At 42.7% G+C, this 288,358-nt stretch overlaps 4 protein-coding genes and 1 long non-coding RNA gene across 11 annotated transcripts; 3 read left to right on the forward strand and 2 right to left on the reverse strand.

The window, feature by feature from the left end:
• The first annotated feature begins 2,821 nt into the window (after positions 1-2,821).
• Positions 2,822-28,449, forward strand: LOC140701704 (uncharacterized). Its single transcript, XR_013538145.1, has 4 exons — positions 2,822-2,977; positions 8,419-8,520; positions 10,814-10,921; positions 25,734-28,449. It is a non-coding gene; the product is annotated as an uncharacterized LOC140701704 (long non-coding RNA).
• FZD5 (frizzled class receptor 5) lies at positions 13,682-24,354 on the forward strand. Its single transcript, XM_020780766.3, has one exon. It carries the CDS (start codon positions 14,624-14,626, stop codon positions 16,346-16,348), a length of 1,725 nt encoding a protein of 574 aa, XP_020636425.3. The 5' UTR covers positions 13,682-14,623; the 3' UTR covers positions 16,349-24,354.
• A 2,000-nt stretch (positions 28,450-30,449) lies between the features above and the next one.
• On the reverse strand, positions 30,450-79,561 carry CCNYL1 (cyclin Y like 1). 2 transcript variants are annotated; one of them, XM_072978148.2, is made up of 10 exons: positions 79,002-79,561; positions 62,891-62,965; positions 62,098-62,132; positions 57,497-57,597; positions 52,180-52,215; positions 45,868-45,919; positions 44,766-44,885; positions 42,854-43,020; positions 38,877-39,039; positions 30,450-32,148 (listed from the first exon to the last, which is right to left on the reverse strand). In XM_072978148.2, exons 1-10 carry the CDS (start codon positions 79,252-79,254, stop codon positions 32,032-32,034), a joined length of 1,119 nt encoding a protein of 372 aa, XP_072834249.2. In that variant the 5' UTR covers positions 79,255-79,561; the 3' UTR covers positions 30,450-32,031. The 2 variants fall into 2 exon arrangements, with proteins under 2 accessions (XP_072834249.2, XP_072834258.2); XM_072978157.2 differs by lacking the exon at positions 52,180-52,215.
• Positions 79,562-88,818: 9,257 nt separating this feature from the next.
• On the forward strand, positions 88,819-97,259 carry METTL21A (methyltransferase 21A, HSPA lysine). 5 transcript variants are annotated; one of them, XM_020780727.3, is made up of 4 exons: positions 88,824-89,232; positions 93,176-93,330; positions 94,196-94,307; positions 96,124-97,259. In XM_020780727.3, the coding sequence occupies exons 2-4, from the start codon at positions 93,184-93,186 to the stop codon at positions 96,519-96,521; spliced, it is 657 nt and encodes a 218-aa protein (XP_020636386.1). In that variant the 5' UTR covers positions 88,824-89,232; positions 93,176-93,183; the 3' UTR covers positions 96,522-97,259. The 5 variants fall into 5 exon arrangements, with proteins under 5 accessions (XP_072834290.2, XP_020636386.1, XP_020636385.1 ...); XM_020780726.3 differs by having other exon boundaries at positions 88,825-89,232; positions 93,173-93,330; XM_020780725.3 differs by lacking the exon at positions 88,824-89,232 and adding an exon at positions 89,244-89,387 and having other exon boundaries at positions 93,173-93,330.
• Positions 97,260-104,206: 6,947 nt separating this feature from the next.
• CREB1 (cAMP responsive element binding protein 1) lies at positions 104,207-155,209 on the reverse strand. 2 transcript variants are annotated; one of them, XM_072978170.2, is made up of 9 exons: positions 154,670-155,209; positions 132,679-132,821; positions 131,654-131,775; positions 123,928-124,074; positions 119,697-119,797; positions 117,523-117,665; positions 114,585-114,767; positions 113,036-113,186; positions 104,207-110,696 (listed from the first exon to the last, which is right to left on the reverse strand). In XM_072978170.2, exons 3-9 carry the CDS (start codon positions 131,765-131,767, stop codon positions 110,552-110,554), a joined length of 984 nt encoding a protein of 327 aa, XP_072834271.1. In that variant the 5' UTR covers positions 131,768-131,775; positions 132,679-132,821; positions 154,670-155,209; the 3' UTR covers positions 104,207-110,551. The 2 variants fall into 2 exon arrangements, with proteins under 2 accessions (XP_072834271.1, XP_020636388.1); XM_020780729.3 differs by lacking the exon at positions 132,679-132,821.
• Positions 155,210-288,358: the final 133,149 nt, after the last annotated feature.

The raw sequence follows: 288,358 nt of genomic DNA on the forward strand, positions 1-288,358 counted from the left end.
AGCAATCACGTTCTCAAATACCGGTCACAACTGATGCCAGCCTTACTGGCTGGGGACCACATTGCGGCTCTCTCAAAATACACACCAATTGGTCCCACAGAGAACGTTCACTTCACATCAGCGAGTTACAACTATTAGCATTAATAAAGGCATGTAAAGCATTCAGAAACATTCTAGCTGCAAGGTGATCCAGATTGCCACTGACAACACCATAGCCATATACTATATTCTCAAACAAGGAGGCACACACTCCCCAAGCCTCCTTTATTTGGCGCTCGATCTATGGGAATGGTGCCTCTCGCACCACATATGCCTCACAGCTCTGTACATCGCAGGCCAGGACAACGACCTAGCCGACTCTTTCAGCCACACAAACTCACAACCCCACAAGTGGGAATTAGATCAGTTTTCCTCTGCCTCTGCAAAAGATTAGGAAAACCGACTCTAGACATTTTTGCCTCCCACAAGAATCAGAAATGCAAGCGCTATTGCTCCCGTGCCGCGATCCGCAAACACTCCCGAGGAGACGCATTTGTTGGCCGCTGGCCCAAGACCCTCACATACCTCTTCCCACCATTCCTGCTCCTCCACAGGGTAACTGTCCGAATACAACAGGACAAACCCAATGCCATTCTTATTGCTCCTTGGTGGCCGAGACAGCCCTGGTTCCCAGTGCTACACCACCTGTCCTCTGATGTCTATCACCTCCCCCGCTTATCACACCTCCTCACGCAGAACAACTCCCGGATCCTTCATCCCGACTTACCTGCTCTGAACTTGGCAGCATGGAGGATTCTCCCTCCTTGATGGATATTCTCCATCAAACAAAGAAGCCCTCAATTAGAAAAGCTTACCTGTATAAATGGGGGGAAAAAATCAATCTTTTACTACAGCTCTTTCCCTTCCTGCCAACCATCTCTCCATGGTTCTCTGATATTTGCTCCATCTCAAATCTTCTGGTCTTTCTTTCTTGTCTATTAGAGTCTATCTCTCGGCAATCACCTCATACCAACCACTGACCTTTCCAGCAGCTCAATTTTTCAGACATCCCACACTCAAGTACTTTCTTAAGGAATTGTCACACGCTTACCCAGAAGTTCACCTGCCCTCACCACAATGGTCCTTGACCTTAGTCTTGCGACAACTCACTAAACTGCCATTCAAACCGCTGGCCTCAGCAGATCTCCGTCTACTTTCCTTCAAAATGGCCTTTCTTGTTGCAATTACTTCAGTTCGCCCAGCAAGCAACCTTGCGGCCCTATGCCATGATTATCCTTATATACAATTCTATCCTGATAAAGCTGTTCCTCGATGTCTCCTTCCTCCCTAAAGTGGTGTCTCAGTTTCATCTCTCTCAACCACTGGTCCTCCCATCTTTCTTTCTGTCACCATCCACAACCAATGAACGACTTCTTCATACTTTGAACGTCAGGAGGACCCTCTCCTTTTATTTGTTGCATGCACAACCCTTTTGACGTTCCCCATGCCTTTTTGTCAGTCATCAACTTCCTAACAAAGGCCTACAAGTCACCTCACAGATGATCTCTCACTGGGTTGCCTCTACTATTTGGCTTGCATACCAGATTGCTTGACAGCCAATCCCTCAAGCCATTCGCCCTCATTCCACCAGGGTGTTGGCAGCCTCTACAGCATTCCTATGTAGTGTGCCTCTCCCCGACATCTGTGCCTTGGCTATGTGGGCACAACCATCTAGCTTTGTCTGGCATAATAGACTAGATGTTCGACAGAAGTCTGGTGAGGCATTCAGACATGCTGTTTTGGCTTCCATCTTGGCGTGACACCCTACCTCCGGGTAAGACACCTTGCTAGTCACCCACAGTGTGATTTACAGAGCCCATTAAGAAGAACGGCAGGTTAATTGTAGTTCTTCGAATGGATCTCTGTGATTCACACATCCCACGCAACCTCCCCTCTGTCACGCCATGCAATTTTTTTTCCTTGCGGCAGTTGACACAACTGAAGGGAGAGTCCTGGCGCCAAGGTACTTATACCAAAGGGGAGGAGTCTATTCTAAGGTGTTTTTTTGCTACCGCAGAAGCTCTAGATATTCACTTATTTCTAATAAACCGATCATCTCTGTACCAGATTACAGTACATGGAGCTCTGATAAGAGGTCAGATAAACAAAGGTAACAGCAGGGTTCACTTGTTTACTTTCTAATGCATGCTTATTAACAAGCCTTTGAAAAATTACCTCTTTGGCTCAGATCTCTTAAAATCCCCGAGCTGAATGTGACTTGGACAGTTAAGAAAGCTAAAATGTGGTACTGGAGGAGAGCTTAGTGCATAACTCTGGGCCTCCAGAAAGACGAACAAGTGGGTCTTAGATCAAATCAAGCTTGAACTACTTCTGAAGTTAAAAATATTGAAGTGAGATTGTCCAACTTTGAACACATCATGGGAAGGCAGGGTCCTGTGGAAAATATGATAATGCTGAGAAAGGTGGAAGGCAGCAGGAATAGAGGAAGGCCAGATATGAGATGGACTGATTCCATATAAGAGGCCATGGGCTTGAGCCCGCAAATGCTGAGCAGGGTGGGTGAGGACAGGACATTTTGGAGATCTCTGATTCATAGGATCACCATTAGTTGGAGGTGACCCGATGGCACATAACAACAACAAGAACATAAGCCAGTTGCAGCCTTGCTTGAGAGCTGTGGTTAAAAATTAAATTTTCCCAAGGTTTGCTTACCAACTGGCATCTTACTGGGTTTATGAAGCATTTTGGCAAGTAGATAATCGTGACCCTCAATCACATATCTGCATTTCTGTTCTGGGTAAAAGCCAGCTGGCAGGGAAATGATTTTTAAATAAACGAATCTGGTGCATACTTCTTTGGAGGAGACCCACAATCGCCAGAGTTTAGATTCTACTCCTGTCTTCCTCCATAAGAAGAGGCTAGCTTACCTCAATGGCAGGTGAATCTGAACTCTTGAGAAGCAGCAAGTCTTGCAGAAGTAAGGTTATTCTGATCCATAGTTAGCGGAAGTGTATTCAGAGCAGGTAAATCCCTTTTAGACCAGGTGAATATAATTCTCTAAAGGCCATCATCAGAGGAGAGCACTGCACAGGCATAGACAGGAGTGGTGGTGGGGGCTGATTAGACCGGAAGGCTGTGGCATACAATGTCAGGGAAAAGGGAAAGGGCAGAGGAGAAAGGAAGGAAATAGATGACAGGCAGGCACAATGATGGAGCATTTCAGAAGGGGGGGAAATGTGAAGACATGAAGTGAACAGTTGTTAACTTGGTCTCCTATTTTCTTGTTACGCACTTTGTCAACTCAATTGGCTTTGTCTCAAAAGGCGGCCTAAACTTTTTAAAAAATGTTATGAAGTTTATAAAGAAACTGGCAGCTGGGGGCGGGCTACATACAGGCTGCATGTGAAAACATAATGCGAAAAAGAAATGACAAGATGGGGAAGGCGATTTTTTAAAAAGAAGTATGATTTACTTAAAGCCCCAAGATCAGCAAGTTCTGCCTGAAATGAGAAGGCTGTGCCTGCCATATACCCCCTAAGGCAATGTCTGTACTTGCTTTAAGGTGAGCTGAACTAGAAACTCACTCTAGGAGATAATTGTTGCGAAAAAGGCTGCCATTTTGAAAGAAGGATTAGCTCTGGTGAGGGAAGGGGGCCTGATTTTACCCCACACACCATCTTCAACAATGGCGCTGGCCAGATATCACTGTAAAACGGTGTCAGCAATGGTCGGCTAATGATGCTAAACTCTGCCTGTGTCTGCCACCATCATCTTCATAGTTTTGCCTCTGTACTAATATTCTGTAACCAGTGGGCCTCAGATACTTTCAGCTCTTTCAGCCCCTCCAATCCCCAGGGATAGGAAGCTGAGAACCCCTGTTGGAGGACTTCTTCTCCAAAGGACCTCTGGCACCTAATCCGACACCTCTTGCCATTCCTACTGCAGCTTTATATTTAGTTGACTGAAGTTCTTTCAGGCAGCACTCCCCAAATCTTTGATTGCTGGCACAGAGAGTTGATGGTCCAACATAGCATCATCAATCTCCAACACATACAGCTCGTGTGCGTGCGCGCACACACACACACACTTCTTTCTTGCCACAACTCTATTGGCCATGCCCAATTTAGCTACTGCAGGACAAGGGAGAATTGAGGTCAGCTTGGGTGAATAAGTAACTTTAGCCTTTATGTCTTGGGGGAAGAGTACATCACAAGGTCAGTAAATAATCGTCACTGTGTGCATTACAACATAGTGCAAACTGTGGTGGAAGTTGAGGATGCTGATAAGTATTAGGAACTATTAGTTCCCAAAGTCAATAATTTTAGAACAAATCTTTCCCAATCTAGTGTCCTCCAGATGTGCTGTGCCATGACTCCCATCAACCTTGAACATGGCACTGTTGGCTGGAGTTAATGGGAGTTGTAGTTCAAAATATATGGAAGATAAAATTGGAGGAGGCTGCTTGAGATGATTTATTCCTGCTGTTTGCATGGCTCCGACACCTCCAGTTACTGAAAGGAAGGTCTACACTGATATAAACACTGATCTCAGTGAGAGATTATAGCACACACAGGTTGAGATGGTTCTAAGAATCTTCATCGTGATTTAGCATGGAGTGACAAATGTCAAGAAAATAGTCCTGGATCTAGGAAGATCACTATTCTTCCTAGTGATCGAATGCTGATTTCACCTCACTGTTTCAGGCTGGACTGTCTACCAGCTTGCAGAATTTATCTGGGCATTTTAAACTTGACTGTTGAGATTTACCAAAGTCATATCCACATAAAGAAGATGGAGGAGGGAGACATCATAGAATGGATGGGAAAGCACTGTTTTGTCTTCATAGTTGTGTTCACAGCACATGGTTTTCTTCATTTTAGCAGGCTAAAGTCAGTTTGTGTCTGTCTCTGTCTTGCTACTGATATATTATCAATTCACCACCTTATTGTGTTAGATGGGCAAGGAGTGATAATCCTTTGCCAGTTTACCACAGATCCCGATGTAGCTTCTTCCCAGCTGCATATAAGAAGTAGGAAAAACATGTAAAGTGCTATCAAACTGATTTTATAAATATAATTACTCCTGAGCAATAACTCGTCCATTTCCCAGCTATCATCTGCAATGGCCAGTAGAGGAGAGAAAATATAAAACAGTGCCTTGTAGCGGACACACTGTCAGACCAGGACTCAGGAGGTCCAGGCACAGATCTCCTCTCCACCATGAAACTCACTGGGCAATTGATTGTGGGTCAGAATCTTTGTCTCTCAGCCTAGCCTGTCTCATCACACACAGCTATTTAAAGAGAATATGAGTAGCAAGAGAGCCATACATCCTGTGTTGAGCTGTCTAACAAAATGATCATCATCATCATCAAATGATATTGCAGTCTAGAGATTGCCTTCTGATAGCTATTCTACTGCTTCAAGGTGGCAATGAAGCAAAAGTCTCACTCAAATGGCTTCTATACATCAAAATGTACTCTTGACAGCAATTCTGTTTCCAAATGCCATTTTAATTACAGGCACTTAGCATCACTACCAGGGTGCAAAAGAGCTGCAAGCTGAAGATCATTAGCACCTCATCACAGGCCTTGATTGCAGCAAACAATACAGGGACACACCCCACATTACATCAAAGCTATGGGGGTAGACAGACCTATACTTCTTCCTAGAAGTCAATCCAATTTGCCCTTGGTTTTTTTCAATATTTCATTCTTGCAATGCTCACAGATTTCTCCTAACATTTCCAGAGTGGGAACAAGGCTAGATGTACGTAGAGTAAAATGCATAGACTGAATTCTCAACATTAGATGCATACACTGGCTGCAGGGCCAGAATGGTAGGTAAGACACCAGCTTGGTCAGTCGCCAAAGGAGGCAGTGACTTATCTGGGGGATGTAGTCTTTTCCCCTGGAACCACAGTTGCAAAAGAATTCCTTTCGAAAAAGAAACAAAAAAGAAAGAAGGGACATGGCTGCTTCCTCACTTCCTCTTGATTCCCGTCTCTTTAATAGATGTGCAGTCGATGCAGAAAAGTTTTCAGTGCAAGAACAAACTTAGCAAATGCCTAATCAGCTTATGGAGTTTCCTGCTCCAGGATGATGTTTGCTGACTCTAATAACGAAGGTCTGCAAAAGTTATTTATTTAGACTATACTTTTCCCAACAGCATAGCTATAGCCATAGCTATGAATGTATGGAGAATTTTGCGGTCAAAAAAAAAGTTATTTTCCTGAAGTCAGCCAATGGCTTGGCCAATCAAAAGTGATGGGACAAGTTCACACACATGATGACTCTGTAGGTAAGGAGAGGGGGGGGGCAAAGTGCAGTCCTTGCAAAGTTGTGGGTCTACACCTTCCATTAGTTCTAGCTAGCATAGTCAACATTTGGGAAATGCAACCCAAATTTAACCAGGGGGCCACAGTTGCCTATCCCTGGATTGCAGGGAGTTTCCGGTCCCCATCCCCCCACTCCCCGATTCCCATGGTAATGGAAAGCAGCTGCTCATGACCAGTAAACAGAGTTGGGTCACTATTTGTCAACACTGCTTCCAATCTTCTTGAAAGACTTCTTGTCTGACTAGCCAACAAAATAAATGAGAAGGCAGCCTAGACAGGCCCTTAGGGGTCTCAACCAGCTGGACTTTTGTTAGGTCCAAGAATCCTGCGTGCACCTCCACCAGTTGCTTATGGACACAGCAAAATGCAGCATTAAAATTACGGTTTCCCTCACAGACAGGAATGGGCAAAGTGCACAGCAGCTTTTTCTTTGTAGCAGAAGCCACTTCACCCCCAGACTCTTCCTTTTCTGCTCCCAAAAAGGTAAACAGCAGCTCTCGGAAATCCCCAGGAGGTGGTGATTGGCTTTTTAAATAGGCCAAAGTCCTCCCACTACACACACACCCAACCATTTTTCAAAACTGGAAGTGGATTTCTAGCAGCTTCTGGTTTCTTTTCTTTCCATTTCCTCTCCATCCCTCCTTTTCGGGAGGGCATTTTAGTGGTATGACTCACAGGGAGTCCGGGGGGGGGGGGACACAAAAAATTGCCTCCTGGGCCTGCTGGAAATACTGACCTCCTCCAAGAACTGGCATAATACGAAAAGTAGATGATGATCTTGGTCAGCAAAGAAACCCCAGCCAGCACAGCTGGGGGTGAAGGCTTCTGCAGGTTGCAGCCCCAAGAACACCTGGATGATCCACGGTTGGAAACCACTGCATAGAGGGATTTTACAGACTTCCTGTAAATGACTTTTTGACTCAGAAATTCTTGTGCTCTCCAAGGGCCCTCTGGATGCCATTTTGCCATGTTTTGTGCCCCCTCGGCAACACATGGCCCTCTTACACCCTGTTTTAATCTTTGTATGGGTTACTTTTGGCCACTGAGGGATGCGAGCCCTCCCCTCTTCTAGTTTACAAATAAAAAACACGATGGGGTGGGTGAGGCAGAGGTAGGAGTTCAGCCTTCCAAGGTCCAGGAGCGTCTTGTGTGGCCTTCTGATCTTTGGTCCTTGGTAACTTTAAATAGACTTCTGGGGATACACATTTTAGGAAGGAAGCAAGTGTTCTGCTCCTTCTCCTGGTTAATCTTTTGCAAAGGATTGGGGCAGGCTAGACCGCCAGGCCCTGAAAGGTGGAAACTGTTGTTGGGGTGTGCGTCTATCCTCAATGCTACACATCCTCCACCACCATCACCGCCACCCCCGATTTGCAAAAGGTAACCAACATGTTATTGTATTGAATCCCACTAACATAAGATTGGTGTAAAAGTATTTGGTATAGGTGGCCGTACGCTCTTTTAGGCAGGACAGTCCTCCACCTTTCCTTTTTTGGTGACCTGTAAGTGGCCACCCCACTCCCAGGATTTTCCCTGGTTGAGCAGGGATTTATAACCAAGTCTTGATTCGGCATCTGATACTTCATGCTTTATACTACATTGGCTATAAAGTAATACTTTTATTAGACCAATTAAATCTTGAAAACAAGTTACCTTTTGAGTTTTGCAGAGCTCCTTATCAGAGCTGTTGGAAGGTGGGGAAAGAAAAAACCCCTCCAAAAATCATATTTATCAGACGTTGAGGTTGGACTATTACACGTAATAAATTCCTGAAGTTAGATCTTTGTGTCTAGTAGAGGTGTTGACTAACAAAAGTATCTAATCAGCCCTCTCGTTTTTTGAAAAATAAAACAATCTTGGGGGTGGGGAGTCATTTTGTAATAAAAGTAGCAAATTGCACACACTGTTATACAGCAGGAACAACATGGCTTGGTGTGTCAGTTCTATATGAACGTGAGATGTGAGGTCAATCCCAGGAGTGAATATTCTAGAAGCACTGTTCTGATTATTTCTCTGAAAAAGCTGATTGTTGCTTAGCTAGATGTCTCAACAGAATTACAATGACCTCTGCTTTTCTTTTTCTAGATAGATGTTTTCAGAAAACACAAGGAAGTATTTCAGAGAGTGCTTTGTTTGTTTGATATCCTATCTGTCGCTCAATGCTGTGCCCCAACATTGTGCAATATGGTAAGTGATTGTGTACTTCTATGTAAATTACAGTAATAATGTCTAGCAATGGGCATGAACTACTGGCTCAGTCATTCATTTATTAGCTGGACAGTTTTTCAGCAATTCAAAGCCCCACCTCCTCTGGGCGCTGCCTCTGACTGGGTGCCTGCTGGAGAAGGTGGAGCTTTGAACCACCAAAAAGCCTCTTTGGCTCATAAATGAACGAAAGTGGCAGTTCATGCCCATCTCTAATAATGTCTACTTATGATATTTGCATATGTTAGTTTAAATTAGCATATGCAACTTTAGTGCTAAATGTCCACCTTTTGGGTGTTTTTTGTTCTCCATTTTGGTGACAGAACAGTGGGCACCCAAATTCGGAGTAGCTACTACCAGTCTTCATTATTCATTAGGCATCCTTCAGTCTCGAAAGACTATGGTGACGTGCTCTGTATGGAGGACTTGGAACAGCATCTAGTGTGGCTGAGAAGGCCAATTCGAGAGTGACAATCCCTTCCACACTGAAGACAAATATGATCTGTCCCCTGTCCAGCTCCCTGATTTTGCTGCTTTCATGACTGCCTCTTTGCCTCGGCCTGCTGTACAAGTGTCTCTTCAAATTGGGAGAGGCCATGATGCACCGCCTGCCTCCAGGCTGAACGCTCAGATGTCAAGGTTTCCCATCTGTTGAGGTCCATTCCTAAGGCCTTCCTTGTATCGCAGCTGTGGTCTCCCTCTGGGGCGATTTCCCTGCCCTATTTCTCCTTAGAATACCTACATGGAAGTGAGGGAAGTTATTTAGACGTTGAAGTAAATAAACTCCATTTAGACCACAGCCATAACTAGCAGCCGTGTACAAAAAAGTACACATAGATCCAAATTGAGATGCTACATACTCGTATTTCAGACACTCCTAGCCCTGGCCACAGAAACAGAAGTACTAGTAATGGTAGAAGTAGTAGAGGGACAACTGTTTTCTGCACAGTACTGATTCCAATATTATTTTGACATTCTTTTTCCCACTAAAAACACTTGTTTGTATATGTCCTGCCTCATTTCAATATAGTCATGGTAATGTATCTCCACTGTCACCAGGCTCCATGAGAAGCTATCCCCCATCCCAGTGCTTTTAATCTCCAGGGAGCTGTTGGACAAACAGTCTCAACAGATTGGCTTAACTCCTTTCAACAAGTATTTTAGTTATTTACAATATTTTATAGACAACACTATAAAAAATGATCAAGACAACCCATGACAAAAGGGGAAAAAAGATAATTTAAAACTCAGTACTAGAAAAACAATATACAGTAGATATAAATATTATGTTTTTAAAAATTGATTAAATAGGTTGATTATTCCACTCTGGAGGTCTCTGAAGTCCATGTGAGGAAAAAGAGGCAAAATTGTGTGAGGGGGCTTGGGCAAAATGTGACGGGAACCGCAGCTCAACCTTCAAGATGGATGTGGCCTTGTCTTTTTGGAAAGTGGCCCCAAAAGACACAGAGCTTCAGAAAGATATTTTTTTCACTACCTCTCTCAGAATCATCCAACCACTGATGTATATAGTCCCTGCTTGCTGGGGGATTCTGGGAGTCAATACAAAAAAAGTTGCTTTCTGAAAGAATTGGGAAGGTGGAATCATAAAACCACAGTGCCCAAAGGGCCCCCTGCAGCCGACCATTCCTTTCCAGTGCCTTTTGCTGTTCCGTAGAAATGAGCCCTTATTCATTAGTTGGAGCACAGGATATAGAACAGGAAATGGGTGCATGTCTGTTAGTCACAGTGGTGGGTAGGTTAAAGGTTACTGAGCTACTTTCCAAGCAAGCCTGGGGGAAAAGAAATATAGGGTTGATTTGGCTAACCTCACTTGGATGCTACCATCCTTATCTTTCTCTGGTTGCAGCTTCCATTTGGGGTTGGCCTGAAAGAGTATCCCAAGGTGTGTGTTTGTGTACGTTTGTGTTTGTGTGTGTGTGTGAGAGAGAGTGAGCACCATGATTCCTTCAGGGAGCATAGAGTAATGTTAGAGTAATGTGATGCAGATTAGGCTGAGAGAATGGAACTGGAGGGTTTACCCTGTACCTCCAGTTCAGGAACTGTGCTCCCTTAGATCCATGTGAAGGGGGCATCAGTGGGAGATCCCATAATTTACTTCCTAAAAGGCCTGGGCTCTATGATCCATGGCATCACCAGGATGCTGTTGCGCTCGTGCCCTCTCGTCATTTTAATCCTATCGCTCAGCCACTGATTGATCAGAACACTGTTGGGAAATTCTGAAGACTGTAGTAAAACAACTCTGGTTGTTCCACAGCCACCGGGCCACCATTGTAACATCGGAGCTGGATGGTCTACAGTGAGCAAAAAGACATGGGATTTATTTTTTAGCCGAACTGCTCAGTCCTAACCAAGTTACTCATAGGTAAGTCATGTTGCTTTAATTTGGGTTTGTTTCCTTGAAAATGGGTGAAATGTTGTGAAGGACATGTTCCAGTCAGAGCTCTTGCTCAAATGAAGCCACAGACAGGCTGCACAAGATAAAAATTAATTTAGAAAGTTACTCTTAGTTGTTGTTATAGTGCCATGCCCAAGAAGTATTTACTGCTGTAATTTTTTTGTTGTTGTGTCATTATGTGCCCTCAGCTGACTTCCAGTTTTTACAGTGACCATACACATTAGTGACCTCCAAAAGGTCCTGTCTGTGACAGCTCTGCTCGGGTTTTGCAAACTCAAGACCCTCAGCTCCTTTATTGAGTCAATCCATCTCATGTTCGGTCGTCCTCTTTTCCTACGACCTTCTGTCTTTCCTAGCCTTATTGCGTTTTCCTGTGATTCTTGGCTTCTCATGACCTGTCCAAAGTACAATCGCTTCAGGGCAGTCATTTCAGCCTCTAGTGAGAGTTGAGATGGATTCCATCTAGAACACAGTTCTACCTGTCTTTCTGGCAGTCCATAAGCTTTCTATGAACGCTTATGGACTGCCAGAAAGTCTATGAACACTGGATTTCAAATGAGCTGATCTTTTTCCCTGTCAGCTTTCTTTGTTGGCTAATTATCACATCCCTGAACAGAAGGAATACAGTGGTGCCTTGCTTGATGACGTTAATTCGTTCCAGCGAAATCTCTGTAGAGCGTAAACGTCGTCAAACGAAATTTAAAAACCCAGTGAAACACATTGAAAACTGTTCAATGTGTTCCAATGGCCTGAATACCTACTCGGCCAGTGAAGATCCTCCATATGGTGGCCATTTTCGGTGCCTGTATAGCGAGGAATTCGTCCTAGAAAACAGCGGGAGGCCATTTTGAAAGCCGGCAGCCATTCTGAAACCTGACAATCAGCTGTTTGCTGATCATCGTAAAGCGAATAATTGGTTCCTAAAACAGGGAACCGATCAATGTGAAGCGAAAAAACCCAATCTAAACATTGTTTTGCGATCGCAAAACTTCAACGTTAAGCAGATTCGTCATTAAAAGGGGTAATCGTCCAGCGGGACATGACTGTATTTTGGTTCTGATCCCCTGCACCTTATCTTTAAGCTTCAGGACCTCTGCTAGTTCCTTCGCAGCTGCCTTTCCAACCATCACTTCTTTTTTATTTTTTTGGCGGCAGTCGCCATTTTGATTGTTGGCTGAACCAAGATATGGAAAAATCCTTAACAATTTCATACAGTAGCTTTATGTTGTAGTTAGTTCTTTTAAAGTATTTCTTTGTTTAAACTACTTACAATTAAATTAAGAATAACATGAGTGCTACTTTTCTACTGTAAATGGAAAATTCTCCCTCATTAAGCTACAACCGCAGTTTAGCATACTTTCAATTCCTGAGGAAAGGAATTTATTACTAATAATTAGTTGCCTGTACTCTGCAATTTCTTGACAGTAACAGCGAATGGGATGAAGGACACTGCATGTGCATATTCAATGGTAAGACTGATGATGACTGTAGTTCTAACTGAGAAGGAATATGCCTGCTACCCTTCTAATCGCACTCAGTGGAGCAAGAGTCCATACAAGTAAATACCAAAGGCTACATTGGGTCACATTTATCCCCGTCTTTCTCTCCTCTCCTCCCTCTACTTTCCATTCCCACCTGTTAAAACTTAGACTGTGTGAGCTCCTTCGGGCAAATGGCTGAACTTTTAATTATCTTTTAGTTTTATTGATGCTACTGTATGACAGGCAAGGGGAAGAAGACGTGTGTGGCTGAAGATCTATGGCCCAAATCCAGCTGTTAGGCCCAGCCTACACTGGGCCCATCCAACCTATTGGATGCAGATAAGCATTGTTATAAAGAAAGTCCTGTTGATTCAGTGGGTCTACTTCAGCCTGAGAACCAGTGTGTAGTGGCCACAATAGGATTTAGGGGGCTTGGGTTCCAATCCTCTGCTCACCCATAGAAGTGCATGGGTGGGGAAGGAGGTGGTCACAGTAAACCCTTCCTAGAACATCTCATATAATTTTAAACTCCTATTATAGTTGCCGTAAGTGGGAAACGGCTTGATGGCATGCGGCCAGAGTAACAGCATGCGTGTGGCATCTAACAAGCGAATGCAGGCATATGTTTGATGTGATTTAGGTCAAAAAGGTTCCTAGGTCAGTAAGGTCTGTAAGGAGGGCACAGCCCAGAGATCAGCCTCCACTGGACCTGATAAAACAACCCCACACCAGGCCAGTGTTCCTAGAAAGTCCATAACCAGGGGCTAAGAATAAAAGGCTTCCTCTTTCCCACCTGTTTCCTCTCTTTCCCATTCCCGGCAACGCCTGCTTACAGGTCGACTGCCACTGAACATGGAGGGTTCACGGAGCCCTTGATCACGCCAGGAGCGCCTCTAAGCCGGATTCAAAGCCGTCCCACCCGGGCGCCCGTCCCCGCGTCCCTCACAGCGCACCGACCGGCAACGCGGTTCTTTCGCCGAGGTGGTGGTGGTGGTGGGAAAGCCCTTCCCCGCAGGCGGCAGCGGGGAGCGCGCCTCCAGGCGAGGCGAGGCGAGGCGGGCCGTCGGAGGCCCCACGCGGCGCCCTTCTCCGGGCGGGCGGGCAGGCAGGCAGGGAGGGAGAGGCGGGTCCCCGGGCGCTCTCCGGCGCGGGCTGGGGGCGGGCCCAGGAGGGAGGGAGGGAGGGAGGGAGGGAAGGAGGGCGGTCTCGGCGGCGCCCCGGCATTAGAGCGCAGGTGGCTCCGGCGCGGCGCTCCATTCGCCCGCGGCGGCGCTGCTCGGCTGCCCTCGAAGAAGCGTCGTCGAGGCGGGCGCCGCCGCCGCCGAGCCTCCCGCTTGCCGCCTCGCGGGCTGACGGGCTGCCCCCCCCTCGGGAGACTCGGAGCAGCCCGCGGGGGGCTGCCGGCAGCCGCGGTCGGTCGGTGGCAGGACGGGGCGCTCAGCCGGGCCCCGGCGGTCAAGGACCCTCTCGGAGGCGGCATGCGGGCTCGTCGCCGGCTCCACGCGGCCGGCAGTTCCCCGGGTGGCTCCGGGACCCCGCCGAGCTAACCCGCCGGCAGCTGCTTCTCGGAGGAAAGTCCGACCGGCTGCCTCCCCTGCCTCCGTGTCGGCCCGCCGGTTGCATGGCTCGGGGCCCCCCGATCCGCGCCCGCTCTTCCCACGCCAGACTTTCCCCGGAGGAACTTTCGGAGCGCGCCGCCGGGAGAGTTTGAACGAGAGCGCGGCCGCCGCCGCCGCTGCCGGGGACTCTTCCGGGGCTGGAGGCGAGCGAGCGAGCGAGCGGGAACCTGCCCGCGATGGGCGAGAGCCGCCGGCGAGCGGGCGTGTTATGGAGCTGGCCTTTTTCGGTTCCGTCGGGTTTTATCCGCCGTGAGGCACCTGCCCGGCGGGAGCAGCAGCAGCAGCAGCGCGCCCTGCGCCCAGCTTTGAGCCGCGGTGCCCTCCGTTTCAGGACTTGGGCTCCCGGGAAGGGAAAGCAGTGGGAGAAGTAGAGCCTCGGAGGGGAGAGAAAGTTCCGGGCGCGGGACGAGGCGGGCTCATCATGTGGGCGGTGAGAGTTGCCCCGGGCGAAGCGACCTGGAGCCGCCGCCGCCAGCCCTTCCTCCTCCGAGCCTGAGGATCTCCCGGGGGAGAGCGGGAGGAGGGCCCTCGCTCGCCCGCCCGCCCGCCCGCCCGCCCGCGGGCTTGCCATGGCCGGCTTTCGCCTCGTCCCGAGAGAGGCGGCTCTGCTGAGTCTCCTGCTGGTCCTGCTCGGAGCGCCCGCCCCGGTGCCCGCCGCCTCCAAAGCCATCGCCTGCCAAGAGATCACGGTGCCCATGTGCAAAGGCATCGGCTACAACCTGACCTATATGCCCAACCAGTTCAACCACGACACGCAAGACGAAGCCGGGCTGGAGGTGCATCAGTTCTGGCCCCTGGTGGAGATTCAGTGCTCTCCCGACCTGAAGTTTTTCCTCTGCAGCATGTACACCCCCATCTGCTTGCTGGACTACTCCAAGCCCCTGCCGCCCTGCCGGTCGGTGTGCGAGAGGGCCAAGGCCGGCTGCTCCCCTCTGATGAGGCAGTACGGTTTTGCCTGGCCCGAGAGGATGAACTGCGACAAGCTGCCAGTCCTGGGCGACGCGGAGATGCTGTGCATGGATTACAACCGGACGGAGGCCACCACCTTGCCCCCGTCCTTTACCAAACCCATGCGTGCTGTCAAAGGGACCCGCAAAAACCTCACCCCCTTGGACGGCGGGGACTGCAAGAGGGTGTGCGAGTGCAAAGAGCCCTTGGTTTTCATCTCCAAAGAAACCCACCCTCTGTACAACAAGATTGAGACTGGCCACGTACGCAACTGCGCCATCCCTTGCTTCCAGCCCTATTTCACCCAAGACGAGAAGACTTTTGCCACCTTCTGGATCGGTCTGTGGTCGGTCCTCTGTTTCATCTCCACCTTCACCACCGTGGCCACCTTTCTCATCGACATGGAGAGGTTCCGATACCCGGAACGCCCCATCATCTTCTTGTCTGCCTGTTATCTCTTTGTCTCCATTGGCTACATCATCCGGCTGGTCGTGGGCCATGCCAGCGTGGCCTGCAACAAAGATTACAACCACATCCACTACGAGACCACGGGGCCTGCCCTCTGCACTGTGGTTTTCCTCCTGATCTACTTCTTTGGCATGGCCAGCTCCATCTGGTGGGTGATCTTGTCTCTCACCTGGTTCCTGGCTGCTGGGATGAAGTGGGGGAACGAGGCCATTGCCAGCTATTCCCAGTATTTCCACATGGCTGCCTGGCTTATCCCAAGCATCAAGTCCATTGCTGTGCTGGCCCTGAGCTCAGTGGACGGGGATCCCGTGGCCGGCATCTGCTACGTGGGCAACCAGAACTTAGACAAACTCCGGGGTTTTGTTTTGGCTCCCTTAGTAGTGTATCTTTTCACAGGGACCATGTTTCTGCTGGCTGGTTTCGTGTCCCTCTTCAGGATACGTAGCGTCATTAAACAAGGAGGCACCAAAACTGACAAGCTGGAGAAGCTGATGATCCGCATAGGCATCTTCACGGTCCTTTACACCGTCCCTGCCACCATTGTGGTGGCCTGCTACATCTACGAGCAGCATTACCGGGAGAGGTGGGAGACGGCTCAGAACTGCTCTTGCCCCGGGGAGAAGCGCAAGCTGAAGCCTGACTATGCCGTCTTCATGTTGAAGTATTTCATGTGTCTGGTGGTGGGGATCACCTCGGGGGTCTGGATTTGGTCGGGCAAGACTCTGGAGTCTTGGAAGCGGTTCACGGGGAGATGCTGCAGGAGCGGGAAGCCCGTGAGCACCACCATGTACAGCGAAGCGAACACGGCTCTGACAGCCCGGACCGGACTGCCCAGTTCCGCTTCCTACCACAAACAAGTCCCTTTGTCCCATGTATAACAAAGCACCTTTTGCTCAGTCACCCCCGTTGGGAGTAAGGAAGCATGGCACAGCTCCACTCCCGACTGGAAAAGTTCTGGGAACCATCCTGGAGCTTTCGGCTTCCTTGTCATGGAACTCTGGGCTTCATCTCAGAGTTTGAAAGGAGGGCTGGCTGTATGGGGAATAGGGAGGAGACCCAGTTTTCAGATTCGCAGTCTTTACAAATAGGACCCTCTGCACCCTTGGGCCTGCTTGCATCCTTCCTTGAGAATGCAGGAGGAAGGACTGCTTAAGGCCAGGCTGCACGTGGCAGGAGAGATCCCTCTGGGCTGTGTTTTGGCTTCCCCTTCTTAAAATGAAAAGCAGCCCTTGGAGTTTGCAGTTCTGACTAGAGGAGAGGGAGGGGGAGGGGGTGCCTAGCTGCCCTCCCTCCTTTTTCTTTAGTCTCTCAAAATGGTGCCCCAGCTCCCCATCATTTTCTCACACTGGTGGAGAGCAGGTGAGGATTGGCAAGTTTGAGCTGGCAAATGGAAGAAGAAGAAGAAGAGATCAGAGTTTGGAAAAGTGACTTATCTGAGGGATTCTGGGAGCTGTAGTCCAATAAGTAACCTTTCCAAGCTCTGATGGAGGATTAAACAAGCCCTCCGCCCTTTTCAGGATACATAACAGAGCAATCATGGACATGCCTAGTCAGAAGTGAGTCCTGCTGAGTTTAGCAGAACTAAAGTCCCAGGTGAGTCGGTTTTGAATTGCAGCATTTCATGTTCCAGGTACTACCTAGCTTGGCTCTTCAGATGCATCCACTGTTTCGTTGGAGAACTAATTGCTTAAGTCTGGTAGATGAACTGTGGCACACATATTTTGTTCACTGCTTTTCGGCAGCAGTGTTTCATTCTTGTCTGTATCCATAATGCCCATGCGCTGGAAGATTAAAATGTAAAGAAGGAGCAGTTCTAAAGAAGGCAGTTCTGCATTTGAAATGAGTGGGTTGTGGAGTTAAGATCAAGCAGAGTCCAAATTCCAGTTTTATTTTTGGATGGCATAAAGTCTACCATCATCAGTTTTTATACGTGCCTTGGCCAAACTGAATACCAGGCAGCCTCGTAAAGATGCAGGGTGTGAGTGCTAATTCCTCTCCTGTGCTGTTTCAAGGGATAGGCTGGGAATGAAAGGAGGAAGGGCCAGAGAGGGGGAAAGTTACTTTTTGGGACTCAAATTCCCAGCTGCCAGGATTCCCCAGATAGTATGGCAGTAGCCAACTTTCCAGTTTTGATGGCGAGACTTGCGCAGGGTCTTGTCAGATACAGAAGCTGCACTCGCGGCCTTCGTGTCTAATTTCTCACTTTTGCAAATGGAACTGCGCGTTTAGAGTTCTTATTTGAATGGGCTGCTTTTATACACACTAATAATTATCGATCTCTTTCCTGTCCCATCTGAATTGAGCCTTCCCACTCACCAGCTACTGCTTTTGGGGAGTGCAACTCCTGGGGATACTGGGAGTTGTAGTCCAAAAAGTAACTTCTTAATTCTTCTGCTAACAAAAACCATAAATATGGGACATGAGAGCACATGCCTTGAATGAGAACGAACCCTGCAAAATAAGCCGCCTTGCGAGTACTTTTCAATTGGCATATATAGGGTTATGCTGTTAGTCTTGCAAAACAAAGAACAGGTTTTTACAAACTCCATGTGGAAGCCAGTTCCCTGTGGAACCCAAACGGTACCAGGTGTGACTTCAGCAGGTCGCTCTCTGCTTTGGCAGGCGATCAGCCTGATCCTGCGCAAGGTTATTCAAAAGTATGTCTTGCTGAGTGTAACTGGGACTTACTGACACAGAAGCATGCCTAGGGTTGCAGCCTTGAACAGCGCTGGACATGTCTTGATTCCCTAACGCACCATTTCCTCCTTTTTCTTTTTTCTGTTTACTCTTCTGTCTGCCGTTTGTTGGAACAATGGTACTTTGGTGCCAAGTTTTACAGTTTGGCTCTTGTTTCTGACAGGAACAGAGTGGAGCCCTCTTTTTTTTTCGTGGTGGTGGTGGGGAGCCTTCTCCACTCTTAGAAAATGAGGCTTTGTTGCTACTACAGTCTTGAGCTAGTTGTGTGAAACCGTTGCTGCTGTTCTAGTTAGTCACCACCCAAACAAAGCAGGAAAAAGAGGTCAAAAAAACTGGTTGCTGAATGAAAGAAAACCGATTCACTACATCCGTGTAGCACTTGCACTTTAGAGATGCGCTTCCTTCACAAGGTGGCAAGACAGAAACCTCAACCCCACTCGGAGATGAGACAGAGGGTCCTGCTGGTGATCTGCCTGTGTAGGATCTCTCATGGCTAGGCTAATTCCAACTCCAACCCAGGCTCCTGAAGGCGGTGGCATTCCCAAATGCAGCGCCTTCACGTAAACAGTTAATCATTCTTCTCACATTGAGCACTGGCCTCTCCATCCCTTTTGTTTAAGTCATGGTAGCAAGAACCATCAATAGCTTTCTGTTTCCAAATATTGGCCAGCGTGTTTTTAGGTTCTGAAGCGACGGCCTCCAGCACCTTTGAAATGGAGTGGTCCCCCCTCTCTCTCCCACCACCCCGCCAGCCAAACATGGGAGAAGTTACTTCTCTGGGACTCCTGCCCTTGGGGAGTTTCTGGGAACAGGAGTCCAGAACAAAATATTCCTAAGCTCTTATTTTTAATTCATTTCTCTGCTTTATACCCCACCTTTCCTGGCAGCAGTTTTTCCAGCTCACCCTTCCCTGCCCACTGCCACTATCCTAGAACAATGCTCAGTATGGCACTACATCACCTGGTGGCAAGAAGGGGTTTCCTTACTCTTCCAGTGCAGAGTGTGTGCCATTTAATTCTACACGGAGAAAGTTTGCCTGTGTTATCTGCTGCATCTGCTTTGCAAAAGAAGATGGGAATCTATTCCAACTGTGTACGCCAAGGGGCAGCTCTCCCACGGGAGAGAGGCTGGTTTGAGAATGGCCCAACCTCTTTGGCTTCCTTGTGTGTACCTGGAGGGTGGGGTGGGCAGACCCGTATGCCCACTTGTGTACCATGCGGAGACTGCTTTTTCTCCCCCCTTCCCCCACCAACTAGTCTTGCCATTGGAAGGAATTTGCTGTGACCCAGGAAAAGCAGAGGGTTGCGTTCTTATGGGCTAGTTCACTAGTTTCTGTGCTGATGGCTCGCTATCATCTGCAATCATCAGGGCATAAAGATGACATACAGGAGAAACTTTGTTATTGCTTCCCATGCTATGTTTTTCACTGTAGCTGATTTCTCCATTTACACGGGAAAGTCAAATATATCCTTAATTCAAAATCATCCAAGACCAAGAGCGACTGGATCTGCAGTTCTACAAATGCTTCCCTGGTAGTATGTTCTGTTGAATTCAGTGGAATATACTTCTGGACTTTGGTAAAAAGGCTTGCCTGTGCTTCATTTTACACCTAGAGTACTTGAGAAAGAGAAAGACAGCATCTTTCTCTGCAGTTGCCGGTGCATTTCTGTTGACAAGATAATCTTTTCTTTCTTTCTTTTCCTGTTTGCTTTCTGACTGCTTCCACTGTGCACTTTAAAGGTTGCAACCTTTCCAGGATCTCCATCCATACCTCACTGGTAGCATCTTGCTTAAGTGTCGCTGTAGAGAGGTGTATCTGAGCTACGTAGTTGTATCTCTTTGATGCTGTGTTTACTAAAGAATCCTGGTGTTTTGAGTTTGGCATGAAATTCTCTTCTGGAGCGTTCCTGGTTCTGTAGTTCAAGGGAGTGTTTAAATGCCCCACCAGTCTACCTGTCTGAGGCTTCTGTCTGGTAGAGCGATGGCCTTTACGGCGGTATGAAACGGCTAGTCCCGCCATTGGAATATTTCTCCAGCATTCTCCCCCTGGGTTCAATTTGGGTTACTGAATCCAGGAGGAAGAGGGAACATTTGTGACAGCCTCTTGCATTAGCTCAGGGCCATGTGGCAGCACGGCTCTTTCCTGTAACACAGGGTGAGCACGGATTGGAGGTCCTGCCCAGATGACACAAGAATCCAGTCTTTGTCTGACTCCAGGGGTCCCACATCTGCTGCTGCTGCTAGCTGGGCTTAGCGAAAGAGTGTGCAGCTCGGAAAGGTCACATCTAGTCCCTGGAGCAGATGACCGTTAGCCCTGGTAGTGTCAAATGTTAAACACACACATGGCGCAGAGGGAGGATAAAGGCAAGGCTGAAAGCATCATACAGGTGATATTTTGGCCTGTACAGAGCCGTGCTCCCCCGTTCTGCCTGATGTCATAAAAGGCAAGCAAAAGTGCACCGGCAGAACTTCAGAAGCATTTCCCAAAGTTTCTATGGGTTGTTCGTTTTTGCACATTAAAACTGTGACAACACATGCTTCGTTTGTAAAGTATTTCATTACTCTACAGACGGATATTTCCGTCTTTTGAAACAGCTGTGTTTGATATGCTGTATGACAGCCTAAGATCCTCATGGTGCTTTCAGGCTCATACGTGTATTCTGCTGTACATTTTTATGGACTGACATCTGCTTTGTGAGATATGTACAAAGTGTAGGGGACATGGTGGCGCTGTGAGTTAAACGTAGAAGCCTCTGTGCTGCAAGGTCGGAAGACCAGCCGTCGTAAGATTGAATCTGCGCGACGGAGTGAGCTCCCGTTGCTTGTCCCAGCTCCTGGCAACCTAGCAGTTCGGAAGCATGTAAAATGTGAGTGGATAAATAGGTACCATCTCGGCAGGAAGGTAACAGCATTCCATGTCATAGTTGCACTGGCCACGTGACCACGGAAACCATCTACGGACAAACACTGGCTCTGCGGCTTGGAGACGGGGATGAGCACCGCGCCCTAGAGTCAGACACGACTGGACTAAAAATGTCAGGGAGAACCTTTACATTTCAAAGTGTGACCTGCAGTTACAGTCTACATAGGCAGCACCCAACCCTGAGTATGTACCTGCAGTTTAGGTATATACATCTGATGTTCGTATGTCTGAGGTTAGCTCATAGTACAGGTGTGTGACTTTAAGTAACCATGATTCTTCATTATCTTTACAACATCCATTGAAGCACAGAGTGTTTGAATTTTTGTTGTTCGAAATAGCACAAGATATTACTGGTTAAAATACACACGTGAACCCGGTCTGTTAGAGATCTAAAGGCTTTTAAAGGCTTCTCTACTAGAACCCAGGTGTTGGGCGAGGAAGGAGTAAGTGCCAACTCTTCCTTCAGGAGGTTTTCATGGCAAGGGAGAATTTCAACTTGCAAAGGCACTGACTTTTTAAAAAATAAATGTGAGTTTCCAACACATCTTCCTTTTCTCCCTCAAAGGCCACAACTTGGAGCAAATAAAATTTGACCTTCAAACCAAGATGAACGAATGCTTTGCCAACAGCTTTTTTTTTTAAAACTTCATATCTGAAGAGGAATCTGAATCTGGCTCCTTGCGTTCACTTTTTAATGTAGCACAGATACACCTCCTGCCTTTTATTAGGCGATGCTCTCAGTTCTTGTTTGGCACAGTGTGGTGGGTGGAAGATCCAGCCTTGAAGGCAGAGAATGCCTGTGATTCTGGTCTGGCTTCTTCCAGCCCCATGATTCAGTGCAGCTTGTGCTCACCCCTTCAGGTACTGCAAACTTCACGAGGATTGAACTTCGGCTATGGGCTTGATAGCTGCTGTCGGTCATATTAGAACAAGGACACAGAGTCGTTCAGTCTGCTCCTGCATCTCTGTGGTGTCCCTTGTTTTCCTTCTGCTGGCAATTTTGAGCAGCAGCCTTACTTCCATCTAAATACTGGAACTCCCGATCTGGATTACATATTGTGACTGGACTCCCTTTGGCTGCAAGTGAGCAATTTGTAGCCTTCTAGATGCTGTTTGAATGCAACTCTCATCCTCCTTAGGCTACCTAACCTCCCTGACAGGGGCTACAAAGGATGATCCATAGCCTCCCTTTCAGCTCTGCAATTCTAAGATGATTGTCGGTGAGGGATGGTGAGACTTGTGTTCCTAGAGGGCCACAAACTGACCAACCATGTCAATTCCCATTTTTAACTTTAATGTACACATTGGCCCAGATCCTGTTGTGTAGTGTAGTAAGTTGCATTAAAGTAGGCGTACTGAATCAGTGTGTGAGTCAATTCTCCTGAAAGTTCCATGGATTGAATATATAGTACAGTAAGTCACAGTTAAGAGTAGGTCCATTTGAATCAATAGAACTTATGGAGGAGTTGACTCACCAAATCCTCACCAGTTCAATGGGCTTACTCTAGTGTGATTTACTGTATTAAGCAATAGGAATTTGACCTTTGTGTGGCTACCTTTCCCAGACAGTTGTCACTAGCAGGTGTCACAAATTAAAACAATTTGGCCATTTTGTCTTGAATATTGAGGATCAATAATCTGTTGTGATTTTTTTTCTCCATAGCCGCTGGTGTTAACAGTAAGTCTGTTCCCTTTCGTTGGCAGGTCACAGTCCCAAAGTAACAGCAGTCATACTTCTGTTCCATGAATTGAATGAGCTTGCTTGGGCAAAATTCTATTCCCCCCCCCCCACATTTGTGTACTCAGAAATAATTTGTTCAACATCTCCACTCACACCCTTAGCAAAATTTATTTCTTATTGATTTTAAAGTATAGTTGAGAAGATGTCCCTTCTTTATGCTACTAATTCAGACTGTGCTAGGGTTCAGTGACCTTGTTGGCCCTGGCTGCTGCATGTTGGCCAGCATCCTTAGAAATGCATTTGCCATCTTTTCCAGCTAAGCCTACGTCCCCAGCCGGATTGGTGAATAGGATAGAAAGTACTTAATTTAAATTACTGAGGAATGAAGCTTGCTCCTTCTGTATTGGTACCTGCAAGGCCAAGTTTTTGATGACCAGTCGTCCTTTGGGAGGCACATCAACCACTTGGGACTTAACAGGTGTGGCAGTTCTGTTGGAGAACGTGCAGCGGTTCATCCTTCCATTCCTTGCTCAGATCCTGTTGTACAAAGGCAGAGCCATATCGGCTGCCCGGAGCTGTCTGGTGGGGAACTACTGCATTCCCCACCAAGTCATACACACCCATATATAATTTTTGAGTGGGGCGTTATGTCAATGAAAACATTATTTTTCTCATAGAACAGGCCAGGCTAGGTGAGTTTTGAAAATTCAGCTCTCATTTCATGTTTACTTTGAAACTTCCCATGCTGTACAAAACATTTAGGATAGAGAAAAACACAACTTGGAAAGAAGGCAGCTCCTGCTTGAAGTGCGCTTTTAGGGCAGCTGCGTGGGCTAGACTGGGCTTGCTGTCATTGGGAAACTCTTGGCCCAGACCCGAGTGCAGTTTGTGGGCGGCCAAGCCTGTGCCCGTCCTGTCTCTAGCGTCAGATAAACAGCAAAGGTTGGTGCGTCAAAGCTCTAGTAGGCTGCTGCGGATCACAGTTAGATGAAAGGCTGTTTCTGATTCTGATTTTGCCTGTTTGAGACATTTCCCAGTGTGACCCCGTAAGAGCAATATCTTAATGAATCAGAGGCAGGGGGGAATTTTCAGGGTTTAGGGAAGATGACTCTGCTACTAGAAGGCTGAAAACATCTTACTAGATGGTAAAACAAAAACAAAAGGTAAGGAGAAAAATGTAGATGTTCAGTGACTGAAATTGTAGTCCAAAGGCAGAAACTGTAAAGGGGAACTTGTTTGTTTTGACAGGGTTCCTTTAAGCAAGGCACAGTGTACACTAATATTTTACAAGACGGAATTGCACCATGTAGTTATAGTGTGTAAATAGTTGTATTAAAAGAATTAAGTATGTATATACTGAATCTCGAGTGAACTTTTAATATGGGTTGGAAGCAGGTTGTAAATTGTGACAGTGAGACAGCTTTGGGTGTAGATAACAGGAAAGCAACCAGGGCATTAAATCGCTGCACTTGATGTCGGATTCATGCTTAGGTTGTGCTGCTCTTTCAGTTGTGCCTTGTGGAAATGAAGCTTCTGCATACTACTTGCAGTATGATTTAAAGTGTCATGCCAAAAGAGGCTTTTTTTAAAAAAAGGACCTAGTTGATTCTGTAAAAAGCTTTAAGTGTAAATAAATAAACTGCAGACACTCATCTTAATAAAATGCATGAAGATGATTCCTGTAACCATGATTAGGACATTCTCTCGCTGGTACAAAAAAACTGAGCTGGTTTATGTTTCTGAAAATATACAGGACATATTCCTTTTGTACTGCTCGTACAAGACTGTTTAAGATGCAGATCATAACCTTTAGGGTTGTTTTTTTTTTAAATTCTATACCCAAACTCCAGCTTCTGTATGAAATTACACATGGACAGTAAAAAAGAACCACAAGACACACACCAATTCAGTCCAAAGTGGTTTAAAAAGGAAAACAACCACCACCACCTCCATTTTGGGACAAACAGTTCATGGAACACAACATGTCTTTTAAGTTTAGCTGAACATGCTACATTTTGTGAAAACATGAAAGAAGAGCCTGTAATGAGCACAGTTAAGAAGAAAGACGAAGACAAACATAGTTTTGTTTTCTAGTTTGTGATTATGGTGAATAGAAGACAAAAAAATTACGGGAATGTTTTCTTTCTGGAAGAGAACGGGGGACAAACAAGCAAGGACGTTTTGCTAAGCAGTAGCAGAGGGTTTTGTGAAGAGGGCCAAGAGCTGGTGTCCAGGATCCATGGTGATCATGATATCAGACTTTAGGAAGAATGAGTTAACACTTGCATTGCCAGGCTTTCCGTAGGAGCGGGTAAACGTTTGGCCATCCAGATGTTGCTGAAAGTCCTACACACATCATCCTTCACCATAGCAATGCTTATGGTAGATGTGAGTTGCAGTTCAGCAGCACCGGGGGGGGGGTGTCAGATTGCCCATCCCTAGACTCCTCTTCATAAGAATCTTTCCACCTTTCTTATAGAACTGGTGACAGGCTTCCAGCTGAGCAGAGTCAACTGTATTGCTAAATTTGTTAATCACCAGCGAGGTCTCCTGCTGATCCAGGATTATTAATTTTTTTGCCAATGTGCATGAAAGTTTCTCAGATCACTGTCTCAGCGCCTGCTTCATTTCAGCAGCACTGTGTACAGAAGCAAGAAAAGCACTAGAGAGGCCATGGGAAAACTAGTGAGTTTGGGGGGCAAGTGGGGATTTGAACCCAAGTCCCGCAAATCTTAGTCCAGCACTGTTTGCCAAATACTTCACTGTTTTTCTTCTGCTTTTTGTAAAAGCTTGTCCCTTGTAAGAAGCTTTAGCCGTTCACCTCAAAGGGAGAGCATGACTGGGTGCAGAGATGTGTTTGACGCAGAAGCCTTTGGCCACAGAATTTCAAATTCTGAAAGCAGACACACGACTGCCCTTTTGCCCTGCCTGATCTCTCACATCATCTAACATTCGATTTCAGAAAATTGGACACCAGTGCACAAAAGACGAAAGGAACATGCCCCCACCACAGCTTTTGTCCCAATGCAGAGACTTCTCACAGCAGACCAAGGATGGCCAATGTTTCCCTCAAAATAATTTTAGTTTGTGTATTGTGCTAATGCAGGCATAAAAAAAAGGAAATGCAAGTTGCATAAAATAAACTGTTTAAAAAATATTTCAGGCTGACAAATATACAAGACAACTTTGTACTTCTTAATGGAAGCTGTTATTTTATACCACGTGACCACTTTTTTGTTTGTTTACATAGGCAGATTCTAGGCAGACTCAAAACTAGCAGCAGGAAACAATATTGCTCTGCACAAAATATGTACACACTTTTAAAAAATTTCAGCCAGTATTCATAGAATCAGAATAACTGATTTGGAAGGGGGCCTATAAGGCAGTCCACTGAGTCAAACCCCTTGCTCAATGCAGAAATCCAAATTCTTATGGCAGATGGTTGTTTAACTTCCTTTTGAGTTCCTCCTGGGCTGGAGCGCTCACCACCTCCTGAAGCAATTAGCTCCATTGTTGCATTTCTCTAACACTTAGATTTTCCTGATACTCAGCCCAAAGCTGGCTTCCAGTAATTTGAGACGATTATTACATGTCATAAGAACGTAAGAGTCCTGCTGGATTAGGCCAAGGGCCCATCTAGTCCAGCTTCCTGTATCTCACAGGGGCCCCACCAGATGCCTCGGAGAGCACACGGGACAACTAGATACCTGTCTTCCAATACCCCTCCCCTGCATCTGGCATTTTGAGGTACTTTCCTTTTAAGCCTGGAGGTTATACATCCCCATCATGGCTTGTAACCTGTGATGTCCTCACACTGGAAAGACAGAACTGATCCTATTCTTCCTTTGTGTGACAGTCTTTCAAATATTTTAAGAATGCTATTGTATCTCTCCCAAGTCTTTTTCTCAAGGCTAAACATGCCCAGTTCTTCTACTCTTTCCTCACAAGGCTTGATTTCCAGTACTATGTACATCCTTATTACCCTCCTCTGAACTTGTTCCAGTTTGTTGGCATCCTTCTTCAAGTACTGACACAGTACTCAAGATGAGGCCTAACCAATGCCAAATAGAGGAGAACTAGCACTTTATGGGATTTGGCTACTATACTTCTGTTAATGCAGCCTAAAATAGCATTTGCCTTTTTTGCAGCAATATCACACTGTTGGCTTATATTCAGCTTGTAATCTACAATTCCAAGATCCTACTCTCATGCCATACTATTGAGCCTAGTATCTCCCATCTTGTAACTATACATTTGGTTTCTTTTTCCTAGGTGTAGAATGTTGCACTTACCATTGTTAAATTTCATGCTGTTGTGTTCAGCTCAGTGCTTGGGCCTATCAAGATCTTTTTGAATTTTGTCTTCCAGGGTATTAGCTTTCCACCCAATTTAGTATCGTCCACAAATCTGATAAGTATTCTCTACACTTCCTCATCTACGTCATTAATAAAAATGTTGAAGAGCCCAAGACTGAGCCTTATGGTACCTTCCTTCTTACCTCTTCCCAGCTTGGGAAGGAACAATTCATAAGCACTCTCTGAGTACAAGTCTGTAACCAACTGGAGATCCATCTGATTCTGATCCAGTTGTTCTGTCTAGCCCACACTTACTTTGGTAATCAAAGTATCATGGGACACTTTGTCAAAAGCTTTGTTGAAGTCAAGATACGTTATGATGTAATCCCAACATAGAGTGACAATTGCAGCACTGAGTTCATGGACTTTTAGTATAGACTGACTCCACCTGAACTTTTAACACTCAATTCTCTTTTCCTGTGTGCCACTTACCTCCTTATTCAGCAGTAGGTCATTCTGAACCTTTATTTCCCTTCTCAAGTGTGTGTCCTCTATTGCCAAACCCATTTTGAGAGGTTTCAATATTTAATCACCTTGGAGACAAGATGAATGGGAGAGGCTGGGCCCCTTCTCAAAATTTCCTCCATGTGGTGGAGTGGCCATATCAGAGAGAGTTTGCATCGAAAGTAACACGTACACAGCTAGTTTGCCACTAGCCACCAAGTGCTCTCATGCATCAGAAGGCTGTTATCACATAACCATAGGGACAATAACCAAAGTAGCATTCCACAACAGCACTTTTGAGAACTTGGCAGAGTTGGGTACATTAACCTACTGTACTGTCTCTCATTTTCTGAACATATAATGCTATTCTGAAATATTTTAACACCTTACATCCTAGAAACATCCATTTATTTTTATGTCACATTGCATGCTGCCACGTTGCATCTGATTCATGATGACCCTAAATAGGGGTTTCAAGGGATATGAGATACTTAAAGAATGGTTTTACCAGTGCCTGCCACCCCTTCATTGCCTTTCCATGGCCATGTATGGAAACCAGTTGTCCTGAATCTTGTCACTGTATCCACTACAGTGGTTCATCAAAAGGGTAAAAATGTACAGGTAATTGCATGTATTCTGTTACTGTGCTCAAAAGACAGATAATAACAAACTGATATGAAAGTTTGGAAGGAATGCCTGTCTCTCTTCAACCCTTTCTCTGCCTGGCTTCAGTCCTACATGGAACGAGTCATTTTTGCAGATGATGTTGTTCAAGTCCAATTCCCCGTTCATTTTCACTGGATGTAAATATATGGTATGCTACCACTGGTAATGGAGCACTGCAATTATGCTCTATAAAACCGCACTTTTAACAGCTTGGAGACCTGGTCAAGCTTGCATTTGTTCTCACAAACAAAAACTAGTTTATTAATATACATCTTGGGGGCCTATTTAAAAGTCTAAGGGAAAAACACTTAGAATCCCATAACTACATCTGACAGCCATTCTTTCATACCTGTCTTGAATCGGTGTTTGTTGTTATGTACTGTCAAGTCAAGCAACTTATAGCTACCGTCATAGAACTCTGAAGGTGAGTGAGATATTTATGAAGTGGCTTTACCAGTTCCATACCCCCTGCGAGCTTCCACGGCTGAGCAGCGATTCAAACCCAGGCCGTCTGAGCGAGCCCTAGTCCCTCACTCTATCCACTGCAACACGCTCAGTGAGTTAAGTGAAAAGGTGCTTGCAGTAAACATACCAAATTCAATGGGACTTCAAGATTAGGTGCATAAAGTTGAAAAACTACAAAGTTCTCAGGTGAGAATATTCTTCTAAAGATGAAAGGACTAAATCCAATTATTATCTATACTATTACTACTTTGATTTATATACCACCCCATTAGTGCTGAAGCACTCATCTGGGTGGTTTACAGAAACTTAAAACAAGCTACACAGAACTAAATACAGCATGAAGAGCAAAAAAACATAGTCTAAAAATTTAATGCTGCAACTAATCTTCGGAGTGAGCCAACTGGAGGTGAGGCATTCAGCCGGGGTCAACATGAAAGGCGTCCCTCAATAGTAGTGTTTTTAACTGCCTCCTAAATGAGGGAGGGGGCCAGGCACAGATCCTCTGGGAGTTTATTCCAGAACATAGGTGCTACTGCCAAGAAGGCCCTACCTCTAGCAGATGACTTTTGGGCCTCTTTCGGGGTGGCTACACGGAGGAGCCTGGCCTGAGATCTGGTGATCAGGCAGATGACATTGGGGAAAGGCGCTCTGACAGGTAATCTGGCTAGCACCAATAATGATGAGATTTTCATACTTCTAGGACTTCCAGTCCCAGAAGTCACCTAGAATCCCCCAGGCAGACTTCTGGGGCTAGGAGAGAGAAAAACAACCAAGATACTGTGTTTTGTCTGGGAAAGCAGAAGGAAACACCCTTCAGTTGCACTGCTTTTTGGGAAGTAGTGAGACTAATCTGTCCATAAATTAGTCTCACTACTTACTAGGATCTATGGGGGAAGGATCTCACTGAACTACTCACCCATGGACCAGTGCAACTGAGGGGGCATTTTCCTTTCTTTTCCTTTCCAGCCAAACCATGTCGAGTGAATACACAATGGTAGTACAAAAACATCTTTTGGGTTTCTCCTTTCCCAGACTCAGAATTCTGCCTTAGAGATTCCAGTCAACTTCTAGGACTGAAGTCCTAAAATTACAAAAGAACCACTCAATCAATGGGACTTACATATATGTTGATTTAATAAGGTCTACCCGTTTAATCCATCTACTCTTATATGGATTAACTGGATTTAGCCTGATGTTTCTTTTACCATGATCCCACCCAGGCCCATATGTATACAGAACAAGGTGATTGACAATAAAATTTTACACTTATTCTCAGAAGATTCTTCTCCAAATCTCCTGCCTTCAGAGAACAGGCAAGTGTTGAGATGGCACAGTCCTTTTTTGGTGGGAGGTACTCTACTTGCAGAGTAGTCAGTGCAGAATAACTAGCTTGGCACTGAACTTCCCACTTTCTTGTCAGATGAAAACTATTTTGTTTGTCCAGGCTTATTAATTTTCTACCAATTTTGTTACGTCCTTTATTACTGTGAGATCTGATTGACAGTCAAAGCAGTAAACTGAACATTAAATGTACTGGTTACAATCTAGCAAGCATAGCTGCATCACGGTTCAGTGAAACTTGCTGAGGGTTCATATGTATGACCCACTGATAGAGACTGCATACAAATAATGTTTGTCACTTCTGCACCCTGAGTGAATTTTCATGGTTGAGCAGTGTACAGTGGCCAAACTGGACCAAAAAAAAAAAAAGGAAAGAAAAATACAAAGCAAAGAAGACACACTTCATATTAATTAAAATAGAGTTTATTATTAGCTTCTCTTTTAATACAAACATGAGAAAGGAAAGCCACCTGAAGATGTAGCATTTCCGCCCCCAAAACTGAATTGTGATCAATACCTGAAGCCACAGACTCTGTAGAATGTCGGCCTGGAGCTGGTAGATTAAAATACTGCATGAAACTAACAGTCTGAGTGCCGGTGAACACTCAAGAAACAAATTGGGCTCAATGTTTAATATAACAAAGGAAACCACATTGTAAGAGAGGCAGCACAATATTTTGCACTACACCAGATACCTGGTGTTTTAAAGTACAAACCCTTTAGATGTTTACCCTGGAAATGCGACAGTTTCGAATGCAGGACATCTATTTATGCTTCTTATTTTTAGAAGCAAAAATGGTTAATTCATCCTGAATTCCCATTCTGGATGAGAAAACTTAATTTAAAGAAAGCTAACATTTAGAAGTTCACTTCCAGAGAAACAGGTATTAAATACCAGGCTTTTAAGAAAAGAAGTCTTTTCAAAGGCATTGTTTATATGAACTGAAGATTATCATACCTCCCCATCATCAAATTCAGGACTTCTCCACTGTTAATTTAAAGCTTTTTGGAAGCATAGGCCAAGAGCAAGACTTGCTCCCTATCCATTATTTGTAGTGGAAGAGTTTAGCAGAACACCTTACTGTCTGTTCATCAAGTCAGTTGATTTATTCAGGCTAAGCTTTCTGTGCAGCTCTATTCTGCACTTCAGGCAAATCAAAAAATAGATGGGCTGCATCTCTAGCAGGCCTTGACTAAAACTGGGTAAGAACATGAAAAGCACCATAGCTGTCAAGAAATGGCCCCTAACCAACTTGTTTTAATAGCAGTGAACCCCATTTCCCTGTTCCCATCCTGAACATTCTGAACTCCTGGACAATCTCAAAACGGAGGGGGGTGTTTACATGGTTAGCACAGCTTGCTGCTCAGCAGCTCCTTGGTCTTTAACTGAACACCAGGGTACCAGACAGTCTTGTCAGTAAACATGCAACAGGGTGGCTGGTGGTGGAGTGAAGAACCCGTCACCTGTCAGTGCTACAGCATCAGTTCCCGAGTGGCCTTAAACGAGGTTAGTGTGGAGTACTGCACTGACTGAAAAAGGCAACGGCAGCCAGGGCCTGGGCGCATGGGGGTAGAGGTGGAACACTTGTGACTATTGCATTCATGTTCAACTTCTAAAATTTAAAACTAGTCATTATTAAAAACTCACACAGTTCACAGCTATAGGCCTACACAGTAAGCAAACATCTCTGAATTGGAGGAGGGAGTGTGAAAAAAAAAGAGAGGGAAAAAGCTCTCCAAAATGTTTTTTTTTTTTTGCACCTCTGGGTTTTTAAAGGAGTGTGCCCACTTGACAAGGTCCCATCTTCCCCCACCCACCCCCACCCTGTGGAATTGCGCTCCTCTGGCTCGGGCCTTCCTTGGCTTGATTTGCTCACCCTGTCCTCTGGCTGAAAGACACCATCACTGCTGATGTGTGTGCTCGGAGTGGAGGTGGTGGTCCTGTCTGTACGAATGCTGGTGCCACGACGTCACAGCGTTCCATCTTGCTCAAGAGAGGATGGCGTTAGAACGGCGAATGCCAACTAAGTTATCAGCACTGAAGGATCGTCTCATAGCAGCTTTTGACAAATCTTTGTATTTGTCCTCACATAACCTGGAGATGGCCTATAAAACATATTTAAAGCAGAGACATGTTTTTAGCATTATTAAGGCAAGAAGAGTTTTCAAGTCAGCACAAATGTCACTGCTTTTACTTTTCACCTCACTCATAAATTCATTGACTACTTTTTTTAAATTTTAAATTATAACAGATGCAAAAAAGACAATAAAAATTGAAGCATAAACTACATAATTCGCTACTCCTATACAATACCATGTGCCATTCTCCCCTTCAGGACTAGGTTCCAATACTTTAACTTTACAATTCATGCCACATAGTATCTCTCCAGAAAAAAAACACTGATTATTATTTTGGTGTATACCCCTTCCATTTAGTCAAACATGTTCTAGAAATGGATTCCATGTGTCTTTAAAATCATCATTTTTAAACATACATCTTCCAATTTTCATATCACAAGTCAATTTATCATTAATTGCCAGATTCCACATTTCTCTGTACCACTCTTCTGTCTTAATCTGATAGTCACATTTCCAGTTCTTTGCAGTTAGTAGCCTTGCCAGTTACCGTTATGGTAATCAACTTTTCTCTCTCTTTACTTGTTTATCATTAACAGCATTCAGTAAGGCAATCATAGGAGACAACTGTATGTCTATTCACATTATGTTTCTTATTTCATTAAAAACCAAGCTCCATTCTATCCTTCCTTTTTCACAGGACCACCACATATACATGTACATCCCTTTCTCTTTCTTACACCCTATACACAGAGATGTTTAAAATCATGTTTAATTGAACAGATATTAAATACCATTTCCATATTACCTTGTAGAAATTCTCTTTAATTCTTACTGGCATGTTTTTCATTATTCTTGTATTCCATATCTTGCTCCATTCCTCCCCTTTAATTTCTTTACCCTGCCACAAATCTTTTATCATGGATGTTTCATATTCTGCTTGTACCAATAATTTATATATTTTGCTTACAATACCTTTCCTGTTAGTTGCCTTTTAAATCTTTTTTCCTCAGACTTAGTCAATCTTCTTCCTTCCTTCCTTCTCCCTTCATGTCACTTTTTCTAGTTCTAGTTGACTACTGTTACATTAATAATAATAAAAAAAAACCTTCAGCAATATCCACAAAAGTTCTAGGCTTTTGTTAGCCTCAGTGAGACTTCTGTGCAGATCAGGCACTACACAGAATTTTAAAATTCTTGGGAAGCAACAAATAAATTGGTTGTTGTGGGTTTTTTGGGCTCTCTGGCTGTGTTCTGAAGGTTGTTCTTCCTAACGTTTTGCCAGTCCCTGTGGCTGGCATCTTCATAGGACAGGAGTAGAACATGGCCAAAGAGCCTGAAAAACCCACAACAACCATTAGATCCTCGCCCTGAAAGCCTTCACGAATACAACAAATAAATTATTTGAAAAGCATAATCTTTCATCAAAACTAAGACAAAGAAGAAACATCATATTCTCAGAAATTGCAAGGCTTCAGAGGGGAAAAAAAGCCCTCCCCTATATCCAGACTGCCTTGAATTACTTCCCACTGGCTTGATCTCTCTCTCTGTGAGTTTTAATATCCAAAAGAAGTCCCTAGTTTAACTCAGTTCGCCAAGTTCATTACTTATCTGAAGAGACAGCTGCTCACATGCTCTTAGGACCCCTCAGGAAAATCAGCAAACATTTAGCTTTGGAGAGGAGGACCAATAGGCTTGACCGACATCTCCATGGAAAAGTGCCTCAGCTTCCTTTTCAACACTTTTCCTGACTCTTCTTTTTAGTATCAAGAACACATCCATGTTGTTCATGAAGATTAGCTAGGAGGGCATACTAAACTAACTTGAAATAAAAAATGTGGCCAAAATGAGGAAATGCTTTTAATAGAGCCAGTGCAATATTTTTATATTGCATCACACATTGCTCTGGATACCTACATTCTGGATACCCAAAAAGGGTAGTGTCATTTGTTTGCCCCAGCAACAGACAGATACACCTCAAGTCCTCAAGAACACTACAAAGTGTGTGCCTTTACACTGGAGAAAATCACTTATGTGGCACTCAGAAACCAACAAGAACAGTCAAAAATAAATTATCAGCCAATTGATTTAGTTCTCCAGCCCACCCCAAAATGGTTAATTCAGTGTTTGTTTAACTTTATTATGCTTTAACTGTTAAAAAGACCTTAAGAAAGACCTGAGAAGCAGCACTGATGGCTGCAAAGCTCCCTTTGCTGCAGCCTTAAGGGGCTCTCTTACGTCCACCACAGACAGCGGGCTTTGAGAACTCAAGGCTGTATACAGTGGTGCCTCGCTTGACGAGTACCTCATTAGATGAGGAAATCGCTTGATGATTAGTTTTTTGCGATCGCTATTGCAATCCCTAAATGACTGAATGGGCTTTTTTCGCTTAACATTGATCGGTTCCCTGCTTTGGAAACTGATTTTTCGCTTAACAACGATCAAAAACAGCTGATTGTCGGGATTCAAAATGGCTCCCCACTGTGCTTTAGGATGGATTCCTTGCATTACAGGCACTGGAAAATGGCCGCCCTATGGAGGATCTTCGCTGGACGCAGAGGTATTTCGCCCATTGGAATGCATTGAACCAGTTTTCAATGCATTTCAATGGGCTTTTTCATTTTGCTTGATGAGGATTTCACTTAACAGCGATTTGAACGGAACAAATTATCCTCGTCAAGCGAGGCACCACTGTACAGACTCCTGGTTCTCCTCTCCCTCCTAAGCAGTTCAGCCAGAGGAGAGAAGAGGAGGAAGTCACATGTGCTCCAACTGTAAATCTGGTTTTAGGACAGGTAAGAAATATTTTAGAGACTATGACAGGTGACTTGGAATTTTTCACAGATCAGGGCTGGGTGGGTTGAAGGCCTTACTCCTGCATATCAAGAGGTGTATCTGAGCTGCCTATGGATTCCCTTCTTTGAATACCAGTCACCCCCTCCATCCACCATTATTGTCCTTCTCCCCTCTGAAAACAGCATATGTGCAGATGTATTTCCAGCAATTGATATGCTCATAGCTGGGTGATTAAACAAGGTGTGTTAACGAAAGGACATTTTGGAGATCCCTCACTTGTAAGGTCACCATTCAGAGGAAGTGACTTGAGGGCACATAACAACAACTCCTCCCAGGTAAGTGCATAGAGCAATTCAGCCTTACTTCATTATGAATACTTAACAGGACGGGAAGGTCACAGTGCCATCTAACACAGAATACAAAGGCATAACTGATATTTTCAGTGACAGGATTTAGCTCTGCCATGACAAGTGATGATAATCCATCAAAAGTGCCTCTAACCATCTGCAAAATAAAATTCCATCAAACGTTAGGGAAGAGGTATTTTCAGGCATCCAGAATAATGGAACTTTGGTACTTAAAGTTAAGCCTCACACTTGAAGATCATAAAGATGCAGCTAATCTGTATTACATTTTGATGGTCAGTGCATCTAGAGGTGTGTGTGTTGTAGCATTGATTATGATAATGACAAAGGACAAAGAAAAATAAATCTCCCCTCTAAAATAGAAAATACCGTTTCCCTGAAAATAAGCCCTAGTATGATTTTTCAGGATGCTCATAAGCCCTACGCCCCCCCAAATAAGCCCAAGTGAAACCCCACCCTCCACCCTTGTGCAGCAACCAGAAGAAACTGACAAGACTGTATTTGAATAAGCGTAGATTGTTGTACATGAAAAAAATAAAACATGCCCTGAAAATAAGCCCTAATGTGTTTTTGGAGCAAGAATTAATGTAAGACCTTGTCTTATTTTTGGGGAAACACAGTAGCAAACTTTAGGCTATACAGTATTGGGAGTTGTAATCCCAAATACTCAAGCCTGAGTGCTCACTGGAAGGACAGATCCTGAAGCTGAGGCTCCAATACTTTGGCCATCTCATGAGAAGAGAAGACTCCCTGGAAAAGACGCTGATGTTGGGAAAGTGTGAAGGCAAGAGGAGAAGGGGACGACAGAGGATGAGATGGTTGGACAGTGTCACTGAAGCTACCAACATAAATCTGACCAAACTCCAGGAGGCAGTGGAAGACAGGAGGGCCTGGCGTGATCTGGTCCATGCGGTCACAAAGAGTTGGACACGATTTCACGACTAAACAACAACAATCCCAAATACTGAGTTGAAAGAGTCAGCTCTATGTTTGGGTGGATCTGTATCAGGTACTTCAATATATGGACATTACTGTCTTCATTATTAATTTTCTATGATTCTTAATCAGTGAGAACATAAGAACATAAGAAGAGTCCTGCTGGATCAGACCAAGGGCCCATCTAGTCCAGCTTCCTGTATCTCACAGTGGCCCCACCAGATGCCTCTGGGAGCACTTGAGACAACTAGATACCTGTCTTCTGATCCCCCTCCCTTGCATCTGGCATTTGGAGGTACCTCCATTTTAAGCCTGGAGATTTATACATTCCCATCATGACTTGTAACCTGCAGTGGACTTTTCCTCCAGAAATCTGTCCAATCCCCCTTTTAAAGGCATCTAGGCCAGATGACATCACCACATCCTGTGGCAAGGAGTTCCACAGGCTAACAACATGCTGGGTAAAGAAATATTCTCTTTTGTCTGTTCTCACTCTCCCAACACTCCATTGGAGTGGATGTCCCCTGGTTCTGGTATTGCATGAGAGGGAAAAGAGCTTCCCTCTGTCCACTTTATCCTTCCCCTCCATAATATTATACATCTCAATCATGCCCCCCCAAGTGGCTTTTCTCTAGACTAAGGAGCCCCAAACGCTGTAGCCTTTCCTCATAAGGGAGGTGCCCCAGCCCAGGAATCACTTTAGTTGCTCACTTCTGCATCTTCTGAAAATGGGAAGACACTCTGAACAAGTTTAGGAGCACCACTTTAACACCCCTTCATAAGGCAGAGACCCTGTTATAAGATTGAAAACCCTGAATTCAGATTAAGCTTCCTGACAAAACAAAATCTACTCCCAAGAAGAAAAGAAGAGGACAGGAGTAGCTGCAGAGGTAGCTGGGGCTGGGTTTGCTCTAAAAAAATCTGATTTGGAACTTTCCAACAGAAGAGAAATTTTGAATAGCAAAACAGAAAACTATAAAGACTGATGTCAACTCTTCACATCTGCGCTATGCCTTCTCTTCAAACAAAGTGCAAACAGCAAAGAAGTAAAATAGCAAAACATCTGCTGCCTAATGCAGAATTATATATAACAGACTCAATTTATCTGGTTAAAAACATCAAGCCATGCAATCCTATGCATTTCTATTCAGTACTAAGATATGTTTATAACGGTGAAATATTTGGAGAAGACAGACTATATGTATAACTAACAAATAAAATAGACATAAGAAAGCAGTAGGATTTGCTTCTGAGCACATCTGTATCAGTTTGCCTCGGTAGCCAACTGCAATCTACTCTTCCTGGGACTAAGCCTCACTGAACACTGAAGTGGCCCCTTGATGCATGCGCACAGTACAGAACTGGTAGCCATCACTATGTAATTCAGCCTTGTAGTGCAAGGTGGAAGGATTTTAAATTAATAGAAAAGAAAAATGGCTTAGGAAGGGGTGGTGTTCTTCTTTGCATCCAAGATGGTGGTCATCTCTTGTGTTCTACAGTGGGCACTACACAAAGGCTCCTCACTTTGCCCCAGAAAACTGAACTTTCATTCCTTGGAGCTATTCTTGGGATTCACTTGTGAATGAGTGAGTCATAAGGGGAGAAGGAAAGGATATGAGATTGCAAGGCATGGTGGGGTAAGCAAGAGAAGGGCTTTGCTGGGATGGAAAATGAGTTTCTCAACACTGTATGTAGCTACTTCCTTCTCTTCAAACCTCAGAATGACAAGGAGAGGAATAAAATAATAGGTGAGATTTTTCTAGCTTTTTTTCTGGCAGGGCTCTACTGCCATCACCTAGATAAAATGGTAATTTTATGCCAACTTAACTACTGAAAACTTGCGTCCTCTAACTTAAACTTAACTGATTTAATTCACTGAACTGTTAACCTTTGTTGGCTAAGTCTTCCACCTCAGGTAGGGCATGGCATTTCAGTCCTTGGTACATATTTCTTCTGAAAACAGAAATAACATGTGAAGCACCTCTCTCTCTCTCTCTCTCTCTCTCTCTCTGTGTGTGTGTGTGTGTGTGACATCAGCAGCAACTTTAAAAAAACCTACAGAAGTACTCAGCAACGATCTAAACCAGGTTACTCCTTATCACTGAAGGTTATGATCAAAACAAAAATAAGAAATTTTACTGAGACTACAATTCTTTACCAACATACCTGCCAATAAATCCCAGCAAATAAAGTGAGATATCTCCTTCTCGGCAGATATCTATAACCAATCAGTGTAAAGTTTTTTTTTAATTTAAAAAAGAAAAGAAACAGCTTTGAGATATACAGGCACTCACATACAATTAAAAGCTAGGAGGAATTTGCAATGCTGAACAATTAATGTGTACTTCTTTCTTTTCTCACATATTAAAGAGATTCATTTATCAAGCAATTCATCCATTAACCCTTCTCTTCTTCAGATATTAGGAATTACAGCCTCAAAGTTGATGTGGTAAATATACACTGGCTCATTTTGAGACTTTTCTGTTTCCCTTTGAAAATATACATAAATTTGATCTTTAACATCAAAGATTTTCTGTGATGGCTAAACCTGCCAATAAAAGCTTGCCAAGAAGCTTTGCCAAACAAACTAATGTGAGATCATCAACAACAGAAGCTTCCATCACACAAAGAACTCAGTGCATCAAGTCTCAGAACCATTACCTCCAGTTTCTGTGCTCGCTCTTTACTAAGGGGCTCCAGCAGAAAGCTCAGGTTGTTGTCGTCTGCTAAGGAGCGAAGGTCAAAGTAGTATTTGGCGTAAACACTGGCAGGAACATTGATATTGAATTGCAACAGCTCCAAGAAGTGTCTTTCCATCTCATTCCTGGAAAAGAAATGATAAGAGGAAAAGAAAATGGGGCGTGGATGTGTATGGCAAAAACAGGCAAATTCAGGGCCTTGATATTATTCAGAACCAAAATGCAACCAAAACTTTGTTTTATTAGCATTAAGGGAAGAGAAAATTAATCTTCTCCATATCAGAGGAAAGACACCATCTGAGACCTGCAGTTTGAGGGACAAGGTTATGTTCTGTCATGCACTCAGTCTGCTAACTTGGAAGCACTGTTGTTTTGAGTTCCATTAGCACAGATGTACACAATTCATACTCCATTCTTATTCTTACAAGGCCCAGTTCTGTAGTTATCAGATGAAAAGAATGATGTGGGCTGTTGATTAGCTCTGAAGAACTTGCAGACATTTTCACCAGGTTGATGACAGGAAGGGGTTTTGTTGAAGTAGAGGCAGACCAACAAAAGAAGTAGGCATATCACCACGGCAACAAATGGATCTCTGAAGAGCTGCGCTATTATCTTGGAGTAAAAAGCCTCTTGAGGCAACACAGATTCATCTCCAGCAATAAATAAATAAGCAAGCAAGCAGCATTAGGTAGGCGAAAGAGTTCTGTGCCCTAAAACTCCTGAGAGGATACTTTATCTGCAGAAGATAGGAAAAAGAATTCTTTTAAGGCTGTCTCCAGCCTTATTTTACCAAAATCCATCCTGTGGATTCAGGTGTAGGCCAGCACCTCTTCAGAATGTTTAGAAAGAACAAAAACAAAAACCTCAGAAAGTAGAAGGTCTCAAAGAATGACTCTTTACTCATATTTCACCAAAATTCTTAAGATGGGCTTGCAATCAATAACCTCTGCATCAGTCCTCAAGCCCTCAAATTCTTTTGTCAGAAATCACTGTTCTATTTCTTACCTATCATTTATATGTAAAGTATTTTATATTTGCATACAGAACTTTTAATTTTATATTTGCAGGCTCAAAAGTAGCTGAATTTCATTTATACAAGCACTCAATACGCTGAAAATATAAGAAACATAAATGAAGTCCTCCACTATAATAGATTTAAATGTGAGATACTATTAGGCAGTAAGACTCCAAGCTCATACACTACTAAAATAAAGTAATTCCTTGCACTCACTAGGCTATAATGCAAGGTGTAAGAACTTAAACATGAACGTCAAAAGTTACACGTGCTTTATGGATGAAGAAAATAAACCATGTTTTAAACACTTTTTAAAAATTACTGGCAAAACCATTTTTAGAATGGTGCCTGAGTTGTCTGCTGCTGCAAAAGGGACCAAGAAAGGAGTAGTGGAACATCTAGTCATGTTGCACATGCCGAGTGTCATGAAACAGGCGAGTGCCTGTGGATGTCCAGCTGAAGTTGGAAGTACCAGACTCACTGGAGACACAAAGAGCACTAACCATAGAGGACCCCCATCCCAGACAGCTTAGATTCCTATGACAACCATATTGTTACTCCGTGCCCAGTCAGCCTGCATTCCCTGCAACCTGTAGGCTGAGCTCTTTGTTGACCTGTGTTGTGAAGTTCAGACAGATCTGTAAAATTCCCTCCAACTTATTCTAACTGAAGGTAAAACCTTGTCTATTGATCCAACAGACAATGCAACTTTATTCCCAAGAAAAGGCAACTGCATAAAAGACAACTACATGCTAGCAGTCAATTTTTTCCACAACACTTTGAGGAAAACTGGAGGAGAGAAATCTTTCCTTTTTTAAATATGTTCATTTTACTTGCAGGGCCTGGAAACAAAGAGGAATCAATCACCTAGACGGCTAGTCTCAATTAGAATAGAAGCTTTGTGTGATTTCTTTCCAGCAGGATGGAATAGAGTCCCATTAAATCTACTGCTAGAATTAATTTCCTGCTCATATGCTCATAAAGCTTATAGAAATGCAAATCAGATAATGTTTTGATGATCAGCTGATCACGGATTCATTTCCCCTTTTGTACAGGCCTTGCTAATACATTTTAATTGTGTAAAAATACAATACCTTGCCAGATTAACACATCTATTAATAGGGGGTTAAAGCCTAGGAAAAGCATTTGTGTCACTTTATTTGCCATTACATGAAGCTCAAGAATGAACAGCATGCCTCCTCTTTTATATACACTGTAATCTACAGGATTAGCAACTGTAGGGAGCCAAGATGTTGTGTGGCTAGTTTTTCCCTGTTCTTATTGAAACACTCCAATAAGCAGGTATTTTATATGATCAAGAATTTAGCTTCCTCTTGTTTCAAGTTTCTTGTGACAGTTTGGAAAAGGCAATGAACTCTTTTTCCTTAACCAAAAGATGAATATTTAATTTTTTTAATCCACCAATCACCCCTCATCCTGCTTATCTATAATGCATCTTTATTAAACATGAGACTAAAATTATGAGTTGTGTTTCTAAATTTACCCTCTAAAGCAAAGATGAGGAACCAGCAACTTGACTCAGGCTGTAATAGGTCTGGATCTGGCTTTATAGTCTGTTTTCCTCAATCCTATCATCATGTAGCAACCAGGTTCTGAGAAAAAAAAATCTCAACTGGTAGAAACGGGAACATTTTCTTTTGAAGCTCTGGGAACACAGCTGGGGAGGGCTAAACTTCCCTGTGTGAAAATGGCTCCCTGGCTCTTAAGTGCAGTGACTCCACAGTTACATAGAAAGCAGGTCACTGAAATTGAGCACTGTTTAAGTAAATGTTAATGAACAGCAAACAGAACTCTTTCCAATGTTTTACAGCAACTTTTAAGCAACTCTTCTATGAAAATGAAACTATAAAATTTAAATTGAAAAAAGTATACATTTGTTCTTTTCCTTTTAAAGAAATGTTTAAGAACAACCACCAGTCTTGGCTTGGATCAAATGCCTACTTGAAGGCAAAAGGATATGGTGACAGAACAGGAGTGCAGTGTTTGGTTAAGCAGAGGAAATCCTGCAAAGGGAAGCACAGATGGGCTTATGCAGTTCTAGGGATGTCTAAGGATTCCTAAAAACATTAAGGAAATGATGGTGGGCTCCAATAATAATAGAGGTTGCAAGCCTCCCTTTTGTTAAACTATGTGACAACCGTACTGTATACAAATGGAAACAGACTCCATTGGTTCGCTATTTACTGCATAAGCAGAGGACAAAAGAGTCATGCCAGGAATTTTAATACAGTGGACCCTTGACTTACAGACGGCTTGACTTACAGACTTTTTGAGTTACAGACTTCTCTGGCCGCAAAATTTAGGTTTGACTTGCAGACTGAGATTTGACTTACAGACCAGAAAAAACCCCAAAATGGAACAAAAACGGCCTGTTACGGGATTAATCGGTTTTCAATGCACTGTAGGTCAATGGAGACTTGACTTACAGACTTTTTGACTTGAGAACCACCTTCCAATACGGATTAAGTTCTCAAGTCAAGACCCCACTGTATGCACTGCTGAGAATGGATGCACTGGTCCTGATCCCCCAGAATTTTAAAGCTGTCCAATGAGTTCTATTTTTTTTTTTTTTAGGAAATGTTAGTGAGCTCTAGGGGGTGAGGTGGGGGCTGTAAAAACAAACAAACAAACACAGGACACCTTTGTTAAATTGTGTGATATTTAGAACTGCACTTGTGTATATGCCACTGAACAAGAATACGAGACGGAGGTAAGGCATACCATTTGTTACAAGCAGAGAAAAATATGTCAAAATACTTCTAGGGGCCAAGACACATTAAATGGAACACCAGAACATGTATGGTGCTAAAAAGAAGAAGAAAAGAATGGAGACTACAGGTACATCCACAAATGCAGTATAGATAGGACAAAGAGAAACATGTTTAACTAACCCTGAAACTTACATGTCTTCAACTGTAATATCCTTCAGTATTTGGCAGTAATCTACATTCCACACAGCCTGATCATCCCATACTTTAGAAGCCAGCAGTATAGCACCTAGAACTATTCTCTTCCAGTTACTTGGGCAGATGTCAATCTCTGCATAGGTTAAAAGCCTTTCCAAGTAAACCTGCAAAAAAAAAGTGTTGAGAATTTCTGAATTCACAAGTTCTTCAATGCAGGACAGAAAGCAGTCAGAATTCAGGTGTTTAACACATATATAAGGACTCATCAATACGAACACTGCTGCATTGTTGACAACTCTTTTCTTTCAGAATCTCACCATAATCAGCTTCATAAACCCAATGTGTCCCCCCCCAAAAAAAACTCCACTTGTGATGGTGATGCCCTTTTGTTATGATAGCATGAGCAAAATGGTTGCAGTCAGAAACAGTGCTATCAGGGACAATCTAATTTCATTCTGAGAATATTCAGAAAATTTTGTATTATATTTACATTTGGCCGGTTTCTCCTCCAAGGAACCAAGAATGGATCATTCTTCCTCAAATCATGGAACACTGGGAAGTGATGGAGAAGCTTTAGTGAGAGCTTATCCCAGTGGTTCCAAACTTTGGGTCCCCAGACGTTCTTGGACTAAAACATCCAGAAATTGTGCTGGCTAGGATTTGTGACAGTTATTGTCCAAAAATGTCTGGTGACCCAAGGGTGGAAACCACTAGCTTATCCAGATCAGCTGCAAATCCTGTATGTCCTTCAAAACATTTTATTCCAGTTCTTGAGTACTGCAAGAACGTTACTAATGATATGCTTCCCATTCACATATATGTGTATACACATATCTTCAAACATTAAGATGTCAATTTCCACTAAACAGATTCTCAGCTGATAATAGGTACCTGGTCCACTCAAAGGTAAAATGACAGAACTGAAGTTGCAGTCCAAAGTTCATTAACATGGGAATATGTTCCACTGAAATCAATGGAGCATGGCATGTGTAAACCTATCTAAGATGAACTTTTAACAATGGAAAACTAATTTCAAGATATATTTATCTACAAATTCCCCTCACTGATTTATTTTAGCAAAGCATTTCTGTTGTTTCTAGTTTTAGTATCATGTCTATTGGGAGAGGTAGCCCAGATATCTGAATGCCTGACTGAAAAATTAAGGTTATTAGGGAAAGTCTGCAACATCTGTAACAAATTGTTTCAAAATTGAGGAGGATACATAAAAATGTCACTCCTCCTCCATGGCTTATTTGTAGTTCAACTTTGTTACATTCTGTGGTAAAACATTGCCAACTAGTGGCAGCAGCTTTTATGTTTCTCATATTCCCTGAGGTCTGATTCCTCATACTTTGCTGTTTTTACTGCGACGGAAGAATACAATTATCCCCCATCTGAAAATAGTCAGAACAGTGCTGCTCTTCTGTTATCTAACATTACAGAAGAGCAATACTGTGAACAAGACACTCAAGCCCTCATCACTCTAGTTTATGAATGTGTTTTATAAATCAGTCTGCAGTTCTCAATGATATTACTAGATGTGAGGCACTGAATTGACTGTCCAATTATTCCAACTTCAGAAGCTTCATCCTGATGCATTTATCTTCTACTTCTGCATCTCAAGAGAACTGTAGTGTTTATTCAATTCCTGCAGCGCATTTGTGTGACAAATATTAAATAGGCAGATCTCATGAAGGTGTGCATTTTCTGCACAAAAATCTGCTGCAAGGTAAAATGATCCAATGTATTATGAGTAGTCTTAATGCTCAAACTGGAGTTCAGGCAAAGTTATCTGTGACTACTGATTAAGTGGTATCTATTTAATCCTCAAACATAAAGGACACTGGCAGAGGACTACATTCCGGCTCTTTTCTTCAAAACTAGCTAACAGTAAAAAAGCAAGCCTTACCAATGTCACTATTGCACATTCGGCCGTCAGCTGTGCTGCACTAAAAAGGGTACGTACAAAGCGATAGATGTGCTTGTGATCAGGATCATGCTTATAGTAGTCATCTGGAACCTCTTCTCGCTGAAACAGGACATGATTTAGAAATATATGAAAAGCTCCTCTGAATACAGTGGCCAGAATCCTATCTGGATTTTAATTGAATAACTGAAATAATGTTTTAAATCGCAGCTAGAAACTGCTTAACAAAATGCAATTGGCATGCCTGGTCACACAACTGGCATTCATCAAAGCATCTGATTAGCTGCAATCTGTTGTCACAACTGCATAATTCACTTACTCTGCAGCAAAGTCCGAATAGGATTCTGGCTGAGAGTACTTACAAATCCAGTCACTTTGCAAAGATGTGTAGCATTATACTATTGGTGCTGTGAAAGCATTCTGCATGATCCAATTTTAACTGCTTACATACAAGGACTAGAATCCAAAAAGGCTGATGGCACAATAAGAATGTTCCCAGTTCTTTTGCAGCCTGTTTCCTAATTCTAAAAACCTGAGTGGAGGGAAGAGATACTTCAAGGTTGCATTCTGTGAGGATCTGAGGCACTCCTGTGAGAAGGAGAACGGCAAACCTCTCTATATGCATGAGTAAGCATTCTACATGGGTACTTCTCTGGATTCCAGCCAAAGATCAGAAAAGTTCTGTACAGAACAGAAGTACAGAACAGTTCTGCCAATATGACTAAATCTTACACCACCTGCATTTTGCAAGAAGTTTACAACCAGAATTAAGCATGAAATAAAATGTCCAAAGATAGTGCTCTGGTTTTTATTTTAATTTATTTATTTATTTATTGTATTTATATCCCGCCCATCTGATCAACTGACCACGCTGGACGGCTAAGTCTTTTAGACTTAGAAAGAAAACTCAGTTCAGATGTACATGGACTGCAACACTTGTCTGAGATTCAAGAGAAGCTAAAATTTATCCTGAAAACCTAGATTTACTTTATAAGTAAACTGAACAAGTAAGCATTAGTAAAAACCTAACAGTTTGGACTAGATGTATTCAACTAATCAGAATGAACTAACAAAACAAATTTACCGTGAGTGGATGCGATTTCTCATCAAAAATATCCAGTGATCTATCTGAATCCCTGCAATACAGGAAGAGGCATGGTATTGGTACTGACAAGTCAAACTGCTGTCAGACAGTTTGTCAAACATTTGCATTCCTTCAAGCAGCACCTTGATCAATCACAGGAGGGAAACCTCCATGACAATATCCTATTCCCTACCCACTTTCCCCTCCTTATCACTCTCTGATCTGTATTGCATATATTCAACATTCTGAATGTTGTAAGACAAAAATAGTGAAATGATAATATAAAGGAGCATTATAGTGTATCTCATTGTTTTCAGAGGAGCTGTGCACCCACTTTGGCTGAATCCAACACTATTGGAATTAATCCAGATAGGAATGGTCCAAAATGAAACAGACAGCCATTGTTCAGTTGTTTAAAAAATAAAGGTATATGCAGAAAAGTGCAAAAAGAGGACCAGAATTAATGGGATAAGCAGAAAGGCTAAATAACCATGCGAGGAAGATGTTTAAGTGATGGTATATGAGGATGTGGAGATGGGAACCTGCTCTTAACTGGCAGTTTCATTCCCAGTGAAGAGAGGGGACATCTCCCATAATATCTAAGCAATGAGAAACTGGAAGGGGTCCCTATGTGAAGTCACTATACAGTTGTGTTCAAAATTATTCAACCCCCACTGAAATTGAATGTTTTGGCCATTTTGACATTGATTTTGATCATTCAGTCATCTTGCTTACATTTACATGAAAGAGGCACTTGTAGGTCAGAGAAATATAACCTTAAGTTTATAATGAAATAACCACAAATGTCTTTTCTGTGCTCACATCATTATTATTCAACCCCCAAGTGACATTCAATCTTAGTACTTAGTACAACATCCTTTTACAGTTATAACAGCTTTTAAACGTGAAGCATAGCTTGACACAAGTGTCTTGCAGCGATCTACGGGTATCTTCGCCCATTCTTCATGGGCAAAAGCCTCCAGTTCAGTCAAATTCTTAGGCTTGCGCACTGCAACTGCTTTCTTTAAGTCCCACCAGAGGTTCTCAATCGGATTTAAGTCTGGTGACTGCGATGGCCACTCCAAAATGTTCCAGCCTTTCCTCTGCAACCATGCTCTAGTGGACTTGGAGGTATGCTTGGGATCATTGTCCTGTTGAAAGGTCCAACGTCTCCCAAGCCTCAGGTGTGTGACCGACTGCATCACATTTTCATCCAATATCTCCTGGTACTGAAGAGAATTCATGGTGAAGCTTCCCTGTACCTGCAGAAGCAAAACAGCCCCAAAGCATTATTGACCCTCCGCCATGCTTCACAGTAGGCAAGGTGTTCTTTTCATCATATGCCTTGTTCTTCCTCCTCCAAACATAGCGTTGATCCATGGGCCCAAACAGTTCTAATTTTGTTTCATCAGTCCACAGAACACTATCCCACAACTTTTGTGGTTTGCTCACATGACTTTTGGCATACTGCAGTCGACTCTTCTTATTCTTGGGAGACAGCAAGGGGGTGCGCCTGGGGGTTCTGGCATGGAGACCTTCATTACGCAGTGTGCGCCTTGTTGTCTGAGCTGAAACTTCTATACCCACATCTGACAAATCTTTTTTCAGTTCCTCAGCAGTCACACGGGGACTTTTCACCACTCTACGCTTCAGGTAGCGCACAGCAGTCGAAGTCAGCATCTTCTTTCTTCCACGACCTGGTAGCATTTCAACAGTGCCCTTTGCCTTGAATTTGCGAATGATGCTTCCTATGGTGTCTCTTGGTATGTTTAACTTCTTTGCAATCTTCTTATAGCCATTGCCCTTCCTGTGAAGACAAATCACCTCTTCTCTTGTCTTCCTGGACCATTCTCTTGACTTCACCATGTTTGTAACCACACCAGTAAATGTCTAGAAGGAGCTGAGTATCACAGTCATTTTAAAGCTGCCTAATTGGTGCTTATTATGCTTGATTGGTGCTCGGTGACATCCACAGGTATTTTCAATACCTGATCGAAAACACCTGAATGAACCTCTCTTCTTCAGAGTGGTAGTCTTTAAGGGGTTGAATAATTGTGGCAATGAAGAAACCACAAAAGAAACATTTACTACTGTATTACATAAACAATTGATGTTATTTTAGTTGCATTTGGTTCTTTAAAACGTCCTTGTAGGATTTCATTCTGAATACAATTCCAAATGTACACTATAGTCCCTAAACCCCTCTACAGCATTGGGGGTTGAATAATTTTGAACACAACTGTATGTTGTCTTGCATGACACACTTTCTCCTCATTTCAGTTTCCTGCAGTAGTTTGCTTTTACATGTCAGTTTCCCTTCTGCCTTATTTTAGGACTGAGTGTGTATGTGACTGCACTCGTGTGAGCTTTCTGAGGCAGCACAGTCTGACACACAACTCAGGCAATAGTCATATTCAGCTATTATACAGTCACCACAAATAATGGGGTGCATGCTTGACCTGCCATCCTCTGTTTCCAGTGGCATCATTCACCTACACGTGAAGGGAGATGCATCTGAAGATATTTTCTTCCTTGTGGGGGCTCTTTGTATGAGCTTAGACTCTGGAAGATCATAATCTGTTTGGAAATTCATGGTATCTTTGTGGTCTATGTTTTTGATTTTCTCTGTGTTTTGTTTTTGGTCTATGATGCTGTCAAGCAATCTCTCTCTCTCTCTCTCTCTCTCACACACACACACACACACAATTACAGCCATTAAGAGCTTTCTTTTTTAAATGAATGTGAATCCTCGAGCTCTATTTATGAATCACAATTTGGTTTAGGATCCCATAATGGATCTGAGGGAATATATTCAGAAATGCATAAGGCATTGATTTGAAGTATGCAATCAGGATCCAAACAGGGACACAGTACACAGGTGTAATTTTCAGAATTTCCCACTAAGCTTGGCTGCATCTTAAGAGATCCACATCATCTCTGTAGTATGGGGTGGGACATGCATGGTTCTCCAGATGTGGACTAAAACTCACCAGTCTTGCCACTGGTGACAGGTGATAGGAGTTGCAGCCCAACAGCATCTAGAGAGCTGCACATTCCTCATCCTTGCTATAGGGCCTAGACTGTTAGCTTCAGAAGTGAATCCAAGTTTCCCCTACTGACCTAGACTGAAGACAGCGTATATCTCAGCATAGCCTATCTCACTATGCTGTGACAATAAAATATAACACTCACTCATTAAAAGAATGATAAAATAAATATGAAATACATGTCTGAAAAAAATCTTGCATTTAATATATAGTGGTGCTTCACAAGACGATTGCCTCGTGGGATGATTAATCCGCAAAATTGGTTTTTGCGATCTCTGTTGCACTTCGCAAGACGATGTTTTCTATGGACGATTTTCGCAAGACGATTTTTCCCCATTGGAACACTTTAAATAGATTTCAATGCATTCCAATGGGGAACCGTGTCCCGCAAGACAATGTTTTCTATGGACAATTTTCGCAAGAGGATGTTACTTCCATTGGAACCTCTTTTCACAAGACAATGTTTTCTCAAGACAGCGTTTTTTGCGGAGCGAATTAACATTGTCTTGCGAGGCACCACTGTATTTCTGTGCTGCCTTAATGTTAAAACAAGGAAGACACTGCTTTTGTTTTACATACTTTCCTTTTGCCACAGATATTGCCAAGTACAGTGGTACCTCGACTTACGAACTTATTTGAACAACGTTCGTACGTTGAAAAGTTCGTAAATCGAAGTACCATTTCCCACTGAAATGCATGGGAGCGGAATTAATATGTTCCAGCATTTCAAAAAGCAAAAAAGCAGGGGGAATGGGCTGGAAATCCGAATTTCCAGCCCTTTCTCCCTGCCTTTTTGCAGGGAGCTATTTACAAATGGCTCCGTTGGCAAAAAATGGCATTGACTTGCAAATGGAGCCGGACCTCGTTCGTAGGTTGAGCTCCGTTCGCAAGTCGATGCCAATTTTTGCCAACAGAGCTGTTCGTAAATCATAAAGTCCGTATGTAGGGCCGTTCATAAGTCAAGGGTTGACTGTAGAAGCCACTGAATCACACTGTCACCAAGAGACAAGAAGTTACTGTGAAGAAACTGACCCCACAGATCTTCTTTACAACATTATAAATACCACAAATGACTAACCATGCCATGTATGAGAAGACAAGCTAGCTTCAACTTGGGTAGAACTATTTGCAACGCTATCTATGTTGATCCAAATGTGGAATTTTTAACAAGTATGAGCACAGGGCAAGACAATGATTGGGGGGGCACATGAGGAAGAGTAAGTATGAAAGAGTGTCAGAGGAAGAAAAAGTGAAGGCAAGGGACTGAACCCAGGGTATTACAATAGAGGCTGTTCGCCTAAATTTCTTCCATATTATGTCCACTGTAGCTTCCTGTGCTCAGGAAGGCAAACACACCCCGAGTGAGAGCCTTGCACCTGTGCTACTATTCCAGAGGCGAGGAGCCACCGCCGAGAAGGCCCGATTTCTTGTCTTTTCTATGGTTTAATGTAGTGTGTACAATATTCAACCTATGAGGCATAATTTTTCTTCTGCCTCTTGCACTGCATTGGCTGCCCATCCAATTCCGCATCGACTTCAAAGTGTTGATGCTCACGTATAAAGCCCTAAACGGCTTAGGGCCTCGATACTTGGCGGAACGCCTACTTCCACCAAGTTCTACCCGTGTCACTCGCGCGAGTCAGGAGGTGAGGCTGAGGAGCCTAATGCCGAAGGAGGCCCGGAAAGAAAAGACAAGAAATCGGGCCTTCTCGGCGGTGGCTCCTCGCCTCTGGAATAACCTTCCCCCTGACATTCGCGCGGCTCCCTCGCTGGGTATTTTTAAAAACAATTAAATCGGGCCTTCCCCTCAACCAATTCCTGATTTTCCCTCTTTTTCCCTCTCTCCTAGTGTCTGTTCCATCTTGTCCAAAGTTTGTCCCCTTTTTAAAATTGTTTTAATTATATTGTATCATGCTTGTTGTAAGCCGCCTAGAGTGATCTTAAATGACTAGATAGGCGGGGTATAAAATAAATAAATAAATAAATAAATAAATAAATAAATAAATATCTTCTAAAGCCTACATCCATATTTTAAGAGATGTAAAATGACATATGCAAAAACAGAACAAACCAAAAGAAAGAAAATAATCACTGAAGTCTATAAACAGCCATGACTCATGAGCCTTGGCACTGTGGTTCCTGTCTCTATGGGAATCCTTTCATCCCTAGACAGCTATATTTAACATTAATCTTCTGCAGTTGAATATCTCATCAAGGAGCATGTATTTGTGACTCTTCCTTCCCAGCTCCCCCTTATTAAACTATTAAGACAGAGCAACTTGACTTAGATGTCAATGGCCTTTCGTTAGTATCGTGGAATGTTGTTAACTGAATAGGTTGTAACTGAGAGGATGGATCTTCCTTAGCAGAAGCGTCCATTTGAAATACTCCATACGGATCTGTTTTGAGGGAGTTTTGCAAATAGACATATCAGGAACAAAAGTTGTATCTTTGGCAACTGTATCGACTGCCTGTAGTGATCTCTCTTGCAAAGTATGGTTAACATTGGGACTATCAGTTCTTTGTAAATTTGCAGCAGATGGAGCAACAATGAGTTTGTGCTCCTAGCTGAAGCAGAGTACAGACACTTGGAGTGGTCATCAGTAAGATAAATTTTGTTGTTATAGCTAACACACTTCTTGAATGTGCCTGCCCAGGGCCGTAATATTAATGGACAATGACAAAGACTAAACAAATGGAAGAAAAAGTCTCAACTTTTTTTGTTTTGTTTTGTAGAATGAAGAATGGAGGGTGAGGAGAGGGTGGGAAAGTGAAAGGTAAGAACATGGCAAGTTGAGGAAAAACACAAAGGCTCTGAGAAAGCTGCTGGGTGTTCTCTGAGTGGCAGAAAAAAAGGGAACCGAGGGCTTGAGGCAAGGTAGAGAGTCTGCTCAGTGGAAGGGACTTGTCTCAACACTTTCCTTAGACTCTGGAAAGTTCTGATGTTTTTCATGCAGGCACAAAAGGAACCCATATGTGTAATTTCAAAGACATCATGAAGAACCACTCATTTAACAGTCTTCTGCTTTTGATTTCTAGTAATTTCGTCTTGTACTTTGCAAAGTACGCCCATCTTTCATATCTAAACATGAGTTCCAACCATGTTGCAAGTCTGAAATCACCACTTCCTCAATGTGAGCACCCCAATTTAGCACAATTGTCCCTGAATGAGGGCCAAACCCAGTCCTCATTCAGGAACTGATACAGAGCAACAGAACAGCATCACAGCAGCAACCTAAAAGCAATAGTTTTCAAAAGTGCTTACCTGTTCTTTATGTGATAATATATTGCTAATGTAACACTGTGAAGAGAAGGAGGGGGGAAAAGCATTTCATTCTAAGTGCTTCTACGAACTCCATTTTGCTACAAGATCCTTGTTATGAATAAAAATACATTTTTAATAACATAATCAACTTTTAGAAATTCTAAAACACCCATAAATGCACTTGTTAAAGCTCCAAAGTAAACTAAACCAATATTAATGCAAGGTAAACTGAAGAAAAAAATCAGAATCTCTTTTGTTGTTCTTTAGTTGTTAAGTCGTGTCCAACTCTTCGTGACCCCATGGACCAGAGCACGCCAGGCCCTCCTGTCTTCCATTGCTTCCCAGAGTTGGGTCAAATTCATGTTGGTCACTTCGATGACACTGTCCAACCATCTCGTCCTCTGTCATCCCCTTCTCCTCTTGCCTTCACACTTTCCCAACATCAGGGCCTTTTCTGGGGAGTCTTCTCTTCTCATGAGATGGCCAAAGTATTGGAGCCTCGGCTTCAGGATCTGTCCTTCCAGTGAGCACTCAGGGTTGATTTCCTTCAGAATGGATAGGTTTGTTCTCCTTGCAGTCCAGGGGACTCTCAAGAGCCTCCTCCAGCACAACAATTCAAAAGCACCAATTCTTCTGTGGTTGGCCTTCCGTATGGTCCAGCTCTCACTTTCATACATCGCTACTGGAAAAACCATAGCTTTGATGTGATCGGGTTCTTCTATCTCCTTGGGCAACCCCTCACCTTCGGCAGAAAATAACAACAGAGACGTTTTTATCACTTTCAGTCCTTCTTCTTTATTAACATTTCCTCCAGCACGTTACTTATGGGGTTGAAAACTCTTAACTCTGGCAACAAGCCACAACTAACAGAACTGAAACTTTTGCCATAGTCCCACAGACTCAACGGGGATGCACCCCATGGCATTCCTTGTAGTCCAGTCTTGGGGGAGGAGTACTTCGTAGGGCACAGATTGTCCCACAACATGGGTGCCTAATCCACCCTCTTTTGTCAGGCTTGTCATAAAACCGGTTGTGGGCTATCTCTGCTTCTCTCTGCAAATCGAGCTCATGCAGCGCGACTATCATAGTCCATTCCTTCATCTGGGTCTCGGCTCCCTTGGTGTAGGCTCCAGCAGTAATCCTCCCACCTTTAAGTTTGGGAAGTCTCTTATCAGTCCTTGAGTTCTTATCCTCTCAACCGCCTTCCTTCGTGTTTAGCTCTCTTTCTCTTGTAATCTGCTACTACTGAACTGAACCAGCGTACCCCTTCCTCATTTATATCTTCCTCCCAAACTGTCACTTCTTGCTCCACCCCCCTTTCCCCTTTCCCCTCCTCTGCTAGGCAAACCTCCGCCTTTCCCGCCTTTTCCTTCTATTCTATTTCTCCCACCTCTGTTTTAACTGTCACTTTATCACCCTTTTGTTCTACCCCACTTCTCCTCCTTCTACGGGCTCTATTATTACAGACGGCTCACTTGCACACTCTGCTCCTTCACCTTTGACTATGCGGACTTCTGTTGGCAAGGTGATATCTCTGCTTTTTAAGATGCTGTCTAGGTTTGTCATCACTTTCCTCCCAATTAAAAAACAACAGGCATCTTTTAATTTTGTGGCTGCTATCACCATCTGCAGTGATCACGGAGGCCAAGAAAGTAAAATCTGTCAGTGCCCCCATATCTTCCCCTTCTATTTGCCAGGAGGTGATGGGACCAGTGGCCATGATCTTAGTTTTTTTGATGTTGAGCTTCAGACCATTTTGGGCGCTCTCCGCTTTCACCCTCATTACGACGTTCTTTAATTCCTCCTCACTTTCTGCCATCAGAGTGGTATCATCTGCATATTGGAGGTTGTTGATATTTCTTCTGACAATCTTAATTCCAGTTTCGGATTCCTCCAGTCCTGCCTTTTGCATGATGTATTCTGCATATAAGTTAAAAAAGCAGGGAGACAATATATAGCCTTGTCATACTCCTTTCCCAATTTTGAACCAGTAGTTCCATATCCAGTTCTAACTGTTGCTTCCTGTCCCACATATAAATTTCTCAGGAGATGGATAAGGTGAGCACTCCCATTTCTTTAAGGACTTGCCATAGTTTGCTGTGGTCCAGAAGAAGCAGAAGTAAATATTTTTCTGGAACTCTCTGTCTTTCTCCATAATCCAGCCATGTTAGCAATTTAATCTCTAGTTCCTCTGCCCTTTCAGAATCCAGCTTGTACTTCTGCGAGTTCTCGGTCCACATACTGCTGAAGCCTACCTTGGAGGGTTTTGAGCATAACCTTGCTAGCATGTGAAATGAGTGCAATTGTACGGTAGTTGGAGCATTCTTTTGACACTGCCCTTCTTTGTGATTGGGATGTAGACTGATTTTTCCAGTCCTCTAGCCACTGTTGAGTTTTCCAAACTTGCTGGCATATTGGATGTAGCACCTTAACAGTTTCATCTTTTAAGATTTTAAATAGTTCAACTGGAATGCCATCACCTCCACTGGACTTGTTGTTAGCCATGTTTTCTAAGGCCCACTTGACTTCACTCTCCAGGATGTCTGGCTCAACCGCACTATCTGGGTTGTCCGGGACATCCAGATCTTTCTAGTATAATTCCTCTGTGTATTCTTGCCACCTCTTCTTGAGGTCTTCTGCTTCTCTTAGGTCCTTAACATTTTTGTCCTTTATCATGTCAATCTTTGCACAAAATGTTCCTTTAATAGCTCCAAAAACAGATCTCTGGTTTTTCCCTTTCTATTATTTTCCTCTGTTTCTTTGGACTGTTCATTTAAGAAGGCCCGCTTGTCTCTCCTTGCTATTCTTTGGAAGTCTGCATTCCATTTTCTGTAACTTTCCCTATCTCCCTTGCATTTCGTTTCCCTTCTCTTCTCTGCTATTTGTAAGGCCTCTTTGGATAGCCACTTTGCTTTCTTGCATTTCCTTTTCTTTGGGATGTTTTTTGTTGCTGCCTCCTGTACAATGGTACGAGCCCCCATCCATAGTTCTTCAGGCACTCTGTCCATGAAATCTAGTTCTTTAAATCTGTTCTTCACTTCCTGTGTATTCATAAGGGATTTGGTTTAGATTATACCTGACTAGCTCAGTGGTTTTTCCTACTTTCTTCAGTTTAAGCTTGAGTTTTGCTATAAGAAGCTGATGATCAGAGCCACAATCAGCTCCAGGTCTTGTTTTGCTGACCGTATAGAGCTTCTCCATCTTTGGCTGCAGAGAATTTCAGTCTCTTCAGCATCTGTGGCTGATGCATACACTTGGATTACTGTGATGTTGAAAGGTCTGCATTGGACTTTCCTTTCACTTCCAGGTGCGTCCACAGCTGAGCATCCTTTTGGCTTTGGCCCAACCACTTCATTAGCTCTGGAGCTACTTGTACTTGTCCTCCGCTCTTCCGTAGTAGCATGTTGGACGCCTTCCGACCTGAGGAGGGCCATCTTCCAGCATCATATCTTTTAGTCTTTTTTTTCTGTCCATGGAGTTTTCTTGGCAAAGATACTGGAGTGGCTTGCCAGTTCCTGCTCCAGTTGGATTGCATTTAGTCAGAACTCTCCACTATGTCCTGTCCGTCTTGGGTGTCCCTTCACGGCATAGCCCATAGCTTCCCTGAATTACTCAAGCCCCTTCGCCACAACAAGGCAGCAATCCGTGAAGGGGCAGAATCTCTTTAATGCTAGCTAATTTGGACGACATCACAATTAACAGATTAGCAGATGTATACTGCATACTATTACATTAAAAATGAACAAGACTCTTTTTTAAATGAGGAAGAAAATCCAGGGAGGTACATCAATAATCAAATGCGTTCCCAAGCTAGGGGGGAATCCTCCAGTCATTTATTCTTCTCCTTTCTAAGTAAGATAAGCAGGGATACTGCTTACTTTATCTCCTTTTATTCCAAGTAATTGGGTTATTATCCAGCAGACCTGATGTGGATGTGTCTTGATGTGATCAAGATGTGTCTTGATGTTGCCACTCCTGCAATATGGTGGGGATGGTTTAGGGTGCATTTGTGAAAGGAATGAAGAGGCATCCTGACTAACTAGACCATAAATGCAACAAGGCTCATAGGGTGCCTCACACAATACAGCCTGCTAAGGAATCTCGCACACACTGTCAAAAAATATGCAGGGTCAATTCACTACCTGCTCCATTCTGAGAATATTAACAGTTCATGGAGTTTGCCAAAGATACTCTTTGAGCAATATAAATTGAGGAGGGGGAGCTGGTTAGCTTTTAGTAGGCCTTACACCTATAAATGAGGTAAACCTCTTTGCAGAGAATTATCCCTTAAGCAGCTTGCCCTGTTTTGAAAGAGACTGTCCTGCAAGGTTGGTGATCCATAACAGCGTAAGGTACTCCTGAACAAAACTCTTAAGGAGATGCAGTACACAGAAGAGGCATGTATTATAATATCTTCACTTTTTCATGGGAGGAAGGTAATACATGCTATGACATGTTAAGTATACCAGCCACACAACAGAATTGCAAGTTGGCTGCAAAACCTCAGGGAAGGAAGGTCACCTCCAACACCCTCCTCTGAACTCAGCTACAATGATTCTGCTATGCATAACACATCTAAAATAATGTTTTGTGTTATACAAAATATCACTTTGGTGGAAAATCCATTATTTCCCAGAGGTGTTCCTTTTTCTAAACTTAGGCCAACTTTGACATCAACATACAAATAATTGAAATTAGCAAGACTTAAGTGAGCCACTATACTGAAAAAATCAGGGCTTTCCTTATTATTCAGAATCAGTTATACTCACTGCTTTGTCTCAAGCACAACAGGATTTTACCATTCTCTGTATGTTAAAGCTCAATTACTTGGAGGACAGCTCAGATTACTTCACGTGTGTAATACATACTGCATCATTTTTCTGCCCCATAAATGGAAGCTAATTTAAAGAGGATCACAGGCAATAGAAGGAAAAGGGGACTTTTGAAACTACAAAAAAATGGTAAGTCAAATAAGAGATCTGAAAGAAGACAACAAATAGAACAAGAGATAAATATTAGCCTTTTTTCTCTGATTTGGATAATTTTGGAATCAGATTGGTAAGATCTAATTTGATACCACCAGATGGGAGGCCAGCATTAAAGCCACAATGACTACTTTACCCATGTCTTACCACAAAAGGTTACCAATATCCTGCCATTATATAACCACTCCTTTTAGCTAGAGGCTCTTGGCTGAACTGACAGTTTGGGGAACAGACTTTCCTGCTCACTATTTAAAAACCCATGATTTATCATTTCCAATAGGTTTGATCAAACAGAAAATACTGGATCTTCCAAATATTCCAGAACTACATACCATTTTATTGTGCTCCTAAGATTAGGCTGGCTGACTGTGCTGTCATCTATAAATATTGTTGAACATGAACTATATTTTTTTGTAAGCTGCCCTGGGGAAACCTAAAAAGACAAAAAAAAAAGGAGTTAAAATATCTCAAGATCCATGATTTCTGGGCTTTGCCAGCATGTTATACATGTAAGAGCTATGCCAACAGCTATCTCTACAATGCTGTTAGACAAAAGAAACACTAGGAACAAATATTCAAAATGGTGCCCCCAAAACCAATACATTGGTAAAAGATGAGCGTTAGGAATACGTTGGGCCACAGATAATAAGAGTGTAAGTTCATAAGCACCAAACTGTCGGTCAGACTACCTGGCACCTGTGACTCGTGCTAAAACTAGGCAGACCCCCCCCCCCGAAGAGGCAGTGATCAAACACTGGACAATGAATTGGATACTATGACACTCAGTGTCAAAATAATGTGCATATTAAACATATAATCACCTGTCCAGTGATTTTTCCTTTCTTCAGAACAGCCATGCAGGAAGAGGGCTTTGAATCAGTATCAGGAGGGTGTTTGAACCCTTTCTTATTACAGCATTTTCTTCCAAAATCTTCCCTGAACTGGTATTTGTCCCTTCATGTGCTACTGCAACAAACTCAGAGGGACTGGGGTGTGTGTGAAAGTTAACCCTTCCATTTCAAATAAACATCAGGTTCCATTTGAAAAAGAGGAGGGTTGAGATGAAACTACATTTAACATTAATACTACCCTGTTTCCCTGAAAATAAGAACCTAACATGAAAATAAGCCCTAGTATGATTTTTCAGGATGCTCGTAATATAAGCTCTACCCCCAAAATAAGCCCTAGTTAAGTGAAAGCCCTCCACCACTATGCAGCAAACCAGAAGATGACATGGCTGTATATGAATAAACATAGATTGTTGTACATGAAAAAACAAAACATCCCTTGAAAATAAGCCCTACTGCATTTTTTGGGAGCAAAAATTAATATAAGACACTGTCTTATTTTTCGGGAAACACAGCAGTCTGGTCTCACTCTATGGTAAGAGCTAAATGCTACCTGTGTGGCTGAGAGGTTATTTCAGTATGGAAAATATGTTGTAGATTACAGTGATGCCTCACATTGCGACGTTAATTCGTTCCAGTGAAATCGCTGCTAAACGAAAACGTCGCAATGTGAAAATAAAAAGCCCATAGAAACGCATTAAAACGCGATTAATGCGTTCCTAGGGGCTTCAAACTCACCGTTCAGCGAAGATCCTCGATAGCGCAGCCATTTTCGCTGCCTGTTAAGCGAGGAATCCATCCCAGAAAACAGCGGGCGGCCATTTGAAACCGCCGATCAGCTGTTAAAAAAGCATTGCTTTGCGACGATCGGTTCCGCAAGCAGGGAACCGATCATGGCAAAGCGAAATTCCACCGGGGCACAGACGGGCGGGCCGGAGGGGCGGGACGCGTCAGGGCCACCGCCTGGGCAGCTGCCAGGCAAACCCAGCGAGCTTTTCCAGGGCTGGCCCCGCAGACAGGGCATCGGCTGCCTAAGGCACTCAGCTCCAGCCTCTGCCTCCACCCCCCTCCTGCCCGCGGTGCCTGGCGGTTCGACGTGGACGCGACCGCGCTCCCCAGGCACCGCAAGGAAGGCCTCCGGGGTTTGCCCGCCTTGGACGGCGAGCGGCGGGAGGAGGGCTCGGAGGCAGGCAGCTGCCCGGGGCGGGAAGGGGCGCGCCACCCACCGCCAGCCAGCCAACACTGGACACCTAGTCTCCTTGGTGGGGCTCTCCCGGGGTGCAGACGGGGCAAGGAGGGGGTCTCTGACGCGCCCCCCTGTCCAGTCGCTGCTGCCCTGATGGCAAACCCAGCAAGCCTTTCCAGGGCCGGCCCCGCAGACAGGGCATTGGCTGCCTAAGGCGCTTGGATCCGGCCTCTGCCTCCACCCCCCTCCTGCCCGCGGTGCCCGGCGGTTCGACGTGGACGCGGCCGCGCTCCCCAGGCGCCGCAAGGAAGGCCTCTGGAGTTTGCCCGCCTTGGACGGCGAGCGGCGGGAGGAGGGCTTGGAGGCAGGCAGCCGCCCGGGCCGGGAAGGGGCACGCCACCCACCGCCAGCCAGCCAACACTGGACGCCTGGTCTCCTTGGTGGGGCTCTCCTGGGGCGCCGCCCCCCCGTCCAGCTGCTGCCGTCCTGATCCTTGTCCTGGCCGGGCGCCTCCTCCTTTGCAGCACCTCCCGCCACGACGGCTCTCTGGCTTGGCACCCCAGGGGTGCGCGCGGGGATCGGGGCCAGGCCCTTTGCCCCTCCTTCCCTCCCTCCTCCAGAGGCGCCACTCCAGAGCACCCCCGCTACCCCCTGCCATCCCCTATTTATGCACGAGCTCTTGGGGGGGTAGTGTCCGGCGCCGATCAGCTGTTTAAAAAGCATTGCTTTGCCATGATCAGTTCCCCAAGCAGGGAACCGATCATCGCAAAGCGAAATTCCCCCATAGGGAACATCACAAAGCGATTGCAAAATCTTCATCGATGAAGCAATCACTATGCGAGGCACCAATGTATTTGAAACAATGCATTTCCCAATTTAAATCAACAGTAGCAAGGATGTAGGAGAGGATAGTATGAACATATCACATGACACTACCACCTTCCACCACATTACAGTGGTGCCTCGCATTACGACATTAATTCGTTCTAGCGAAATCGCTGTAGAACGAAAATGTAATGCGAAAAGAAAAAGCCCACTGAAACGCATTAAAACCCGTTTAATGCGTTCCAAAGGGCTTGAAACTCACCATCCAGCGAAGATCCTCCACAGGGTAGTCATTTTCGCTGCCTGTGCAGCAAGGAATCCGTCCCAGAAAACAGCGGGGGGGCATTTTGTTTACCCGGTGGCCATTTTGAAACTGCTGATCAGCTGTCGGAAAATCATCGTTTTGCGAAGAATCAGTTCCTGAAGCAGGGAACCGATCACTGCAAAGCGAAATTCCCCCATAGGAAACATCGTTTTGCAATCGCAAAAGCGATTGCAGAAACTTCGTCGTAATGTGGTTTTGTCGTTAAACGGGGCAATCGTAAAGCGTGGCACCACTGTACAGGTAGTTATAAACTGCAAACATCAGAAGTCTTATCTCCCAAGACAAAATCAATGATTTTTAAAAACATCATTGATTTAAGTCATGATTTAAATAAAAAATCTCATTTTTAAATTTTAAATCATGATTTAAATTAAATCCACCATGTCCCCCACTAACCAAGCAATTTTGGGAACCTAGACAGAACTTTGTCGTATGTATTTTGAGGCAGGGAAAGACTTGGGGCAATTATTCTTGGATTCCCAGAATACCCCAGCCACCACAGCCAAAAAGTATTTTTAGCCACCTTCTAGTAGGACTAATGAACTAAGTTATATTCTGCAGAGAAAGAAAAACTGTATTTCCTACAAAACATTTACATTTACAAAGTGACAGAATATCCCAAGGCTCTAATAACGAAGGTACAAGGTATCTATGTTCACTGATTTAGGAAACATATGCTAAGTTAAGATGCTGTTTATATGCAAGGATGCAGTCAACATACTGCACTCTCTTTAAAGAATCCTGGAAACCAGGAGGTGATGAGTGGTCTGATGGAAACAGAATACGACCAACATTCTGCCTAACTACATCTAAAATACTTGTCTTTCCCATTCTACTCTGGCTACAGAGGCTATCTGAAACACTGGAAATGGACTACAGAAAATTTGTTGTCAGTGCTAGCAGGCAGAATTCATACAAAAATGGCATGCAGAAGTAATTCAATATCACTTACTCCATTAAAGACAGGTGAACCACTCTTTTTGCTAACACTGAAGCACACATTAACGCTCCCCTCTTTCGTGCATTAGCAATGTGGGAGAGTATTTTCCTCCTCACTTATTAAAGATGCATTTATACTTAGTAATATTAATTCTCTATTTCCATAAAGAAGATACACTATATGTACTTAGGTCATTATATTGTACAGCAACCAACTACTAAGCTTGGGATTGAACTCCATATTTTATACTGAAATAAAAAGATTTTAAAGTGTGTGACAACTCATTTTCATTGCACAATAAATCACTTAACCATGCTGAGAAAGAATGTTATTCACCCTACTGCTTATTTGTAAACCACTTCTACCTCCAATCAACGTAGAAACTGTGGATTATCTTCCTACTCAACAACAAAAGGCACAATTATGCTAACACTGCACTCTTAATAGTAACTGTATGCCACCAAGTCAATTCTGACTTATGGTGACCCTTTCCAGGGTTTTCTAGATACAGAGTATTCAGAACTGGTTTGCCATTCCCTTCTTCTGAGAGTGCCCTGGGACTATGCAGCTTGCCCAAGGACACACAGGTTGGCTCTTCTGGGAGGTACAATTTCTAGCTATGCAGTCAGATACCTAAACTTAAACCACTGAGCTATCAGGCCAATTTACACCGAACACTTACTTATTTCAAGAAGAGACTCAAATTAAAAGAATTACAAGTCAAACTGTTAAATTACTATTGCCTTATCTGTTATAAAAACAAGTCGACATGGGTTTTTTTTACCTCTCCTATCTTTCAGTGTACTCACATGGTTGATGTGGTTACTTTTCCTCTTCTCTCTCACTAAAAAGGCAGAAAATACTTCAATTAATGAGCATGTAATTTTAAATATACTGTTTTTTAAAACACAGCATTGCCTTGACTGTCAGGCATACCCCTGTCAAATGCACATTCAAGCCTCATGAATCACAAATAACAAGTGTCACTCAATTCAACAGAACCACCTTCTATGTTGTATTGTCAGGATAAAGACATGACTGAAGCAGCTCACCCTATGGATCAACAAATCACCTTACTAAAAAAAATATCACATGCTATATAAAAGACTAATACCTGTGAAAGAGATATGGGAGGTGAATCCTCATAAAATATTCATTATTATGTAATACTATTATGATTATACATTAACTTACCATTTATTCAAAATAACCTACATAGCTACAAAAATAAATGCTGCTAGAAGTTCCAACCAGAGCCACTGGACTTTAAGTTGCATAACAAAGACATCTGCCAAGAAAGTAACGTTAAGTAGATTTTTCCTCAAGCAATGGTCATAAGACAATCACTCCTTGCCAAATTCCCAAATCAGCAACGTGGCAATTGCTAGTAATTCTACTTAAAGAATGTAATAAAAGCATGCTTTTTTAAAATGTCCTGGCCAGACATCTATGGACAGTGGTCTGAACAGCAGTTTAAATATTGAAACAAACAGTACTTTAACAGAAGTGAAATGGGACAGAAATTTCTCAATCCAAATCTGAGAAAATATACTCTTTCCCCCCTCCCATGCTTCTTCCGAAAGACCCTGCAAGTTAGCTTACCATCTGTTTGGGATTTGCTCAAGAAAATTGTGCTTGCTCTAGGGTGGTCAGATGGATTTGACTCCAGTGCTAAATCTGAAACAAAGAACATGAAGCAATGTTATTCCCAGGTTTTATTTTCTTTTGAGAAATACTAAAACAGAAAAAAAAAATTCAAGATTCATTAGAGAAACTCCCAACTACCATACATACTTTAAACCAAATGAATCCGCCCCTTAGAGATTCCATACAACATTTGTATGCATAATATATTCCAAATGCTCAAATATTTAACAGACTGTGGGCACATTCAAACACCACAGTAAATGAGAATTCTGGCTTACCATGAGCAAGCCAGCACTTGCTGGCCAATCACTCTTACCGGTAAGCAGGCAGGATCAGCTCAACCAACTATGGGACCACCTGTCCATAGTTTGCCTAGAGTGATATCTGAATCCAGAAGGAGCTGATACTCTAGCTTAACAAAAGAGAAACAAGATAAAGGCCAAGTTCCTGACAGGTTCAGATATCACACTAAACAAAGCACAGACAAAAAGACCATAGTTTTTGAGGTGCTCCCACTTGAGAAGCCAGCACACCTCCTCAGTGATAAGTTACATAGACAATTCTGGCTTCCTATTATGTGTGAACCCAGTTTGTTATCTCAGAATCTTAAGACTATCTGCATTACCTCAGGGATCTGGTAATGCACTACTGTTATGCATACTAGAACAGTTTTTTATTGATCTGTGTGATTCGACGTCCTACTCATCAGTGTCAACCTGTACAAAAACTTCAATTGCCAATATATTTAGAAACAAACAGGATCCAAGTCTGACCAGAAATGATAACTTCTTATACTTCAGTTAGATTACAGAAGTTGAATTTGAGACAAGTCATCATAACTATGCACAGAGTAAAAAAAAAAAAAAAAAAGCCACAAAGCACGTGGTATGTTATGAGGTCATGTAAGGTCAGATTTTTTTTAAAAAAAAAACAAACTTAAACCCCTGCTCTGTGAAGATTCTCAGTCATCCAGGTGGGTGGAGGTTGGCACTGGCGAGTTGGTCACTGGTGAACAGGACACTCATTTGATGACCACCTATCTTCCCAGTCATTTTGGACTGGGAAGATAGGTGGTTTGAGAGAGGGGTCAAGGAGGCCATACAGGTGCATACAGAAAATCCCTCACTCAACAGGGGTGGAGGCCTTATAGAATCTGTCTCCTATTTATCATGCTGCCCTTTCTTAAGTACCCTGAAAGATCAGGACCACACCAACCAGAAAGAACACTGTTAACGACCCATGACAATGGCTGGAGAAGGACTGAAGAAGTGGGATTTTCACTCTCACACACCCTTCTTTGTCCATCTAACAAGTCTATTCAGACCAGGTGGAAGTGAAACTAATGTGGAAGATATATCAGGGGTCTCCTACCAACCTGAGTAGCAAAATGTTTCAACCTAACAAGAAAGAAGTTCAGTTACCATGACTCAACTTTCAGTTAAACCTCTTCTGTATACCAAACATGCTGCAACATGTTATCAATATTTTTCCAAACTTCACAACGTTCCTACTCTCCTGACACACACACCCCCCATAGATTACACCAAAGGCAAAACAAAACTATGTACAATCCCCTCTTATTTCTTGGATATGTTAAAAAGGAGGAAATGCTAATCAAATTAGTGCTTAAGAGGATAATTTTAACATTATGCCTGATGTAGAAGTTCTGGAGGTCCAGTCTACTTCCAGCATAGAGCAAGTAAACTATATCCCATGTCTCCTGGAGGCCCTGTACTTTTTTTTTTAAGGAAGACTGGGTCTTGCTAAGCACCATAAAAAGGATGGTTGACCACATCTGTTGTAATGAATCCCCACTAAATAGGGCAGCACTATACTGTATCAAGCAATAGCAAGTGGCAGTGGCACAGTGACTCCCATATATTGAAGGTGACATCTGATACAGTTGCCAAGAAGGCTGGCCACAAAATGACCTACATTAAATAAGCCCCGGGTCACTTGTATTCAGGGTGGATTTGATTTAAACCGTGATGCAAATCACAAAATAGATTTTAAAAAATCAGATTTTTAGTGAAATCATAATCTAAAACATTGATGTTTTAAAAAATTGATTTTTATCCACCCTGCTTGTATTTTAGCAACAATTTTTAAAGTAATACTTTTAGTGAAACAATTTGTGTACTTTGTGATACTATATAACCCATGTGAGGACTCCTATCTATGAAGTAAGATTTGTAAACCAAATAATTTTATTTTAAAATACACAGAAAGAAAAGTCTACAAACAGGTTAAAAGCACCAACTATATGAACAACATTTCAAGCTATCAGTTTCTACAGTATGTAATCATAACCTTTTACTTTTCTTCTTTAAAATTTTAAATATTTTCTGCTGCTTACAGATATTTCTTTATTTGCTATATGTTCTAAGACCACACTTTTTTTCACAATCTCTTCATAAACGGCCCACTCTCATTCTGATTCCCAAACTCTAATTGACAGCATTAAGTGACTCTAACATGTGCCCCTCATACACAAAACAGAACCTCTGCATTCAGGAGCCACATAGACCAATCGGTTTCCTATTCAATTCATAAACATTGTTTCAAACTTTTCAACCATCATAAGAGCTACTACTGGAACATATCCCCCCTGCTACAAATGTGAGTCAACCACAGTCACATGCTATTCTAGCAAATACAGACCTATACATAAAACATATAGTTGATCACAATCTCCCAAGTAAGCATTAGGGGCCCCTATAATCCCAAGAATTTTAGTCCAACAATATCTGGGGATCCACAGATTCCAGGTCCCCATTTAAACTACTTCATATTAGATTATAATGAAACACAACATGGGATACCTATCCAAAAGAGACTGTAAGATAACATATGAACACATAAACAAGCTGACCTATACATTATATGGGCTGCAAATAAAGTACATACCTATGTAAAGAGTTCTAAACACAATTTGTCATGTTTCCAGGTAATCATGATGTCCACATGCCTATTTTTACACATCCAATTACACTCTTGCTTGGGCTACTAATCAGTGACGTGCTAATTGCATATCAAATGGGTATGTATGAAATACAGTGGTGCCCCGCAAGACGGGCGCTCCGTTTGACGAAACCGCTTGATGTTGATGTTTTTGCGATCACAAAAACGATTGCAAAATGATGTTCCCTATGGGGGAATTTCGCTTTGTGATGATCGGTTCCCTGCTTCGGGAACCGATTCTCGCAAAGCGATTTTTTAACAGCTGATCGGTGGTTTCAAAATGGCCACCGGGTAAACAAAATGGCCACCCGATGTTTTCTGGGACGGATTCCTCGCTGCACAGGCAGCGAAAATCGCTGCGCTATGGAGGATCTTCGCTGGACTGTGAGTTTCCAGCCCATAGGAACGCATTAACCGGGTTTTAATGCGTTTCTATGGGCTTTTTAAAACTGCTTTACGATGTTTTTGTTCTACAGCGATTTCACTGGAACGAATTAACATCGTAATGCGAGGCACCACTGTATTGAGATTGACAAGTATCTCCCCTGTGACTCATGTCAACTGGCCCTTTGGTAATACAGCGGTATCTCAACTTACGAACGTCTCCATTCGCAAAATATTGCTTTGACTTGCAAACAGAGCCTTGAATTGCGAACTAAAAAAACAACAACCCTTTCCTGCCTTTTTTTTGATCTAAATTCATCTTAGGTCAAAAGAAGAAGAAGAAAAAATCTCCCCCTAGTGGTAGAGTACAGATTAACCGGCTTTGCATTAGTTCTTATAGGAACGAATGCCTCTACCTACCAACAGCGCCTCGACATACGAATGAAAAACAGCCTGATAGGATTAAATGGTTTTCAATGCATTCCTATGGAAAAGTTTGCCTCAACTTACAAACTTGTCGACGTACAAATGCTGTTCCAATATGGATTAAGTTCATAAGTCGAAGTACAGTCAACAGAACTACATGGGTCAGTTATGAACCACAGTGTTTTCCAATCCCAGTAAGAAAACCATTCAAATATGTAACTTGCAATGAAGGTGAAACCATGGTATTCCCTAAAATTATAACTCAGAATATTTTCTGATACAACCTACGTACTATGTGGATGTCATAATTTAGAAGTACTTAAGGGGCAAGGGGAAATAATTTTGAAGATGATTTTTCGAGCATGTTATAAATTAACTTGGGAGAACATGAAGCAAGGAACTAACATTAGGCAGGCATTATACAAATGTACTCATTATGGTTATGTCTGAAGTGAGAGTTACCTTTCTGCCTATCTAACTAAACTGGGGAGATAAAGCCACCCTTTCCTCGGAAGCACTGATCTGGACGTAGTACATGAGCCATGGTCATCGAACACCAACACATTCTTACCTTTTTATGCAATGTATTAGAAAAATGATAGGCAGTGGCTCATGCTTTGAGTACATCAGCTTGTGCTGGAAGTAAGCAAGAAAGACTAAATTCTACACTTTAAAAAATATATGGTCATACACAAACGCACACACAAACAGAATTAGTGAGAAGACTGAAAATGTCTAACAAAAAATAAAGTTAAGCTATGACAAAATAGATAATGGATTGTACGTTCTCCTATGTAAAATACATTTTGAACTGTAAACAGAATGATAGCACATTTCCACCTCATAAAGTTCAATATTTGGCTCAGTGACCAATACTTTTACATTAGAAATTTCTAAGGACTTGGCCTACGATCCAGAATACTGAGCTATGTCCTGCACTGGGCCTCCTATCTTCAAGTCTCCAAATAAGTGATCTTGGCATTTGAACAGGGCAATAAAGAAATCTACTGGTTTCACAATCACCTTTCTTGTCTCTAAGCAGATAAAACTTTGAACTGCTAAAGGAATGTGAGCTGCATGACTCAAGGTTTTGTATTAATGCTTCTGGGTAGTACAAAGGCTTTAACTGAAACAAGTATTTCAGGTGCTATAGCAACTAAGTAGTATGCAGAGCTGTTCAGGAAATACGTTTTCAACACTGGTAAAATTGATAGAAATTAATATTTCTTTAGTGACTTAAAAACATAGATTTAAATCAAGCCATCTTATGACTAAGTAAGTACAAGCCTCTTTCCCAACCCAAATCTTTTGACTTTTCAAAAATAAGGCCTAGTAGGCAAAGAACAGAGTAATCTACTTGACAATCCATAGAGGAAATGCCCATATTTGATTCACAGGTGTAAGCAAATGATGTGGCATAAAACCATAAAACTACTGAGAAATGTAGGTGACCTCAACCCTCATGTTTCCTCAGTTTGCTCTGTCACCCAGAAGAGCAAGTTCTAACACAATTCATTTGACAAAGGGATAGTTTTAATAATATATTTAACAGATTCATTTTAAGTTGTTTTAAATTTAAATTTTCTTTTTCACTTTAAAACACTAAACACATGTTTGATTTTTATTATGTGAAGGATGTCCAAAATGGGGTCCCAATCTTTTATTTGAAGCTGCTTGATCCCTCACAGGTCGCAAGGAAAATGGGGGTGAGGGGATAAAAAAAAAATTCTTGGTCCTGGAAGCCTGGAGGAGCACTGTTTTCCCCATAAAAATAGTATGCTGGTCTAAAACAAAAAAATTCTGGAAGCACAAATCCAGAAACTGGTGGTATCTTTTTTTCTTTTCCTAAATGTTTGGACTTTGTCCAGCCTATCGTGGATTTCTGTTAAGGCAGAAAAGTAGCCAATGCCTATAATAGAAGACTAGGTCTCCGTGTACACTGCCATTACACAAGTTCAGGCACATATTGAATTAGAGAAGAAAGAAACAACACATTAGGTTAACTGACCAAAGTATCTGTTCTGAAAAAATGGCTTAGACAAAAAGTGCAGTCTTTACAAATGTAGATGTAATTATTTTATGAATATAAAAAAGTATTTTTAGGTAACTGCCAGGTAGACTTTTTCATACATTTTCAACACCTTTATACCTAGCTTTTAGCGGAGAAATGGACAACCATGTTTCCCCAGATGTGTTTGGGTTGCAATTCTCACAATTCCTCATCACTCCCTATGCTGGTTAGGACATCTGGGAACTGCACGCCAAAAAACATCTAGAGAACAAGGATGAGCAGCATTAAGCCTTCATGAATTCTAATAACTCCAAACAGCTGTTATATGTAATATTAAGACTGCAGTAAAAATACTGCACAGATTTTAATGTCTACAGATTATGCAATACTATTTGCCATTAGGCTGTGGCTAGCTGGGGCCCTGTGATTCACAGTAACTGTAAATAAAATTGCAACCTAGTAAATACTTATATATAGTAAGTTTCTTGATAATCAAATTAATTAAAATTTTATTGTAATGAATTTGGAATGTGTCAGATTTTTTGTCAATTTCAGTTCTTTTTCTTAGATCCAAATATGATACTTTGCATATTTTATAAGGAACAATCCTCACTGCCTTCTGTGCAATTTGTTTGCACTGGAATATAATCTAGGACCAGCGTATTTAAAACATGGCATGTGTTTAAAGCACACTCTTTATTTTGCATTTATAGTTGCAATCAGTAATGCTGTCATATCCATACTTTGAGAGGTGCCTTATGAATAATTCTTCACATTTTTCTATAGAAGACCAAGCCCCAACATGTTTCATTCCGCATTCTGATCGGGCAACCCCTAAGGAAAATGTTGTTCAAGAAAAGACTGAGTCTGCTTCTTCTTTATTCATGTCAAAAGCAAACCAATAATGCTTTTGTAGTGGAATGATCAGCTGACACTGTCATTGCTCAGAGGAGGACACAATGTGTTCACAGTATTGACATTCTTCAGGGAGGCTCCTTCCCAAGCCTTCTGAATGCGTAAAAAATAACTTTGGAACATTGTTTATTTTTACATTCCCTGGCACAATAATGTCTGACAAATGTATACATCTATAAATTTTAATGTCAGCTTTACTTCCCACGAAAAGTGCTTTTCTATTCCTGCAGTACTATAGTTATTTTAATCTGATCCAGTGGTTTTTTGCTGTTTATGATTGCTGGCATTCCTGTTCTTTTCAAGATATGCTTTACCTGGTTTACTTTTTCTTCTTCTATTCCCCACTTTCCCTTCTTTCTTCTCTGCTATTATCATTTCATCTAGGCTTTTTGTTGTTGCAGTTTTTACAAACAGGATTTTTATGGTATTTTCTGCCAGTTATGTTTCATTTGTTTTTGATGAATACAATCTGATGTCCTCATTTATTATAGACTAGTACTGACCTGTTATACACTGCTTCAGAATCTTGTGAAATACATAAATATTGTAAGTGAATAAAAACTACTTTGGGCCCACTTCATATTGTCTTTCGGAAAACAAAGACTGAAAAGTCCACATGCACTATTACAGCAGAAGAAAAACACAGCACATGGCATGGTAACCACAAGGAGAACTATGAATAATTTATAGCACCTGGGGACCTAGCACAGCACATTTTATAATTTCTCACCTACCACATCTTTTGCGTCAAAGTGAGACCTCGATCATCCATTCAAATTTTTCTTGGCAGCCACATTTGTAGCTACCCTCTTACTCTGTGGTAATGAATTCTCAATCAACAGCACTTATGTTAACTTCAAAAAATAAAGCAGTTCTCTGTATGGTTCACATATTATGCGCAAAATAATCTGTAGCTTCTCATCTTCAAAAAAATCTCCATACTTTTTTCACTGCCAAACTAAGGAAGAATCTCATACTTTTCTATTGCTTTCTTCCTACCTAGAACACTGCCAGAAAAACAATGTTCAGCTGTTTAGCATATTTTTGTTCCATGCTGTCGGAGTAGTTTATTACGACTGGTAAAGTAATGTCCTGTAAAAAAATTTTACCCCCAAAAAAGGGACCTGCTACAAAACACTAGTGTGGTCCTATTCCAGTCGGTTAACCATGCCCTTTTCCACAATACCCTACTTCCCTAACAAAAAACATGCCATAGCCACTGAGAATGTTGTCCTCACTGGGCTGTTCTACAGTGTCCCTGCCTTTGTGGTTCCCCTCCCAAGGTCTGTTGTATTTATGGAAACACCGGGTTTACCTAGGCATACTAACATTATCTTGAGCTGCTTGGATAGCACCACTTTGGCCACATAAGCAATGCCACATGCTTCTGAAGGAGTTATACTACCATTTCCTCCTGCCAAATTTGCACCCTTCCTTTAGCAGCTTGCATGGCAGGCATAAGCCAATGGGCACAAGCTTCTTCAAAGTCAGATAAACCTTTTTATCCCACAAAACAAGTGGGAGTGTTCAGGAAGGAGGGACACTGATATTCTGTCCTGGGACAGACACTACTCTCCTATCTATTTGTCCCAAGACTCTGCTCGGATTCTTCAGACACTGATGGAGACCACTCAGATGAAGAACACATACAGTGGGGTCTTGACTTAAGAACGGCTTTAGTTAAGAACATTTTGACTTAAGAACCGCTCTCATAGGAAAATATTGACTTGACTTAAGTACTTAGATTTGAGTTAAGAACTGAAAAAAACCCACGTGGGAGGCAGGGAAAGTGCAAAATGTGAACTTTCAGTTAACTGTTGGCCAGTGAAAAGGGTGCCTGTCTGCTTCCTCACTCCTCCCAGTGTTTAGAGAGTGGACTGGGAGACAGTCTTCGGACTGCCTGGTACTGGACTGCCTGGACTGTATTTTCCCTGCCTTCCCTGAACCTTTCTTGACCTAAGAAAAAAAGAAACAAAATATCCCCCTCTAGTGGTCGAAGGCAGAATAGCAGCTTCCCATTAGTTTCTATGGACGGAAAAGAGCAGATACGGATTAAATGGTTTTCAATGCATTCCTATGGGAAATGCAGATTTGACTTGAGAACTTTTTGACTTGAGAACCACCTTCCAATACGGATTAAGTTCTCAAGTCAAGACCCCACTTGTACATTTAATTTGCTGAGAAAGGAGGCCAAAGCAACTTTTCTTACACACACACACTTGCCCACATACTCAGCAGTTCCTTTCACCACACATACATATCTCATTGCTTTCCTATTCCTGAAAACTGGCTGGGGCAATGGTGAAGCAGCCCTAATAATGGACTAAAGAAACAGGTATGGTGATCTTCACCAAATTAGTTGGATGGAAGTATGTATTCCTGGCATGGGGATTGGGGCCTGTGACAATTGATTCAAGCCAACCCAGGTAATTTTTCCAACCCTCATGATCATAAACGTAGCTAGACCAAAATTAGTTATCAACACTGCAAGGTTTCCAAGAAAGCCACTTCGTACTATTTGCTTAGTTTTTTTAAGCTACAATAAACAGGAAGTGAATATGTATTTCGCACCCTATAAAGGAATCTGTGATAGACACATTCATATTCAATAACATTCACTTTATTTAGGAATCAAACATCACAAAAGAAGGGAAGCAGTAAGTTACAGGTATCTGACTTTGCTGCTGTAACTGACCTTCCTGTTGGTTTGGATTTAACATGCCACTGTCCACTCATAATGACATCATGTTCCACTCAACCTTCAAAATCCCTTTACTCCAACACCCTTTTCCTTCCTTCTGATAAACAGTGGAAAATTCAGTGCTCAAGTCAGGCACCTTAATAGGCATTATTTTACTTTTAAGTACAGCAGCAACCACTGTTTTTATTTTAAGACTCATAGCTAGATATGTGCATGAGATTCAGAGAAAGCCTGAAGTCCAAGCAAACAGGGTCTAGTCCGTTCACATGAGTTATGGTGCTTCCTGAAATGATGTGGGCCTTCTTCTGCAGCTACCAGAAATGAAGCTGGACCCCATTCAAAGTTTCATCTGGACTTTGGAAAGGCATGGAAAAAAAGATACACACAGAACTATGCTTTTTGCATTTAATTTCTCTGAAAGATGACTCTTGGCTACCTTTCCAAGGACAGCCAGGGGTCATCTTTTCATTCTAAACATGTTTTCCCCACATCTGTGAACTGAGATGGGACTGTAGTTGATAAAGCTTATAAGTTATAATTCCAGTTTCCTTCCTCTTTTTCAATATATAGACAGCTGTTGGAAGAGACAGAACAAGCTTTTAAGTTAGGATTTAGGGGAGTTAGTGGCTCATTTTAACTGCTTTAATCTTCTTTAATCTTCACTCTGAGTTCCTCTCTTATTCCAATTTCTTTCATCCCCTCAGCTTTCCCCAACCTTTTCTCTACAGTATGCTTAATTCCTTGCTGTTGTTTGCAGCTACTATTCTTATTGATAGGCTTCCTGTCTTCATTTGCCTTAATATTAAGCATTTAATTCTCCTACCTCTGAAATCTTTCTAAAATCAGAAATACACTGTAATATTTCAATATGCATTACATTCCTTCCTTGTGTATATAAGAATGAAACAATAATGTAGTGATGTCAATGATAATTCATCATCATTGTATCTCCATCCAACATCATTTTACCACATTTTTAAAAAGATGCACACGATTCATCTTTTTGCACATGCACAACCATTTTTCCACATGTACAACCACAGTGACATTAGGCACCAACACCATAAACTTTCCAGATTCTACTTTTTAGGCCCTCTTCCCTGTGTTTCTTATACCAACATTTTCTTTTACAAGTACATTAATGTTCTGCATTTTGGGGGATGAGTTCAGTTCAGTGATGTTGCACTCTGTGTGTAGATTAGTTTAGGGTTAGGGTACTGGGTTATCATCAGTGATCTATTACAGCAGGCACCGAACATGAGAATGGAGGAAAAGAAAGTAATCTAATCACTCTCCCCACAGAATATTTAGGACCCTATTTCATATAAACTACTCTATCCTTCGGAAACTCTGCAAGCCTGCTACTTAGGGTCATCTCTGTGATGCTTATTGTTTTCCAAACTGCCTATTTGGGGAATCACTCTAAATGAAAAGGCTGCTTTGTTAAAAAAAAAAATTCCTCAACCTATCCTCCAAAATTGTAACAACCATGATGCTTCCATATGAGACCACTATGGCTGTAAATTTATTCTAGATCAAGAAATAAAAAGTTATTGACAGTTACCGCTTCCTTAAAAAAATCAAACATCAAAATTAAACATATAAAATTTGTATCTATTTGTCTTAAACCAAGCAGTTGTAAAGGGCAACTAATCCTTTAAATACCTTTCAGCAAAAAAACACTTAATTATTGTTGATGGGATACATGAACCTTCAGATTGTTGAACCTCAATGCACGTTTGGCCGAGACTCCAAACTGACAGAAGCCAAAGCAGGTGATTTCCCAAAGCACCAAATCACGGCTCAAACAAAATCTTGTGGTGAGTAGCCATTCATATTTGTGACTTACACTTTCCTTATCATAAGCAATCCTTCTAGTATTGAGTACATCACTCCTTACTCATGATTTTGTAGCTTTGTTCATTTGTGTGCAGTAGTAAAATGCCATGAAGACCAAAGGAATAGACAAACAGTACGGTGGTGCCTTGACTTACGAACGCCCTGACATATGAACATTTCGACTTACGAACAGCTCCGTATGCAAAATTTTGCTTTGACTTGCAAACGGAGCTGTGATTTATGAACAAAAAACGCGGGGAAAGTGGGAAATGGACTTTGGACTGCCTGGTACTGAATTTTAAAATGTAAACATTGGTTTAAAAGGTGCTTGGTTTGGTTTAAAGCTCCTTGGTTCTAAAGGTGTTCTTTTAAAAGGTGTTCCATGCCCCCCTCCTTTCCTGCCCTTTTTTTAACCTAAGTCATCTTAGGTTAAAAAAATATTTAACCCCCTAGTGGTAGAGGATGGATTAACCTGTTTTGCATTAGTTCCTATGGGAACTAATGCTCTGACTTACAAACGGGGGCTCTACATATGAACAAAAAAACAGCCGGAACGGATTAATCGGGTTTGAATGCATTCCTATGGGAAATGCTGATTTGACTTACAAACGTTTTGACTTACGAACATCTTCTGGGACGGATTAAGTTCGTAAATCAAGGCACCACTGTACAGACTTCAGAATTTTTAAAAAGAGACAGTAACTCTCATTCTCAAATTCTGATGAAAGCAGAAAACACAATGAACAGAAAGCACAATGTGAGAAGATACAACAGGAGATGAAGCTAAGTTATATTTTGAAAAAAAGATACCCATCCTGTTCTGTGTCCCATTCCTCATCTTTCTTTACTGCGGTTCCAGCATTCTGCTTCTCAAAAGACTTAAAGTCAATTTATCCTTCAGTCTCGAGAGACTATGGTAACGTGCTCTAAATAGAGGTCTTGAAATAACGTCTAGTGTGGCTAAGAAGGCCAATTCAAGAGTGACAATCCCCTCCCCACTGAAGACAAATCCAATCTGTCCCCTGTCCAGCTCCCTGATTTTGCTGCTTTCATGACTGCTTTTTTGCCTCGGCCTGCTGGACAAGGGTCTCTTCAAAATGGGAGAGGCCGTGATGCATCGCCTGCCTTCAGGCTGAATGCTCAGATGTCAGCGTTTCCTATCTTTCGAGGTCCATTTCTAAGGCCTTAAGATGCTGCTTGCAGATATCCTTGTATCGCAGCTGCGGTCTCCCTGTGGGGCAATTTCCCTGCACCAATTCTCCATACAGGAGATCTTTTGAAATCTGACCTTCAGCCATTCTCACGACATGCCCTAGCCAACATAGATGTTGCTGTTTCAGTAATGTATACATGCTAAAAATTCCAGCTTGTTCTAGGACTACTCTATTTGGAACTTCGTCCTGCCAGGTGATACCAAAAATGCATCGAAACAACACATATGGAACATGTTCAGCTTCCTCTCCTGCCATGCACAAAGAGTCCAGGACTCACTGCAGTACAGGAGTGTACTCAGGACACAGGCTCTATAGACCTGGATCTTGGTATATGCCGTCAGCTTCTTATTAAGCCATAGTCTCTTTGTGAGTCTAGAGAACATGGTAGCTGCTTTGCCATCTAGGGAGAGAGTGTCAGAGATCATTGAGCTAAGGTACACGAAGTCATGAACAACCTCCAATTCTTGTGTAGAGATGGTAATACAGGGAGGTGAGTCCACGCCCTGTCCCATGACGTGTTTTCTTCAGGCTGATTGTTAATCCAAAGTCTTGGCAGGCCTTACTAAAACAATGTATAAGTTGTTGGAGCTCTTCAGCAGAATGGGCAACAACAGCTGCATCGTTGGTTGTTGTGGGTTTTTCGGGCTCTTTGACCATGTTCTAAAGTTTGTTCTTCTTAATGTTTCGCCAGTCTCTGCATCATCAGCAAAGAGGAAGTCCCACATGCATTTCAGCTGGACTTTGGTCTTCACTCTCAATCTAGAGAAATTAAAGAGCTTTTCATCTGATCTAGTCCAGAGATAGATACCTTCTGTTGCAGTTCCATGCTTCAGCATGACAGCAAAAAAGCCCTATGCTGCTGGGATACTTGGTCAGGGGAATGAGCTTTGAGGAAAGCACTTAGACACCACCCCCTTCAGTGCTTTCTTGATAAGATGCAATGCAATGGCATCCTTCTGTCTCAAGAGACTATGGTAACGATGACAGAGAAGACTGAAGAAGAGAGTTTGTTTGAAACAAGATTCTACACATGAGCAAGTACCTAGATTTTCCACTGTTCCTGTTCGTTTGTAGAATCTACATGTGAATAGAATCCTTTCCTCTTCAGACTCCTCCATCATCACATGAAGAAAACAATGCTGGGTGTGGCAGGCCTACACAAACTCCTCTACGGATGTCTAGCAAACTAAATACTGTTAACTCCTGAATAGGTTTTAGTCATGCTTAGAACTGTCCCATTGAAACCACTGGGATCTCAGTCAGTCACAGTGACCCTGATATAATGTCCCTGATGTCAATAGGTCAGTTCTTAAGCATGACTAAGTCTAACTCCAACTCACAGAATTTCTAGAGACCATCTGTGTTTTAGACTGACTGGAACTTCTTATATTAAATATTTTTTTTCTGTTTAAATGTCAAAGAAATACTACATTCATTTAGCTGAAGTCTGAAACCCCTGTTTCATACACGTAATCTTTCAATTTCAATCCAGATGCTTTCTTACAGTAATAAAGCATACTCAAATGTTGCCAAAATAAAACAAAAACTCCTAAGATAACCGGCAAAGAACTGGCAAAGTATGTACAACTCTACCATGTGCTCTGGTATAGAGCAGATTCAATCTTACTAGAGATACGAATAACCCCACACAGGTGGCAATAATGAGGGTCCAGCCCCATGGCGCCAGACAGTCCACTCACTGATCTGCTGCTGCTGCAGATGCCACGATTCTTCCAATGGTTGTGCAGATCACAATCTGCAAGCCACTCTTCGACCTTGCAGTGAGGCTTGTCCTCCCGCCTCTTGCCAGGAGTGGCTAGCCGATCATGATCTGCAGAGCCATTGGAAGAATTGCAGTGTCCGCAGCAGCGGCAGATCGGTGAGTGAACTGTCCGGTCCCATGGTGTTGCACTCTCGTTATTGCCACCTGTGCAGGGATATTCGTATAGGAATACCCCTATCTCTACTTGAGACCATCACTCATAGAGATCCACTACTCAAGTGCACAAGGATAGAGTAAAGGAGACCACTTGTTGGTCTCTACCTCTACCTGAAATTGCAACAGTTATTTAAATACTTCTGAATTAGTTATATTTAAAAAATAGAAAAGAACATCTTACTGCTGGAACAGAATGGAATGATCTGATTCAGCTACCCCACTAATTCCTTTCTAGAAACAAATGTTAAGTATTTAAAGGGGAAATAATGTATCTTTCCTTTCCTTCAGCCATCCTTTCAGATCAAACAGCTTTGTAGCCACCACTTTGTTTTAGGGATACACAGATTAAAACTTTCCAAGCTGATTTTAGAACAATGAAACAGAAGAGACAAACAGAAAATATGAAATATTCATGTTTCCCTTTTCTGTTTAAACAAAAATAGGGGAACATGAAAGATGGAAATGCGAAAATTTTAAATGAGACCAATATTTCAAAGGCTATGTATACCGACTAGATAAAAAGCATGAAAATTAAACTGAGACTCTTTTTTTGCATTTCCCCTTCCATTTTTTGCGACATGAAAATCCCACTCCTAGTATAGCTGTAGGATCACTGAGACTTCTTGCTCAGATGAGGCCCTAAAAATTGTCCATATACCTTGACAAATCCAACCTCTTTGTACACTCAGTTTCTTTTTTAATCTTCATTTTGACTTCTTTTCCTATAGACAGGTGGGAGACACATGGTCCCATGTGAACATTCAGTGCGGTTTAGTGGACAGTGTGACAGAATAGGACTCTGGAGACCTGGGTTCAGATCCTCACTTGTCCCTAGAAACTCATGGGGAATTGAAAAAGCTACTTAAATATTTCACTTACCTTGAGAACCCTATGGGTCATTCATTGAGTTCAGCTGGCACAGTGGGGAACTGAGCTCCCACCCTCTGTCTGACTCCACAACCTGAGACCTAAACCACAGAGTTTTCCAGCCATTCCTCATTTACAGCACATAACTACATAGAGTCTCCTCCAAACATTTGTGCTGTACTTAGCTGTAAAAGTTCCTCTGGGCTGACCAGAAAACCTCCTTCCAATACCTTTTCAACGCACACAGGGGCAGACCACCCCTTGTCAGAAATTAAAGAGGACCGTCAAGGTGCGTCTGATTTACGGAAATCCTCGCCTTGTTCCCCAAGCGGGCGAGAGACTTGAGGAGTGGGCTGCCCACAGCCGCCGCCGCCACCGCCTCCCCTTCAGGGAGTTTCCTTCCACGGCGATGAAGGCCGTTGGAACCGAAGGTCCCGTGAGTCCTAGTCCGCCACTCTCTACCCCTTGCCTCGCACGGCCTCTCAAGATGGACGGCGGGGCCCTCACTAAAACCCGTGCCGGACGACGGGGGCCCCTTGACAAAACCGGGGTTCATTTCCCCCCCCCGGAATAACGGTACTTGGGGTGTTGAGCTACAAACCCTGCCCAGCCTTCCTGAGCGGGCGGGCGCTTGTTCACCGCTCTAAACGCCTCCCTGACGCGAGAAACCGCCGAGCTTTGTCCCCACAGGTGGCCCACGGGAGGCGACGAAGGGACCCCTGCCGCCCCCCCTCGGCCCCACTCTGGGGCAAGGCCTTGCCCACTGCCCGCGGCCTCCCCTGCTCCCGGCCCTGCCCCGCCTCGCTCACCATCCGGGAACTCGCGGTCACTGATGTGCTGCAGGTGCGGTCCGCCCGTGTCAGAGTCGCCGGACTCCGCCTCCGTGATCTCCCGGTAGGCGCCCCCACGCCGTTCCAGTCCCGCGGCCGCCGCCGCCGCCGCTCCGCCGCCCGCTCCCCCTCCGCCGCTGCCTCCCGTCGCCGCTCCCAGGGCAGAGCCGCGGGCCCCGCCGAGCTTGGGGCTGGCTCCGGGAGAGACGCAGCAGGTGACGGTATTCCCCATGGCGGCGCCGGGCAACTGCTGCTGCTGCCGCTGCGACCGCCGCCGGATCCGGCTAGGCTGGGCTGGACCCGAGCCGGGCTATAGGAGGCCCCGGAGGGAGCGACCCCAGCGCCGCCTCATGGTCGCGCCGCAGCCGGCCTCTCCTCTGTTTCCTGCCGGGGCTCCGCTCGACAAACGGAGCGCAGAAACCCCCCGACCGGAAGACCGGCGGAGACGCCACTTTCCCAACGGGCCCTGCTTCTCCTGTGGCGGCGGCGGCGGCGGCTCTTCCGCCGAGCTCGCGCTGCTCCGGCTGACCAATTGCCGGCCGCGCTTCACGCCCTCACGTGACCCCGAGCACCGTATCATTCCCGGGCAAAGGGGGAAACAGAGCAGGTGGTGCCACCCCCTCCCCGTGGTCACGTGACGGGGTGAGGTCGGGAGCCGCCCCTCTCGCGGACGCTGTCGATCCAGAGATTACGGAGGAAACCAGTGAGGCTCATGAAGCCCTCGGGTTTCTCTTCTCTTCGGCGTTCTCGACTGTGGAGATAGTGGCATTTCATATGGGGGTGGTTAGCAGCCAAACGTGTTGTGGTAGAAGGAGTCTTACGTGTGAGGGAACTGACAAGTCGCGCCATGCTATCTTTCTATCTCTATGGTGGTTCCAAATCGTTTCACGCCATCCTAGCCCCGCCCCGTGGCCGCACCGCTCCTCCCTCTTTGCCTGTGACCACGCCCCCTCCCCCGCTGCTTCATCCCCCCCCCTGCAGGGCTCTCCTGTGCCTGCCACTCTCTTCCGGTTCCCACATGCCCGCGGCGGGAGGGGCGAGGGCTTGTTATGGCAGCTGGGCGCTCAGGCTTGCCGAGGGTGGGGTTCTTCCGCCCGAGTTTCCTGCTGAAATCTCCTTTGTGATGACACAGACCTCTGGCTCAGCCCGCACAGGAGATCCACCAGGTTCCGGCGTTGGGCTTGCTTGCTGCTGCAACACACACAGAGCTATCCCTGGGGAAGAAGCCTGGGGCGGAGGCGGAGGCGGCTCGGAGTTCCCGGTCCGCACATTGCACTCAGACCCTGTACACAGTATTTATTTCTCTCAGAGACATTCCTGATGCTGTGCACTCGTCTTAGCTATAAAGGAACCTTATCGTCGTCTTCTAAAGTCCAAGAATATTTTTTTTTCCGATGTGAAATCGTATTCTTGTTACATAAATGGTCTGTGATCTACATTTCCGCATGCTGTCATTACACTGATAACAATATTTTTATTTTTGTCTAGCAGTTGCACATAACTTATACAAACACAGTCTTGTAGGATCAAAAATTTGAAAATCTAGAATCCTAGAAATGTTCATTACTGCACTGCAAGGGCTTTGGAACCACAAAGAGGGCACATTATTAGAAATACTTCTGTCATCCCCTTATTTAGACTTTCGTCTTGAATTTCAAGGACCACGCCAATATTTTAGTTGGTTTAGCTTTCTGTTCACAGAAATGTCCTACTAGTTACTTGTGAAATGCCTGTAAGTAATACATGAGTATAATTGCAACTTCTGTCCTGTGTTCTGGATGTAGTAAACGTGGAAGTTTTGGAGAAGTCTAGCTTCCTGTGAGTTGAAAATGGGGTTCATAATCCTATGAAGGAATGCCACTGGATTTACTGTATCTTTTCTTTGCAACTGTACCAACAAAAGTCTGAGTGTATATGTCTATGAAAAGACATTGTAAGAAGGGTGAGAGCTATATACTGTATAATGCCACTGCAATCCTTCCTTTGGCTAGAATGTATGATGGCTTTTTGAAAATAAGCCCGTATCTGACATGCTTGACTCTGGAAAGCCCCAGTTAAAAGACTAAAATGTCAGCTTATTTGATTGAAATAGAGGTTACATAATGTATTATTTTTAAATGTTTTATTTCATGTTTATGAAAGAAAAATAATAACAAAACTAACATAAAATGTGTGCATATACACAATACAACTAGAATTCCCCACCTGTGCCACTTTTACCCTCAGGACTAGATAACCAAAAATATCATTTTAATACTTTTCATTCCATTCACTCCAAAAATACATTGATTCTTCTGTTGGCTTATGACCTTTTCCTTTCACAAAGTTATACTCCAAATATAAATTCCTTCTTACTTTCATTTCACGTTAGCTTATCATTAATTGCTAAACTGCACATTTCTTTGTACCAGTCTTCAATATTAATTTGTTTGTCACTTTTCTAATTCTTTGCAAATATTAATCTTGCTACTGTAGCCATTATAATTATTAACGCTTTCTGTTCTTTTTAATGATGGTCATTCTTAATTATATTTAGGAGGGCAATAATTGGTGATACAGTGGTGTCTCGACTTACGAAATCAATCCATATTGGAATGGTGGCTGTAACTCAAAATTTTCATATGTTGAAGCACCATTTCCCATAGGAATGCATTGAAAACTGATTAATCCATTCCAGCCAAAGAAAAAAATACAAAAAAAGAAAAAGAAAATAAACAGAGCAAGTCCCATGCCGGGACTGCAAAAATAAAGTAAAATAAAATGAAAAAATAAAAAATCCAAAAATAAACATTGGAGCAAGTCCGCTGGGACTTTTAAAAAATCACCAAAGAATAAAACAACACAGAAACATAAACCCCCAGCCCAAACCCTCCAAACCCCACCCACAACAACTTTTTTCAAAGGAAAAAGGAGCACCTTACCCTGTACAAAGCCTCCTCAGCCTCCCGGGCTTTCCCGCTGCTGTGACCGCTGCCGTCGGAGGCCTCCGGGGGTTCCCTGGCACTGTGACCGCTGCCACTGGAGGCCTCCCCGGCTTCATTGCTGCCATTGGAGGCATCTCAGGGTTCCCCGCTGTCATGACCGCCGCGGTTGGAGGCCTTCTGGGGTTCCCCGCAGCCGCCAGAGGCCTCCCTGGCTTCCTCACTGCTGTCAGAGGCCTCCCAGGGTTCCCCGCTGTGGTGACAGCCACTGCCGGAGGCCTCCCCAGCTTCTTCTGCACCATTGGAGGACTCTGGGGGGTACCCTGCCACTGTAACCGCCACTTCCGGAGGATTCCCTGCTTCCTTGCCGCCGTTGGAGGTCTCTTCAGGTTCCCCGGTTCTGTGACCGCACCGCTGGAGGCCTCCTCGGCTTCCCCGCCACCATCAGAGGCCTCCCGGGGTTCCCCATCACCACCAGAGGCTTCAGGCAGCAGCGGTTGCAGCGGTGGGGAAGTCCAGGAGGCCTCCAGCGGCAGCGGTCACAGCAGTGGGGAACCCCGGGAGGCCGAGCTCATCCGGCATGGTCCGGCAGCTCTCCTCTCAGTGGTGGTGGCAGCAGTGCTGGAAGCCCGGGAGGCTGAGCCTCCCTTTTCCTAACTGTTGGGGCGAAGAAGTAGCCTCTTCACCACCAACGGTTTGAATTTCCTGCCCTTTTTCCCCTGCCTTTTTCCATTTGTGAATGGAAACTCCAGCCACAAGTTGAAGCAAAATTTAGCAGCCAGAGCTTTTTGTAAGTCAAAATTTTCATCCGTAAGTCGAGGCACCACTGTATTTGAATAACATATCCAATAATTTCTCTAATTTCTTTAAAAATTAGTGGCCATACCTTCTTTCTTGTTTCACAAGTCCACCGCATATGCATATAGGTTCCTTTTTTACTTCTCCAGCATTGAGATGGTGCATTTTTATTTATTATATTCAATCTTACTGGGGAAAAGTATCTTCTCCATGCAACTTTAAAACAATTTTCTTTTACCCTTATAGACATATTCTTCATTATTCTTTGTGACTATATTTTGTTCCAATCCTCAACTTTGTCCTCTTCCTTTAAGTCCTCCTGCCACTGGTTTTTCGTCATAGCTTTTTCAGATCCAGCATGTGTTAAAATCTTATAAATTGCACTAACTGTGCTCTTTCTTTTGTTTGCTTCCTCTTGAACTTGTCTTTGGTCAATGATCTCCTCAATTTTATCAGTTTTCTAAGTTTTGGGAGCATCCAAAATATAAAATTAAGTTTAGGAATAATCTTCATTTTACATAATGCTGTTCTTCTGAACTATGACAATTTTAATTTTTTGTACTAATTTATCTGGTCATTAATTTATTTCTTAAATTTATCCATATTTAATTTAATCATTTATTATAAAATACATGTAGCATATTTTTCCATGTATAAGACAATACTTTTGTCTAAAATCTTTAGACTTAAAATTTAGGGTCATCTTATATACGAAAGTAAGCTGAAGAGAGAACAAAAAAAAGTGGAGGGGAAAGCAACGATCAAAGCAATCTTGCAGACACATGGGGTGTCTTATACATGGAAAAATACAGTAATATAAATTCCCAAATACAGTGGTGCCCCGCATAACGAGTGATTTAATGACGAATCCTCATAGCGATGCAGTTTTTGATGATGTTTTAGATGGCCAAAAATCACTTTGCGATGATCAGTAAGCATTTCGCTTACCGATTTTCGCATAGTGATGTTTTTTCTAACAGCTGATTGGCGGTTCCAAAATGGCCACCGGGTAAAGAAAATGGCTGCCTGCAGTGTTTTCACACCCTTTCCTCGCTTACTGGGCAGCGAAAATGGCAGCCGCATGGAGGATTTCCGGATAACGGTGAGTTTTTTGCCCATAGGAACACATTAAACGTGTTTTAATGCGTTCCTATGGGCTTTTTTGCCCCGCATAGCAACGAATCCGGATAGCGATGATTTTTTTGGAACAGATTATTGTCGCTATGCGGGACATCACTGTATTTACTTATATGTTCAATTCTTCCCTTAAATTCTTATTTCCATTCCTTCTTATCTGCTTCTGAGTGATTTAATAAAATACAATCAGATTTCTCTCAGTTTACTTTCAAACCAGTTATTTCTTCAAAGAGATTTAAATGTGTTCTAATTTTCTGCAATGTGTCTTTTGGGGTTTTGATTATTAATAATGTATCATCTGCAAAGAGGTTTATTTTATCCTCCTCTCTAGTATCTACAACTTTAATTAAACTATAATTTCTGATCACTTGTGCCAGCACTTCTATTATCAGTGTAAATAAAATTGAAGATAAGGGGCAACTCTGTGTGGTTCCTGGTCTTAAATATATTGATTATGTTCTGCCATCATTTATTATTATTTTTTCAAAGTTCTGTGAATACAGTATATTTGTTGAATTATTTGTCTAAATTAAATACCTAATCCTATTGTTTAAACAATATTTTTAATGTGTCCCATTCAACTGAATCTAAAGCTTTGAAAATATCTAGGGATATCACACCTGCTTTATATTTTGATTATTTTTCCAGGTGCATTAAGTTAAGCACCTTCCTCATTGTATCTGACATCTGTCTGCCTTGTATAAATCCATTTTGATCTTTCTCAGTGTAATTCCCTATAAAATTAAAGGTTTAAAGTTTTATAATTAAATTCAAATTGTTTAGTTTTGTTTTATTTCAAATTATACATAAAGTTTACAACTTATTGGCCAAAGGCTTCTTGCCTATTACACAGGTGGAAGGGAAATGCATAAGTTACAGTGATAAATTGCTGTTAACTAAGAAGTTCCTGCTAAGATTTTTCATTGCATACCAGTGGTTAGAATTTTGAAGAGAGATGGGATCAAAAGCTGGTAAAGGCTAGAAGCAGTAGGATGTCTGAAATTCATAAAACCCCCACCTTACTCCTTAAACCAATAAAACCATCAACCAAGAGCATAGAATAGGGTTAGTGTCATGATACTGGCCACTACAGAGAGGGTCTACTGATCACTGAGCCACACTGCCCTTACTTGCCCTGCTGTGGACATTTGCAAGGAGGGTCCAGTGTGCTAGAGATTGAGAAAAGCTTCCTACGAGACCCTTCTCCCAACACCCTTGAGCCTGCTTGCTCTTTTGGTACTCTAGGAAGAGGCAAAATCTTCCCAAGGGTTGCTTTTGATTGCAAACCAACCCTGTAAAGTAGGAATGCCAAAAACCCACAAAGTGCTCAAAACCTCTGAGTGTAAGGTGCTATCTTTAGTATCACCAGCCCCTTGATCTGTCCGAGTGATCACACAACTGTAAAATTTAATTATTTTATTGAAGGTATTTCAAGAAGACATACATGTTCAGAAGTGTTTAACACTTCTAAAAGAATCAAAATGATGTGAAGGAGTTCCATAGTAAAAAGCAAACCAAAACTCAGTTAAGAGTAAGATCCACAAAAACTAATATTAGCTACTTTTATCTTATATTTACAAAGTAATAAATATATAGCCTGGTTCCAGTATCTACACAGAGTTCAGCAGAGTGACAGGCATAGATTACTTTTTCTGGAAAGATAAAGATAAGCAAGCAAAAATTTTCAAAGTATAATAACTAACTTGAATAATTCATTCTTCTGCTTCCCCTTATAGAGTGGATATAAAAGTTTACACACCCCTGTTAAAATGTCAAGTGTCTGTGATTTAAAAAAATGAAAAATTGAATCATTTCAGAACTTTTCCACCTTTAATGAGACCTATGAACCGTACAACTCAGTTGAATAACAAACTGAAATCTTTTAGGTGAAGAGAAGTAAAAATTAAAAAACTGAAATACAGTGGTGCCTCAACTTACAAACGCCGCTACCTACAAATATTTCGACTTATGAGCAGCTCCGGTCACAAAATTTTGGTTCAACTTGCAAGCGGAGCTTCGACGTAAGAACGGAAAAAGGCAGGAAATTGAAACCGTTGGTGGCAAAGAGGCTCCTTCTTTGTAGCTCTTTCGCCCCAATGGTTAGAGCAGGGGGTCAGGGAACTTTTTTTACTCCTGCGGCGCAGGAGGAGGAAGGAGAGGCAGGGCTGGCTCCGTATCACCACCGGACATGCCGGTGCGCTCCCTGCCCATCCCTGGCACAGGTATACTCATGAGTAATGGCCCCCTCCGCCATGGCCGGCCCCGCCGCTGCTGCCTCGTGTACCCTGGCTGGGGCCCGTCACTGGCTGCCATCTGCCAGGGAGTGAGTGTCATCGGAGAAGGCTTCGGTCTGCCTGGTAAGGTGCTGCTTTTTGCTTTTTAAAAACTTCTGGGTGAGAATTGCAGGGTGGGTTTGGCCTGAGGGAGGTTATGTTTCTGTGCTGTGTTGTTGTTTGTTTTTGGTGATTTTTTTATTTACGTATTTATTTTGCAGTCTCGGCGTGGGAATTGCTCGATGTTTATTTTTGGGTTTTGTCTCATTTTCTTTTTTTGCAGCCTTCGGGGCTTGCTCTGTTTATTTTTGGTTGTTCTTTTTAAAGCCCCAGCGCCTTCTGATGGGGCTTTCTGTGTGCTTTTTTTTGGTATTTTTTTTTAAATGCTGGAGTGGATTAATTCCGTTCCCATGCATTTCAGTGGGAAATGGTCCTTTGACTTGCATGCATTTCCACTTATGAACATCTTCTGGGATGGATTAAGTTCATAAGTCGAGGCACGACTGTAATATGGTTGCATCTGTGTGCATATCCTCTTATAACTGGGGATGTCGCTGTGTTCAGCAGTAAACAATCATATTCAAACTCATGTTAAGTAGGAGTCAGTACACTCTTGCCATCATTCAGAGTGCCTCTGAGGAATCCCAAATAAAGATCAGCTGTGCTTCCTGACATTTTCTTAGTCACATCTTACAGCAGAAACCATGGTCCGCAGAGAGCTTCCAAAGCATCAGAGGGATCTCATTGTTAAAAGGCACCAGTCAGGAGAAAGGGCACAAAAGAATTTCCAAGGCATTAGATATACCATGGAACACCGTGAAGACACTCATCATCAAGTGGAGAAAATATGGCACAACAGTGACATTACCAAGAACTGGACATCTCTGCAAAATTTATGAAAAGACTAGAAGAAAATTAGTCAGGGAGGCTGCCAAGAGATCTACAGCAACATTAAAGGAGCTGCAGGAATATCTGGCAAGTACTGGTGGTATGTGACAACAATCTCCTGTATTCTTCATATGTCTGGGCTATAGGATAGAATGGCAAGAAGGAAGTCTGTTTTTATGAAGAAAAACGTATTTTGCAAAAACACATCTGAACTCTCCCAAAAGAATGTGGGAAATAGTGTTATGGTTTGATGAAACCAAAGTTGAACTTTTCAGCCCTAATCCCAAAAGATATGTTTGCCGCAAAAACAACACTGCACATCACCAAAAGAACACCATACCCATAGTGAAGCATGGTGGTGGCAGCATCATGCTTTGGGGCTGTTTTTCTTCAGCTGGGACAGGGACTTTAGTCAAGGTAGAAGGAATTATGAGCAGTTCCAAATACCAGTCAATGTTGGGCACAAAACCTTCAGGCTTCTGCTAGAAAGCTGAACCTGAGGAGGAACTGCATCTTTCAGCATGACAATGACCCAAAACATACATCCAAATCAACAAAGGAATGCCTTCACCAGAAGATTAACATTTTGAAATGGCCCAGCCAGAGCCCAGACTTGAATCCGATTGAATACCTATGAGGTGATCTGAAGAGGGCTGTGCACAGGAGACACCCTTGCAATCTGACAGATTGCCAAATCAAGATGTGTCATACTGACAGACTCATACCCAAAAAGGCTGAGTGCTGCAATAAAATCAAAAGATTCTTTGACAAAGTATTAGTTTAAGGTTGTGCACACAGATACAACCATATTATTTCAGTTTTTTATTTTTACTTCCCTCCACCTAAAAGATTTCAGTTTATTGTTCAATTGAGTTGTATGGTTCATAGGTCTCATTAAAGGTGGAAGAGTTCTGAAATGATTTATCATTGGTTCTTTTTTTTTACATCACAGACACTTGACATTTTAACAGGGGTGTGTAAAGTTTTTATACCCACTGTATAAGGGGAAGCAGAAGAATGAATTATTCGTTAGCTATTTTCTGAAAATTTTTGTTTTCTTATCTTTATCTTTCTGGAAAATGTAATCCATGCCTGTCACTCTGCTGAACTCTGTGTAGATACATTTTAACAGGGGTGTGTAAACTTTTTATAACCACTGTATCCCACCATCCCTTCTCTGAATGTTTATTCCCTTTGCACCAATCAGATTGCATTCTTTTCCAGATCTTCTAATTGGTAACTTCTGCAAGAGTAATTAATCCTATAGGGTAATTTCAGTACCATGAGATATCAAGAAGAAATGGTTCTCCCAACATTATTTTGCCCTTCAAGATTGTAGATAAGGCTTTCCAATCTATGTCCATTTCCTCCAATTGGGAGATGCTTCCCCTCCTTGCATCCAGATAATTTCAGTTACCAAGCTCCTGTCTTCAAAGAATGCGGGGAATGAATTAACCCTCTCCTTGCTAATTCCAGGAAAGCTACCGTAGTTCCTGGACTCATAGGCCATGAGCTCATTCACACATTGGTGTTGGTTCTGTCTCCTGGTCATCCCTCAGGTTGTTTCTGTTGCTTCTGCTGTTGATTTGACCTATTTGGAATTGGCCGGCCTCGTATTTGCATCCATAAGTCTTCCTTCCTACCTCCTTTCTTTTTCGTGTGTTGATGTCTAAATAAGGGTGCAGCTAAATGAGTGAGAAACAGTGCGGTCTTACAGGGTTTTAGCCAGTCCTCAGCTGCGGCTACCTTTCAAAAGGCAAAGCGGGGGGGGGGGCGGGAGGAGGACGGGTCTCGAAGGTCTCAGGCCAGCCCGCACTCAGCGTCCACAGAGGGCGCCACTCCTGCTCCCGCGCAGAGAGCGAGCCTTCCCTCCTCGCTTCGCCTGCACAGGACAAAGGGGGCGGGGAGAGAGAAAACGCCGGCCACGATCCGCTCTACGGACCACGTTCCCGCTTTGTCGTGACCTTGTTTGCCCCTTTCCAAAGCACCACCCGTAGGACCCTCGTTCTTCTTCTTTTTCCCGCGGAAAGCGACGCCCCCTCCCTGGCCCTATGAAGAAGCCTTTTAGTTCCCCCCCCCCACGCATTTTGCACCGGATGGCCGGGCTGGGAGCTACTCCGTTCTTTCTTTTCTAGCTCTATGGTCCTGCGCGCCAGAGTCTTCCCGAGCATCTTTCTAAACCTCGCATATCCGGTGAGCAGAAACGGGGGAGCACCTTTGCGGGCTGGGCAGCCGGGAAGGGAGACGAGCCGCTCGCTACCTGGGCAGGAGGGCGCTCGGCGGTTGGCCAGGAGAAGAAGGGCCTTTTTGCTTTTTGCCTTAGTTTTGTTCCCCTGAAACAGACGAAGGTACCTACTTCCTCCTCAATTCTGTTGGTTAACACGTGGTGCTGTTTCCAGGATCAGGAATTTGCTGGAATAAGATTTGATAGCCATTAATTTAGGTAGCTTTAAAGCGGGGTTAGAGTCATGGAGGGCGATGATGATGATGATGATGATGATGATGATGATGATGATGATGATGATGATGATGATGATAGAACCACAGGATTGGAAGGAACCACAATGGGGAATTGTACTTCCAACCTCTGGCTCCCCAGCCAGATCCCCAAACCACTCAGCTATCCAACATGATAATAATGACTGTTAGGAGGATTATTGACCGCTTCCAGGATAGGTACACTCTTGCATCTCTCAGGGTGGCAGTCTGTAGGGAGAAACAGACTAAAGGGGACTGACACAACAAGCCACAAAGCTTCCCCAGGAACCATATTCCAGAACATATCCAGAGAACAGCCTGGAACAGCAGCTTCCTAGTGGAACAAAATTCACCCATCTTAGACTTTAGGGGAACTGATGAAACAAGCTGCACAATGACTCCGGGAACCACATCCCATGGCCTGTTCTTGGCTGAAAATAGCCCCTGACAGCAGTTTTCCAGTAGGATAAACCAACCAAATTTATGCTTTGCAGATTACTAGAAGTGATTGATCCTGCAAGCTACAAAATACAGGAACCACATTCTGTTGCTCATTCTGGGCTGAATGCTCATATTCTGGGAAGAAGCTTAGAACACTCCTTTCTGGGAAGGATTCCAAAAACCACAAAATGTTCAAAATCCTGTATTCCGGAAGACACCCTTGATTACCTTTTCTGAATAGGACAGACCTACCAAATTAGAATATAACTAGCCAGAATTCATCCACAGGAACCACAGCCCGGTTCCTTTCCTAGGCAAAAAAATTGTTTTCTGTATAACATTCCAGAAGAGCAACTTCTAAGGAGGCCAAATGGATCGCATTCAGCAGCCAAGCATGACCAAATGGGAATGGTGCAACAACTGATGGAATGGCCACACAAACTACATTGTGGTTCCTGTTCCAGACCAAAAATCTATGCTGTATGATTCTGTTATCAGAATGTGGCTCCACTGCATGTTTTGTAGCTTCTTGAATCACTCCCATCTGTGCGACTGGCAGGTTCAACTGTCTTTTCCTACTCAGACGTTGCCATTCTGCATCATTCTGTTGTGTTGCAGCTAATTTGGGAAGTTTAAAGTGTTAAAGAAAGTAATACTTGCTGGGTCTGATTTCTAAAAATTGTTTTAATGTGTCCATCACAGTCTTGGTATCCATTTTTATTAAGTGTGTGTTCTGACTCATTCCGTTATGGTTCTGCTTTTACTTAGGACTTTAAAAAGTCCCAACTCCTGAACTAGAAAACACAATAGCACATTTGTGAGTTTCCTGATATACTGCTTCCCTGGAGAACCATAGCATTGTGCAGGAAAAGGCTATTTGTAGCCCTTCAGACATTGCTGGATTGTACACTTCCTCCAGTCTTACCACTGATGCTGGTTTGTGCAGTTGGAAGTATCAGTCCAGCAACACCTGGAGGGTCACAGGTTTCCTATTCCTGACTTATTGGGTCGATATATTTTTAATATATATATATAGATTGGCTCAGCTATTTTTAAAAAAAATATATGTGTGGGATCTATTTCTTAGGATATTGTTTGATTTTTTATGCTGTGTTACGTTGGGTGTAAATTACCCAAAGTACATAGTACCTAGCACTGATTGGTGTGATATCCAAGTCAGACAGACAGACAGACAGATTCATACTCTGAGCCCAAAACACATTTTCAAGATGTAATTGCTTTACTAGTAGAGGTCTGCCCATGTTCTTAACAGAGATGTTGACAAATCTTCAGGTCTGAGTCCCAAGTCCATGTCTGAATCTTCAGGCCCAAGGCTTGAGCCTGTATCTCGAGTTCTTTTGCCCTGTCCCCCAGGTGGGCACACGCACATGTGTAGAGACACCCAAGTGACTTCCTTTCCTAGAACTGGCCCCTGCCTCTGCGCATGCACTGGCCAATCAGCTGGGTGGTGTGTGTGTGTGTGTGTGGCTGGAGATAGCAGCCAGCTCCTGGAAGGGAAACTGGGCCTGCTGCCTCCAAGGATTGTGACAGTGGTAGTGGTTGCAGGGAGGCCCATCTCTAATAGGGACTCGAAACACAACTCAGAAAATGTGTTCGAGTCAGAAGTCAAGCCTGAGTCTGCCCCCAAAACCCCCAGATCAAGTCTGAGACAAGTCACCGGTGCGACAAGTCAGACTTGACGGTGAGTGGTGACTCATGAGTCCCCATTCCTGGTTCTTGATATAAGAAACTTTGGGGTCAGTGTAGACCACAAATGCCGACTCTGTATGGTTCCTATAGGATACTGCAGGTGAGGTCATTTGTAGGTCTGGATTGAAACATCATCAGTAAGCTGATAATAGACAGTTCTGCTTCTGCTTCCCATCTTCTGATCCTGGGAGGCAGTGAAGATCATAAACCAGCATATTTCTTCATAACATTTTCAGCTAGGTCAAGTCAGTATCATGAGAATTTACAAGAGAGAAGACTGCTTGTCATTTTATGAATTGTTAATGATGTTCCCTATATGAATATAAAGATAGTGAACATCATATAAATGATGTTCACTATCTTTACGACAGTGGTGGGGCTCATAAATAAGAACAATGAGTCTGCTTACAGAAAGGAAGTACAAGTTTTGATACTCTGGTGTAAAGAAAATAATCTTACACTTAACATTAAAAAACAAGAGAACTCATAATTGATTTTAGGAGGAAGAGAAATGTACATTTACCATTGTACATAAATGGCGAGGAAGTAAAGAGAGTTGGTAGCTTTAAATTCCTGGGCACTTACATGTCAGAGGACCTCTCATGGACTATAAATGCCAACATGCTAGTGAAGAAGGCACAGAAGAGGCTGTATTTCCTGAGAATGCTCGGAAACTTAAATTTCTCTCAGCATTTACTTGTGTCCTACTATCGTAGCACCATTGAGAGTGTCCTAACTAACCTATGGCATCCTTGTATGGTTTGGGAGTAGCTCTGTAGCGGACAAAAAAGCTCTACAGAGAACCATTAAAATTGTTCAGAATATCATTGGGCTACAGCTATCAACCCTGGATGATACCTTCACATCCCTCTATCCAAGGAAGTCACACAACATCTTGAGAGACTCTTCCCATCCTGCTCACAACTTTTTAGAACTGTTGTCGTCTGGCAGAAGATATAGAATAATTAAGATTCCGACCAAATGTTTTCTGAATAGTTTTTATCCCAAAGCTATAATTGCACTTAATAATGAGCGTAAAGACCACCAGTAGTGAATAGTTGAACAGTGTTACTTAGCCTGCAGTGTAGATGTTTGTATTCTTAGTGGGGGATTTTTAGTGGGTGGGGACTGTTTGGTTTTTTTTTATGTGTGTGTTTGTGGTTCTGGTCTCCGGGTGTCTGTGTGAATTTCGTTGTATGGGTGTACTATGTATATATTTACAATGACAATAAATTTATTTGATGAAGCAGCAGTAATAGTTTTTTTAAAAAATCAATTTATCCTGGTTTTTACATCTGACATCATACTAAGAGGTGGGTTCTCAGTGTGTTGTGGACAGTTTACATTCACCCACCTCCGTCTGCCAACTCTTGGGGCGTTTGACCTGACAGTCAGAATGACTATTGTAGGTGAAAGGGGCAATGAATCCAGACAACACATGTGGTTGGAGTTTCACATAGAGTTCCTTTTCTTTAAAAAAATCCTATCCTTCCACTTGTCATAGTAGGCAAGAAGATGTCCTTGGTTCCTTATGACGAAAAAGCTCTTTGGGGAATGCAGAAGTTCCATCAGTCATCTTCTACGTACCATTTTGCCAACCGCACTATCCAAATCAAGCAGGACTGGAAGCAGCTAGGTGTTGCTGCTGTGGTATGGGATGCGGTGCGTATAGTTTAGCTTTATTTATTTGTGTCAAATTGAAATTGGACCCATGGTCAGCTTGAGACAGCAGGAATATGCAACCGTTGTTGCAACTCACTGAGGAGGTCTGAAGAAACTGTACAGGACGCTTCCGACAAGGGAACTATTTGACCTCGGGAGCGCCCTTAGTTGTAACTAAAGTCAAGTTGACTTTCTTCTCAGCTGAAAAAAGAAGCTGCCACGTTTGTATATAACCCTCTAGAATGAAACATCCTGTTGACAAACATCCTGTAGGAGGACAACCCTTTGAACAACCTGTTAATACCAAGGAGGCCAGATTTTGCTTTTTACTATATATTTGTTCTTCAGTTTGGGTAGTCTGTGGACTGTAGGCTAACTTGAGCCACAGAATATTTGCTGTTGAATTTGCATTTTGGCTGGGGACATTCAGGTTTCTATAATCAGAACAAAAGTCTTCAACAGAACGAACATTGCAACAGCTGTTAAACAGCAACATCCCATATAGGTCAGAGCAGTATTTTGGTTTCTCTATATCTCATTGCCTGTAACATTTCTGGAAGCTTCTTATATGACCTACATGAGAGATACCACTGTCTAATATTGTTTAAGCCAAGATACAGAGGTGTACTTCTGTATCCAGTGTTGTATCATTAGCAGATTTGAAACTTATCTTCCTCTCTCTGCTGCAGCTGATTCAGAGAGTTTCCTGGCTCTCCTGAGCAGGTTTTTACGGTGTCTGCAAGGCTACAGTAGCAGCTATTCTTGGTTCTGGTGGAAGAAGTGGGATCCAGTTGAAGATGATGTTAAATCCTACCTGAAATCAGTATTATTTTTCATTAGATTATTTTTTTTTCTCCTGGACCAGGCTGTGGTGCTGTGCACATTCTTGGAGACAGGAGGTATTGATCTACAAGGGCGCTCAGTAATTGAGTTAGGTGCTGGAACAGGCTTGCTCGGAATTGTAGCTGTGCTGCTTGGTAAGTTTGTTGTTGTTGTTGTTGTTGTTGTAGGGGAAATGGGACTAAAGTAGCCAGTGACATTCATTTCACTATTTGACATTGATTATGAATAACATTACTTACCCTGCGGGCATTTACAGTTTTTGTTATTATTGTGGGAGTTGTTGGCAGGCAGAAAGGCTGTAGTAGTTGCACATACTTTCTGATTATTCTCAACTCTTTTTCTGTGATGCTTATCAAGTCTTATCAGTGTTTCAGTAAAGGTGGTCTAAAAAAACCAAGTGAACTGTTTATTTCAGCTTTTAATTAACGCGACAAGGCCACTCTGGGCAGTTTACAATAAAAAAATTAAGACACAAAATAAAGACATACATCAAATTGCAGCTATCAATAGTGGATATAAGCTCAAAATTAAACAAAATCAAACAGAAATCAAAAATTGAAATTAAAAAATAGAACATAACACCATAAAATCAAATCAACAGAGACACAAATGATTAAGAGGTAAGATGGTGGAACAGAAATAAACGCTGGAGGGTGCAACGTGCTATTCAGATGTCAATTTGGGAAAAGCCTGCCTAAAAAGCCATGTCTTCAAAAATAGTTTAAAAATTTCCAGTGAAGGGGCCAGACAGATATCAGGCAGGAGATTCTTCCAGAGGTGAGGGGTGACCGCCGAGAAGGCTTAGTAGTTTTATAAAGAGCTCAAAAAAGCTGCTTTGGGGCCATGGTGTCTGGGGATTTTGGAACTTGTAGTTCAAACATTAACTTTTCCACGCTCTGGATTTATTGATTTTTTTCATTCTTTTCAACTTGTATGCTGCTCATCTAGCCAATTGCTACTCTGGGCAGCGTACAGAAAAAAAAGATATAAATTATATAATTGCTATAAACACTAGACAGTACCACAAATTGGGGGGGGGGGGAGAGGAGGAGAAAAACAGGCATCTAGAAACATGGAAAATCATAAACTATAATATTCTCCTCCTGCTTTATCCATTATTCTGGCTACTCCCCCAAAACTTATCTGAACAGCTCAGTTTTTAAGAACTTTTCCAACATGCAAAGGGAGGGCACCTGCCATACCTCCCTGTGGAAGAGTGTTCCACAAAGAAGGCACAACTGCTGATGGCCCAGTTGGCATTTTCAGGACTTCTCAAGGTGTTCATACACACAGACATGAGGTCTGTGAGAACTGAGTCTAATGGGCAACCAAAGTTGGCAGAAGATGGTTCAGAAGAGTGTTAAATATGGGGAGTAGCTGAGAAAATCTGGATGGTCTTCTTGCTGGGTTTTTTTAATGTAAAAACCAGGGCATGCAAGAAGGTAGTTCACCCTTTGACTGATCTTGGAATAACCCAATCCCTTGCAACTGTGTACTTTTACTCACTGTATATTCTTTTTCAGAATAGATGCTTATAGTAACTGCTGTTGTTTCTGATAGAGCAGTAGCATGATTCTCATGGATGTATTACACGTACAACTTTCTTGCTATGTTCCATGCTAAGATTCTATCAAAGTTTTAATGGGATAAATTAATATCGTTAATATTAACAAGAAAATATGAAGAAGAAGAAAAAAGAAGCCTAGCTTTTCTTTGGTATTAGAATACAGTGCTATGGGCAGCTGAATGCAAATTATTATAAGCAGTGCTTTTTTATAATGTTTATTCCAAATTTTAGTTTTCCCTGAAACTGGTTTTGTAAATTTGGAGGAATAAGCCTTCTGTTACAAAAAAAAAAATGTGTGGCAGAAACGGATAAATCATTTTTATACGCATAATTATTACAGTATTTTCTTTTTCTTTTTTAAAAAAACTTTATTGGCCTATTAGGTGCTCATGTTACAATTACAGACAGAAAAGCAGCCTTGACGCTCCTTGAATTGAATGTGCAAGCTAATCTGCCTGATGACCTTCAGCTAAGAGCCATGGTCAAGGAACTGACTTGGGGACAAGATTTAGTGAGCTTCTCTCCAGGAGGATATGATTTCATTTTGGGTGCCGACATTGTTTATCTGGAAGAAACGTTTACAGATCTTCTTCAAACCCTGGACTATCTTTGCTCTGAGCAGACCGTGATTCTCTTATCATGCCGCCTCCGCTATGAACGGGACCAGAAGTTCCTCATGATGATGAAAGGACTTTTTTCAGTTCAAGAAGTGTTCTATAACCCTGATAATGATGTGCATATATTCAAAGCACAGAGGAAAGTCCTGAAGAGAGATCTGTGATTTGTTATTGTGCGTTCTTATGTCCTCCCAGACAGAACTTAGAAATGTTAATTTTGGGGGGCTGGGGTTTGCAGTTTCCAGCATCTCCCAGCCAGTATAGTTTTGGACAAAGCTGGGGGAGTCTAAGAGTTGTAATCCAAAAAGTATTTTTCCCCCCAAACTCTGCCTCCCATCCCTGTACACCTGGACCAAAGAATTTCACTTAAGCATTCTTCCCAAACCCCTTTGCTGATTTGTATCATTCTCATGGTGCCGATTCAGACCAACAAAAAGGCCCAATTAATGATCTGGGGTGAAAATGTAGCGAAGCCTGCAAGTTGGGAACTCTAGAAGCCTTTGGCGGTAAATATGGGAACAATCAAAGTAGCTTCAGAACAGGGACATTTAACTTCTGTTTTATCACTGATAAAGAATATGGCTGGAAGGATAAATTTGGTGATGTCTTCAAACGGAGGGGGGAGGGAAAGGCAATTATTGATTTCATTCCATTTAAAGTGGTTGCACAGGAATAGGATTGGCCAAATCTGGCCATCCAGATGTTGTTGGACTACAATTCCCATCAGCTTAACCAGTATAGCCAAAGTTTGATTTCCCACTGTGCCTCCTAGGAGTCTTGGGCAAACTACGTGGTGCCAGAGTGCCCAGGAAGAAGGGGCTAGTGAACTGCATCTGAGAACGTTATGCCTAGGAAACCCTGAGAAGAGTTGCCACAAGTCAGAATAAACTTAACTGCATCCAGGTGTTTCTTTTATTTCTTTTTTTCTTCTTCTCAGAGCCACAGTGGTGTCATGGAGAGATTGAGAGAGTAGGACTTGGAAGACCTGACGTCAAGTCCCTGCTTGGCCATGGAAATTCACTGGGGGAGGGGGCAACGCTGGTAAAAGCACTCCTTAAATATCTCACATCTCTTGAAAACCTTATTAGGGCCACCGTACATTGGATGCAACGGAACAACATAGAACAAAAGTTATAGATTGGGTGAGGCAAAATTGAAATACAAAAACTGCACATATGGGTCATTATAACTACTGTATGGTCATTAGCAATAGTTGAATGTGATATCCATTCTACGACTCAACTCTCTCTGTGTGTGTGTGTGTGTGTCTGCACGCATGTGCTATAAGAAGCCCCTGTACATGAGGAATGTCATTGTTTATATCAGCAGTACACATAGGGAGCAATCTTAGGGAGAAGAAATTTGCCCTCCTTGCATTTCTCCACAACAACCCTGAAAGGGAACTCTGTCCTTGTGGAAATGGCTATCCTAAAGCCCATCAACCATAAGAACACAAGAAGAGCCCTCTGCTGGATCACACCAAGGGCCCATCTAGTCCAGCTTCCTGTATCTCACAGGGGCCCCACCAAATGCCTCTGGAAGCACATAAGACAACTAGATGCCTGTCTCCTGATCCCCCTCCCCTGCATCTGGCATTTTAATATACCTTCCTTTTAAGCCTGGAGATTATACATCCCCATCATGGTTTGTAACCTGCGATGGACTTTTCCTCCAGGAATCTGTCCAATTCCCCTTTTAAAGGCATCTAGGCCAGATGCCATCACCACATCCTGTGGCAAGGAGTTCCACAGGCTAACAACATGCTGGGTAAAGAAATATTCTCTTTTGTCTGTTCTCACTCTCCCAACACCCCATTGGAGTGGATGTCCCCTGGTTGCGTGACAGGTAAAAGAGCTTCCCCTTATCCACTTTATCCATCCCCTGCATAATTTTATATGTCTCACTTATTGTCCCCCCCTCAGGTGCCTTTTCTATAGACTAAAGAGCGCCAAACGCTGTAGCCTTTCCTCATAAGGTGCCCCAGCCCAGTCATCATTTTAGTTGCTCTCTTCTGCACCTTTTCCAGTTCCACTATGTCTTTTTTGAGGTGCAGTGACCAGAACTATACGCAGTACTCCAGGTGCACCTTTACCAGCGTTTTGTACAATGGCATTATAATGCTGACTTTTATTTTCAATCCCCTTTTTAATGATACCTAGCATGGAACTGGCCTTCTTCACTGCTGCCGCACACTGGGTTGACCTTTTCATTAAGCTGCCCACTATCTTTCCGGATCCTTCATGGACAGCTCAGAGCCCATTAGCTGATTACTAAAGTTTTGAATTTTTTTGTGTCCCGATGTGCATTACTTTACATTTTCTTACATTGAAATGCATTTGCCATTTTGCCACCCATTCTCCCAGTTTGGAGAGATCCTTCTGGAGTTCTTCACAATCCCTTCTGGTCTTCACCAACCGGAAAAGTTTTGTATCAGGATACATTAGGGATTTTAACTTGGATCTCTGTCTTTCAAGTCCAGCACTTGTAATCACTGCTTCATTGGCTCTCTCAGATTAGTATTTACTGTACTGTGTAAATAGTACCAAAGCTATAACACAGTGGTAGAAAACCAATTAATGTGCTTAATTTGCATGGTATATTACATCCACATTTGTATATGTAAATTTTGCATAAAGTGCAAATTAAAGCACCCTGATTTGGGATTCTGGAATATGGCAGTCCTACATGAGCAGGATTTATTTATTTATTTATTTATTTATTTATTTATTTATTTATTTATTTATTTATTTATTTATTTATTTATTTATTTAACTTATATGCCGCCCACACTACCCGAAGGTCTCTAGGCGGCTTACAGCATTTAACAACTAAGTGTGAGAAGGGAAGTGAGGGAAAGAAGCCCCTTGCTGGAGTGCCATCCCTTCCACCAACTACAGAAAGGGAGGTGCAGACCTCACCCACTCCATCCCCTGTCAAGAAATAACATAGGGGTACCTATACCCGGGATCTAGAAGTAACGGTAGCCCATACGGAGGAACATTTGGCAGGAAAGGGTAGGAAAAAGAGGGTGGAGATTGAGGCGGGGATGGCAGAGATGAAAAAGGAGGAGAAGGGAGGTTTTAGAATTTAAAAAATGATAAGTTCTTTATTCTAACGTATCAACTGGTAAACAGCATGCAACACAAATTCTTAAGTTACAGCCCACTGCTAAAATATAACCCTCTCCAGACACAAAGTAACTTCTCTTTCCTTCTCTCCAGCTTTTCTGGAGAGGCCCATCCTATACATCCCACCAGCCAATACAGGTGAAATTGGCTTGGGTTCTGTTGCATTCCTCCTCCCTTTACTACGTTGCTCTATTTGAGAGCCTCTAAACGGTTATTCGGAAAGAGCAATGAACCCTGAAGCATATATACATACAGTTCACAGTTAGTACATATTTCATACATCTTTAACATTTATTTTGTATCCCATCTATAAACAGAATTCTCAAAGTACAGTGGTGCCTCGACTTATGAACTTAATTGGTTCCGGAACTCCAGTCGTAACTGAAATGGTCATAAGTCGAAGCATCATTTCCCATAGGAATGCATTGAAATGCAATTAATCTGTTCTGGCCAAAGGGGGGGGGGATATCACCAAAAAATCCACATACACACAAACCCACTGGAAGACCCATTGGAAATGCAATTAATCCATTCTGGCTGAAGGAAAAAAGAAAAGCAAAGAAACCATGCAAGACCCTTTGGAAATGCAAAAAAAGCAAAGCAAAAAGCAAACAAACCGTGAAAGTCCCTTCGGAAATGGGGGAAAACCCCAAAAAGCAAACAAACCTTGCAAGACCCATCAGAAATGGGAAAAAAACCCAAAAAAGCAAACAAACCCCCAAGACCCATCGGAAATGGAGGGGAAAAAAAACCAAAAAGCAAACAAACCCTACAAGACCCATCGGAAATGGGAAAAGAAACCCAAAAAGCAAACAACCCCCAAGACCCATTGGATATGGGAAAAAAACCCAAAAAGCAAACAAACCTCACAAAACCCATCAGAAATTGGGGGGAAAAAACCCAAAAAGCAAACAAACCTTCCAAGACCCATCAGAAATTGGGGGGAAACCAAAAAGCAAACAAACCCTGCAAGACCCATTGGAAATGGGGGGAAAAACCCAAAAAGCAAACAACCCCCAAGACCCATTGGAAATGGGGGGGAAACCCCAAAAGCAATCAAATCCCACAAGACCCATCAGAAATGGGGGGGGGACCCAAAAAACAAACAAACTCCGCAAGACTCATCACAGCATAGAGACATAATCCCATCACCCAGATCAAAACCATGCTGTAAACCCCACCCAGAAGCAGAAAGCAGCAACTTACCAGGCAGTCTGAAGCCTCCTCTGATTGCACACTCTCTAACCATTGAGGCGAAAGAGCTACAAAGAAGCAGCCTCATCACCACCAATGGTTAGCAATTTGAATTCCCCGCCTTTTCCCCCTGCCTTTTTCTGTTTGTAACTGGAAGCTCCAGCCGCAAATCGAAGCAAAATTTTGCTGTCGGAGCTGGTCGTAACTCGAAATGGTCGTATGACGGGACGTTCGTAAGTCGAGGCACCACTGTACATTCTTCCTCTAACAAATCACCATATAAATAATATATTATCTTTAGTTAACTTTACTACCTGTGTTTCTATAGTTAACATTATCGGTCACACTTTTCACTATATTTTTCAATTTTACATTTTTACCTTTAATAAAATCAGTATATCTTGATATGACATATTCACATGCATACTTAAACAGTAACTTAGTATTTTTAGTTATACTATTGTGTATTGCCATTAATCATTACTAAATTATTTCCCACACAAAACAATATTCTGTACAATGTCCATCTCTTCTGAAGAATCCTTCGTCCCCACGACCTCATTGAAATCCTTTCTCCAATCCGCAACCAAACATTAGGTCAAGGAAATCTGGATCTTGTTATATAAACATTTTTTAAAATCTCTCCAGGCTTGTTTATGTGTAAATTATGACTCATCCAGGCAGGACAGGTATTCACGATTCCAAACTCCTCACTCTATAGAATGACATGAATTTCTCAACTCCTCTGATTTTGCATTCTCTGGCACTGCTTCATGGAATCTCGCCAATAATCTTTTTGTAATTGGGAGATTTTTCTCAAATGCCAATGGAAGTTTTTTTAATTCTTTGTCAGAGTGTTTCCAAAAGTTGAACTGTATTTGGATTTCTAAGCAAGTTGTTGGAAATACAGTATTGGCAAGAAGCTGGTGAAAGTTGCAGTCTGTCTGAGGAGTACCTGGTGGATGATGACAGATAAAGATGTTACCAATGCGGCAATAGGGTCTTTCATGGGTTTGTGAAGAGAAGCCCATGTGTTTAGCTGTATTTCTTTTCTTGCAGAGGTTGCCCCTATTGTCATCAGTCTTGTTCCTGAAGAGGCCCACACCATCAAATGGCAAGTCCTTAATGTGTGCCCTGGAATAATCTGAAACACCCACAGATTTGAGCCAGCCAGTCTGAGCGCCCCTGCCATATTCTTAGCTGCACAGGCAGTGGTGTGACATGCAGCATGTCTCTCTTGGGTCACTAGGACTTTACCTCTTGCTGGAAAGTTAGTGCTAGTACACTCTTGTTTTTTCATCACTCCATTAAATAGGGGTTGAATCTTGTCTCATAGGAACCTATGGCACACCCTCATCCCTGCTTGGCAGTTGGTGATCCTAATTCTTAGGGTGGAATTTGGATCACCAACTACCAGGCTGGATGTGAAGAACTTTGTGTGTTTTTCCAGTGTTACGTCTACACTTAGTAGTTGGAGAATTAGACACCCCTGGAAGGCAGCCTTTGCTTGGAACTGATGGTAGGTTTAGAGGTTTTGGATTCTGAGACTACTTAGGAGGCTGAGAAGTGAAGTATTATCAGTTTCTTTCTGTGCTGAAGTAAATTGTGGTGATGGTTTCCAGTGTTCAGAGGCTGGAACTGGGAATCCAGAGGCCAACAGAGTGGAAGGTCAGTTGGTAAATTTTCAGGGTGTGCTCCTAAGATATTCAGCCAACACTGAACTAGAGCAGTGGATGAGAGGGAAGAGGCGGTGTCCTCTCTGAAGAGGTGATTTTGATGTTTATCAGGAGCAATCAGCCTGGTGATGGCTTCTTGGTGACTTTGACACTGAGTGCCTCAGGTGGGAATGTTGCAGTTTTGTAATTCTCGAGGACTTCAGATCCAAGACTGCATGAAAGCACCTATGTTCTGATGCTTTCGAAGCCATGGTTTTTTGTGAACATTTCAGTTCCAGCAACTGTGACCTCAAGTCGATGGGTGAATGAGGCCGGTACTGGTGAATAAACAGGTAAGTGGCCCTCTGAAGTGGAAGCTAGTCTTGTCAATTTGGCATCCTTGGATAATGGTAGTATGGTTGTGGGAAAGGCCACTCCAGGCCTGGAAAAAAAAAACTAATGTAGGGCCCCCAGATAAGGTTGAGGAGGGTGACTTGACTCCTCTGTTGCTCCTCTAGTAACAGAGTTTAGCAGATCTCTTTCCTGCTGATGACCCTTTTTCTTTAGGGGTTAGTTCTGACACAGAGGACATGTGCAACTGCTGAAAGGTGAGGGATTCCTCTGCTGGAGCGATCCGTTGACTCTAGACAGGACAGTGAGAGCTTGCCCAATGCTTGTTGGGTGAGCTAGCTCCATTCTGGCAACTGGCTGAAAACTGGAGAGGATGTCCCATCCCAGATCAATCCTCCCTCTGGGGAGTCTGCTCTTTAGTAGCTTTAGAGTATAAGTAATACTTCAGTCAAGGCTGGTGGCTACCTTCGTGATTTTTTTTTTAAACAGAACTAGGTGTTTTGGGATTGGTGCCCCTCATCAAGGCAATAGATAATTTGAATGTCCATCAGCAAGGGGGATTTTCTCTTGAGCACACCCATAAATAGGCAGAATCGGAAGGGTGATCAACCACAAACCAATGACTAACAATGTTTTTTTCGGGGGCGGTGAATAAACAAAATGACAAAAGAAGGCATGAGGATAGGTAAGCAACTAAATACAGTTTGAAAAATAAATAAAATCAAGTGACTGTAGACTCCGAGAGGGACTCGAGGTGTTCTCTCGGTGGTGGCAAGAAGGGAACCAAGAATTGCCCACAAGGTGGGGAGCATGTGCAATGGAGAGAGCGTATCCTAATGCTTCTCTTAGGCACCAGACCAATGGTTTCTAGCCTTGAGCCATCCAGATGTTCTTAGACTGAAACTCCCAGAAGTTTCACCACTAGCTGTGCTGGCCAGGATTTCTGAGAACGTGTGGGGACCCAAAGCTGGGAACAACTGCTCTAGAAGATTGTGGGGCCATTTTCACACAGGTGCAGAACCAACCCATGTGTGTGATTTTCACAGAGACCATGAAGAAGATATGAAAATGGGGTTTGGTTTTATTGCCTACAAAGCTGTGTGCATCATTTAAAATTTTTTGATGAGCTGAATTCAGAAATTAATTTTAAATTGTGCTGTAATTTAATGGGTGTGTGTGCGCGCGCATGTGGAACCCAAATATTCATTAACACAGATGCATGCTGGTGTTGAGATTCTGGGAGTTGTCCTCTTTGTATAAGTTGAAGATGAAGTGGAGCATGGCAAAAGAAAGTGGGGGCGGTAAACAGAGAAGAGAGAAGACACTGAAATGAGGCTGGCACTCATGGGATTTATTACTGGTGAAGGCAGGTGCATTGACTACTAGTTAAATTTCAGGAAATTGCTTTACTTTTAGTTTTGCATGTTGCACTTTATTCTTGAAAGGCTATTTGACACCTATTAGGTAAAGCCTCAGCAACTAAATAAATACTGTCCTCTTATGAAAAAAGATACTTCAAAATAATTTTAAAAGCATGTATTTATATCTGCACATAAATGTGTAAAAAGGGCATCAGGACAGTTTATACCACAAATTTTACAGTAAGAAAAAGCACTTTTATAACAATAATTCACAAATTCACAAGGACCACTTTAATATACAAAGCCATTACTAGCATTCTGAAACACAAAGCAGTTAGTATGTACATAATGTTAATAAAATGTGGTGTAACTCAGTACATTAAAAACAAAGCACAAAAGGATAAATTACAAAATCAAAACAGGGATGTTTCAAGGAAAGAGGGAATTCTCAACATAATCTATCTCTAGTATGTTTTTCTGTGTTTAGTAGTCTAATTTTACCAGGAAGCATTTTTAAAGTTCAGTATCCTGTTCTGCGCTGATTGTTTTGGGTAAAGAATCAGAAATGGGGGGGAAAATGAATTTATTATGTAAAAAGAGCCATCCCCACTCCAGAAATTTCCCATCTTCCTCAAAAGAAATTCTGTACTGTGAATTCTTAATGTGAAAACTGATACCCGAACATAAAAAGAGGCAACTTTATCAAAGATGTTTTTTTCAGTGCTCAGCTTTCTTCCCCTTATCCTATTACTGCTCCAGCCAGAATGTCTCTCCAGGACATAATCTAGTTGTTTGTAACATTTAGTTTCTTGTTATCTAGATAAAGTACAACTTTCAAAATGTTTTCTCAGCTGTTCATTATAGCCTTCCTGTTTTACCTAAACAGTTTTTACCCTAGTACTTCATTCTATCTCAGATTGTCCATCATCTCAAACATCTGGCTAAGGTATGTAACCTTAGCCAGACATGGAGCTTGGCTTGGATACAGTATTCTCTTAAGTACAGCACAGCAAAAACTTGTTAACGCAAACAGTTCCTTTTAAACAAACTCTTAAACTTGCCTGGGCTTGGATTTGTTTGTTTCTATGCTCAACACAACAATCAAGAAATGGTATTAAAGTGAAGAGAATAACCATGAAATAGTGTGTGTTGATGGCGCCCCAGGTCCACTATACGATAAAGAGGCCACTTGTAAGCATAGTCCTTGTAGGTGCAGAGTTGTGAGTGGATCACATTCAGAAGACTCTGCAAATGCATGGTGATGATTGGACCTCAATAGTTTTTTTTTTTTTGCAGCCATGAGTGCAGAAATTAGCTTGATCTCAACAAGTGTCTTCTCTTTACACTGTGGTAAACTAGAGGTCACTGACAACATACAGATTAACCTTACATGCCAGAGAAACACAGTCTGCATCTCTTGATACAGAAACAAAATAGTGAAATGCTCTGTGTATATAAACCCTGAGAAAGTGAGTAAGAGGGTCCAGCAAGATGTCATGAGATTCCTTGATGATGTAAACAAGGTATAATGATGCATAATAATGATTCTGAAAGAACTCAATAAATTCCTGACTGCGGAAACTTTTTTGAAAAGTGAAGAGGTTTTATTCTGTCTATTGGAGACCTGCACTTGCAGTACCAAAAGTACGTAACATCTATGTTAAATAAAGATTTGCTCATCCTCAACTATGGTTTGCATACATTTAATAAAATAAATTTCAGACTGAAATACTTGGGGTTACATTCCAGTCCACTTCCTAAAGGTTTCTCATCTCGGAAGTTATATAATAGATCAATCCGTTTCCATTACAGAATGGAAGAATGTATTACAAAGCAGTGGACTGCTACAATTTCAGCACCATTAATTTAGTTAGTTAACAGTCCCAAAGCTGGTTGTGCTTCTCAACATGCTTCAGAACTCATTGGGATCATCTTCACAAATTTGGAAAATTAACAAAATCCATCCAAAGGCAGAAAACATACAACCATGGGTTTGTACTATATGCAAATAAATGCATTTTACATTAAAAGATTCAGTGTTATAGCTGCTAATTAACTTGCCTCAATTAATTACCATATGGAAATATTCAGAGTTGTGCTTTCAACAGAAAGAGCTGGTTATGCAATGTAACACCATCTCTAGGTATTAATAATCTGATTATTTTGTACTTTAATCCCTGGAATATTTAATTCTGTACAGAAACTATAAAATGGACTTACTGCCACTGAAATGTAATCAATCCCCCTAATTCTCCTAGGATTGTTCTGATGTTACATGTTACATTACATGTTAGCTTCTATTGTATGTCTAAACCTTAAAATCTAAATCACTGACATGTAAATCTTTGGTACTACCCTGTGCAGATCCCCTTGAAATAAGAGCCTCTTTTTAGGGCTATCCTGAGTCAGCTGATTAGTTAAGAGAAATGAGAGGCATGTGAATTGCAGGTCCTAAATAAGCAAGCTGGGGGTCCTCAAATTTGTCAACTTGTGGTCTGTACCACCACAGATAGGGTACAGAATATTTGTCTTTTCATGTAAAAAAACCTCCCCACATTTAAAAAACTTAAATGCCTGAGTGAGAAGACTACAAAGTTTTCTTCCTAACATGCTACTTTCTTGTGTGCAAGATTTTTACAAAATACTTATGGAAGCAACCAAATATTTAGTTGCTTGCCAGCAACATAAGCTGGTTCAGTTTAGCAGTAAACTTCGGACAAGGTTGCTGATCACGTGGTCCCACTCTTAGTCATAATTATTTTTGCTCAAGCGGGTAATTCTCTCCTTTTCCATAATTAGTTACCTTCAGGTAAATTTGTGATTTCTCAAATAAAGATGCTGTTTAAACCACTAAACTTGTCTCTGGGCACAAGTCTCTCACATTTAAGCAATGCTGCTGAACAACTCCTCAAGTCTGGAGTATATTGCTACAAAACCAAAAACTGAGCAAACTTTCCCCCTAGAAATAGACAAAAGCAAAACAAGAAGACAAAAGCAAAACAGCCCATCCATTCCCTTCCTGCTTCCCAGTTGTTTTTGCCTTAGGAGTATAGCTGCCAAAGAGACAAAGCACAAAGTGAAGAATCTGGGGACGAGAGGAGCTTTAAACAACTGACATCATTTTATAATTCATCATCTAAAATATATATATATAAAAACTGCAGTGAAATAATATAACTGAAAACAACAGTAATAATAAGCGCCAGAATGGTGTAGCTCAAAGTACTCAGGAAAGAGGAGTGGGGGAGGGGGAAGTAAAAAAATGTGTGCATGCACATGTATGTGCACACATGCGGGCTCACACAGACCAAACACACGCACGCACTCACTAAAACCCTTTTCATTTGACCTTGATATACTATAATACTCAGCATTCCTGACTTAGAAGCTCTCAGAGCTATAGATTATATACTGTGTTTATATATTTTATATATGTACAAATTTTATACATAAGCATCTCCCAAGACTATCTGTAAAAAGAGCACTTGGGCAATATTTTCACTGCCTGCATGGTACCTTTCCTTTTGTAAAATACAGAAACTTAATTGAAACCAATTTTATGAATGGTTACTACAAAGGAGCTAGCCCTTCCTCTTTTTCAGTTAATCCTATTGTTTAGCAACATTTTCTGTGGTGTAGCAAATAAGCTAAAGAGAAAGGAGTTAACAAAGATCTTTCTCTTAACTCAATAAATCAGCAATACACTATACAAAATGATAGTTCATTTTTTTCACACTGTCTGCTGCTCCTTTTGGCTATTATAAATTTAAAGCACACTCTGGTAAACTAACCAGCTCTGTACTTGGGTTAATAATGAAAAGATATTTTTTATTACATAAAGGAATGTCATGTCTTCAAATATCTCAGTACTGGGTAAGTAAAAATTGACTAAAATGTTATCTTATTGCTGGTGAAAGAGTCCAGAATAAAAACCCTGAATTTACCTATAGAACAGCCCACAACAGATACTTTAAAACTGCAAGCAATGTATAGTGAAGCAGACTGCTCAAACCCTGGAAAGACCACTCTGAAGAAGGGACAGGCCCATCGTAACCCATTTTTCTGATGGCCTCTCTGCTGAAATACAACTGTCCCAGATAATCCTGGAGGATGCCAAAAATGATTGTGGTTGCCTTTCTGATACTGTCTATAGAAAACAAATCTTAGGATTATTGCCTCATTTTTATACAATTTACAGATTTATCAGACAGAAACAGTCAGATTAAAAAAAAATTCCAAACCAAGAACATGGCATACAATGGTTTTCAAGAAAAACAGCAATACAAAAAGGACATCTGCAAAATCAACATTCATGATTCTACTGTAATTCTGCAAGATGGATGCAGGTAAAAATGGTGGATCTGAGTTCTATGTAATCTGTGCTCCCAAATCGTTGCAAGAATCTGTTTTTTTAAATTTTTAGAGGGTTTCAAAGATAGGAATTTCTTATTAATTTGTATATTTCTATTTTGCCTCCTTTAATTTGCCAAATGTAGCTCACAATCTTAAAACAGCAAGAAGAAGTTTATTAAGCAATTACAGTATGTCTTGAAAGAACAGAGCCAGACTGTGTGGCCTTTGGGCAAGTGGCAGTCCCAGGATGTCCCCAGAAGGGAAACGGTAAACCCCTTCTAAGTACAGTACTCTCTAGCTAGAAAACCCTGAAAAAGGGTAGCTATAAATCAGAATTGGTTTCATGCCATATGATTATTATTATAACATTGGTAAAGGAATTCAACTCACCTGATACAATCTTTCAAATATGCCATTAAAAAAACCTTTTAGAAGATCTATTAGCCAATACTGTAGCAAGAGCAGATTGTTTTTCCCTACAGGCTTTTACATATAACTTGTTTGTATACATAAGAATTGAGATTATCAATTGTTATGCATACATTGTATGCATAACAATCTGAGATTAGAGATTCAGAATAAAAGTACTGTACATTCTCTAAGTGATCCCACTTTACCTCTGGAAGAGCCAACCATTTCTCCAAGAATCCAATGGTTTACTATCAGAGGACTTGTAGCAATCATGTTATACTTAAGATTTTTGCAAAGCATTTTAGGGAAAAGATAGCTGCTTTCTTTTTGATACTATGTTGTTGTTTAGTCATTAAGTCGTGTCCAACTCTTCATGACCCCATGGACCAGAGCACACCAGGCCCTCCTGTCTTCCACTGCCTCCCAGAGTTTGGTCAGATTCATGTTGGTAGTTTGATACTATAGGTTGATTTAATTTTATTGTAGGTAATCACCATTATTTCTAAACAGATAAATGTTGAAGATTCACAGAGTCCTCCTTGAGCTAGCTGGCATATGTGGGTTGTAGACCTGGCTGTCAAAGTTTGGGAAGTCAGTTCATTGCAAAAATTTCGCATTGCTGAACAAGACAACAGGCAAATATTTAACAGATATTTTTCTCCAACACATCACCTGCACTGAAAAGTGTGAACTGACATTGGCTCCTTTTTAAGGAGCATCAAGGGGAGGGCCTAAAAAGGGACAATTCTAACAAGTAGAATTTCCATGGTATAGAAAGCATGGCTGTGCATTTTTCTTTTTTCACATAAAATGCACATTATGGTGGTTATGCTTCTCCCTTGGGGAATCTTGTCTTAGGATAGAAAACAACAAAAGGTAGTGCTTTAATGAATTATTCTGTGTAACAGTTTCACTGTTTTCTACTTTACTGTTCCTACCCTACTGGTTTCTAGGAGTTCAGGATTCATCAGTACCTCAAAGGTATTTGATGATTTCTATATGTATATTCAGATGACCAAATACATGACAATTCTTCCAAAATTACAGAAAATCAGGGTAATAATCTTTTCAGTATAGAAAAATGTTGACGAACCAGACAGAGGTTGCAGGAGACCAACCTGCCCTCTCCCTAACCATTCTTCTGTACGCTCATACAATTCCTCCTACTTTGAAACCCATACACCTAAAGTAACACATATCCTTTGGCATCATCCCACCCAGTAACTGTAAATTGTATAGTTTTGATATCAGACATCCGAAACCATGCAACAAGTGACAGCCCCAGTTTCCTCAGTGCATCATACCTTGGTTATGCATGTAGCCCAGCAGACCCGTCAGGGCAGAGGCTGGGGTGACCACTACTAAGGCATTCCATTCAAACGAGCACAGCACTAACTGTTAAGATCATTATGACATGCCCCCAACCCCAGAAATTTTGCAACATAAGTGAATGTAAGTATTTCTTGAAGAGAATGGGAGATGACAAAGTCAGTTCTTCTTCAGACTCAGGATACACTAGTGATGAAAATAGTGGAGGGAGGGAATGGGGGAGAGGTGGAGGCAGGTGTTTCAACATTCACAGTTTAATGCAAAGCACAGACGAATTAATTCTGCAGTTGCTGTCAGGCAGTTTTGCGCGTAGAAAAAAAATGTTTAGAAAATAAAAAATCCACTTCGTCTTTCTGGCTGTCACCAAACCAGTCTTTCTCTGCATTAATGAACAAAAACTGGAGATCTAAAATTAATCCGATTTGTGGCAGTAAAGGTCCTTAAGTGCTTTTAGCTCTTCAATCAATGTCTTGTTTTGGTTTTCAAGCACTGCCACTCTGTTTTCTAGACATTTGACATATTCCTTTTTCTTCCTGCGGCATTCGCGTGCTGCCTCCCTGTAGGCAAAACAGGATATCTCAAATCAGGTTGATGTGCAAATATGAATCACTGATATTCAACTTTATTAGGGCTGGCACAATGATCTGAATAGCATAGTAAAGGGGGTGGGGGTGAGAGACAGAAGTCAGAATTCTTCTTCCAGACAGGTCAAGCAAGATATTTTACAGAGTTCTAACATTTCTGATAGACTCAATAAAAGGCACAAACAAAAAGCATCCTGAAAGGAGAAATGAGAAAAAAGAGTAGGAAGGTGCCAGTGGAGTATGACAAACTAAAGAAGACCAAGTCCCTTGCCAAATGAGACCTGTCAGAACCTCTCATGCTGCTCTGTTAAAAATCCATCTACTATACATTTTCCTTTAACAACGTAGGCCTGACAGCAGTGTATCGATGACAGAAAGTAAAAATCCATTTCATTAAGTAGTCAAAAACTACATATTTTCAGTGAAACATGCATATATAAACTGTCAATTTCTCTGCATAGAGACAGAAGCTAGATTCATGTAACAGTGATGCCAGAATCAAGGGAGCAGAGCTCCAGCCTTTTTTTTTTTCAGAGCTAGAGTGATGACATCATCTTCCATGGCAGGAAATTCTGACCGGTTCCTCCTAAGCTAGCAAGAGTGCCTGTCCGTGCACATCCAGGCACATGTGCAGGGACAAACAAACCCGCAATGTTCTCTGCTGGCCTGGCTATGTTTTGCTTTATCTGGGGCCTGCCCTGTAAGAGGGAGAAGAAGGCACAATGGTAGCCAGCAGCTGCGTACCTTTTGCACACCCACCACTCCTACCTGTATCTGGTGGGAAGCAAAATGCTGAGAGAACAGCTTCAGCCTGCCCGCCCTTGTCTTGCCTGGATGCCTTTCTCACCAACTCCTCCACCCACAGGCAGAGAGAAGCTGCCTGTTCCACCTCTTCTCAGCATGCCCTCTTCTTCCCTCTTTCCACATCTCAGTTGTTGGCACCCTCCTACCAGCCAGTTTAAGCATTTGGCCAGCAGTACAGGTAATGCTCTCATCTGGCTTGCCAGAGGGTTCTTCTGTGCAGCCAAGGCAGGGAAAGGGCAGAAAAGAGAAAAGATGGCCCAGTTTTGGAGCTCATGTGCCATGAGTGTGGGCTTTGGTTTTCATCTTCATTGAGTCAGAGGCTTTTCCTCTGCTGTTCCTCCCAGAAGTAAATGTTTATTGGGACGGTAGACCCAATTAGGTACTGTGATTTTAACAAAACAAAATTGAGATCCAGTAGTAAGTTGCTACTAGATTAGGCCCAATGAATCAGTGGGGATTTGGTGAGTCAACTCCTCTGTAAGTTCTACTGATTCAATAGGTCTACTCTAACTATAACTTACTACTGGATTTCAGTTATAGCTTTATTATCTTGTGACACAAAGAATACAAACACTTCTATTTCAAGTGGTTTATATAGCCAATATGAGTAGCTGCTATCAGAATAAGCCAAAGACAATGGAAACAAGGATGAGATACAGGTCTCCTCTTCCCGTATGACATTTTTCCCGGTGAATTCTAAATTTTTTTTAAAATCTTCCCATTATTTATTACATTTCTATCCTGCCTCTCTACTACAAAGTAGCACCCCAAATGGCTTATAATCTTCACAAATGAATGAAAACTACTAAAGCAAATTTAATCATTAAATCATTAAAATCAAGTAAAACCAACCCCACCATAAAACCCAATAAAACAACAACATAACAGATTGCTTAAAAGCTAATGCCAGACAATATACAAGATAAAGGACGAAGTGCTGTTAGAGCTCCCTAGACTGCAGGACACATGTTATTCAGATACTTATACAAGTGAACTCATTCACAAAGTGTTCAAACTATTTCAAATACAGTAGTGTTAAAATGCTACCCTACCACTCAGGGCCTTTTGTAGAAAGGTGTGGTGGAGATTCCATCTACAACATTCTGCTGCTGGCTAGAAATGACTTGCAGGTGGAAACTATGTAAGTTGTACAAGTAACTTTCAATTGTTCCTTTTTACAGGCGCTCTGGCTTTTGTTGAAATTGTTGGCACTTTTTTTCATTTCTTTCCCCTTTTTTAATTTTTTTTTTTAAAAGCAAAGTAATTTTAGGGTATAGTTTGAAAGGAAGATAGATACTTGACTGTTCTTATACTTCATGACAAGGCTTATAGACTGGGCCTCAAAATGAAATACTGACTGTACTGAAGCTGCCTTAAATATGCTCATTGTGTACTTATACCTTCAGTTGTACCACATGACAACATGATTGCCAGGGGCTTGGGAGCAGGATTTGCTAGTCTACCTTCAGCAAAATATATTGGTGGTTGACTCTGTACAGTAAACAAACCTGTTCTTCATTAGACGGACTTCTCTCTTTCTTGCTGCTTCCTCTGCCGGCTGGGTAGGAAGTGCTGGGGAAGATGCCATGACAACGCCAGGTGCAATGGTGCTTGTGGGTGCTGTGCGAATTTGGTAGGTCTGGACATCTCCTGAGGCGGCTAAGAGGGGAAAGACATGGAGGGAGAGGAGAAGTGTCAGATCTGAGCTTTCGAAATCTACACTATTAAGACGACAGTCTGAACAAGGGTTACCCATTTCCCATTCAGACAGCATACCTCTTCCTAATGGCACCTCAATACTGCTTTCATATTATATTCCAAAACATGTAATGCTTTGGTTCAGGTAACTAGGCACTATTTACATAATACCCTTGTGAAGTCTTGCTCTTCATACCACCTTTGATCTCCTAATCTTTCTCTCCCTCTTTCTCCATCTTATAACCCTGCTACTTTTCCTACTCTTGACTTTCTAATCCTACTTCAAGTCATTTCCTTTCCTCTTAGCTCCCTCTTCCGTATCTCCCACCCAGACTCTTACTCTGAGTGAAAGGATAACTCCATCTCCAAGCAGCTTCCTTGGTCCCCCCCCAGGTGTTCCTTCTGCCTCTTCACATTCAGGTCCCACTCCTCACCAGCCTCCTCTGCATCCATTGGCACTGCTTCTCCTGCTTGTTCTAACACTCCTGCCACATGATACACTATGCTGCTGTCAAGGTCCTCCTTTTGCATTTTTACCCGATTCTCTGTTCTTGCCATTCAGAAACATTACTTTTTCCTATGTGCATGTATTTTTTCTTACTGAACTGGCATGTTCAATCAAGCATTAATTTCTTATCTTTCTAGGACCCATAAGAGTAGAACTAGGAAGTTCTTAGTTGTTCACTTTCATCGACTAAAGTACTTTTGAAATAATTCTTTCCTCCAGATACAAAGAATAAAGCAAAGCAAAGCGTGCTGCTTATATACTGCCCCATAGTGCTTCAAGCAGGCTACACATTGCCCCCCTCCCCCCAGCAAGCTGGGTACTCATTTTACCGACCTCAGAAGGATAGAAGGCTGAGTCAACCTTGAGTCAGCTACTTGGGATTGAACCCCAGGTCGTGAGCACAGTTTTGGCTGCAGTACTGCAATTTAACCACTGCGCCACGTTGCTCTACCTGGTCACCGCAATGATAGACTGTCACCAAAAAGCAAATGTTGGAGGACAAATAATCTTTTTTTGTTCAAACAACACACTGTTATCTAAAACATTAGCTCCCACCTATGAATCCTCAAATGCATGGCCAGTGGTATGGGATTTTCGGAACTACAGTCCAACCACAGCTGGTCTAGACAGTAGAAACCATTGCGCTAGACTGTATTACTTGGAAATTAAACAAAAAATTTTTGTCTGCCATAGGTAAACTATTTTGAGTATTATCCATTATTGCTGGAAGAACCCAAAGCACTTTTGCATCATTATCATCAACCAATTTTTGCTGATTCTTTTCTGCTCCAAGAATTTGAAATGGGCATGACAATTATCAGTGGAAGAATTAATTTCACAAAATAACTTACCTTGTACAACAACCTGGTTGCTGGGTACAAGAATCTGTTGTCCGTCAGTGGTCTGTGCATACTGTAAAATGGTGGTGCCGGGCTGGGTTGCGGCTGCATTGGTCATGGTTAGAGTCTGCAGGCCCTGGACTCCATCTGTGCCATTGTTAGCTAACTGGATTGCACCCCCCTGGGTGATAGCAACTGAAAGCAAAGAGGCACCTGTCAGCAGTCAGACTATTAACTGCCTCACTGTCATATATTCAGCTGTTCTCAGTCCCCTTGTCAGGTAAGTAGTTCAGAAGTCAATCTGCTTAAAAAGCCTTGCTTTCATGCCCTGTTTTGTATGTGATGATACTGTGGTTCCAAATAATGGCATCCACTGCAAAGGTTATTGAGTACAGATTGTTTTGGTGCAATAATCCCAGTAGCTAATACAGAAATTTATTTAGATTGATTTTTACACTGCTATAGCAGTGTTAAAAAGTCTGTCACCCCTCTTTACCTGTGCTGTCTTTGTGTTTCTTGGCCCAGTGTTTTGGCTGAAAGTGAATGCCTATGCACTTTCTTTTTAATACCACTTTTAGATGTTTTTTCCCTTTCTGGAATATATAAGCTCTATTTCTCTGATAGGTAAAACAAGTATGTTTTGTAAACCAGGTTTCTAAGCACTAATTGTCAGCATTTATAGCCACATGCATGCAAAAATCCTGTTAGTAAATTTTGGGGGGGGAGGAAATCAGTTTTGCTCACTATGTAGCAAAGTATAATTTGAGAAATGTTATTAGTCTCTAAAGGTGTTATTTTGTGTTTATGATTTTTATCTTCAACTACTGTATTTTATAATCATTAGGTATTGCTGTGTGATTCCTTGAGTTTTTCAATACTGGAAAACATGCATCATAAGCAAAATCTGATTAATTCTGAAAAAGTAATCAAAATTAACAGTTTATTTCTGACAGGCTGTCAAGACAGCAGATTGAGCCATATCAATATGCAACAACAGATGTAAAAAAAATCCTATTGTTTATACATACAGGTCTGGAAAGGTTAGAAAGAGTTAACACCTTTAAAAGGTAGACTGTGCTGTCAGTGGTGGTGCTACTAATGACCCACAAGTATCAGCTGATGCTTCACAGGTATCATCCATCAAGTTCATTGAGGAATTTTAGATTACCAGCAAGAAATGTCTCTTGGCTCTTTCTTTTCAGCTGGATTTATGGGAGAGTTTATTTCAAGGCAATGGAGGTTGAGAAACAACTAGATGGCTGTGGCTAGAATCAAGGGTGTAATGAGTTAGTTTGCACCAGGAATTAGGATACTGTCCCGGCTATGCTGGTTATATAAAAATGACTACATGCCTTTTCTTTTTTTACCACTTTGTATTTTTTTAGTGTGAGCACAGATCTACCTGTGATTTTTCTACCTTGCATTGATCTTTCTGTTTTGAATGTGCTGTAAATCTTTTAAGATTTAATGAAATTTAGTTCTTCGTTAAATCTAATCCACCCTGTTTGTCACCTATCTGATTGGTTCACATGCCACAGTTCTCCAGTTATGGAAGTGGAAAGGAAGCCATTGGGTTCAGTGTTTTTTTGGGTTTCCTTCAGTTTACTGCACTTTCCAGTCTCCGTGAAGGGGACAAATACAGCAAATGAAATCTTCCCATCTGTTGGGTAAGGAAGGGTTTTCTTCATCTTGAGGGAGGCAGAGGTGGTGGCAGTTACTAATTCAAGGGGCTATCAACGTGACACACACACACACTCGTCTGGGGACAAAGCTTTGCACAGGCCTAGAGCAAGCTCTCTTACTTCAATGGTTGATAATGTGTTTTCCTCTATAGTACAGGGTTATATCCTTTGACTTTTCATTTGCAGCCTTTTCATAATTAGATTTCCTTGTTATTGTTCCCTTCTTCTTTTTTCTTCACATATAGCTGATTCTCCTTTCTGCTAATTTCACCAAATGGAATTCCTGTTTGTCACAGCAGTCCTCATTCAGAGTGCAGTGGAAATATCATTCACATGGTCCCTCATTTGATGTTTCCAGAACACACATTTCAGCTTTGTTTCTAGAACAGACCTTTCAGCTCTTGCACATATACATCAATCCATTAATTAAGACAATACCAGTATGTACAACATGGCCATATTTATGGTGGATATCAGCAACACCAATCTCTAGAAGAAAACCCGGGCCATGTCAGGGACCAGGAGAAACAATCACTACAAGTGCTACCTCCTTAATACTCCCTCCCAGCTTTTAAAGTCTGCCACATAATGATGATCACATGGCAAACCTTCTCTTGTGTTGGCTGAAATTACACCATGAAAGTATGCTTGAGGGAAACGGCAGCTGCAGAAGAATTATGACAAAACTAATGTCAACCAAAAGTAAATGGGCATGCAGTCACCTTATTGCTTCACCCTGACTGCTTGTGTCAAGCAGTTCTTGCTGTCCTGACATAATAGATTAACAAAATGCTCCAGAGTTAAATTTCGTTGGCTTATGCATGGACATTGTCATCCTGGTAACATGCACTCTCATGGGACAGACAGAAGATTGTACTAAGCTCCTGAGAAGTGTTTTTTTTTTTAAGAGCTTAACTCTGGAGAGTGTATAAATCTGTTTGGTTGACACTGCTCCCTTTTCCAGGTCCTGCTGATGTGCTGTGTGTGCTACAAGAGTTTTATCATGAAAGGTGGGGTTTTTTAATGTTGCCATTCCAGCAATGCTGTTAGGATAAGATATAGTCTTTATAGACTTCCCCTTCCTACCACATAGGTTTCCAGGGATTGCTGGAGATTGCCCATGGGGGCCAGGAGATGGGAGGAAGAAATGATTAACTTCCAAAAAATTGCCTCAGCCATTGATGTCATCAAACTTATGCCACGGAATGTACATTAAGGCATTGTATTCTCCCTCCCCAATTGTCAAGTGAAAGCCACAAGCCACATACTATATTGCCCACTGCTTGTTTGGTAAATTGGAGTTGGCACAGTGACCGTGGTGATGGCAGGTGCTGCTGCTTCCTCTTCAGACTTTTCTTCTTCAATCCTTGGCACACCAGGGGCATCTGAGGACAAGTCGTTCAAGATTTTTCTAAAATGGAAAAGATACAAAGTGCTGTTTTACTCACATCTAGTAGCTAGTATATTTGTAAGCCAGCACAAGGTACACCAAATTAGTGTATACAATAACATGTAGGGAAGAGAACTTTGGAGATGGGATGGAGCAGCTCACAGACCGGGGTGGGGGCATTATCCCCAAATCTGGAAGGATAATAACCTCCCTACTTTAGTCACCAGCCATCTGTGGCAGATGGGATACTCTAGACCAGTGGTGTCCAACCTTGGCCCTCCAGATGTTCTTGGACTTCAACTCCCAGAAATCCTGGCCAGCAGAGGTGGTGGTGAAGGCTTCTGGGAGCTGTAGTCTAAGAACATCTGGAGGGCCAAGGTTGGACACCACTGCTCTAGACGTTGTTTACACTGATTAATAAATTTGTTATATCAGATCATGCAACCATGTTTCCAACTGTGGTTAGCAGCATGGGAAACCCAAAAGAAGGACTTAAAAGCAGCAGCCCTGTCCTGCCATTTATCCCTATGGCAACCACTGTTCAGATGCATCTAAATCTGGAGGTTCTGTTTAACAATTATAGCTAAGAACGATTCATGGCATTGCTCCTCCATTAATTGTTCAAATCCATTTTTACTGCTGCTTAAGCAAGTGGTCCCCAACGTTTTTGGGACTGTGGATGGCTGAGCCTCCGAGGAAGGTGGGGGCCCCCTGCAGGTGCAGGTGTGTGTGCGCTCTTGGGCACATGCATGAAGTGGTGGGGGAGCAAACACCACCCATACCAAACTAACAGCACCAGACTACATTTGAGAAGTAAATAAAATCAAAAAGCCCAAACTGCATTATTAGGTAGAAAGACAAAAGATAAGATGATCAAGGTCCAGAAAGACATTATGGGGGAAGAGTTGGACATTCATAGAAAATGAAAACCTGAATTTTACATAAATGAAAAAACTGGAACCCCTGCCAGAAATACCAATTTATAGGTGAACACTAAACAATTAACATCTGAGTATCTGAGACTAGAAGGGAGAATGAGATCTTTCATGTGCCATCATTGTAAAGGGTTATCCATTATCATCTGTCTTCTAGCCTTCAAGAGTTACTAGCTCTAAGAGTGGAAGGGAGATAGGATGTACACAGCTCATCCTTTGGGGATGCCCTTCCAGGGCAGAAATGATAGTAAAAGGAAGGAGTGGAATGAGTGAAGAAGGCAGGGGCAGATAACCATCAAGCTTCTCAATGCTTATTTAGCTTCTTTACAAATAATATCCCCCCTTGCTGTAAAACAAAAATCTCCACAAAGCAAAACTATATAGTTTGGAGCCAAGACAATTATTAAAAACATAATCCAAAATGAAAAAAAAATATGAATATGCTGCTCTAACTGAAGAGTAGAAATATATTTTTGGTACATGGGTCAAATCAGTCACAGGCCTGCCCACTGGGGTGATGGAATAGCAGTAGATGGGGCCATTTGCCAAAATGGGCACCATACCTGTCTACATATTTTGACATGCCAGGCTACCCTCTGGCCCCCAACCGACTAACTGAGAGGATAGAAATTTTGGCAGGGAATGGGTCTATTCAACTGCTGAAAGGAAGGCTTGGGGGGGGGCAAATTTGACACAAGGGCCAGAAGCTCCCCTTCATCTTCTAAAGCATGGTTCCCAATGCTGGGTGACCTGAGGATTCTTCTGCAACTCCCAGGCAACACAGCTGGTGATGAAAACTTCTGGAAATTACAGTCCAAGAACACCTGGGTTACACAACATTGGAAACGACTGTTCTAAAAGAACAGATGATGTTTACCATCAATAAGCTTGTTGCAGATGTCAAGATGTCTCCACCACTTATATGTTATGATTGTAAACCCTGCTTTATATTTTGTGTAGCAATGAAACTGGTAAGAAAACATTAAAAAGCCTGCATACTTGAGTTCTGCTTGACATGCCACTAGATACTAATTACAAGAATGCATCCTTAAGGGTTGCTGACAACTCCTTTATATGTTAACCTGCTGTGTGCATGTAGCAAAAATTTAATTGCTACCTGTAGGAAGGTCGCCTGGAGAGAATTTCTCTGCGTTTCTGGGAATCTGTGACACTGTCCACAGATTCTTGTGAATCTTCGCTTTCTGCAATAGTAGAGATCTAGGTATAAAAGCACAATAATGTTACCACTGTAAACATATTTAACAAGCAAAAGATTGTAGTTAGGATATGGTCAGAAAACTCTGCAGTCTAAGAAAATATCATTTTGGACATTCTCAAATATTTTCAAACTTGGTATCTGGTAGTATAGATTTCCATGAACCCTGACCTCTGGGGAAAAAAAGGGGGATGTCAAAAACAATAGAAGCACTTTGTTTCAGATAGGAGATATAGACTGCTGTACTGATTAGTTGACAGATATGAAAACATAATATTTATTTATTTAAAATATTTTTACTCCATCTGTCTCCTCAAAAGGACCCGGGGCAGCTTACATAATTAAAAAGACAATATTTAAAAGCTAGGGACAGTAAGTATACAAATATTAAAAAAATAAACAATTATCATATTAAAAAAAGGTAAATAAAATCAATACTAAAACACATTTAAAAGCGGTAGAGCACAATCCAGTACAGTAAGTGGCAAAAGTTTGCATTTCCCCCACTTCAGCAATGCAAAAATTCCATGTGTATGCATATTAGCAAATTTGATAGCTTCCTTCACCTTTGGAACATAAGGAACTTAAGAGACTAGAAATATATAGCCCATTTCCTATTTAATACAGTACAATGTTTAATGGAACCAAGAGGAATTGTGAAACAGTTGACTTAATATTACAGCATTCCTACTGCATTCTTGTCTTTAATCTTTTTCTTTGAAATACCAACCACTTTTACTATCTGTCTCTTATCTCATTTCACTGTAGTTAGAAATTCCATTCCAATCATGTCAGTTGTATTCTCCTGGGTTTCATCTGTCATACTGAATAAATCTAAAATTTAGCTTTAATGACTGGATGTACTAGCAAAAGAAACTGCAGAACTCATAATCCACAAGGGGAAAACTATTACCCTTATCAAAACAATTTCATTCTGCGGATGTGGTGATTGAAACAAATAACGTATTGGTCAGAATCCTATTATAGGTTTATGCTAGCAAAAACATAACTGTATAAATCACAGCACCAAATTGCTACTTATTAATGAATTGCCATTTATGCTCCTGATCACTTGCCAGTTGTAACCACCACTATAGTCTATGCAATTATACTTAACTCTAGTGTAAATTTTCACTAGGATTCTGGCCAATATTTATACAGTTACAGAAAAAATAGCTAAAAGCCATAGCAGGACCAGGCCACGGAGACAGATCTCCTGTCCCCCCTGCACACACTCCCCCCGTACTCCACCTGCACGCACGGCCTGCCTACCCGCATGCACTGGTGCCCTGCCCACCCACGAGTGTGCCTCTCCAACCCGCGAATGCACACGAGCCCCCCGTGAGCATGCCCCGCGCATCTGCACCCCCCATTTGTGCAAGCATGCCCTGCCTACCCACACATGCATGTGAGTATGCCCCGCCCATCCACAAGCACCCCCATGAGTACGGGAGATGCCCTGCCCCCCATGTACACGGACACCCCCCCAACTGGTCTGCGGTTCAGAAAAGGTTGGGAACCAGTGCTCTAGAAAACTTCTCAAAAGGGGCTTGATCTTGTTCCACAGAAATCTGGTAGGCTCCCACTGCAGACTGGTAAGTGTCCATTCTTATTCCCTGATGCATATATCCTTCTGCCAGTTATATCTATTTAATGGCTTCCCTGTTAATAGGAGTAGTGTTATTCCTTCCCTTTGATCCTATCTGGGACGCCTCCACAATGACTGAATTCGGTGTTTGGAGAGGAAAGAGGCATCATCTTGACTTTTATAAAGGTTCTTAACCTTTCTGAATATTGGTAGTAGGGAGGACAGTTTAGCCCAAGGCTCCTTTCCCAGGTCTAGTAAGGATGGTAAGATGCCAATATGTACAGGTGTAACCATGTTATGTTCTTATTTATTTGATCATATGCTGGATCTGATCAAGAAGGTGATGATCTCCAGTTTATGAGACTGAAAGTAGGACTGAAAATCTTCAGAAGGGAAGGGTGGATTTGTGTCCCGGACATCTGATTCTGAGGCAGTAGCCAGAACAGATGGAGAGTTATCTGAGGAGTCATCATCAGAATCTGAAACTTTTGAGTGTGAGGTAAGACTAATTTCTTGTTTTTCTTTTCCCTCAGAAATAGTGGCTGATTTACATTTCCTTATGCTCGATGAAGATGGAGCAAACCTAGAAAGATTGTCTTTCACTTGGTTTTCTACTGTAGTGTTTTACAGCATCCTTTGATCATTTAGTTGCTGGTTTTGAGGATGTCTTTGATTTCAATTTCAGTGTTGAAGTGCTGCATTTCTGTGTGTTTCTTAATAGAAGGATCTGCCAAGGGGGAATGGGGTTGCGGGTCTGGTGTCAATTGAGTTTGGAGGATTCAGAGGAAGGCAAGACTGAATCCGCATGACAATATTCAGTCGTCAGTTCAGAAGGCCTCAATGTCGAACTAACTATAGCTTTGGAGAAGGCACTGAAGTTGCCTCCATAGGTTTTCTTGGAATTGGAGCAGGATGAACTTCTGTCAGAAGGGGTTTTTGAACAGGTATGGAAAGATTCCCGTATGTGAGTTTCAGAGACCACAAAGAACTTCTTTTTATTTTTACCACAAGTAGCAACTTCCTAAACTAAAGGGGTTTAAACTGATGAATGGGCACCTGCCCGAATCAAAATACATTCTCTCTTTCATGCAATATGCTTCATATAAGGATGTAAGACACTCAAGACACTAAGTCTTGAGACCAGATACACACATATGTCTTTTCAGCAAGAAATCATGAAAAGGCAGCTCTGGAATAAAAACACGACTGCCTGATTTCCACTCCCTACTTTTCCCACAAAAAGTTTCACGTATAAAAGTAGAGGGTTATACTGTAAAGCAAGACATGAAAGAGTTATAAAGCCCTCATCACTGGCTTTATACCTGAACCAGGAAGAATCCTCATCATTTGATGCCAGGCACACTTCACATGCTCCTTCTCTCATCTCACAAGATATTTGAGTCTTGTCAAGTTGGGGGAAACATCCCTACAGAGATGCGGTTACAGCTCCATCCACTGCCATGCTTGCTCTTCCAAGGTATAGACAATCAACTGTGCATCATATACTACTAGTTATTGGTGGAATTTCCATAAATCTAGGACTTCTAGTCCCAAAAGTCATCAGGCAGACTTCTTAGACAGGGAGTTGAGAAACCAGAAGGCAAAAGAGATTATTTTCTACCTCCATTTTCTGCTTCTCTCCACAGATATATGGTAGATGGGAAACAGAAGGGAATATCCTCTCAGCTGCAATGCTTCCTGGGAATCACCCGAGTGGTAAATGGGTAGGGTAGTCTCACTACTCACTAGACTCCATAGTGAGAGCCTCTTAGCAAAATACCATCCTACAGAGTAGTGAAGGAACTTCCTGGAAGGAGTGACTGAAGGGATGCTCCCCTATTCTTTCCAGCTGAACCATGTGGAGTGAAGCAACAATGGTGATAGAAAGACATCTCTTTTGCTTTCTGGTTTCTCCTCTTCCAGTCCCTACCGCAGGGATTCCAGGTGGCTTTAAAGGCTTGATGTCTTTTGAATTATGAAAATCCCATCCTTCCTACTTGTCTGAAGTCCTCTTCCTTGTACCCTGGTCATTTGGTTGCTCTGTGAAATAAACTATATTTCAACACCTCTCTGTTCTATACATTTTTACCAGCTCATTACAACACTGCTGGGTCTTTTCCAGCAAGTAGCCTTCCATACCACAGTACTTCTTCTATAAACATGCTAGATCCTGCCTATGCTTTGTGTTCTTTGCAAATCTCCTCTTGATTTATATACTTCATAGAGGTGGACAAGATAAAAAAGAATTTTTTAAAAAAGAATGAAGCCAAATTTAATTATTTCAGAGGATTCATTTTTTGCTCTCAGGAAACCAGCCCTGTCCTGCACATATTGTTTTGAAATCACTGTTTCATTTTACATAGCATAATTATATAGCAAATTATTGATTATCTAAGAAACAGGAGAGAAGAGTTGCTGTAAGGGAATGTTTAAAATTATATTTCAACAACATAAATGGACATGCCCTAGACTTATGCTGACTAATAAAACCCAGGCTACTATACTTCATGAGATAACATGGTTCTGAAATTCCTTTATATGTACCTGAACAGTTTGGACTTGTGGAGACTGAATGACTGATGGCTGTGCCGCCTGAATAACGCCATGGACTTGAACTGTCTGCCCGTTAGGGAGTTGTACTAAGGTCACTGTAGGAGCAGAAGATGTTGCATGAGCTGCTGGCATAGAAACCTAGGAAAGGGAGACAATAGGATCCATTACTGTAAAAAGCACGGCTTCATTAGAAGAATGCTATTCCCCATTGACAGATATCCTATTCAAAATTTATGCATGCAGAACGAATGCATTCCACTTTGTTGGACAGTTATAGCAGCTTCCCCAATTGGCACTTCAGATGTGTGTAAGTACAGAACAAGATACTAGCCATTGTGCAGCAGAATTATGATAGCCAAAGATACCTGGATAGAACATTTCACCCTCCTTCAACATTTTATAAACCAAAATGGTTTTTCAGCCAATAAATAGCTCCTGAAAGAAACTGCTTTAAAAGCACATGGTTGCAAAGAGTGATATGTGTCTTCCTTTGATGCAACTAACAAAAGCAAATGATTATGTATGCTCCCCACAGTACAAGAATAATAGTTATGTTCATTGTCTATCTCTAGTCCAGAAAATTAAATCAAAATTAACAATAATTTAATGGGAATAAGCCTCTTAGATATTCAAGAATTCTACTTGTGAGATCTCAGACAGTTCAAGAAAAAATTTGCATATAGTTTGTTATCTAGGAGATGAGTATTATGCAGCCATCATTTTAGTTTAACATATTTTGCTTTACGGAGAACTGCAAAACAAAATGTATTAGATGTCCTCCATCCTACCGCAGAGACAGTCAACAATCAGCAATAGCAGCCTAACATATTAGAGCTAACAAGGCTGGATTAGAAAGTGGAAAATCTCACATTGAGGTCTCTGCTCATCCACCCATGAAGTTTGTCAGGAAGTATGAAAATTACCATTTCTTAGTCTTAATCTGTTTATTAGAGAAAGAATGAGTAAGCCCTACAAACACTTATTAAAATAATCATTACTAGAGATGTGTAGATTTGTGTTTTTAGACTACCAAACCCAGAATTCCTCAGACAAACTGCCCGGGGAATTCTGGGAGTGTTAATCCAAAAGCACCAATTGTTACACCTCTACGTAATTACTACCACTAGTGGCTGTGAAATAAGAATACTTTGTTAGGGAACATATATTTGGGGAATCCATGCTTTAACTTAATAAGCTCTGAAAATCTATAAGGTTTTTGCCTTCTCTCTTCTTTTTCTAGCACACTGTAATCAAAACATAAAGCTAACAATAAAGTTAACCATATTTTCCCATTTAATCTAAACAGATTAGTAACTTTGAAATAAAACAGGATTTTAAACCATACAGTGGTGCCTCAACTTATGAACGCCCCTACTTACGACCATTTCGAGTTACCAGCTCCAGCCACAAAATTTTGCTTCCACCTGCAACTGTGTGTGTTTGCAGGGAGGCTTCGGGCTGCCTTGTAATGTAAGGTGCTGTTTTCTGCTTTTTAAAATCTGTTGTGGGTGTTTTTGCAGCGTGATTTTGAGCTGGGGGGTTGTTTCTGTGCTGTGATGGGTCTTAGGGGGTTTCCTTGCTTTTTGGATTCCTCCCCCATTTTCGATGGGTCTTGGGGGGGTTCCTTGCTTTTTGGATCCCCTCCCATTTCCGATGAGTCTTGGGGAATTTGTTTGCTTTTTCAGTCCCCCCCCCATTTCCGATCTTGCACAATCTGCTTGATTGCTTTGTCTTGTTTGCATTTGCATGGGTCTTGCATGGTTGATTGGTTTTTGGTTTCTTTTCTTTGCATTAGGTCTTGCACGGTTGATTGCGCGCGCCCCCCCCCCCTCGGCTGGAAGGGATTAATCGCATTTCCAACCGGTCTAGCAGTGATTTTTTATTTTTGATTATTTTGTTTCCTTTGGTCAGAACGGATTAATTGCATTTCAATGCATTCCCCATGGGAAATGGTGCTTCGAGTTACGATCATTTCGAGTTACAACCATCTTCCTGAACTAATTAAGTTTGTAAGTCGAGGCACCACTGTAGTTTGAGGCTAATTTAAGATCCTGGAACTGGTAACAACCATGTTCTGCCTCAGATGAAAGGTGAACTATGGACAACTGGAGTTTAACTGTTGTACACTACATTTTGTAGCATTAACGTACTAAACTCGCCTCTTGGTTTTTATTTTATTTTTTCTTCTTTCTTTCTTGCCTTTCACTTTGCCTCCGCTTTTCTTCCTTTCTCTCCCTTTCTCCAGGTCTGTTCTCTTTTTCATTCTCCCCCCCTCGCTCCCTTGATGAGGGCTGCCGGGCTGAGTGCTGAGCGCGGGTCTGTGGGGTTAGAGCCAGAGCTCGAACGCAGGGCTGGAAGTGGAGTTTTCATTAGTTTTCCAGCTTCTGCGGAGCTCCGTGGCTCGGAGAGCCTCACCACAGGAGGTAGTTCCTCAGCCCTGGGGGACCCATCGCCAGCGGAGAATGTCATTGGAAGGGAGAAGACCCAGAGAGTAGCTGGCGTGTTGCTTCCCCCCTCTTGGATGAGACCTGGAGGCCGCTGGAGCGGTGCCCCCCTCCCTGACGACTCCCGGAGAGTTGCTGGTGTGTGTGGCGCCCGCCTCCCCCTTCCTGACGAGATCTGGAGGCTGTTGGTGAGGCGCCCCCCCTTGACGAGACCGGAGGCTGCTGGAGCGGCGCCCCCCTCCCTGATGCGATCTGGAGGCTCCGGCTGAGGCGCCCCCCCTCCCTGACGAACTCCGGAGGTTGCTGGTGAGGCGCACCCCCCCCGACGAGACCCGGAGGCTGTTGGAGCGGCGCCCCCCTCCCTGACGAGACCGGAGGCTGCTGGAGCGGCTCCCTCCCCCTGACGTGATCTGGAGGCTCCGGCTGAGGCGCCCCCCCTCCTTGATGAGCTCCGGTGGTTGTTGGTGAGGCGCACCCCCCCCGACGAGACCCGGAGGCTGTTCGAGCGCGCCCCTTGTTAATATCTGTCTGTTGGTGTGGGGAAACGGACCATCTTAAGCCTTGGGGACCAGTTCTGGGACTATACTGTAAGAGGAAGATCTTGGGTGTCCGGGAACAGGAAGAGCTGTCTCACAGCGCGGCCGCCATGTTGGTCTCCTTAAAGACAGCCTCCCTTCTAAGGCTAGTCCGCCCACTTTGTTCCCCTTGGGTCACTCACAAAGACGCCTCACTCCCCTTACAAGGAAGGGAAAAGAAAAAGAAAAACCCGGGGAGTGAACATTTCGCTATCAGGACTTCTCTGTCTGTGATGCTGCCCATGCTCATTATTGAGAACTATTTGAGGCAATTTTTGAGTAACATCCTCAACCTGGCTCCGCCCTTGCTACTAATATTACACTTAACAGCTTTTGAAATAACATCAGCAACACTAAGTTTAGCAAAACTTAAAAGGACAAGGTTGCGAGGAGGGAGCAGACAGACCTGGTCTACGTGTGGTGGTTTTTTCCCCCCTTTCCTTTCCCCCTTTAAAGTTAAGTTTATATAAGGGTTTTGTATGGTGATTTCTAACAATAATATTGTATAGGGATTTTTTTTCTTTTTAACTTTAATATTGTATAATGTTGTAATTGCCTTTTGCACTTTTGTTTATCTGTGTTATTATTTAGGATTTGTTTTCTGTTTCTTTCCTTTTGATATGGAGTGGAAGGCCTGTTTTCCCAGCGAGGGGCCTTTTAACATCCCTGTGATCACGGGCAGAGGGAGATATGGCGTTGGCACTGTCCCTGCTCATGTCAGTAGAATGATGAACAGATGCTGGAAGGCTGTTCATCGTTCTGAGACTGTGACCAACCCTCAGTATCGAGGTAGCCAGCCCAGTCAGCCCTCCACTCTAACCCTGGCACTTCTGAACGCCAGGTCCGTATCCAACAAAACCCAGTTGATTTAAGATCTTATCCTGGAAGAGGATGCAGACCTGGCATGCATAACCGAAACGTGGATAGGTGGAGACGGGGGTCCCCCCCTTGCTCTCATCTGTCCGCCCGGTTATGCTGTTCAGCACCAGGGTAGACTGGAGGGGCGGGGGGGGGAGTACCCATTGTTTATAAATCCAGCTTGGAGGTTACCAGGTGTTTCTCGGTGGTAAAACCGGGTCTAGAGGCTCTCCACGTGTCGATTGGGGCCAAGGATGGTATTGGGATTTTGCTGGGTTACCGCGCTCCCCGCAATCCAGCCACTTCCCTTCCGGAGCTGGCCGACTTCGTCTCCGTGGCACTGTTGGGATCCCCGAGGCTTCTGGTCTTCAGTGATTTCAACGTGCATATGGGGGCACAGGCTTCGGGGCCAGCTCTTGAGTTCTTGGAAACCATGGCTTCCTTGAACATGTCCCAACATGTCAACGGTCCTACCCACGTGGGTGGCCACACATTGGACCTGTTTTTTTCCACCAGTTGGAACGAGTGTGGTCTGATGGTGGCTGACCTAGTGTCGGTCCCCTTGTCATGGTCAGATCACCACCTGATAAAATGTAACCTCACAGTGGCTCTCCCCCCTCGTAGGGAGCAGGGACCTATTGTCATGGTCTGCCCTCGAAGGCTACTCGATCCTGCTGGATTCCAGGAAGCCATGAGAGGTGTTACGGCTGACCTGGCTAGCACTCCTGTTGAGGCTCTGGTTGATAACTGGTCCACCTTCGCAACCAGGGCTATTGATACGATCGCGCCTAAACGCCCTCTCCGTCGTAAAGCTCGGACAGCACCCTGGTTCAACCAGGATCTCCGGGTGTTGAAGCGGGTTAGGAGACGGCTAGATCGCAAATGGAGAAAAGACCCGACGGATTATAATTGGATAGCTGTCAAGGTTGCTACTAACCTTTACCTGGCTAAGGTAAAGGCTGCCAGTCAAGCATACTTCGCTAACCGGATAAGCGAAGCGTCCAACCAGCAGGCGGAATTATTCCGTATAGTGCGCGACCTATCTGGAACTGGTCTGAGTGATGGGCCTCCCCCTAGTTTTTCACCGGACCAGTTTGCAACATTTTTTAAATCGAAAGTGGAGGCCATCCGCCGGGACCTCTCTCCTTTTTTGAATACAGTGAGTCGAGCAGATATGTCCAGCGCTCCGTCTTGCCCGGTGACTTTCAATTCCTTTCAGCCTGTCACGCCTGATTCTGCGGCCAAGGCGCTTGATCGTTGTCGTGCCACCACCTCCTCCCTTGACCCTTGCCCGGCCTGGCTAATCAAAGCAGCCAGGCCTATAACAACGGAATGGGCCACTGTAATAATTAATGGGCCTCTCCTTGAGGGCAGGTTTCCATCTGCCCTCAAGGAGACACTCATCAGGCCCATCAGAAAGAAACCTAATTTGGCGGCGGACGAAATTGGCAACTATAGGCCCGTCGCCAATGTTTCTTTCTTAAGCAAAGTGGTTGAGAGGGTGGTGGCTGACCAGCTCCAGGCGCACTTGGATGAAACAGAGGCCCTGGATCCATTTCAGTTGGGCTTCAGGCCGCGTCATGGTACAGAAACGGCATTGGTCGCCCTGTGTGATGACCTGTTGGGGGAGGCTGACAGGGGTAAAGTGTCCCTGCTGGTCCTCCTCGACATCTCAGCGGCCTTTGATACCATTGACTACGGTATCCTCCTGGGGAGGCTCTCCGAGCTGGGAATCGGCGGCCTGGCACTGGCCGGGCTCTGTTCCTTCTTGGAGGACCGCCCCCAGAGAGTGCAGCTTGGGGAGAGTGTCTTGGCCCCGTGGAGTCTCAATTGCGGGGTTCCACAGGGGTCGACTATCTCCCCAATGCTGTTTAACATCTATATGAGGTTGTTGGGTGCGGTCATCAGGGGGTGTGGAGCGTCATGTCATCAATATGCTGATGACACTCAGCTCTACATCTCCTTTGTACCAACTGCAGGTGATGCCGTCCTGTCCCTCCAGCGCTTCCTGGAGGCTGTACTGAAGTGGATGCAGGAGAACGGGCTGTGGCTGAACCCGGACAAGACGGAAGTTCTGAGGGTGGGCGCTCCTGTTGCTGGCAGCTTGGGTGACTCTCATTTGGGGGGGGTGATCCTGGCTGCAAAGAGTGGGGTTCGCAGCCTGGGGGTACACCTGGGCCCGACACTCACCATGGAAACGCAGGTGGCGTCAGTGGTCCGCACCGCCTTTTTCCACCTTTGGCGGATTGCCCAGCTGCGTCCTTACCTTGACACGGGGGCGCTCACTACCTTAGTACATGCGCTTGTAATCTCCAGATTAAACCACTGTAACACGCTCTACGTGGGGCTCCCTTTGAAGCTGACGCGTAAACTCCAGGTGGTGCAGAATGCGGCGGCCAGACTCCTCACGGGAGTGAGAAAACATCAACATAACTCTCCTACTCTGGCCATGCTGCATTGGCTGCCCATCCGTTTTCGCATCAACTTCAAACTGTTAATGCTTACATATAAGCCCCTAAATGGTTTAGGACCTCGATACTTGGCGGAACGCCTCCTCCCACCTAGATCTGCCCAGATCACCCGCTCAAGCCAGGAGGTGAGGCTGAGGAGCCTAACGCCGAGGGAGGCCCGGAATGAACGAACACAAAATAGGGCCTTCTCGGCAGTGGCTCCTCGCCTCTGGAATAACCTTCCTCTGGCAATTCGGGTGGCCCCTATGCTGGGCACTTTTAAGAGCCAATTAAAAACATGGTTGTATGTCCAGGCCTTCCCTCCTGTCAATACCTAATTTTCTTCTTTATTTATTATTTCCTTTATTCTCATATATGTCAGTCTGTTTGTAATATTACTATTATTTATTGTATATGTTCCTTTTATTGGAAGCCGCTCAGAGTGGTCTATTTGACCAGATGGGCGGGATACAAATCAAATCAAATCAAATAAATAAATAAATAAACAAACTGCAGTAGCATTGAACTTTTTCAGATTCCATGAGAAACGTTAGCCTTGTAACATACATCAACTATAACGGTGATTTGTTGTTCCAGCACTGAATGGACATTTGGTAGTGGTAAGTCTGACTTAGCTATAGGACAAACGTGGGCGGGAAAAGTGCATAGCAGCTGTTGCTGCACTTTAATTTAAAACTGGCAGTACCCTGTTTCCGCCAAAATAAGACCTGACTTGAAAATAAGCCCTAGTATGATTTTTCAGGATGCTCGTAATATAAGCCCTACTCCAAAAATAAGCCCTAGTTAAGTGAAACCCCACCCTCCACCATTGTGCAGCATTGTACAGCAACCAGAAGATGACATGACAATAAAACATCCCCTGAAAATAAGCCCTAATGCGTTTTTTGGAGCAAAAATTAATATAAGACCCTGTCTTATTTTCTGGGAAACACTGTAGTGTATAGACAGATGGAAGCATTACCCGTAAAACCCTAGCCAAGTCCTCCCTCTGGTTACGTCTGGTATCAAGATAGCACTGTGGCAAGTGTCTGCCTGACAACTCAGTATCTGCAGTTGAACTGCACTCTGGCCCAGCTGTTCCTAACTGCCCTTGATAATAATCATCTCCCCGAGTGAAACTTTCTGCACTTCTGTAAAAAGGGAGAACAAGGAAATTTTGCAAATGTACTGATGTCATTCCCAATTTTGTATGTGCCAAGCTAAGTGCCTAACTAATCAGGGAGATCTGCATAATCTGCATGGGGAGATACTCCCATTTAAAAAACAAAGTTGAGGGAGGGATATATCTTTGGGGGGGGGAAAAGAACATTGGGAATGTGTGAGTTTAGAAAACAGCACACACAGGACACCTTGCCGAACAGAATATTACCTGGGCTAATGTTGCAATTTGTGGCTGCGCCTGTACCGTCATCTGTTGGTTTTCTGGCTCTGTAACTGCTGCATCTCCACTCTGTTGGTTCTCTGCAGCAGATTCCATTGTCATTTAGTTTTCTACAATGATAACGATTTGCATTATTAGTACAATCCGTTTCTTTCATTTTGTTCCTGTAAATCCTGATTATAAGCTTTAACTGCCAACTTTGCACAGAATGTAAGATGCCCTATGAATTAGTTACCAGAGAATTTATGTTACTTTCCCTTATTTACACAGTTACTGCTTTTTTTTTTTTTTTTGGACTTATATACCGCCCCATAGCGCTACAAGCACTCTCTGGGCGGTTTACAATTTAATTATACAGGCTACACATTGCCCCCCCCAGCAAGCTGGGTACTCATTTTACCGACCTTGGAAGGATGGAAGGCTGAGTCAACCTTGAGCCGGCTACCTGGGATTTGAACCCCAGGTCGTGAGCACAGTTTTAGCTGCAGTGTAGCGTTTTAGGTAAGAGTACAAACTTAGGTAAGAGTACAAAGTTACATACACATTTATTCAAGGTAATGCACAATTAAACCCGACAGCATTTTCTTCCTGGTTAATGGACTGGATCCAGAGAAAACTACATGTAAATGGGTTGAAGAAAATTGACCTTCCATTGTGGCAGATTCCTAACAAGCTCTCTTAAGCTTCAAATAATTTTCCTACATAGTGATGACCGCAAAGCAGGAGCCTGGACAGCATGTAATGGAGAAACTAACCCGATAGATTCTCCCTACCAACTCAGCTTGCTCTGTTCAGCAGCATTGCTTGATCCTTGGGAAAACTTGTTCCAGGGATGAGGGCAGGGGTCTGCCACACAGTAAAGTTAGCTTTCACCAACTCTACTTGGTGAGCATTTCCCCTAGTTCCAGTCCATTGTGTTAAAGATTGCTTTTCATGTTAATTTTATACAAGAAATTCAAGAACATAATGGTTAGTTACATTAAAGATCAATGTGACATAAATAAATTACATACATTGAATGGTAAACTGTATCTTCAAAAATGCCAATCAAAAACTTCTAGCATGAACTTCATATGCCAAAGCTTTAAAAACCAGGTTGACTAGGTCAAGTCAAGACCTGCCCCTTCTGACAGTTCTTCAAAATGCAGGATTAAGCCTATTGCAAAATTAAAGGGAAACAATTTATGGCCCAGAAGAAATAGTGTCAATGAAATGTTTAATACTGGCAAATCTGGTAGTCTGTGATGAAACTGGAATAAGTAATACTTGACTACATCCAACAACATTTCAGCATCAAATGTGTCGTATTAAGACAAAATACTCAACTACAGACACTGTAAACCGTTACTTGAATGTTTTCTGTTGAAATTAAAGAGAAATCATATTTGGGCAAAGCAGAGAAATAATAGCACAAACTTTTGTGGCAAACTGGCTGGGAGCATTTCTGTCTTGAATATCCATCCAGGAGCATAAAGTATCCATGGAAAAACTTTCTTCATATTTGCATTGTCCAGCAGCTAATCAAGGAAAACTTGCTGAAGAACACATTTTGTGCAGTGTAATGTCTCCTGTTACTGGATTTGGATCTGACTAGATTATGTCTATGTAAACAATAAAGCATATGATCAGGTGGTTTAAAATAAAAATAGCTTACATGACAAAATATAAAGTTTTCCTGTACAGTATATTTATCAGCCCATAGTAACCCATGATTTTAACCTGTTCTTCAAATCAAAATTAGAACCCAATTATTTGAGATTATTTTCCAGTTCTAGTCTGGAGGGCAACTGCAAATCATAGTTCACCAATACAGATACAAACTATGATATGAGCTACAGGAAAAAAATGAAATCAAACCACACACTTAAGAGAAAGGGCTGTAAGGCTCACTTCTCAAATCCAAATATCATCAGTATTACAAAAGCTTCACCAGTTAGTGCAAGTGTCTGGGCCCAAATTCAATGTGTGCCAGACTCCTACATTTCAAGATCCAGGAATGAAACCTGTCTGCAGACAATACTACCATCGGAGAGGAAACTGTAGTCTACTGGCAGATCCATTTTTCTTCTGGCTCCTTGTCCTGAACATATTCTCATCAGAAATATAACATTCACTCAGTTAGCCACTTTAGATAGACAGTAAGTCAATGACTACTTTTTAAACATGCTTTTGCATTATAGGTGGTTGGGAACCACTGTTGTAAAATGTCAACTCTTGTTTCATTTGACTGTGAAACTGAGTTTTTACACTGTACTACTTATATTTCTGCTGTAAATTATTTTCAGAATGTTGTCAGGAAAGTAGGCCAGATATTTATGAATTAATGAATTTATGTAGAGCTGTGCACTGAAGGACCCACTGAAGAGGCCTACAACTGGACACTGGTTTGGGGATAATCCTACAGGCAAATTAGGTGGATCTATGAGCATCTGTGTTTTGGTACCACTCAAAGGATGTGCTGAAGGAACCATGATTTCTGTTTGCTTCTTGCAGCATGTTTGTTGATTGACTTTGGTTTTAGTGCTATTGTTATGTGCTTTTTTAATCCATATATTGTAAACTGTCTAGAACACTGGTTCTTAACCTTGGGTTACTCAGGAGTTTTGGACTGCAACTCCCAGAAGCCTTCACCACCAGCTGTCCTGACTGGGGTTTCTGGGAGTTGCAGTTCAAAAGCATCCCAGTAACAAAGGTTAAGAACCACTGGTCTAGAATAGTACTTCACAATAATGGGGCAGTATATAAATCTAATAAATAAAAAGTTTGTGGCATTAAGAGATTAACTATAGGATGCCAGCATCCACATACTCTTTTACAGATTGAGCGACTCTGTAAGATAAGCAGAGCATGCACGCTAAGAGGGATCATTCTGGCATGCTGAAGCTCTAAAACCGGGGGGGGGGGGGTTCCAAACTTTTCAGTGTGAGGGCCACATCATATATTTTACATGTTTTCAAGGGCCGAAGAAGCAAAGGGGGACCCAAGCAACCCCCCACCCCTGCTCGGGTCCCCCTTCCCACCTCTTCCTATGCCCGAGTGGGGATAGGAAAAGGAGTGAAGCCTGCTTTAAGCAATCCACCATCACCATGGTCTTTGCAAAGACAGTGGAGGTGGGGGATCGCTTCTATCAGGCTTCGCTCCTCTTCCTATATCTGTCAGGGCATAGAAAGAGGAGGGAAGGGAGACCGTTTACAAAGACAGTTGGGGTGGGAGATTGCTTGGGGCCCCCTTCCCTCCTCTTCCTATGCCCAGGCTGGATAAAAAGGCAAGGCCAGCCAGATGTGGCCCACAAGCCGTAGCTTGGAGATCCCTGCTCTAGAATGATCAGAAGACCTCTGCACAGGCACAGAACTAACCCCAAGTGTGTGATTCACATAGGCCATGAAGAACATAGAGATCAAAGAAGCAAGAAGGAATTTAGTTTTGCGCTGGTAAAGAACATTTTATTCGGACTATTAATATTCAAACTTTTTCTGACACAGTAGGATTATTAGTATAAGCCCTCCTTGGACCCCACAGAACAAGATAATTAGTGGCCAGTCTCTAATATCCCATTCTTGGGCAAGGTGCTGGAGCAGGTTGTGGCTTCTCAGCTCCAGAGGTTCCTGGATGAGACGGAGTATCCAGATGCATTTCAATCTGGCTTCAGGCTTCGTTATGGGACAAAGACTGCTTTGGTCGCCTTTGTGGATGACCTATGCTGGGATTGGGCAGCGGGAATGTGTCCCTGTTGGTTCTGTTGGACTTCTCAGTGGCTTTTGATACCATCGACTGTAGTACCCTTCTGGGCCCTCTCTCTGGAATGGGAATGGGACTTGGAGGCACTGTTTAACAGTGACACCAGTCCTTCCTGGACGTGAGAACCCGGCAAATGGTGCTGGGGGACTCTTGTTCAATACCCCGGCCTTTGGCTGGTGGTGCCCCTCAGGGATCTTTTGTCCTCTACGCTATTTAACATTTACATGAAACTGCTGGGAGAGGTTGTCTAGAGTTTTGGGGTTCAGTGTCACCAGTATGCTGATGACACCAAACACATACTCTCTCTCCTTCCCATCTAAAGCCAAGGAAGCCGTTTCAGTTCTAAATCAGTGTCTGGTGTCAGTGAGGGTGGACTGGATGAGGGTGAATAAACTGAAAATCCAAACATGACAGAGATGCTCCTGGTCATTTGAAAATTAGATCAAGGAATAGGGTTGCAGCCTATGATGGGGTTACTCTCCCTCTGAAAACACAGGCATGCAGCTTGGAGGTGTTCCTGGATTCATCTCTGAGCCTGGATGTCCAGCTTTTGGCAGTGGCCAGGACTGCTTTCACACAGTTAAAGCTAGTGTGCCAGCTGCACCTCTTCCTTAAGAGGGCTGATCTGGCCACATTGACACATGCCCTGGTTGTATCTTGACTGGATTACTGCAACATTGTCTACGTGGGGCTATGTTTGGAAAGTGTTTGGAAACTCCAGAGGGTCCAAAATACAGCAGCCAGATTGTTGACTGGGGCTGGTTACAGAGATCATATGACACCCACCCCCCACTACACAGCTTCACTGTCCGCTAATCCATTTCTGGGCACAAATCAAAGTGCTGGTCTTAACCTATAAAGCCCTAAATGACTTGTGGCCAAGCTATCTAAAAACTGTATCTCCCTCTATGAGCCTGCCCAGACCTTAAGATCACCAGGGAAGGCCTTTCTCTCAGGCCAACCACCCTCACAGGTGTGCTTGGTGGGGACCCAGGAAAGGGCCTTCTCTGTTGCTGCTCCCAAACACTAGCGCTCCCTCCCACAGGAAGCTAGGCTGACCCCATCATTGCTGTCCTTCCCCAATCAGGCAAAGATCTTTCTCTCCAGGTAGGCTTTCCCTTAATAACTGGTGGTCTGAGAGGGCTTTTCGAATGGATTGTTGTGCTACTGTTTTTAGTTTTTAAATATTGTCTTTTTAATTATGTAAGCCACCTTGGGTTCTTTTTAAGAAGAAAGGTGGGATAAAAATATTTTAAATATAAATATCTTTTCTTTGCAATCAAAGTGCTGGCTTATTTATTTAAATATAAATAAAACCCAACACTTTGATTGCAAAGAAAAGATTATTCACTGAATACTTCATTAATCTTACCTGTGTAGTTCAAGAACTGAATTTCGAAACCACACATTCTTGGATAAGGCAAGTTCTAAAAAGATTAATTAGAAAAGGAAACCCTGAAATATATTGAACAAACTTATTTTTGCACAACTTGAATTAAGCAGTATGTTTTACTTTTTAGATCACTGGGCATATGTATTATTTCACGTTTGTAAAAATGGATGCAAATATCTTTGACAATGAAGGAGGAAAATGTTCATCTTTACTGATATTTTGTCTTGTTAATATAATTTCAGATTATTTTATACCTCTGGGCTATATAGTGGTGCCTCGCATAGCGACGATAATCGGTGCAGCAAAAATTGCTTCAAAGCGATTTCGTTGCTATGCAATATTAAGAAGCCCATAGGAATGCATTGAAATCCCTTCAATGCGTTCCTATGGGCTTCAGACTCACCTTTAAGCAAAAATCTTCTATGGTAGCCATTTTCGCTGCCCGGTAAGCGAGGAATCCGTCCCAGAAAACAGCAAGTGGCCATTTTTTTACCCAGCGGCCATTTGGGAACCGCTGATCAGCTGTTAAAAAAATCATCGCTTTGTGATGATCGGTAAGCGAAACAGGGTACCGATCATCACAAAGCGATTTTTCCCCATGGGGAACATCGCAAAGTGATCGCAAAAAGTTAATTGCTATGCGATTTCGTCATTAAACAGGGCGCCCGTTAAGCGAGGCACCACTGTACATATAAAAGAGTCATATAATTTATTATCTACCAGATACTGCTGCTTGAGCACAGAGATGAGTACTATATGGCTAAAAAAACTACAACGAAACCCAGAAATCATTAATTATTGATGCCTTTTCTTTCTTCTTTTTTAAAAATAGAAGCATCAGGTCCTAATATTTCAGAATCAAAACATAAAGTGGAAATGAAAAACTAAATAATTTGTTCATTCTTTCTTAGAGTTACAGCATATATACCTGATTTTAGCACTTTCTCAAGTGGCCAGAAAAGGAAGGGAAAGCATGAAAAGAAAGAAGGACAAAAGGGGCTACTCTCTAGAATATGAGAAATAAAGTTATTTTTAAAACAAAATTGCAAAAGGCATCAGGAAACTGAAGAAAAAGTATAGTAGGAAAGTATTTTCTTTTGAAAAATTAGACTGGGCTTTTTGAGTCATTTACAGTACAATCCTATAAATTTTTATTTGCAGTAAAATTTTACTGTGCTCAATAAGACTTACTCCAAGGAACATATGACGAAGACAGCAACCTTACTCTATGATAATGCAATACTGTAATTTCAGTTCTCATTTATTTTACATTTATTTCGGCATTTCAGTTGAATTTGTGATTATTCAGTGGTGAAGTCTTTATACTTAGCAAAACAGTAGTGATAAAGTGAGGGTATAATGGTTGTTGTGGGTTTTTTGGGCTCTTTGGCCGTGTTCTGAAGGTTGTTCTTTCTAACGTTTCGCCAGTCTCTGTGGCCAGCATCTTGGAAGATGCCGGCCACAGAGACTGACGAAACGTTAGGAAGAACAACCTTCAGAACATGACCAAAGAGCCCGAAAAACCCACAACAACCATTAGATCCTGGCCGTGAAAGCCTTCGCGAATACATTGAGGGTATAATCATAACAAAATCAGGGGCTCATACTTTTTTTTAATTCCACAGCTTTAGAATCTAATTGTCACCTTGAAAATTATATTTGACTACAAAAGACTGTTTTGTTACAACAACCTCCACTGGCTTGAACTTTTGACTAATGTTCCCTAAACAGAAAGTTTCTTTCATCTCCACAAGCAACTCCAATCCAAAACAGGCTTCCACTGAAGGAAAAGAGAGAAGATGACTTTCATCAATTCCCTCTCCCCTCTAAACTCTGTTGCATCACCTCCCACAATGCTCTGTGTGGTCTTCCAATTCCCTTGGGAGACCCAGGATAATACAATTCAGTTCAATTCGTATTGTAGGGCCACAGATCTGAGATCCAGAATAAAGAAAAAATAGTTTCTCCTTCCGTCTTCTGCCAGCAAATGTGGTCCATGAATGCAAGTCTGCTTTATGTTTAATTGCAGATTAAACTCCTTTTAAAAACTGTCATAGTTCCATAGAGGAATTTCAGCCACGTGTTTCCCCTGCCACAATAAGCAAAAACCTGACTAGCAGACCTTGCTGCTAGCACCTCCTGAAGGTACAGGAGTTAGGCACAGACTTCACAAATCCATGATTCCTACTCTCTTTAACTGCTTGAGTCAGACAATACTCCAGCTTCCCTTGGCTCTCTTATTATTTCATGCCATGCTTTTTCCTATACCCTAATGATGCCTCAGAACTTTTGTCTCCTTTGTTGCCGCCTTCTTCAACTCTATAGCAATGTCACCAACACTCTCTTAAGTTGCACATGGCTCCCAAGGCTGTTTTTGTGGTCCAACCATGCTGCCAAAATGTGGTGGAAAACTACTAAAACAAAAATTTCCTCCTTGTATTAAAGGCTTTAAAAATAGTTTATTTGATTGTTTGCTGCCCAAATTCAGCAGCATATTAGGAAAACTCCTTTAAAGCAAGCATTTCCTCCTTTTAAAATGGCTTTTCCATCTATATTTATGACGAACATTTCAGAGTGCAATTTGCTTCCAAAATTTGGTAGCAGTTATGGTAGGTTCTAGGGCCATGACATTAACGAACTGAAGTTACCCACTCTGCACTAAAGTCTCAGCAAAGCTTATCTATTTCCTGCAACTTTCATGTCCATACTGCTTCACTTGCTTCTAACACCATTTTTCTTTCTTTCAACAAAGTGACCTTTTATTGACTCACAAAGCTGAAGACAAAAAAACTCTATGGCTAACAACTTCCTATATAGACAGACAGGCTGCCACCAATATCAACACAGAAATTCTGTACTGTTGATCATAAGAAATCACTCCTGTTGACAAACAGCTGAATGACCAAATGCAATATAAGATTAAAGTTTCCCTCCTGTCTGAGCATGTGCACACAACATACTTATTTTTACATTTAAAGTACATTTACTGTACAAAATACGATCACCTTTAGACTACTTAACACAAAGCTACTCTGCCTTAAATACAACTACACACAAAAAAGGAGTCTGAAAATGCAACTTTAAAAAAGATGAGGATTTCAAATTGATAAAGCATGACAGGTATTTACTTAACTAAATCTAACCACTTGTCCCAGTTGCACTTGACCACAGCGTAGAGATGACAGTGTTCTTTCTGTGCCTACAGAACCAAATACTATGCCAATAAAAACTTGCCTTATGGCAGTGATGGCAAACCTTTTTGAGCCCGAGAGCCCAAACTGCAAAAATAAATAAATAAAAACCCCAGCTGGCGGGTGGTGGCGGCAGAGGCAGCAGCGGTGGAAGTGGAGGCGAAAGCAGGAATCTCAGGCACAAAGGTGCCTCCAGACCCCACTCCGGATCCACCTCCAGTCATGCCCAACCCTGCCACTACCTGCTCAGCCGGCCCGCCACCACCAGCTGCTCCGGAGCCTGGGCTGCCGCCTGTCGGGGCACTAGTACTGTGGCTGCAGCCGCCTCCTCAGGTTTGGCTGCCTAAAACATAGCTAACAGGAACTGGATGGAGGTTTATCTCAAGTTCCTTTGTTGACACTCTCTGCTGACAACTACTACCTCTTCCTGCTGGGCTTCTTCTCACTTCCCTTAATTCCCAATATTTCATTGACTGGGGTTGCCAGGATTTCTTTGCTGGCAGATACAGCACCATACTGAGAAATTAGTGGGGCTGCACGGTGCAAATGCACACCTGGGAAAGTTAATGAGACAAGATCTATTACATCAGCTTGACTTATGGCATTAATGAAGGCAACTGTGACCCTACACAGGTTTCTCCGCTGCAGTTGCCTTGGTCTTTCACCATTGGAAACACTGGCTAAAATTGATGGAAGCTCCAGTCCAACATCTGGAGGGTAACAATCGTTCATCTCTGCATTAAAGTCTCCGGGTATTCTCAATAAGTCCTTTACTGTTGAAGATAATAACAACATTGCATACTTTCTAACACTAGTTATCAGGAGGAGATGAGGCTTTAAAGACCAAAAGGGAATCCTCCTTTCCCACTAGCCTATTGATAAAGTTCTTTCCCCCAGTTCTGGCTTGCCCCTCCCCTCTTCCTGTTTGTTTGCTAGTTAGAATCCCTCTTGCCCAGCCCTTTCCTAAATTCCAAACATGCAGAAAGCAGAGAGTGGTCTCTTCCACATGTTGCAATATGTTTTTCCTGTTTTTCTACTATAGGCAGCAACTGTAAGTAAAGATACATTCTTTTCCAATTAAAATGCTTTCAAAGTGATTTTAACACATACAGTTACCATACTAGTTACTATGAAAAGGGGTGGGCTACTGAGACCTACGTAATCCATTCTCTTATGCTTTCTCTGCACAGTTGTTTGTACCTGATACTCAGCTAACTATAAATGAAATTAACCGGATTCTCCAATACTTATAGCACACTGTAACAATAACGGAGTCATGTATTAATAATTGTCCAAGAGCTTAGCAGCAGAGAACACACTCTATATTCAGAAAATACCAGACATACTCTCTGGCACCCCCATTTAAAAAGATCAGTTAAGCCACTGGTTCTTAACCTTGGGTTATTCAGGAGTTTTGGACTGCAACTCCCAGAAACCTTTACCACCAGCTGTCCTGACTGGGGTTTCTGGGAGTTGCAGTTCAAAAGCATCCGAGTAACAAAGGTTAAGAACCACTGAGTTAAGCCACTGTGAATAAGAAATATACTGGGCTTTACATGCAAACTCTTTGATCTGATCTAAGGCAACTTCTTATGCTCTTATACTTGCCTTTGCAGTGCATGCGTTATATAGCTTTTGTGTTAACCTTTCCACAGCAAGTACAGTGGTGCCTCACACAACAATGTTAATTGGTTCCAAAAAAAATCAACGTTGTGTGAAACATCGTTCTGTGAAACACCATTTCCCATAGGAATGAATTGAAAACTGGTTAATCCGTTCCAATTGGAACAGATTGCCATCGTTCAGTGAAAATCCCCATAGGAAACATCGTTGAGTGAAACAATGTTTCCTATATTGGAATGTATTGAAGCCGACTCAATACATTTCAATGCCTTTGCGAAGTCCTTTTTCGCTCCTGTAAAAGTGTCTTACAATGTTTGGACACTGTTTTAAATGATTGCAATGGTTAGTCCACCTCCTGAAACCTATGCAAACTTAATTTGATGTTGTTCAGAGTCGTCCTTAATTTTTAGTGATTTTTTGAATTTTCTCTCATTGGAATGTATTGAACTTTCCGTCCAATGCATTCCATTGAGAGAAAATTCAAAAAATCACCAAAAATTAAGGACGACTCAGAACAACACCAAATTAAGTTTGCATAGGGTTCAGGAGGTGGGCTAACGATTGCAAGCATTTAAAACCTGTTCCAAACATTGTAAGACCCTTAAAAATGAGCGAAAACGGAAGAGCTTCAAAAGCACTGAAGCCGGCTTCAGTGCTTTTGAAGTCTTTTCCGATGTCCCTTTTCGCTCATTTTTAAGTGTCTTACAATGTTTGTAACAGGTTTTAAATGCTTGCAATTGTTAGCCCACCTCCTGAACCCTATGCAAACTTAATTTGGTGTTGTTCTGAGTCGTCCTTAATTTTTGGTGATTTTTTGTTTTCCCTATTTAAATGAATTGAACTGTCCATTCAATTGATTTAAATGGGGAAAATTAAAAAAATCATCAAAAATTAATGAAGACTCAGAACAAAACCAAATTAAGTTTGCACATGTTTCACAAGGTGCACTATGGAATCCAAGCATTTAAAACAGGTTTCAAACATTTTAAAACACTTTTAAATGAGCAAAAAGGGACATCGTTAAGTGAAATTCCCCCATAGAGAACATCGTTAAACGATGGGGGAAATTTCTCAAAAAAACCCATCGCTGTGTGAATTCATCGTTGTATGAAGCAATCGTTGTGCGAGGCACCACTGTATTATGTTTTGGATTGCATTCAGAACATGGACTTGACTATATTGAGCAGTTTGAAAATACTAGGCTATTACAAATGACACCCATCCAGATTTAGGCAGAAGTGTGGATGGCTGTTTGGCAATTATCTGTTCAATAAAACTACTACTAATAGTACTTTTAAGAAATGTCAGCCTTAATAATATTAATAAACCTTAATAATTTTACACAGTGCCTATTTTTATTGATTTTTCACACTTGATTTTATTATTGTTATTTTCGTACTTTAAAGCACTGGTTCTTAACCTTGGGTTACTCAGGAGTTTTGGACTGCAACTCCCAGAAGCCTTCACCACCAGCTGTCCTGACTAGGGTTTCTGGGATTTGCACTTCAAAAGCATCCGAGTAACAAAGGTTAAGAACCACTGCTTTAAAGAATAGTGTTTTTCACACCTTTTGTTTATTAACTACCCTTCCTGAAGATGCTTCTTGAAATGTCTTGTTTTTATAAATCACCCTTTGGCAACTATTTTGTGTTCACCTCTTTTTTGCCTATCAGGGTTAGGCCACAGAAGTACATGTTCTCTTCCATTTCTGGAAGGCAAACCTTTTCTTCACAAAATTTCTGTGTCATGCCTTTGCACCTCTTCTTAATCAGTTTTGTTTTACATTAGTTTTAATGTGAATAAGGTTTCTCTCCTCATCTATGATTCAAAACCAAAATTCAGAGGTGGCTATTGGGAACAGAGAAGACAAAACTGGCAGGATTTCATCTCCTTAGAGACTAGCTTTAGCAGACATAGTTACATGTTTAAAAACATATTTGCCACTAGAAGACTCTTCATTTTTTTATACAGTGGTGCCTCGCTTAGCGAGCGCACCGTACAACGACGAATCCGTATAGCGATCCCCTTTTTCGGGATCGCTATACGGAGCACCCAATCGCCGCACCTCGCTTTGCGACGATTGGGGCGTCCGGCGGCCATTTTGGAGCCGCCGATCAGCTGATCGGCAGCTCCAAAATGGGCGCCGGAGGACCCGAAATGGCCCCGCGCTGTGTTTTCGCGCCCTCGGCAAGCGAGGGGAGGGCGCGAAAACGCGGCGTGGGGCCATTTCGGGTCCGTTTTGAAGCCGCAAAACAGCTGTTTTGCGGCTTCAAAACGGCCGCGGACGACCCGAAATGGCCCCGCGCCGCGTTTTCGCGCCCTCCCCTCGCTTGCCAAGGGCACGAAAACGCCGCGCCGGGCCATTTCGGGTCCGTTTTGAAGCCGCAAAACAGCTGTTTTGCGGCTTCAAAACGACCCGAAATGGCCCCCCGCGGTGTTTTCGCGCCCTCGGCAAGCGAGGGGAGGGCGCGAAAATGGCTGCCCGGGGCCAGGAAACTTCTCTAAGTGGGAAGTTTAGGGCCGATTTGGAACGCATTAAATGAAGTTTAATGCGTTCCAATGGCTTTTTACTTCCCGCTTAGCGAAGATTTCGTATAGCGAAGGTTAATCCGGAACGGATTAACCTCGCTATACGGGGCACCACTGTATAAGCAAAGAATGGAAAAGAGCTGAGAATTCTTGCGAAGTATCAAATTTTCCATGAAATTCCACTTGTGTATAATATGAATAGCATCAGACACAAAGTAAATGGTAGCACATTAAAATACCTCATCACTTATAAAACATTATATTCCTAGCAAACAATTAGTGGAACTGCTGATGTGTAGTATCTGCCTTTAGTCATGTGCTATACTGTGAGTACTTATGTATGTGAAAGATCTTTACACCTGACCATTGTGTTTTATATAAGCCAAGTGTCCAAAAATGCTATTTCTATACCTTTGGATTTTCTGAAGGCAGAATAGGGTGGGATGATCTGCATCAGATTCTCACTGGAGCCAAGCCTTGAACCGCAGGGAAGACATTTCATCCCAAAGTAAAGCTGACTTGAAGTGCTGTTTTCATATTCCCCACCAAAGAGAACGTCAGCCATCTGCTTACAAAGGAAGGTATGACTGAGGTGATGGCCTGAATGGCTCTCACATTTCTTTTCCCATTACAGTAATTTATAAATCTCTCAAACAGTTATTCCCATAGCTTCTTCATATCTTGGTCTATTAAAGCTTGCCATTTTATTCAGAAACATTACTTTTTATTCAAAACATTACTATAGTTCCCAGAATTCAACAAGCAGCACGACCAGTGGGCCAGGACTCCTGTGGAATTCTGGGAGTTGTGGTCCAAAATAGTAACTCCTCAAATCTCCAATTGTGTTTCACATCATCTCCTCATTGGACTGATTCAAATTAAAGCTTGATTCTGCAAAGCCCAAATCCTTGACATAAACAGTTCCACTCTTAAGTTTCACTCTGTGGTGTCATCTGAGAGAAGGGGTTGTGTCTCTAAGATGCTGGATTCCAATTCCCATCTATACAGGCTAGCACAGGTAATGAGAAAATATTATGGGTCATACAGTTCAACAACATCTGGAATATCAAATATTCCCCATCCTTCAAGAGAACAATGAAATTCTCTCAAACACGGTTTATGTACACATGGGGGAATCCATCTGGAGCTCAGGTTATTATTGAAGAGGGACAATTGGGCAGTAGAAGAGTGTGTGATTTACATGCAGAAGTTTGCTGATTCAATATCTGGCACCTCTAGTTAAACACACCATCTATCATGTGATGAAAAAGACTTCTGCCAGAGAACATGAGTAGTCCCTAAGAAGTGGTTCTCAACCTTGAGTCCCTACATGTTCTTGGACTAAAAACCCCAGAAGCCTTCACTACTAACTGTATTGGCTATGATTTCTGTGAGTTGCAGTCCAAGAACATATGGAGACACGAGGTTTGGAACCATTGGTCTAAAGGAACAAACAGCCTGATGATATAAGGCATTTTTAAAAAAACACTGATATTGAAACAGGATCAGAGGATGAAGAATTTCAGCCACACTTCTCCTTATTTAGTCATCACAGACACAGTTGTCCCAGACCTTTCTAACCTTGGCCCTGTTATTTTCCCAGAAATAAAGCATGGCTACCAGGCTGTAAAGAGGAACTGCATAACAAACCCAGGCCCAAACTGGGAGATTTACATAATTTACACTGGCTATTGTAGCTAAATGACAAGGTGCATGTACAACCAGGCACATGACCAGGCACACAACTGAGATGTAGCTCAGCACCTTATCAAACAGCTACAATTGTTACAAGGCACACAAACTCTGTATGAGTACCAGTAGGATTCTGACCACTGTTTCCTTTCCCTACATCTTCAGAAGGGGCATAACTCTCCCTCATTATGTTCCTAGTCATGATGGCGGAACCATGCAATATCAGGGGTGATAAATGATATTACAAGATACAAATAGGGGAGGGTTTTTTCCCCCACTGGACTATATCACAGTTATTATATGAGGGAGAATGCAAGGGCAAATTCAGGAATGCCATCTTGGTAAGGGCCTGGTCACCCCAAGCGCTATGGATCAAGCTTGTTCCTATCAGCACATTTCCATCTTGGATTCATCTTTTGGTCACACTAGAGTGAAACAGATTGCTGGGTGAATAATAGACACTAATATACAGACTAGCAGATTTACTCTGCTTTGTCTGCATTACAAAACAAGCATTAGCCCCATTCACTTTAGTGTTTGAATTCTCTTCTTCTCCTACCCCAATGTTTGTTTTAATGCCAGGTTTTTTCTTCCTTCATGCCAGCGTTCCGCTCAATAAACATGGTCCCGAAACATAACTTCTCTGGACTCCATGAATCTCTTAGCCAGCAGGGCCAACTGAGATATAGTTTGCCTAGTTATTTAATTTGGGAAACTAGTAGTACTGTATTTGTGAAACAATTCATGTCCAACACATCTGATTAGGAAAGGCTGCCCTACGATCAGGTAAAAAAAAAACCAACAGGAAGGTAGTACTTTTGCATTACTGACAGAATTTTACGTTACTCACAGTTTTTCAAAGTCCCATACTTATCCCTCACCACCACCACCACGACAGGCAGTGGACAAGTATGAAATGCCCAAGGTCTGACAATTACTGTACAGGTTACAGCAATTTATTCTTATAAAGAGAAAAAGAAACACCAATATTTTTTGAAAGTTTTTAGCACTTATATTTAAGAAATGATTGTACTATTTTTTTCTTTACAAAAAAGCTTCTTCTGACTCATAGTGTCTTCCAGATACTTAACGGGCGCCCCGTTTAACGACGAAATCACATACCGGCAAAGATTTTGCAATCGCAAAAGCGATCGCATTGCGATGTTTTAAATGGGGGAAAATCGTTTTGCAATGATCGGTACCGTTTCGCTTACCGATCATCGCAAAGCGATGATTTTTTAACAGTTGATCGGCGGTTCCAAAATGGCCACCCGCTGTTTTCTGGGACAGATTCCTTGCTTACCAGGCAGCGAAAATGGCCGCCGTATGGAGGATTTTCGCTTAAAGGTGAGTCTGAAGCCCATAGGAATGCATTGAAGGGGTTTCAATGCATTCCTATCGGCTTTTTAATGTCACATAGCGATGAAATCGCTTTGCAGCGATTTTTGCTGCACCGATTATCGTCGCTATGCGAGGCACCACTGTATTTTATTTCCCTGTTGACATTAACTGTAGATCCAATATTCTTCTGTCCAGGCTATTTAATATTAATGAAACTACAAAAGAGAAATTTTGTATTTATATTTAAATTTATCTAAAAATCATTTTTTATTTATCTGACAGAGATTATAGGCTTACTGCCAGTAGATTAATCTGCAAACAGTTAGATATTGCATTCTTACAAGGGAGCTGCACCATTAACATTTATTCTCTGCTGTGTGATTTCATTTTTCATTAACAATATTAATTAACATCTCATCCAAACAGTGACTTACTCCTTGGTTGATCTATAGCACTATCATACACATGTTCACTGAGATATTGTACTGAGTTCAAAACATTTTACTCACCAGTGAATGTGCATAGGATTATGATATTAGTATTAAACTGGATACTAAAGGTGGAAAGAACCTGAATGTCCAGTGTTGATTTCTGTATGCCTTCCTGGACAGAACTGACTATAATCCATAAAAACAAACAGCAATTTAAAACAAAATCCCTTATAATATCACACTGTACAGCAAGAGGAATAACTGACAAAACTACATGAAGATGTATGCTACCAAAATATATTTTTAGGGAAGTCATATTATTCATGAAAATTGATTTGATTCTCAAATCAGAGTGAAATGGATGTGGTATGTAGAAAACTGACCCAATGTTTCCAGTTTTAATTCTTCTGGAGGTTGCTCCAGAGAAATGTGCAAACCTGAGTGCTACCTATCCTACTGATCTTAAAGCATGAAGATTAGAAACTAAATAAATGAATAGATACTGACATTTAGTATACTTTTAAATTAAAGCTAAAGAAAGTTTACCTGCAACTAAACATACAAAGTTCATTATGAAATATATAGGTATCAGTAATGTCTGGCTTTTCCTTTTCTTCAAAAACTCAGAATTCTATTTTAAGTACACAACTATTATCATTTTCAGTTAAACTTATACTACCCAATATATGTCTACAGCGGTGTCACACTGAGTTCAATCAGCCTTATTTCCCAATGTTTGTACAGTACTTAATTTTGCAGGCATAGGCATGCAGTTAGATGAACTTGATTACAGTGCAACCATAATCATAACGAACAGATGAAAGCAGAGACTATGCCTAGTATTTCGAAGACTCTTTGGGTTCCTTACAGTCTCAGGGCTTTCTCAATGAGGTGAGCAGTATTAGACAAGGTTCTCTTAAAGCAGCTTATTTGCAGTACCAATCTTTCTTTTCACTGTCAGAGCTGCAAGTGTTGGGTGTGCTCTGGAGCAATGATTTCTAAATGGCCAGGCCCATTTTGGGGGCTGTGGTGTCTCAAGGAGCATGCAAATTTCCAGGAAGTAGTAAGAGCCTGGGGCAAATGATGCCTTCTTTCCCAGCACCAATGATGGGGGCAGGAAGGTTTAAAATGTTCTTCCCCAAAGGACCATTCACATTTTATTTGTGTCCTCTTCTTCCATCATCCTGGTCCATCAGAGAAGTTACTTTGCTCTAATGGTTATTTATCTGTGTGTGCTTTTATAATGGATCAAATATGCTTTTTCTAGTAGCAATTTTAGATAAGGGTTCCCTTCAGATTTTTATTCACAGAAGCAAGGACATATACATATCACTGTCTGAAATTAGAGCAGGGGCAACTCTGAGAAGCACCTTTTAAGGCACACAGACTTTAAGCAGGACAACAGTGAGGCCCACACTCTTAAATATGTCCCATAATATTCTTTCACATACAGGCATGCTACAGCAGAGAGATCAACATGGAAAATATTTTTTGAAAGCAGAATGCTGGATTATAGCACCTATCTTCTACAACAAAATATTATTTGCACCAGTACTCTTCGTTTGTCAAGAGGATAAAAACAGCATGTCCAGTAAAAGATTAAAAGAGAGTCCTAAGCTCCATGTAAGGGTTAAAGCTTGTACACTAGACCAGTAGTTCCCAATCTTGGGTTCCCAGATGTTCTTGGACTACAACTCTCAGAAATCCAAGCAAGCACAACTAGTGGTGGCAGCTTCTGGGAGTTTTAGTTCAAAAACATACAGGTCAAGTTGTTCATTAAGTTTATTCTGCACAATTTAAATGCTAATTTAATGACTCCTAAGAAAAGTGGAAACTGCTTCATTTAGCTACAGCTCCACCAGTGTCATATACTGCAGAATATTTTACCAAAAATGTCTTATTCTTCCAAGGTCTTTTAAAATCTAGTGAGGTCACTATTTCCACACAGCTCAGAAACATTCCTACAGTGAAAGTGGCCCGAAGTGAACTCATGGCTTGCTGAATTAATCAATCTAAAATAAAACCTGTTCCCTGAATATCTAGTTCTGATGTAGCAGTTCTCAAAGAGGTAGCTATGTTGATGTTTCAGCCATCTCAGTTTTCAAAAAAAGAATCACTGTGGCACCGTAAACGCTAACACATTTGTTTCACTGTGGGCCTTTATTACAATCTACTTCCTGAGATAATATTTAAGCTACAGGTTTACACACAGTTATATTTTGAGAATGGTGACCAATGAGATGGGATAGTGATATAGGTAAGAATCCTCCCAAAGGACAAGACCACAGGTAATGAACTTTCCAAGCATATTCAGTTTGAACTGGATATATTTGGTCTTTAAGGTGCCACAGTACTTTTGTATCTTCAAACAAAATGAGGATTTCAACATCTCCCCATCACCCTGTGATGAAACCTGTCATAGATTATAAGCTACCACATATTGGTAAACACGTCATGTGAAGTTTGATAAGCAGACGGTGACTGGGGTGTCAAAGAAAGCTTGATGTCAGATCTAAAGGATGCAAGCAGGTACTGTACTGTACCTTTGAAGACACAAAGGACAAATCTTTCTAAGAGGATAAACAAATGATCTACAGATGGGGCTCTCTATTAAACAGCTTCCTCTGTGCAAGGCTACACTGGTTGCAAATACTATCGAGGAAGGTTATAGAAAAAGTGCCCTTGGCTTCTATACTAAATGGCTGAAATCCAGTAGTCACAACTAGACTGGGCTCACTGAACCAAGAGAACTTACACAGGTGTTCATTCACCAAACTCCCACTGATTCAATGGGCCAACTCTAGATGCAATTTACTACTTGATTTCAGCCAATGTCTACAAAGCATTTTTAAATCACATTATACATTTTCATGTAACAACTTTTCTCCAAAAAACTAAGGTGAATGACTATTGGAGCATATTTTGGAGGAAAAGTCATGTGCTTTTTGTAAAGTCTAAAAGTTCCAAGAGTCAGTAACTGTGGCTAGAATCCTACTACTTACTGATGTAATCTCAACTAGGCAAATTGCCATTAGTTCAAGAGTCAATTCTTGCATTTGTTGTTGTATACCAGTACTGCGACTTGCCACACGACGAATACAAGTACAGTATATGAAATAATAGCATATTGGATAGTATGAAAAAAACAGAATGGATGTGCCAGAAAAGACAGTAAGCAATGCAGTAACAATGGTACTACACTAGCACCAGGGCGAAAGCTAGTATGGGCTGCCTGGGAACGGTAAGGCTTGATTAGAACAACCTACTGTGTTTCCCTGAAAATAAGCCAGAGTCTTGTATTGATTTTTGCTCCAAAAAAAATTAGGGCTTATTTTCAGGGGATGTTTTATTTTACAGTCATGTCATCTTCAGGTTGCTGCACAATGGCGGAGTTTCACTTAACTAGGGCTTATTTGGGGGGTAGGGCTTATATTACGAGCATCCTGAAAAATCATACTAGGCCTTATTTTCAGGTTAGGTCTTATTTTTGGGGAAGCAGGGTAGTCAAACCTGACTACTCACACAGAAATGGCTCTTGTCAATATTGTGAAGTGGCTTAATGACTACCCACTTCAGAATACAGTGGTGCCTCGCTTAGCGATCACTTCGTTTTGCGACGAAATCTCTTTGCAATGAAGATTTTGCGATGTTCCCTATGGGGTATTTTCGCTTTGCGATGACCGATCATTGCAAAGCGACAATTTTCACACAGCTGATCGGCGGTTTCAAAATGGCCACCGGGAAAAAACATGGCCGCCCGCTATTTTCTGGGACAGATTCCTCGCTTAAGAGGCACCAGAAATGGCCGCGCTATGGAGGATCTTCGCTGAACGGTGAGTTTTAAGCCCATAGGAATGCATTAATCATGGTTTAATGCATTTCTATGGGCTTTTTTTATTTCACATTGCGACGTTTTCGTGCAACAGCAATTTTTGTGGAACGAATTAACGTCGCAATGCAAGGCACCACTGTATTGGCAAATTAATCACTTCTGCTCAGCAGAGGCCAGGGAAACAAAAAAAGGGACTTTATATAGACTATTTTTGATGGACTGCATCAGTTATTTGAAAAAAGAAAACCGAACAACTTTCTTTTGCCTTCTCTCAAGAGCAGGTTGAAAAACTGCCTGCAGTTGAAGCCATTGCTGTTGATGCAACTGCAGACGGTTTCTCAACCGTCCCTTTAAGGTGAGGCAAATAAATTTTTTTTAAAAAAAAACTTGTAACTGATGTTGGCACATCAGTGATACTCTATATATAGTCAATATTTTTTCATTTCCCTGGCCTCTGCCAAAGAGGGGAAGTGACACTTGCCAATATTCTGAAGTAGCTCAATTATTAAGGCACTTTGCAATACTGGCAAACTGAAAAGTGTAAGGCTTGTTGTTCCTACCTGCACAAGAAAAATAGAATCCCCTTGACAGGGGCAGAAAGGTGTGGAAGAAAACACTCTGGGGCAAAAAAGATGCCATCATGATGAGTGCACCAGCCCATCCCTGCAGCATTCCAAATAGCGGACTAAAAAGCCCGTGTAGTCACCCTCACTGTATGTGAAAAACTGTGGCTCAGATATAAAATGTTTTCAGAAAATAGTGCACAGGAGACCAAAGCTTGACTAAAACAAACTGGAACTTTAGAAGATGTGTACTACTGAGGGAGTCTTTGAGACTGCCAAGCATATATGTGGTGAAACTCATTTATTAGTATGGGCTAGTATGTTGTCTAGCTTATAAACAAACAAACTGCACTATGTGATGAACCTCCTTTACATTGGCCAAAATCCCTTCTACTGTTGCAGGCCACAAAACCCAATAATCCAGGAAGCAGGGGAGGGGGCTTAGCTCTGCACAGTAAGAACGTGCTTGCTCTTCCTAGAATGGGCACCTTACCTACACCACTTTTGACCTGGGAATAGGAATTCCTCTCCCATTAGTTTCAATGATTTTTTAAAAAATGCACTCTACCAACAAACGAGAATGAAAATACTGCCTGCACCAGCCTGGGCCATGGAGAGCCAACTGGTCTTGAGAATGACTGGCTGTACACCAATGAGTTTCCCACCCAACTCAGGATAATTATTCATCTTCATCCACAACTGAAACTAGGCCTCAGCCAGTGTAACATCATTTGGTTGGACTCATCCCCCCGTGTATTATTTTTGTTAACTCTTCAGAGTCCCATTTTAACTTATGTTGCAATATAAACACTGTAAACATCGAAGAAAATTGCTAATAATCACTGAACCGTCTCATGTAACACAACTATAAATCCTAAGCATTGTGGCCAGGCAGTGCTGAACAACTGAATAGCCAAAAGTGAAACTGGAGCACCAAGCATTGCCTATAAGGTCTCCACGGCAGAACTTTGCTTTCACTGTACTAAGTACCCTGGCTTTCAAAACTATCCACACGCAGAGCTGTGAGATAAACAAAGTGTTCAAAGAATACAGTTTTGATCCAAAATACTTTATTAAGAAAAACAACCCTTGAAGGCCTTTTAACCTCAAAGCACTTTTTCAGCACAACTTTAAAGCCATGTGGGTTTTTTTATATATATATAATTAAAAAGATAAAAGCTTTGTTGTTGTAATTTTAATGTGACCTCCCGTTCAACGTTCGGTGGAAGCGATCGGGCTAGATCCAGAAGGAAGCCCGGTGGGGGGGGGGGGCGTTCCAGATCAGCTCCGAGCCTGTGTGTCCCCCCCAGGCTGTGCCTCGGCCTCTTCTAGCTGCAGAGACTGGGCTGTCCCCGTTCCCCCCCCCCCGTGACAATGCCAGGGAACTCCCTACTGAGAAAGGGGCGGGAAAGCGCAGGAGAATCCTGGGGTGGGGAAGCGAACTTGCTAGAGGCTTTTAAGGGAGGCGCGCCCGGGGGGGGGGTCCGAGTTGGGGACAATTAAGCTCCCCCCGGATCAGTATCTTCTACACTAAAGGAAGCTGGGGGCATTTTTTTTCTTTTTTTAAAAAAATCGGGGCTGGTCCGGCTACCGTTCTATTTCCTGATCCACGCAAGGGGGATGCACCCATTACACTTGGGGAGGAGGAGGCTCGGTTTGTAAACCCTGCAGGGAGGAAGAGCTTGAGTTTCCCTCCTTCTTGGAAAGAAGGCGGCCGCTTCCCCCCGCCCGCGAATTGCAGCCCCCCCCCTCCGAGAGAGGGAAGGCACGCGGACTCGACGCTGCCGTTTATTTTTATTTGCGCGCGCGCCCGCCCGCGTGTGTTCCTCCTCCTCACGACTGAGGTCAAGCGCCTCGCCGCCGCCCCGGTTAGCGGCGGGAGCGGGTGCCTCCCGTATTAAGAAAGAAATAAAAATAAAAAGGGGGGGAGGGGGCCCTCGGAGGGACGTCTCTCCTGCAACCATTTCGCTCTCTTGCCAACGGCGAGGAGGAGGAGGAGGTGGTGGTGGAGGAAGGGGACTTCTCGGTCGCCCGCTCGCCCCCACCGCCACTTCTATAGCCCGGGCAGCAGCCGAGCCGAGCGGCCCCCCATCTCCGTGGGGAAAGCACAACGGCCACAACAACACCTACACCCCCAGAGCCGTTGCCGCCGCCGCTGCCTCGCCCGGCCCGGCCGCCGGTCCCGCGCAGCGAACAAAGAATAATGGCGGATGGAGGCGGCGGCGGCTGTGGCCGGCTCCGGCAAGGAGGAGGCGGCGGCGAAGACCTGAAAGGGGATGAGAGGGTGGCGGTAGGAGAACATGGAGGAGAGGCTTCATCTTAAAATTAAAAATAATACTTGTTGGCGCGACGGGGGGGGGGAGGGAAGAGAAGCTGGAGCCCCTCCTGCGGCGCGGCGGCAGGCCTAGCCAGGCGAAAGAGAAGGACTAGCCGTGGCTGTCCCTCTCTTTCTGCTCCTCCTCCTCCCGCGGGCTCCCCCGATCGCCTTCTCCCCCAACCCCGTCGCCCGCCCAACCAGCCCGCCTCAGCTTCAGCCACCGCCGCCGCTCGTGCTGGGGCTGGCTGGGCCGCTGCCCCGGCCACCCCTCCCTGTTTTTCTTCTCTTGGTCTGTCTGTCTGCTGCTGCTTTCTTTCTTTCTCCTTCTTTCTCGCTTCGCTTTTCTCCTCTTACCGGCTAGAGGCTGCTCCGTCACTGCTTTCGTTCGCGCTTAGGCTCTCGCCGCAGTTTTATTCTCTCCCCCACGTAACACACCGCGTCAAACTACACCTCCGCCGCGTCACTCACATAACACACACACGCTCTCTCTCAGGCTCTCCCAGCCCCGGCGACAGGCGGCAAGCAGCAGCGGCCGACTGAGAGAGAGGGAGAGAGAGAGGAAACCAGGGAGCAAGCGCCGCCGAGCATGCCGCGGCTGCTCTCCTCCTCCTCCTCCTCCTGCCCCCCTCCCTCACCCATTGCACACCCCCTCCCTTCCCTCCACACACGGAAAGAACCGAACGGCCTCCACGGAAAGGCCCGAAAGCGGCTGAGGGACTGCGACGGACGAAGGCAAGGCCGAACGAAGACGGGAAGAACGAAAGTGGCCGCCCGGGGCCTATAGGAGAGGGACCCCCGACGGTATCCGGCAGATGGCCCACGACGGGCTCCTTCGTATCTGCCACCTAAACGCAACGAGATGGGCATTAATGAGAAAGGAGTCAAGACCAGAGGGGGGGGGTAGAAGGGGGCGCGGGAAATTGTACTCAGTGGCGCTGTAATACCAATAAACCCGGCTCTCCCGCCTCCAGTTGTTGGGAGAGAAGAGGGAGACGCGGCGGCTCCCGCCTTCGTTTCCTCACAGGAGAACCCCGGTGTGGTTTTTGTAGACCTGGGGAGGGACGATGGGAGCAAGCCCAGGGCCAGAAGGAGGACCGTGAGGAGGCTGGGAAGGACCTAGATTAGTTGTGTGGGTTATAAGATTGATTGATTGATTCATTAATATTAATTCATGAGAGGCAGTCTGAGGCATTGCCACACTAAGCGCTCGCTGTGAAAGCTGGAAGGCCGAAACTTGAGAGTCTTTGAGTGCCTTCTTTGTTTACTTCCAAATTTATTTCTTTTTATGGAAGCTGGGAGCTCAGGCTATCTAATGGCCACTCAGCTGGGTGGCCTGCCTAGCTTTAAAAAAAGGCTTTAAAAAATAAACCTGGGTGAGTTTAACTTCAGGGGCAAATAATGACCCCTCATCGGGCAATTCCCTCTAGCTAAATTTTCAAGGTCTGTGTTCAAAATGGCAGATGCAGGGGAGGGGGATCAGGAGACACCCCAGACAACTAGATATCCATTAACGTGACATTTGTGGAACTAACAGCAAGGGCACCCCATTCCTTCCAGATGCCCTTGACGTAGACCTGTTGAATCCTGCTCCCAAGTGTTTCCAAGTGTTGTGATCTCAGGTGATGGTGTTTCTGAGGGCCACTGCCATCTATCCCCCTCTCTATTATTAAACCTGGGTACCCCACCTGAATGGCCGGGGCCCAACAGAAACCCTTTTAAATTTGACGAATGGAAACCCCTGGTAGACCTGTTGTCTGATGGGAAGAAAGGTTGGAATACATTTGCAGACACAGGATTTTTGTTAAACCACGCAATAAATGTTACCCCTATTTCGAAACCAAGGAAGTCTGGTGATTTATTTGGGGTTGGCTTGGAGCCGAACATCGAACCCTCACACCCATATGGAAAGGATTTGTTATGTTAGCAGGATATTTTAATATGACTATGAATCTTAAAAGATAAGTCAAAAGTACAGAAAGCAGACAAACGAAATACTACATTATACAATGTAATCAAAAATACAGATTTAAAAGATGTGTGAAAAGAATGTAAAGGGGATGAAAGAAGATACAGTATTCCTGTTATTCATCAGTGCACAAAACCCATACAAGAATAGATTATATATTCATATCCAAAGAATTATTATCCAGGGTAAATAATACAAGTATTGATGTTATTCAAATCTCAGATCAAGCCAGGGTAAACATAGAATTGTTGGTAAACAATTATAAAGAAGTGTGTAGATGGAAGATAGACACAAATATTTATTGATTTGTTGTTTAGTCGTTTAGTCATGTCCGACTCTTCATGATCCTATGGACCAAAGCACGCCAGGCCGTCCTGTCTTCCACTGCCTCCCGGAGTTTGGACAAATTCATGTTGGTCGCTACGATGACACTGTCCAGTGTCCTTATTTATATCAAACTGTAATTGAAGGGTTCCAAAATAATCTAGAAGAGACTTGGGAAATAAATATGAAAGGAGGTGGAAATCTAAGATAATATGGAATGCTATGAAGTCTGTGGCCAGAGGTTATGCCATAAAAGCGGCACATACGATTAAGAACCAACAAAGGAAAAGAATGCTGGAGTTAGAAAAAGAAGTTATAATAACTAGAGAAAAGAAGACAATTGTGGAACTATAAGCTAAAAAAAAGGAACTAGAAGGGATGGAAAAGTTTGAAAGGGATTTAATATATTTTAGTAGGGAATATTTTGAATTTAGTGGAAAAAAACTTGAAGCTTTTGGCTAAAGCACCCCCAATAAAATAATAAAAAAGAGAGCAATATAAGAGTTATGAAAAATCAGAATGGGATAGATGTAATAAAATGGAAGAGAAACTAGAAGCTTTTCAAAAATTTTGAAAAGACTTATAGATACCCCATATTTTTCGCTCCATAAGACGCACCTTTCCATAAGATGCACCAATTTTTTAGGAGAAGAAAACAGGAAAATATAATATGTTTTCTTCACTCCATAAGACGCACAGACTTTCCACCCCCCTGTTTTGTGGGGGGAAAGTGCGTCTTATGGTGTGAAAAATACGGTAAGTAAGAATCTTTCCATAGGATAGATTGGAGAATATATGAAAAAGAACTTTAAGAAAGTATTAATAGATGAGGATTAATACTACTCGGGGCAGCTTACATAGATAAAAGCACATCAATAAAAATCATAAAGAATACAATTATAGCAATTAATTCCAAACAATACATTATCAAGATGGCCAAAAAAAGAGAGAAAAAAATCACTTAATTGACTGGAGGGAAGGCCTGCTTGAATAGCCAAGTTTTTAACTGGCTTTTGAAGACACCCAGCCAGGGTGCCAGCTGAATTTCAGTTGGGAGAGTGTTCCACAGCCGAGGGGCCACCGCTGAGAAGGCCCGGTTTCTTGTTTTTTCCTTCTGGGCCTCCCTCGGCATCAGGCCCCTCAGCCGTCCCTGCTGGCTATATTGGGTGATTCGGGTAGATCTAGGTGGAAGAAGATGATCTGCCAAATATTGAGGTCCCAAACCGTTTAGGGCTTTATATATAATCATTAACACTTTGAAGTCAATGCAGAAACGGATGGGCAACCAGTGCAAGGCAGCCAGAGTGGGGGAGATATGCTGATATTTTCTCACCCCACTAAGAAGCCTGGCTGCCACATTCTGAACCACCTGAAGTTTCTGCATCAACCTCAAAGGCAGCCCCACGTAGAGTGCATTACAATGGTCTAATCTCGAGATTACGAGCGTGTGGACTAGAGTAGTGAGGGCCCTCCCATCAAGATATGGTCACAGCTGGGCAATCCACCATAGATGAAAATAGGCGGAGCAGACCACGGATGCCACCTGGGTTTCCATGGAAGGCGCTGGGTGCAGATGTATCCCCAAGCTGCGGACCTCACTCTTTGCGGCAAGGGTCATCCCCCCAAAAGAAAGGGAGTCACCTATGCCGCTGACGGAAGGGCCGCCCACCCTCAAGACCTCCGTCTTGTCTGAGTTCAGCCTCAACCCTTTCAACTGCATCCATTCCAGTACAGTCTCCAGGCAGCGCTGAAGGGACAGGACGGCATCCACTGAGGTAGATGAAAAGTAGATGTAGAGCTGTGTGTCATCAGCATACTGATGGCACGATGCCCCACACTCCCTAATGACCCCACCTAGTGGCCTCATGTAGATGTTAAACAGAGAGATGATGGAGCCCTGCGGAACCCCACAGTTGAGGCTCCACAGGGCTGAGACATTCTCCCCAAGCTGTACTCTCTGGGGACAGTCCTCCAAGAAGGAACGGAGCCAGGCAATAGTTTCATTGTGAAATATATTGAGAAAGACCAAAATGGATTCTTACAAAGTAGACAGATGTCAGACATAATGAGAAAGGTGCTTAATTTAATGCACCTGGCAAAAGAATCAAAATGTAAAGGAGGAGTGGTATCCCTAGACATTTTCAAAACATTTGATACGGTTGAATGGGATGCACTAAAATCTTGATTAAACAGATAGGAGTTGATATTGGTTTAGAAGAATAATTTAACAAGTATGTTCATAGAACTCTAAAAATAATAATAAAACGATGGTATGACTGAATCAATACTCCTAGGCCAAGGAACTAGACAAGGTTGCCCCTTATCTCCAGTTCTATTCACATTGGTAATATAGGTGCTGCCACAAGTAATCAGAAATGATTGTTTAATTAAAGACATAGATACTAGAGAGGATATAATTAAATTATATGTGGATATAATTAAATTATATGTGGATAAACTGAAGAAAGAAATTAATAAACAGATAAACCAGTATAAAAAATTATAACTATATTGGTTTTGTAGAATAGCGTTATGTAAAATGAAGATTATTACTAAAATTAACTTTGTATTCTGAATGCTCCCAGTAAAGATCAGAAAAATATACTTGAAAGACTGGCAGAAGTTAATAATTATTGTAATAGAAATAAGCAAACAAGGATTAATAAGAGGTCATGGTATATTCCACAAAAAGGAGAGCTTGGATTACCTAATATTAAAATATACTACATTGCAAATCAATTTAGGCATCTATAAGATATTATAGTACATAATAGAAACTTAATATGGAAGGAACTGGAAGTGCTAGAATACCTTGATATGGAGGAATAACTAACCCTTTTCTGGTGAATATGGCAGAGTGCTGGAATACTTTAGACTGAATCCACCTATCTCACAATTATCACAAGTAGTGGAGTTCCAGCGCTTCCCCAAAACTCTTAAAGATGAATGATAAACTAAATGATAAACTTAAAGAAGGGTTAAACACAATAAAGAGTTGGATGAAAAAGATAAAAGATAAAAATACTATAAGGGAAATTTTGGGGGAAGAAGAGGGAATATCTTGGTTAAATATTCTCCAAATGGAAAGTCAGACTGGAGAGTCAATAAGAAAAGGAGAGATTAGAAAACTGACAAAATTTGAGGAGATTATCAAACAAAGACATGATCAAGAAGAAATTAAACTCATATCAACATCATCACCCCCCCACCAGCAAGCATAAAATGATAATGTAGACAGCAATAGACATCAAGCACAACTGTCATATGGCAACATGAACTAATACAATATCCAGGAAAGGCAGAAGCATGGATATGTACAGTGTATATAATATTCAGGGTCTGAGTTCATTCTTTGTCTACTCCCAATGTATTTATTTTTATGGAATCTGGGAGTTCAAGCTAGCTAATGGCCACTGAGCTGGGTCGCTTGCCCAGAATAAAAATCATAAATTCCTATTTCAGAGGAAGTATGTTTTAAAAAGTCTCTTTATAAAGTTCTGACTTAGCAAGTTTTCTGAAAGTAAAGAGGGATGGGGCATGGCATACATCCAGTGGAACCGCATTTCAAAGAAGAATAGGAAGAAGAGTGCAATTAAATGAATGGGACAACAGGAGAGGGCCTTCTCTGTTGCTGCTCCCAGACTTTGAAACTCCCTCCCACAGGAGGCTAGACTAGTCCCATCTTTCCTGCCCTTCCACAAGCAGGCAAAGGCCTTTCTCTGCAGGCAAGCCTTCCCTCAGTAACTAACTACCTGTGTGTGATTTTTAGATGGATTGTTATGCGCTACTGCTTTGGCTGGATTTTTAGTACTATTAGTATTTTCCATTTTTGTGTTTTCTATTTCACAGAGTGGCATTTTTAAAATATTTGTATACTTATTGTTGTTAGCTTTAATATTGTATTTTAATGATGTAAGAGGCCTCTTTATACTCATTGTTCTTAGCTTTAAATATTGTTTTTTAATGATGTTAACCACTGTTGTATACTTACTGTTTTCAACTTTAAATACTGTGTCTTTCAATGTTGTACACTGCCTTGGGTCCTTTTCAAAGAGAAAAGAGGACTAAAATATTTTAAATAAATAAATAATAATTTACCAAGAAGCCCTGATTCCTAGTTGACATTAGCCTGGCCTTTCGCAGGGTAGGTAATCACTCTAAGATGCAAGACCTGATAGAATGGATAATAGTTCTTTGGGAGAGACAGTCTGACAGATTATAAGAACCAACGATGGAAGAATATGGTACCGACACCCACAGATAGTTAATTGAAAAGCAGAAAGAGACATCATTTGGGAGTTACCAGGGCCAAGGAATGATGGATATGAAGAAACAGTCCTGGAAACAACTGAACTGATCCCTGCAGAAAGCATTCTCTAGCCCTACCAAAGTCAAACTGTGGAAGGCCCTTAATATCATTGAACTGAAGGCATAAATCGGGCTGCTGCTCCTGACTCTAGTGTGTATTGTGGATAACATGAGGACCTGGAAGAACTGCGGCGTCCAGTCTCAGGGTGCTTCCACATCATGCCAACAACAAGGCTAAAGAGATTTCATTGACAATCACGTTGCTAGAGCATCAACAGTAAGGAAACAAGTGGTGTACAGAGTTATCTCATGAAAGAGAGGTTACTTATCTGTAACCATAGTTCTTCGAGTGGTCCCTCTGTGAATCCACACAAATAGATTTTACTCCGCCTGCACAGGACTTCTTGGATATTCTAGAGCAGCAGTCCCCAACTTCAATTTTGTTCACAGTTAACTTGTACCCAACATGGCTGAAGCTAAAAAGAAATGTAGGCAGTATAGCGTTGATTATTTGAAGTTCGGCTTCATTGCATCGCTGTCAGACAAACATCTGCCCATGTGCCTTTTGTGGAATAGAGTTTTAAGTAATGATGCTATGAAGCCATCCAAGCTAGAGAATCATTTGAGAAGGTGTCACCCTGATGAGAGGATGAAAGATCTTACATGCTTTAAAACAGTGGTCCCCAACCTTGGGCCTCCAGATGTTCTTGGACTACAACTCCCAGAAGCCTCCACCACTACCTCTGCTGGCCAGGATTTCTGGGAGTTGAAGTCCAAGAACATCTGGAGGCCCAAGGTTGGGGACCACTGCTTTAAAACACTGAAAGAAAAACTTCAGAAGAGAACCATGGTGAACAGTATGTTCACTTCAATGTCAAAAAGAGATGACGATGGATTGCGAGCTTCTTACAGTATCTCACTACTCATAGAAAATGTGGAAAGTCTCATACTATCGGGGAACAGCTGATTCTGCCAGCCATTGAAGAGGTTTTAAAAACTGTTCTACACAAGCCTGCATATGATATACTCAAAAGAATTCCTTTGAGCAACAATACAGTTCAAAGACATATTGATGAAATGAACCATGATGTTGAAAGCTTCTTGAGTAATTATCTGCAAACAAACTATTTTTCTATTCAACTGGATGAGTTGAAGTTACCTGGGAATGAAGCACTATTATTGGCATATGTTTATTTTGTTATGGGTCAAGAAATCCACAAAAACCTGATATTCATGAGAACTTTGACAACTGATACTAAAGGTGAATGAATATTCAAAGTTTTGAAAGATTATTTCATGGAAAAAAGGATCACTTTATCAAATATAATTTCGGCGGCAGCAGATGAAGCACCAGCTGTGTTTGGGCGCTATCAAGGTTTTATGAGCCATTTAAAACAAAATGCAATCAAAAGGGCATGTCATGAGAATGGCTGATGGTTGGATTCCAAAAGATGTCCTGTATGGAGAATTAGTGAAGGGAAACCACCCCAGAGGGAGACCACAACTGCTATACAAGGATATCTGCAAGTGGGATCTGAAGGCCTTAGGAATGGACCTCAACAGATGGGAAACCTTGATATCTGAGCATTCAGCCTGGAGGCAGGCGGTGCATCACAGCCTCTCCCAATTTGAAGAGACCCTTGTCCAGCAGGCTGAGGCAAAGAGACAGTCCCAAAAGCAGCAAAATCAGGGAGCTGGACATGGGACAGATTGTACAGTGGTGCCTCACATTACGATGTTAATTCGTTCCAGTGAAATTGCTGTAGAACAAAACATCGTAAAGCGAAATTAAAAAGCCCATAGAAACGCATTAAAACCTGTTTAATGCGTTCCGATGGGCTTAAAACTCACCGTCCAGCGAAGATCCTCCATAGGGCGGCCATTTTCGCTGCCTATCTTGCGAGGAATTCGTCCCTAAACACAGCGGGGAGCCATTTTATTTACCCGGTGGCCATTTTGAAACTGCCGGTCAGCTGTTGGAAAATCGTTGTTTTGCGAAGAATCGGTTCCCGAAGCAGGGAACCAATCATCGGAAAGCGAAATTCTCCCATAGGAAACATCATTTTGTGATTGCAAAAGTGATCGCAAAAAGTTCATTGTAATGCGATTTCGTCGTTAAACAAAGTGATCGTAATGCGAGGCACCACTATATTTGTCTTCAGTGTGGAAGGGATTGTCACTCTTGAATTGGCTTTCTTAGCCACACTAGATGCTGTTCCAAGTTCTCCTTACAGAGCACATCACCATAGTCTCCTGAGATTGAAAGATGCCTAACTTTAAAACAAAATGTACCAGGGTTGTTTACAATTCACTGTGTTATTCACCAACAACATTTAGTAGCTGAAAATCTGAGTGCTAGATTGCATCAATCAATTCATCAAAAACGCAGTAAACAAGATTTGTGGCAACGCGTTGGATTCTAGGTTATTTGCGCAATTGTGTGATGAAAAAGACGAGGACTTTCATCGATTACTCCTTCACACTGAAGTACGCTGGCTGTCGAACGGCTTATGTTTGACAAGATTTTTTTTTCACTTTTTGAGACTATTTTAGAGTTTTTGGATTCTAAAGATGCTATTTTGAAAGAAAATTTAATCAAATGGAAACCAGACATTGCTTACTGAACAGATTTGTTTAGTAAGTTTAATGAGATTAACTTGCAGTTGCAAGGTGACAATTTATATTTAATAAAAACAAAGTCTATCATTGGATCTTTTCTTGCCAGAATGAATCTGATGAAGCAAAATATTGGACTACACGAATTTTCCCAGTTCCCCAACTTGTCGTTGACAAACATCCACAATGATGACATTTTGGTCTATGTTCAACATTTACAGGTCCTTCACACAGACTTTAAAACCAGATCTGATGATGTGTTGACTATGGAAATACACCAGTGGATTATCAATTCATATGGTGAGATTGAAGAGTCGGATGTCATATTGCAAGAAGAACTGGCTGGAATAAGCTCTAACGAAGAACTAAAGGTAGAGTTCAACAAGGGGTATCAGCAAATCTGGCTTCAGAAAGAGGTACCTATTGTTTATCCTGCATTATGGACTATCACAAGAAAGTTTTTGATAGCTTTTCCATCTTCGTATCTCATGGAAAGGGGTTTTAGCATGGTTTCCAATATTCTTGCAAAAAAAGAGAAGTTGATTGCAAATCACTGAATGTGGAGATTTAAGATTATACTTAACTAATTTCAAACCAAATATTGAAAAGCTGTTATCAGAACATCAGGTTCATCCCTCTCATTAGCATCATTAGCTGTGTATTAATTTATTAATTTTACTAAGTTCTGACTTTTTTTGTTTCAAATACAAATATTTAGTTGCATTTTGTGTTTTTTTAATAGAGGTATGAATAAAAATGGTATGTTTTTTCTGCACTTGTGCACTCTTTCAAAAAACCCTTAAAACACGTTTGAAGTTACATAGGTTTAGGAAAATGTGATATTAGGTAGGCAGGAGGTCTACAGAAAACAAGTCAGCAAGCGGTCTACGGGGCAAAAATGTTTGGGAACCTATGTTCTATCTACTGCTGCTAGATAGCTAGTTGAGTTCAGAAGGAAATGTCCATCCCAACATGCCAAGTAATTAGGAAAACAGGACATAAACATGTGCGTGATGCTAAAACACCATGTCCTCTAAAGATTGACATTTACTTGGGCAGGCAATTGAGCACACCACAGAAGATCCAAATTGGTTACAGTGTGGGAGCAATACTAACTATACCATATTTCCACATTGAATTAAGTGTGGTGGGAAACATTTTTTCATCACCTTAGAACTAGCAGTAACTGCTAACCAAAGACTATTGATACAACTTTTGTGCTGGGGCAGCAAATAAAATCGCCAGATGGTGCACCACATGTGGGAAATTTGTGTGCAGGGGCCACTGTGGCATTGAAGCAACATGCCTTGGTTTTCTGTGGTGTGACTAGCACAAATAATGGCCTTTTATTTGGGTATATTACTCTTAGCAGAGACTAATTTTGTTCCTAGTTTGTAAGATTGCTCATGAATGTTAGGTCATCCTAGAAATAAGATCAGGTTTTTTTCCCAGTGTTTCTGTTAGTTCCCTATGGGGCTAAGTAAAATTTTGTAAAAAAAAATGGAAATTAATTGTAGTGTATTTGAGATACAGAAATTGTGTGGTTAATTCCCCTCCACCCATGTTTTAAAAAAGGGTAAGAACTACAGAGAACAAACATTCCTTTCATGTAAACATATATTTTTTGTATTGTGGGATATTATTAACTCTGCACCTCCACTCCTACACTCTGCATCTCCAATACATTGGAATTCCTCTGATGTCTGAAAATATCCCAGATGTTAGTCAATGTACCTTTTTTTAAAATCCATCATAATGAGAGTAATAGAGGTGAGAGGACTTAAAGTTTCTGTTAAAGGTATTCATTATACAATCTGATTCATGTGCAGCTTCACATGTAAAAATAACACCAGTTTCATTCTCAGATCTTTCTGAGATAATTATATAATTGGCATAAGTGTTTAAATATTTGCATATGAAATCAAAGCAATGCATATGTAAAAATAACATAAAATAGCACAAACATTTAAAAGGTGAGATTGGAAAAGAAGAGAGGGAAAAATCCATGAACATTTAATTGTAGAATGCCACAGAGCTGCTGTAATTCATATTACTGTATCTCCCACAAGGATCAGCTAGAATCCACAAAGAATCCACAGGGAAACATCGTAATCCACAGAGGTATCTACATTTAGTTTCCAGGAAGGCTTTAAAGACACTCCAGCACAAAAATCAAATGTTCTACAGTGCTAGTTACTCTGAGATTTGCCCCTGCTTCGGGACCTGGGGAAGCATAGCAATTCCCCATGACATCATCTGACACTCTGATACCTGACAAAGCTATTTAACTCCTATTAACAAGTTTCCACACTTTCCACTTCTCACTTGGAAAGAATGTTCACAGTCCTTGCAAATAGGTGAAAACCTTCTAAACAATTTTTTTTTAAATTCAGAATTTAACAGTTCAGAGATACTAAAGCAAACACTAAGGAGTTTCTCTTTTCACATTAAACACCAAGGTTTCCCTCTTTGTTTGTTTGTTTGTTTGTTTGATGGGAGTTGGAATGATCTGCAACTGATGCAGGGATGCTGAGGAGATACATGCAAACTGTAGGATGCATATTGCCCTCCCTGATTAAAGGAAGTTTATTTCTGCCTTAGCTGTTAACTCTGTGTTTGAGGACAATTGAGCTATATTCATTGAGTGGAAATGGAGGAAAAGAGGGAAAATTGTTTGTTTGTGCTTACTCTAGAGGTAAACATGAAGGATAAATGGTGCACATAATGAGATTACATAATTTTCTTTGCCAGGCAATAATATAATTCAAAAATGGAATGAGGCACTCCGGCATCCATATTCACAAACCAACTAGTATAGTAAGGAAATGTTTCAGTAAGACAGAAAAGAAGAAGAAAAAGTGTTTCTGCTTTGGCTAATAAATAGTACAACATTCCAGGCGGGCTGAAGTGCTGAACTGAACTAGATTAACTATAAGCAATGGGAAATGTATTTCCTCTTACTGATTTGTTATCTGCTGTTTTTTGAATGGGAAATGTATTGTCACCAGATGGCGGTATATACCAAGATATAACACTATACACCACAGCGAAGTGTACATATTTTTTAAACAATTTCCAAATAAGTAGCTGTATTTGTTTGTTTGTGTGTTTGATGTATTTATATACTTCTTGTTATAAATTTTTCTTGAACTTGTTATCCTTTATGTTGTAAGCTGCCTAGAGTAGTCGAAATAAATAAATAAATAAATAAATAAATAAATAAATAAATAAATAAATACAAATAAATAAATAAATAAATACAAATAAATAAATAAATACAAATAAATAAATAAATAAATAAATAAATAAATAAATAAATAAATACTTCTCACTTAGTGCAAAGCACACTCTAAACAGTTTAAGGCAACACAATGTAACAGTGACCCAACCACCTAAACACTGTACTGTACATCCAATGTCTCAAATAAAAGAAGCAATAGCTGCAAACCAAAACAATGGCGACACCAGAAACACATATAGAACAGCTTAAGAGAGGATGCTTTTGAATGCTTCTTGAAAGATGGCAGTCTTTAGCATCCACTTGAAGGATGGGAAGGAGCGGGTTTGACGTAGTTCTGCCGAGAGCCCATTCCATAAGGATGGGGCCACAATCGAGAAAGCACATTTTCTGGCGATCGTTTTGTTTGCCTTTTCAGCATGGCAACCTGGAGAAATAAGGCCTCAGAAGAATGGGTGGTACAGGCTGATATTCTGAGGGAGAGATGCTCCGACATATAACATATGAGCATGTAGAACTGTATTAGTATGTCTCAGCATGTTGGCAAATTTTTTCATTCCAACCTGGTCTTTTTCTCCTGCCATGGAGGCCTTCTAATTTTTCAAACTGCAATGATTTGAGCAGTGTGTTGCCTGTTTATTTATTTGTTTAAAATGTTTTTACCCCACTTTTCTCTTCGAAAGGACACAAGGTGGCCTGTGTGATCATTTGTTTTGTTCTACAAAAGGGCTGGGGATGACGTAAGTTTGGGCAATTTTCTGGTGATGTAGCATGTTTGGGGCATGATGTTTTTGGACAATGGGAACACACACATGCCATCTTTCTCCTTAGTTGTTCCAAAGTATTTTTGGCTATTTTTTTTAAGACGAAATCTCCACATGGGGGAGGGGGGGAGATAAAAACTGATATAAAATTGAAGCAACTCCATCCAACTCCAGCAGACTATGATGTTTCTATAGCACATGTGTATGTTTGCATTTGTATGGAGAACTTTGGTAAACTGTTCCCTTTGCTCTACCATCATGCAACCTTTAAACAGTCCCAATGGCTTGACAACAGACCATAAAGGGAGAGCCAGGGATCAGCAGAAGGGCAGTATTAAAGGAAGGGGAGTGTGACAAGGTTCGTCTTTAGCCGGGGGGGGGTTGGGTGGTAAAGGCGGGAAACAGGCGCGGAGGCGAGTTCGAGTCTTGAGAAATAACAATTTTATTAGCATGAACACTTAATTCCACTGGATCGAACGGATCCTTCAGAACTTCATCAGTTAACAGAGTATACTTCTTCGGTCTAACAACTGGCTGACACATCTCTTCATCTACCAAGGGGCCGGGCCAAACCGCTCGCGATCCGTCAAGGGTCTTAAAGGCGCACTCCTGACGGCGCATATGGTCCCACAGCAGGGGTGGCGGGCCCAATCCCCCTCCAGGGGTTTCTGTTGGAACTCGGGACCCGGGCGGATAACTCTCCGTCCCCCACCATGGTAGCCCACCGGGAAGACCGAGACCCTCCATTCCAAGGGTTCGTAAGTCCTACCACGACCGCTAGTTGAAGGAGGCTCAGGCAGCAGTCCTCCTCCTCCCGGTAAGCTTTGGGCACCTGGGGTCCCGTCTGCTAGGCTCTTGGCATCCTTTAGCCAATCCGTCTGCACCCCTCCCGTTGTACATCTGCCCAGCTCTCCTTCTCCCAACCAACTAAACTCCCGCGCAATTTCTCCTTCCCCTTTCACCTCCTCCCACATGATCAAGTCCATCTCGGCTCCGCCCTCATCCACCAAGCACACTTCGGTAGGCCTCCTCTGTAGTTCTTCCTCACTCTCTATTTCTACCAGTATCCCTTCTGTACAGCCACTCGCGTCTTTCGGGCTTTCTTCTTCTGGGGACGGCACACTGGGTCCCACTCCTTCACACGCCCCCCTCTCTGAGTGGGCCGTCCTCCAGGGAAGGTTCTCCTTCTCCCCTTCCTGTCGAGAGAAATAGTCGGCATTAGAGTGTGCCTTCCCCTTCCTATACTGTACCTGAAATGAGAATGGTTGTAAGCTAAGATACCACCTGGTCAGGCGGGCATTGGTATCCTTCATGCGATTAAGCCACTGCAAGGGTGCATGGTCTGTCACTAGTATGAACGGAGCCCCTAACAAATAATACCTCAGGGCGTGTACTGCCCACTTCACCGCCAAGGCTTCTTTCTCAATCGTCGCATACTTTTGTTCCCGATTACTCAACTTTTTACTTAAGTACATTACAGGGTATTCCACCCCATCTCTCCTTTGAGACAACACCGCGCCAATTCCCCTGTCAGAAGCATCTGTTTGTACCCAGAAAGGTAACTTGAAATCTGGAGCATACCTAGAAGGTAAGGTTGCCAAGATCTCCTTAAGCTGTCTGAACGCGTGTTGTTCTGCTGTACCCCACATAATGCTTTTCCCTTTCCGTTTCCGCGTCAAATCTGTGAGGGGAGCTGCCACCTCCGCAAAATTGGGCACAAATTGTCTGTAGTATCCGGCTAGTCCCAAAAATTGTTGGACCTCTTTCTTAGTTTTGGGTACCGTCCATGATACAACTTTGTCTACTTTATCGGACACCGGTTGTATCTTGCCACCTTCCACCTGAAACCCTAAGAATTGTACCCCTCTCCGCGCGATCTTGCACTTATCGGGATTCACTTTCAGCCCAGCGATCTCGATCTCCCCGAGCACCCTCCTTATGTGTTCCAGATGTTCTTCCCAGGACTTACTATAGATCAAGATATCATCGATGTAAGCCCCCGCGAAATCCTTAACCGGGGCTAAAACTTGATCCATTAACCTTTGGAACGTTGCGGCGGCGCCATGCAACCCGAATGGCATTTTTTTGAACTGGAACAACCCCTGGGGCGTCACAAAGGACGTTTTCTCCTTATCTTCCTCTCTTAAGGGTATCTGCCAATAACCTTTAGTAAGGTCAAGCGAGGTCAGATAGACTGACCCGCCCAATTTTTCCAATAGGTCGTCCACTCGGGGCATGGGGTAAGCGTCAAATTTGGAAACTTCGTTCAATTGTCTAAAATCTACACATAGTCGCATCTTCCCGTCAGCCTTTGGCACCATCACCGGGTAGCTACGCCAAGGGCTCCGCGAGGGTTCTATAATGCCCAGCTGTAACATTTCCTCAACTTCCCTACTTATAGCCTCTCTAAGGTGGTACGGCCAGGTTCTGTTCCCTGATCTCGTAACAACCCCTGCTGGGGTGTGTATCTCGTGTCGTATTAGTTGAGTTTCGCCTGGTACCCCTGAAAACAAATGCTGGAATTCGCCCTCTAGCTGCAATAAGTCCTGTTGTTGTGCCGCAGGTAAGGTCTCATCTATAGGTAACCGGCCCTCTATCCGCCCCCAAGAATCAACTTCTGGCCCAAACTCATGTTCCTCTACTTCCCCCCACAAAGCCTCTCTTTCTTTCCACTCCTTGAGGAGGTTGACGTGAAAGATACCTTTCTTCTTAGTCTTGTCTGGCATATATATCTCATAGTCAACATCTCCTATTTTTTGTACCACCTCATACGGGCCTTGCCAAGTCGCGAACAACTTGGCTTGTTCAGAAGGCATCAACAACAAAACCTTTTGCCCTGGTACGAACTCCCGCACCTTCACCCTTTGATCGTATCTCCTCTTTTGCCCGGCTTGGGCCTGGCCAAGGTTGGCCTTGGCCAGTCCCGCTGCTGTTCTTAGATGCTCCCTCATTTCGATCACTTGTTGAATAGTTATCCGCGCATCGTCTGGACCTTCCTCCCACCTCTCTTTTACCAGGTCCAGAATACCTCTGGGGTTCCACCCATACATTAGTTCGAATGGAGAAAACCCTGTAGAGGATTGTGGTACTTCCCTTATGGCAAACATTAAGGGTGCCACCAACAGGTGCCATCGTCGGGGTTTCTCCATGACCAATTTCCGCAACATGCCCTTTAGGGTCTTGTTGAAACGTTCCACCAAGCCGTTACTCTGAGGATGATACACGGCGGTGTGAATGGGTTTCACCTCTAGGAGGCGCCACAATTCCTTTAAGGTTTGGCTCATGAAATTCGTGCCTTGGTCGGTGAGTATTTCTTTGGGGAACCCCAGCCTCGTGAATACCTGCATCAACTCCCGCGCTAGCACTTTGGCCGTGGTTGATCTCAGTGGGACCGCTTCGGGATACCGGGTGGCATAATCTATGATCACCAGGATATGAGTGTGTCCCCCTTGTGACTTAAGCAGCGGTCCCACAATGTCTAATCCAATCCTTTGAAAGGGATGATCCATAAGAGGCAATGGGATCAACTCAGCCCCTGTGGGTGGCTTCCTTTGGGTTTTCTGACATTGAGGGCAGGTTGCACAATACTCTTTCACCTCCTTCCGCAATTCAGGCCACCAAAATCGCTGCTCTATCCTTGCCCTCATTTTTTCTTCCGCCAAATGCCCCGCCAAGGGAATATCATGAGCCAATTCCATAACTTTCGATCTCCATTTGGAAGGTACCACCAACCTTCTACTTGCATCCTCATGCACATAATACAACAGATTATTATCCATTTCCCACCCCCTTTGTCCTCTTACAATGGTTCCCGATGGCTGAGCCGCCAACAGGGGCTCTCGCAGCGACGCGTCATCCTGCTGCATGGCTCTCACTTGCTCTCGCGACGTTCTCTGCAAAAAATCGGACTGATCCTTACTATCCTCCTCATCCCCTTGCAGCCCTTCCTTAACCGACCCCACATTGCGGGAGCCCACCCAGTCCCGACCAAGCAACATTTCACGCGTCAGTCCTGGAACGACCCCGATTTTCATGTGTCTCTCGTCGTCCCCTACTTTCACTGTAGCCCACATAGTTTGGTACTTTTTAAGGTCCCCATGGATGCATCGCACCGATAGTCCTCCGTCCTTCTTATCGCCCGGCAGGTCCCTCACCAGGGTCGTCCCGCATCCCGTGTCTATGAGGGCTCTTTTTTTCATCCCATTCACCCAAGCGTCTATTTCCCATCGTTCCGAGGTTGGGCCCTTAGTTTCCACCGCGCGCGTTAATTGCCCAACCCACGAACAATCAATCCCGGGGCAATTTCTTTTCACGTGGCCCGGAACCCCACAGGAATAACAGATGATCCTCCCCTCTTTGTTGTCCTTCCCTACCACTCCCGGGGTGTAGAGGGGGCGTCCGTCCTTGCCCTCCTTCCAGCCCGTGCCCGGCGCGTAAATCCTTTGATCAACTGTAATAGGCCGGACGGGCTTGGGTGCGAATGGCTCGAAACCTTTTCCGCGCGCTCTAGCAGGTCCGCTCATCTCCGTGCCCGCCTTCGCAGTAAGGTTGGAAGTTGAAAGCGAAACCTCTCCTCCTCGTGGTCGCGGCCTCTCCGCCCAGGGGGCGGTCACTTCCTTGTTCGCTTCTTCCGTGTTGCTGAAGTCCTCCAGCAGCGTAATCGCCCTCTCTAGCGTTTTGGGATTGTTCTTCTGCACCCAGTTTTTAGCGTTGGTTCCTAAGGACTGCACGAGCTGTTCAAGCACAACTGCATCCACTAGCTTTTCACCATCGTTTTCGGCTGGTTTCAACCACCTCATTGCATTAGCCCTCATTCTCTGTGCAACCGTACGCGGGTGGGTTCCTGGTTTCCACTTCAACTCCCTCAGTCTCTTCCTATAAGTTTCTTCTGTTAGGTTCAGGGTGCTCAAGATAGCATTTTTCACTGCGTCATACCGCGTTGCCTCCTGAACTCCCAAGGTATCAACCACCTCCTGCAACAGGCCGGTGAGACATGGTATGAGCACCAGAGTCCACTGGTCTCGTGGCCACCCCGCAGCCGTGGCCACCCTCTCAAACGTATGCAGGTATGCTTCAGGGTCATCCGTGGCGGTCATCTTCTGTATTCGGATTGGCGCCGGCCCCGCCACCAGGCTGCCCCGTACGCTGGCAAGATTCCTGCCGCCCCTCTCCTCTTCGCTCCCTCTCCCGCGCATCTGCCGGGCCATCAAGATTTGCTGCTCAGTCAGGTTTTCTATAAGTCGAGCTTGTCTCTCCATTGCTTCTCGCAACCGGTCCACCTCTTGGTTTCCCGCCAATTCCGTCCCCCCGGCCCCACGTTGGGCGCCACTGTGACAAGGTTCGTCTTTAGCCGGGGGGGGGTTGGGTGGTAAAGGCGGGAAACAGGCGCGGAGGCGAGTTCGAGTCTTGAGAAATAACAATTTTATTAGCATGAACACTTAATTCCACTGGATCGAACGGATCCTTCAGAACTTCATCGGTTAACAGAGTATACTTCTTCGGTCTAACAACTGGCTGACACATCTCTTCATCTACCAAGGGGCCGGGCCAAACCGCTCGCGATCCGTCAAGGGTCTTAAAGGCGCACTCCTGACGGCGCATATGGTCCCACAGCAGGGGTGGCGGGCCCAATCCCCCTCCAGGGGTTTCTGTTGGAACTCGGGACCCGGGCGGATAACTCTCCGTCCCCCACCATGGTAGCCCACCGGGAAGACCGAGACCCTCCATTCCAAGGGTTCGTAAGTCCTACCACGACCGCTAGTTGAAGGAGGCTCAGGCAGCAGTCCTCCTCCTCCCGGTAAGCTTTGGGCACCTGGGGTCCCGTCTGCTAGGCTCTTGGCATCCTTTAGCCAATCCGTCTGCACCCCTCCCGTTGTACATCTGCCCAGCTCTCCTTCTCCCAACCAACTAAACTCCCGCGCAATTTCTCCTTCCCCTTTCACCTCCTCCCACATGATCAAGTCCATCTCGGCTCCGCCCTCATCCACCAAGCACACTTCGGTAGGCCTCCTCTGTAGTTCTTCCTCACTCTCTATTTCTACCAGTATCCCTTCTGTACAGCCACTCGCGTCTTTCGGGCTTTCTTCTTCTGGGGACGGCACACTGGATCCCACTCCTTCACAGGGAGCTTTAGGTGTGGATCAAACAACATCGGATTGAGGGGCCAGTACAGACACTGACACTGAAATAACCTGGGGCCTTTGCATGGTCACATAATTTGATTTGTTTGCCAATGTAGTTGCACCCTTCGAAAAATAGTACTAAGAGTCATAACAAAAAGAGTCCATCTTTTTCTGGCTTCCCAGAAATCTGAACACTGCACAAACCTTGCTACTTCAACAAAGCTCAGCTTATAAAACTTACTGTTCCAGCAGTGGAAGCCATTTGTTCTGATCCTATCCCCAACCCTATCCCAATATGCCAGCACAATTAAGCAGTATTAAAATTGCCCAATGGGCAGTTGTGAAGCTGGGAGGGGTTTGGATTCAGCATGGCATCTGCAGGCTTATTATCAGTTCTGGCATTCCTCAGGCCTCTTGGCGAATTACAATAGAGTGAGCTTGTTTTCTGCAGCTCCAGAGAGTATAACCAAAGTAATGGCTCTGAATTGCAAGAAAGGAGATTTTGACTCAACCTTAAGAAGAAATTACAAAAAACAGTGAGATGTTTGATTATGAAATGGGCTGCTTGGTTGTGTGTGTGGATTGGCTTCTCCAGCATTAGAATTTTAAAATAGAGTTTGGATGACCATGTTCAGGGATATTTAATTAAGGATTTCCTCCTTTGGAAGCAGACTCATCTCTATTGCTCCTGTGATTCCTTCTGAACCTGTATTTCTATAATGCTATGAAAACAGGGATGGGTTAGCCCATATTTTACGAGGGAGGCACTCCACTGTTCTGGTCGTGAACCATCTTTGGCACAAAAAGTGATTGAATTTAAAAACTGAAATGCATGCATTATGCCAACACTTGTGAATATTATTTTATTCCACTGAAACATTATATCTTCCCCATTTTGTTCACCATTAAGTTTTAGAAGTGAATGTATTCTCAAAGGCTTTCAGGGCCAGGATCCGATGGTTGTTGTGGGCTTTCCGGGCTGTTTGGCCATATTCTTAGAGGTGAATTAGTTCATTTTATATATTTGACTTCAGTTTTTATGTCTTTGCAATAATTTGTAAAAGGTTAATAACTGTGCTGTTGACCAAATTGTTAAATTTTCTTACTGAAGTGTAAAGATTTTCCTATTATTGCGAAAGGTAGCCCTGGTCACATGGAGCTCCACTATTTATGCAGTTCTATAGTCGTAACTTTATAGTTATCAGTGGTTGGCCTATATTTCAGTGAGATCAGAAGAGAAATTGTGATTACTTTCAGAAGTGGGGGAGTTCTGGGGAGTTCTGCTATATATTATTCTGCACTTCCACATTCTGAGTTATTTGGACTTTAATAGATCAGAACAAAACAAGAAAGACCAAATATGAGATAGATTGGCTTAATATAAAAAGCCACAGTCTTGAGTTTGCATTTGCTAAGCAGGCCTGCTGCCAATAGGATCTTTTGGAGGGCACTAAGTCATAGGGTTGTTATAAGTTGGAAGTGACTTGACAGCACATGACAACATAAAATAAGACACCCACTCCCTGGATGATGGTTGCTCAGCCTACCTGTTTCTTCTACCTCTGAATTCAGTGCTACCAGTTAAAATGGTCTCACTCTGTATAGCTGCATAAGTGGGGTCTGCAGTAAGATGTAGCAGTATGGTGAGCTTCTGTTTACAGTTTCAGTCATTCCATTGTATTCCCACCCAGCCCAATGCCCTCTGCCCAAAGGTCATCATTCTGTTCTCATTGGGATTCCTTGGTCATGGAAACTTCCTTCTGACACTCCACTCTTCTATCTCAGGTTCCATTATCTGGTTTCTAAGAGTCTTTGAAGAGGAGCAGTTTACGTTTCATTTTGTTTTTAACCAGGCTGCTGTGGTGTTTTTCTAAGTTGCTTTGATTTGTTTTTAGGGACAATGTGAGTACTGTAAAATTAGGTGTCTCCGATAACATTTCTGTGCTTTCTTGAATTTAGCCTCCTAGTCCAAAGTGGAACAATTGAAAATAAGTACTTCACATAAATGAATGCTTGCATGTATGCTTAAAAGTACCGGTAATACATTCTATACAGTTAAATGATTGATATATTCAGAATAGCAGATTGCAGTTTTAAGCATCTGTATTCAGTTTGAAGAAACAGATTTAGTCTTACAGATTTATATGTGAAAGAACAGAGTGCTGTGCAATGTAGCAGGGGCTGCTAACTCTTGAAGGTGAGAGAACAGGAGGCAAACACTCTCCTACACAGTTAGCAAAATTAGTTTCTGTGGTGGACTTCTCAAGCATTTTATTGCGTTGGAAACTGTAAATACAGAATGAACTTGAGACAAAGTGGCCCAAAATAGAAATGATGCTTCAGTATTCTCCCCCTTTTAAGTTAATGAACTGCAGCACAGGTCTGCCCCGTAACAGTGCATGCAGCATTTATTGTTGCTCAATGCAATAAATCCTCTTGGCCAAATACAAGCAGACAAATTGCATGCTCGATTAGTCAGAGGAAATTGGTTGCTTTGTTTAACCCCTGCAGTTTGATATATGGATCCTGCTGCTGGAGAGACAAGCAACTAGAATCAAATAGGTAAAGTCATTCAAATGGAGAGGGGAAGTCTGGAGATAAAACTCTGCAACATGGCATTACTATTCAAGAAAGAGGAAGGAAATTGTGGGTGTGCAGTTGATGGTTCTCCAGATGTCATGGTGTTGAGATTCTCATCACCCCTCCCTATTGGCTGTGCCACCTAAGACTAATGAAAATTGCAGTTCAACAGCATCTGGAGGACTGCAAATTTTCCATCTCAGCTAAAGGAATCTATGGGTATATTCACATCAGCAGTCCTCTGAACATATGTTCATTCTTTCCCCACATGATTCCTGTCCCTCTAATGCAGTTTTCCTCAGTATGTAACCCTTCCAGTGTATTAGACTACAGCCTAAAGTTGATTGGTGATAACTGTGGTTGTGCAGAGTGCTGTATGGAAGTGAGAGCTGGACCATAAAGAAAGCTGACTGCCGAAGAATTGATGCTTTTGAATTGTGCTGGAGGAGGCTCTAGAGAGTCCCCTGGACTGCAAGGAGAACAAATCTACCCATTCTGAAGGGAATCAACCCTGAGTGCTCACTGGAAGGACAGATCCTGAAGCTGAGGCTCCAAAACTTTGGTCATCTCATGAGAAGAGAAGACTCTCTGGAAAAGACCAGGGAGTGTGGAAAGTGTGGAGAAGGGGACGACAGAGGATGAGATGGTTGGACAGTGTCATCGAAGCAACCAACATGAATGTGACCCAACTCTGGGAGGCATTGGAAGACAGCAGGGCCTGGCATGCTCTGGTCCATGGGGTCACGAAGAGTCGGACACGAGTAAACAACAACAATGTGTAATCCTTTTTGTTTCACACTATAATATGACCATTTCTAGTTCTACAGCAAATTCACTATTTCAATATATTGAGTAATGATAATTTTGAGCAACTAGCTCATTGCTGGGCTATCATGAATTGCTGTCATCCCACTCTAAGGTCTCTCTGGATGATGCTGTGATAAAGAAGATCAGAAAATAAATGAAGCTCACCAGCCAATCACAGAAAAGGCCTCTGAGAGACCTGCAATTTTATTTTAATGTTTTATAACTATGTGAGTGATTGTGTAAGGCAACTGCTCTGAACAGTCATTAGAAATCTCCCTCACCTCCTTTCTCTGGCTGGATTAAGATGGAATGTCCTCCACGTAGACTCTTCTCTAATTAGCAAACAAATACCCATCCTGTCAAATGGCAGAACAAGTCTCCTAATGGGTGAACAATAACAGTGAAGGAATTCTCCAGTAGTGAGGGGAAAGAATTTGCACAAACCACTTGGGGAGCTGATACCAGGACAGAACATGAGGATGGGAGTGCTATGGCTCAAGATGTGCAAGGTGCTGGCAGTACATAAGTGGACACACTATAAATAAATATGCTGGTGAATATCTGTCTTTATCCAATAAACATATCTAATAGTGAAGAAACTGGGAAAAGGGCAAACACTGATTAAAAGCAGAATACAAAAACAGAGTGAGATAACATTATAGATGTGGCAATATAAAATCAGTTCTGTCATAAGGATTTAACTTCAAGTCAAGAAAAAAAGGAGGGTACCATCTTGAGATCCCTCAGAATATCAGTTCAAAATAACACTTTAATTAATTTGCTTGCTTGCTCATTCACTCCCTTATTTCTATTCTTCCTCTGTTCCAAAAAGGGACCTTTCTTCCTGGGTAATTCACTGCACCCATAGCAAGAACACATTCCAATATTGACAAGCTATAGCCCAGTTCAGACCTTCTATAATAGAACTAAACATGAGAGGAGGAGGAGTCTCACTCAAGCCCCACCATGTTCATTGCTGCTTTGCAAAGCAATGAGACTTTTCTAGTCTTCTTCTCTGATAAGATACATCCAAAGTCCTTTCTCTAGATCTCTTTGAGACCTCTAGTATTGCTTTGTGACATATTAATATGGTGTAAATCTTAGAATGCAGGCCCTTATGATTGCCAGTAAAATTATATTCTCCATTGATATCAAAGATTTCTCAACCCTTCTTTAATTTGAGGGAAGTAATTAAGGTGAATTGCCTGGTGAAGTTGGAGCCACGAAGTTTTTACATCATCAAATAGTAGTAATGCTACTGTTACTGAACGTACAGAGAGGAGGGAAAGAGGTAAGTGATATTAAAGGTGCCAGTTCTTCATGGCCAGGGTCCTGCAGTGTTGTGGGAACATCTTCTCTTCATGGCCAGGGTTCTGCAGTGTTGTGGGAACATCTTCTGTCACGTCTACTTCCCAATAGAGGTATTTAGGTAGCCTACACAAGGGACCCTTTTCCCTAGGAAGCTGGGCTGAGGGCGAAGGCCAGGTCTGTTTGCATGGATGCCTTGCTGAGTTTGTTTTCCTGGGCTTTCTTTTTGTCTCCTGACCACATGGCCTGGGGGTGGGGGCCTAGGGGTGGGACTTCCTGCTTTAAAAGAGCGTGTCCCAGGACCCTGGACCCTTTTCCCTAGGAAGCTGGGCTGAGGGCGAAGGCCAGGTCATGGAAGGCAGCCCATCTAGGAGAAGGAAAACTCCAATTTCAAACCTCCACTGCCTTGTCTCTGTATCCACTCTTGGAAAAGGCTTCAGGAGTTAACCTCGAGGCAAAATCCGGAGCTGGAGTCCTGAAGGCAGCATGTGTCGTTCTGCCAATTCTTGCGACGTTGCTGGAACCAGTTGTATTGGCTCTTGCCTTTCCATTGGACCATTCCAGCAATGTGGAGAGGGGGGATCTGCTGCTTGGGTAACAGTCTATCCTCCATATTATCTTACCTGGGCTTCATGCTCTGGAGAGGACACTCCTCGATTCAGAGCATGTTACCATAGTCTCTCGACACTGAAGGATGCCTATATATATACACAAGGGACAATCAATTGCAGAAGGAGAGGAGCCTCCTACCCGATCCCTCTGTTGTAGCTTTTATGTGAAATGCAAAGATTTAGTAGATATCCATACAACTCTTACCATGAATTTCACCAGGATTATGACTCACAGAAAGCCCTCTAGCATTGCACCAACCAATCAAATTATCCAGTCCTTGCATGCTGTATCCAGCCATAATAAGGGATGATTGGGTTCAGAGCATGTGTTTACTAAGCTCTGAAGACTCCTCCACTCCTCCACAAATCTCTGCTGTGGAACAAAGATTTGCAACAGAGGCTTGGTATTTGCAGGGGCTCAAGCTGTAATCTGTGTGATGTCCACATGTGTGATTCCAAAAAGAAGCCCTTCGCAAAATAGTTATTAAGAAAAATTAGTGAATACGTGGTTTTAAAGGATCAACATTACATTTTTTTTAGGTCTTAGTCGTTTAGTCGTGTCCGACTCTTCGTGACCCCATGGACCAGAGCACGCCAGGCCCTCCTATCTTCCACTGCTTCCCGGAGTTGGGTCACATTCATGTTGGTTGCTTTGCAGACACTGTCCAGCCATCTCATCCTCTGTCATCCCCTTCTCCTCTTGCCGTCACACTTTCCTAACATCGTCTTTTCCAAGGAGTCTTCTCTTCTCATGAGTCATAATCCTGGTGAAATCATAATCCTGGTGAAATTAATGGTAGCATGCTTTAAAAGGTTACTGCAGTTCCAGATATTCAGACCAATCCACAACAGATGGAGATACTGGCTGATGTGCATTCAGAAGTATCTATCCCATGTTGCACACTCACATGGACCAAATGAGATGTAATGTAGATGTGAATTGGGGACACAACACTGAAGGAAGGAAGGAAAAAAAATGAGGATTTAACATTTCTCCCCTCCCAATCATTGTCCCCACCTTCCCCACCTCCAGGTAAAGGTGATCTCAGGGTCCCACCATTCACCCCCCTTAGCTGCAGTTTGTATTAGTCTTCACCTGATTTCCCTGAGTAGTCACTTAGGAAGAAAAGGGCTATGGTAAGGTCTGCACTGGCTTCCATGACCATCAGCCAGCTTATTGTTCATAAGGGAAATGTTCTGTCTCCTTGAAGTTTCATTGTGAGATGTTCTGCATTCCTGTGATACCCTTTTCAGGATTGTGTGACAGACACGGTACCTTGCTCATAAGATCATTTGATCTTTTTGCTCTTTAATATTTCAGGTTCCCATCAGGTCTAATTAGAGGGAGAAGAAAAGATTCACTGTGTGGGCAGTGGACAATTCATTTGCCACATCCTTCTCATTAGCGTTTCCTTGGACTTACCTAGTTTCCTGCAAATCCTTGCAATTTCATGTGTGGCTCAACAAACATCTGAACTGCAGGAACCTCCCTTGCAGTGTACACATTGGTCTGCTTCCAACCCATGTCAGTTTCACAGGTATTTAGTCATGAATCTGTTCCGTACAGGGTCCACATCAATCAGTGAGTATTTTTTAATGCACACAAAAAACCCCACACATTCATTTTCAAATGCAATTTCCCCCACAGGTATTTGTGATAAAATTTCCACAATGTGCACATTATTGTATAGAACATTCCCAAATATATATGCATTTTTGTGTGTAATTTTTTATCAAAGAACTGCATTGCAAAATTTAGAGCCGTGAGCAATTTGTTATGCTGGGGATGTATCAGTTAGGCTGCTTGCTTAGAAAGAAATTAAATCTTCCTTCATGGTTCATCCACACTGTGCTGTGGTCCTACTTTGTATTTGTGTGTGTTGTGCTGTCACAATGGGGTCTGTGCTTCATATAGCTGGGAAAGGTGAACAATGGAACTGATGTGCAGTACTTACACTGCACAAAATTGTTTCTTACACAGCCATTTGCTGTCTTCCCTACTCAAAAAGCTAACATCTCTCCTGAGTTTGTTACAAATAATTTAGTTACCTGTAACTTGTTACTTTTAGGGGAAATGTGTGTATAACAAAGTTACATTTCAAAAGTAATGTAGTGAGTGGGAAAGAACATAATCTCTGTGTGAAATGAGTAACATATTCTTGTTATCTTTTAGTTACTTTCTTAGGGTATGTTTAAACATTTGCTTAGAATTTTCTGAGTCTTGTGCAATTACTTTATCAACCCGAGGGTTTTGTGTTCTTTTTAAGTAATGCAAAGTAATGAAAATATCATGGGTAACACAACAAATAATATGAGCTAGTCTTCCCCTCTTTTCCCCCCACCATTTATAGTAAAATATTATTTTTGGCAGGTTTGAGGAAGTTATACAATTAATGAAATTTAAAACTTTTGAATTCTCCTTCTCCTCCTCCTTTGACCTTTGTTTTTATACTGCACTAAATGCAGGGCTGTGCCCATCCTCTTATTTTACCTGTTTTTGTGAACTTGGTACAGCTATTTCAGTCATATCTTCTAAACTCCCTTCAAATTACAGCCTACCGTTATTCTCTCATGCAGATACAAAACACATACCACACAAAGGCTGGAGGACGGAATACACTTCTTTGCTCACCTACACAAGTGACCTCCTTTGGATAATATGCATAAAAGGTTTACCATGAACTTAACGCTCAATCATCAATGTGTTTTCTCTAAAGCCCAGTATGTATGTCACTGAAATGGCAAGGCACTTGCTAAACAACAGTAACAACCACCACACTGCTCCAGGCATTGGCCTTATGATGAAAACACAAAATGCTGTAATCAAATGGACTTCTGTGGGTCAGGATGTCTCTTTTTTTGCCTGGTCACTGACAGTCTGGGCAGCCTGATAAAATGGATGTGACTATGGGAGTGGAAGGCATTGCTCATAGCTATATTCAGTCACATCCACAGAACGTATTGGATAGCCTTGTGTTTGTCTTCTCATCTCCCAGCCTACTGAGAGCGACTGTGGTGTTGTGTTGAGGGTATGGAACAGGGATGTGAAACATCCTGGTTCTTATCCCCACTGAGCCATAAAACTCACTGGGTGATCTTGACCTATCCGTATTCTCAGCTCCTATGGAAGCTGAACAGCAGGTCCATTTGTTCTGGGCCACACTTCAAAAGGGGGACTCACTTCAGCCTAAAGATGAAGCCAGATAAAATTATATGTCATGTATTCTATGAAACAAAAAACTTTTTTAAAAAATTAACAATACATACATACACGCATGCATACATACATACATACATACATACGCACACGAACAAGAGTGTTCTCCTGATGAGTCCAAAGACTAGCATGTCTATAGGTTAGCAACGCTTGCTACGTAGTGTGGGCACCTGTCTAGTTTTTCATTGGATGCAAACTTCATTCTGATGAACCTAATGAATACGCTTAGCTTGGGGCTAGGACTTTGCACAGTATCATGGCACTATATCTGAATTACACTTTGTAAGAAGAGAATAACTTGTGGATGCCAGAGGAAGTAGCTGATATGATGTTGAGGACATCCATTTTTAATTCCTGTCAGTTTGATAAATGAGAGGAGATAAAGAAAAGCCAGTGGGTCTAATCCTCCTCTAATTCCTACACAAAAAAGAAATAGAGAGAGAGAGAGAGAGAGAGAGAGAGAGAGAGAGAGAGAGATTGAGAGAGGATTTGACTTCACTAATAGCTTACGTACATGGGCCATTTATTTATTAACCACATATGTATTTTACACTGCCTATGACAAGCTTAGGAAGGCTTGTGTGAACTTATTTTGCCCTTGCAACAACTCAGTGCTTAAAATATGGCTAGAAAACATAGGACAACCTTTAATGAAATCCACAAATCAGATCCCCCAAGTTCCCCCAATTTTACCCTCTTCTATTGTCTTCCAGAAAAGGTCACGTGGACTGTCAGAAAAGGTAAAGGAGCTTTATAACTCCTCTCTCAATAGGACCAGCTCCACTGTTAAGTAAACATTGGTGACTGCCTCAGCTGGCACTTCCTGAAGTACAGTGATGGTAATAAGGTGTTGGAGAACAGGTCCAACTGCCAACACTGAAGTAAAATTCAGCCATCACTCTGCATGTTGAATGGTAGATTGATGCCATTTTATCCTTTGCCATAGGCAACAGAGTACCTCAGGCTACAGCTTCCTGCCCTCATTGTCTGTTCATCATGGCAGCAAGCCTACAAAGTAGATTAGGTCAATATCAGCCAGCACATGATGTCCCTTTGAGCTCTGTAGATGATCAGGAAGTTAAATTCAAGCAATTCTCTCTACACTATTCTTACTTCTTGCTTAGTGGAAGTAAAATGATATACAACCATTGCACACATGGAACATGACAGTAAATTGGTGCAAATGTAATTAATAGGAGCATATGTTATTAGAAATAAAACAGATAGTTTTAGAAGAAGGATGTATCTAATTTACAGCCAACTACGATGCAGAAATGTGTGCATGCAGAAGTCCAACATTAACCTAATGTCTCGTTACAAAGGACCATTTGGTATATGACTGTTTATTCAGGCCTTCCCTCCAGCCAACTCTTGATTTTTTCTTACTTTTCCTTTTTATTTTTACTGCTGTTCTTCTTTGATTATTATGTATTTGTCTATGTTTTATTATTTGATTTTATATTTGGAAGCCGCCTAGAGTGGTCCGGTGGGCCAGATAGGTGGGGTATTAAATAAATAAATAAATAAATAAATAAATAAATAAATAAATAAATAAATAAATAAATAAATAAATAAATAAATAAATAAATAAATAAATAAATAAATAAATAAATAAATAAATGTGAACCGTAGTTTCCTTAATATGCCACCATAGGCTGCCTTCAGCCCTGCCTCTTTCTTTTGTGCAAAGGATAACATGCAAGGAAGATACTCACAGAGGGATCAGCATCAAATGCAAAGTTATCAAAACATCTAGAAGAGAAATCTTCCATGTACTATTCATACATTCACTTGTGTTGATTCTGTGACAGAGCAAGTCTTTCCAGAAAATTGCCAAGGAGACTAGTGTGGAAGGGATGGATATTTATGTATCTTCAGACCCTTTAATAGCTTTCCTGGATTATATAGAAATGTTTTTTCCTCCACAATTACAAATTCTATTACTTGCAAAAATTAGCTGTAAATATGTGCAGTAAGCAAGTATTATGAGCCTGTGCCCAAGAATTAGGAGTAGTAACTCATGGTAAGGTAGAAGAGAGAACTTCAATTTATTCTTCTGAAAAATAAATTCAGAATAAAACAGGATAGAAACCAGACTTCAGTACAGAAGCCTTTGCACTTCCTTCTGCATGGACAAGCATGCCAAAGGCTAAGAGGCACCTCACAGCTTGCCTTCCATCTGAGAAGAAGAAGGACAAAGGAACTAAATTATTTTCTTGAAGAAGGGAGAATTGATCTAGGAGGAAGTGATTTAAAAGTAATAATGTCCAAGTATAAGAGACGCCTAGCTATCTGTTTACCCCATCCTACTGTCTATATTAAATATAATGTAGATGTCCTTAAGGTAAAGGTTCCCCTTGACAATTTTTGTCCAGTCGTGTTCGACTCTAGGGGGCGGTGCTCATCCCCGTTTCCAAGCCATAGAGCCAGCGTTTTGTCCGAAGACAATCTTCCGTGGTCACATGGCCAGTGCGACTTAGACACGGAATGCTGTTACCTTCCCACCGAAGTGGTCCCTATTGATCTACTTGCATTTGCATGCTTTCGAACCGCTAGGTTGGCGGGAGCTGGGACAAAGTGACGGGCGCTCACTCGGTCGTGTGGATTCGATCTTACGACTGCTTGGTCTTCTGACCCTGCAGCACAGGCTTCTACGGTTTAGCCCACAGCGCCACCACGTCCCAAGTGTAGATGTCCTTACCTGATCATTATTAAAGGTGGGGAATTTTTTTGGGGGGGGACTACAATGGCCAAAATCCTCTTGTGTAAGTTATGCCTGTGAAAGGGTGAAGACCGGCAGAATTTGACTAATTAAAGGCTTCCCCCTCCTCTCCTGAAGCTTCTCTGAATAATTATTTTGTCATGTGGGAGGTGTGTGATGGAAGAAGGAAATGTTCAGTTATACATAATCACTGACACTGGCCGGGAAATTCTGGGAGTGGTAGTCCCCAGGCAGCCATAACAGAGTCTTATGGCTCCTTAAGGATTCACAGGTTTTATCTGGCAGAAGCTGTCATTGACACTATCCACATCATCGGACTCAGTCATGGGCTAAAGTCCATTGGAGGTTCATGTGAAATATTAGTATTTAATATGTCACAAGGCTCTTTGTTGTTTTCACTACAACAGACTTAGTTTACTGTCCTCTTGGTAGTTCAAATAGTAACTTTTCTTGCCTCTGTCTATTATGCCAAGCCTTTGTTGAGTTTGATGAGTTTGACCTTTGCGAAGCACTGGAAAGTACAGACTGTACCAAATAAAAGCTGAACAGCTAAGAAAACTGATCAAATTGGTCATGGCAAACAAAGCCCACCTTTGCAATCTGTTATGGATGACTGAAGTCTAAGAATATATTGCATGCATTGTTATCTGGAATTAAGTGTCTGAATTTCAGAATTAATTTGCCTTCTTGTATCTGAATCTGGTCTGACTGGTATTTTTCTTTGCATCTGTATCCAGCATGCTGATAGTTCAAACAGGTCCTTCATTCGCATTAGTGGGAGTGATTTCACCCAATCGCTTCTCTTGTTTGTAGCTCCCTCTCCTCAAGAGCAAGTTTTGAAGCGGGAGAAGACGGGAGGTGGGAAGACTCCAGTCTAACGAAACGTGAGCCTCCTCCCATGGAGGCAAGAAAGGTTAGGACCCAAGAGGCTTATTTCCATAATTTTAATAAACAGATTATTAAAAAGTCAAACCCTATGAGAACACTTTAAAAAAAGTGGAGATGTTTATAATGGAAAACAAAGGTTAAGGTGGAGTATAACTGCAGTTAACTACGCTGAATGCGAGCAGGGCAGATCAGCCATTACGTTACACACTCTATAGAGGAGGGGGCCAGCCCATTGCTATGTTGTTGAATTACACACATTTATCCACATGAAAAACATGACTGCCCTAATGGTTAAAGGCAGAAATCGGAGTTCTGATTTGGGCTTGGAAGTCTGCTGCCTCTCATCAGCTAGGACAAATTGTCTTTATATAGATACACTTGAATATTTTAAAGCATCTTAACCTAATGTTTTTTTTTTAAAAAAAAAAACAGGAGTCCTGAGGCGCTTTATAAGGAGGATGTAGAAGCTTCCGCTAAGTGCAGAGTTTTATTGACTTTTTTTTAGAACCAAAGTTCAGAAAAGTTACTTTGTGGAATTGCAACTCAGTATACACTGGGAGATTTGGGGAGTTGAAATATTAAAAAGTTGGCTTTCCCAAGGTCTGATAACAACACTACTATTACCAAACATATGGGGGAGGGGAGGGATACTGACTGGAGGATTCTGGGAACCAAAAAAGTAATTTTTTCCAAGCTATAACTGGAGTGACTGGAATAGTGTAATGAGGCTCTATATTGGGAGATTTCCAATGAAGCTTTCATGCATTGCTGCACCATGCATTTCTGTTCCATGAACACTAAAGGGCAGCCTATGCACAGAGTATCAAGAGAAACACTTGAAACTGTCTCTAAAAACCCATGTTTTCTTTTTTTGCTATAGCCAGGCTTTGTTGTTAGTAATTTCCTCTGAATATGTTCTTTTTTTCTTGCTGCCCTCCATCATCTGCTATTTAACCTTTTTGCATATTAATAGAAGGAAACCAGCCCCCTTTCCAGCTGCTTTTCTCTTCTTGAACATTTTAATCTAATTATTGGCTGAAAAAGTGTCAACATGTTCTTGAAATGAGAAAGAAAGCATTCAGAAATGTTCATTCTGGTAAAAATTTGCCAAAATCCTCCTGCATAACTTACATTGTAGGGGAAACGATGTTACTACAGTTGTGTATTGTTGCTAATTAGAGGCCCCACTGCAACTCCTCATTTGATTTCCTTTTTCATGCAAGGTGTATGACTTCAAGTGGAACCCAAAATCTAAGCAAGGACTCTTTAAATCCTGGCCAGATTGCTCAAAGGACCATCTAACTTGTGCCCAATGAGGAATGGCATGGAGAACTGTAGCAGCTACTCTAATTAGTGTCATTTTTTCTACAGCGGTGTGAGTTGCACAAGAGCAGTTGTTCCCCCCACCCCATAGATAGGCAGAATAGAAGGCAGCTTAATACTGCAATGGGACAGAATATATTTATAACTGAACATTTAAAACAAGTGTGACATGGACTAGAAATATAACAATTCTTCCAGCCATACACAATCCACACAATCACACCAATCATGTGGGGAATGTCTCCTGGGATGGTATTCTTTCAGATTCTTCAGAGAACATTGGATATTGACATGCAGCCTTGCACAAAGGAAAAGAACAATGTTGGACTTTTGGAATGGATGTAGACTTAATCCATTTGGCCAAAGAAGCAATGCCTTTTGAAAGGCATCCTCTGGAATGAACGCTACAAGAAAATGTATGTAGTAAACAGGGATGAGTGAGAGATAGGAGCCACCAGAGGGTGTAAGGGAACACCACAGGAATGCATGGCCCTCCAGATGTCATTGGATTCCAACTCCCATCAACCTTAGCCAGCATAGGTAATGGTGGGATATATTGGAATTCGCAGTCTAACAGCATCTGGATGCTACATGTTACCCCGTTCTGTGATAAAGCAACCAACAAGTTCAATTGGTTTGGTGTGGAAAATGTCAAGAAGGCGGATTCTGCTAAAACAATACAATACACAACAAAACCCTGTACTCTTGAGAAGACTAGAAACATGCCAATGGCTACAAAAACAACAACACATCCTTGGGGGGGGGGGAAGAGACATTGGTGCCTGGAAAGCAGGGAAATCCACTGTGTTGTCTTGATCCTTGCAACCTATGTGGATCGGCAGGAGACCAATTGCCTAGTAACAAAGGCTCCAGCATCCTAGGTATGAAGCTATAAACATAGCTAGCAAACTCCTCAGAACAACCAATTTATTCGTAGGAATCTGACAGTTATGGAGAGCATTCGGACTACTGCTCTGTGTGTGTCTTTGTGTGGGTCAAAAACCCATGTAGTTCTACCATCTAAGTTCTTGCAGTGTTAAAATCTATGGTCAGAACCCTATTGGTGTTCACATAAGGCTTGTGTAATTTGTTGTAGTTAATTGTTGAGGTCCTCAGGCATGCCTCAGTTGCATCCACCTGATCTCCCAGCCAAAAGGCACCCTGGCACATTGTCAATTAGCCACATCAAGTACTGTACCGCAAACCGAATGCAAAACTTTATACAAAAACCTACGTATATGTTTAGCTTTTTGATCCTGAGAGAGTCATTTTATTATCATATTTTATGTTGTTTTTTTATTACAATGTTTTGATTTATGTACTGCATCATAGTGCTGAGAGCACTCTCTGGGCAATTTACAACACAACTGTGCAAACAACAACTTGCCCTCCAGTGAGCTGGATACGCATTTTACTAACCTTAGAAGGATGGAAGGCAGAATCAGTCTTGAGCTGGCTTCCTGAACCTATTGGGATCAAACTCATGTCATGAGCAGAGACTTGACTGCAGTACAGCCAGTGCACCATGGAGCGTGCATGGGTTTTACGTTCCAATATTTAAGTAAAGGTTGGTGTTTTTATTTCCATAATAAACAACACTGAGTTGGAGCTGGTGGGTTGTTGGCTTATCTGGTTTTACAGGATCAATTTCAATCTGTAATGCCTGATGATGTGGACAAGGCGCTTGCAAGCTGCAAACCCCCTTACTCTTCATTAGACCCATGTCCTCCCTGGCTTTTGAAATCTGCCAGGGAGGCAACAGTTGAATGGGCCACACAGACGATTAATGCATCATTATAAGAAACTATAGTGTGGCCTGTAGCGAACAGCCCTGCCCTCACCTGTCTGTCACAGCTGAGCAGTGGAAAAGGAGCCAATGAGTGGACGGAAGGCGGTGCCAAGGGGGGAGGGGGCTGGATATAAAAGGCTGGTGCATGGTGAGTGAGGAAAATTCTGTGAGATTCTGTGAGTGAGAGAGATTCTGGTAGTGAGAGACTGTGTGAAACTTAAGAGTGAACTGAGAGTGAGATAGAGATCTGTGAGGACGCTGAATGGAACAGAGAGTTGATAGAGCTTTAAAGTTAAAGTAAAACTGATTCAGATTCAAGTGATTAGCAACCTGTGATTTACCTACTGTAGATTAATCAGATGTTAACCTCCCTAATCAAATAAATGAGTTAAGTTTCAAAAGTACACATGTCTCCTTGAGTGAATGGTATTGAGACAGCAATACCTGGTGGCAGCGAAGAAGGAAGAAGAGCGAGAACCTCGTGAAGGCCTGGGGGAATAGGGGCTTCAGAGGAGATCACCACATGGCCTATTCTGAAAAAATTTATACTGGTGGCAGAGAATATAAATAATTACAGAACACTTGTCAACATTCCATTTTGGGAAAACTGATGGAGAGGGTTGTGAGAGACCAGCTGCAGATGTTCTTGGAGGAAATCTGTTTCAATCGTAGTTCAGGCTGTGCCATGAGACTAAGACAGTTCTGGGTCACTCTGCTGAATGACTTGTTAAGGGAGGCTGACCAGGGGAGTATGATCTTGTTGGTCCTCTTGGATCTTTGAGCAGCCTTTGATTCCATTGACCACAGTATCCTTCTGGACACACTTTTGAGTTTAGGGACTGGAAGCTTAGTTTTACTCTGGCTCCAGTCCTTTCTCAAGGGTCACATCCAGAGAGTGCTGCTTGGGGATGCTCTTTCGACCCTGTGGCTTCTTTGTTGTGGAGTCCCACAGTGGTCCATCATCTCCCCAATGTTTTTTAATAAAATCTCTTTGAGGCTGCTGGGGGAGGTCACCTGGAAATCTGGAGTTCACTGTCATCAATATGTTGATGACACAAAGTTCTATCTCTCCTTTCTATCTCCGGCAGTGGAAGCTGTGTGGACCCTGAGATGGTGTTTGGCCTCGGTTATAGACGACGGCTAACAGATTGAAATTGAATCCTGATAAGATGGAGATCATGTTGCTAGGTGAAGAATCTGCCCAATTAGGAGGTATTCTGCTTGTTCTGTATGGAGTCGCACTTCATACGTCTATTTCTGAAAGCCAACCTCTGGATATGATGCTGAGGACGGGCACTCAACTTCTTGAGTCAACCATGGTGAGATCTGTTCTGAGTGGAACTTGTCCTGTTAAACCTGTATGGTCTTGGCCACCGTACTGCAGCTCAGTTACAAGGTTTTGCCAATCTTATATCCTAGGCCATCTTTATGTAGAGCAACAATTCGTTTTTTCAGATCCTCAGATAGTTTATTCCCATGAGGTGCTATGTGGAACTTCCAGTGACCAGTTCGAGAGAGTGAAAGCGATAAAACCTGCTCCCCCTTCACACCTGAGACTTGTGACACTAACGTGTCTCATGACACCAGGGAGGGAAAATGACTATTTGGGCCCAATTTGGACATTGTCACTTAGGGGTATACTCACTTTTGTTGCCAGTGGTTTAGACATTAATGGATGTGTGTTGCCTTATTTTAAGGGGACAGCACATTTACACTATTATACAAGCTATATACTCACTGCTTTACATTGTAGCCAAGTGTCATTTCTTCAGTGTTGTCACATGAAAAGATATAATAAAATATTTATGAAATGTGATGGGGTGTACTCACTTCTATGATATACTCTGTGTCTTTGTGGGCCGGATTGGGTAATTGTGTTTCAACTGTTGTTAGCCATCCAGAGTAGTGGATGGGCAGGATATAAATGTAACTAACTAACTAACTAACTAACTAACTAACTAACTAACTAACTAATTAATTAATTAATTAAGGCCAGCTAGTGCCTTTGTAGCTTAATTAGGAAATCTCACATGCTATCTTCTGCATAGTCCCTCGCCTGAAGGGCTGACAGAGGATAATATCCCCCCTCCATTTTGGGGGGAAGATATACTTGCTCTGAAGAAACAATGTTCTGAAGGGTATCCTGTCTGATGTAAAGTTTTAAGACCTATGAGGAGAATAGCTGCCCAGAGTGGTCGTTTGACCAGATAGGCAGGGTATAAATGCAATAAAGAAAGAAAGAAAGAAACAGGGACCTTAAGTTGCCAACCCTCAGTTAGCACATGGACAGCTGACTCAATTGCAGACACACAGGCCATCCGACCACCGTTGTTCCTATTTGGATGAATTGAATTGTAATTTTATTTAATTTATTAAAAAATAATTTGCAATTAGTCTTGCAGCTCTTGATCTAAATTAGCAAATACAATTGTATCCAAATTAGGGTCCTTTGTTATCCTGTCTTCTTGTGATGTTTATATGGCTAGCATTGGCTAAAATGAAATGCAAGCCAAGTTTTCCCACTCTACACACATGAATCATTACGTACAGAAATGCAGCATACTGTAGTCGTGGAGCACTAACCACTAGCTACCCTTGTTAAGTTTTTGGAGGGGACCAGTGGGTTGTATCTATTAGCACGCTGGGCTGGGAACAGGGAGAACCTTGTTGAAACTCCCCACTCATTTCACAAGACTATCTTGGGCCACAACTGTTGTGAAGATTTAAAAGAGTGAGAAGTCATGTCCTCTGTTAATCGGCTTCTACATTTATGGCACAAGGGTACACTGGACAAAAGGCCTGTGGACATACGGACTGAGCTGACCTGTAGATCTATGGCCCATGGAATGGGCTACTGACCTGAGGAATGGTCTGCTTATAGAATGACATCAAGGAAATATTTGGTTTGTTTCATAACACAGCACAATTGATTGCTTCCTGTTGGCAAAAAGGGCTGAGGATTCATTGCAGCTTGGACTTTTGCATGATGGAATGAGCAAAAATGACAGAGATAGGATGGCTGCGGCAACGAGGCTCTGGCCGAGCTGGAAGACAATGGAACAGTATGGACAGGCCCACAGGGTACCTGATAAGGTGCTATGATCACATCATGTGCCACAGGACATAGGGGTGGTTTTACTTAAAGAAACGTGTTGCAATGTACTTTCTCTCCCAGGTTTCCCATCTACCAACACAGAACTGAATTTTAGGAGTGAAGGTAAAGAAGCCAACGAGAATGCAAGAGAATTAGGGGCATCAATGGAGCAAGGAACAATTGTCGCTTGGGACTCAGACTCAGCATCACATTCGTTCATGCTCACATTCACTCACGTGCAGATGCTTCTCAGTTCAGTTTTCCTCGTGTAGTTTTTACTTTTGCAGATTTTGACTGCTTTGGGTCCTTTAGGCCTCAGTCTGCCTTGATTTTGAGAGAACCTTCAGTTTTTGCCATGGGGTAGACTAATCCTTCTAGGAGATTTTACACACCTCTTATGGTTTCTTTTTACACACTAGAGGACTGGTGGACCAATATAGTGTTTTATAAAGAACTAACTGTGGCTAATTTTGCATAATTGTCATTTAATCTGATACGTTAATACAGGTTGTTCTGCTTTATACTTTTCATTTCATCCTTACAGTGTGTTGTGTTAGAAGTTCATTGATTTTCCTTTGTTTCTTTTATATTGTGTCTTCATTTCATAAATCTTATTACCTGTTTATCTGCTGTGATTTAAATCAGTCTTTCCATTAATTATACCTGCAAGTGGTCTAGTGTCATTTCTAGTTATGCCCTCCTACCCACTGGGGTAACAAGAATCTCATTTTCATTCTCTACTCTCAACTCGAAAAAAAGTTGGGATAAAAATGTTTAAAAAAACATTTTGTTCACTATTTTTTACAGAAACCAAAGCATTGAGCAAAAAAAGAAAGGAACGCCAAATCATTTAATTTACACAAGTAGGCAAAATATTTTGCCCTATTATGTTTAAGCAGTGAATAAAGTTATTGTGTCTCTAATGTGTGTTTTTACTGAGAAACTCAAACATTGCTCAGTTGATTTGCATGGAGACGTTGTAATGTCTGTAACTACAAGGCAATAAAAAAGAAAGAAATAGAGGGCCAACCCCCTTTCTTAGATGTCATGGTCATACGCAAAACTGACCTCCCATTGGGACACAATGTCTACAGAAAACCCACCCACACAGACCAGTACCTACACAAAAACTCCAACCACCAACCACAACAAAAAGAGGCATAATCAAAACACTGGTAGACCGTGCAAATCGGAACTGTGAAGCTCAATTTCTTTCTCAGCACCGAACTCAACCATCTGAATTGGGCCCTACAGACAAATGGCTACTTCAAGAATGAAATCACAAGAGCCATCAAACCAAGAAAACAACACCAAACTGAAGAGAAAAAACAGCCACCCACAAATAAAGTATTTCTGCCATACATCAAAGGGGTCATGGATTGCATGGGGAAACTTTTGGAAAAATACAACCTACAAACAGTACTCTGGCCTATCACAAAAATACAACAAATGTTACAGTCAGCAAAGGACAAAAGGGACCCCCTCACCACTGCAGGAGTATACCGGATACCCTGCAGTTGTGTCCAGGTATATATTGGAACCACAAAACGTGGCAACCCACACCAGAATCAAAGAATATGAGAGACACTGCAGACTAAAACAACAGGAAAAATCAGCAGTAGCTGAACATGCTCTGAAACAAGCTGGACATGAAATTCTGTTTCAAAACACAGAAGTACTGGACAACACCAGCAATCATTATGTTAGATTGCACAGGGAAGCCATTGAAATCCAGAAACACCAGCAGAGCTTCAACAAAATACTGTAGAAGAAAGTTTAAAACTCAACAAGGCCTGGCTCCCACCACTGAAAAACATAGCCTGCAAAAGGTTAACAAACTCTACCCAGCCACAAGGACCAGTGATCACTGCACACAAAAGACCAGCTAACAACACCCCAATCACAGTGACAAATCATCTCTCCCCCTATCACAACAATACACCCACAAGAAAAAAACATTACCATAATCACCTAATCTCCTGAAAAGGACAAAAGTTGATCCCACAGCTATAAATATTCAATTATCCAACAAACTCCACCAGAGCACAGACTCCTGTCCTCTGAGGATGCCGGCCACAGAGACTGGTGAAACGTCAGGAAGAACAACCTTCAGAACACGGCCAAACAGCCCAGAAAACCCACAACAACCATCGGATCCCGGCCATGAAAGCCTTCAAGAATGCAAGGCAATACTTGCATTCTTTACCAGGTAATCCCGTGCATGTCTACTTGGAAGTAAGGGTTCAGTGGGACTGACAGTGTATCTCTGTTACAGTTACTGCAGTTTTTACAGTATTTTATTTTCACTTGCAGGGCTCCATCCAGTGGAGTCCTGGGATTTATAGTTTGGTGGAGCTACTTCGTATTCTCTGCTGTTGTTCTGAGCTGTGCACTAGAACTTGATGGGAGGGAATTCTAAGTACCTCACCAGACTACAAATCCCACAACTTTCCATCATGCACCTATGGCAAACAAAGTAGTGTTGAACTGCTAGAACTATGTATCATAGATAACATTCCCAGGTAAATGGATGACTGTAGCTTTCATTTAAAAGCATTGGTTCAGGGAACCAAATGCCAAGGTCTTGACATGCCCTTCTTAACTATGATATGGCAGCTAAGCCAATGCCAGTCACTGGCACTGTCATCTTGTCTATATAAACAACAGGATTCCTGTGAAATCTGAGTAAATCAGCACTATTGGAACCTGGGCTGTGATTATACCTGTCATATATATTGTTATCTTTCCATTCTTCCTCCATTTATGTGATTCTCAGCTGAGGAGAATGAAAAGATCTTTGTGAAGCCTTAGCTCCATAGCTAAGATCCCAAGTTTTACTTACTAATGTAAGGGAAAGGGTTCGTTAATCTTTAGATCATGGCATTGGACAGTTGCTCTGGGTTTAATTGCAGGAGCACAAAGGTCATCGGAAGAACAAAAGATGGTGGATACAACTGCAACAGTCTCATCTTCTCAAAAGAAGTGTTTTGCTCGCAATGATTCAGAGGCAAATATGTTGTCAAGGATGATCTCATGGCGGCAAGAAAACTGGACAAGCATTTTAATGTCACTTAATGCGTTTCAGCTTCTTGGGAAACACAGCACATAACTGCTGCAGCAAGGGGTGCCTTTTCAGAATATAAATTGAGATAGGAATGTGGGCTTAATTAAATTATTCCTAAGGTCATCACAAGCAAAGACAAACTTCAGCTCTTTATTTTTCACTCTGTATTTTGCACTCAAGACATTTTCCTTAACCAGATCTGTTGGGGTTGTATTTAGACTGAAGAGAGGCTGTCGCAAAACCTGGCTGGCTTAATTGAAATAATTGTTCACCTGCAAATGCCTTTGCAGTTTTGTCTCCTGCCTCAAAGATGACTGCATCTTAGCATGTTCTCAATGATGTGTTTATTGCCAATGGTTAAAACGCATTGCATTTTAGCATAAATAAGAGAGTCACTTAGAAACACCAAGGTTATGAACAGGCAGATACGTAGCAGAATCCAAAAATTCAGTGGCCAAAATCGTCTTGTATAGCTACACAAATGGCATAACTTTTGCAGGCAAATTGCCCCAAGTTAAGAAATCACTGTAAGCATGTTGAGTTGCAAGCTGAGTCATACTGTTCAGTATGCGACTGATATAGTGATTTCTTAAGGCAATTTGCCTCCCAGTTATGCTGTTTGTGTTCTGTCAGCGCAACTAGATGTGAGGATTTGGGCCAGCAGGAACTTTCATATACAGTGGTGCCTCGCTTTACGCTTGCCCCGCATTGCGACAAATCTGCTTAACGACAATCTTTTTGCGATTGCAATTGCGATCGCAAAACGATGGTTTAAATGGGGGAATTTCGCTTTGCGATGATCGGTTCCCTGCTTCTGGAACTGATTCTTCGCAAAACAACGTTTTTCTAACAGCTGATCGGCGGTTTCAAAATGGCCGCTGGGTAATTAAAATGGCTCCCCGCTGTGCTTAGGGACGGATTCCTCGCTATACAGGCAGAGAAAATGGCTACTGTATGGAGGATCTTCACTGGACGGTGAGTTTTTACCCCACTGCATTGAATGGGTTTCAATGTGTTTCAATGGTTTTTTTCCACTCTACAATGTTTTTGCTTAATGGCGTTTTTACCGGGACGGATTATTGTTTTTAAGCGAGGCACCACTGTACCTGAAACCAGAGCTTGGGCAAAAATTGTATCAGTCAAAACTCAAAGGTGGGTGTAGTGATTATAAAAATAAATTTTAAAAGACAAGGGGGGAAAAGGTGGCACCTTAAAGACTGTTATATTTTGATGTGAGCTTTAATGGACAAGTCTGTTTCTTCAGACATATGAAGTAAAATACAGAGTTCACAAGCAAAACAATCACGTCAACCCTGAAAGTCAGTGGTGTATGGTTGCATCTCACATGTGCAGTAACCTATGACCTCTGTTGGGTGGTCCGGAAGCAGTGAAGGAAAATAACAGTTTTTGATAACTTGATAACACATTTACCAAGGACTTTCCCTCCTCCTTGGGTTGCTTCAGGGACCAACGGTAGTGTTATCAGGAAGCCTCAGGATAGGCACAGGCCATTCACTCTAAGTCCTTCCAAAATGCCCCCTGGGAACTCAGCCAAACTCCACTGTATCCCAGAAGCCCAGGTTATCCAGCAGTTGATTTCCTGCACCAGGGGGTTACAAGTCCAGTAACTCTCTCCAAGCCAGCCAAACACCAACCCTGCGAGGGAGACCGAAACCAAATTGCAAAAATATGATTTGGCATAGCTAATTCCAGCCCTTAGGTACTGAATCCAGGGCCACACTTTTCCTCAGTTACTCACAAGTAAACAAACAAAATGGAGGATTTCAATTTTATTAAAGAATTAAGAATAAAATAAGCCAGTTAAGTAGTAAAAGGTTCACTAGGTAAAAAGAGCAATAGATAGAAAACACATTTGAGAATAAATTAGTCAATTTTTCATCTTACACCAAAATATTTAATGATCAGGTAATGACCACTAAAATGCTATCGTACAAGGAGTATTGTTATGTCCTCCTTATCTCAGAAAGGAACAGATAGTGGGGTAATGCTGTTACATATAAGGTGTTACATCTAGACTCTGGTTTGGCCACTCTGAAACTGATCTAGAAATTTCCTGACATATGCTGTAGGTGTCAGATTTGTGCTAATCTAAATTTCATGGGGTTTGGGGTTATTTTGAGGATGGCTTTGTTTCTGCCTCTTATGACTCATAGGGATATTTTATCTGTAGTGATAGAAATTCCGTTGGGAATTACCTTTAAAGCATAAAGGTCATTTAGGGAGAAACAAATTGATTTTCCTTTGGTATAGGCTTCAGCCCTTATCTCCGAGAAAGGCTCAGGGCTCTTACTGTTTCCTAATTCTCTGTGTCCACCTATACTATTGTCCCTCCTGTCTAGTACTGAGAAGGGGCAGCCCATAGCTCCATGGCTGAGCACAGGTTTTGGAAGCAAAAGATCTCAGATTCAGTCTGGAATAGGCAAGGCTGGGAAATGCTGGAGAGATGCTGCCGGACAGTGTTGGTAACACTGAGATAGATGGACCAATGCTGGCTTCCCGTGTTCCCTTTCCTTCTGCAATCTGTTGTGGGAAACCTGGAAGCATAACCAACTTCTGCAAAGAAACCTAAATACAGTATATTATTCATTCATTCTAGCATATGCCCACGAAGTGTGCGTGCATTTGCATGCCAAGTTGTGTCGTTTGCTGGATTTTTTGCACTTTTTACAAAGTTCATTCTGGTAGATATGCTATTCTCAGAATATAGAATTACTGTTCAGAATTTGTATATAGATGGAACACACACACACACACACACACACACACACACACACACACACACACACACACACACACACACACACACACACACACACACACACACACACACACATATTGGACATATAGTTCTGCATCAGCTCCTCCTGCCCCACTCTCCCTGAAGTCATAGTCCCACGGTGGACAATGTCTGTTACTTCAAGATGGAACCATAGCAAGTTTCACTTGAAAATTCTGTTCCGATGCAAAAATACACCTATTTTTAAATTTTCTGCCAGGCTAATGAAATGATAATTAGTCACGGCAATTAGGATGGTGATTAGCATTGCCTTCAGTTCCCGGTGGGAAAGCCAAATGGATTTATAGATTAGGTTTCTATCCAGTTGTCTGAATTGCCTCAGGGATTTTATGGGAGTATTTTTCTCCTGGATGCGTATGCAAAAACACGTTTGCCCATTGCAGACTGTGGAGCAGCCTCCGATGCCACAGAAAGTGTTGAGAGCTATGAAACAACCTTTGGCGCCCCCTTGCCAAGAGAAGGACAGATGGCTTGCAGGCTGGCGGGCAGTCTTGTCCTCCGCCTGAGGCAAGCAGATCAAAGGCAAAAAAAAGCCATTAAGCCACCTGGGCCCACACAGCATGCTTTCAGGTGCCTGAGGGAAGGGCCCAGAGGAAGCCAAATGCCTGGGGAAAATAGAGGGGGCTCCCTATTCATTCACTGGAGTTGGTACTGGGTATATTGATAATGCCTAGGTGGGGGTAGGGTGGTGGTGGTGGGAAAGATGTAAACCTAAGAGCATTACTTCTCTGAATAACAAAACCCCAGATCTCCAGCCAGCATGTTTGTTAGAATTATAGTCCAAAAAAAGAGAGTAACATTCCCAAACTCTGAAAGAAATAAGCTAGTGCCTGGCTTCTTGGAACAAATGAAGACTTACTTTAGGGCATGAGTTCCCAACCTTGGGTCCCCAGATCTTCTTGGACCACAACTCCGAGAAATCACGGCCAGCACAGCTACTGGTGAAGGCTTCTGGGAGTTTTAGTCCAAGAACATCTGGGACTCAAAGTTGGGAACTACTGCTTTAGGGAGTATTTTGAGGAGAGGTGTGTGTTTCTCTTGTCACAAGCACTATCTGGATTCCAGAGAGGCCTGTCTCTCTGTTTCGAGAACCATGAAAACTTCTCATAGGCATGAAAACTGCTTTGTAACTTGAAGAGCAGACATGAACTCAGGGTCTGCCGAGCCCCTTCCCCACCTGCCAGTTGTATCTCCAGACCCTTTCTGGGTCCTCCTCTCTCCTCACAGCTACATACGTGTGGAACCCCACATGGCAAAAGGAAGAGATGTCAAGCCTTCAAGGCTAATTTCGGTATTGCCTATCAACAAGGACTGAAGAAACAAGAGAGCCCCTGTGCTCTGTTTCCTGAAAATATAGCGCCCATATAGTTGACACTATATGACACAAGCCCTCGATACAGAGCACGATACCATAGTCCTTCGAGACTGAAGGATGCCATCTCAGAGAGTTGACACAGATTACATTGCTGGCAGTTAGATGGCTGTTTAAAAGAAGAAGAGGCATTGCTTGGAACGTGATATCTGAGAAGAATAGTGGTAATAATGATATGATGATGCCATTCGTAATTGAGCAGTGGTGAGGTGATGTTCTGAGCACAAGACCATCATGCTGCTGTTACTCATTTTCTGGGTGCATTCAGTGTGTGATAGTCATTCTCCTTGGAATTAACTTTCCAAAATTTCCTCAGGCACATGTAAGTAATACTTGCCTCAGTGACATGTAGGCAGAGCAAACTGTGACTCTGTTGTACACATTTGCCTATAAAATGGGGTAAGTGAACTATAGTTCAAGGCCTGGGATGTGGCCCCCAAACACTGCTGCCTTTGTCACACTAAGTTAATTTTTTTTAAAAAAAGAGACAGTCCCTCTAGAAAGCAATTTGCCGTATCTTGGCACCTCACCTCAGTATCCCTTGGGTGTGTGTGTGAAGCAGTAGTGTGGGTGCAGCCCTCCACCACTGGATAGAAGCACCCAGCCTTAATATACAGGGGGAACCAAACCTTTTTATTTAAAGAAATCACAGAAATAAATCTGTATAGGTGATCATTTGTAAAGTCTGCTGTTCAATTTGCTGCTGGTATTCAGAGTGAGAAGCTGCTGTTGGCAACAGCTTGCTAACCTGTGTATTATTCACAGCCATAGGCACGATGTGACACTGTTTGTTTTTTATTTATGTATTAATCTGATTTCTATCCTGCCTTCCAGACAGATCACTAAGCCGACGTACATAAAAGAATATATTACAGCGATGCCATAACTGTTGAATTAGCTCTCATAGCAGCATCTGCCCATGCCGATGTAACAAAGATGAATGGCTTTCATCATTTTTTTTCCCCTGGCTGCTTCCCTGTATGTGTTCTCTCAATGTGAAATGTAATGTCAAAAATGGCCCTCATTAGCATTCTCACCTCCCCCTTTACTTGGATTCCTATGGATGGCACTTTCCAAGGTCCTGAAAACTATTTGGAGAACAAAGCAGAGTAAAAATAGACACTGCAGACCTGGAACAGGGGAAGAAATTAAAAGAAAAGAACACCAATTTATTTCCTTCCTGCTCTGCCCTGAAGCAGAAGATAGACTGGGATCTACTGGTTGATTACTGGGTGATTTGTAGAAGATTAGCAGGAGGTTCTGACCCCAAGCTGTCTAACTAACCATTAAAACATTTCTCTGCCCTTCCCTTAAATTAGGTTGCTGAAAAAAAATGGAGTGGGACTGTGTGGCTTTTTGCATGAGTGTTCAGTGTGTGCTCTGAGGAAACCTGTCCCTTCCCATTTGTTGTCTGTCCATCTATCTCAGCCGCTGTATTGTACCTTGCAGAATCTCTGGATTCTAGCAAGTAAACAAAGTAGATTCCATAGATCTGAACATAGGCCACCATTGACAATTGCAGATTTTAAGAATGTGTGTGTGCATCATTTTTTTTCAATGCAGTTTCCCCCACTTCAATGCCAGCTGAGGTGAAGAACAAGGCATCTTTTGGGAGAAAAGGTATATAATTCAGTTTTAGCTTTAAACAAACCATTTGAAATATGAATTCGAATGGCAGAAGAAAAACCTGGGGCCAGAAGGTACACTGAATATCACCTGTGTAGAAACAAGATTGACTTCCAAGGACAATGTATAAAAAGAAAATAACGGGGGATTCTGAAGAAAGGCCTGGCGGGGGGGAATCCGGGCAGCAAGGGGATGTAGATGAGAGATGGCCTCCTGTAGATACATTGACAAATAAGAAGCAAACCTGCTTTGGGCAGAATCCCGCAATCCTAGTTCACTCTGGAACCCAGCAAAACAGGTCAATCAATCATGTCAGAGTGGCAGAAAAGTCAAGAAGAATAAGCATGGAATATAAGCTTTTTATCTTGACAATGAGAAAATTATGAGCTCAGTGAATTGGGTACCTGGCTGAAGAACAGGAGGTGGGGTGTTTGATTCCCACTGTGCTTCTGGGGGAAGAGCCAGTCTGTTAAGTCTGGACAATCCCAGAGTGCCCCCAGAAGAAGGGGAAAGTAAACAATTCCTGAATACCTCTATACCTAGAAAATGTTGAAAAGAGTCACCATGCAATATACTTAATGGCACATTATTAAATTATAAATTTTTGTAAGAGCCATCTCAGTAGAATATAAAAGGTTGAATCCAGACTGTAGGAGGTCCCAGGCAAGCTGAAAGAAAGAAAATCCCTAAATGGCTTGAGTCCAAGCTACCTCAAGAACCATGTCTCCCTTTATGAGCCTACCTGGGTATTAAAATAATCAGGAGGCCTTTCTGCCTGTACCACCACCTTCACAGGTATATTGGGGGGATACAAGAGAAGGACTTTTTGCTGCTCTCGGACTCTGGAACTCCCTGTCATAGGAAGCCCGGCTGGTCCCCTCTTTGCTGTTCTTCCTCAAGCAGAGACCTTTCTCTTCAAGCAGGTTTTATTTTAGTGTGACTGGCTGTCTAAGGCGGGCGGGGTTCTTAAAATGTTGTATTTCTGTTGTTTTTAATATGTTTTTTTAGTGTTGCTTTCGTCAAGGAAATTTTTTAAATATTTGTCAAGTCTTATTAAACATTGTAATAATTTGTTGTTTTTAGCTTTTATACTGTTTATTTTTTTTTAAATACTGAAAGCTGCCTTGGGTCCATTTTAGGAGAAAGGGGGAGTAAAATATTTTAAATAAAGAAAGAAATAACAAAGAAAGAAAAATTAAACAGCAAGAATAAACCACATGTTCCAAAAGTTTAGAAGCAAAAGGCAATAAAGAAACAGGATAATAATTAGTCAAAGTAGAAGAGTCGAGAGATAGCTTTTAAGAACAGGAGAAATTATAGCAAGTTTTATATGCTGAAGGAAATGAACCCAAAGAAAGAGACATGTTGATAACATGTAAGAGTAGGGGAAAGGATAACAGGAGCAACAGCAGCCAGAAAAGATGATGGGGTGGATCAAGAGGGCAAGTAGAAAGATTCAAGGGGGGCAGAAAGGGGGGGCAACTGTTCTACTGAAGCAGATGAGAAAGCTGAAAAAAGAATAATGAAGGTACCTTTAAGGGCAGCAGAGGAAGCAGACATTTTATTTATTATTTCTTTAAAATATTTATACGCTGCCTTTCTCCTAAAACATCCAAGGTGACTTACAGTACTGAAATAGACAAAGTTAAAAGCCAAAAAATAAATTACGATGATATTTTTAAAAAGTATTAAACAAATATATTAAAACTCATCATAAGAATAGTATTTAAAACACAATTAAAGCTCAGGGGGAAAATGTTGCCGTTAAAAAAAATCCTCAAGTCATTTAAAGTCATTTAAAGGAATGGTAGCAGGCAGACATGTTGATCCATATCAACAAAGCAGTTCTAGCAGTTTTTCATCTCCACCAATGCTAATGGGTGTTAACTGCCCATTCAAGATCAACCCACCCAGGAAATACAGTACTTGGCATTATAACAGGGATTGTTCACCAACAATGCAAGGTTTGGGGGAAATTCCATCCCTTGCCCCAGCTATCATGCTAAGAGGGGCTCAACAGGTCCCCAGGGCTTTGACTGGCAAATTCTGACTCAACTACCATACTATTGCTGTTTGCCCACATTCACCCTATTCAGGCTGACCTGGTGGCAGGTGACTATGAGTCACCAACCACCGGCCATGTCTTACAATGTCCTAGAATGACATGATCAGTGTGTCTGTACTACACCGTTATACAAGTCTTGTACTGTTTTAGCTGCCATGGTTTCATTTTGTGGAATCCTGGAATTTGTTGATGGAGGTACTTCAGATTCCCTGAGTGAGTTCTCCTGAGCAACAACACCAGGGCTCTCAGCTTTGTAGAGATTGCTAATGAATACTTTCTATGTCTTGTGCTTCTGTCCACTTCTAAGTAAGTCCCACTGAGTTTAGTGGAATTTGGTTTCAAGCAAGTGTGGGCTGGATTCAACCCATCATTGCTGTCATGCTTATAATATGCATGCAATGTTGAAGCTGGAGTTGAATTCATTTGAAAAAATTGGCATTGTTGGAAATGCAGAAGAATCTAAAACAAAAACAAATAAGGTCACTTTTTTTTTTGCTTTAAAATTGCATCACTGACAGTTTATTTATTTATTTATTTATTTATTTATTTATTTATTTATTTATTTATTTATTTATTTATTTATTTATTTATTTATTTAACTTATATGCCGCCCACACTACCTGAAGTTTAGATAGTCTCCTGTTTATTATGGTGAACTTCCCTAATTTAAGACAAACATTCTTTGAGTCTTTCCACTCTCTTAATTGCCAAGTGTGAACACTTGCTATTCTTGCAATTGATTTCTTGTTTGTAAAGAATTCCAACCAAAGTGTTAATTGGATATATCCTCAACTGTGGTATTACTTTGGGTTTTGAAAATGCATGGCTGTTGGTAGCTACCCAAGTGCAAGCATCCCACAGCAGGATGCTAAATCCTACCACCACCTTTGCCTGTCCAGCTTGAAACCTTCTGACAACTAGAGGGAATCAGATATTTCAGTGAATTTGGTTCTAATACAAGGTTCCACAATGCCAGAATGCATCTTTTTAAATACCTTCCTGCTATTACTGCCCATCCAAATTAAAAGCGTTGCTGTGAGAGGAATCTATGTGTGAGATTAATCTATTCCATGAACAATTCCCATAAAAGTAAACAGTCTACTAAATGTATTTCATTTCTAAATAACATTAGTATGAATAGTACAGTGTTTGGAAGTAATAAATAAATGGAATCTCTCAATAGTAATATTTAAGATAAGCATGAACAACACACTTGACATTTACAGTGTATTTAAGAAATAGAAGGACCCCCTTTTGTTTGTGGACCAGAGAAGCATTCAGTATCACCCAGACTACTGTGAGGGGGTTCATGTGATTCAGCAAGGGTCATTTGGTAGCCATTTGGTCCTCCCCCTCCTGCCATTTGCCTTTCCCATAATGCCCCACAGCTCCCAGTGCACATTCTCCTAAGAAATGCAGGAAAATATACATGGCAGGCTGTTTCCCATATTCAGCTGTTGTCCCCTGGACGGTTCATAGGTAGGCAGCTTGGGGGCACTGGCATGAGTGCCCCAGGATTCTACTTGGCACTGGCCCCCTTTTTTACACCAATCCAAACAAGTCTAAAGACCAGCCTGGTCATTGACACTCAAGGATTTTTACTCATGACCCATCCTGTGAAAGCTATAGTGCCAAGGAGGAAATAGATTTGGCTGGATTTCTTCAGCAAATGCAATGCTAGCCTAGAGGACTTTTCTTATCTCTTCTTCTCTCCCGGTCTTCTCTTAAAAAAAAACAACACTAAAAAAAAACCTGTGATACATCAGGTATTCCATGACATGCTGACATTACCTGATACAAGTCACATAGTGTCAGAGAGAAAGATATCTCACTGCTGAGACCACAGATGTACACATTCTCCTCAGATTGCCTTGCCGAACTTTCACTGAATCCTACCTCCTATTACCCGTTAGCAAGATATATTGATTAAATCTATAGGCACATACAGCAAGCAATAATATTGCTATTGATCAGTGAGAAGGCCGGCAGATAAGTATTTATGATGATGGGATTCTAAACTCTCTCTCTATCTTTTTCCAAGATGTCATGGAGGATTGCATATTGATTACTGTTACTTTCTCAAGCTTAGGGATGATGGTCTGAACACTGGATAACATGCTTTATTGGGCTCTGCCTGACCACAGGGGTGTGTGTGTGTGTGTGTGTGTGTGTGTGTGTGTGTGTGTGTGTGTGTGTGTGTGTGTGTGTGTGTGTGTGTGTGTGTGTGTGTGTGTGTGTGTGTGTGTGTGTATAGCATTGACTCAAGGACACGGATCTTCTCCTGGCCTTGGAGGCAATATAGTGTAGTAGTTACCCTGTTTCCCTGAAAATAAGATTGGGCCCTATATTAAATTTTGCTGCAAAAAACGCATTAGGGCTTATTTTCAGGGGATGTCTTATTGTGTTTTTTTCATGTACAGCAATCTACATTTATTCAATTACAATCATGTCATCTTCTTCTGGTTGCTGCACAATGGCGGAGGGCAGAGTTTCACTTAACTGGGGCTTATTTTTGGGGTAGGGCTTATATTATGCGCATCCTAAAAAATCATACTAGGGCTTATTTTCAGGTTAGGTCTTATTTTTGGAGAAACAGGGTAGCGTTGCCTTTAGTCAGGCCTCACCTAGGATTCTGTATTCAATTCTGGGAACCACCATTTAAGAAGGACTCCATGAGCTGGAGTGTGTAAAGTGGGTGACCAAAGGTAAAGGGTCTGGCAACCAAGTCTTCTGCTTGGTCTAGAGGAAAGACTGAGAGTCAATATGATAGCTACCTCCAAGGGGGGCTGTTAAGGGGAAGGTAGAGAAAGCTTGTTCCTGAAGCTCCAGGGGGATAGTGGCCAAACTACTGGATCCAGATTACAACAAAGGAGATTCTGATTAAACAATTGAAAAAATGCTGACAGATTAAAAATCATTTAACAATGAAATGAATTATTTCAGAAGGTTGTGCACTCTTTCATTGGAGGCGAAAGTTTAATGGTCATCTCTTGGGAACACTTTTGGAGGGGGCTTTAAAAATCTATGATTCTAATCTGTTGGATTTTTTCCCAATGTTTCCCCCCCCCCCGCTCTTTCAGAGCTTCAGATACTATGTGTTCCCTCTTAGCCTCAGTGGGGGGAAAGATGGAGGATGGGGATAAATACTGCTGATAAATAATGGGGTAAATGTTACATTTCTTAAAGCATCAGATTGGTTTGGATTGGATTCATAAAGCATAAGAAGAATTGGATCCATTTTAAATTATTTGAAATTAAGAAAACAACTACTGTACTGTAGTCCCACATATTGAGTTCAACTAACATAATCTGTATGGATCTATATTCAGACCTTGAGGGAGCAACAAGGCCATATGGCCTGGTCCTCAAAGTCAAAGGGCTGCAGATCTTGGCTGCTGTTCATTGGCAAATTTGTGTAGGACAGCAGCATGAGGGCTTTTCACAAAAGTTGATTTCAGCCTTCAAATAATCCTCATACCTTTTTCTAAGAGTTATAGAGGTTACACCTAGTCATCCATAGTTGGTCTTCTGATTAGTCATTATCATTTACCTCAGAGTTTGCTATGCAATCCTGACTGAAATCCTTCAATATGATGAGTGTAAAGACAGATCCATAAGTGTGGGGCCTCACAATCTGAAAGCTGTCTCGGCGTCACCTAGATTCTTGAAGGGCCTGCCATTATTAAGTAACCCCACCCCCCCAAAAATGCCAGTGGCAAACACAACAGAACACTAAGATCTGAGCAGAGTGATCAAAGCTAACAGTAGCATTTTAAAAAATCCAGTTAAAATCATCTTAGATGACTTGCTAGAAAGGATAGCCCTAAACTGGCTTTGCCAGGCTTCGAAGGGAAGTCATGTTCCGTTCTTGGCTGGCATCTCTGATGAAGACATTCCAAGTATGAGACACTCTCCCAGTTTCAAGTACTTAAACCATCTGGGAAGAGAACTATTTATTTATTTACTCAGGGGGAAATCTGCTTTGGTCAATTACTCCACAGTTTGCATAGAATCTGGCATGGAATTGAATTTAAAAAATAGTGATTACACAACACAAAGTTAAGCCTGGAGAAGCCTGGTGGGAAATCATCTCATTTTAGTTTACATTTTGCTCTGTACTCTCATTCTTTTTCTCTTTTTTTCTGCCCTTTGTGGTTGCCTGATCCAATACAAAGGGGTGCTCGCAGGCAGAGTGCCTATTGTCTCCAAATATTTTTTTTAAAGAAAGGCTTTGAAATCAATATTGAAAGGAATTAGTGCATTTCAGAAAAATAAAACTAAAAAAAGAGGTGGAAATTGCCAGTTAGCACCTTGTTATATCAAAAGTGCCAGTAATTAGAGTGAAAAGAAAAATTTGCTGGAGTCATCTGGATGACTGCAATGATTGCACCCAACAGAAACCGCTTTGAAAAATTGCAAATCACAGAGGATCCAAGCGGATCTTCCCTGCTGTGTAGTTTCACCCTTACTTGAAACATAAGTGTAGCAGTGTTTTCTGGACAAGCAAACAAGAAACTAGTAAGTACAATAACAATAACTAAAACTCAACATAAAACTATGGACAAACAGATTTGTGACTCCTTAAAAACTAACCAATTCATTATGGCATACACTAGATTCTTTGACTGTCTAGGTATTTTGGATTACATCTCCCATCATTCCTTATGATTGTCATACTGACTGCGAGATGGGCAGCTGAAACCTCAAATATCTGGAGTGAAGCAAATGAACCTAGGCCAACCCAGCCCTGCAATCTTACATTAAGTAGGGTAAAGCTCCCAGAATTACTAATACCATGTCATGAATGACAGAAATGGAAACCATGTCAGACCATGTGGAAAACTGATCTACAATTGACTTTTTAATTCCTGCATCTGGGGGTTCAGTTATGAGACTATAGGGGCAGTTTGTAGGGGCAGACTCTAGGGGCAGCCATCGGCAGTGGATTTGGCTGTGGGCAGGTTTGCGACTTGACTTTTAAGGCAATACCTAAAGAAAAAAATCCCCCTTGTTGCCCCAACCCAGCTCCTCCTGCTTCTGGGAGGAAGTTTTCAATTTTATATTGTTTTAAAATAAGTGATGCAATGCATCAGTGCTGCCTTAATACAGTCTCAAAAAAGTTCATCTGCCCCTCCATGAGGCAGATGAAGTGTTTAATTTGCCAGCATCATGAAGTAGCTATCTTCTTAAGCCACTTCACAGTATGAGAAATTGACTGTGGGAGGAACCCAACCAAGCAGGATTGTTTGAGGTATAGTACCTGCGCCATTTGGATAGCCCCAAATGGCATACCAGACCTCCAGCTCAACCTCTAGTGACCCTATTTAGCCTGCCCCAGCCAGCTCCAACGAGCCTGCGTACACAAGCTCTGAGACAATCTAATGTGATTGTTGTGATTTATGAGACTAAGAAAACAACATTCCCTGACCTTTGCTCCTTTAGTTTGTTTCTATCTGATTTTTATTATAGAAGGGGAACAGGTTTAAATGATCCTTAGAAAAAGGCCACAAGCCTCTTTCTCACCAGCTAAACATTTTACATGATTTGCATGTGAACCTTGTTGATTTGCTTTTATCAGCTACTTTCTTTTTTTGATGTAATCAGCACTGAATACTCCTTAGTTCTGTGTGATCCATTGTCTTGACAGAGTTGAAGCTTCAGTGTACTTAGTCATAGTGCAGCAATTTTAACAAATCAGCAGAGGTGAGTTACTGGAAGAGCAAATGATACTTGTATTACATTATGCATTTGCAGTTTTCTTTTGTCGTTTCTTCTTGTTGGCATCATGTGGTGACCATAAGTATGGCAAATAATGCCTGCCTGCCTGCTTGCCTTCCTTCCTTCTTTCCTTCCTTTCCCAAACAAGGCAGCATATCCCTTTGTACAGGATCATTAATAAGCTTTATTTATTCAAAATATTTTATGCAACCTTTCACCAGGTTACTTAAACCCCTTACTTTCCAGTTTTTTTTAACACAACTGGTAGGTAGTTTGTTTTTGTTCTGCTTTGCTCTGATTTCCTAGGAGTGTGTGGACCTTAGCACCCTGTTGATGCTGCTTCATACATTTTATGGGTGTGTGTGATTTGATGACACTTCCTTATAACCATGTTTCTATGGAGCAGCCTCCACTCCTGCATGCCTTACTGCCACTTTTGTTTGTTTTTCTTAGGATATCCATTGTTCCTAGATTCTGCCTTAGAAAAAGTGTTATAATTTTTGCAGTATAATATGGAAGTGAAAACTAAAACTAAAAATATTAAAATTAGAAAGTGTTGTGGTGAAAGCATGAAGGTTTCAGAACAGCAGGCAGGTAAAAAGGAGGGAAGGGAGGAAAAAGTGAACTACTGTAGTTGGAGGGAGGGGAGATAGAGAAAAGGGAACAGCAAGCTGTGTTGGGAATGAGGCCGCAGGGAGAAATTGCAGTTGTGTATGGACAGGTGGTAGCAGGACAGCCCAGTGCATCCCAATACACCCAGCAACAAATACTCTTCCCATGTGTGGATGTCAATGCTGGGATGATCTATTCAAATCTGCAGCTGCTGCAGCAACAGCAATAAAATCCCAGAATGACCCAGAGAAGCTCCAGAACTAGAGACAACACCACAAGAATGAAAGTATACAGTATATCACAGAAGTGAGTACACCCCCTCACATTTCATAAATATTTTAGTATATCTTTTCATATAACAACACTGAAGAAATGACACTTGACTACAATATAAAGCAGTGAGTATACAGCTTGTAAATGTAAATGTGTAAATGTGTTGTCCCCTCAAAAAAACACAACACACAGCCATTAATGTCTTAACTGCTGGCTGAAAAAGGGAGTACACCCCTAAGTGACAATGTCCAAATTGGGCACAAAGTGTCAATATTTTGGCCACCATTATTTTCCAGCACTGCCTTAACCCTCTTGGGCGCAGAGTTCACCAGAGCTTCTCAGGTTGCCACTGGAGTCCTCTTCCACTCCTCCATGACAACACCACAGAGCTAGTGGATGTTAGAGACCTTGCGCACCTCCACTTTCCATTTCAGGATGCCCCACAGATGCTCAATGGGGTTTAGGTCTGGAGATATACTTGGCCAGTCCATCACCTTTACCCTCAGCTTCTTTAGCAAGGCAGTGGTCATTTTAGAGGTGTGTTTGGGGTTGTTATCATGTTGGAATACTGTCCTGTGGCCCAGTCTCCGAAGGGAGGGGATCATGCTCTGCTTCAGTATGTCACAGTACATGTTGGCATTCATGGTTCCCTCAGTGAGCTGTAGCTCCCCAGTGCCAGCAGCATTCATGCAGCCCCAGACCATGACACTCCCACCACCATGCTTGACTGTAGGTGCAACACACTTGTCTTTGTACTCCTCACCTGGTTGCTGCCACACACGCTTATTTAATTAATTAATTTATTTATTTATTTAACATATGCCGCCCACACTACCCAAAGGTCTCTGAGCGGCTTACAACAATTTAAATACAATAAAAAGATAAAACAATTAAAATACAGTTAAAATACAGTACAGTACTCTAAAGTTGCCATCAGGACCCACAGTTGATATTATTTCAATTTAAAACCTTCCAGAACAGAAGATTTTGACCAGGCACTGAAGCGTCATCAGCGTTGGCACCAGACAAATCTCACTCGGGAGGGTATTCCATAGTCTGGGGGCAGCTGCCGAAAAGGCCCTTTGTCTAAAAGCCATCCCTCTTACCTCCTTGAGAGATGGCTCTTTCAGAAGGGCCCCCTGGCTAGATCTTAATTGCTGGATAGCTTTATATGGAAGGAGGCAGTCCTTCCGGTATCCAGGGCCCAAGCTGTTTAGGGCTTTATATGTCAAAACAAGCACTTTGAATTCGGCCCGGGCAGCGATTGGTAGCCAATGTACTTTGAACAGAATTGGCCTGATGTGTTCCCTAGCACTCCCACCATTCACCAGTCGCACAGTTCGATTCTGAAACTGTTGCAGTTGCTGGACTGTCTTCAAAGGCAGCCCCACGTACAGCGCATTGCAGTAATCTATACGGGAGGTTACCAGTGCATGTGTAACTGTCATGAGACTCTGCTCGTCCCAGTAGGGCCGTAGCTGGTATAATTTCAGCAGTTGAAGGAAGGCGCCTCTGACCACCGAGTCCACCTGGGCTTTCAGAATTGACCGGGGTCCAAGAGCACCCCCAAGCTGCGGACCCTGTCCCTTAGGGGGAGTGTAACCCCATTCAGGGCAGAGAAATGGCCCTCCAGCCTATCCGGTGAAGCACCCACTAACAGAACTTCCATCTTGTCTGGATTGAGTTTCAATTTATTAACCCTTATCCAGTCCATTATCTGGTCCACACACGAGTTCAGCACAGAAACCGCTTCACCTGGATTGGTGGGAAATGAGAGGTAGAGCTGAGTGTCATCAGCATATTGCTGACTTCTCAGCCCAAACCTCCTGATGACCTCTCCCAGCGGTTTCATGTAGATGTTAAACAGCATGGGGGACAGCGTCGAACTCTGAGAAACAACATGACACAAATGCCATGGGGCAGAGCAACTGTCCCCCAGCACCAGCTTCTAGACATGGTCAGCCAGGAAAGAACGGAACCACCATAAAATGGTGCCCCCAACTCCAAACCCAGCCAGCCTATCTGTGGGAAGTTATCTGCTAAGCAAATGTATCAATTCAAATATCATGTGTTACTTTCTAGAGTAGATGAGGATTTTTATGATGAGGCCAATGCACAACATACAGGTTGGATGACATGGGTGTTCCCCTCCGTCTATGAAGAGGTTCCTTGGACTCAGAAGCCATCAGGAGTATAACTGGCAGCAGTTTGCTTATCCAAAATAAAATAAAAATGGAGGGAATGTGGGAAGTTTTTAGTGGGAAGTTTTAAGTCTAAAGTTCCATCTTGTGGGTATTACTGGATACACCAGTGGTGCTTAGCATAATCAAGCATTGTTCTGTGATTCTCTTTGTGCCCATGTGTGGAATGTGTATACAAGATTGTTACTCGACGCCTCTTTGGCCAAATTCTTATTTTATGCAAATTTTTGCTTGTTTTGCTTACTTAATAAAAACATCTGGGGGAAGAAGAAGGCAGACATCTTCTTCACTGGTGATATGCTTCATAACTAAAGACTGCAGTCTGTCTTCATTTTATCAGAGATCTCTCCCTGGTTTTAATGCAACTGCTGCTTGGACTGGATTCCAAGCAGTGGTTCCCTGGGGATTTTCCCACACCTATCCAGAAGGACACCATGGTCGATGGTGTCGAAAGCTGCTGAGAGGTCCAGGTGTATCAACAGGGTCACACTCCCCCTGTCTCTCTCCCAGCAAAGGTCATCATACAGGGTGACCAAAGCTTGCCCTGAAACCCGATTGAAATGGATCCAGAAAATCCGTTTCATCCAGCAGCACCTGGAGTTGCCCAACCACAACCCACTCCAACACTTTGCCCAAATAAGGGAGGTTTGCCACTGGTTGGTAGTTAACCACCAGCCTTGGGTCCAGGTTAGGTTTTTTAAGGAGTGGCCGAATTACCGCCTCTTTCAAGGCAGTAGGGACCACTCTCTCTCTCAAAGAGGCGTCCACGGCTTCCTGGACCCAGGCGCGAACCCCCCTGGCAGATCTTCCAATTAGCCAAGATGGGCAAGGGTCGAGCAGAGTGGTAGTAGAATGGACAGATCCAAGCAACCTGTCCCCATCCTCAGGTCTCAACAATTGAAACTCATCCATTAATACTTGACCTAAGCATGGCACACTGGACATATCCTCTGATACTGCAGTAATGGTAGTCCAAACCACTGCAAATCTGAGTGATTTTTCCCTCAAAGTGAAAGACAAACTCATCACAGTGATCTAATGAGTGGTCCAGGACCTTCACCAGATTTCCTGGTTGAAGATGATCCCGGACTACCTGAAACAGCTCTGCTGGATGACATTCTGTGGAAGCAATACATATGATGAAATACTGCCGTTTTGCCAGCCATATTGCCATGAAATAGGCCCGATAATGGGCTCTAAGTTGTGCTCGATCGGACTCCCAATGGGATTCCCTCCACCTGCGCTCCAGCCGTCTCCCCTCCCGCTTCATTGCCCACAGTTCAGATGTATACCAAGGAGCTGTTTGGGCTCTGTGTGCAGGGAGAGGGTGCTTAGACGTAATCGTGTCAACTGCCCGGGTCATCTCCCTATTCCATAGGGTGACCTGAGCTTCGACAGGAGCTCCGACATGTCAGACAGATAATCCCCCAGAGCATTCAGGAAACCATCCGGATTCATTAGTCTCCGAGGGCGGATCATCTTAATAGATCCCCCACCCTTGCAGAGGGAAGAAGACGCTAATAGACTGAACTTGACCAGGAAGTGGTCTGACCATGACAATGACTAGACACCATCTGAACCAACTAAGTTTATCTTGGTCTCATCGGACCACAGGACATGGTTCCAGAAATCCATGTCCTTAGTCTGCTTGTCTGCAGCAAACTGTATGTGGGCTTTCTTGTGCATCATTTTTAGACAAGACTTCCTCCTGGGACAACAGCCCTGGAGACTAATTTGATACAGTGTGCAGCATATGGTCTGAACATTGACAGGCTGACCCCCCCATCCCCACCCCTTCAACCTTTGCAGCAATGCTGACAGCACTCATATGCCTATTTCTCAAAGCCAACCTCTGGATATGACGCTGAGCACGGGCACTCAACTTCTCTGGTCGACCATGACGAGGCCTGTTTTGAGTGGAACCTGTCCTGTTAAACTGCTGTATGGATTTGGCCACTGTGCTTGAGCTCAGTTTCAGCAGTGTCACCTGGGATACCCTCCCCCCTCCTTTCAAACTACTATTAAAAGTGCAATAGTGCTCCTCCCTCATTTTTGGTTGGCTACCCTCAGCACAACACAGCAAGCATGTCTTTAGGTTCTTTAGAGCCCTCCATCTTGCACTCTAAGGAAAATAGCGATGTGGTGAGGGAGAGAAAGGTAACAATATATTTTGAAAACTATTAAGTTATTTCTCTTGCAGTTAATAGTTGCATAGAAATTACCATTGCTGGAAAAACTATGGATAAGAACACATTTCTTTCTTTCTTTCTTTCTTTCTTTCTTTCTTTCTTTCTTTCTTTCTTTCTTTCTTTCTTTCTTTCTTTCTTTCTTTCTTTCTTTCTTTCTTTCTTTCTTTCTTTCTTTCTTCCTTCCTTCCTTCCTTCCTTCCTTCCTTCCTTCCTTCCTTCCTTCCTTCCTCCCTCCCTCCCTCCCTCCCTCCCTCCCTATCCGTCCGTCCGTCCTTCTATCTATCTATCTATCTATCTATCTATCTATCTATCTATCTATCTATCTATCTATCTATCTATCTATCTATCTATCTATCTATCTATCTATCTATCTATCTATCTATCTATCTATCTATCTATCTATCTATCTATCTATCTATCTATCTATCTAAGATATAAGATCGACATACAAGGAAGTCCACTAAACAGCAATGAAACAATGCATAAATTTGTTAACAGTTAAGGGGAGTTGCTACTAAAATGCTTTGGTAGGTAGGAAAATAGGTTTTTACAAAAACTTGAATGGACACAGAGTTCCACAGTTCCTGGACATACCTAAAGATTAGAACATAAGTGTTCTTCAGTATTAGGTCTTCTCTAAATTTTGAAATCCAATTCTCAAGTCAAACTTGTATAAAATGCATCAGAAACCTGTTTTGGGATAGAAGAAATTCATATTTCAAGATAAAATATGTAGAAAATGTGTATTTTGTGAGAAAATGTGAGCATCTAAATATGTTTTTAAAACCCAATTAATGTAAAAGCATTAAAAGCAATTTATGAACAAATTTGGGTGGAATTGATGCTAACCAGAAATAGAATGAATTGAATGACAGGAATATTTTGGCCTGCCTGGCATAGACAAGGTTGCAGTCTACTCCCCAGACAAGCCTCTTCAGGAAATGAATTCAGAGGTTTTTGAACTACAGCCAGCTGTTGGCCATTTTGGTGCTGATGAAAGCCGGGGTCCTGGGAGTTGTCCAGAAACATACAGTTTGCAAGCCCCCGACCACATTCCATAGCCAGGGCACCTCTGCCAAGAAAGCTTTTTCCTTTATTGTTGTCACATAAAAGGAGTCTGCAGCAGAACATCTTAGAGCTTGGGCAAATTAAACTGCCTTCCAGTTTTTGGGTTGCAATCTATTTTGTACTTCAAAGATAACCGTCTGGAGTAAAAGCTGCATTCTTTATTATTATTATTATTATTATTATTATTATTATTATTATTATTATTATTATTATTATTATTATTATTATTATTATTATTATTATTATTATTATTATTATTATTATTATTATTATTATTATTATTATTATTATTATTATTATTCAGATTTGCTGTGATTTTTTTTCTTTGATGCATCTTAAAATTTGTTTGTATCTTTACAGAGCCTACACTAAAGAAAGACGATTTGATATCCTCTGTATATTTTGGTCAAGGGTGCCAGAATCCCTCGCGGACAGTCATGAAGATTCGAGACGAGGGCAGCTGTCATCCAAGCCAAGCCAAGGGCACTGGCTTGCCTACTCCAGGGTGAATCTTAGACAGGGTTCTTGTTTCCTCCATTATACCATCCCAGATTATATACAGATCAGGGGTCGGTGACTTCCAGGCACAAGGGGCCACAGTGGACCTCCTGGAACCACAGGGGGAGCTCACTATACCCACACTGCGGCTGAATGTGCCATGCCAGCAAAACTGCCATTTTTTAAGCAGTGAACAAGGCATGGAGGACACACACAGTGACTTTTAGGGAGAATCTTATTTTCTGGTGGTTTCTAGAAGCAGAACTCTCTTTTAAAATAGGGAATACTGCTGCCATTCACTTTGGTTGCATGCAGGTAGTGGTTATTCTGCTGCAGCAGATAGTTCTGCAATGGGAGTTTAGGGGATACTCTGGTGTAGGCAGTAGAAAGAGGCAGGGAGCTACTGTACAGGCAATCTGAGATTTCCATGCTGCCCATTCCTACTGTAGCTGCAGATTCCGTAGCAATAAGAGCATGCTCCTTTTCTCTCTCCTCCTCACTTCCTGCCCGTTTTACTCAACAACATCCAGTCTAGAGATGGGCACAAACCTTAGTTTGAAAGTTCATGTTGGTTTGTATGTGCAGCACCACAGGTGCTGAGTTTTCTCTATTCCCGCCTCCCCAGCCAATGCCTGACTCACTAATCGGAGCACTCTTCTCTCCTCCTCCTCTTCAGCTGTTTGACCAATCCCTAGCAGGAGCATGGGCTTTCTTGTCCTGCCTCCTTGTTTGAGTGGGCAATAAATCAAGGAGGCATGGCAGGGAAGCCCATGTTCCTGCCAGAGACCGGTTGAAAATTTGGAGAGCAGGAGAAGGAGGAGAGGAGCACGTGCTGGCTGGTGAGTGGGGATCCAGCTGAAGAGGCAGGGGAAGGGAACCATGCATACGAACCAGCACGAACCTCCGAACCGAGATTTATTCCCAGCCTGATGAACACAGAAACTCACTGTTTGCTTTTGTGACCTGGTGAATGTCAATAGTAAAGCAGAGGTCTGAAGTACATTGTGACAAATAATCAGCTATTTTTAACTATATGCAATATCTTTTTGCAAAAACTAAGTTACTTTTCCATTATAACTTAATGAGACACAACTTCTGCAGTGTAGCTGTAACTTTTTAGGTTCTTCTAAAACCGCAGAGATTTGGCGAGCTCCATTCAGACACTGAACCTTTAAGCACTGTGCCTCCTCTTGCTGAATGAAGAACACAGCTATTCTTTCTTTATAAAATCACTGGCAAACTCTGTGGTGACTTGGCAAGCCTGTCACTTGGGCTGAACCACTTCATGAAACTTCCTGTTTTGCAGTACACTGCTGTGAGCTACAGTTTTTTTTTTCCAGGCCACTTTTAAAGTGTCAAGAAGCAATGTGATGGACCACTTTGGCTGGCACCATTTCTGGTTTTTGGGCATTTGATTTCTTATTGCACACAATCTCCATATTCTGGTGGATGTGTTCTGTTTTGAACGACGATTACAAATGGATGTTGCCATTTGTGCTGTGGCATCACCTTGTTCTAACCCAGGCCCTTGTTCATATTTCTGATCTGCCCACTGTTGCTCTCACTGTTGCTCTCACATGTTCAGTATGAGTGTACTCTTATTTTTTTCTCCTTGGCCGAATATGTGTGTGGTGTCATGACAACATACCAATAAAACAATGTTAAAACCATGACTGATCTGAGTGACAGAGCTTGAGAACCCAGTGTCAGATTCTGGCCTCATGACACTGTAGTAGGGCTCCCCTGGCAATATGAGGACATTACGACATGATGGAAGGGGGAGCCTCAGAGTACCATAAATTATCACAATCCCCTGTTATGAGCTGTTATGACTTGCTGTGGCCAGTGAGTAAGCACCGGCATACAGGAAGTGAGAATAAGTCATGTGGCATGACACACACACAGTGTTGGGGAGCTATGGGTGTGGCTTTGCCAGCTGGGTGCCTCAACACAGTCACAAGGGAATGGCATATGATCTGCCACCCCACCCCAATCATGGGAGGTGGATGTTGGACATCACCATGGTGTGCAGCAAGTCTTAAGACTGAAGCAGGAGGCAAGCAGCTATAGTGTGGATGGAACGTGCAATAAGCTGTGGAAGGAGCTTTAGGGGCTAAAAAAGGCTCCTTTCCTTCTTTAGGTAGAAGCTGACATGATTTGACATTCCTTCATATCAAGCGGTGGATAGAGGGAGAAGCCATGAAAGACTTCTCCATTTCAGAATGGATGAGTGCATGCTTATTTATTTATTTATTTATTTATTTATTTGATTTGATTTGATTTGATTTGATTTGATTTGATTTGTATCCTGCCCATCTGGTCAAATAGACCTGTGGTCTCCAACCTTGGGCCTCTAGATGTTCTTGGACTTCAACTCCCAGAAGCCTTCACCACCACCTATGATGGCCAGGATTTCTGGGAGTTGAAGTCCAAGAACATCTGGAGGCCCAAGGTTGGGGACCAGTGCAATAGACCACTCTGAGCAGCTGCTTGTATGGAGGACTGTGCTATCATGTATTGTATGTCCTCCCATGTATTCTAAAAAATGTAACAGTCCAGCCAGTGAGATCTAGAACAGAATTTCTTACTCAAAGAGCTTTAAAAATTCTGGAACAGAATGATTAATATAAAGGTGGAGGGATAGTAGCCATCTAGTCAGCATCCAGATATTTATACTGCAAGTAATGTCAAAATATACTTGGAAATAAGAGTACAATCTCTCTACTACTAGGCATCTGGGGAGTACTCTGTTGAATTGTTGTCCATGGAGAAATGTTTCTATAAGCATGGAAACATTTTCACTACCACCTGTGCATTGATACAGTCTGTTAGATTCATGACAGTATGAGGAAATGCCTGAGTGACACTTTTGTGCAGACCGTTTTAAAAATACCCCCTCACTCTTGAAAATTCGATCGGAATGGCTCCCTCAGGAATTTAGGAGATGAAAGTTCATAAATCACCGGGATCTTTAAAAAAAGTTTAAGTGGTGGTAGACTATAGCCTTCGCCACTGTGCCATGATGAAATGACAATGTGAATGGAAATGAATGTCTCAATGCCTTTGAAATGTTTCTGCACCAAAGAGTTATGAAATCAATAACTGGGCAAATTAGAAGAAGGCAGGAAATAGAAATAAACAGTGGGATTGTGCAGGAAATACAGCCCTTTGGATTCAGAATCAGGAATTTTAAAAATTCAGAAATTCTGGATACCCGGAACTCCATTTCAGTCTATAGGAATACTATATAGTCATTTAGTCATTTATGTCCCCTTTAAAAAACACACACACACACACAAAGAAAACATTTTTAAAAGGATTTTTCTGTGTCCTCTGACATCTTCCCAGTGATTTTGCCGAACAAAAAGAGTACACACCAACAACCAGCAGTGCCCAGGTATTAGGAAATGACTGTATTGGGCATGTTGATTGAACCCTGAACAGTGGGAATCCCAGCAGGAAATGCCAGCCGCCTTAGGGAAGCCGAGGACAGGCGGCACTGGGGAGTGGGCAAATACCTCTGGGCAGCACTGGCAGGCAGACTGGAGCACCAGATACCCTATGGCGGGTGGGAACTGTGCCAAGAGCATGGAGCACAGCCTGGTTGAGTGAGTGAGCACCATCCTGGAGCAGCGGAAAGAATGCAAGAGGCAGAAGGAGGGGGCAGCAGCCTGAGGCGTGGCATCACTAGTACTATGAGCAGAGTGTGCCGTTCTCTCTGACTGAAAGGGGACTTCATGCAGCAGTGGTTGGTTGATCTTAATAGAAAATAAGTTTTCCTACAGTTCCAGGCATGAGTGGTGTGGATTGACAATATGGCCTGCCAGAGATAACACTCTCTCATTGGGCTTGCTAGTTGGTGGGCAAGACAACAGTCCCACGGCCACCTTGGCCAGATCTCCTCCTCAGATTCCTTCTCAGTAAGACAAGGGACCAGTCTCTTTTGGCTTCCAGGCCTCCTGCATGTACGCTTCTGCTGCTGCCTCTGTCACATCTTTTCTTCAGAGTGGAGTCTCTGGAGGGCAGTCAAGTCAGTGTCCCAGAAACAGTCTTGCCCTGTTTTTCAGGGGTGAGGGACTTGAGCTGTAGAATACTACTACTGGTACTTCTGTCTGAAGGCCTATGAACATGGCTAGTTTCTTCCTGCTCTGTGTGACCCTTCAGTGCCAGCAGGACCTTCTTCATTAGCTGCTGCAGCATGTGATATACATTGCCCTAACTTAAAGGAATACGCTGCCAGCCTGTCTAAACAAGCCCCAGATTGTCCCTTGAGCTCATGGTTCTAGCCTCCAGGGAACAGGCAAACAAAATATGGGTCTCTAAGGTCCTAAACAGAATGTCCGTTTCGTGGCATGGTGGTTAAACTGCAGTACTAAACTGCAATCAAAACTCTGCTCATGACCTGTATTTGATCCCAATGGATTCTGGTAGCTGGCTCAAGGTTGACTCAGCCTTCCATCTTTCTGGGGTTAGTACTCAGCTTGCTAGGGTGGTGAAGCAATATGTAGCCTACATAATTGAATTGTAAGCCTCCCAGAGAGTGCTTTAAGTGATATGGGGCAGAATATCAGCGGCACACTTTGCTTTTTAATGACTTGTAATCCCCTTTGAACTCAGCAGGTTATTGATGTAACTAATGTAGGTTGCTCAGATATGCCCAGAGGGTATATAGATTATCTGGACAGAAATCTCAGTACCTTCAAAAGCCCTTTGAAAATCAGGGTGCCCTTTGAAAAGGAGGATTCTGAGTGCTGGGAAAAATCATGCCTCCTGCAAAATTAGCTTGCCCATGCCTCATATTAGCCATTTGTTTCAGAGGAATGACAATAGGTTTAATTAATCCAACTAATATCTAAGATCCCATTTCTCCAAAATGTTTATGGAAGACAACATCTGGTGCTCTTTATAAATCTCTTTGCTTATTACATCTGTCTATGTATAACAACATTTTATTCCCTTGCCTGATATACACCATAGAGGCCTAAACCTAATAAAATATTTCCCAGTTGATTTATAACATATTAATCTATTAGTCTACTAATCCTAAATCTTATTTTTAACTTTGTTAATTAAACAATCTACAATGAGATGTAGAGAATGTAAACCTACATTGAGGGTTCCGAAAAGGAGACAGAGAAAATGACTGCAGTACAGGCTTGCACCAGAGTATAGCCTAGCAGCAGAGGATGAGGGGATTTATAACCAGCCATGCTCACCTTCCAAGTGGAAAGAACCAATATGAAGTAATATGTCCTGGTGTCTGTGCCTGCTTCTAAATTTCATTGGTACAGACAGACATCATTTACAGGTTTTACACCAGCCTCCTTCCTTTGGGAAACACATGGCAACCCCAATCAAGAGATACAGAGTTCTCTGCCCCCACTATCCTTGATGCCAGAATGTTTTTAAGTTTCATTTCTCAAAAATCACCCCAGGTTGGCTGAGAAATAGAAGCCTAATCTTTTGCTTTCTAATCTATAGGAGTAAATAGAACACTGAATGTTAGAAATTATTATTACAACTATTTGGAACTATCAAATTAAGATTTGGATATATTTGGAACTCTCTGGATATGGCATTATTTGGTGAATTCCAAATATTTCTGAATACATATCTTAGGAGTATTAAAAGGGACTGCCGTAATTGTTGACCAAAGCAGCATATTGCATGCTATTATGAGATCCACATCTAGGCATTAAAGCTGGAAAACTTCAGTTCATGTTTATGTGGGAATACGTCATGCAAACAAAATGTCTCTTTTCCTTCCTCATTGGTTGTTGCATGATGTAGATGATGACAGAGGGGGGCAGGTTGTGCTCCTTCCTCACATATTTCATCATCATACACCAATAACTCCCATTTACTTTGATTGATTGATTGATTTGATTTTTATACCGCCCATCTGGTCAAAGGCCACTCTAGGTAGTTTACAACATGGAAATAACAACAATCACAACACAACATAACTAAATTTTTTAAAAGCACAAAATAGATAATACATTTTATAATTCAATACCTAAAATTCAGCACAGGATTGTGCAGCTTCATTCTGTTGTGCATCCAGTTGGGCCAATTCTGTCATTAGTCCCAAGGCACACCCACCTCAGTCAAATGGTCTGGAAGGTCACAAAAGGGCATATTTTGTTAGTTATCTGATCTATTGCTGTGGTATTTTTATTGCTAGTGGGAAAGAAGAAGCCTTGTTGGGTTTTCTGCCTCAGGTGCCAAATCATCCTTTGGGTACCTTGATTTGAATGGTTAGCTGGGGGATGCACAATCTGCTGCTCTGCTTTAGGCAGTCGAATGACTTAGGACAACCCCGTGACCTTTGCCTTGTCTCCAGTCATGTGAATGATGTGATGCTGTACAAAACACAGGACAATGTATTTTTCTGATTTAACTTATAAATCCCATTATAATTTAGATCCCTTGGCATAGTTCCCAAAGGATTCCCAGATTCAAAACCAAGTAGAAACATTAGGATACGTTGGTAACCAACTGCATCAGCAACAAGGGTAAATAAAATACATAATACATAATCCCAACATGTGGAAGCAGTCAAAAAGAATGTAAATATCTCTCCCACTTCTAACAAGAAACTACACAGTAGTGGAGAGAGGTGGTTCTTGTCCTGATGCCCAGACCAATGCAGTGTAGCATCTTGACAAGGATTATATTGTTCTTTGTTGCCATATTCACCACCTGCTGAGCAATTTAATCAACTTAATATCCAGGGCTTTGAAAAAAGTGATAGAGTCTGTCTCTCTGTGTGTGTATGGGGTGTTCAGATAGGTGGCTGTTGGGAATAGATTAATTTAAATTGAAGGAAATCAAATGCAGTTCACACTTTCGGAAACGTCACTAGCATCATCAGCAGAACATGTATATGCAGAGACATCTCTCTCTTTTTTTGCAAATGTAAATTTTCATAAACTTGAAAGAAGGAGATCTTCCCTAGGAAGGGGAAAGGCGAGAAGAGCTGTTCATGTGTATGTGTGTTTGGTGATGGTGGTGGAGGATATGTCAATCCTTTATAAAGATAGAGATCAGGGGTAAAAGGGGGGAGCAAGTGTTTCCTCTGCTATATTAGACTTCAGTGCAGCTGTAAGTATAAAATGCCCCACAAGTCCTGTAATTGCGAAAATCCATCAAATGGCCTGACAACTGCTCTAGCATTTCCAGAAGCGATAAAAGTTGGATTTATTTCACTTTTGGAAAGGGGGCAGCATCACCTTCTGGAGGCTTTAATGAAATGCTATAAAACTGGAGGAAAAACTGTGTTGTAACGTAATAAAAAGGTAGTCAGCAGCGGATTGTTTGTTGAAACCTTCTAGGAAGGAGGAGATGTAAGGGAGGGCCTGGAGGGATCATTACTCCTTTTGAAGCCTGACTCATGGAAAAAACAACTCCCACCAAAGCAGAGCAATGCAAGAGCAGGACTGCCTAAGCTTACTACTGTTCAGGTGAAGAATATCCAGTGTAGATTAGTCCATCTCTCTCATCAGGGACACCAATGGCATGGCGAAAAGCAACAGCCTTGGGTGGAATCTGCAGGGAAAAAAAGGGTTCCAGTCCATTCCCTAGAGCCTGGATGGCCACGGGTGTGCAAGACAGAATGCATTTATATGCTTGTCTGTTGCATCTCTGCTTTAAGGCGCCTGCTTCCTACACGCAGCTGTCACTTGCTAGATCAAGGCAGTAACATGCTCTTCTTCCCTACTACCTACCTACCTGCTTAGATTTGTTTTTTTGAGTAAAAGCTGTTTGTATGGCCTTTTTTTTTGGCCTAATGCCAAATGCCAAAATTGACTCCCCCGCCCCCCAGGGTCAATTGTGGTGCAACATGTTATAAATCAGATCTTAAGCCATATCATATTTGGAGAACTGCAGCAAAAAAACCCAACTATTCAGCAAACATATAGTAAGTGACATGGCACAATAAAATGCCATCATTCATAGGAGCATGAGCATGTGCATGTATTATAGTCTGTATTCTCCTGTTTGGGAGGGCTTTTTGCACTTTTCCCTTTCTCATCACCTCCTCCCAATTTACAAATCTTGAGGTTCACCCCAGTCTGCCAATAACTCCTTCCTGTAGATAGGTGGTGCTTCTTGGGGCCTTCATAAGCATTAGCACCCTCTCGGCGAAGCTCAGAAATAGGGTGATCGTCAGAGCCACAGATTTGCATAATTCCTAGCAAAGTCAGGTACCAAGAATGGATATGCCTGACTTCTAAGACAAAAAGTTTTGGTCAGATCATTGATGCTTACAAGATTGCTGGTTGGTTGTCCTGGGGAATTTTAGAAAAAGATCCAGGCATGCTTCGTTTTCTGAAACAAAAGTTGGTTTATGGGAAGCACACATTAGTCAAGAAATGTTCAGGAGAGTTGTAAATGTTTCCTTCCCCCCTCCCCCCCACCTTCCACATTAACAATCCTCAGATATTCACAGAAACAAATGCAAGGGATAATCAAGACCAAGGGCACTGAGTGAGCAAAGGGACCCCTCACCCCCAAAATCAGGGCTGGGCCCTCCAGTTTACTCTGGCTGCGAGCTATCTAGTGCCTCAGCAATCTAAGCCTCAGGTAACAAAATAGAGATACCATTGACTTACCCAGAAAATGGCCATGAAAAATGGATTCCAACTCTGTTAATGATAGGAGTGATGATATAAAGACAATCACATTTGGAAGAATTAGTAACAGTATTTAGAGGGTGGTACAAGCATCAGCAGAAACTGGACAGAATGAACTAGTGGGTATAGCGAAGCAGCAATGAATCATCCAGGCATCCCTCCAAATATTGTGCATTGAGAGGTGCATCCAGTAGGTGGTTCCAGAGTCACTACTCACCTGCTATGGCTGACTTTCTTTCAGGATTTATAAAGTCCCTCCTGCTTACCAAACATTTCAGGGTTGCTTAACTCTCTTTCTAAGTGGAGAAATCTGTCGATGGTCAGTCCACCCTAGTTTAGGATTCAAGCCGTAGACGCTCTCCCTCCTCACAACCTCCGTCATGATTATATGAACCCTGGATTGCTTTTGTGTTCTACAGCTGGCTGTGGGAACTGACAACCAGTTGTTGCATCAGCTCTCCAGTTGTACCTTCTGGATTGACTTTCCACTGCTATGCGGTAGATGGAATGTTCACCCCCAGTTTGCTGGCTTTTCCTCTGCCAGAAAACAGTAAAAAGTAGTAATGAGAGAAATAGCTTCTGTTCCTTTCTTTGCAGCTTCTGTGAATTAGTGACTAGTAAGGCAAGCTTTCCTTTAATGACTGGCTGCCTGAGTGGGTTTTTTAAATGGATGGTTATGCCTTATTGCTTTGAATGGGTTTTTGGTGTTGCTTTTGTTTGCTGTCTTTTAATGGTAGTATTTGCTTGATCTTTGTCAGTATTTGTATATTCATCATGTTTAGCTTTTAATACTGTTTTTCAGTTATGTAAGCTGCCTTGGGTCCCTTTTAAGGAGAAAGCTGGGCTAAGAATATTTTAAATAAGTAATAAACAATTAGGAGAATCAGGATTTAACTGCAAACATTTATAACATCCTCCTCAGAGCTTGGCTGAAATCTTTAGCACAAAATCTCTACAACTTGAAACTTCCACAGTAATTCAATGAAAAAGCCAAGTTTAAGAGGGATCAAGCCCCTCCCCTTCCTTTAGCTGCCACACGTCCAGCGCTAAACCTGAAGACCAGAGCAGTCCCTCCATAATCCTACCATTGGGAATCCTGATTGTTCAGGTTTATAGCCTCCATGGATAAGGATTGCTCTCCAATTCAGATTTAGTTCTCTACACACAACGGCAGGGGTGGACAAATGAGTCTGGGCTTACTCCCTTTGCTCATGTCAGTATAGGTAATCACAGATTTGTCACTTTCCCCACTACATCTTTCACCCTTTCCACTTTTTCTCCTCTTTCCCCTGTTCCTCCAACAGGCATCCAATTGTTTCCTCACCCTCTAGCTTCGTCCATCTCCAGGTCTTTGTTCTTTCCCCCTTTCTTAACTGAATAGATGGCACTCGGGCAAGAATCATTTCGGTTCCACTCCTCAACTCACAGGCTTATGTTGCTTAGTCGCTGGTATTTCCCTTCAGCTGTAAGGATTCTAGCCCAATGGATTTCTACCTCATGGATTTCTTCCTTTAAGGATTACCCCATATCCTTGGTTTTGAAGAGTCCTCCCTTGCAGCCAAGAGTTTGCTTAGTATCTTTGAGCTGAGCCCATGCTTTCCGTCAGTGTTATGTTTGGGACCAGGAAGGGGTCCAATCCCCTCTGCAGACTGCAGTGCAGAGCTGTCCAAATCTATGGGGTGCTGCTTCATTTATCCCTAAGGATCCTGAGTTGGGGAGGGTGTGGGGAAGGGCAATGGCTGTCAGTGTCTTTCAGGTTCTTCAAGTTCTGAGGGGAAACAAAGTTTTCCTCATGGGAGAACACTGGTGGGGCCGTGGCAATTTGAAAATGATGGCTTAATAGTTTGAAGATGAAGGCTTAACACGGGAGAAGGTTAGCGAAGCAAAATTAGATTTGGCCATCCTTTAGATAGAGCATTTCCCATAGAATCTTTGGGTGGAGGGAGAGGAGGCAATTGATATCTTAAATGCTTTTTCTTACAAGGCTAGATTAATACAGAATGACCATCTCAGTGTATGTGTAATTTACATGAATACCAGAAAATTCAATATGATTAGTTGCTGTTGCAACAAACACAGCATGACTGTAGCACACTTCCCATCATTGTAATTATCTTCTAAAAGTTTTAACGGGAATGCTGATTGCTATTCACTTGCTTATTCACTCCCAGAAAATGGAATAATGAACAGATGCCAAGAGTCAAATATTGACTACAGAAGGCCTGCCTGTGATGCAGAGTTGAGAAATGAACAAGAGGTTCAACACAGAAGGACATCCTCTCTAAGGGACTAAATCAAAAGCCATTACACAAGCTGGCTAAGGAGTATGAATGGTGTGGTGTGGTGTGGTGTGGTGTGGTGTGGTGTGGTGTGGTGTGGTGGTGGTGGTGGTGTGTGTGTGTGTGTGTGTGTGTGTGTGTGTGTGTGTGTGTGTGTGTGTGTGTGTGTGTGTGTGTGTGTGTGTGTGTGTGTGTGTGTGTGTGTGTAGTGGGAAGAGGAGAGTGGGCCGAAGAAGAGAGAGAATAATAGAGAGGAAGATCATGCCACTAATAGTTAAAGTTGATGTTATGAAGCAGTGGTTTAAACCCCACAAATTTTGTTAACCGCATGAGCCAGTAACCGATTGCTAGGCTCAGCTAGAGAGCAGACCCATGGAAGCAATGGATGAATAGTAAATCAACAGGTTTATTCTAACCGACACTAGCAGTAGAATATTGGCCATGGTATGAAGCTAACATCTTTCTTTTTAACTCTAAAGTAAAAAAAGAAGGGGGGAGCAATCTGGACTGGTCCCACTGCATCTGTTTTTAAGTGACTTCCCTTTTCCATCTCAGTGGTGCTTTTTCTTGGCAGACTGTTGAATTTTCATTAAAAACTTCTAGCTATGCCACAGAAAGTGCAGAGACATTGAATTAGCTTCAGGTTTTTCCCAGAGTAGACTATCCCTTTTGGGTTGTCTCATCAATTGGTACTTGCAGTCTCAATAATTAACTTGGAGACATTTGGTAAGAGAAAGAATAAAAGTACTTGTTTACTCAGAGTTCTGAACCAATCAAAAAACAGCATTCAGTATAAAAAAACGAGTGGTTACGCAAACAGACCTTAACAGACTCATAGCCTGTTTCTAGCAGACCTCTGTATAATAATAATAATAATAATAATAATAATAATAATAATAATAATAATAATAATAATAATAATAATAATAATAATAATAATAATAATAATAATAATAATAATAATAATATAATTTATTGTCATTGTAAGTATATGCACAGTATATCATACAACGAAATTCACAGACACCCAGAGACCAGACACATGCACACACATAACATTCCCCAAACACTCCCCACCCACTAGAAATCCCCCACTAAAAATACAAACATCTACACCTCAGGCCAAGTAACACAGTCCAACTAATTATTCACTACTGGTGGTCTTTAAGCTCATTATTAATTGCAATTATAGCTCTAGGATAAAAACTATTTAGAAAACGTGTGGTCCGAGTCTTAATTGTTCTATATCTTCTGCCAGACGGTAACAGTTCAAAAAAGTTATAAGCACGATGGGAAGTGTCTCTCAGGATGCTGTGTGACTTCCTCAGACAGCGGGATGTGAAGATGTCATCCAGGGTTGGTAGCTGGAGCCCGATGATATTCTGGGCAATTTTAATGGTTCTCTGTAGAGCTTTTTTGTCCGCTGCAGAGCTACTCCCAAACCATGCCAGAATGCCATAAGTTAGGACACTCTCAATGGTGCTACGGTAGTAGGACAGAAGTAAATGCTGTGATAAATTTAACTTCCCGAGCATTCTCAGGAAATACAGCCTCTTCTGTGCCTTCTTTATTAGCATGTTGGCATTTATAGTCCATGAGAGGTCCTCTGAGATGTAAGTGCCCAGAAATTTAAAACTACCAACTCTCTCCACTTCCTCACCGTTTATGTACAGTGGTAAATGTACATTTCTCTTCCTCCTAAAATCAATTATGAGTTCTTTAGTTTTTTTGATGTTAAGTGTGAGATGATTTTCTTTACACCATAGTATCAATCTTTGTACTTCCTTTCTACATTCTAACTGCATAAACTGCTAACATTGACTACTCTGTATGCTTACTCTAATTTTAACTATCATCAGACTGCCACATAGCTAACAGACTAAAAAAGAGGGGAAATACTCTTACGCAGAGAGATTTGGCTCTCTTCAAAATCTGAAGGCAGAGAGGGAACAATTGATTGCTGCTGAATTGATTGACAGTCACTCCAGCCCAGAAAGACCCTCCCAGCCAAACCTCTTAAAGGCAGCACATGAAGGTTGCCAAAACTCCAGTGGTTTTTGTTCCCACATTCCCCTGCAGTGCAGGATGTAAATCCCCCCCCCATGTTCATTGGTAAATTTAGCTAGAGAAGGGTGAAAATGAATAAATGGAGTGATTTATTAGTTACATTGAAGTCCGACCTTATTTCCAATGAGTTCAAGGCAACAGACCTGGCTTCCGTCTTCCCTGCTTTATCATCACAACAACCCTTTGAAGTAGGTCAGGCTGAGACAGAAATAGTAGCTCAGGGTCAGCCAGAGGGCTGTCATGGCTGAGCAGGGGCTAGAAGCAAGGGTCCCTCAAATTTCAGTCCAGTACTCTTGACTGCTAGAGCATACTGGCTTTCAGGTGGGGATCTAAACTCAATCCAGGCTGAGTTGTACTTAGATTAGATCCACTGAATGAGAATAAATCCAAAATCCCTACACATTTTAAGTTTTACTGGTTATAATCGTGTCTTAAAATAATTGCTAAAACACTTTCCCTCTAGTCTGTTATTTTTAGCAAACAGCTCTGGAATAGAATCATAGAATCATAGAAAAGTGAAGTTGGAAGGGGCCTACAAGGCCATCAAGTCCAACCCCCTGCTCAATGCAGGAATAAAATAAAAGCATGTTTGCCAGGTTATGATCTAAGCTTTTCTTGAATGCCTCTTGAATTACCTCCTGAGGTAACTGGTTCCACTGTCGTACTGTTCTAACAGTTAGGATGTTTTTCCTGATATTCAACTGAAATCTGGCTTCCTTTAACTTGACACAATGCTCAAGGTGAGGCCTAAACAGTGCTGAATAGAGGGGGACTAGCACCTGGCGGGATTTGGAAACTATACTTCTATTAATGCAGGCTAAACTCGCATTTGCCTTTTTTGTTGTCACATCACACTGTTGGCTCATATTTAGCTTATGATTTATGACAATTCCAATATTATTTTTGCTTGCAGTTTTGTTGAGCCAGGTATCCTCCATTTTGTAACTGTGCAGTTGGTTTCTTTATCCTAGGTGCAGTACATTGCACTTATCCCTGTTGATTTTCAATCTGTTGCTTTTGGCCCAGTGCTCCATCCTATCAAGATCATTTTGAATTTTGTTTCTGTCTTCTAGGGTATTTGTTATTCCACCCAATTTGGTATCATTTGCAGATTTGACAAGCATTCCCTGTAATCCCTCATCCAAGCCACAAATAAAAATGTTGAAGAGCACCGGGCCCAGAACTGAGCCTTGGGGTACCCCACTAGTTACCTCCTCCCAGTCAGAGAAGGACCAATTAATCATCACCCTCTGAGTATGATTCTGGAGCCAATTGTGTATCCACCTGACACTTAATCTATCAAACCCACACCTAGTTAGCTTGCTAATCAGGATATCATGGAGCACTTTGACAAAAGCTTTGCTGAGGTCACGTTATACTATGTCTACAGCACTCCCTCGGTCTATCAGGGAGGTTACCTGATTAAAAAATGAGATCAAATTAGTTTGGCAGGATTTGTTCTTGATAAATCCATGTTGGCTTCTAATTATTACTGCATTGTTTTCTAGGTGCTTGCACAATGACCACTTTACGATCTGCTCCAGAATTTTGCCTGGGTGCTGACTGGCCTGTAGTTCCTAGGTTGCTCCTTTTTGCCCTTTTTGAAGACAGGGACAACATTGCCCTCCTCCAATCCTTTGGCACCTCCCCCGTTTCCCATTATTTCAAGTAAATAATGGATAGAGGTTTGGAGAGTTCTTCAGCCAGTTCCTTTAGTACTCTCGGATGCAGTTCATCTGGCCCTGCAGATTTGAACTCATTCAAGGTGGTAAGGTATTCCTTGACTATCTGTTTATCTATCTCCAGCTGCAATCCTGTCCCCCCCCCCCAATTTGTTTGAAAGTTCATAGTCTGTCTTATGGGAAAACACTGAACTAAAATAGGAATTATGCACCTCTGCCTTTTCTTTGTCCTCTGTTATCATTTTTCCATCTCCATTGTGGACCTGTGCCACCAGGTCTTTTGTTTGTCTTTTGCTACTCACATACCCGAAGAATGCTTTTTATTGCTTTTAGTGTCTCTAGCTAACTTCAGCTCATTCTCAGCTTTTGCCCTCCTAATGCCATCCCTGGATTTCCTTGCTACTTGTCTGTACTCATCCTTGGTGGCCTGGCCTTCTTTCCACTTCCTGTACATGTCTTTTTGGTTTTTAGGTCCTCCCTCAACTTTTTGTGAAGTCACACTGGCCTTTTTTTGCCGCCTTCCACCTTTTTTTCTTGTTGGAATTGTTTATAGTTATGCCTTTAGAATTTCTTTTTTAAGAAGCTCCCAGCCTTTTTGGATTCCTGTTCTTATTAGGATCTCCTGCCATTGGACCTTTCTTATCCTTGTTCTGAGATTATTAAAATTGGCTTTTTAAAAAATCCAGCAGAGTGGCTACATTCTTCTTTCATTTCTTCTGAAATCAAGAGTTCACTCTCACCTAGAGTTCCTCTTACTGCCACTTCCCCCACCAAGTCATCTCTGTTGGTCAGAATCAAGTCAAGGATAGCAAATCCTCTAGTTTCTTTCTCCACTTTTTGGAGGAGAAAATTAGCAGCCACACAAGCCAGGAATTTCTTGGAAGGGCCATACTTGGCAGAATTTGCCTCCCAACATATATCCGGATAATTGAAATCTCCCTTCACTATTACGTTGTGTCTCTTTGAAAACCCTGCAATTTGTTTTTCAAACATTTTGTCCACTTCCTCTCTGATTGGGCAGTTGGTAGTAGACTCCAACTACCAAGTTCCTTTTTTTTGCCCCAACTTTGTTTTTTTTTTTTTTGCATTTCTGAAGACTACTTGACCTTTGCTCTCCTGACAATTTTTTCAGTGGCAAGGTATGAACACTATCATGGGTACCTCGGCGGTTTAACTATCTGGAGTCAGAGGTTGAGAGTTCTATTGCCCGCTGTGCCTCCCTGACAAGGGCTGGACTCAATGATCCATAAGGTCCCTTCCAGCTCTGAGTTCTAACGTGATGATGATGATGATGCCAGAAATTGGACACACCAAGTATTAATGATGTTCACAATAAGTGATAGTAATAATTTCTTTCACCAGACAGATGAATAACGCTTTATCTTGTGTGTGTGTGTGTGTGTGTGTGTGTGTGTGTGTGTGTGTGTGTGTGTGTGTGTGTGTGTGTGTGTGTGTGTGTGTGTGTGTGTGTGTGTGTGTGTGTGTGTGTGTGTGTGTGTGTGTGTGTGTGTGTGTGTGTGTGTGTGTAAAGGATCTAGTTCAGTCCTTTCCAGTGGGTCCCCATCCAAACAAACTGGATTACAATTGCCATGAACCTCAGTATGTATATCTGCTGAGGAGGATGGGTGTTGTGTTTCAACACAAATGGGGGGCATTAGGCTTGGAAATGTGCTCTAAAGGCTGTTTGGAAGACTATAAATCAAAAGGCACTTGAGAAGGAGGGAGTGTCATGTGGCCTAGGAGGACAGGGTGAGGCTCCTAAATAGAGGTGGAAACAGGTATAAAATGAGAAGGTTCCCCAGCATTTACAGAAAGCTTCTGTTGTTACACATGCTGAAGCACACGTACACACACAGGGAAAGAATTCTCTGTGTGGTAGGGTGTGGCAAATCATTAAGGCCAGCTGCCCTGGGACATTATCCGCAGATGGCCTATGAGGCAAGTAATGTGTTAATTTGGAGCTGTCCCTGGTCCTGCTTGTGGCACTGAGACACTGTTTAGGCACACAGGCAGAGCCAGGGCCAGAGGGAGAATGCTCTTGATAGGGCTGTTCTGCTCCTCGTCCCTATTACTCACTAACCATCCCTGCCTATTCCCTGGGTGCGGACTGTGTTGAGGACCTTTGGGGTCCCATGCCCCACCAGAAGAAGACAGATGAATATCTATATGGCAAGCTGGCAGTTTTGTTTTTCCACCCCTACAACACACCCCAGCACCACTAATGCTACTGTGCTATTGGCACAACAAATAATAGTAGTAGTAATAATAGGAATAGTAATTTGTTACCTTGCCCAACATCTAAAAATATTTCTAGCTCTGTTAGAGACTGCAAAGTTTTTCTTTGTTTTCCACTCATAACACTGGAGATACAGTTGAGGTTACATCTGGTTTCTATAGTTTCAGAAATGGTGAATTAAACTCTCCTTCATGAATTAGAACCTGTCTTTGGAACTCGCTTCTCCAGTTCCAGCTCAAACCATGAGTTCAAAGCCATGACCTCAACAGAATCAGTTTTTGCTCTCCTTCCCTAAATACTTGTTGTAACCTTATCTCTGGTGAAGACATGTGGAAATCTCAGAAAGCTGCATTTTCATGCCCTTTTGGCTGCCATGAATTTTTGAATATTTGGTATACAGTTTTTGCCAAATTATTGGAGTAACAAATAAGGAAAATGCAGTACAATGGAAGCATTATAAAACCGTCCACAGAGACTGGCGAAACGTCAGGAAGAACAACCTTCAGAACACGGCCAAAGAGCCTGAAAAACCCACAACAACCATCAGATCCCGGCCGTGAAAGCCTTCAAGAATACATTATAAAACCGTTGCAAAAATAAAAGTATAAAAAAAGAGGATTCGATAGGTTAAAAATTAGCAAATTGAATGATGATTTATGTATTCTTGAAGGCTTTTTTGAATGATGATTCTGACTCAGTGTGATAGTTTTTGGGTTTCATCATCAGACCCATTAGAGAAAGCAGTGATCACAAAGCAAATGGGGCTTTCTGTAGTCATAAGCTAAATAAGCTACTTGCCAAGGAAATGACAAGTGCATGAGTAAGTGTCTCTCAGTGCACAACCAGATCTGGCTAAGTCCAGCCTCATCGTGACAGGCCTCCTTCACAGGGCTATGATAGAGGCAACTCTTTTGGCTTAAGCGAGGAGTCTAGACTGTTCTCTCCCATGCTGCAGTTGCGCTAATTAAAATAATACCTTCTTCCAATAAGAGTCCAACCTCAAAATGTTCTGTCATGAAGAAAGTGACTCTCCCAGAGCCGTCCTATATACATTCTCTTTGGTCTTTAGAAATGAAAATGCTCTGTCCTTTGAAGTGTCAAGCTTTGTCCTCAGGAAGGCCACAGGAATTTCACACAGGATGACCATTTCCCTCTGGAGTATCCAAGTGTGACAGCACAGAGATGGAGAATGAGCGGTAGGGGTGTGTACTTCTGTGTTTTTGGATTGCAGTCCCCAGAATTTGCCGAGAATCTTCTCCAGGCAGATTTCTGGGTCTTGCAGGTCACGAACACAGATCTGCAGACCTCTAGGACTGCTGCCATATGCATTGTTAATTTTTTTTAAACTGCCTTCTGGGAGTCATCATTTTGTGTGACCCTAGTGGGCTATGAGGCTATGACTCCCAACATCCTCTCTGCCCAGGAGAGCCACCCAGTACCGGATGTTCACATGACAGCGAGAGTGGCCGACTGATCAGTGGGGGCTGGTCCCCTCTGGGCTCAGGAGTCATTGGGAGCCATAATCTTACAGTCCATTGGGCTCTATAGAGGGTGCCTCCTAAAGAACTACAACTCTCAGGCACTGCAGTAACTTTCTTGATGCTTTTTAATTAACAACAGATATGGCAGCAGCATCAAAGGTCCATGACCTAAAAGCTCTTCTCTGTGGTGGAAGGGAGGAGTGAAATCTCCACTCTAACAGTCTTATTCAAGCCCCTACAGCTACCTTATTTGTGCTTCTCAGCTATATTGTATGAGCTGCAGCTTTGCTGTGGTTTTTTGACTGTGGCTACATTCTCTGGCCTTGTGATTTCTTTACTGAAACACACAAAGACCATCCGCCAATTCCACCGTCTTCTGGCTTCCTATTTCCAACTAGCCAGATGCTTTCAGAACATGATGTGGGAAGGTACAAAGGAGGAGCTGCTTGTTATAACTTCTTTTATTGTTTGTTTCCCAGTCACCAATTGAGAATTCTAGCAATTCGGGGATACAGTGTGCCGGCATGCGGAGGTTCCACTTATATTTATTCTATACTCCAAAGTAAAAGTGACATCAAAGGAATCAAAATTGCTTCTGCTGACGGGAGCTCACAGGGTAAAAGGCAAAAGCAGGGAAACTGCAGAGCTTGTGACACTGAATTCTTAGGGCATTGAACTTTGGCACGTAGCCATGGAGGTTGGAAACATGCATTAACTTAAATCATCTGAAGGGGAAGCTAAAACACCATTTGTTTTCATAAAATATGACATGATTTCAGTTTATATACAGATCAGAAGCAAAAACAGCAATATTTCTCAAAGGGAGATTAAACACATTTTAATGGATAGTTCAGTGATTTAGGTCTCTGGCTGAAGAGCCAGAGGTGAGGCATTTGCTTCCCTCCTCAGTCTCCTTGGCAGGGGCAGGAGTTAATGATCGATAGGTTCCCTTCCAGCCCTGCAGTTTGAAGATCCGAAAATTATTATAAAGAGTTGTCTCTAAATTGCCCAGATATCCCACTTGCATTTCTATCAAAGTAAAGAGGAAAGGGATTTTAGATGTGAGGAAATTTTGCCATCTATCGGAAATCATTCTGAGCCCGTCTTCCATCTCTGCCTGAAACCCCCCCCCCCAAAAAAAACCCTAATGGCCATGGACCGAGGAGTTTGAGAGGAAGTGCTTTCTGACACTGGCTGATCCATATGAAGCTCTGGGTTTTAATAGACAGCCCAACCCCCCAGCTTTAATTCCCACTCTCCAGAAAACTGAAAACGCCTCTTTGTCCCATAAGAGAACTCTAGGTATTTAAATCCATTACTTATGCTATGATTCCTGAATATGCGCCTGCTGAGGGCTACGCACACACTTTTGTACAGAGATTATGTTGCAGATATATCTCTTTGCGAGCCCTGGGTATTTCTGTAAAGCTTGTGGGATTGCCCTCTGTGCCTCTTGTTTGTATAACCCAATTAAACCCTCATTTAAATTAGGTCAGAATTGGTAGATTAATTTGTACTTCTGAAGCGTTAGATAGTTGCTAATTGGATTTTAATCAGCACGCACTAATCTACGCTCCTGAAAGGAGATGCAATTCTGGTGGTAAAGCTTTAAGACAAAAGGGGAGGCTAGGAACAGAACTCAGAAAGTTGTTAAAAACTTATTAGTTACAGTTAAGGCTCAGGTCCAATTTGTTTAATCAACTACTGCTGTAGTTACAACTTATAAAAATTGACTGTTGACTTCTCTTTATTCAAAAATAATTAAGACAGATAATTTTAAAAAGAAAATTAATCAGAATGGTACAAACGGCTGGCCTATGAGACAAAATGCAACCAAATAATAGGATCACCTCTTCTGTAACTAGATAAGTTGCTGAAACCAGTTACATCACAACAAGGAGAGGAATTGCGCCTTATTACATTAAACTATTTGTCACTTAGTACTGCCTTAATTATTGCAAAAAAGAATTATTTGCAAGCAACACAATGGCTGAAATCCTCCACAGCCCAAGTGTACACAACAGGGATGATGTCATCATCAGTGGCAAATCGTGGCTGATTAAACAAATCACTGCTTATTAAAGACATTTTTGGGGTGGATGCAAGTCATACAAAATATGACAAAGTCACATGTACCCTCAAATTGCCAAAGGAAGTCAGTGGCAATTTGCTGCTACTGCTGCTACTGTCATCACCACTGTGCACATGGAGGTGCCCAACAAGATTCAAGACATTATTTGTAATTATAACATCGTTCCAAACCTTGCAAAGAAAGCCGGTAAGCCTATTCTATTTTCAGTTTGCAGGTCTCAGGGCTTGACTGTGGGGTGCAAGCTGGAGCATGTTACACAAGGATAAGAATGGGAGAGAGATTTGTTTTGTTTTCCATCTCTATCCTAAGTTTTTACAAATAAGAATTTGCCTTTGTAATTTACAAATTACTTCATATTCTGAATGGAAAGCCCTTGAGAGTTTAAAAGGGGGGGGGGAGAAAAAGAATGTGGAAGAATCTGAAATCAACATACAGTATTTGTGCATCTTGGCCGAGGGGTTTTAAAACTGAACTTCCTAAAATCTAGATTTCAATCTCTGTGTTCAGCTGCATTAGCATGGCTGCGTTTTTCCCATCTGAGACGCCCCTCGTCACCTTTAACACAGATATGGCAAGGACAACATGGTCCTCTTCATTATTTGAATATTTCTACCTATTGAATTAGGCTGTCACAGGTGGGCAAACATTTTATTTCTTTTTATAAAGACTTTACCAAAATTAGCAGATCTCAAATTGGTTTGGAAAATATTTGTAAGGTGTTTTTTTTAAATACAGTAATAAATGTGGGGGAAGCAAAGAGGTTTCTCTACCTCTAGCAGAGAAGCAGAGGACAATGCATAAGGGATCGAGGGGCAGATCTAGAAATGTGAGGCTTGGGGAAGAGGGTTTGGAGCTCATGCAAAATTCTAGTGAGACAGGAAGCCTTGGTACATCACTTCCTGTGCAGCACAAACCCAATGGGCAGCCTGAGCAGTGGCAGTCTGAAAACTTATCCTTGGAGGAGTGCAGTGACGTGATTCTCTATGTGGCCAGCAGCCACCCCTTCCTCCAATCTACTGAGAAGTTAGATGATGCAACTTTTCATGTAGCCCAGCAACACTGCTATGGTACTGTAGACCAAGAAGGGTCTCCATTATCTTTGGCAGGCACCACATGCATCCCCTTCAGGAAGCAGACCATAATTTAAAAGCAAGCACCAGGTCCTTAAGAGGTTTAGTCCAATTAATAGGAATCACTAGTATCTAATTTGCCTTAATGGCTGAATAGGCTCCCAGGGCAGATTCCTGTGCTTCTCACAGTTATATAGAAGAAAAGAAATGTCAATGATTGCAGCTTGTAATAGAAAAGACAGAAATATCACATTTCCTGAAATTCTGGTTTCTACAAGAGTGTGGAATCATTTATACAGAAGCAAAGCAAAGCAAAGCAAAGAAACAAGAGGAAACTAATCTTCATAATGCGGTATATGCTAATGTGCATGCAGAGATGCAAAACCAGAAATGATTCTTAGGACTTAAAAAGAACACAGGGTATGTCACTGGAGTGCAGAAGGTGGTGATCAGATGACCTGGTGGCTACCGAGTGTTGCTGGTTGTGAATGGGCACGTCCACAATTCCTGGCCTCCCTTCCTTGGGTTCTTTGTTTTTAAATGATATTTGGATGTGGAAGCCCTTCAGAAAACAGCATACTTAAAAAAAGAGAGCTGTCTTCAGTGAAAGAGGGCTCATAACTATCATCTTTGACATCCTACCATATGTGTATCTGATATATGTGCTCTCCTCCATGGAGACAGCACTCCATCAATAAGTCATTGGCCATAAGGAGGGGAGGTACAGGCTGATTGCCATGACCCACAAAGAATGCTTGAAAAGTTAACTTTTTAAAGTTAACTGGTTTTCATTATAGTTGCAAGTTCCCTCCAATAATTACTATAGTTAGAAAACTAGAAGTATATATATTTTTTAAAAGTATCTGATTTCCCATTTCTTAAAAGTAACTAGAACAATAGGCCAAAATCCTATGGCATTTTTTTTTTATTTTTTTTTTGCACATGTAAAGGCAATGACATTTTATTTTCTGGTCCACCTGTTGCATGCCTGGATGCCCAGTCATTTATGCAACTGGGAAAGACTGGGCGTGTGAAGGACAGAAAGGGATGCCAGTCAGATGGTTTGTGTGATTGCCCTTGCATGATCATGCAGGTAAAAAAAAAAAAGAATATGGCCTTGCCTTTCAGTTACCAAATTAAATTAAATTAAATTATAAATCCCAGTAGTACTGCTAGTAGAACTCAGAAACATGACTTTTGTTGGACTGCATTTCCCAGTGTCCCTCATATATGTTGGCCATGCTGGCTGGGGTGGTGGTCCTCGGGGTGTTGTAATTGTAGCTACTAACCCTTTTTAAACACTTGTATAAGGAGTAAGTAATATTTGCATACTTACTATTTTTGGCTTTTAAATATTGTTTTCTACTGATTTTAGTCACCTTAGGTTCTAAACAAATACATAAATAAATTCTTTTGCAATACTGTCTCCTCCCACACCCGCATCATTACATAATTAATGCCCACAAAGGAGCACATGGCAAGCAGCATGGACAAGCATAGGGGGGGAAGAATACACCTCCTTCACTATTTAGTATGTCCAGTCCACATCCTGCACCTATAAATTATGATTACACAACATAAGAGGTGAAATTATCTCATTGGCTGAAAGCTGTTGCCCATGACTTACATTGTATAAGGCTGCCATTGTCAGCAGCAGCGCTGATTTATTTATTTATTTATTTATTTATTTATTTGTTTGTTTATTTATTTATTTATTTATTTATTTATTCATTCATTCATTCATTCATTCATTCATTTATAGGAAGCATTTCCAACTTCTTTCCAGAAGCTCCTAAGCTTCTGTGGAAGTTGTGGGACAGGCAAGGAAAGCCTTTAATCACCAAAGTTCACCTCCACTGGTAAAGTAATCTGGAGCTGAAGGAGAGAAGTCAGAAATGTTTAATTTCAGAACAATCACTGTTGCTGCTATCAACCCTATGAGGCATAGCTGCACAAAGAGAATTTCAGCTATTAACTTACAATAGTAATGTAACCTCAGAGAGAATCAGCCCAGATTCTCCCACCCCCTTGTAAGATTTCCTCTACCGCTGGGGCTTCTACTAGTTATATCTTAGTTATTTGCAAAAATGAATTAATTGTGCGTGACTTCATTATTTTTAACCAGCTGCTTCCAAGCTCTGCAACACAAACCAAACCCCAACACCTAAATATTCCAACTATTTGGAATATTAACTTGGAAAAGTAACTCCTAATTTAAAAAAAAATCAACCGCTATGTGACATAGTCATAGGTATTCACTTTGACACTGAGTTCTCTGTGCACATGTGTTGACATTTTCTCTTGAAGTCAGTGGGACTTGAAAATTTTTTTGTTATACTGAATCAAGCTCAACTGTGTCTGTATGTGAAAAGCCAGGCAAATCATCCCAAATATTTTGCAAGGAGGAATGAGCTGCTGTACTGGCCATGAGTCCTGTTTAAATATTTTTGTTAATTCATTAAGCCCAAGGACAATTGAGACCATCCATGAGATGGTTCGTTAAGTTTCTATTGTGTTTATGTCTTCAAATGTCAATAAGGCAAAGATCTGGAACAATGTTAACCGCATAAAATGCCCGAGTGTATGGTTCAATTGACTATAATGAATTCCTTGAGTGAGTAAGTAGGTACTTCTCAAGCAGTAAGACCGGAGAGAGTTCAAGGCAAGCATTTTTGCTATTCGGGGAGGAGGGGGAGGAAATTCAAATTTACAGAGTAAGGAAAATAATGTTCTCCATATTCATGCTGTAATGGGAGAGATGTCCAATGCTATGAGATGAATTCCAGGCATGCTTTTCCACCAATAGAGCTAACTGTTATTTAGTGCGGCTTCCATATGTATTTGCTTCCAGGCAAATGCTCATAGGACTGTAGACTTCCTTTCTTTTGAAATAAAGGACACTGGAAATATGTAGGGTGTTCTTTTATCGGAGTGTTGTGGGAGCAAACGGACTCCTGTGCAGAAGCAACAATGTGATCCAGCATCAGTTTCCAAAGCAGCAGCTACTACAGTCAAGGCACCCACTTAATCCTGCTTCTTTTTCAATCCAGGTTGTAAATATCCATCAACATTTGTCATTTGTTGGACCCATGATACTGGTACTGCATTCCAAGCGTCCACATAACACAGGGCTGAAACTAGTGTCAACAGAGCCCAAGTGGAACTGTTGTTGCCCATACATCCTGACCAGGGCAGCACATATTCTTATTGATAGATCTATCCTCATCCCTGCTTCCAGTTTCCAAACAATGCAAGCTCAATTTCAAATTACATGAACTGGATAAGGATAGGATTGCATCTAATCCCATATGTCAGCCTAAAATGAAATTACAATGATGTAGAAACAATATTACATCTTTTCATCTTAAGAGGACTTTGGGATGGGACTGTTGGAGTCGTATAAAATGGGCTGGTTCACTTTTTGGGGTTTATATTAATCCCTTCACATGTTGTAGCGTTAAAGAGGCATCTCACAAGAGAAAGGCAAAGTGAGGCCACTTATTAGACCCACCCCAAGATCGCGCAGTTCCTTCTGCAGCCAAAGTCCATCAGCCGTGTAGTGGAGGCAGAGCTCACTGTGTCCCACCTCATGGGAGTTTCTGAGCACTGGGGATTATGACTTCATCTGCACCTCCCTCAGACATCTCTGTTCCCTCTGAATTTAGCTGAAATCTGCAAAGTAGCTGGGAAAGATAGAGAGTTTCCCAGCCACGAATGATCTCTGCATTAATGCCAAGTATTTGACAGTAGTTTGATCTTGGACGGACAACTAAGAGCCACAAAGTTGACAGAAGAGTGGCCCTTTACTTGCAGATATAAATTGATCATGCAGGAACAGTCATGAGGCTCATCTGTTCTTCTTAATTTACCATTGTACTCCTGTGTCTTTATGCTAGGCAGGGTGAAAGCCTATGTACGTATGCACCCCAGGGACCTGAAAACACGTAGGGATAGGGGTGTGAGGAATCCTTGCCAATTTCCAGCAGGACAAGACACCTTGATGAGGGATTTCCAGGCCATGTGAGATTTCTCCCTTCCAATTAAAGAGCTCTTTTCCCCTCATCAGTTGGTACGACTACATTGACAACTAATGACAGAATTCACATTATTTTCTGTTGAGAAATCAATGAGAATAAGCCCAGAATCCCCCCACCCCCCACCCCATCAGCAGATTTTTCCTCTACCACTGAGGCTTCTACTTTTTTTTGGTTGCAAATGCATTTGTATTGTTCCAGCTGGTGTGATTGTTTCTGCTGATGTAGAGGGGTTTGTAGCCATTCTGTTTCAAGCCATTCCAGCCAGCTACAGCAGGGCAGTATGGAAACTGGCTGCTTTTTGAATCCTTCCCCGACCCCACATCTGGTGCCAGGGTCTGCTTCTATGCTTTCCCACTTCCTTCCTTCCTTCCTTCCTTCCTTCCTTCCTTCCTTCCTTCCTTCCTTCCTTCCTTCCTTCCTTCCTTCCTTCCTTCCTTCCTTCCTTCCTTCCTTCCTTCCTTCCTTCCTTTTAAAAGCTTGCTGGGACAGCTAGGTGAGAGAATAAGGAACTGGCAGAGAGAGAAGATGACATTTTCAGTCAGCCTTATTTTCAGTTTGTTAAGGTAGCTCTGTTCTCACTATTCCTCCTGCAGATTTCAAAGACCAGACCAGAGCTACCTTAATAAGCAGCAAGCAAGGCTGGGTGCCAATTTCCTCCCCTCTCTCTGCTGACTCCTGTGTGGTTAGCTGAAATGAATTAACCCAGGGAACCCTAATGTCCTGGATACAACTTCACAAGGGATCAATTTGCATTTTTTTATATGTAGTCACACCCAAAGTCTGCGGTTTGCATAGGTATCACTATTCATTTGGCTACAAACATGTGGGATCAACATGAGATGAGGGGACCATTTGGGACTCACCTATCTGCTCTCACATTCAGCATGCGAAAGTGACTGACCGAGGAAGAGGAGGCTGTTGGACATGCACAGCCACTCCCCATGAGCTTCGAACGCTGGTTTGCAGGGGATGTGTGTGGTTGGCTAAATGGCGAGATGCTATACAGATAGAGCAGCCTCCTCCTCTTCCTCAGATGGTCACTTTCATGTGTTGACAGCAATGGTGGAGTAATTAGTGTTCTCCTCTCATCCTGTATGGATTGCACATGCTTACCACATCAAAAATGAAGAAGAAAAAAAAGGTGTGATCCTTGTACACAACCCAAAGATAAGGGTGGGCGAAAACTTTACTAGTCTACTAACAATTCATAAACAGAAGCTTAAAATCCTTGAACCCCTATGGTTTGAAATCTCTCTCGCAAAGAGCTACTGCCATCCCCCATTAGCCTGTTTTGCACCAGAGAGACAAGTGTGCTTGTACACATTGAGAGAAACCTTGCTAGGCGTGCCTTTGCTGATTGAAAGTAATCGGAACCTTGCAGACTTCATGAACCAGAGAGGCTGGAAGTAGCTTGCACTCACTCATTGGAAACTCTCCGTTTTCATATGGGGAGTATTTGGAATCCATTGAACGCACTCAGCTGCTGCTCCCTTGTCACTGCAGATGTATTCAGCGTGGATATTTATTTCTCCTCAATAGGTTTAATCTTTTTTGTTATTGTGACTTTTTAATTAATACCAAATGGCTTTTAAAAAGACGTGGGCAATTAATCATTAATCTTCAGCAATTAACAGGAAATAATCCCACTTTGTTCAAGTCATAATGCAGTCATTTGGAGGTGATTATATGGATAATCCAATTGGATTTATTCCAGGGTGAGGCTGCAGCTCTCATTCATCAGGCCAATTACACTGCAATGTTCCGCAGAATTTCCACCTCGTAATTTTAAATATATAGTAAAACGCACTTGTGTGAGCTGATACGCATGACCATGCATTCCTTAGATAGTTCTGTGGTTTACCTCATTGTATTTCAAAACAAAACAGCACTAATAATAATAAACCCAGAATTGTGAATGACATCACAAGAGACAGATGTGATAGAGCAAAATGTGCATACATTGTGTTGCTTGGAGAGAAAAACAAAATTTTGCATATTTTTTTCAAGGTTATACATCTTTTACCATCAATCCTTATTTTTTTTACACTTAATTTTTAGTTAATTTAGAGCCCAACTTTCCTCCAGTGAGTTCAAGGCAGCATACGTGTATGTCTCCCCTCCTCTGTTTATTTTCACGACAGCCATCTGAGGTAGGTCAGTCTGTGGTTACGTGAGACTGACTGGCCATAGTCACACAAGTAATTTTCAAGGCATGGTGGTGACTAATATCTGTTTATCTGAGCATATTGCAAATTAGCGTGCTTTGATTTTGTGATTTGTCTCTGGAAGGGCAAAGTTTCCTCAACAAGTCTGATTGCTCAGGTGTGAAGGAACTGTGTGCTGGAAGTTAGCACAAAATAAATATCTCCCTTAATATTTATGTGACCACTGCCTAACCACTGTGCCACACTGTCTCTGTTATTTTATATAACTTGACCCTGTGCTCTGGTCAAATGAAACAGCCCAAGGAAGCAACAGCCAATTTGCCCCTGAGGAAACTGAGCCTCAAATGGTGTTTTCTGATGTGCAGGGAGTGCAGCGAATTGTATCCACCAAATTTTAGCCAGTTAAAATGCAACAGCAGTTTCACGGAAACACAAACCGGTATTTGCATGCATGTGCATATGTGCCCACATTAGCAATGTATGCACACATGCACACATGCACACATGCACACATGCACACATGCACACATGCACACACGCACGCACACACACACACACACATATATACATACATTGAATTTTTCAGTGAAGTGGCCTTTTCCAGGATGTTGGCGTGTGTCTGAGGACATGGATTTTGATCCAGGAAAGTTCCCATAGAAAGAATCCAGGTGGTCCCTGAGGTGCCACGGTGTTTTGTCATGTCCCCCTTCACACAAAGCCAGCTCAACACTTGGGTTTTGAGTTGAATAAGAAACAGCGAAGGGTTGTGATTTGAATGCTGGACTAGAACGTGGAAGAACTGGGCTCAGATCCCCACTCAGTTGTGCCCACTCACTTTGGGCTGCCGTCTTCTTTCAGCCCCTGGCTTATCTTGCAGAATTGTTTGGAGGACAAGTGGTGGAGAGGGAGAGAAAATGCCAATAGGTGCTACCTTGAGAACACTGGAGAGAAGGCAAGATGTAGGGGGAAGAAATGAATGATGAGATGCCTCCCCTCTGCATGTGCTCCGTGACGGTGGGCAGAAGAAGTAAGAAGGGAACCGGCGGCTTGAAGGCTTGGCTGTCCTTCAGCCTAATGGGAATACTTTGATGTTGCTCAGGTCTTCATCAAGGAAGCCAAAATGCTCTCCCTGTGTCTGTGGCATGGAAGCAGAGGAGGCTGGAAACCGCAGAGTGTTTTATGTGGTGTCATGACTCTTATCTCCAGAGTTAAGCTGAAATATGCTTCTCTGTTTCTCTGATATCACACAATGGCTTGACTGGCATGGAGATTTATAAAGCCCTCTGTCAACGATCTTGTCAGGAGAACAGGTCAGACAGCAAATGGCATTCTCAACAACTGGGGAAGGAACACAAGGCTTGCCACATCCTGCGCAGGACCACTGAGTGCTGATGGAGCTAAGGGCTTGGCACTGGGCATTGGAAGCCCAGTAGCAAATGATGCTGCCTTTCCAAGATGAAGGGAAAGCACATGCGGGAAACAAATCAAGCTGGCTGACTGCCAGGTGATGGGCGGGCAGAGGTGGGCTGAAAGAGAAAAGAAGGATTATGCTCTGTTACCCAAGCAGCAAAAGAAAGAATTGTGAGTGATTCTGAAACTTTCCGTGTCATATCTTAATGATTTTCAAGTGGTAGGTTGCCACAATCTTTTAAGTGGATTGCAATGAAGGACTGCAGGACCCAGCATCATTTTATTCTCTCTCTCTCTCTCTCCATTTTCCCCCCAGAGGAGAGAATGAAAAAGAAACTGAGGGGGCAACTACATTGACAAATAATACAGGAAATATTCTGAATTAGAATGGTCTGATTTGAATTGTTTTCTGTTGGCTACGTGACGTACAAATCAATATGAATCAGCCCAGAGTTTGCTCCACCAATCTTTACTGTTTTCCTCTGCTGGAACCTCTAGGTCTTTCCCAATTGAATGAATTTGTACTGGTTCAAGCAGCATGATTGCTTGTTCCACATTCTCCCTTCCTCACTCACTGTTTCCCTCCCTTTGTTCTCCCCTCACTCTGCTTCAGAATCTGCATCCAGGATGGTAGTTGGAGGATGAGGCTGCTATCTCCTGGTTAAACAGACTAAACAATGAGCATGACAAAAAGAATGTATGCTCTACCACTGGGCCTGAAAGGTGTGTGACAGCTCTTAAAGGGGAAGAATGGCTCAAACTAAGTAGAAAGCACATGCAGATGATGTTTTTTTTAAAAAATCCCAACCATGTGTAGAGGCCTGTTCCTGAGACCTGTCTTTAATGAACTAATCCCTAAGGACCAATAAGAGATGGAGTTGAGAGATCTGGAAAATGTTTCTTTAATCAGCTGAGCAAAGCAACAGATGGACAGTCTCTTTCGAAACTGCCGTGCTTACAAACAAGTAATCTGTCTTTTTATACCCTTAAACAGTTATACCATCCCCCCTTGTGCTGCCCATTCTCCTGGCCCCTCCCTTCTGTCCATCACATTCTTGCAACCTCCTGATCATGAGTTGGCAGTTGCTCATCACCCCTGCCCAGTCCTGTTTGCACATACATAATCCATCATGGAGTCACTTTGGTTCCCTTCATTTGTCATAATTGATCTGTATACCATATCTGTATGGCAGTGTGGATGCCCTCAGAGTGATCGTTCCATGTTGATGCACACTTCTGGTCCACATAATTGCAGATCATATTGTTCTGTGATTCATATGCCCCTGTTCTTTTAGCTTGGAATGCTGCACTTCAACTCTGCACACAGATGGTGATATTAGCAACATGTCTCCTCTACTCACATGCAACCCCCAGCATCTCTATCATCCTCATGTACCAATACCATCCTTCTTTCCTTCACCCTACACAATCCCTTTTATCCCTTGTTCTCACTCACCTGCTGCCTCCCCTGGTGCATATGTGGGTATAAACTAAAGGTTTTGGAGACACGGCTTCACCAAAATGTTTTGTTACACATGAGTTTCACACTCCCATTTCCATATAAATGTTGATTCAACAATTAAAAAAACCCAAATGCAGTATTGAAATGGTCACATTATGAGATGGAGCAACCAATATATTGCAAAAATTTCTTAGTTATGAGCGCAACATTCTTTTCATTTTAAACTACAGATTTTGGGGACATGGTTTTCCTAAATGTTTTCTTGCATCTATATTTTGCACTTTCCTTACATATTCAAAGTCCTTCACAATGTTTTTAAAACAACCAATGTGAAGCTGAAATGGTTGATTGACATATCAATACATCACAACGCATGTTTAGCTACTGTCAACTGATCCAGCACTAGAAATGTTGAAGATTTTTTATGAAGATAATGGAAAGTTTTTGCTATTTTAGTGACAGTGTAAACAAGTAGAAGGGAAAAGGCAAAAGGGTCCACTCCCGCACTATGCTTCAATGCATATGTCTCAATGTGTGTTCTCAAGACACACTCATCAGCATTCTGAAGAAATGAAAACAAATCATTCACACAATATAATTCTGAGCACAAACAAAGGACAAAATCCTATTGCATAAATGTACATCTGCACAAGGTGATGATGTCATCAGCAGTGATCATTTATCTCTCATTGAAAGTTTCTTGTTGCATCAGTACTACACCTTCAGGTTCTGAGGCTCCTCGGGATCCCTTTTATTTGTTTGTTTTATTTATTTATTGGATTTCTATCCCACCCATCTAGACCAAAGATCTACTCTAGACCTGTGGAAGCTTTTGGAAACCTTGAGATGGGGTGGGGGGGAGCATTTAATGCCTCAGATGTACCACCAATTGTTCCAATCCCGGCAGCAGGACTGGCAGCAGCTGTAACTTTAATGCTGGAGCATCCATCTGAACTCATTTCCAGCTGAAATCAGGGCTCACAGCCTCAGCATGAATGTGTTTCTTTGTGTAGTGCCCCAAATGGCACAAGAGTTCCCATCACTTGCACCCACCACCTCTCCCCCGCCCCTAGCATTTCTCTTGCTTGCAGCTTTTTGGTGTGCCAGTATTGGGTCCATTTTTCCATTGGGACCAAGACAGGGAATGGAGACCCAGCATTGCTACTCATAAGCCTTCTTGCTGCACACAGCATGGCCAAACATGATGCAAAGCCAGGAGAGAAGCAGCACTGCTCTTCCTCAGTCTCCATGAGAGAACAAGGCCCTATCCCCTGGCCTCAGGCTTTGGCATTAAAATCCCAGGGAATGGGATGCCCTGACCCTGGCAGTTCTAGAGACAGACATGGACTACATAGCTGGGCCAAGACCCCTGACCTGGCAAAAATCAGCTTCCTGTGCCGATGGCACAGAGGAGATCCTAAGCCTTTTTCAGAACTACACTACCTAGCAGGCATTGCATTGTCTCCTCTGGTCCTATATTTGTTTGCAATGTTAGTTTTTTATTTGATTTATAGTCAGCAGCCATTGTGCAGCGTCACTGAACTGTAATATGCTTTGTTTTATTACCCACTCTATTTAAGGGGCCAAATAAATTATAAAAAACACTTTGCATGATGACTTCATATTTAATAGGATTTCCTTAAATGGTGTGAGGAAATTGTGAACACTCTGAAAAAGAATTTTGCCAGACCCTTGAGTCGTCCTTTTAGTACAAACTTGACTGTACCCTAATTTACACATGTTTTATGCAGTTAGCTGTCAAGGGTGTTCATGGCTGAAAATGGAATTGTATTAGTTTTGCTACTTGAAAGGAAGCATCGAGTTATACCTAATGCTGTCACTGCATTCTGCTTTGGTTTACAAAGAGAGAGAGTGCAGGCCAGTAAGAGTCTACTTAGCAGCAAATCCTGCTGAATTGAGTGAGAATTACTCCCAGGTAGATGAATATAGTATTGCTGCCCAACTCTTAGACTGAAATCCCAAATGCATCAATATGTATGCTTATTTTCAAGGAAATCTATTTCATTTAGACATGGGTCACAAGTCAATGTGCATAGGAGGTGATCCTATTAAATTCCTCACAGTTTACCTCAGAGTAAACATGTGTAAGTTTGTTTATTTCTTTTTGCATCTTCAAGCTTTCCGTTGATTGAATTTTAAATATATAGCCGCATGGTATGCCAACATACCAGAAATGATGTCACTACAGGGACAGATTTTCACTAATTAGTCCCTGCTGTGATTTCCTCCTGCAATTCTGTGTTGCGTGTGAGCGGGATGGCTGTGTGCATGAGACAGAATCCAAATGGTTACTCTTGAATTAATGGTAGCTGCTAATGAAAAAAGGCCCTGCTTGGATTCCAGATTAGGTGTGGAGCCACTCAACTCACATGAAATGGAAAACTGCATGAGAAATGTTATGAGGAATTGCAGCTGGAACTCTAATAAGTGGCAACATCACTTCTCTTATGTCAGCGTAACATACGCAAGAGGATTTGGGACATATTTATTTGCAAGCATAGTACTGTACTGCTTTTTCCAGTCTGCCAACCTTCAGATATGTTGGACTACAAATCCCATCAGCTCCACTGGCACACACTCCCCATGACCATGTTGGTAGGGAATGAAGGGAATGGTAATCCTGGACATCTGAAGGCTGCATGTTGTGGAAAGCTGATGTAGCATGAAGTGCTGGGTTTGGGTGCTGGGTCCCATGATGCCACTGAATATTTGGAAAATACAATGTATGAAAAATATTGCTTTCCCCTGTGACTAACCTTCTGGACTTAGGGAAACTGCCTGGATAAACAGAAAGGTCTGCATGTCAAGGGGTTTTTTCACTTTTTGCCTTCCTGTTCTGTACATTCAAAGGAGAACCGAAAGAAGGACTTTCTATTCCTGTGCTATTATTTTACCAGAAGACTATTTCAAAGAAGAATCCAGCATTCCTAGGTTGTCCTTTATCAGGAAATACTTCAAAGTGGACTAAGATAGTGCTTTCATGTTTCTTAAATTTCAAAGCTTTCTCTCTTAGGTATGTTGGGTATCCGGAAGGAGTTCCCTCCTGTGCCTCAGGGGATGTAAATGTTGGGATCTGGAAAGGAGAGCTATTGAGGAAACTATGGAGTACACCACCCAGTATCTTGATAAGAGATGAAAAGGGATTGTTAGGGATGAAAGTTAGAGTGCAGTAACATTAGGCAAATCCTTTGGAATATGTGGCAGTGTTATTTAAAGTAATTTAAAGTTACGTGGCAGTCATGTGGTATTGGAATCGCCATGTGCATTCCCTGGGGCAACTTTAAATTTCTTTTTTTTTTGTACATAGAGAGCAGCTGTTCCTTGCTGGGTGTTTATCTGTCAGGGTGGTGATGGCCTCAGCAGCAGCAGAGGCACAGCACCAGCTAGGAAAGTTTACTCCAGCTGGGCCAGGCTGCCTGGGTAGCTCCACTTCTTCCACAATGGGAGGGAAGGAGAAAGGAAAATGGAAATCCCAGCTGCCCCACAAACCTATCAAAGAGACAGCTGAGAGGAGCAAGAGAAGGAATGGTGGCAGGCGGCAGCAGTGGGCAAGGCCACACCAAGGATGAATGGGATGAGCAAGTGAGAAGGAATGGCAGCAGACTAGGAGGATGAGGAGGAGAGCTAGTATCCCACCTACTCCTGGTGATTTATTCCTTCTGAGAGCTTTCAGAACAACTTTCACTTCACTTTCTAAAATTTCAAATTCTTCATTACAGTATTCCTCTTCAAATGAGTCTGTCATACTTGTGTCTCTTCAGTATGTTGTTTCCATCTTCTCTTTATTTGATCCTGGTCAGATAGTGTGCTTCCCAGTTGGCCATTCAGCATTCCTAAATTCTCTTTCATTTTGTGGATCTTCTGGAAGAGATTGCTTACTTTTCCTCTTGCATTGTCCTTCCTTTCCTTTCTACACAACGCATTTCCAGCCACCGACACTCATACCATCTGGTCTTACTCATCATTCCACCAGTAGAGTTCTTTCTCACAGCTTGCATCAGGGATTCACCACAGACAATAAAGACCTATAAAAAAGTATGGCTTGAAACAAAACAAAACTTTCCAGGTAAAAAAATGGGGGAAAATATTCTGCTTAAACGTTTTCAAAGTTATACAGCATCCACAAATAACAAAATCTACACCTCCCACTGCATATATTGCAGCTTACTGGTAGGCAGTAAAGACTGATGCATCGTGGAACACTATCATAGTGTTAAAGCACCAAAGATATCCTGGAATGTACACAAATAAAAACCCAAACTGACCAATTTGGAACTGTGTGGGTGTGTGGATGTATTTCTCTTGATTTTTTCAAGCAGAAGATATTGTTATGTTTGAATTGCCAGAACTCTAGAAGAAGAATTAAAATTCAGGCAGACCTTATTTTCCAGCTGAAACAGGAACAGAGAACATTTTAAATGGCATACCAGTTCCATCGTTAATAGAAATGTTATGAACAGCAACATGATACACTCACCACCCCCCATGGCTACATTTGTATGTCACAATACATGATTGGTATGAATGTGCCAGTGTCCCAAAACATGAAGCTCAATCACTCCATATGGGTCTTCCTGTGAGCATGAGCTCATAACCAACCATACAGATTTTCTATCATAGCTTGTTTGTCTGTTGTGATGGTTCTCAGCCTTTGGTCCTCCAGATGCTTGGAGCGTCATCTCCCAGTAGCCCTAGTCAGGAGGCGAATGGTCAAGGATTCCTAAGACTCCACATGCCCTACAGGGGACTGCTTTTGGAAAGTGTCTGGAAACTTTAGTGAGACCAAAATGCAGCAGCCAGATTGCTGACTGGAGACAGTTACAGGGATCCCATAACCCCCCCCCCCCCCCCCGGTTACAGCAGCTCCACTGGCTGCTGATCCATTTCCAGGCATAATTCAAAGTGCTTAGTTCTAACCTATAAAGCCCTAAAAAGCTTGGGTCCAAGCTATCTTAGAGACTGTGCCTGTCTTTATGAGCCTGTTCGAGTGTTAAGATCATCAGGAGAGGCCTTTCTCTTGGACCTGCCACCCTCACAGCTGTGTCTGGTGATGACTCAGGAGAGGGCCTTCTGTACCACCACTCCCAGACTCTGGAACTCTCTCCCACAGGAGGCCAGACTGGCCCCATCTTTGCTGTCCTTCCACAAGCAGGCGAAGACCTTTCTCTTCAGACAAACTCTCCCTGAGTGCCTGGCTGCCTGAATGTGGTTTGCAAATGGATTGTTGTACCTTGTTGCTTTGTATGGTTTTTTTTGGTGTTGATTTTGTTTCGTAACAAAACAAAATCAAAATTGTATTCTTTTGTAATATTTGTATACTTACTGTTTATATCTTTTAAATATCATCACCTATTGATGTAATTCACCTTGGGTTCTATTTAAGGAGAAACAACAGCAGCCACAACAAATGTGCAGTCAAGTCGATAATGACATATAGTGACTGTGACAACCCCAGACCTACTGGGATATGCCACAGTTTAACTAAGCTGCCACCAACCATTCCCTGTAAGGAGTCACACAGACCAGGAATGGATTTTTAACAAACAAAGGAATAAGGTTTATTTAAATAACACACAGGGAAAATAAAATGATCAAGTGAATAAGATACAGTAACGTGGCTTAGTCTCAATCATACATACACCAGTTTGGTTCCCACAGAACACCTTTAAATAAAGCACAGACCCTGAACCTATCAGTTCTGGCTACCCATAAAGACACCTGAACCTATCAGGTAGGTACTGACTGACACACAGTAGTACCCTGTCTGACACACAGACTCCCACACCAGCTTCTTCTTCTCAGCTTCTCCCTCAGCTTCCTTCTCCTCCACACAAGCTCCACATATATATACAGTACAGCCCCTCCTCCTGATGTCCCGCCTTCCACTCCCCATAGGATGGAACTTTCCCTCCAACCCATGACAGACAGGTAACATCAGTGCTGTATGTAACACCTCCCCTCTTTATAAGTTGTTTTGTAGGGGGAAAGCTAAAGTGCTTTTCTCCAAAAAACAACCTGGATCCAAAACATACAAAAACAGCTATACATAACATACAATACCATACTTACTTATACTTACTCTAGGATACACATATCAATTAGGCATTTAAACATTTACCATTTCCAATACATCAAGTTACCTTTATTCATACAAACCAGGCATGTTTAATAAACAAATACATTTAACCTTTGGTCACCAAAATATATACATAGTCCATGTTTCTTTCGCCGTCTTCATTCTTCGGGTCTTCTTGACAAGGCGTCAGCAACACAGTTCACTGACCCTCTGACCACCTTCACTTCAAAGTCATAGTCTTGCAGGTTTAAAGCCCACCTCATAAGTTTACTATTGTGGGTTTTCATTGTCTTTAACCATTGCAGTGGTGAATGGTCAGTGCACAGAACAAAATGTCTTCCCCAGATGTAAGGCTTGGCCTTCTGGATCGCGTAGACTATGGCCAGGCACTCCTTTTCCACGGTTGCCTAATGTCTCTCACCTTTCTGGAGTTTCCTACTCAGGTAGGACACTGGATGCTGGTCACCATTTTCATCCTCCTGGCAAAGAACTGCTCCTACCCCGCTGTTAGACGCATCGGTGTAGATGATGAATTCCCGGTCGAAGTCTGGAGCACGCAGCACTGGATAGTTGATGAGGGCCTCCTTCAACCTCTGGAACGCCTCCTCACAGTCGCTGGTCCACGGGATGCGGTCATCAGTCTTCTTCCGCGTCAGATCGGTCAGCGGAGTCGCTATCTCGCTAAACCTCGGGATGAACTTTCTGTAGTAGCCCACCAACCCAAGAAATGATTTGACTTTTTTCTTAGTGTTGGGTCTAGGCCAATCACGAACGGCTTCTATCTTGGCCTCTAGGGGTTTGATCACTCCTCCCCCTACTATGTGACCCAAGTATTTTATTTCTGGGCTACCCAGCTGCAGTTTGTTCTCTTTGCAGGGCCTAGGCCAAAGCACTCCCTCCCCTGGGTTAAAGTGCCTCTCCCTGGTTTTCTGGTCATCCCAAGCTTTCTTTCTGACCTTTTGAGCTTGCAGGGTCTCTGCTGCTAGCTCTAGGTTTCTCTTTAGGTCATTCATCAAGGTGTCTATATATGTCACAATGTCTTGTGGGTCATCCTGGGTGATCTGCTCCCAATTTTGTTTGATCAAATCAAGTGGCCCTTTCACCCTTCTCCCAAACAAAAGTTCAAACGGACTGAACCCAGTACTGGCTTGTGGCACTGATCGATAAGCAAACAAAAGGGATTGCAGCTTCTGGTCCCAATTGTTTGGATTCTCTGCCAAGTAAGCCCTAATCATGCGCATCAGAGTCCCATTGAACTTCTACATTAACCCATTACTTTCGGGGTGATAGGCAGTGGTTTCCTTGTGTTTAATTCCACAGATTTGCCATAATCGTTTCATAAGCTTCGATGTAAACGATGCGCCCAAATCTGTGATTATTTCTGAGGCAAATCCCATCCTGGACATATACCCCACCAAGGCATCTGCCACTGTGTTAGTTTCAATGTTAGTCAAGGGAATGGCTTCAGGGTACCTCGTGGCATGGTCCACAATGGTGAGAATGAACCTGTTCCCCCTCTTTGTGGCCTTGGGCAAAGGTCCCACAATATCCACCCCTATACATTTGAACGGAGTGTCAATCACAGGCAAAGGGCACAACTTTGCTTTGGTCCTGTCACGGTTATTCCCCTGCCTCTGACACACATCACATTGTTTACAGAACTCCTTGATCGGCTTCCCTATTTCAGGCCAGTAAAAATTCTGTGTGATTCTCTGCTGTGTTTTGTTCACCCCTAAGTGCGCAGCAAACATGTCAGAGTGCCCCCTTTGTAAGATCATGGGGCGATACTTTTCAGGTACCACTAGCTGACTTCTGATCCCATCTCCCCCTTTTGAGATATTCATCAGGGTCTCTCGATATAAAATTCCCTTTCTCTCGTGAAATCTCGCTGGGGTTTCAGGTGTTAGCTGGGCGTCTGTCACCTGTTCAAAACACTTTTGGAGAGTGGCGTCTGCCTTTTGCTCTTGGCCAAATCGGCTGTCTGTGGTTAAGGTTTCCACCACAGCTTCGGAACTCCCCCCTGCTTCCGTCTCGGGCTCATCAGTGTGACAAACCCAGACCTACTGGGATATGTCACACAGTTACACTAAGCTGCCACCAACCATTCCCTGTAAGAAGTCACACAGACCAGGGATGGATTTTTAAACAATAAAAAGAATAAGGTTTATTTTAAATACACACAGGGAAAAATAAACAATCAGGTGAATAAAATAAAGTAACGTGGCTTATTCTCACTCATACAAGCATACAGTTTGGTTCACCCAGAACCCTTAACTTAAAGCACAGACCCTGAACCTATCAGTTCTGGCTCACCAACAGACACCTGAACCTATCAGGTTGGTACTCTGACACACAGTAGTACCCTGTCTGACACACAGACTCCCACAACAGCTTCTTCTTCCTAGCTGCTGCTTCGTCACAACCCAGTGTCTCTCAGCATCTCTTCTAAACTCTCCACACAGGCATCACATATTTATACAGTACAGCCCCTCCTCCTGATGTCCCGCCTTCCACTCCCCATAGGATGGAACTTTCCCTCCAAACCCATGACAGACAGGTAACATCAGTGCTGTTATGTAACACCTCCCCTCTTTATAAGTTGTTTTGTAGGGGGAAAGCTAACGTGCTTTTCACCAAAAAAACAACCTGGATAAAATACACAACAACAGTTATACATACCATATTATACTTACTCATACTTACATTCTAAGTTAACCATAGCAATTAGGCATTTAAACATTTTACCATATACAGTACATTAATTTACCTTTATTCATACAAACCAATTCAAAACCAGGTACATTTTCTTTTTATCATCAATATATATACATATAGTCCATGTTCTTTCGCCGTCTTCATTCTTCAGGTCTTCTTGATAAGGCGTCAGCAACACAGTTCACTGACCCTCTGACCACCTTCACTTCAAAGTCATAGTCCTGTAGGTTTAAAGCCCACCTCATAAGTTTGCTATTGTGGGTTTTCATTGTCTTTAACCATTGCAATGGTGAATGGTCAGTACACAGAATAAAATGTCTTCCCCAGATGTAAGGCTTGGCCTTCTGGATCGCGTAGACTATGGCCAAACACTCCTTCTCCACGGTTGCCAAATGTCTCTCACCTTTTTGAAGTTTCCTACTCAGGTAGGACACTGGATGCTGGTCACCATTCTCATCCTCCTGGCACAGAACTGCTCCTACCCCGCTGTTAGACGCATCGGTGTAGATGATGAACTCCCGGTCGAAGTCTGGAGCCCGCAGGACAGGATAGTTGATTAACGCCTCCTTCAACCTCTGGAACGCCGCCTCACAGTCGCTGGTCCACGGGATGCGGTCATCAGCCTTCTTCCTCGTCAGATCGGTCAGCGGAGCCGCAATTTCGCTAAACCTCGGGATGAACTTTCTGTAGTAGCCCACCAATCCAAGAAAGGATTTGACTTTTTTCTTGGTGTTGGGTCTAGGCCAATCACGAACTGCTTCTATTTTGGCCTCCAGGGGTTTTATCATTCCTCCCCCTACCATGTGACCCAAGTATTTTATTTCTGGGCTACCCAGCTGACACTTGCTGGCCTTTACTGCTGCCCTGCTTCACTTAACCTCTGCAGCACTAACTCCAGGTGTATCAGGTGATCTTCCCAGGTATTACTGAAGATCCCTATGTCGTCAATGTAGGCCACTGTAAAGTCATTGAGCCCTGCCAAGGTCTGGTCCATCAGCCTTTGGAATGTGGCTGGTGCATTTCTGAGACCAAAGCTCAGGACTCGAAACTCATAGAGACCAAAAGGGCTGCAAAAGGCAGTCTTTTCTTGATCCCTGGGATCAATTCTTAATTGCCAATATCCCTTTACCAGGTCCAATGATGAGATGAACCGACAACCCCCTATGGTTTCAATCAGGTTGTCTAGCCTGGGCATTGGGTAGGCATCAGGAGTGGTTACACGGTTTAATTTCCTGTAATCAACACAAAACCTAATGCTCCCATCAGGCTTGTCCACAAGGACTATCGGAGAGGACCAAGGACTAGAAGAGGGGACGATTATGTTCTCCCTCAGCATTTCGTCCAGCTCCTTCCGCACCTTGTCCCTATAGGGTCCCGTTACTCGGTATGGGGATACTGCCTGCGGGGGTGCATCCCCTGTGTGGATCCGATGCATCACTCCCTTCACTATCCCCGGCTTGTTGGAAAACACCTGTTGATATTTACTAAGCAGCATTTTTAGTTCTTGCTGCTGGTCTTGGGTGAGTGCAGGACTGATCTTTACATCCTCTGGGTTGTATTTTACTTCCCCTCTACCCTCCCAGAAGGGTAATTCCGCTTCCTCACTCTCAGCTGCTTTTATCGCGAATAAAACCCTCTGCTCCCCTCTGTAGTAGGGTTTTAGGGCATTCACATGAACCACCCTCCTTGCTTGGTTCTCCTCCTGCTCTATTAGGTAGTTCAGGTCTGACATCTTAGAAATGACCCTATATGGTCCTGCCCATTTGAGCTGCAGCTTATTCTCTCTGCAGGGCCTAAGCCAAAGCACTTCCTCCCCTGGGTCAAAGTGCCTCTCTCTAGCTTTGTGGTCATACCATGTTTTCTGTCTGACCTTCTGAGCTTGCAGGTTTTCTGCTGCCAGCTCTAGATTTCTTTTTAGGTCATTCATCAAGGTGTCTATGTAAGTCACAACGTCTTGTGGGTCATCCTGGGTGATCTGCTCCCAATCTTGTTTGATCAAATCAAGGGGCCCTTTCACCCCTAAGTGTGCAGCAAACATGTCAGAGTGACCCCTTTGTAAGATCATGGGGCGATACTTTTCAGGTACCACCAGCTGACTTCTGATCCCATCTCCCCCTTTTGAGATATTCCTCAGGGTCTCTCTATATAAAATCCCCTTTTTCTCCAGAAATCTCACTGGGGTTTCAGGTGTTAGCTGGGCGTCAGTCACCTGTTCAAAACACTTTTGGAGAGTGGCGTCTGCCTTTTGCTCCTGTCCAAATCTGCTGTCCGTGGTTAAGGTTTCCACCACAGCTTCTGAACTCCCCTCTGCTTCCGTCTCTTGCTCATCATTACCCCCCTGAACTGTCCCTGTGGTGGCTTGTGAGCGTGTAATCACTAGCACCCGTTTCACATGTTCAGCCAGGTCATTTCCCACGAGCACGGCTGCTGGCAGAGTCGATGAAATTGCTAGCCGCCAAACCCCCCTCCAGCCTTGAAAGTTGACAGGTACCTCTGCTACTGGCAGAGAGATTACCTGCCCCTCAATCCCTGCCACCTTCATGCTCTCATTTGGGATTATAAACTCCCTGGGAATAATATCTGGATGGCACAGGGTTACCTGGGAACAAGTGTCCCGCAGCCCCCTATACTGACGGTCAAGTATTCCTACATCCACCCCTGCTGTCTCAAACAACTGAGAATCTGTTTTTATCAGCAAGCAGCGTTTTACCTCCACAAGAGGACCATTTTCCTCAGCCTGATCAGCAGAGGTAGCTGTTCCAGACTGAGTAGTCATGGCAACCGGCTCCCTCTGTGACACTGAGCCTTGCTCTTTCTGGACACAGAACACAGCTTTTGGCTTGGTCCCACTAGACTCCTGAGGCACCATTCCTTTTAGCTGCTTTAATATCTCACACTCTGAGATTAGATGACCCTTTCCCTGACAGAAATAACATTTTCTGGTGTATTTTGATTCTCTCTCATCTTGTTTTGGTTTTCCCTCCAAAATCTGAGGTCTTAGTTTCATGTCTGAGGGCTTCCCTTCACCATGGGCCCCTCCCCCTTGCTGGCTTTTCCCTGGTCCCTGAGAGTACTTGCTGTAGGTTTCTTTGGGTTTACCTACAGATTTCCCCTCACCCAAGGGCTTTCTTATTTGGGAAATAAAATCTGCGATCTCTGCGGCTGCTGCCACAGATTTCGGTTTCCTTTCCCTCACCTGGAATTTCAATTCCCCATGCAGGACTGAATAGAACTGTTCCAGTGCTATCAAGTCTTTAAGCTGCTCATAGGTCTCTGTTCCCTCCTGCGATAGCCATTTCTCAAGCAGCCTCACCAATTGGGCCCCCACTTGGGTAAAAGTCTGTTCTGGTTTTTTGGTGAGGGACCTGAATCTTTGTCTCAGCTGCTCTGCATTTATCCCATGTCTGGCAAACACCAGTTTTTTAAACTCTGCAAAATCTTTCATCAGTTCCTCAGGCATCTCGGCATATACCTCAGCCAGGCTACCACTGATTAAAGATCGCATGATGGTCATCTTCTCAGTTTCCCTCACTGAGAAGTCCACAAATGCTCTTTCCACTAGGGAAAAGAACACCTCAGGACAATCTCCCTTGTGGTACACAGGGAATTTCTTCAGGTCAGCTTTAGACAATTGGCCTCCCTCAGAATCCCTATTATTATTATTGTTCTGGTTCATCAATTCCAGTTTTTTTAATTCAAACGCCATTCTCTCTCTCTCCAATCTTTCCTCCCTCTCCATTCTCTCTCTCTCTAATTCAAATTGCCGTTGTTTCTCTCTTTCCCTTTCCTCTCTTTCCCTTTCCTCCATTTCAAATTGCCTCATCCTCAGTTCATGCTGTTGGGCTATGAGTATTTTTCTGAGTTCTGGGTCTTGCTCTCCTGTGCTGTCACCTTGCACTGAGCCAAATTCCTCCTCAGAACCTTGGTCAATCTGGGGGTCTTTCACATCACTCATTTCTGCCATCTGGCTTCGAGTCAAGGGCATAATCCCCCCTCAGAACAGGCTGCTTTAAAAAGTCAAGCCTCAAAATAAAACGACCACTTTTTTCCTTTTTGCCTCAGAACCAGCTCTCCCTAGAGATTGCTGCTGTTCTTCAGCACTAACTTGCAACAGTATCGAGTCAGAGCCTACCCCCCTCTGCTGGGCCTCTCAGCTGGCAAGCTAGATCACTGTTACTACGCAGCTTTGCCTCAGCTTTTTCCCGCCAAAACTAGGCTGCCTCAGAGCACCTTAATCTAAGTCTCCCCAGTTGGCACGTTCTTCTACTAGCGCACCTCCCCGTGAGGTACACCTAGAAGATTACCTACGCGCCTCAGACTGTCCCTGACTAGACCCCCCTTGCTCTGGGCACACCTGCCAAGGCTTTGCTGGACCGCTGGACAACTGGACCAGTCGTATCCCACACGCTGGACACCAATCAATGTGACAAACCCAGACCTACTGGGATATGTCACACAGTTACACTAAGCTGCCACCAACCATTCCCTGTAAGAAGTCACACAGACCAGGGATGGATTTTTAAACAATAAAAAGAATAAGGTTTATTTTAAATACACACAGGGAAAAATAAACAATCAGGTGAATAAAATAAAGTAACGTGGCTTATTCTCACTCATACAAGCATACAGTTTGGTTCACCCAGAACCCTTAACTTAAAGCACAGACCCTGAACCTATCAGTTCTGGCTCACCAACAGACACCTGAACCTATCAGGTTGGTACTCTGACACACAGTAGTACCCTGTCTGACACACAGACTCCCACAACAGCTTCTTCTTCCTAGCTGCTGCTTCGTCACAACCCAGTGTCTCTCAGCATCTCTTCTAAACTCTCCACACAGGCATCACATATTTATACAGTACAGCCCCTCCTCCTGATGTCCCGCCTTCCACTCCCCATAGGATGGAACTTTCCCTCCAAACCCATGACAGACAGGTAACATCAGTGCCGTCTCGGGCTCATCAGTACCCCCCTGAACTGTTCCCGTGGTAGCTTGTGAGCGTGTAACCACTAGCACCCGTTTCACATGTTCAGCCAGGTCATTTCCCACGAGCACGGCTGCTGGCAGAGTCGATGAAATTGCTAGCCGCCAAACTCCCCTCCAGCCTTGAAAGTTCACAGGTACCTCAGCTACTGGCAGCAAGATCACCTGTCCCTCAATCCCTGCCACCTTTAGGCTCTCATTCGGGATTATATACTCCCTAGGAATAATATCTGGATGGCACAGGGTCACCTGGGAACAAGTATCCCTTAGCCCCCTATACTGATGGTCAAGTATTCCTACGTCCACCCCTGCGGTTTCAAACAACTGCGAATCTGTTGTCACAAGTAAGCAGCGCTTGACCTCCACAAGAGGACCATTTTCCCCAGCCTGATCAGCAGATGTAACTGTTCCAGATTGAGTAGCCATGGCAACCGGCTCCCTCAGTGGCAAGGAGCTTTGCTCTGTCTGGACACAGAACACAGCTTTTGGCTTGGTTCCACTCAAATCATGAGGCACATTTCCTTTTAGCTGCTTTAATTTCTCACACTCGGAGATTAGATGGCCCTTTCCTTGACAGAAATAACATTTTCTGCTGTATTTGGAGTCTTTCTCATCTTGTTTTGGTTTTCCCTCCAAAATCTGATGTCTTTGTTTCATGTCTGAGGGCTTCCCTTCAACATGGGTCCCTCCCCATTGCTGGTTTTTCCCTGGTCCCTGAGAGTACTTGCTGTAGGTTTCTTTGGGTTTACCTATCGATTTCCCCTCACCTAAGGGCTTTCTTATTTGGGAAATAAAATCTGCGATCTCGGCCGCTTCTGCCACAGATTTCGGTTTCCTTTCCCTCACCTGGAACTTCAGTTCCCCATGCAGGACTGAATAAAACTGTTCCAGCGCTATCAGGTCTTTGAGCTGCTGGAAGGTCTCTGTTCCCTCCTGAGATAGCCATTTCTCTAGCAGCCTCACCAGTTGGGCCCCCACTTGGGTAAAAGTCTGCTCTGGTTTCTTGGTGAGTGACCTGAATCTTTGCCTCAGCTGTTCCGCATTTATCCCATGTCTGGCAAACACCAGTTTTTTAAACTCAGCGAAATCTTTTAGCAGTTCCTCTGGCATCTCTGCATAGACTTCTGCCAGGCTGCCACTGATTAAAGATCGCATAATGGTCATCTTCTCAGTTTCCCTTACTGAGAAGTCCACAAATGCTCTTTCCACGAGGGAAAAGAACACCTCAGGGCAATCTCCCTTGTGGTACACAGGGAATTTCTTCAGGTCAGTTTTAGACAATTGGCCTCCCTCAGAATCTCTATTGTTATTATTGTTCTGATTCATCATTTCCAATTTTCTTAACTCAAACGCCATCCTTTCTTTTTCCAGAGCAATTTTCTCTCTCTCTAATTCCAATTCAAATTGTCTTTGTTTCTCTCTTTCCCTTTCCTCCATTTCAACTTGCCTCATCCTCAGTTCATGCTGTTGGGCTATGAGCATTTTCCTGAGTTCTGGGTTCTGCTCTCCCGTGCTCTCATCCTGCACTGAGCCAAATTCATCCTCAGAACCTTGGTCTACCTGTGGGTCTTTCACTTCACCCATTTCTGCCATTTGGCTTCGAGTCAAGGGCATAATCCCCCCCCCAGAACAGGCTGCTTTCAAAAGTCAAGCCTCAAAATAAAGCGACCACTTTTTTTTTCCTCAGAACCAGCCTTCTATAGATTGCTGCTGTTCTTTCAGCACTAACTTGCAACTGTTGCCAGCCAGAGTCCACCCCCCTCTGCTAGGCCTCTCAGCAGACAGGCTAGATCACTGCTACTTCACTCAGCTTTGCCTCAGCTTTTTCCCGCCAAAACAGGTTGCCTCAGAGCTCCCTAATCTAGTCTCCCCAGAGTTGGCACGTTCTTCCACTAGCGTACCTCCCCGTGAGGTAAGCCTAGAAGATTACCTACGCGCCCTCAGATTGTCCCTGACTAGACCCCCCTTGCTCTGGGCACACTTGCCAAGGCTTTGCTGGACCACTGGACAACTGGACCAGTCGTATCCCACACGCTGGACACCAATCAATGTGACAACCCCAGACCTACTGGGATATGCCACAGTTTAACTAAGCTGCCACCAACCATTCCCTGTAAGGAGTCACACAGACCAGGAATGGATTTTTAACAAACAAAGGAATAAGGTTTATTTAAATAACACACAGGGAAAATAAAATGATCAAGTGAATAAGATACAGTAACGTGGCTTAGTCTCAATCATACATACACCAGTTTGGTTCCCACAGAACACCTTTAAATAAAGCACAGACCCTGAACCTATCAGTTCTGGCTACCCATAAAGACACCTGAACCTATCAGGTAGGTACTGACTGACACACAGTAGTACCCTGTCTGACACACAGACTCCCACACCAGCTTCTTCTTCTCAGCTTCTCCCTCAGCTTCCTTCTCCTCCACACAAGCTCCACATATATATACAGTACAGCCCCTCCTCCTGATGTCCCGCCTTCCACTCCCCATAGGATGGAACTTTCCCTCCAACCCATGACAGACAGGTAACATCAGTGCTGTATGTAACAGTGACCCCCTCCCAGGGTTTTCTAGGTAGAGAGTACTCGGAAGTGGCTTCCCATTCCCCCTTTTTTTTCTGGGAGAGCACTGGGGCTGAGCAGCTTGTCCAAGGCTACACAGGCTGGCTCTTCTCCCAAGAGGCACAGTGAAGGATCAAACTCCCTACCTCTGGCTCCACAGTCAGTTACTGAAACCACTGAGCTATCCAGCCAACTTTAAGGAAAAGGGACGGATAAAAATATTTTAAATAAAATAAACTAAACAGTGCAATAATAAAATTTGGGAAATGTTCCTCTTTGCTTGTCCCTCTAGGCACTCGACAAGAGCAGGGATGTAAACATCTTGCTCTTGCACACATGGATGAGGAATCACATCATTCTTCTCCTTGTCAGTGAGGGCAACAAGGACTTCTGATACTGTCAATATAGTTTTTGCATTGGTAAGAATGTGCTAAAATGTCAATTTTTCATGATATCGCATAATTTGCCCAACTGCATAAGTTATCCATCTTGCCAATGCCTAGTCTGGTTGCTGCTTTGTTTAAGAATTTGGAGTTTGCACTTTTCATAACAGCCAGCTAGTTTTTCTGTGTTTCCTCTCTGTGTGTGTGTGTGCATGTATGCGTGCGTGTGTGCATGTTCTGATTCTCAAAAGAAAAAGACATTAGAAACATTGAATGCAAATGGATAGAGACATGGGAGTGTGTGGAACCCTTCACCACTTTTTGCTGAAGGAATGTAACCTTGTAAGGCTTTAAAACTTTTTCTTGACACTTCCCTTGTCAAGACCGCCTAAACTGACAGCAGAGAGGGAATTAGCAAGTGTTTTTTCATCCCTATTACAAATAAATTGATTCTATTTTAATTTGTCTATCAGACTGAATCAACCTGTCTGCATCTGTTCCTCTCCAAATGCAAGCTTACACCATACCACATTGTTTACAGAAGCAATGGATGCACACGTCTCATTTCTGACCTAAAAGTCACACGCCTGGCTTGCCCTAGCATGGTTTTCAGTCTGCTAAGGGATCCTTTGGATCCCTGGGAATCCACTCCATTTGTCTGTTGTTGTGCCAGCTGGCCTTATGGCATCCCAGAGGGTTCCATCATATCTCTTGTGTGCTGCGTATGTCAAAATTTGGTATATGGTGCAATGCACAATTTCACACATGTTATTTTATAGGTGTTCAGAGGCAGCCACTGCCCTCAAGCAGCAGATTTTGCAGTACCAGTATATTTTTGCCATCTATCCATGGCATGGATCCACATGAATTTTAATGGATGCTCATCTCCAAAATCATTGTGCATCTCCATTTCCTCAGTTGTGGCACTGGCATGAGAGGTTGGACTGTAAGCTTCTTTGAAGTGCCATATTTGATCCCCACTTGTACCCTGCAAGGAACTGTCCATGGAGTGCTCATGGTGTTGAGGATGATGAGGCTTGCCAGCTCTCAGAGAATGAGCTGCTGTACCAGGAAATGGCTGGGCTCCCCTGAATCTCCAGGCCAGGCAAACAAATGTGAGGAGCAGTGGTGGAAAGGAAGGAGCTAGTCTCCTTTATTGTTATGGGGTGGCCATAGTGTTTGGGTACCCAACTCCAACGCTCACCGAATGGCACCAGGGCTCACTGGCTTCCGGTGTCTGTCCAACACGATACATAATATACTTGCTTAGGAGCTCAGACAGGGGACCCTCAATGCCTAGCTCACTCCCTCACACATGCATGGAGAAATATTATGTTCCCAATTCCTGTGACATCACAAGGCTCCACGCCATGACTTCACAAAGACCCACCCCAGGCATTGGGCCCCAGATATAATGAGGGGATGGGGAAGATAATTCCATGACAGCCCCTGACAAAAAAGACAACACTTCAAAACCATTCCAGAAAATTATTTAATTGGTTTTGGAAAAGGGGCTAAACGGATATCCTCAGCGGAGACAACGGCCTGGTTCAGCTCCAGCAGGATGCCTGCCTTCTGGTCCCTCGCTTCCCCCTGGGGAAGAGGAAGCTTTGGGCCCTGCAAGAGAAAGAGAGAGAGAAAAACCTAAGGGGTGAGCTTGTCCACTGCTGTCAACCGGCTTCAACCCAGGCGTATCCACCGACCGATGTTCTAGCAACTTCATCCCGAAGTTCCGCCTGCCAACGTCCACTGGCTTCCACCAGGAATATCCCCCTGTTCATCTCTTCCACTCCGCTTCTGAAGCCAGCCTCCGCCAGCTCCCAAATGCTTGGGTCACACATCCGCCCCAGCGACATCCCCACAGAATGTCAGCCAGCCCATTCACACACACATTCACACACACACACACACACCAGCCACTCCCAGCATATACACACCTTCACTCCACCAGCCATTCACACACATGCCCGGGCTTCCATCCACCGATCTCCACTAAGCTTCCGCCAGCTGGTTTCGGGAGGCTAACGTCCCCCGGCTTCATCCATCAACCTCTGCCAGCCTCCGCCTTGTGGCCTCAGCCATCTTTCGCAGGCAGATTCCACAGCTTCTCTTTGCCAACGTCCACCGACTTCCCCCCAGTCCATCACTGACATCAGCCAGCTTCAAGCCACGGATCTCCGCTAGCCTCGAGCTGCTAATTTGCCGGGCCACTTAGCAAGTTCATCTCCTTTCAGGAGAGAACTTGCCTTGGGCTGAAGGGCTGGGTCCCCTGCAGCCCCTGCCGCTCTCTCTGCCGGACTGCCCTCTGGCCACTGGCCTCCCTTCTGGTCTCCTGCCCTGCCCAGCAAGCCCCTTTTATCTGTCAGCAGAGAGGTGGGGGCCCCTGTGAGGTCATAAAGACCCAGGTGAGTGGGGTTGGGTTCCCAAGGCGGCAGCAGCACCCTCAGGATTGGCTGAGTCCTGAAGATGATGTCAACAGTCCCTCTGATCATGTGATTCACCCACAAAAGCTTGCTTTTAGCAGGATTTTTTTTAAAAAAAATTAATTAGTGTCCTATAAATGTATCCCCTGTCACCAATCCTTCTGGATATTAAATCTCCTGGCCTTCTGACAGGATTCTAGGCTGGTGCTCCCAAAAGTTAACTTCCAGCATTTTCACCAAAAGGAACTTTCCTAAGCCCTGAGATGGGAGGGGGGGGGGAGAAATGAAAGCAATAAATGAATAAGGATGGGCACATTCACACAATGTAGCCTTTGACCCTTTTGGGTTGGGTTTTTTTTTACCTCTTTTCTCTTTCCCTTCCCATGAAAAAGATATTACGTATAAGGAGCCCGTTAAGAAAAAAAACCTAAGTGTTTGAAACAGATATGAGTATTTTAACACCATCCCTGCACTATCAAAGATGCAGCTGTGTTTCAAAGACTCTCCCGGCCTTTGGAACTCCCTCCCACTGGAAGGCAGATTTGCCCCATCTTTGCTGCCCTTCCACAAGCCGGCGAAGACATTCCTCTTCAGGCAAGCTTTCCCTTATAGACTGGCCACCTGGATTGGGATCTTGAATGGACTGTTTTGCCTTATTGCTTTGAATGCGTTTCTGGTGTTGCTTTTGTTTACTGTTTTTAGTGGGGTCTTTGTTCCTGTAAATCCCTTTTTCCAAGCACCTTTTGAAGCATGGCTGTCAGGGACTGAACCCGCAACTTCCTGCATGCCAGACTTGCTGCCAGTCTCTGAACTAAGTTGCTCCCGTCACATTCTCCATTGCTGGTGCCATCATTATTAGCCTTAGGTGGCCTTTGGTTATGGATGCCTGGCACCTATTATACGTAGGTGCTTGCGTACGGGTGTTTGCATAAGGTTTGAGTAACGTGCCCTGGCTAAGTGAAAGGTGCCAAGGAATGTCTGGTCATGTGCCTGATTTGTGCAACCAGGATGTACTCCAGCACTTCATCAATCAGCTGCAGGTAGCCGTGGCAAGTTCCTCATATCTTCTCCAAGTGCCAATAGGATTCCAATTAAAATGTCTATAAATAGAAAGTGCTTCCTTACTTTCTCCCTTTCAGCAATGAGCATATTGCTGCAAAAGTACTGCAGACAGTTGGGTACACATCTGTTTCTCTCAGGCTGGACATACAGTAGGACCCCTATATATGCTGGATCAGTATCCACAGTTTCACTTATCCGTAGTCTGAAATTTTGAAAACAATTAAAAGAAATAGAAAAAAAAAACTAAAAATAGGTATTTTCACAGTGTATTTACCCAAACTGGCCACTACAGGGAGCCCGAGACCATACTAGGTATTGTTATTGTTGAAGAATGCATAGCATGGTCTCTGGCTCCCTTGGTTGGACAGTTCTGGTGATATAGGTGAAAATACGTATTCTTGGATTTTGTTCTTTTACCATGCTAGTTATTATTACAGCACAGTGTTCACTATTATCCACAATTTTCAGCATCTGTGGGGGGCTTGTAACCAGTCCCACATAGATATGGGGTTCCGACTGTGCTTACTGATTCAGAAACTGTGTTTTCTAGTTCCAAAATCACTCCCTGTGTCAATATTTGTACATACATAGTGTGTTATGCATACCCGTACAAATTGCTTCCTTACCAAAATGCTGAAATCAAGTCACAGCCAGCTGAACTCACCTGCTGACACAAGAAGGGGAATACACTATAAAATTATGCAGAAGATGAATAAAGTGGATAGAGGAAAGCTCTTTTCCCTCTCACGCAATACCAGAACCAAGGGACATCCATTCCAACTGAGTGTTGGGAGAGTGAAAACAGACAAAAGAAAGTATTTCTTGACCCAGCGTGTTGTTAGTCTGTAGAACTCCAACTGCAGGGGACGGTATCAGGAGACAGGTATCTAGTTGTCTCATGTGCTGCCAGAAGCATCTGGTGGGGCCTCTGTGAGATACAGGGAGCTGGACTGGATGGGCCCTTGGCCTGATCCAGCAGGGCTCTTCTTGTACATTCTTATGTTCTTAAGGAGCTGAAATTCCCACAGCTTCCCAATACAGTATAAGATGAATAATATAAGTGTATTCAGTGTTAACATCTCTAGAATAAAACATTAATAATGTTGTACTTCCTGTCATTGCAAAATGTGATATATGTGATTGTGGAATTCATAGAATCAAAGAATCATAAAATAATTGAGTTGGAAGGAGTGTACAAGGCCATGGGGTCCAACCCCCTGCTCAATGCTGTCATCCAAGACAAAGCAGATCTGACACAAGGTTGGCCATTTTTCTCTTGAATGCCTCCAACAAGGGTGCACCTGCCAAGGTAACTGGTTCCAATGCCATACAGCTCTAACAGTTAAGAGATTTTTCTCTATATTCAGCCTAAATCCAGCTTCCTGTAATTTGTCCCTTTTATCATGTGTCTTGCAGTCTGGGATGAGTGAGAACAAATCCTGCCTCTCCTCAATACAACGGCCCTTCAAGTATTTGAAAAGTGCGTTCATATCTGCCCTCAGTCCCCTTTTCTCGAGGCTATACATTTTCAGCTCTTTCAGCATTTCCTCATAGGGCTTGGTTTCCAGTCCCCTGATCATCCTCAGGTGAGTGGAAACCATCATCCTGGACAGGACTACAACATAACTCTTCCAAATGTTGAAAAAGAGAAAACAACTTGCCGCGGCCTGGTGGGAGACGAGTGAGCAGAGTGAACATCTGAGTTAGCCCCAGGATAGACCTGCAAGGGGAAAAACTGAGGTGGGAGAGAAAAGAAAGAGAAGAGAGAAAAAGAAAGGGTAATTGTTGGGAATTTGGGAGGAGGGAAAAAGAATCATGATAGCTGAGTGGAGAGGAAGACTGGGTCAGTGGATGGGTCCATGGGAGGATGAGCCAAGAACAGGTATGCCTTGGTAGATGACAATGAAGAAGCAGTGGGAGGCACGAGAGATTGTGCTAGTTTTGAATTGAAATGAAATATGTAGGCAACAACAACAAGAACAACAACAACAAAAGAGAGCATAATAGGAAATAACTGATAAAGGAGGAAAGCACACTTAATTCTAAATATTTTAAAGATGACCAAGGTGTGGGGGAGGAGGCATGGAGCCATTGGAAGCGTTGCAGGGGTGCTTCTGTTCTCCCCTCAGTTTTAGCCTTCCAGTGGACAAGCTAAATCCCTACATAACACTACTCTTTATGACTCTTGGTAGATCATGATTACGTTTGGAAAGTAAGGAAAAACCTACCAATGATTAATAAGAGTTTGGACAATAAAGTAATACCAGTGGCTGTGGTTTGCATGCCTGTATTTTCATTATAGCTGATGTTGCAGGCAAGTGGCCCAACTGTCTTGTTCCTGGGGCCCTATATTTTAGGTAATTTCCCATTGACCCATTTGCTGGAAGAACATGCTTTGTAGCTAGACATTTGCAAACCTAAACATGTCTCCTCAGAGTCCAACTGAGTTGAATGGAACACACTGCTAGGTAAGCAGGGACAGGACTGCCTCCCCCCACCACCCCCAGAGTGTGCTTCTGGATCAGGCATTTAGTACCACTGCAAACAACAGTCATGGAAAGATGTATTCTCAGAATAACAGTTATGAATGGCACACTAGAAAGAGGTCCTGTGAATGATAACACCACATGCAAATCTTAGCACAGGTCAGGCTTTTGCCCATCAAAGCAAGAATACAGGAAGCTTCTCTGCGTGTCTAGTAAGTCGGCAGCAAATTCAGTGCCTTTGGCCCCAATGAAAACAAAACTGAGAGAAATCAAGGCATGCCTTCATAGACACCCGAACCACTAGAAATCTGCACAGTTTATTCTTCAAAGGCTGATGTCATTCACCAGCACTCCACTCTGGAAATCAGAGGTACAATGGCTGGGTAGTAAACTTATTTTCTAGTCCTCATTGGCATTGGATTGTGAAGCAATGTCTTCCTTTGTTTAAAATTAATAACTGTGTAATGTCAAGTTTATTCTGACTTATGGTGGCCTTTCTCAGGGTGTTCTAAATATAATATACTCAGAAGTGGTTCATAATTCCTCTCTTATGGGGTTGATAGTACTGTGCAGCTTGCCAAGGCCACATAGGCTTTCTTTTCTCCCAGGAGGCACAGTAGGAAATTAAACTTGGATCAAAATTAGCTGGTGTTTTTTTCCTCCTTTTCAGAATGTCAGTTTTAGTCCAGTTTTGCATGATTATCTCTCTCTTTGATTACTTTCTACCAAATACAAGCCGTCTGCCCCATCAGCCACCTTCTTGTACAACATGGTTTTACAGAAACAATGGGCATATCCAGTTTTCAAAGATGGAACCAGGAAATAAAATAAAAGGCTGGACAAATGAGTATGACTTCTCAACTGGGATAATTTCAGTCAGTATACCATGGGAAATCCTACTATTTTCAGTTTTCTAGATCTGAAGACCTAGTCCTTAGTGTAGTAAGTTGCAACTAGAATAGGCCTATTTGAACCAACAGGACAGAGGAGATGCTCACTAAATCCCCACTGAATGAATGGAACTACTCTGGTGCAACTTAATATGCTAAGCAGTAGGATTCCAGCTGCTTCTTTCTATGCGTAGAGACTGGTTTATAGGATATAGGCATCCACCACTGGTGCTCTACTCTGTGTAGGACACTGCATTTAGTACATAATTTAGCAGCAGTATCTAAACTTGCCTGAGGTATTCATCAGCTTCTAAGCATCAAGATCCACAGCACTACTGTAGACACTTAATTCTACCATACCAGAAAGAAATAACCTTCAGCTTGTAAAGGTCTTTTCTTTCTTTCTTTTGAAATGCAGCTTCTGGAATCCCTTAGCCAGCATGGTCAGTGGAATACTCTAGGAGCTGTAATAAAAAGATAACTTCCGCATGCTCTGAATATCCATTTAAAATCTAGTGCTGAGTATCGGTGTCCTCTCAATTTCCCCCCAAAGCTCAAAGATTGGTTTTCCCTGGGTATATGGTTTTGCATTCCCTACATTTCTCAATATCATATTGGGAGTTCTATGGAAAGGAGTAGCTATCCATCATATTGAGAGACAAGTCCTCTGAGTTGACCCAGTGGCCCTGAGGGATAGAGTCAAGACTCAGGAAAAAGAAATTGTCTTCCATTTCTGACTGAATGCATTCAGAGGTGAAGTGCTGCGGTGTGCATATACACTGCAGTGCACAATGCATAAAGCTGAGTGTTTATCGGAGAGATCTCCCTCGCTTGTCGTGCTGTTATTCAATTATTAACACTTCACTAACCAAGTATGACCGATGGTTTGGTATTATGGAGAGGGCGGTCCACAAAAGGTCAGCTCAAGGGGAATCTGTCTGATTCTTTCATTGTTTTCTGAATGCCTCCTATGGAGATTTCCAAAGACACAAAATGACAGGTCTCTTCTTTATAGATAATTATTGTTTATTCCATATAATAGAATCACATTTCCTTATCTCCACTATCTTGCTTGCTAATTAAGAGAAAAGGTGATAAAACAAGCAGGTAGAACTAACACAGATGAGCACATAATGGAATTGATGTTCCCCTCAGAATATGTTACTTCAGAACATCTCAATGAAGCTGACAAAGAGCCAAGAAATTATAATTCCAAGAGGCTAGTTTCTCCATACAGTAAGTGTCATTCTTTAGACTTCTAGGGCTGGGAGGAAGCTTTGTGAGTAGGAGACAGTCAAAGTGGCTTCAGCTTCAGGAGCTTATAGCCCAGAAGTTCCTGTGACTAAATTCAATCTGCTGTGATCCTTGGAAAAAACAAATTTAGTATCAGAAATTATTTTAAGAAGGGATTGTAAACATAATAGAAGATGTCCCTTCTATGTCATTGGCGTGTTTAAAATTCTTTGAGTAGTTCTGAGCATACCAAGCAAAAATATATATTTGTGAGCTGGATAAATGTTAGAAAATGGCAAAAGGCTGGGGGAAGATCAAATACTAACCATAACAAGATCAAGACATAGGCATGCTTAGAGTGGCCCATCACACAACTCTGAAAAGAGCTTTGGGTCCTCCCTGCATCACCACATTCTAAAACACCCATGTTTTAGAAATTCTGGAAATACTCTTGCTCTGCTCTGTGGTAGTCAACACCACTGCCCAAGGGCTGCATATAATCATTGCCTGTTTTTGTAGCTCCTGGAACTTCCCTCTCACTCCCACCAATATAGGTAGGTAAAGGTTCCCCTTGACAATTTTTGTCCAGTCGTGTTTGACTCTAGGGGGCGGTGCTCATCCCCGTTTCCAAGCCACAGAACCAGCATTTAGTCCGAAGACAATCTTCCGTGGTCACATGGCCAGTGCGACTTAGACACAGAACACTGTTACCTTCCCACCGAAGTGGTCCCTGTTTATCTACTTGCATTTGCATGCTTTCGAACCGCTAGGTTGGCGGGAGCTGGGACAAGCGACGGGTGCTCACTCCGTCACGTGGATTCAATCTTACGACTGCTTGGTCTTCTGACCCTGCAGCACAGGCTTCTGCGGTTTAGCCCGCAGCGCCACCACGTCCCTCAGAGGACTTGTCTCTCAATATAGGTAGAAGTATAGTTAAAAACCCCTTCATGGATTGCTGCCTTGTCATGGTGAAGGGGCTTTAGTTAATTCAGAGAAACTATGGGCTATGCCATGCAGGGCCACGCACGACAGACAGGTCATAGTGGAGAGTTCTGACTAAATGCGATCCACCTGGAGCAGGAACTGGCAAGCCACTCCAGTATCTTTGCCAAGAAAACTCCATGGACAGAAACAAAAGGCTAAAAGATATGACGCTGGAAGATGAGCCCCTCAGGCCGGAAGGCATCCAACATGCTACTGAGGAAGAGCGGAGGACAAGGACAAGGACAAGTAGCTCCAGAACTAATGAAGTGGTTCGGCCAAAGCCGAAAGGATGCTCAGCTGTGGACGTGCCTGGAAGTGAAAGGAATGTCCGACACTGCAAAGAAAAATACTGCATAGGAACTTGGAATGTAAGATCTATGAACCTTGGTAAGCGAGATGTGGCCAAACAGGAGATGGCAAGAAAAAACATTGACATCCTGGACGTCAGTGAACTAAAATGGATGGGAATGGGTGAATTCAATTCAGACTATTATTATATCTACTATTGTGGGCAAGGATCATGTAGAAAAAAATGGAGTAGCCCTCATAGTCAACAAAAGAGTGGGAAAAGCTATACTGGGATACAATCTCAAAAAAGACAGAATGATTTCAAGATGAATCCAAGGCACTCCCTCTACATCACAGTCATCCAAGTTTATGCACCAACCACTGATGCTGAACAGGCTGAAATTGACCAATTCTATGAAGACTTACAACACCTTCCAGAAGTGACACCAAAGAAAGATGTTCTTGTCATTATAGGGGACTGGAAGCTAAAGTAGGGAGTCAAGAGATAAAAGGAACAACAGGTAAATTTGGCCTTGGAGTTCAAAATGAAGCAGGGCAAAGGCTAATAGAGTTTTGTCAAGAGAACAAGCTGTTCTCTTGTTGTCTTGACAAAATGAGAACTGCAGACAGTGTTCTCTGCAGCCAAAGATAGAGAAGCTCTACACATTCAGCAAAAACAAGACCTGGAGCTGATTGTGGCTCTCATTATCAGCTTAAACTGAAGAAAGTAGGAAAAACCACTGGGCTAGTCAGGTATAATCTAAACCAAATCCATTATGAATACACAGTGGAAGTGAAAAACAGATTTAAGGAACTAGATTTGGTGGACAGAGTGCCTGAAGAACTATGCATGGAGGCCCGTAACACTATACAGGAGGCAGCAACGAAAACCATCCAAAGAAAAGGAAATGCAAGAAAGCAAAATGGCTGTCCAACGAGGCCTTAGAAATAGCAGAGAAGAGAAGGAAAACAAAATGCAAGGGAGATAGGAAAAGTTACAGAAAATTGAATGCAGACTTCCAAAGAATAGTAAGGAGGGACAAGAGGGCCTTCTTAAATGAACAGTGAAAAGAAATAGAGGAAAATAATAGAAAGGGAAAAAACAGAGATCTGTTCAAGAAAATTGGAGATATTAAAGGAGCCTTTTGTGCAAAGATGGACATGATAAAAGACAAAAATGGTAGGACCTAAGAGAAGCAGAAGACATCAAGAAGAGGTGGCAAGAATACACAGAGGAATTATACCAGAAATATCTGGATGTCCCAGACAACCCAGATAGTGTGGTTGCTGACCTTGAGCCAGACATTCTAGAGAGTGAAGTCAAGTGGGCCTTAGAAAGCGTGGCTAACAACAAGTCCAGTGGAGGTATGGCATTCCAGTTGAACTATTTAAAATCTTAAAAGATGACACTATTAAAGTGCTACACTCAATATGCCAGCAAGTTTGGAAAACTCAGCAGTGGCCAGAGGCTTGGAAAAGATCAGTCTACATCCCAATCCCAAAGAAGGGCAGTGCCAAGGAATGCTCCAACTACTGTACAATTGCACTTTTCCACATGCTAGCAAGGTTATGCTCAGAATCCTACAAGGTAGGCATCAGCAGTATGTGGACCGAGAACTCCCAGAAGTACAAGCTGGATTTTGAAGGGGCAGAGGAACATCATGCGAAGGGCTGGATTGGATGAATCCCAAACCGGAATTAAGATTGCCGGAAGAAACAACCTCCGATATGCAGATGATACCTCTTGATGGCAGAAAGTGAGGAGGAATTAAAGAACCTCTTAATGAGGGTGAAAGAAGAGTGTGCGAAAAATGGTCTGAAGCTCAACATCCAAAAAATTCACTGGAACTAGTAAAGCCACTAAGATCATGGCCACTGGTCCCATCACCTCCTGGCAAATAGAAGGGGAAGATATGGAGGTGGTGACAGATTGTACTTTGTTGGGCTCCATGATCACTGCAGATGGTGACAGCAGCTCTGAAATTAAAAGATGCTTGCTACTTGGGAGAAAAGTGATGGAAAACCTAGAGAGCATCTTAAAAAGCAATGACATCACGTTGCTGACAAGGCAAAGTAATGGTTTTTCCTGCAGTGATATATGGATGTGAGAGCTGGACCATAAAGAAGGCTGACCACCAAAGAATTGATGCTTTTGAATTGTGGTGCTGGAGGAGACTCTTGAGAGTCCCCTGGACTGCAAAAAGATCAAACCTATCTATTTTGAAGGAAATCAACCGTGAGTGCTCACTGGAAGGACAGATCCTGAAGCTGAGGCTCCAATACTTTGGCCATCTCATGAGAAGAGAAGACTCCCTGGAAAAGCCCCTGATGTTGGGAAAGTGTGAAGGCAGGAGGAGAAGGGGAGAACAGAGGAAGAGATGGTTGGACAGTGTCATCAAAGCGATCAACATAAATTTGACCAATTCCAGGAGGCAGTGGAAGACAGGAGGGCCTGTTGTGCTCTGGTTCATGGGGTCACGAAGAGTCAGACATGACTTAACGACTAAACAACAACAACAAAAAAGGAGAATTGATATTTCTGGAGTCCTCCAAGAACAGTGATTCTCCTTGAGAGCATGGCACTTGTTCTATTTAGGGGTGGGTATCAGCATTTTTGTAAAACCCACACATCCACTTCCAGTCAGTTGTGGTTTTGAGAACTTTCATTCACTTCTGGTTTTGAAAAAGAAATTCAGAAAAAGCACTTCTATAGAATGGATGTGGCCTGCACTGGATTACAGGGGAGACTGATCGTTATCAAGTTTTATGTACTATGCGCCATCCATTTGGAACCAACTTATAGTGACACTAATGAGGCTTTCAGGGTAAGCAGGATATCTAAGGAGTGGCTTTACTAGTTCCAGTGAGTTTCCATGGCCAAGTGGAGAGCTGAACCCAGGTTCCCTGAGCCCTAGTCCATCGCTCTGTCTGCTAGAATGCACTGTGTACACTAACTGATCCCTACACCCATTGAATTTGCCTGTTTCTGACCAGCATGAAGTGTGACTACTCCATTATCCATAAGGAATAGCTAAACATAAAGCCCTCCTACCAATAGCTAGTTCCAAGTAGAGTAGACATATTAAATCCATGGAATTTATTCAAGTTTTGATTTAAAACCCAACAATTGATGCAGTGGGCGTACTCTCCTTCCATTTTCAGCACAGTCAGATTAGGGGGATTCTCAGCAAGAAAAGACCCCTACTATTATTGGCCCAAATCGTAGTGATGATATTTAGGCATGCTTAAATGAAACTGTGTTAACTCCATTAATTAATGACACTTAACTGTGGTAACTTAATGCAATTTCACTTAGGCATAGTTGTATCTCCAAAAGGATTCTGGTCATTTTTTTTCTATAGCTGGAAAGCCCTGTGGTGGATACCACCAGTTCCACTAATATTCTGATTAAATGAAAAAGCTGAAACCATTCCTCTTGTTCCTTGGGTCATTTCGTCTTTCCCTTACTAGAGTGTTTATGAGTTGGAGGAAGGAAAAGTGAGAAGGTACACACTTCCAGGCACAAGAGTGGGTGTGAATATTGCACAGTATTATCCACCCCTTCCTTTTGTAGGGAGAAAGTTCATGGGGTGTGTAACATTTGTCTACATAAAAATGGTATTTGTCTGGGAAGGTTGCCAGGTGTGAAGCAACCCTAATGCAGAAAAATCTTTGAAAGAAACCAAGAGAAAGACTGAGGTAAAACCCTGTTTTATAAAAATAAGTGTCAAGCTTGCATGGCATTTAAAACAGCAAGGCGCTCACCTGCAGAGAGAGATTCTAATCCCATTTCTACTGAGATAAAATCTGCTACAGCCCCATTTAATCCTGGAGTTAATAGAGTCTATCCAGTCCATAAGGGCAAAAGAACTAGGAACTGACTGAAAAATAAACCAGTAAGAAAGAGACATGAATTTTAAAAAGGAAGAAATGGTGATTGGGATGAAGTAGAAAAGGAAGAAAAGAACATCCAAGGGGAGCCGAAGCGAGTGGGAGCAGGTAAGTAACATATGGCAAGTATCAATTATTTAGTGTGTATGTACAGCTCAAAAACCACCCGACTGGGAACAGACCAGCATCTAATAAGCTGAATTGCATTTTAAGAGCATCTGGGGGAAAAACTACAACCAACAGTTCTGCAGTAAATGAAAGTCATTATCAATATCAGAAAATACAGTGTCAGAATAAGACAAGTTAGGCCTTTATGAATTATGCCTCTTAAAGAGAAATTGAAACTACCAAGTTACACCTTTATCCAAATTCTTCTTCTACCAGTAAATGGGGGGGAATGTAATTAATGTAGCTTGTTCTCTTTGGCTTTTCTGCTTAATAGTAGAAACAAGTTTTTTTCCCTTTGAACAAAAACAAGCAAAGCAAATTATGAATGCTAATGGCCTCTTTACTAAATTCCAAGATCTGGAACACTGATATTAATTACTCTCACACGTTTCCCTTGCCACAGATTAATCACATCTAATTCTTCTCCTTCAGTAACTTCCACAGGAACGTTGTAGCAGAATGCAAAAAGGTGACATCATTCCTGCCTGTCCATCACAGCAGCTAAGGGGGAGGAGCCAAGGCTAGAGCAGGAGGGGCGGAGCTAGTGTGACAGTTAGGGAGTTGGAGAGACTGTTAGACAGGGGGAGATGGGGAGAGAGTTAGAAAGAGTCAGGGACCAGAAGATGTAGAGAGAGTGTTAGGGTTTAGGAATAGATCTAAGGGGGCTAGGAGAGGAAATTGAAAAGTTTTAAAACACATTGAACAAGCAGGAATGAATGTATTAAGGCTACCTGAGAGATATTGATTTAAAGATTACCCCAGTTCAGAATAAAAGTGATTGACTACATGATCCAATATACTTTAACACCTGAAACAGTTCCATTGTGATTTTCCTTTTGATTTGTTCAATAATAAAAGAATATTTAATTAAACCCCCTGCTTCTTAAGGTATATGACCCTTTGGGGTGGCAGCTCCTGAGTGGGACATGAATTGGTATTAGGAGAATACCTGGTGGCAGCGAAAAGGCTGTGTGTTCCTTTGTGGGGCCCAAAGAAACTGGGACCATGAAGGGTTGATCGCCACAAACGTCTTTGCTTCTGATTCAGAATCACAGTTAAATTATTCTACATAAATCATTGCCCATCTGTACCAGTTCCCCTTGTCCTACATTTCCTTTAGGGGGGGGGAACTATTTCACATGCCAGTATTCAGAATATTTATTATTCCGAATAGACAATATTTGATAGATAGGTAGATTGAACAGCATATCCCACAGCTAATTTTAATGTCAACTGCTACAGAAGGAGGTACTCTGAAAGCTTCCTAAATTGATATGCTAAGGGTATAGGTGATGCAAAATGTCATTGGAGGCCAGCTACAGATTCCAGGTGTGGCAGTATCTTCTCCTGTGAGATAAAGGTTCTCAGCTCAAAGGATGTCAAGGATCTTTCTTTCTTTCTTTCTTTCTTTCTTTCTCTCTCTCTCTCTCTCTTTCTTTCTTTCTTTCTTTCTTTCTTTCTTTCTTTCTTTCTTTCTTTCTTTCTTTCTTTCTTTCTTCCCAATGTCGCTTACAATATTAAAAAGCAGAGAAATAAAAGCACTGTAAACGATACATTTAAAAAAACCATTAAACTAGAAAACCCATTACAATACATTGAGTAATTAAAGCATAAAACATTAAGTACTATCTTAAGTTTTTAAAAAATGGGATTCAGAGACTCAGTCATGATTATTAGAAGCCTGTCTGAAAAGGTGGGTCTTCAGCTGTTGGTGGAAGGAAAAAAAGGGAGAGAGCCAACCTGACTTCTTGAGGGGCAGCATTTTATACGCTGGGAGCAACCACAGAGAAGGGTCCCTCTCATGTCCCCATCAATCATTTATCGGTGCAGGATTACCCAAGGAAAAAAGAGAGATTGCACAAGAAGGAGACTTCTGAATGAAATGGTTATAAGGCTGAGGACTTGCATATCATCAAAAAGGAAGACATGCATTCCCCCCCCCCGCAAAGCAAAAGAAGAAACTGATTTACATGGAATTGCATATGCTCATTTATATGTACATATAAAAGGATTTTTGAACAATCCACCTCCATCAGATGAGGAAAACTTGTGTGCCTGCTGAATCTCTGTCCCGGTGCTTACAGTGGTTGGGCAACTTCAGTGTCCCTGAACTCCCTCCTTATGGCTTCTTATCTTCAAATCAGACTTGGATAGGGTAATCTATCACATTGAAGACATATTCAAATGGAGGATTGTCCTCTGGCAGGTCTTCAAATAGAGGACTCAGCTCCCTAGAAGAGGATGTGTGGCCACTCTAATGGGTAGACAGTTGTTTGAGCTGATGAATGAAGAAGGACCAAAACAAAGTGATGGTCTCAAAACAGGAGTGTCGCGCACCCCCGGTGTCCTAGTTTGTTTTCCCTCAAACCCAGGTCCACCTTTGGACACAACTTGCTTATTTCTCCTTTCACCAACTGCCACCAGTGAATCTTTATCCACACTTTACCAATAATGTTGTATAGACACGGGTTGTCAAATATCACTGATTATTTATTATTTGGTGGTTGAATCACACAAGTAGGTTCATTGATGTTTTATTATGTTGCACTCATTAAACGTGGATATTAAATATGTTTCTTGATTTGTATTACTTCACATCAGTCACTGGAATAAGATCTGATGACTGTCTATCTATTTTATTATTCTATCCTTTAACTATTCTTTACACATCAACCAACTACACCAACTTTCCAATCTCTCTCATAAACCTCCAAAACCTCCTCTCTCCTCTCTCAGTCTCCAACTGCCTCTCTGTCTCCTTGACTCTGCCTTCCTGTCCTCTCATAGGCTCCAGCTCTAGAGCTCCACATGATGGACAGGTGGGACATGGGCATTCTGCCACAAGGAGGAACCAGGAAATACCCTCTTTTTACTTCTTGGCTAAGCTCTTCATAGGAATCAATGTGTCAATATGAAAATGTGCCTGTCGGCTTTTCCACCAACCATGCCAATATAATGGATAAAAACTTGAGTTAGGCATGTGGTAAAACAAGTTGCCTCTACTCTGTCCTAACTCATGAGTAGGGCAGGTTTCAGTTTCTGAGAGAAGCCCCTCTCTGATGGGCCTTCCTACTCTCTGAAAAAATCACCATGTAACAGTGGTGGGCAGTAGCAACATAGCTGCTAACCAGTCTCAGTGACAACAACAGCTTGCCCCCCTATGTGAAATGTGAGTGCAAGGAGTGCCATCCTGTCTTTTAAGTTTTGTCTCCATTTCAACAATGGCCCAGATGTCCCTAAAATCCCCTGCCGACTGGGCTTTGTGACACCACAAGGATCCAATCGCTGGTCTCAGACTTTGGCCCTGATATCTCAGGGAATGGGACAGTGCTGACCTGCTGTCCCTCCTAGTAGCAACCCTTCAGTGAACACCATGGCTGGTTCTAGGAGCGGCCATTTTAGTTTCCCTATGTGTCTTACAGCAAGATATGTCAGGTTCATTGCAGGAAATTAAAATGATGAATCCTAGATCAAGCTGCCCATCATTGATAGAAACTCCAGGAAAAAAATGTCTAAAGGAAGAACAAGGCACCTATCATGTGTGGTCTCAGGGGCCCAATATAGATGTCCCCCCTTGGGGTTGTTCACAATTCAACCTACATTTATTAGAAAACACTGTGAACTTGTGAATAATAATAAAGAATGACTTGTTCTAAGGGTCCATGTTAAACACTATGTTAAACATGTAGGGTGCAGATACATTATATCACTTTCTAACACCCCTGAGTACATGCGCACAACCTCCACCCAGATCAGGATCAGAGCATGTGGGTGGAAGGGGCCGAAATCTTCCCCATCACCTTTTTTTTCCAACTAAATGTTTCCTCTCCTGCCCCAAAATTTGTAGATGTTTACAAAAAGGAGAAAAAAATGATACCAATGTTTCTCCCTTTTTTTAACCATGCAAGGGGAGGGGAATTTAAAGAAAAAAGAACCATAGGATGAAAGTTTAAACTTTTCTCGTTCCTGGCCCTGATCTCAATCACAGTTATACTTCCTTATTTTTGAATAAACAAGGAGAATGGCTACTTGGATAATACATTCTAATGTTTCACTTAGTTTGACCACTAGATAAAATAATAATACAGTTGCATGCCAAACTACACATATCTCATAGTTGTTTGGCACATGAAAGTCATGCCAGCCCCCAGAACTATGCGCGCAACACTAAATGGGGGGTTAATATTGTCTATGTAAGCTGCCTTTTAAAGGAGAAAGGCGAAGTAAATGTATTTTAAATAAAATAAAATAAAACCCTTTGTTTCACTGTTTCTGGTGTGTCCCATCTGCATCTCTTCCACCAGTCATAAGATCTCACTGGATATTTTTGCCCCAGTCATGGGATCTTAAGGAACACCAAACATCAAACCAGGCTAAAAGGCAACTAAGCCCTCCAGGTGCCCAGTGTGTGTTTTCCAGAGATAAAGTGATTGCTAAACAAGCAATGATGTGAAGATGCTGTGCCTCTTGTAAGCAGTTTGTGGCCAAAATATACTTATTGAATTCTCTCATCCTCTCCATCACAGCGAGCCTCAAAGCATAGGTCAGAGGTCCATCCATATTCCCTAGGGATGGCCCCCAGGAAGGAGCAGCCTAAATGGCTTCTATTGATCTCGCAGATTGATTGAGCCCCTGCTGTGATTAATTTTGGACCGAAAGCACCTGCGGTAGTAAAGCAATAGGTCAAGGTTTCAAAGCTGTATTGGCTTCAGTCAAGGCAGGATTTTAAGGGGCACACAAGGCCTTTTAAAAGGCTAGTGAAGGATAGTAGCTGGTTAAAGCTTTTCCAGGCCTGCTAATATTAACCCACCAAACTGGCTGTCCTCAGCTCCCTGGCTCGCCCTAATAGCAGCTTAATAGCACTATAATGTGGACTGAGCAGAAGTTATTGGATTGATCTACTGATTGATGAGGAAATCATGACCACTCTGGCCTCTCTTGCTTGCCGTTCATTGGATTGTTTCGCAATTCATCATACATTCTGGCCACAGCACTTAGTTTCATAATTAATGTTTGGACAAAGGGTGACATTAATTTGTCCATTCTTGTTTTCCCCATATTTCAACAGTTTTTTCCCCCTTCGGCCTACACCTAGCTGGTAATTGCAACCCATTCAATCAATTGCTGGATGGTGAGACACCACTTGTGTAAATCTCTGTGATGCAATGGGGTTCTGCTCTTTGGGGTGGCACACGAGATGGTCATTGTGCTGCTTCATGTGTTCACTTTCGGGAGTCATTCATTCACACCTGGCCTCTATACCACCTGACATTTCTACTGGTTTATTTGCCTTTGCATTGCCCTTCCTCAAGAACATGCTCTGAGATCACAATATTTCATGTTCAACACAATCTTGTGAAGCTTGGATTATGGTGACTCAGCAAGTCACATAACTGAGTGAGAATTTGAATTCAACATCCTCTTCACTACAACAAACCGGCTCTCACATCTCTGCTACAGAAGTGGTTGTGATCATCAGTGACCCACAGTTTACTTCAGAGCATGATTGTGCAGAGGTCTGAACATACTCGTAAATGTGTGAGCGATCACTGATACACAATACTCTTGCTCCAGAAAGAGGAAGAAAACTGGATAAACCAGATCTTAGACTAAATAATTGGTGCTGATCAATGCATTTAATAAATAATTATGCTTTCCCACCCCACTCCTATGTTTTTCTGAGTACATATGTAGAACAGTCATTACAGATATTTTTAAGGGTCAGTGTGCCCAGGTTCAAAAGTAAAATATTCTGAAAATACGGTAGTACTGTACCTTGGTTTACGAAATTAATACGTTCTCCAGAACGTTACATAACGCAGAAAATTCATAAACCAAAATGCGGATTGCCATAGGAACTGGGACGGTGCTACAAACCTGCAGGCACAATGCATCCTGGGGAAACTTTCTTTGCAAACTAAAAACAACCAAAAAACCACACATAAACTGAGGCATTATTTTCAATGGATTTCCGTTTGTAAACTGAAAATTACGTAAATCGAGGCATTCGTAAAACGAGGTATTATTGTATGGAAAAGGTCTGTAATTACAGTGAAGACTCTTGCCTCTATAATCTTTGCAAGGGGAGGCACTGGGCGTAGGAATGACAATTCACAGCTTCTGATGCTAAACCCCCAAAGGTTGTGCATTCATGATCCTTGTATGCCCTCCGGGAATATCATTTTCAGAAGAGGTCTCACATACAGGCACTATACTAGCCCTTGGAAATTAATTTTGGGGAAGAAATGTCATTCATGTTTTTCACAAACACTGGAAACGACCAGGTGGAATGATCATAGATTGCACCCTCTACATCAGAATTGTTCCTAGGTAGGAAAGTGAGTCCTCACTTAGAATCATAGAATCATGAAGTTGGAAGGGGCCTACAAGGCCATCAAATCCAACTCCCTGCTCAATGCAGGAATACAAATCAAAGGATATCTGCCAGGTGATTGTCTAAATTTCTCTTGAATGCCTCCAGTGTTGGAGCACTCACCACCTCTCTTGGTCATTGGTTCCATTGGTATACAGTGGTGCCTCACTTAGCGACGTTAATCCGTTCCAGGAAAAACATCGCTAACTGATTTAATCGCTAAGCGATTTTAAAAAGCCCATAGGAACGTATTAAAACGCGTTTAATACGTTCCTATGGACTTAGAAACTAACCTTAAGCAAAATTCCTCCATAGCGGCAGCCATTTTGAGTGCCTCTAGAGCAAGGCAAAACAGCGGTGGCCATTTTGTTTCTGTGGCGACCATTTTGGAACCACCGATCAGCTGTTAAAAAGTGGGCACTTTGCGGTGATCGCTTCCGCGCGATCATCGCAATTTTTCCCCATAGGAAACATCGCAAAGCGATCTCAAAAACAGCGTCGCAAAGCGATTTTGTCACTCAACGGAGCGATCGGTAAGCGAGGCACCACCGTACTGCTCTAACAGTAAGGATGTTTTTCCTGATATTCAACCGAAATTTGGCTTCTTATAACTTGAGCCCATTGTTACGTGTCCTGACTCCGGAATGATTGAGAACAGATCTTGCCCTTCTTCTGTATGACAGCCTTTCAAGTATTTGAAAAGTTCTATCATATCTCTCCTCAGTCTTCTTTTCTCAAGGCTAAACATGCTGAGTCCTTTCAGTCTTTCCTTATAGGGCCTGGTTTCCAGCCCCCTGATCAACCTTGTTGCCCTCCTCTGAATTTGTTCCATTTTGTCTGCATCATTCTTGAAGTGTGGTGTCCAGAACTGGACACAATACTCAAAATGAGACCTAACCAGTGCTGAATAGATGGGAACTAGTGCCTTGCAGGACTTGGAGACTATACCTCTGTTAATGCAGCCTAAAACAGCATTTGCCTTTTTTGTAGTCATATCACACTGTTGGCTCATATTCAGCTTGTGATCTACAACAATTCCAAGACCCTTCTCGCTCGTAGTTTTGCTGAGCCAGGTATCCCCCATCTTGTAACTATGCATTTGGTATCTTTTTCTGAGGTGCAGTACTTTGCATTTTTCCCTGTTGAATTTCATTCTGTTGTTTGCACCCCAGTGCTCAAGTCCATGTAGATTAATTTGAATGTTGCTTCTGTCTTCCAGGGTATTTGCCATTCCACCCAATTTTACATCATCCGCAAATTTAATTAGAACTCCCTGTATCCTCTGATTCAGGTCATTAAGAAAAATGCTGAAGAGCACTGGGGCCTGGACAGAGTCCTGGGGTGCCCCACTTGTTACCACCTCCTCGTTTGAGAAGGACAATTAATCATCACCCTCTGAGTACAATTCTGTAGCCAAATGTGTATCCACCTGACACAATCTATCCAGCCAACACCTAGTTAGCTTGCTAATCAGGATATCATGGGGCACTTTGTCAAAAGCTTTGCTGAAGTCAACACATACTACATTTACAGCATTTCCTTTGTCTATCAGGGAGGTTACCTGATCAAAAAACAAGATCAGATTAATCTGGCAGGATTTGTTCTCGAGAAATCTGTGTTGGCTTCTAGTTATTATTGCATTGTTTTCAGGTGTTTGTATAGTGACCACTTTACAATCTGTTCCAGAATTTTCCCTGGGATTGATGTCAGGCTGACTGGCCTGTAGTTCCCAGGTTCCCCTTTTTTGCCCTTTTTGAAGATATGGCCAACACTGGGCCTCCTCCAATCCTCTGGCACCTCCCCCGTTTCCCATGATTTCAAGAAAATAATGGACTGGGGTTCTGTGATCTCTACAGCCAGTTCCTTCAGTATTCTTGGATGCAGTTCATCTGGCACTTGTCTCATGTTACCACAGGAGAATGGGAAACTGAAAGGTTTTTTCTCCTCTCACCTGCAGGAAAGCAAGATATTTTTTGTCAAGCTTTATTCTTCCGCCACCCCCATCTAATTATATATTTTCTTAAAATTTTGCAATGACAATGCAATCATCAAAACAGTAAAAGAAAAATACTAGTAAACAATCTATTAAACAATGTAAGATTTTGATAGGGGTATATTATAATTACTGTATACACATGAATATAAGCATGCAGGAATTTAAAACCCATTACCAAGACTTACACTATTTGATCAAATATTCTTGCAAATTCATTTGCAAGAATATTTTTGCGTTTAAAAATAATGCAAATTCTGTGAAACTAAAAAAAGCTTTTATCTTGTTGTATGGACTTTAAAAAACTTGGACACACCAGATGTCCCCCCTTTAACTATCCACCATTCCTATTTTGCTTGCTGTGTGTCTGTGTACTTCACTTCATGAAAGGAAAAAAATCATTAAAAAGATTTTACACAAATTGCAGAAATCTTAAGAAAAAGTGTTTCTTTTTTCATTGTTACACTGCAGATGAGGAATCTCAGGAAGTTTGGAAATTCTTTGTCGTAGAAAAAATTCTCATTCACATCTCATTCTGCTGAGAAACCTAAACCGGATGAAAATGAGGAATTTCCCAATTATTCTTCACATCTCCCCTCCTAGGGAATTATGCATAGGGTCTTTGGGAAGGGAATCTATAGTGAGAGTCATACACTCAGATATCTTAGGCTCTGGGCATAGTGGTTTAGCAAGTGGGATTCACAATTTCCATGGTAATGTTCTGTACTACCGGTATCCCCACCCAGGTTAGCTGGGCAGGTCTCTTTGACCATTGGCTCCCTGAGGTCCACACACACACTTGGTTCAGCCAGTGCTCATTTTTATTAGGGCTGAGAGAGAGGGTACAAAGTCAAGTTGAATGCCTTGAGCTCTCTCTTCCTTGAGTGCACAATGGGGCTCAGTTTTTTTTTTACTAGTCCCCTCCCCTTGCCCTCTGTCTGTAGTTGGGGCCTGGTTCTTGTCATTGGCCTATCAGAATTTGGCGTGCTGGGCTGGGGTTGAGTTTGCAGCACTGACTCCAGCCACCCAACACCCAACAATAAGGGCCGGTAGTACTGGGCCAATGGAGGTCCCCTTACCCCAGCAGCTCATCCCACTTCCAGACCAACTGGAGCAACTCTTGGTGGTGTCTCCTCCTGCACCTCTTTTGGGTTGGTGTGGGCCTCCAAGGTCATGGCTCAACTAGATACATGGGCCCTGGCAGGGGAAGATGGGTGCTACCCCTCCTTGTCCTCTACCCGGGGCAAAGCGAAACTATTCCTCTGGGTCCAAGGGGAGCTGGGGCGAGTTTTTGCCTAGAGTGCAGAAGATGGGGGGGGGCGGCTCCTCCCAAGCTATAAACTAGCTGTCTGGCCCTGTTTCCGATGAGAGTGATGAACCATCTCCTGCCTCCCCTTCTTCCTCCCCCTATAAGCCCAGCACCCCCCCAGCTGTGGCCTCACCCTCCAGATGTGACTCATCTCCTCCAGGCTTCCAGCTGTGGGTCTGCTGCCACAGTCTCTGGATATTCCCCTGGGGGCATGAGGGCAAGATGGCCAGGACATCTCCCTCACACATGCAATATTCAAACTGAACTGCTAATTGCTTACTAGTGTTTTGCAAAAGGCGTTTTTAGTAGGGACAAGAAAAATCTGCCAGGTTTCCTTTATTCCAGAGTCACAGATTTTTAAAAGCCCTAATTCTTTCAATCACAAATATGAATAGGTACAGCTATTCTCAGCATGGAGAGGACCATGTTTCCCTGTCAGCCATGTAAGCCAGGTAATTGAAGGACAGGTTAGGATGGATCATCTTCGGAGACTGATGATTCCGACCTGTTTTCTGACAGCTCTTGGGGAGTTACCTATTGCCCCCGCAGGCAATCTTGTTGAAGCCCTGGTTGATTTTTGGAATGCAGAAAGGGCCAGGGCTATGGACATGATCGCTCCCACAACCCCTTCCCACGGAGTAGAGCCAGACAAGCCCCCAGTTTACCAGGGAGCAGGCAGTGATGAAATGACTGGGACAGAGACTAAAGGGACAATGATGGAAAGCTCAGGGTGAATCCAACTGAACAGGGCTAGAGCTCATTTGAAGGCTTATTCCATGGCAGGGACTGCAATGAAAAAAGGATTCTTTGCTGCTGCTATTCTGTCTTCACAGAGTCATTCAGCAGAGTTTTTTCCGAGTGGTCAGTGGGCTTAGTAGTTGCCCCACCAAAAGAACAAAATGTTGACTACTCAGCAACCCACTGTGAAGATGCTGCACAACATTTTGCAGGCAAAGTCACTCCGATCCACTCTAACGGAAATATATGTATCAATACCTGTAGTTGATCCTGTGGATATAACTTTGCCCCCTTTTTGTCCCATTACAGTATAATGGATATGTTTCAGTTGGTGCAGCCTGATGATGTGGACAGGATTCTTGGAGAGGAGAAGGCCACCACATGTGTGCTGAACCCTTGCCCTTCCTGGCTCATAAAAGCAGCCAGAAGGGGATGGCTGATTGGGTACAGGGAACAATAACAGCCTCCTTGCAGCAGAGTAGGCTTTCCATGGCCTCCTGTGTTTTATTGCCAATCGTCACCGATCAAGGATGGGAAGGAAAGATGTTTGAAGACTGGAGGGAAAAGATCCGCAGGCCACATCTGGCCAAAAGAACTTCCTCATTCCTGAAACAGAAGGCTATCCTCTTTAAAAGAGTACACAGGTCACCCATGGAACTATGGAACTATGCTCTCCCCTCGCTGCTGTGGACTGTATCTATTCACCTTCCAGGCAACCTGCTACAGACATTTGTGTGGAATTTTCTCCTTTCAGCTCAGAGAGAATGCCAGGAAGTAGCAGGCGGTACTGGTGGGCGAGGGGGAGGGAACGGAGGATTGGTGCGAAGCCACAAGGCTGAAGGGTGTTTTTGAATCTGGCTTCACAGATCGCAGATTGACCAAAACTCGGTCTGTGACAAGCAAACAAGGAAACATGAGCTTCCTCCCTTTCAGCTAAAAGAGGTCTCTGGTTACACTTTAATCGCTTTTGCAGTTGCCCTTTGAAAGACAGTAACACAGCTGTGCTGGGTTCAGATCAATGAGGATGTTTTTCGCAAGGGAGGGGGAATGGTGATATGTAACTTCAAAATGCTTAGCCTGGGAAATCTGAAGAAAAGGAAGTGGATCGTGCATGTTCCCAATACAATGGCTGCTTAGAAAATATTTAATAATGACCTTCCCTGTGTAATGGGTTGCTGGGGCTTCCTTTTCATACACCTTTTCCCCTGCCTCCTTTTTAAAGGAAAACATATTGAATAATTCCAAAGTTGGGGTGGAGAGAGTGAAGGTAGAAAAGAAAATGCATCCTACAACTGCATTCACAATTGGCGTCCCCCCCCCCAGGGTATACTCATTGCTATTTGATGGCAGGGTTCCTATATTAGGCCTGGTGAGTATATAGGTCCATAGTAGAGATGGACATGAAGCACTTCGTGCTGGGTCATGCTACACTGTCAGTGCAGCACCACAGGTGCTATGTGTTCCCTGCCCCCCACCTATCATCACCCCCACTCGTCAGCTGGCACACGTTGCTTATTCCCTCCCTGTCACACGATCTTCCAGTCCTGACAAGAGCATGAACATCCCTTCTTTGCCTCCTCCAGCAGCTGCCCACTCAGACAAGGAGGTGGGCAGGGATATCTGCAGAACTGCCTGTGAGTGGGCAGCTGCTGGAGG

The sequence above is a fragment of the Pogona vitticeps genome, chromosome 1 (assembly GCF_051106095.1).
Source record: "Pogona vitticeps strain Pit_001003342236 chromosome 1, PviZW2.1, whole genome shotgun sequence".
NCBI lineage: Eukaryota > Metazoa > Chordata > Lepidosauria > Squamata > Agamidae > Pogona > Pogona vitticeps.

Excerpts from the sequence above, each read along its gene's own strand:
- CREB1 (XM_020780729.3), bottom strand. The coding sequence starts at position 131,767 with ATGACAATGGAATCTGCTGCAGAGAACCAACAGAGTGGAGATGCAGCA. Across the intron at positions 117,666-119,696 it reads TCCAGGCGACCTTCCTACAG|AAAAATCTTGAACGACTTGT; the intron begins GTAGCAATTAAA and ends TTTCCATTTTAG. Across the intron at positions 110,697-113,035 it reads GTCCGTCTAATGAAGAACAG|GGAGGCAGCACGCGAATGCC; the intron begins GTTTGTTTACTG and ends TTTTGCCTACAG.
- FZD5 (XM_020780766.3), top strand. The coding sequence starts at position 14,624 with ATGGCCGGCTTTCGCCTCGTCCCGAGAGAGGCGGCTCTGCTGAGTCTC.
- CCNYL1 (XM_072978148.2), bottom strand. The coding sequence starts at position 79,254 with ATGGGGAATACCGTCACCTGCTGCGTCTCTCCCGGAGCCAGCCCCAAG. Across the intron at positions 43,021-44,765 it reads AATGTGCAATAGTGACATTG|GTTTACTTGGAAAGGCTTTT; the intron begins GTAAGGCTTGCT and ends TTTTTTTTGCAG. Across the intron at positions 32,149-38,876 it reads AGCGAGCACAGAAACTGGAG|GCCATCTCCAGGTTATGTGA; the intron begins GTAATGGTTCTG and ends TATGTTTTATAG.
- METTL21A (XM_020780727.3), top strand. The coding sequence starts at position 93,184 with ATGTCCTTGGTTCCTTATGACGAAAAAGCTCTTTGGGGAATGCAGAAG. Across the intron at positions 93,331-94,195 it reads CTGCTGTGGTATGGGATGCG|GCTGTGGTGCTGTGCACATT; the intron begins GTGCGTATAGTT and ends CTCCTGGACCAG. Across the intron at positions 94,308-96,123 it reads AATTGTAGCTGTGCTGCTTG|GTGCTCATGTTACAATTACA; the intron begins GTAAGTTTGTTG and ends TTGGCCTATTAG.